At 43.2% G+C, this 279,653-nt stretch overlaps 3 protein-coding genes across 5 annotated transcripts; all 3 read left to right on the top strand.

Annotated features, from left to right (window-relative positions):
- Positions 1-20,615: 20,615 nt before the first annotated feature.
- ARFGEF3 (ARFGEF family member 3) lies at positions 20,616-200,329 on the top strand. Of its 3 annotated transcripts, none has more exons than XR_006217888.1 (34): positions 20,616-20,700; positions 29,444-29,495; positions 64,586-64,667; positions 68,421-68,552; positions 86,712-86,780; positions 103,209-103,251; positions 105,617-105,695; positions 112,488-112,592; positions 113,477-113,810; positions 125,204-125,316; positions 126,102-127,012; positions 141,537-141,703; positions 143,009-143,174; positions 147,226-147,333; positions 147,680-147,895; positions 148,056-148,166; positions 149,662-149,812; positions 151,126-151,446; positions 153,668-153,801; positions 156,041-156,186; positions 157,952-158,131; positions 166,591-166,735; positions 168,317-168,439; positions 173,001-173,104; positions 174,740-174,884; positions 180,011-180,139; positions 182,038-182,214; positions 184,092-184,206; positions 185,074-185,176; positions 185,415-185,546; positions 187,847-187,968; positions 191,718-192,936; positions 196,605-197,166; positions 200,314-200,329. XR_006217888.1 is itself a non-coding variant. In XM_042987213.1 (34 exons), exons 1-34 carry the CDS (start codon positions 20,616-20,618, stop codon positions 196,794-196,796), a joined length of 6,534 nt encoding a protein of 2,177 aa, XP_042843147.1. In that variant the 3' UTR covers positions 196,797-198,748. The 3 variants fall into 3 exon arrangements, 2 of the variants coding, with proteins under 2 accessions (XP_042843147.1, XP_042843146.1); XM_042987213.1 differs by lacking the exon at positions 200,314-200,329 and adding an exon at positions 99,387-99,509 and having other exon boundaries at positions 196,605-198,748; XM_042987212.1 differs by lacking the exon at positions 200,314-200,329 and having other exon boundaries at positions 196,605-198,748.
- A 39,597-nt stretch (positions 200,330-239,926) lies between these two features.
- SMIM28 (small integral membrane protein 28) lies at positions 239,927-245,718 on the top strand. Its single transcript, XM_042985357.1, has 2 exons — positions 239,927-240,042; positions 244,783-245,718. The coding sequence occupies exons 1-2, from the start codon at positions 239,932-239,934 to the stop codon at positions 245,167-245,169; spliced, it is 498 nt and encodes a 165-aa protein (XP_042841291.1). The 5' UTR covers positions 239,927-239,931; the 3' UTR covers positions 245,170-245,718.
- Positions 245,719-259,242: 13,524 nt separating this feature from the next.
- Positions 259,243-266,544, top strand: HEBP2 (heme binding protein 2). The gene is made up of 4 exons (XM_042985358.1): positions 259,243-259,448; positions 259,965-260,100; positions 261,063-261,243; positions 265,994-266,544. The coding sequence occupies exons 1-4, from the start codon at positions 259,347-259,349 to the stop codon at positions 266,190-266,192; spliced, it is 618 nt and encodes a 205-aa protein (XP_042841292.1). The 5' UTR covers positions 259,243-259,346; the 3' UTR covers positions 266,193-266,544.
- Positions 266,545-279,653: the final 13,109 nt, after the last annotated feature.

The following is a 279,653-nucleotide window of genomic DNA, read 5'->3' on the forward strand; positions in this document are numbered from 1 at the left end:
ATCCACTCCTTAGCCCGAGAGAAAATTGCTTTTCTTCCAACCACTAAATTATTGACCCAGTGAGTCTCTCAGAGTTTGCTAACCAAATGCAATCCTTTATCTAAAAGTATACATACCTCCAAAAAGATATGATATGGTTTGTTTGTTCCCATAGTAAATGGACACCTAAAATTTCAATATAAGCTGGAACACCTAATAGAAACATAAAGATAGATGTTTCCAGACGCCTGGAGTAACTTAAGTATATTGGTTCACTCAAACATTCATATATATTTGAATGAATAACCATCATGGGCTAGGCACCATGTTAGGCACTGGGCATTTATTTATTTTTTTTTAATTTTTTTTTTCAACGTTTTTTTTTAATTTATTTTTGGGACAGAGAGAGACAGAGCATGAACGGGGGAGGGACAGAGAGAGAGGGAGACACAGAATCGGAAACAGGCTCCGGGCTCTGAGCCATCAGCCCAGAGCCTGACGCGGGGCTCGAACTCACAGACCGCGAGATCGTGACCTGGCTGAAGTCGGACGCTTAACCGACTGCGCCACCCAGGCGCCCGTAGGCACTGGGCATTTAACAGTGAGAAAAATAGACATGGTTATTTTCTCCTTGACCCAGAGGAGATACCTGAGCTGGAAAGTGATCAGCAAAGCGATAGAGTTAAAAGCTCTGAGAAAAGGAACTCCTGGGTGGCTCAGTCGATTAAGCGTCTGACTCTTGATTTGGGCTCAGATCCTGATCTCACAGTTCATGAGGTTGAACCCTGAGTCGGACTCTGTGCTGTCAGCATGGAGCCTGCTTGAGATTCTCTTTCCTTTTCTCTCTCTTCCCCTCCCCCCATTCTCTCTCTCCTCTCCTCTCTCTCTCTCTCTCTCTCAAAAATAAATAAACTTTTAAAAATTACTAAAAGCTCCAAAAAGAGACGTGATAGCCTCTGCGGGGTGAGAGGGAAAGATAGAAGAGAGAAGGGGCAGGGAAAATGGAGGGAGAAAGATAAAGAGTGAGAGAAACGGAGAGAACCATGAAAAAAAGAAAATTAGGATTGACGTGTGAGATTACTCTAATGAGAGCCTGTAAAGAAGATAGTTAGAAGTTTGGTTAGAACATATCATTAGAAAACTTGAAAGGAAACAAGGGAAATGTGGTTTCACAGAATCCAGTAAAGGAGTGTGCTTCATGAAGAGTGGTCAATGATATCAAATGCTACCAAGAGATACAATATAATGGAAGGCTTATCTAAGGTATCGAAACAAAAGAGTTGTACTGGGAAGGGCAGGGCAGAGATGGCAATAAACCAAATCACATGGCAGGGGAGGCATTGGAGAGGCTTAACATGAGGAGCCTGGAACCCTCACCTTCCCCTCTGGTCAGTTGGCTCTCTTCTACTCATCCTTTAGGTCAACGTTTAGACGGCACTACATTGGGAAGGCTCCCAACCCCATCTTGGGTAAGCGCCCCTCCATGCACCGTTTTCTTCCCTTCATGGCAATAACCATATTTCCTTACTGATTTTAAATAGCAGCCACCAACTCTGATAAATTTAAGAAGAAAGACAATTTTTTGGAAGGATATCTGGGAGTTCACAGAATTTTAACGGGAAGACGGAAGAACTCAGGCTTAGAAAACAGGTCAAATCCAAAGGAGACCAAGTGAAGAAGAGTGCAGTTTCCAGGTCAAGTCTCCAGGTGGGGGTGGGGGTGGTTAACCAGTCACCCTACACCTGACTCCATTACGGCTTTTGCTACCAGATGCATTGCATACCACTGTGGGAATGAGTTCCAAACTGTCCCTCGCTCCTTTACTTTGTTAAGTTGTAGGGGGAAATCAGACCCAAGAAAAGAAGGGATAGAACATTTATGTACAGTTTAAAGAATAATAAAGTGAACAATTTTGTAGCTACTGCTAAATCATGATTTTGAAACCCCCTGAGTACTTTTCTGATAACTTCTCCTATCTTGGAGGTAACTGAGATCCTGAATTTGCTTGTTTGTATAATTTTATTATCTATTTGAGTCCCCAAACTCTATACAGCTTGTTAGTTCTGCCTGTTTTTTTTTTTATTTTATATAAGTGAAATCACACTTACATGTTCGTCAGTGACCATTATGAGATTGTAACTTATAATAAGAAATACATAGATTTTTGGTTCTCATATCATTTCTGGTATAGAGCTCTTTAAACTCTTAGAACTTCCTAAGTGATGAGAGCCCTAAAGGTGTCTTTTGTTACATTAATGCTTCATGCCTAACTTCTGGACCCCATCTAAGGATGAGGGCTGGTTGCCGGAGACCCACTCATGTGCCTGGAGGGTGAAACTTGAAGCCCTCCCACCCCTGGGTAAGCGGAGGAGTCTGGAAATCCTCCCCCACACCTCTGGTCATCTGAGAAGAAGGTGGGATGAGAGGCTACAAGCTAGAATTTGAATCAATTGCCAATGACCACTGATTTTATCAACCATGCCTAGGTAGTGAAGCCTTCGTAAAAACCCAAAAGGACAGGGTTCAGAGAACGTCTGGGCTGGAGAACACGTCGCGATTTGGGGCAAGCGGCATGCCTAGAGAGGACACAGAAGCTCAGCGCCCTTTCCCACCTACCTTGCCCTGTGCACCTCTGCATCTGGATGCTCCAGAGTTATGTCCTTTTACAATGAACTGGTGATCTAGTGAGTAAGATGTTTCTCTGAGTTCTGTGAGCAGCTGTAGCAAACCAGTTGAACCCAAGGAGGGGTTCATGGGAACATCTGATTATATTAGGAGTCAGTCAGGAGTACAGGTAACAACCTGGACTTGTAATGGCACCCTGAGTTGGCGGGAGTCATTGGAACCTCCATTGGAACCTGGAAGCACAGGTTACAGTCTGGGCTTGTGACCGGTGTCTGTGGGGTGGGTCAGGCAGGGCAGTCCTGAAGGACCGAACTCTTGACCTATAGAATCTGATGCTGTCTCCAAGTAGACAGTGTCAGAATTGAGCTGAATTCTCAGACACCCGGCTGGCATCTGTGAATTGCTTGTTGTACATGTGAGAATCTCAGAAGTGTTGTGGGTTTTCAGACTGACTTTTATTTTTTTAAAGCAACGTGCACAGCTAATTAAATTTGAGAAAGTATTTTCCTTTAATTTGATCACAAGACCTCACAAATTCCCTTTACTTTTTTTTAATGTTTATTTTTGAAAGAGAGAGTGTGATGGGGGGGAGGGATTGAGAGAGAGGGAGACAGAGAATCTGAAGTCAGTTCTGTGCTGACAGCAGAAACCCGATGTGGGGCTCAAACTCATCAACTCTGAGATCATGACCTGAGCTAAAGTCAGACACTTAACCAACCGAGCCACCAGGCACCCCTCCCTTTACTTTTTAAAAATTTATTTCTACTTTTTGAAATTTTTTACCCCTTTCTCCTACCTCCGCTTGTCTCTGGCAATCACCAATCTGTTCTCCATATCTATGAGCTAGGGTTTGTTTGTTTGTTTGTTTGAGATTTACGTGTAAGAGAGATCATAAGCTGTTTGTCTTTCTCTGATCTCTTTCATTTAACATAAGACCTTCACGATCCACCCATGTTGTTGCAAGTAGCAAGATTTCATTCTTTTTTATGGCTGAATAATATTCCATTATGGGTATATACAACAATTCTTGTTTTTAATTTTAAATTTTTTATTTTTTTAATATGAAATTTATTGTCAAATTGGTTTCCATATGACACCCAGTGCTCATCCCAACAGGTGCCCTCCTCAGTGCCCATCACCCACTCTCCCCTCCCTCCCACCCCCCGTCAGCCTTCAGTTTATTCTCAGTTTTTAAGAGTTTCTTATGGTTTGGCTCCCTCTCTCTCTAACTTTTTTTTTCCATTCCCCTCCCCCATGGTCTTCTGTTAAGTTTCTCAGGATCCACATAATAGTGAAAACATACGGTATCTGTCTTTCTCTGTATCACTTATTTCACTCAGCACAACACTCTCCAGTTCCATCCACGTTGCTACAAAAGGCCATATTTCATTCTTTCTCATTGCCAGGTAGTATTCCATTGTATATATAAACCACAACTTCTTTATCCATTCATCCGTTGATGGACATTTAGGCTCTTTCCATCATTTGGCTATTGTTGAAAGTGCTGCTATAAACATTGGGGTACAAGTGCCCCTATGCTATGCATTAGCACTCCTGTATCCCTGGGTAAATTCCTAGCAGTGCTATTGCTGGGTCATAGGGTAGATCTATTTTTAATTTTTTGAGGAATCTCCACACTGTTTTCCAGAGCGGCTGCACCAGTTTGCATTCCCACCAACAGTGCAAGAGGGTTCCCATTTCTCCACATCATCTCCGGCATCTATAGTCTCCTGATTTGTTCATTTTGGCCACTCTGACTGGTGTGAGCTGATATCTCAGTGTGGTTTTGATTTGTATTTCCCTGATGAGGAGTGATGTTGAGCATCTTTTCATGTACCTGTTGGCCATCTGGATGTCTTCTTTAGAGAAGTATCTATTCACGTCTTCTGCCCATTTCTTCACTGGATTATTTGTTTTTCAGGTGTGGAGCTTGGTGAGTTCTTTATAGATTTTGGATACTAGCCCTTTGTCCGATATGTCATTTGCAAATATCTTTTCCCATTCTGCCGGTTGCGTTTTAGTTTTGTTGATTGTTTCCTTTGCAGTGCAGAAGTTTTTTATCTTGATGAGATCCCAATAGTTTGTTTTTGCTTTTAATTCCCTTGCCTTTGGAGATGTGTCAAGTAAGAAATTGCTGTGGCTAAGGTCAGAGAAGTTTTTTCCTGCTCTCTCCTCTAGGGTTTTGATGGTTTCCTGTCTCACGTTCAGATCCTTTATCCATTTTGAGTTTATTTTTGTGAATGGTGTAAGAAAGTGGTCTTTCATCCTTCTGCATGTTGCTGTCCAGTTCTCCCAGCACCATTTGTTAAAGAGACTGTATTTTTTCCATTGGATATTCTTTCCTGCTTTGTCAAAGATTAGTTGCCCATACTTTTGTGGGTCCAATTCTGGGGTCTCTATTCTATTCCATTGGTCTATGTGTCTGTTTTTGTGCCAATACCATGCTGTCTTGATGATGACAGCTTTGTAGTCGAGGCTAAAGTCTGGGATTGTGATGCCTCCTGCTTTGCTCTTCTTCTTCAAAATTACTTTGGCTATTCTGGGTCTTTTGTGGTTCCATACAAATTTTAGGATTGCTTGTTCTAGCTTCGAGAAGAATGCTGGTGCAATTTTGATTGGAATTGCATCAAATGTGTACATAGCTTTGGGTAGTATTGACATTTTAACAATATTTATTCTTCCAATCCATGAGCACGGAATGTTTTTCCATTTCTTTATATCTTCTTCAATTTCTTTCATAAGCTTTCTATAGTTTTCAGCATACAGATCTTTTACATATTTGATTAGGTTTATTCCTAGGTATTTTATGATTTTTGGTGCAATTGTGAATGGGATCAGTTTCTTTATTTGTCTTTCTGTTGCTTCATTATAAGTATATAAGAATGCAACTGATTTCTGTACATTAATTTTTTATCCTGCCACTTTGCTGAATTCATGTATCAGTTCTAGCAGACTTTTGGTGGAGTCTATCGGGTTTTCCATGTATAATGTCATGTCATCTGCAAAAGTGAAAGCTTGACTTCATCTTTGCCAATTTTGATGCTTTTGATTTCCTTTTGTCGTCTGATTGCTGATGCTAGCACTTCCAACACTATGTTAAACAACAGCGGTGAGAGTGGGCATCCCTGTCGTGTTCCCAATCTCAGGGGGAAAGCTCTCAGTTTTTCCCCATTGAGGATGATATTAGCTGTGGGCTTTTCATAAATGGCTTTTATGATCTTTAAGTATGTTCCTTCTATCCCGACTTTCTCAAGAGTTTTTATTAAGGAAGAATGCTGAATTTTGTCAAATGCTTTTTCTGCATCGATTGAAAGGATCATATGGTTCTTTTCTTTTCTTTTATTAATGTGATGTATCACGTCAATTGATTTGCAAATGTTGAACCAGCCCTGCAACTCAGGAATGAATCCCACTTGATCATGGTGAATAATTCTTTTTATATGCTGTTGAATTCGATTTTCTAGTACCTTACTGAGAATTTTTGCATACATATTCATCAGGGATATTGGCCTGTAGTTCTCTTTTTTTCTGGGTCTCTGTCTGGTTTGGGATCAAAGTAATGCTGGCTTCATAGAATAAGCCTGAAAGTTTTCCTTCCCTTTCTAGTTTTTGGAAAAGCTTGAGAAGGATAGGTATTATCTCTGCTTTAAGTGTCTGGTAGAATTCCCCAGGGAAGCCATCTGGTCCTGGACTCTTATTTGTTGGGAGATTTTTGATAACTGATTCCATTTCTTCACTGGTTATGGGTCTGTTCAAGTTTTCAATTTCTTCCTGTTTGAGTTTTGGAAGTGTGTGGGTGCTTAGGAATTTGTCCATTTCTTCCAGGTTGTCCAGTTTGTTGGCATATAATTTTTCATAGTATTCCATGATAATTGCTTGTATTTTTGAGGGATTGGTTTTAATAATTCCATTTTCATTCGTGATTTTGTCTATTTGGGTCATCTCCCTTTTCTTTTTGAGAAATCTGGCTAGAGGTTTATCAATTTTGTTTATTTTTTTAAAAAACCAACTCTTAGTTTCATTGATCTGCTCTACAGATTTTTAGATTCCATATTGTTTGTTTCTGCTCTGATCTTTATTATTTCTCTTCTTCTGCTGGGTTTGGGGTGCCTTGCTGTTCTGCTTCTGTTTCCTTTAGGTGTGCTGTAAGATTTTGTATTTGGGATTTTTCTTGTTTCTTGAGATAGGCCTGGATTGCATTGTATTTTCCTCTCAGGTCTGTCTTTGCTGCATCCCAAAGCGTTTGGATTGTTGTATTTTCATTTTCATTTGTTTACATATATTTTTAAATTTCTCCTCTAATTGCCTGGTTGGCCCATCCATTCTTTACTAGGGTGTTCTTTAACCCCCATGCTTTTGAGGGTTTTCCAGACTTTTTCCTGTGGTTGATTTCAAGCTTCATAGCATTGTGCTCTGAAAGTATGCATGGTATGCTTTCAATTCTTGTATACTTATGAAGGGCTGTTTTGTGACCCAGTATGTGATCTATCTTGGAGAATGTTCCACGTGCACTCGAGAAGAAAGTATATTCTGTTGCTTTGGGATGCAGAGTTCTAACTATATCTGTCAAGTCCATCTGATCCAATGTATCATTCAGGGCCCTTGTTTCTTTATTGACCATGTGTCTAGATGACCTATCCATTGCTGTAAGTGGGTTATTAAAGTCCCCTGCAATTACCACATTCTTATCAATAAGGTTGCTTATGTTTGTGATTGTTTTATATATTTGGGGGCTTCCGTATTTGGCCCATAGACATTTAGAATTGTTAGCTCTTCCTGATGGATAGACCCTGTAATTATTATATAATGTCCTTCTTCATCTCTTGTTACAGCCTTTAATTTAGAGTGTAGTTTGTCTGATATAAGTATGGCTACTCCAGCTTTCTTTTGACTTCCAGTGGCGTGATAAATTGTTCTCCATCCCCTCACTCTCAATCTAAAGGTGTCCTCAGGTCTAAAATGAGTCTCTTGTAGACAGCAAATAGATGGATCTTGTTTTTTTATCCATTCTGATACCCTGTGTCTTTTGGTTGGAGCATTTAGTCCATTTACATTCAGTGTTATTATAGAAAGATATGGGTTTAGAGTCATTGTGATGTCTGTAGGTTTCATGCTTGTAGTGATATCTCTGGTACTTTGCAGTCCTTGCAACATTTCACTCAGAGAATCCCCCTTAGGATCTCTTGTAGGCCTGGTTTAGTGGTGACGAATTCCTTCAGTTTTTGTTTGTTTGGGAAGACCTTTATCTCTCCTTCTATTCTGAATGACGGACTTGCTGGATAAAGGATTCTCGGCTGCATATTTTTTCTGTTCGTCACAATAAAGATTTCCTGCCATTCCTTTCTGGCCTGCCAAGTTTCAGTAGATAGGTCTGCCACTACTCTTATGGGTCTACCGTTGTAAGTTGGAGACTGTTTATCTCTAGCTGCTTTCAGAATTCTCTCTTTATCTTTGTATTTTGCCAGTTTCACTATGATATGTCATGCAGAAGATCGATTCAAGTTATGTCTGAAGGGAGTTCTCTGTGCCTCTTGGATTTCAATGCCTTTTTCCTTCCCCAGATCAGGGAAGTTCTCAGCTATGATTTGTTCAAGTGTACCTTCAGCCCCTTTCTCTCTTCTTCTGGAATTCCTATGATACAGACGTTGTTCCGCTTGATTGCATCACTTAGTTCTCTAACTCTCCCCTCATACTCCTGGATTTTTTTTATCTCTCTTTCTCAGTTTCCTCTTTTTCCATAATTTTATCTTCCAATTCACCTATTCTCTCCTCTGCCTCTTCAATCCATGCTATGGCCGCCTCCATTTTATTTTGCACCTCATTTATAGCATTGTTTAGCTCCTCATGACTATTTCTTGGTCCCTTGATCTGTGTAGCAATAGATTCTCTGCTATCCTCTATGCTTTTTTCAAGCCCAGTGATTAATTTTATGACTATTATTCTAAATTCTTGTTCTGTTGTGTTGTTTAAATAATGTTTGATCAATTCGTTAGCTGTCGCTTCTTCCTGGAGTTTCTTTTGAGGAGAGTTCTTCCGTTTCATCATTTTGGGTAGTCCCTGGGGTGGGCCAAACTGCAGGGCACTTCCCCTGTGCTGTCTGGAGTAACTTGTGTTGGTGGGCGGGGCCACAGTCAGACCCGATGTCTGTCCCCAGCCCACCACTGGGGCCACAGTCAAACTGGTGTGTACCTTATCGTCCCCTCTCCCAGGGGCAGGACTCACTGTGGAGTAGTGTGGCCCCTGTCTGGGCTATTTGCACACTGCCAGACTTGTGGTGCTTCTTCAATGGGATCTGGCGTATTAGCCGGGGTGGATCCGCAAGGTGCACAGGGGCAGGAGGGGCAGGCTTAGCTCGCTTTGCCGTAGGTGGTCCCCTGCAGGAAGGGCCCTGCAGCACCGGGAGGGAGGCAGGCCCGTCGGAGGGATGGATCCACAGAAGCACAGCGTTGGGCGTTTGCGCGGTGCAAGCAAGTTCAGTGATGGGAGCTGGTTCCCTTTGGAATTTCGGCTGGGGGATGAGAGAGGGAAATGGTGCTTGCCAGCACCTTTGTTCCCCCGCGCTGAACTCTGTCCTCCGGGGCTCAACAACTCTCCCTCCCAGTGTCCTCTCGCCCTCCCCGCTCTCCGAGAGCAGAGCGGTTGACTTTCAACATTCCAGATGTTAAGTCCCGCTGGCTGCCAGAACTCACGGAGTCTGGCCCCTCCGCTTTTACAATTCTTTGTTCATTCAGCCATCGATGGACACTTGGGTTGTTTCCATATCTTGGCTATTGTAAATAAAGTCGCAATGGCCATGGGGGTGCATATATCTCTTTTTGAGTTAGTGTTTTCATTTTCTTTGGATAAATACCGAAAAGTGGAATTGCTGGATCATGTGGTAGTTTTATTTTTAATTTTTTTGCAAAAACTCCAAACTGTTTTCTGTGGTGGCAGCACCAATTTACATTCCCACAAGGGTTCCCTTTTCTCCACATGCTTAACACTTGTTATTTGTCTTTTTTTTTTTTTTTTTTTTACACGTAGCCTTCACACCCAACATGGGGTTTGAACTCACGTCTATGAGATTAAGACTTGAGCTGAGATCAAGAGTCAGATGCTTCACTGACTGAGCCACCCAGGTGCACCTTGTCTTTTTTATAATTGCCATTCTAACAGGTATGAGATGATTTCTCCTTGTCATTTTGACTTGTGTTTCCCTGATAATTAATGATGTTGAGCATCTTTTTATGTATCTGTTGGCCATCTGTATGTCCTCTTTAGAAAAACGTCTATTCAGATCTTCTGCCCGTTTTTTAATTGGATTGTTTGTTTCTGTTATTGAGTTGTATGAGTTATTTACATGTTTTGGATATTAACCCCGTATCAAATACACCATTTGCAAATATTTTCTTCCATTTCGAAGGTTGCCGTTTCATTTTGTTGGTGGCTTTCTTTGCTGTGCAAAAGCTTTTGAGTTTGATGTGGTCCCATCTGTTTATTTTTTCTTTTGTTGCCCGTGCTTTTATTGTCAGACTCAAAAAATTATTGCCAAGACCTCTGTCAAGGAGCTTACCACCTGTGTCTTTTTTCTGGAAGTTTATGGTTTCTAGTCTTACATTCAAGTCTTTACTCCATTTTGAGTTAATTTTTGTGTATGGTATAAGATAGTGGTCGAATTTCATTCTTTTGCAGGTGGTTGTGAAGTTTCCCCAGCATCATTTATTGCAGGTGCTGTCCTTTCTCCATTGTGTAGTCTGGGCTATCCTACACTAGCTATATAACAAAGCTAAACTAGTTAAAACAGTGTGATATTGGCATAAAAACAGACACATAGATGAATAGAACATAATAGCCCAGAAATAAACCCATGCATATATGGTCAACTAGTTTACACAAAAGAGCCACATGAATTTTAAAGTAAGCCTTTTGGGGGCGCCTGAGTGGCTCAGTCGGTTAAGCGGCCGAGTTCGGCTCAGGTCATGATCTCACGGTCCGTGAGTTCGAGCCCCGCGTCGGGCTCTGTGCTGACAGCTCAGAGCCTGGAGCCTGTTTTGGATTCTATGTCTCCCTCTCTCTGACCCTCCCCCATTCATGCTCTGTCTCTCTCTGTCTCAAAAATAAATAAACGTTAAAAAATGTTTCTTTAAAAAAAATAAAATAAAATAAAAAAATAAAATAAAGTAAGCCTTTTGGGTTCCATGAAAATACCCATTGGGAATTTCACTAGAATTATTTGTCATCCAATATTTTGTCTTTATAGAAGCAAGATATGTCTCCATCCACTTGAATCTCCTTAAAATGCTTCAATAGAGACTTGGAGTATTCTCTACAAGGGCCCTGTGCATAGTTTCTTATATTCATTCCTAGATGCTTTATATTATTTTATTCTACTAAAATTGCTTTTGCTGGGGAATAGTACTGCAGTTGTCTTTTTATATTAATAGCACATCTAGAAATTCTGTTAAACTCATTAATTCTGACAACTTTTCTGTAGATTCTTTAGAATTTTCCATGTAGATAATTATATCATCCATAAATAATGACATCTTTCTTTCTTTCTTAACTCATGTTCCTCTTTTTTTTTTTTCTTGTTTCACTGTATTGCCTGTAATCTTTAGTCCACTGTTGAATAGAGGTGGTGATGGGAGCACTCTTGTCATGGACCTATGTCATTTCCTTCTTTTTGGTGTTTGCTTCAGGATCAGAACCTTGAACAGACACATTGAGGAGGAAAAATAGATGCCATACGTTAGCATCCATAGGATGACACAGGGCTCTTTCTCTAACCTTCAGAGTAATTGCTGCTAAATGGGAAGAATGTTCAGGTGCTGAATAATACAAAGTAACTTGTAAATGTCCGGATGCTTGTCTTTGTCGCAATAAGATTCCATCCAACAATCTAGTCAGCGGGCGTAATGTGCCTATAGGAGAATTTATTCTTTATTTCAGATTGAAAGTCTGAGTGCATATCTCCCTTTGCTGCACACATGACACCAGAATTGGGGATTCTCTCCCTTCTAAATTATTAATGGAAGTTGCTGTAGCCTATTGCAGGGTCTTTAAGAAGCTAAGACTTGGAAAGGATGAGGGTGAAGTATGGAGCATTCTAAAGAACCAGAATTTCCTGTCACTATAAAACCCCAGAGGAGACTTGTCAAAGTCACATCCTCAGTAATTCCCTTCCGCTTCTCCCAAGGATGTATCTAACTCTGTCTCCACCGCATAGCCTATAGCAGCACCCATGTTGTCTTCTGCCTGGGTTACTGATGGATGGGACACAATCTCCTTTGCTTTCACATCTGTGAAGAAGTTCATGTCCTTTCATGGTGTTCTAGAAGATTACTGCTGGCAACAATGAGAAAGACTTAATAAAGAGGATTCTGCCATCAACTGCACACACATGCACACACACACACACACACACACAGTAACAGAATTTAAAATGTTTGCATAGTGAATCATAAACAAAATTTAAAAATAAATGACAAATTTAAAAAATACATTCACATTCTATTTGACAAAATTACTATCCCTCCCTACTATAAAAAAGGCTCTCAGAAATTAATAAAAAGAGGCAATATCCTAATTTTTTAAATGGGCAAAAGACATGAACAGGCAGAGAGAAAACAATAAAAATAAGATGTTCAACTTCATCTTTTAGGTTTAGTTATATCCTAAAACTAAAATTAGATATACAACTTTTTCTTTAACGTTTATTTATTATTTTTTTGAGACAGAGAGAGACAGAGCCTGAATGGGGGAGGGTCAGAGAGAGAGGGAGACACAGAACCTGAAACACGCTCCGGGCTCTGAGCTGTCAGCACAGAGCCCGAAGCGGGGCTTGAACTCACGGACTGAGAGGTCATGACCTGAGACGAGTCGGACGTGTAACCGACTGAGCCACCCAGGCGCCCCTAGATACAACATTTGTACATTTTAAGAATAACTGCATGAAATCTTCTTAAGATAGTTTATTTTATTATTAGAAGAAATAAGGATGATGACATTAAAAAAACAGAAGCATATTTTGTCTTGGACTTATATACATAGTAACAACAATGAGAAAAATGTTTCTTTTAATCAATACATTCTTTTAAATTTGAACTTAATCTAAAAAAAAAAAAACGATTAGTCTTTTAAAAAAGGATTAAGTATTGGGCGCCTAGGTGGCTCAGTCGGTTAAGAGTACGACTTCGGCTCAGGTCATGATCTCACAGTCCATGAGTTCAAGCCCCATATCGGGCTCTGCGCTGATAGCCTAGAGCCTTCTTTGGGTTCTGTGTCTCCCTCTCTCTCTGCTCCTTCCCTGCTTGTGCTCGCTCTCTCAAAAATAAATAAATAAACCTTAAAATTAAAACAAGGATTAAGTATAACTTGTCAAGTACTCAAAACCACTAAAAATGTATTATTTACAGTATTATTCTTATTTTAAGAGATCATTAATTTATTTAACCTTTACCTGATAGTTGAAGGTATTAAAAAAATTAATAACCAGATATTAGCTAATGAAAGTATATATTAATATATTAGTGTTTTTATAATTTGTTTTTATTGAAGTATAATTACATACAATACTGTATTAGTTTCAGGTGTGCAACATAATGATTTGTCATTTGTATATATTGCACAATGATCACCACTAGAAGCCTAGTTATTATCTGTCACCATACAAAATCACAAAATATATTTTTTTTAGTGATTGGAACATTTAAGATATAGTTTATTAACATCTTTCAAATTTGTAATACAATATTATTGACTATAGTCACCATATTGTACATTACATCCCATGACATTTCTTTCATAACTAGAAGTTTGTACTTCTTTTTTTCTTTAATGTTTGTTTATTTTTGAGAGAAAGAGACAGAGCACTAGTGGGGGAGGGGCAGGGAGAGAGGGAGACAGAATCCAAAGCAGGCTCCAGGCTCCAAGCTGTCAGCACAGAGCCCGATGCGGGACTCAAACCCACGAACTGTGAGATCATGACCTGAGCTGAAGTCGGACGCTTAACCGACTGAGCCACCCAGGTGCCCCTGGAAGTTTGTACTTCTTGATCCCTTCACCCATTTTGCGCACCCTTTCCCTCTGCCAATTGTTAATCTGTTCTCTGTATCCATGAGTATTGTTTTGTTTTCTTTGCTCATTTGTTTTGTTTTTTTAGATTCCACATATAAGTGAAATTATATGGTATTTGTCTTTGTCTGACTTTTTTCACTTACATAATATCCTTGAGGTCCATCCATGTTGTCACAAATGGCAAGATTTCATTCCCTTATAGGGCTGAGTAGTTTTCCACTCTATAAATACCACATCTTCTTTTTTTCATTCTTCTGCTCATGGAGACTTGGTTGCTTCCATATCTTGGCTATTGTAAATAATGCTGCAGTGAACATGGGGTGCGTATGTCTTTTCCAATTAGTGTTTTCATTTTCTTCAGCGAAATACACAGAAGTGGAATTGTTGGATCGTATGGTATTTCTATTTTTAATTTTTTGAGGAAATTCCATATATTTTCCATAGTGGCTGCACCAATTTACATTTCCACCAACAGTGCATTAGGGGTTCCTTTTCTCCATATCTTCCCCAACACTTGTTATTTCTTGTCCCTTTGATAACAGCCATTCCAACAGGGTTGAGGTGATATTTCACTGTGATTTCAGTTTGCATTTCCTTGATGACTAATGATATTAAGCATCTTTTTTTTAAGTTTATTTATTTATTTTTGAGAAGAGAGTATGCATGGAGTGTGAATGGGAGAGGGCCAGAGAGAGATGGAGAGAAGGAATCCCAAGTAGGCTCTGTGTCTCAGCACAGAGCCCCATGCGGGGCTCGAACTCAAAGAACCAAAATCTTCGCTTAATCAACTGAGCCACCCAGGCACCCATTAAGCATCTTTTTATGTGTTATTGGCCATCTGTGTGTGTTTAGAAAAATGTCTATTCAGATCTTCTGCCCATTTTTTTAAAGTTTATTGATTTATTTTTGAGAGAGCGCGTGCGCATGTGTGCGCGAGTGGGGGAGGGGCAAAGAGCGAGGGAGAGAGAGAGAATCCCAAGCAAGCTCTGCACTGAGTGCAGAGTTCGATATGGGGCTCAAACTCATGAACTGCGAGATCGTGACCTGAGCTGAAGTTGGACACGTAACCAACTGAGCCACCTAGGCGCGCCATCTTGTGCCCATTTTTAAATTGGATTATTTAGTTTTTATTTGTTTATTATTGAGTTATGTGAGTCCTTCATGTATTTTGGATATTAACCCCTTATTGGATGTATGATTCTCAAATATCAGTATCTTCTCCCATTCAGCTGGTGGCCTTTTTTATTGATGTTTTCTTCCACTGTGCAGAAGCCTTTTAGTCTGATGTAGTCTCATTTGTTTATTTTTGCTTTTGTTGCCATTGTCTTGGGAGTCAGTTCCAAAATAATATTGCCAAGACCAATGTCAAGGAGCTTACTGCCTATGTTTTCTTCTAGGAGTTTTATAGGTTCTGGTCTTACGTTGAAGTTTTTATTTCCATTTTGAGTTTATTTTTGTGTATGGTGTAAGACAGTGAGTGGTCCAATTTCTTTTTCTTTTTCTTTCTTTTTTTTTTTCTTTTTTTTTTTGCTTGTGCTTGTCCAGTTTTCCCAGCACCATCTTTGAAGAAACTGTCCTTTTCCCATTGTACATTCTTGCCTCCTTCATTGTAAATTATTTGACTATACACACAAGGACTTATTTCTGTGTTCTCTATTCTGTTCCATTGATCTATGTGTCTGTTTTCATGCCAACCCCATTGTTTTAATTAGTATAGCTTTGTAACATAGTTTGAAATAAGGGAATGCAACGCCTCCAGTTTTGTTCTTCTTTCTCAAGAAGAAATGATATTATTGCAAATGAAAATCTAAAATCTTACAAAAAGGAAAACACAAACTTGGAAATACCGTAAGTCAAACTTGTTGATAAGGCCCTCAAATAGTTTCAAAGTAGGGGAAAAAAGACAAATTTGTCAACATTATCTCACCATTTTACATTGGTTATGAGAATTTGTTACTATTTAGTTTTGTATTTAGTTGTATATGTGTGGACAAAGAGAAAATTACCCACATAGTTGTTGAAAGAAATTATTCCTGGCATGTATGGTCATGGTGAATACAATCCTTGATGACAAATCATCGGAGAAACTTAAAACGATACTGCTAAGTGATAATACGGTCTCTTCACAAATTTATAGGTCCAGAGAATATACAGAATAGAATTAATATTTAGTAAGGTGCGAGCAGACACAGGTTCTATGATTCTACTTAATGGGAGCACTGATATTTCAAGTTATCATACATTCAGTTTGTGTCAAATGTAGATGCCAATTTTTATGAAGGATTTATTCTGTTTAAATTTAAGCTAAAATATAACTGGTTTGAGGACCTTGATAGAATTGGAGGAATACTGTCTGAAAAATATAAATTAAGCCGGTAAATTGTAATAGAATTGCAAGTGATTCAGAAATAAACGTGACCAGGAAACTTGGCGGAGTAATTTCAAATGTTATTAGAAATCACCACCTACATTGCTACTTGGAAACACTGTTCACAGACTGTTCATACATTTGGCATCCTAAGACTTCTACTGACTCTCCACCGAGTCTCTTGAAAACAAATGTAGTGATAATTGTTTAACTTCATTAAGAGAACCTTTACTTTTTGTTACGTTTTGTTCACATCGGAACCATAACTCACAGGGGTGGTCATCCACCAAATTCTTCTTCCTCTGCCTCTGGAGGATATCTGGGGGGAGGGGGGGGGCTTGAAGGCCCAGATAAACTACATTGTATCCAAGTGGGTCTCTGCAGCCTTCACCAATGGAATAGAGAAGGGATTTGCGTGACTTCTGTCACATCTATCTGACGCCTGGGCTCATATACTCTCTATTTGACTTCCTATCAGCTAGAATGCAACCTGCCTAGGACCTACTGTGGGAGAACAATGCCTTCCAGGATGGTGGAGCAGTGAGATGTAAGTAAGGTACATCGTCCTCAAATGATCTCCTGGAACTGGTATATGCTGACCTGCCCTGGGACTCAGGACGTAGTTTAAATGATAAATAAAAGTCCATCTATGTTCCGTAAACCACTGTCTTGTTGGGTCATTGTTAAATTAGCTTAGCCTTTCCATGAACTAACATATGTATATGCTATATCATACTGGAATTATTGGTTGTTATGAGGGAAATATTAATTAAGCTATATGAACTCAGGAATGGGATTCACATTTTTGTTTAAAAGCTATCTCATTTGGCTAACATTTTTGGAGATGGTATTTTAGCAACAAAATTGGCACATATAATTTAACGTTTTTTAATAACTGGAGTTGGATCTACAGGAAAAAAAGTAACACTATATTTCAAGATGCTGAATATATCCAACAGTTACAAAATACATTTTAAGTAATCACCATGGTTACTATATGTTCTCAACATTTTTGCAGCACAGGAAGAGAGCATCATTAGTAAAGACGCCCTGAGTGGAATAAAATTAAAGATATTAATGATATTACAAGTCTCTGTGTCAAACTTCAAACATTTCCAATAAAGACCTTTGAAATACCAAGAAAAAGCACTTAAAGAAAAGATCTGTTTGTTTTTCAAAATCCTGAATCCATAATTGTGTTAACGTTGGTGCCCAAAGAAGAAAACTACTTACCAATGCTTTGTGATTCAAATACACTGAAGAATTTATATAAATGTATCACCATTTTAGCTGAGGATTAAAGAAGAACCTGCTGAAATTTGTAATTTCACTTGCTAAGTAGAAGTATATTAATAGCATGCATGGCAACTTATTTGTGTGAACTAGAATTTTTAACCAAAATAACTGAGACTAGTGGGAAGGAAGACACATCAAAACATGTAGCACCTGGGTTGTGCATGTAGCATTATCCTCCTGTCTCCAGCCTGGAATGAATTTAAGAGCAGGCAAGCAAGCCCGCCACAATGAATCAAATCCTATTTAATAGTAACTCTATTCTATTTAACAGTAAGTATCCTTTTATAAATAAACACTTTGTTTCAGGGGCACCTGGCTGGCTCAGTCGGTAGAGCAGGAGACTATTGATCTCGAGGTTGTGAGTTCCAGCCCGCACTGGGTGTGGAGGCGACTTAAACATTTTTTTGTTTCAGTTTTTTAATCTACCTATACATGTATCTCTGCATACAGTGGGTGGATACAAAGGGTATTTTCTAGGGACCTGATGTTTGAAAAAAGTGTTTTGATGATTCTGCTCTCACTTTCCTTCATAGCCAACATTTAGAGCGGGTTGTTTACACCTGTGTTTCTCTCGGCTCTGAATCTACTGCAACCAAACTCTGCCCTCGTTACTCTTCTTGGACAGGCTTCCTAACTAAACTCTCACATCCATTTGATCCTTTTCTGTATTTATCTCTGTCCACTCTATAGCCATTGCCTGTATACTACTTTTCTTTTTTCTACCACTTAAAATAAAACACGTTGCAATTATAAAAAAAAAAAAATGTTTAATTTCCTGTGTGCGTATGTTTATTTTTTAAAACTTTTATGTACATCCACACCAAATGTTTAAGTAACAAAACTGAGGTCATTTAGTGCATGGATGTATGTAGCTTTTTATGACCTTCTTAGTTCATTTGGCTATGCAGTAGCAACCACTTTTCATGTCATTCAAAATTCCTCTCCCACATTATTCTTAAAGGCTATATCGTATGCTGCTTTATGGATACATACATCATGGGTTATTTACCCATTTCTCTAATGTTGGACTGTAGGCAGTTTTCAATTTTTTAAAAAAATGATTGAACAGCACATTGAAATCCTTGTCGGAAAATATTTACCCACTTCTATAATCACTTGCTTCCGATGAATTCCTAAAAGTAGGATTGCTGGATTATAGCCATTTCTGTGCTGTATTCCCATCCAAAAATCCCTCTAGGATTACCCTTCCTCTAGCACCCACAGTACGAGAGGATCCAGTTGGCTAGCTCCTTACTAATACTGGGCAAAAGCATTTACAATCTTTCAGCCAATTTGATTGATTTTTTTTAAAAAATCACATTTTCTTTCAATGTTTGTGCTCTTTTGATCAGTAGGTGCTTGAACACTTTTCATAGGTTATACTTATTTGCATGTCTTTTGCACTGACTTCATAATCACTGCCTATTTTTTCAGAGCATACAAGTGCATCTGTTTCTTAATACTCTGTAAAAGCTTTTTTACAAAGCTGTTTAAACTTTATATCTCTGAAATGACTTTTCATTTTCTAGTTTGTAGCGTAAGTAAACTTGCTTTTAATCATAAAGATAATAAATACTTTTTTTAAAAAAATGAAGGGGCCCGCAACTTCCTTCCTGGCATCTTCCTCTCTCCATTCCAGCCACTGCCTCCTGCAACCTTTGCCAAACCCCAGGCATCAACCGTTCTCAATACCTGAAGGCTTTCGAATCCTGTTTCTACCAGGCGGCACTGTCCTGAGTTCCCGCCCATAAATGAAACACCCTGTGGGTATCTCATTATCGTTTTCAACCTGAATACGTTCAAAACTGAGCCAAACCCTTCTCTTCTTTAACTTGGAAGAGGGGGCCACCACCCTCCCATTTTCTCAGAGGAGAAACCTGGAAATCATCCCAGATGCTAACCACCTCAATCTGTCAGTAAACGGTACAGCTTCAACTCCTTAAATATCTCTTGCTATATTTTCCTCTATTCTTTCCACCTACCATTGGCTTATTTCTAGATTACTGTTCTCCCGGCTGCCAGTTACTCCTTTGCCATTTTTTTCCCCCACTACCACTACAGTTACATTTCTAAAGAGAAACGAATATGCTTCAAATCCCTTCTTCGTTCCTAGTCACGGTGTTCACAATAGGGAAACAATGAGATGCCAAATGAGATTCCTGCTTTCCCTCTTGCCTATTCCAGGGCCTCCAGAGCGAAGGACATTAAGTTACCGAGAGAGCGTGCTCTCAGGATCTGAGGCCCTGGCCAATGCTGCTTTCCTTCCACATCCGGCCACCCGGTCTGTTTCCCAAGTTCAGCCTAAGGGTTCTCCATTGCGGAAGCTCTTCCTGTCCACCCTCTCCCACCCCCACCGAAGTTGGATACCTGTTTGGGCCCCTGTGCGTCCCCCCCCCTTTTTTTTTTCCAGAGAATAACAATTTAGCTCAAGAGAGGAAGGGAAATCGGGGTGGCGGGGGGGGGGGATAGAAGAGACATTTTTAAAAGCGGGTTCGAATACAAAAATGTGTTTTGAGGCTAACTCTTGGAGGCTGGGGAAGTAAGTGCGCCTCTCCGGGCCTGGCTTCCTCGTGTGTATAATGGGGATATGAACCCCCACCCTCCAGCCCCTCCACGGGATAGTGTTGGTACAAGGTTGGGCAGAGCAACAGTCTATTCCCAGGTAGCGCCCGAGCCTGTCACCGAGAGTGGCCCAAGAGGGCTGCTCACTAAACAGAGAGCGCCGGACAACGGGATGCTAGGGCGCGCCGCCACACCGCGCGGGGGGCTCCGCAAGGCCGGCGGGGCCGCCCCCACGCCGCCCGCCGCGGCGCAGGGCCGGGGTCGCGGGTCGGGGTCGGGGTGACCGCGGCGAGGCCCCTCCCCGCCGGCTGCCCGCCGCCGATCAGACGCTCCCTCGGGCCGCGCCCGGCCAACGCCCGGCCGGCGAGCCAGCTCCGGACATCCGCCTCCACCTTTCCGCGGGGCCTCAGGGCCTGCCCGGGCGGCGGGTCGGGGGCCGCGGCCTCCGGCCTCCAGCCTCCAGCCTCCAGCCTCCAGCCCGCCGCCGCCGCGCGCGCCGAGCGCACCTGACCCTGGCGGGCGGGGCGGCGGGCGGGGCGGGGCGGCGGGGCTGACGTGGCCCGCGGCATGGAGCGGGCGTGATTCATCAGCCGCCGCGCCGGGCCGGAGGGGGGCGAGCGCAGCGGCCGCCTAGGCGCCCGGGGCCGGGCAGTGGCGGCGGCGGCGTTCCTGGCCGGGCCTCGCGCGCGCTCCTCTCGCTGTCGGTGGCCGGACCCCTACGAAGGTCAAGATGGAAGAGATCCTGAGGAAGCTGCAGAAGGAAGCGTCCGGGAGCAAGTACAAAGCCATCAAAGAGAGCTGCACCTGGGCCCTGGGTAAGCGCGGGGCGCGGGGCACCTGCCCGGCCGGTCGGCGCCCGCGCCCCAGCTCGCCGCCGCCGGAGGGCCGCGCGGGCTGGGGCTGAGCCGGCCCTGATGCGTGGGGGGGAAGGAGGGGGTGCTTCCGCGGAGCTTCGGTGATGGATGCATTTCGCGCGATTTGCGAGAGTTGCCTCAGTGATTAGATGTGGGATATGAGAATTTTGGTTCGGGCGTTAGCATCCATCCGCCTCCCCTCTGGTCTCTATCTTCTAGTAAACCTTAACGGGGAACGGCCGTCTTCCCCGCCAGGAGGCCCCCTTTTCCAGATCCCCAGCAAGGTGGATGATGGTCACCCATCTCCGAGTTAGGACCACCAGCCGGTGCGAATCCAGGGGCCCGATTCCAAGCGCCTGTGGGGAAGAGGGAAGTTGAACCAGCAACCCCCGTCTGGAAACACTGGCGAATGTGACCAGCCAGGAATGGCTTGATTTGATTTTCCAGATAGAGGCCGGCTTGTTGAGTATTGGCTTCCATGGTTATTGTACATGAAGAATTACGCACGGGTGGGATTGTGTTACGTCTGCAATTCTGTTGTGGTCTGCCCTTCAGACAGGTGGGATTTTAAATTTGTGAGCTGTGCAAGCATTGAAATAAGTTCCAGGTAGCACATTTGGGTTTCCCATCAGACCCAGGGGGCAGAACTCCACCTCAGAGAAGACCGAAAGACGTTCCAATTAAGCAGGAATTTGGGCAATCAAAATTTTGTTTCTGGTTGGGAATGCAGAGGGATCAGGAGCATGCCTTGGGTGATAGTGATGGGAAGAAGGAAAGGCCGAGGAGAAACCAAGGCAGCCCCGTGGGGCCCTGGCCTTGCCCAAGCCTGCATGTGATTCCTCGGTTGCCATTCAGTTACAAAATAAAATTACATCTCTTTCTCTCTTGACCAGAAAGCAGTGCTTGTTATGACACCGATGTGGCACAACCTGAAAAGAGATAAGTGCCATTAGTAGGTTTGCCTCTAGATGTAGAATCCGATGATGTTTTAGGCAACTCTGTTAATACTTAGAAGATCCGAATTCACATGTGTTGGGTGTGTGTGTACAAGTAATCATAGCAATATCATTTTTCTTTAACATCTGCCTATCATATTTTCTACCAGGAACTTTATCACGTAGGCAGAACTTGACCATTGTTTACTGTTACAGAAATATGGACCAAATATAAATGAGCAGTGAGGCTCTTAAAGCCACAGGACTATTTTTGCATTGCCATTGTCATTCAGCAGAGTGATTCAGAGCTAGATTCCCAAATGCCTCTAATGAAGGGTCACAGATGGCTGAGTAACATAATAAAGCAGGGCTTGACTGCGCTTTAAACATGCCATTCCTTGTATTCGTTATTATTTTGCTGTAAGTTAAGCAGATTTAGATAACAGGGAAGAGAAGTGTAATGTAGTATTTTTAATGTTTAAATTTTGATACTCAACATCTTGTTAAGTTATACTGCAGTGTTGCTGAGTTTAAGTCCTTGAACCCACCTGGGAACCCACCTGGGTAGACTATCTGAGTCGAGCCTGGAGTCCAGCCTGACTATAAGAGCGGATGTGAGTCCTTTCCCAGTGACTGTTCTATAGTTACCAAGAGGAGACGACAGTACACGAGATAGTTAAGTAACAGGGCCTGGCATTCGTTTTACAAGTTGAAATGAGTAAATCAGGAAAACATCAAAAGAGGAGGTCATGTGTGTGGGGTTAGGGGTTGAGTGGTGGGAATTGGTGTGAGCTGGTGGGCTTTTAAAGTAGATTTGAGCTGGGCTGCCTGGGTGGCTCAGTCAGTTGAGCGTCTGACTTTCACTCAGGTCGTGATCTCGCAGTTTGTGAGTTCAAGCCCCACATCAGGCTCTGTGCTGATAGCTCAGAGCCTGGAACCTGTTTCGGATTCTGTGTCTCCTTCTCTCTCTGCCCCTACCCTGCTCAGGCTCAGGCTCTCTGTCTCTCAAAAATAAATAAAAATGTTAAAAAACTTTTGATGAAAAAAAGTAGATTTGACTTGAAAAATAGGTAAACTGTGGATTCCTTCTTTTCTTCACTTATTTAGCAAACATTTATGAAGGCCTCCCCTGTATTGAGCAGTGGGGATATAAGGACGAGTAAAATGCTTCCTCCCTATAAGGAGTGTGTTAGAAGGGCATGTCAGAGGGAGAAGGCAACATGAACAAAGGCTATATGGTTTCCTGTTCTCTTTCCCACTCCAGTCTATGTTCCCCCGGTCCACCAATTTTTTTTCTTTTTTTTTTTTTTACAGTAAACACTTTCCCCTCCTCAACCTCCATAATTTCTGTCTAGATTAAAGGGTAAATTCCTTAGAACATGCTTCAGAATCCAACCCTGGCTGTTCTTTCTTACTGCTCCCCCTACCAAGGGTTCAATAAACTACAAACACTTCCTTGAACACGCTGTGCCCTGCACACTCCTCTGCCTTTACTCATGCTGAGAATTCCATTCCCAGACTCCTAAGGCCCACCTCACAGAGGAAGCATTTCCTGAGCTCTTCAGTTGAATCAGTTTATCCTCTGTGTTTGGAGCCCTGCCCTCATGACTGTCTTAGAGCACCTGCTACTTTGGATTATAGTTGGCTGTAGCTACTCTTCTAGGGCCAGGATAATTGAGAAATATCGTAGTCAGGAGACCAAAAGCAAATGAAGAACAAAGGAAAACAAAACCCTAATTCAAGTTGATTTAAGCAAAACAATTTATTCACTGTATTAACTCACTATCCCTGGTGAGGCTAGCTGTGGGGGTGAGTTTGGTTCAGGAATTAGACTCTGTTCAAGGACCTTGTTCTGCTCTTTTTGGGGTGACTGACATGCTCTATGTGAGTCTCCATGGCTTTGGGCTTCTGAATGATCACATTTAGACCATATCATGAGAAAGAAACATTAGCAAACTTGGACCATCTGAGGGGAGAGGGATCATCTCCCACTAAAGCCATCATGGGAGAGAAGAGTCATTTCCACACCCAGTCCGTCTCAAGAGAAAGGAGTTATCTCCCACTTGAACCATCATAGGGGAGAGGGGTCACCATGACATTTAGCCTGTCACAGGAGAGAGGAGTCCTCTCCCACTGAAAGCATCTCTATCATAGGAGATAGGCCATTGCCATACCTAAACCATCGCAGGAGAAAGAGGTCATCTCCCACTTGGCCCATCATCCAATTGTCTCAAGAGACTGGGGCTCTTCGAGTCACTCCTCCCAGTTTTCGGTTTCATTTGTTCTCTCTTGATCCTGAGGAGTCACGTGTGCACCCAAACCAGTCCTCTAGCTAAGGAATAGAATGGCCTAACTGGCCTAGGCCTAAGCTACGAGGCTTAATGAAATCTCTGAGTCACAAAGGGATGGTTTCCTAAAAACAAAGATAGCTTGCTGTTTCAGAACACAAGGGAGTGGATGCTGGTCAGCCAAAACAACAAAGGTCGACAGTGTAGACAAGTGCTTCTTGAACATAGGGACTGTTGCTGATGTTTCTCTGTGGCTTCTGCCCCTGTAGGAGGAGAAGCAGATGTTCAATAAACAAAGTCCATTGGTCACTCGTTTGGGTCTTAAGTGATATTCATCTTTTTTTCTATTTATAAACTTATATATACTCATTTTAGAATATTGAAAAATGTTTGTACAGCATAAAGAAAAAAACTAATATCACTTGTAATCTCAACACCCAAAAGAACATTAATCACATTTTGGAGTATTTCCCTTCTGCAAAGGGTTATACTACATATGGTGGACTGTCATTTGTTTTTGTTTTTTAACTTTAGTTTTTTGGTTTTATTTTCTACTTTGTTATGAACACTTATCTGAAAATCAGTTTTCTTTTTTTATTTCTTTTTTTAACGTTTTATTTATTTTTGAGACAGAGAGAGACAGAGCATGAACGGGGGAGGGGCAGAGAGAGAGGGAGACACAGAATCGGAAGCAGGCTCCAGGCTCTGGGCCATCAGCCCAGAGCCCGACGCGGGGCTCGAACTCACGGACCGCGAGATCGCGACCTGAGCTGAAGTCGGCTGCCCAACCGACTGAGCCACCCAGGCGCCCCTCTTTTTTTTATTTCTAACGATTTTTTTTTTAAGTAATCTCTACACCCAGTGTGGGGCTTGAACTTACAACCCCAAGATGAAGAGTCACATGCTCTACTGACTGGGTGAACCAGGTGCCCCCGAAAATCAGTTTTCTTAATGGTTGTGTAACTACAGATAAGGAATATAGGTATGTATCTTTCCTCTATTTCGAGTGAACGAGGTTATGTATTTTTCTTGTCAGGGAGACAAGCGTCTGACTAGGGAACAGACAAGAATAAGGGAAGGGGTCAGATTGTAGACCGAGGAGAGAGTAGCATTCTCCTTCCAGAACTGGCAATCCCAGAGGCATGTGAGCCGGGAACGGCTGGACGGGATAAGATGTCAGAACATCGGAACTGGAGGGGCCTATGTCTTCATTTTAGAAACTTTTAGTGTTTTACATACGTCCGGGGACTTGTGTAGAATGGATTTGGAAAATGGAGGGGAGGGGAAAGAAAACTAGAGAGAGGCTGGGACGCCGGGTGGGGGAAGAGGAGTCCATTCACTGCCGTCCTTCTCTCCACCTTCCCACCTACTTTTGCTTCCAGCCACAGTTTCTGTTACACGCGCAGCCACACACTTCTTAAAAAGTCTCTGTAGTGATCGTGTCCACATCCCCATTTCCTACTTACCCTTCAGCTCACTGCCATCTGCCTTCCTCCTTCATCATTCCACCAACGGAGGGTGAAGGCTAAGGTATACAGACCTCGGTCCAGCAGGGCGCTCTCAGCCCCACAGCGCATACCCATGGACGCCTGACCCTGGCCTCCAGGACCACCCGCTGCCAATTTTTATCACGCCTGGGCGGCTCGGTCTCCTTTGCCAGCTCCAGCACTTACCCCTGGCCGAAATGTTTGAGTGTCTCGGGAGTTAACCCCGAGCCCTCTTCTCTTACCTCCAACCCCACTGGAGTGGAACGCAGCCAGACCCAGGGCTCCTTGTTAGCAGTTGTAGGGCTGGGCACTGCTGAACATCCCGAGTTGAACAGAAACCCCTCTCTCTGATGAGGGGAACTGCACTGACTTGGTTGTTTAGTGTCAAACCCTCCTCTTGGGGAACGGCATCAAATTGTCCCGAGCACTGGCCCCTGCCCTGCTAACTGGAGGCCGTGCTGGTGCGAGTGGTCTTGGGTATGCTCCCTGCACATGCATCTCAGGGCTTCGCTTTCTTGTTATCGTGTCTCATCCTAACGACTGCCCTCAGTTCTTCCCATTCCTCTGTTGGCCTTGTTGGCGACAGCATAACCGACCCTGCTGATCCCATCTTTCTGTTTTGCGGATCCTCTCGCTTACGCCTACTGTTTGTCCCTTTGGCCACAACAGACCCAGATCCCATCATCACGTTTTGGACTGTTCGTACTCCTGAGTCTCAGGGATACATCTCGTGTCCATTTTTCCTTCTGATCTTTTAACAGGCTGGAAGAAAGGTTCCTCCTCCTCCAATGAACACGGTTCACGTTGACAGGGCTCGTCGACCCTAAGCAGTGAAGAAAGGAGTCAACGCAGTTTGAGCTGAAAAACTGGGAGCAAATTGGAGCTTGTGATATTGGGATTTCTAATAAGAAATATATATTTGGTCTTTGTCCTTGCTTCTGGCACGGAGCCCCTAAAATCCTTGAATTTCCTAGGTGAAGAGAACCAGAAAGTGGTTTGTGCCATGCTAGTGAAGTGACCTAAGAATGGGGGCCAGTTGCCAGGAGAACTTGCCCTGTGTTTAGAGAGTTGGAATTTTTAATCCCACCCCAGACGTCCAGGGAAAGGAGAAGGGCTGGAGATTGAGATTGGTCTCCGATGGCCAAGGATGTCATCATTCCTGGGTGATGAAGTCACCATGAAAAGACCAAAAGAACACAGTGTGGAGAGCTCCTGGGTGGGTAAACACACGGAGGTTTGGGGAGAATGGGACCCTCGGAGAGCGTGGAAGCTCCACGCTTCTTCCCCACACCTTGACGTATGCATCTCTGCGTACCACATGTTTTCACTAGGCGGCTCTGTCTCCTTTGCCAGCTCCAGCTGGCCATTCCTGGGTCATGTCCTTTTATAATGAGCCAGGAATGTAGTGAGTGAGATGTTTCTCTGAGTTCTGCGAGCTATCCTAGCAAATTAACTGAACCCAAGGAGGGGGCCATTAGACCCTTCAACCTACAGCCGGTCAGTCAGAAGCCCAGGTGACAACCTGGATTTGGGATTGGTGTCTGAAGGGGGGGGGGGTGCAGTCCTGGAGGACTGAGCCCTTAACCCGTGGTCTGATCTGATACTCTCTCCAGGTAGATAGCGTCAGAATTGAGTCAAATTGTAGGACACTCGGCTGGTGTGAGAGAATTGCTTGTTCATGTGGGGAAGCCTCCCCCCTCCCCCTCCCCCTCCCCCCACATACATCAGAATTGGGTGCGGAATTGTTAGAGCTATTGAAATAGAACAGTTTTTAGGTTGGGGGGGGGTGGCGCCTGGGTGGCTCAGGCGGTTGAGCGCCCCACTCTGTCTCAGCTCGGGTCATGATCTTGCGGTTTCATGGGTTCGAGCCCCACATCAGGCTGTGCACTGACCGTGTGGAGCCTGCTTGGGGTTCTCTCTCTCCCTCTCTCTGCCCCTCCCCTACTCACGCTGTCTTTGTCTCTCTCAAAATAAATAAATAAGCTTTAAAAAAAAAAAAAAGAACAGTTTTTAGAAAAAGAATCGTGTTTCATTTTCTCTACAATTGGAGGCAGAAGTAATGTATATAATCCACAACAATGGTAAAGTATTGACCATCCAGCCTGAATTCATGAGATTTAAGAGTGAGCCTCCTTTCAGTATCCCTAGCTATAGGGCGATTTAAAAAAGTTGAATATATCACGTCATAAGTGTGCGTGAGAATAATGAGATGTCGCATAAAATGCTTTGTCAACTGCAAAGTCTCTCACAAGTATAAATTATTATTTAAGGGTATTGAAACAGTATGTTCAAGGAAATAGCTTTCCTTTCTATATTTATTATTATATTTTTAAGTTTATTTATTTTGAGCGAGCGAGAGAGAGAACAAGTTGGGGAAGGGCAGAGAGAGAGAGGGAGAGAGAGAATCCCAAGCAGGCTCCACACTGTCTGTGCAGAGCCCAGTGCGTGGCTGGAACTCAGGAACCGCAAAATCATCACCTGAGCTAAAGTCAGATGCTTAACTGACTGAGCCACCCAAGTGCCCCATTATGTTTTAATTGAAGTTTAGTCGACATACAATACTGTATTGATTTCAGGTGTACAACTTAATGTTTTGACCATTGTATACAAAATGTTCACATTTAAGTGTGGTTACCATGTCATCATGCAAAATTATTAAAATATTATTGGCAATATTCCCGATGCTGTACTTTTCATCCCTGAGACTTACTTAGTTTGTAACTAGAAGTTTGAATCTCTTAATCCCCTTCGCCTATTTCACCCATCCCCCACACCCCTCCCCTCTGGTGATCACTAGTTCTCTGTACATGTTCATGAGTGTATTTTTGGTTTTGGTCTATTTTGTTTTTTGGATTCCACATAGAAGTGAAATCATGTGGTATTTGTATTTGTCTGATTTATTTCACTTAGCATAACGCCCTCTAGGTCCATCAATGTTGTCACAGATGTCACATTCTTTTTTATGGCTGAGTAGTATTCCATTGTATATATTATACCACATCTTCTTTACCCATTCATTCATTGAGGGACACTTAGGTAGCTTTCATATCTTGGCTATTGTAAATACTGCTGCGATAAATGTAGGATGCATATATCTTTCCGAATTAGTGTTTTTGTTTTCTTTGAGTAAAGGAGCCCATAATAGTGGAATTAGTGAATTGAATGGTAGTTCTATGTTTAATTTTTTGGGAAACCTCCACACTGTTTTTCACAGTGTCTGTACCAATTTACATTTCCGCCAACAGTGCACAAGGGTTCTCTTTTGTCACATCCTTACCAACACTTATTTCTTTCCTTTCGGATTCTAGCCATTCTGACAGGTGTGAGTTAATATCTCACAGTGGTTTTGATTTGCATTTCCCTGATGATGAGTGATGTTGAACATCTTTTCATGTGTCTGTTGGCTATCTGTATGTCTTCTCTGGAAAAATGCCTACTCAGATCCTCTGCCCATTTTTAAATTGGATTATTTGTGTATTTTCTGGTGTTGAGTTGTATGAACTCTTCATATATTTTGGATATTAACTCATGAGATATATGATTTGCAAATATTTTGTCTCATTCAGTAGGTTGCCTTTTGTTTTTGTTGATGGTTTCCTTTGCGAGAGCTTTTTAGTTTGATGTCATCCCAAGAGTTTGTTTTTACTTTTGTGTCCTTTGTCCTTTCTCTGCTTTTTATTACAAGAATACAGCATTTTAGCCAGTTAGCCAATAGGTTAAACTGGCATTCCAGTTCAGGTTAAAAATTTAACTATTCATTTTGTATCTCTATAGGGAAATCTATCCTAATTTTAAACTTCTTTAAGGGCGTCTTTGGAGCTATCAAGGGAGAAGGATTTTGAAGTATGGATAACTTGCATGCAGATAATTGAGAACTGACCAATTTATAATTATAGGATTTTCTAGGGAAAAAAAAAAAACTAACCATGATATTTATTTGCAGATTCCCACTCTATACATATTTATTTTTAACTTTGTAATTTTCCTTCTGCAGAAACCCTGGGTGGTGTGGATACCATTGTCAAGATCCCCCCACACTTGCTGAGGTAAGGAGACCAGAGTTGTATAATATAGTGAAAGTAAAAATCTCCTACTGGGTTTCTCTGAAAGCCCAGATAATCTTACTGGCTTATAGCCTTTTGCTTGTGGACCGATGGCTTTTTTACATCCATGAAATGGGATAGATCATGAGGTTAGCATGATGGGGACCTGTTTGCGGGGATTTCTAGGCATCTGTGGAATGAGTGAAGTCAGTAATCTGAAAGAAACAGCTGAGGAAGTGAGATGAAAGGATAAAATTGGTCAAGGAGAGAAATGACTAAAACCTCAATAAGAATGTAGCCAGTGGACAAAGTCTTTGACCGTAGATCGGGAAATGGCACCCCCACTGGGGAGAAGCAGCCCTACACCCTGTGGGGTGGATCTGACTCCCACCAGCCCCTTGGCTGAACACCATCGCACAAACTCTGGCCACCTACAACAGCCCTGAGATGGTGAGTCTATTTTCCCCACCTTCCGGACAATTCCCCATCATCCTTCACCAATGAGAGAAATGCCCTCTGTGGGAGATTTGGAAAGAACAAATAAGAAAGTTGCCCATAATTATACCACCTAAAGGTAGCCGCTAAAAACAGTTTAATAGATTTTCTTAACAGACTTTTTCCTACATATACATATGTTTATAAGTTAATATGAAATTTTAATTATGTTTGTTTCCTGCTTGTTTCTTCAGCCCATATCATATGAAGAACATTTTCTAATGTCAATATATGTTCTTCAAATTAAAATATTGTATATTCTTCCATTATATGGCTGCTCTAACATTTATTTAATAAGTTTCTTTTAAGTTTACTTACTTATTTTGGGAGAGTGAGAGAGAGTGCACAAGTGGGGGGAGGGGCAGAAAGAGAGGGAAAGCGAGAATCCCAAGCAGGCTCTGTGCTGTCAGCACAGAGCCCGATGTGGGGCTTGATCTCACGAACCGTGAGATCATGACCTGAGCCAAAATCAAAAGTCGGATGCTTAACCAACTGAGCCACCCAGGCACCCTGGTAATTTTCTTAGTAGTAGACCTTTGGATGGTTTCCAGATGTTTTGGGACATTATTAAAAATGTTGAACTTACAGTCTTATGTTGAGTATAGTCCTAAACTGTCAGGACATAATGACTTATTAGGCGTTTTCCATCTCTGCAAGTAGAATGAACAAGAATTACGATTCTGTGTCTTTTAAAAATTTATTGCTTCTCCTATAGCATCATGCTGCAAGCTGATATATTGTAAGGAAATTCATGTGTTTATCAAACCACATGTACTTTTGTGTGCGTAAAGCTAAATGGACAGAATGGCTGCCAGCATCGCTCTTGTCCAGGGGGGCTGGGGGCAGTGTTCCAGCTGGGGTACCCATGCACATAGGAGATCATGAAGACTCTCCTAGAGATACGAAGGCATAGGTAGTTTAAGGGAGATGATTTCCTGGTCCTCATTATCTATAGGTGCCCTTTCCAAAAACTGGTTTTGCCACATCTCCTTTTCTAGCCTACCTATTATAGTCCCTCTTCTTCCCCTTGAGCAAGGAAAGCATCGCCATTACCCATCCCATTCTGAATCTTACCGTGGTATGTTCTGCGGGGGTGCAGAAATGTCTTCCCCCAACAAAGGACTGTGAAAATACTAGTGTTTGTGTTGGTAAAAGGGATGAATGTAATGACCAGACCACACATCTTTTTGCAGGTTAGTTTTTACTTCTTGGCTTTCAGCAACATTGAAGGAAGACCTCTTCTAGTTATAATAGACAAAAAAGATGTTTTGATGCCAAGTCTCCTTCATTCTTATTTATGTAACTAAGTTTTCTTACTGCTTACATCTGTAAGAGTGGAAAAGTCTAGAAATGATGTTAAATCCCACCTTATTCTAGCAATAAGGGATACTCATCCATAGATATATGAAGTAATTGAAGATAAAAATAAACAAGGCCTACCTGTTTCTTTACGAATGCATTTCCGATAAAGTTATACTTTTCGTGTTAACTACATTAACATTCTTATATATAATCATTAATACTGTTTGTATCAGGTGCATTCATAATGGTACCTCAAGCCAGAAGAAAAGTAAACACTTTTAAGCCTCATGAGCACAGGAGACTTTTAAAAAATCACTTTGTATACATTTTATACACAGAAATATAGTAGGGAGATTAATAAAAAAAGCTCTCAAGAATTGAAACATATTGGGGCGCTTACGTAGCTTGGGTGGTTGAGCATCTGGCTCTTGATTTTGCCTCAGGTCATGATCATAGGGTTCATGGGATCCAGCCCTGCATTGGGCTCTGCTCTGACAGTGCAGAGCCTGCTTGGATTCTCTCTCTCTCTCTCTCTCTCTCTCTCTCTCTCTCTCTCTCTCCTCTCCCTCTCCCTCTCCCTCTCCCTCTCCCTCTCCCTCTCCCTCTCCCTCTCCCTCTCCCTCTCCCTCTCCCTCTCCCTCTCCCTCCCCCTGCCCCATTCATGTACGGTGCCTCTCAGAATAAATAACCATTAAAAACATAATTAAAACATATAATATTGAGAGAAAATTAAGTTGGGGAAGCAGAATGGAAATACAAGTTCAAGCAGAAAAGAGAACAATGTAGCATCTTTTACTCTGAAGAGTTCACTCATAGGAGCGCCTCAGTGGCTCAGTGGATTAAGCATCTGACTTCTGCTTAGGTCATGATCTCAAGGTTTATGAGTTTGAGCCCCGCATCAGGCTCCATGCTGACAGCTCAGAGCCTGGAGCCTGCTTCGGATTCTACGTCTCCCTCTTTCTCTGCTCCTCCCCAGCTCGTGTTCTGTCTCTCTCATAAATAAACATTAAAAAAAATTTTTTTTAAGTTTGCTCATATACTTTTTTGATGGATGAAGCTGGTTTTCAAATTGGTGTGGTATTTCGATTTCATTAATACATTTAGATAAGTGATATGTTTTAACTAAAAACTGTAATAATTCCAATATGCCAGAATTATAGCCTTTTCAAGTAATTAGAATTATGACGAAGAAATGTAAATGTCAATTTAAAATATGTGCAAACCAGAACTTTACATTTTTCTTAGTGGCTATTGGAGCCAGAAAGGCTCTAAAAGCTATTTCCAAATCCAGAGAGTGGTTGAACCTGACAGCTGAGCTTTCTGTGGTTCTGGGTCTGAGATAAAGGTTCTGCCTATTAGTGTTAGGCCTAAGTAACAGTGATACCAGAAGAGGCTCCTGGCCTACTGCTTAAGAATGTTCATCAAAAGACAACTGGTCTTTCCCAACTCTTGGTGTGTGTGTTGGGGTGGGGGGCAGATGAGTTAGAGAAAGTGCAGTGTTATTGGGGACATGGTTGGTCTCCATTCAGCCATGTCATTTAACTTTACTTTCACCCATGGCCTCAAGATTTACCCAGAGCCAGCTTGCCAGCTTGTATAACCTGTAGAAGGGGGTCACCAAACTGGTGGCAGGAATGGTGGACCAGGAACTGTGGATGAATTCTATCTATATCTGTATCTGTATCTGTATCTATATTTATCTATAATGTGTTTTCGTACTTTCACCGTTGTTAGCAGATAATTCGGAGTGTTTATCCTAATGATAAATAGCTGGTGATGCCATCCGTGTGTGCAAAGGAATGTGTTTGTATTCCAGGCATGCAGTGAGGTCTATCAACCATTTTTGTACAGAGAAGCAAACCATATAAATGAGACAAAGCAGATGTGAGCCTTGCACTCAAAGGTTTTATAGTCAGAGGGAGGAGAATAAAGAAATACCTAGCTGGAAAACACTGTTTTTGTGGTAGCGATTGTAAATCTATGGTAGATTTTACATATATAAGGAGGTTTCAGTCTGACTGTGATTCACAATAGTTGGGAGGTTTTTAAGGCCTCTTTCAGGGTATAGGAATAAGCCATAATTAGGACAAAAAAGAGCCATTGAATCAATATTTGTCTGATTTCCTATTTCCCTTTATCATAAGGGGAAGTGATATAGTGAGATATGCTGTAATGGGCTTTTCTTCTTTTGTTGTGAAATCAGTCTTCCTTTGATTCTTTGATTCCACTGCCAGGAATTTTTAAACTGAGAGTACATACTCTGTCCAGTTATTTAAGAGGGCATCTTTCTATTGTTTGAGTACCTGCTCAAAAAAAAAAAAAAAATCTAGTGACTGTAAATATTTGTGCATAAGAATTTGGATACGTTGATTATTTGTCTTCAATTATATTTTAAATCTTTTTCTTCAATTATATTTCTATTTAGTATATGGTAAAGAAAGCAGATTCATTAACTATGTCTTGTATTCTCCTGATTTTATATTTCAGATTCAGTTTCCATTTCTGATAATCACTTAGAAGTGTTTATTTGCAGGTATTTCGTTGTTTTGGAAAGGGCAATAGGGAATAATTCAAATCTCAAGGACTTTTGCTGTGCTGTTTTTCTTAAGTTTTCTTTTGCCACTGATGGATTGCTTTTTATGATAAATACATTAACATCGTGATAAATCATTGCTAATATTGCTTCGCTCAATTGCATATATTAGGAATGATAGCTCCGATCAGAAGAAGACTGAAACCTTGAGAGACCTATGGTCGTATTCCTTCTGTTTTACCATTGATTGCTCTGAGGACTTCTTGTACAAACCACAGTAGTCCAAAGTGGACTACTGTCACGTGAATGATTTTAGTCACAGTGCCCTATTCAGTCATGTGTAGGGCATTGTCGGGGGGGAAGCCCCACCATAAAACATTGTAGGTGAAATTGAGGAGTGATCAGAGGCATTGCCTGTTTCCCCCTCAAGTTCCTTCATTGAGCCACTGTCCACTCTCCTGGTTTATAAAGTTAGCAGCTATAGCAACAGGGATAGGCATTCATGCAGAGTGCCGGTGAGATTCAACGTCAGGGATGGAGGAAGCTCCAGGGTGACCTTTCCTGAGTTTGTTAGTAGACAGTTACGTGAGAATCATTCTACCTTCTTGCCCTAAGTCTTGATTTTGAACTTGGGAGTGGAACTTTAAGAAGTCCTTATCTTCCGCCATGAGGAGCCTGTACCCTCACTGTCTTTGCTCTTCGTTTGCTGCTTCTTAAACTTCAGGCCTTCTGTGTCTTCACAGGGTCGAAAACCTATGAATTCGTGGGCCATCACAGTGTCCCTATACTCAGGAAGGAGGTCATCAAGTAGCTCAGGCTCTTCCTTTGATTGGGGTTTCCACTTCTAGGTCCTACTTGTCTGATAAGCAGAAGGCAACTTTCGGTGCTTCCTAATTGGGATAGACTTGGTGAACTATCTCTGACCAAGTCAAGTCACCACTAATAGTCATTGACTTCATTGTTGTTAGCCACTGGTTTTTCAACCAAGTGATAAATTAGCCTGGGAAGCTACTGATCAAGAAATATTAGTAGCTAATAACACAAAACGTTTTCTGGTCGCTGACACTTTTCTACTTTATCTTCTCACCCCCTAAACCTCCTTGCTTTTTCCCTGTGGTTTGGGAATCAAGCGATATAACCAAAATAGCCTGGTCATTTACGGACTCCTCAGGGCTACTGTGGTTTTTGTTATGAATATTCAGGTGTGATGTCTGTGTTTTGTGAAGCTGTCACCAGCCTTGCCTGGCGGGGAGCCCCTGGCTTAAGCCTACCTGGAGTTACCACAACTTCTGGAATGTTGAGCTTCTTGCAAGTTGATTCATCAGCCATCCCCCTCTCCATACCCCGCTGTCCTTGCCGTGGCTTGGTCAAGATGATACCTGCTTCTGTCTGATCCTTTTTTCCTCAGAAATATCGAAGAGTTTATATTGTATCCAACCCTAATTGTGAAAAAGAAAAGGGTTCTTCTGTGGACCTTTCAGTACCATTGTTGTATGCAGTCACTGCCTCTTCCAGATCATTCTTTTTTTTTTTTTTTTTTTAATGTTTATTTATGTTGAGAGAGAGGGAGAGTGTATGCAGGCATACGTGCACACATGAGTGGGGGAGGAGCAGAGAGAGGCAGGGGGAGAGAGAATCCCAAGCAGGCCCCACACACAGTGTGGAGCCTGACCCACGGCTCGATCTCACAAACCATGAGATCGTGACCTGAGCCAAAATCCGTAGTCGGACGCTTAGCTCACTGAGCCACCCAGGCGCCCACCAGATCATTCTTGACCTGCTGGCACATTCCTAAAAAATGTTCTTCCCTGTCTCATGGAGTTTTGCAGTGTTCTTCTGCTTCTGAGTTTTGGTTGGGTGTGGTCAGTCTCACCCAGAGACTGGGCCAGAATGGCTTGCCTGCTGTCTTTTCTAGTGGATTTGGAACTCCAAATTCTGGTGGCTGTGGATCTGGACATCTTCACATAACTCTACATAAATCCGTAAGGAGGATGCTTTTCACTCCATGCCGAGGCCCAGACACGTTAGGCCACTACAAGTTTGATGTCTTGGTTGAGCTGCCTGGGTCTCTGACAAACTACTCTGCCTCCCCTGTCAGATTTCCAAGAGGTTCACTGCCCCATGACCAGGAGCAGGTGAGGTGAGTGAGGCTAAGTCATGGAAGTGCAGGGCCAGATCCTGTCTTTATTTAAAATTTGGCATTTCGTTTGCCATGGAATTTTGGCATTCATTTCGAGTTTTTAAAATGTGGCTTTAAAGCACCTCACACCAGTCAGAATGGTTAAAAAAAAAGAAAACAACACAAGAAACAAGTGTTGGTGAGGATATGGAGAAAAAGAAAAAAAGAATACATACACACACACACACACACACACACACAATGGAATATTACTCAGCCATAAAAAAAAAGAATGAAATCTTGCCATTTGCTACAACATGGATGGATCTAGACGGTATAATGATAAGCAAAATAAGAGAAAGTCAAAAAGGCTTTCATTCATATGTGGAATTTAAGAACTAAAACAAGTGAGAAGAGACCAACAAAAAACCAGACTCATAACTATAGAGGACAAACTGATGGCTCTAAGAGGGGAGGTGAGTGGGGGGGATGGGTGAAAGAGTACACTTATGATGAGCACTAAGTAATTTAGAGAATTGTTGAATCACTATATTGTACTTCTGAAACTAATATAACACTGTGTGCTTGTTATACTGGGATTTTAAAAAGGAAAAAATGTGGCATTAAAATATTATTGATCTTGCTGATTGAGTTTTTTAATGCTCCCTAAAATTTTGTGCCCAAGGCCAGTGCCTCACCCACCTCACCCAAGTTCCAGCCCTGCACTCTTAGAAAGTTCTTGTGGCTGCTGGGGCCATCCACATTCAAATCAAGCTTTATTCTGCCTCGTCTAGATTCCACAGACTGTTTCTTCTGTCCTGCTTTGGGTGGAGCCTTGGCAACATGTACCATCAGGAAAAACTGCTCTTTCCTAGGATGAAGGGTGTGCTTAGTAAGACCCCGCTTCCAGGATACCCTCTGCCACGTGTACTAATGTTTTACTGAAGGCATTTCCCAGCACCTGTTCCTCCTCCTTCCTGGGCCCATCTCAGAAGCTGAAATAAAGCTTGCTTGTTACAAATCTTTCTTCTGCATGCCAAAGCTTAGACTAAAGCAGTAGATCTGAGGTGTTTCATTAGCGATCCCAAAATCCCTTTATATGGGGCACTAAAATATGAGAGGGTCATTTTCTGACCTGCCCTTTTCATCAAGATTGTCCACTGAGTGTCTCATAACACACAGCCTTTCTCGCTTCATCCTCCTACTTCTTCTTGAAGGCTGAGCTGTGTTTGCTAGAAGTGATCTTTCTCTGTGCCCTCGCTATACATAAATCTCTCATGGCGCTTACCCGTTGTATCGGCAGTTGTCTAGGGGTTCTGTTCTGAGACCCTATCCTCAAGGAGTTCATATATGTAAATTATTCATCTTTTCATCCCCTAGTTCGGTGCCCTGTAAATGCTTGTAGGATGAAACTGCTTCTCCACACTGCCGTACATATCCCAGGGGACGTGTACCCTCCTCTCCAGAGTCTGAGGAAACATAGTATTTGAAAGAATCCATACCAGAATGGAATCTCAACTTTGGCAATAGAACTTCTCAGGTCTCATTGGCTGACGGGGGGAGGGGGTTGGTCCCAGAGAGTAGAACCAGAAGCCTAGCACCCAATCCATTGACCTCAGCTAGTAGAGTCTTAAATTCCTCCCTCTCTCATCAACCAAAGCCCCAACTAGCCTGACGTGTATTAGATCAGGGGTTGGGAGTTGGTTAATGTGCTGGGCCAAAGGACATTGACTCTCCAAGGGTTTCAGCTCTCATTGGCCCACGTGGAAGAGGGAAGCTGCCTGCCCTGCCACACTCCCGACGTGAAGTTGACTGTGGAGTATTCCTGTTGTAAAGAACTAAAGAACCTTCACCCCCATCCTGTTCTAATCCAGGATTTGCCCCTTCTCTTAGCCCAGGTTATTTACAACAGGACTGGTACCGATGAGATGAAACAGTCCAGGGAACCCTCAGCCTGTCTTGTTAAAAGGCAGCCAATGGCAATGAACCTCTTGTTGGCATTTCTTAGTGCCCCTTTGACAGCAATCCCAGACATTACCCCGGCCATGGCCCAGCTGCCTTTTGCTTACCTTCTCTGTGATTTTTCACATCCAATCTCAGCCTGATTACTTTTCTCCTGCCAGTTGTTGTTCCCAGAAAGACTCTAACAGCCCTTCTTCCCATTTGCCCTTGTCTGTGTCCCCCACACCTCTCCTGTCCCCACCCTGGCTGAGCTTCTGCCCAGCCTTCTGCTTCATTTTGCCTGCCTGGTCCACATCCTTTTCTCAACTCAGATGTTGGCACGTTCCTCCCTATCTTGATGGGGGGCCCTACTGATCTTTCCTGCAGGATGGGAGCACATTCATCAGCATTTATGCTTTGAGAGAACCATCCATAATAGCTTTCCATGCCTTGTATGGTTTCATTTTAATTGCCTTTCTGCTGCTTTGATCTATTTTAGTGTTTTAGCTCTGTTTTGAACCCTGGAGCCACTTCTACAGGATGTGCAAAATTTATGTTTGTTTTTTAATTGAAGAAGCCACCGTATCCACATCAACTGGGAAAGACTGTGATTTAAAATGGATGAGGACCGCAAATACCTCAATAGTGGTTTTCGGCAGGCAGTTTCAATCTCATCGTTGTTTCTGCCTTTCTTGTATCTTGGAGAAGTGTTGGGCTCCCCTTGCTATCCTATGGTCAAGAGAAGGAAGCAAAGGATGTTCTTGTAGAATTCCCAGGTCCTGTGTTCAGCTTGTGCTAACTGAATGGAGGCTGTGGCCTAAGTGCAGGACAGGTGCTGCTTATCACGCTTCCAGGCTATTCCAGGTGAATTGCAAACATTTGTGCTTCTCACAGGTTTAAGCTCATCTTGAGGGCTCCTCTCTTTTCTGGCTTCTGCCTTTCTTCCCCAGTACAGCTGACTTCCTTTGGCAAAGGCATGCAAATGCAAGTAAATTTTGGCTCTGTTGATATTTTGCTGGTTGTGCAATAGGAAAACAATTTTTTAAAAAAGAAGAGGTTTAAGACAGTTTGGTGAATCTAAGCCTGGCTCATTTTCAAGTTGTAGAGAATAGTTTATGTCAGCAAGTCATGAAAGGAAGGAAGGAGACTCTGTCAACCTTGCTGGAGGTGGATAGGGACCATTTAAGGGAACAAGGACTTGCCCTGGAGCTGACCTGGTGTTCCAGCTTCCTGAGAGCAGGCTTGCCCGAAACAGGTGAGCAGAATGACATTTCCCTGTTGGCCACAAATATTGGCAAAAGGAATGGGGCATGTGGAGAAGCCTTTAGCAGCGGGGATGCTGAAATCCTTGTTAGAAATCAAGGTGCCCCAAAGATCTGATTTCTCTCTTTCCTTCCCCTGCTGCTATGGGAGTCAAAGAGTATTCCTGTCACCTTTAACAACAAATAGCATAAGTAACAATACTATACTATTTCCTAACTTACAAAAACCTTCTTCTGTGTGTTATCTGCCAGCCTGTAGGCCAGTCCTAATGGTTTTGTGTTCTATTCCCTTTGATAAGGAGGACCTACAATTAGCTCTCCATTATAAAGCTTCTCCTTGTTAATAGCCCCTGCCCTAAAAGCACCTGTAAATGATGCAGTCAATTAAAGGAGTGGATAACCCACCCAAAGTAGGATGTAGGGGATCTTGGGCTTGGCTGATATTTTGGAATGTGAACCAGATACTATTAATGCTTGAAAATAGCCATGGCCACTCATCACTCCTTTATGCCAGTTGATGTTTTTATTTTATAGCCCTTGGTTCTAAAGGGAAGTGTTGCAAGGAAACATAAAACTCCATTTTGAGAAAAATATAACCATCTAATCACAAATTTTCTTTCTTAAGCCTCTCTCTCTCTCTCTCTCTCTCTCTCTCTCTCTCTCTCTCTCTTTTTTGAATGGTGTGAAGGTAGGCTTTTTATTCTGTTTGGTTTTTATAATTAAACTGTGCCTTATAGGCGATTTAGGTCCAAATTTCCTGCTTTGTTTCAAAGTATGCCTCTGAGAAATTGTTTCTATTGATGGGTTATAACAGTGGATTCCAAGAGATGGGCAGGGACTGGAGGTTATTGATTTGGTGGTGGAAATGGTTCAGTGAGTTGTTTGTATCTCTCCTTTTCACCCCGCAGGGCTTTTTTTCTACTGGGGAAAGCACGGCGCAAAAAACTAAAATCATATTTAGTTTCTTGGGACACCTTACTTTGTTGAATATTTTATATTTTTTCTCTTTTTGTTTTACTGCACATTTAGGTGTGCAGCTGAACTGTTGATAAATCTGTATGGCTATGTAATGACACAACAATACCCAGGTGTATCTTTTTCAAGTTAAGTCCAATAAATTTGACCCTGGAGCTTTCCCTTTACCTGTTTGATAGGCCAGGACTCTGTCAATGCGATGCCTCTTGGCATGCTTACTAGGCTTTGTATTTTCTCAACTAATTTCGGGACACTTGAGAACACAGGTTAACATTTTGAAAACCTTCACTGTGTGACAGGGCCTCTCCTCGGTGCTATGCATCCTGATCTCTATCCTGACGGCGCTTTTGTGAGGGAGGCAAGGGAATTGCTGAGGTTTTGGAGGGACCGGCCAAACTCCTCAAGCTGGCCTGGGGCAGAATCGGGACTGTGCTGGACTCCAGAGTTTACTGTCTTAAACTCTGGCGGGGTATTCCCTCCACCATTACTGACTTATCACAGAGGTTTATTTTTTCTTATTTGTAACTTACATGAAAAGCTGAGATATAGAATATTAAATTTCATGCAGTAAATGACTTGATGAAGCACCATCGTTGGAAAGAGCTCTTGGGAAATCTGTATTTAGCCGCTGCTCACTCACGAGAGCAAGGTACTAATGTAGGGATACAGATAAGATCACCTTGCACTGAAACAACTTTAAATGCAATCTCCAAGGAGTCAGGGCTTTTAAAAGAGGGCGTGTCATACATTCAGGCTGAGGGAAGAACCAGGAATTATTAGAGCCATTGAGATTAGTGTGTGGACAGGACTTTGCCAGGAAATGACCTAAATTGACTTTTCCTCCTTGTGAGGCAGGAGGAGACCTTAAGATCAAAGACTCTGGTCTGGAATTGATGTGAGTACCCACCGGGGAAGCCTGAGTCATTACGTAATTAGCTAACCCCTTACCTCTCCGAGCTTCTGCTCACTTGACTGAGGAAACTGCTAAGCAGCAGCTAAGGTGATCTCTTTAGGGAGGGTCATGCTGCGCGAGCCTGCAGAATTACCGAGAGGAGATTCGGTGCAGGACTGATTTTTACCGAGTTAGGCCTAAACAGAAGAAACGCATCCAGCATAGATCACGTGCAGGTGGGAGCAGACCTGCACTAACTTTTCATTTAATAAAGTCCAGAGAGAACTATTGTATTTTAAAGTTGGGGGTGTTTTGGCCTCTGAAACTGTAACTTCCCCGTTGCTTGCTTTCTTTTGTAAGCCCCATTTTGTTTTTCTGTATTTGCCAGCTGGGAGAAAAATCTTTCAAAGACAAAAGGGCTTTTGTATGTTTATTTCAGAGTGTTGGCAGAAAAAAAGCCAGGAAACCGTGTCCAGCTGTGGTTGGTGGGGAGGGGCCTGGACACAGAGGCCACCTGGGTTGACCTGGGGAGGGCTGCTGTGTGTGCCCTCTGGGATCTTAACTCCACTTCTGAAATAAAGCTGGCTGCGGAAGACAAGGCCAGTAACCTGACATTTGCTGCAAGTGGGGAGGAGAGCACTCGTGTGTTTCAGACGTCGCAAAACGTATAGTTGTAATTTTAAAGTCAAGAGGATATTTGATTAAGAAAGAGAACCGTTGTTGGTTTAAGGTGTGTGCACCCAAGCACCCAGTACAGGGGACGCCTTTATAAATATTTGCTCGTGAGATTACTTGCAGCGTTCGGTCTTGAATGCCAGCATCTCTAGTCGAGGCGTCTGGAGCTGTGATCAACAGTAGGAGGACAGTGTGAGGGGGTCTCGGCTGTGGTGGAAGAAGCAGTGGCAGGCAGGGACAGGCATCCCTGGGCCACATCCTGTGTACTGGGAATAGGACACTGACTGTCTCCCCTCTAAGAGCGCACCGTTTGAGGAGAAAGGAAACGGAAACAGTAATGGTGATACACTAAGTCCTGGCTCCAAGTCCCAGTTCTCCCACGTATGACCGTCGGGACCCTGAACTAGTCATTTTGCCTGTCAGCTTCCACAAACGAAGATAGACACTGCAAGGCGTCCGGGTGCCTCTGTTTCCCCAGTGTGATTATTGACCGACCAGTAGATGCAGAGAAAAACCGATCTAGAGAGACCCTAGTGGGACCACAGAGAATGACTCTGTCTCCCCAAAGAAGGGCTCAGCATGCTTGCTGGCCGCCTCCCGTCCAGGAGAAGAGCCTCTGATTTACCTCCTCCTTCCTTTCATCTGCTGAGCGTTTGAGCAGGAGAGGAGCCGCTAGCCCACAGGGCTTTGTCTCAGGTCCCCCCGTGTGACAGGCATATATTTTTTTTTCCAGCTTTATTGAGATATAAGCGACATAACCCTGTGTAAGTTTAAGGCGGACAGCATGATGATTTGATATACGTTTCCCTTGTAAAGTGATCGCCACAGTAAGGTTAGTGAACGTCCGTCACCTCCCATAGCTACCATTTTGCATGGGTGTGGGAGGAGAACTTTAAAGTAAGATCCCACGGTGTTTGTCTTTCTCTGACTTATTTCACTCAGCATAATGTCTTCAAGGCTCCTCCATGTTGCTGTAAAGGGCATGATTTCCTTCTTTCTTTTTTATGGCTGAGTAATGTCCCCCATCGTGTGTGTGCACTCACGCCACACTTTCCCTATCCATTGAGCTGTCACGTTAATGGAGCAGTACTCAGACTGTTCGGTCTTAAAGCCCTTTACACTTCTAAAAGTTATCGAGGATCCCAAGGCGCTTTGTAAGGAAATCTTTGTATTATATCTATCAATATTTACCACATTATAAGTTAAAACAGAAACTTAAAAAATATTAATTCACGGGCACGTGGGGGGCTCAGTTGGTTAAGCGTCCAACTTCAGCTCGGGTCACGATCTCACAGTTCGTGAGTTCGAGCCCCGCATCCGGCTCGGTGCTGGAAGCTCGGAGCCTGGAGCCTGCTTCGGATTCTGTGTCTCCCTCTCTCTCTGCCCCTCCCCCACTTGCACACCATCTCTGTCTCAAAAAATAAACATTAAAAATTTTTTAATTTTCATTAAAAGTAACAAGCCTATTGTATGTTAATATGAATGACATTTTTATGAAAAGTAACTAAGAAAAATTTAGTGAGACGACTTTTACATTTTTTTTTTTTTTCAAATCTTTCGTATCTGGCTTCATAAAAGGAAAACAGCTGGAATCTCGGCTCTGCTTCCACATTCCATCTGCTCCAATACGTAGCTTTGGTTGAAGGCGATAAAGAAAATCCTGCCTCATACAGATAAGCAGTTTAAAATGGGAGAGGAATCTGAATTGCCTTTTCAGATAATTGTGGGTATTCTTTTTTGATAAAGTCCCCCCCTATACTCCTGAGAGATTGAGAATGGAAAAACTTTTGACTTCGTGGACCCTCTGAAAGGGTCTCAGGCATCTAGGTTACCCTTTGAGAACCACGTCTTCCCCATTTTAGATGTCAGCATCCTGAATCCTTCATTCATAAGAGTCTCCAGCTCTTCCTTTTACCTGAGAACGGGAACTCCTCCTAGCCCTGCCTTTGCCAGGCTTGTCCTTGGGCTCCAAGCTTTAGGCCTGCGCAGCAATCCTGTTATTACGCTTTGTAGAGAGACAGATGGCCCTCTGTTGTGTCTCATGCACCTGTAGAACTGTCACCTGGGTCACCTGTCATCCCGCAGAGCTATGAAATTGCCCTGTCATAGCCCTGCAAATAATACTCCTTACTGGGGTCTTAGGAAGATTACATAAGATTTTAAATAAGATGGTCCTTTGCAGAACGTACGTCAAATCATGAGTGCAGTATCACTCTGATAAAATAGAAAATAGGCGTATGGTGTTTTGGCAGTTTGCAGCATGATTCAAGTTTTTTTGGTTTATTTTTGTTTCCCCCACCCCCCAGTTAGTGCTGAGTTTCAAAGTGTGATTTTTAGATAGCAGAACAGGTTCCAGGAACAAAGGAGCCGATAAGAATCTGAATTTAAGTAGTGTTATTTCTGATTCCTAAGAATACAGGGAGGACTGATTGGTCTTTGGGAACTAGGAGCAAATCAGCCCGAGCAGGCTCGATCTGCACAACTTCCCTGTGGCTGTTGAAAGTGTTGGTTAAAATAAATTCCAGCATCTGAAATAAGGAAACGGGCATCTAATGCCACTCTGTCTTCCTCTTCCATTTTTGCTTATAGACTCAAGAAGGTTCTTTGAGCTGGCTTCTCTTGGGCCAGTCCAGGATGAGGGTGGCTGTTGATGGGGGCAGGGGAAGCAAACCCCAGTAGCACCACACCACATACCTGCGTAAAGGTAATAGTTTGGTTTTGAACCCGAAGACGTGCAGGGGGTTTCCTAGTTTAGGAGACAATTGTCAGCATTTGTAGAGTCTCTGGGCCTTCCATCCTTTTCCCCTGGAACAGAGACCTTTGGTTGCTTTCCCAACATCCCACCACACCTCCGACCGCCCACAGGACCTGAGTGGGTAACAGGATCTGCTTTTATTGTCTGCCTCAGAGGAGGCTGCCCTATCACAGGCGCGACGTTCCCGTCTGGCCAACGGGTATGCCCTGCGTCAGATGGATCCGCATGGAATGGGAGAGGGATGCTCTCTCAGACTTGTGAGAGTGAAGTTCTTTCTTCCCTGACACTTACCACATTTAAATGATGCTTGGAGTGGCCATAGCTGTGGTGAAGCAGACACTTAAGAGGTGGGCCAGGAGGAAGATGGAAAGAACCTGGGTTCTTGGCTGTGTCATCAGAGCACCGAATCACCTAAAATTGGGGCCAACCCGCCTCCATGTACGAGCCACTTAGGCACCCTCAAACCTGTATTTGAACCCCTGACTGTCCTGTCTCCATGTGTAAGCTACTTAGGGAGTTGATTTCCTGTCACTTGCAGCTGAAAGCATTCTCCCTGATACACCCACGTTAAAAGAAACCACGTGACCCTCAGGGACCGAGAGGGGAGGGGGCTAGGTGAATTTGGCAGCCTAGAAGATCTCTCGCTGGAATCCTTTTCCTATTGTCTGGCCGCATTTTGACCATTCTGTTGACCTGTTTATTTCTTCTGCAGGAGAAGGGTAAGGAAATTCTACATTAAGTATTTGGTAACTCCCGTGAAATGGTCAGGGAAGACCGCTGAGATGTCTGTGGCATTTACAAGGTGTGAGGGCCTAGACGTGGGGCTTTGTCACCCTCTCCCACACAGTATGCACACTGGTGCATATTATAGCCTTCTTCTGCCCCAGATAGCTGATTTCCTTATGTGCTTGCCGGTAGCTAGATTCTAAACTCTGTCACCCTTATACCCAGGCATGTGGTGTAATGTGCCTCCCCACAATATTGAAGGTAACCAATAATGAAGCATCGATCTTTGCCAGGAATTGTGCTAATGACGTTATACGTTATCTTATTTAATCGTACAGTAAGTACAATTGGTACTCATACGACCTAAATTTTAATGAGAAAACTGAGGCTGGAGTGATAAGATCATTTGCCTAAAGTCACATGGCTAATACAGGACAGACAGAGGTTCAAATACAGGTTTGAGCGTGCCTGGGTGGCTCAGGCATTAAGCATCTGGCTTCGGCTCAGGTCATGAGTGCACGGTTTGTGAGCTCGTGCCCCGGGTCAGGTAAAAACCCGAGCCCTGCTTCTCTCTCCCTTTCCCCCTCGTGGGATTCTCTCTCTCTGCCCCTCGCTCCCTTGTGCCCCCCTGCCATCAAAGTAAAATAAAGTAAAATAATAAAATAAAATAGACAAAAAATAAGTATGGGTCTGACCTGAAAGTTGTTCTTTTAACTAATATAATCTATGTCTTCAACGGATATTTGCCAAATACCCGTCACTTAGATATGTTAAAATTGGAATTATTGTTGTCCCTGTCTATTCCTTCATTTCCCCTTTCACCTTCGGGAAATGCATTGGGACAGAAGGAGATATTACCTGAATATTGGCTTTTCTCTAGAAATAGCCGTTAGTAGTATATAAGTTATGAATGCCTTCGGCTGTAAGTAATAGAAAGCCTAACTGTGGCTTAAACAAGATGGGGCCTAGGTTCCTCACGTCTGGGAACCTACTGGCCCTCATTATATGTGGCTTTTTGTACCATCAATGGCTCTTGCGGCTGCAGTCGTCACACCCCCCATCCAAGACGGAAGGCAGCAAGACGAAAGGCCGAAGGGCAGTGCAAACTAAACAGGTCTTGTCCTTTTTCTCAGGAAAGCAAAAGTGCTCCAGGAGCCACAAGGAAGGCTGAAAAAGTAGGGAAAACAGGATTGTCGGCAATGACTTAGACCATTCTTGATCTACCACTTGGGGCTGACCATGCTGTCAGCCAAAAACACAGTTGGAATCGAGTTGCTAAGAAGCCTGCTAAAACTGTGAGCCACGTGCCTCAAAGAAGCAGAGGCCGTTCGCATTTGAGAAGGCGGTGGAGATACCCCATCTTGCTCATAAGATGGCTGAGCCATACGGAGACAGAGAGCTGGTTTCCTTAGACTCTGCTGCTCTTCTCCCTCTGCTTCCCTCAGATTTCCATCAAGTGTTGGCTTTCAGAGCTCTCTCATATCCCTACTTGGTTGATTCTTCCCGTCCCTTTGAAGGAGCTCAGAAAGCTTCTGCCTTTATCTTGTGAATAGAAACTGCACACCAGAGAGACCTAAGGAACACGCTGAGGATTATACCCAACATTTGTTGGCCAAAATGAACCCACAGATTGCCAGATCAGGCCAGAGTTCTTCTACCAGACTCCATTGCCTTCCCTGATACAGAGATCTTTCCTTATAGCCTCACACTTAAACCAGAGCAGGGGGACTTCCTGCCCGGACCCCCCGGGCTTTCAGTCAGGCAGGCCCCAGCGACTCAGCTTCCTAGCACTGATGGCTCTGGCCTTTCGGGGACAATTGGGTGGAGCCCAGCCTGCATAAAGCTATCGGGTCCCTCCGAGTCCCCAGGGAGAAAGGACAGTCAGTCAGTGGGGCTGTGAAGAGTAGCAGTAGGGAAGTGCTCATAAACTTGGGTATGAAGGTTTCCCCAGGTTGATCTGACTCTGTCTTTGAGCAGCAGGGGTCCTCATCATTTTGGTTCTGGTCTTCATGTTCCTGCCTTCCCAGGCTGGAACTAAGAGTGCCTTGGTGCCTCTGACACACAGGGAAGAACACCGTGATGTGAATGGTGTGTTGGGTGACTAGACAAGGTATCTGTGCAGCCAGAAGAGAGTTTCGGTGGTGGAGTTACTCTCGGTTTTCCATAGTTTGGGGACCTCTCCCGTCAATATTAGGATAGAAAATGGGGATTCTTTTTTTACCTTGCAGAAGGAGAAACCCTTAGCTAGAGATCTTTACATAGTGAGATTTTGCCAATATAAATAATAATTATAACAGAATTATAGTATTTAAAATACTTGAATACTTGATAAGATTTTTTAACTTGTTATATTTTTTATTTCTGAAAATTGACACCTAAATTAGTTAGCATATAGTGCAGCAATGATTTCAGGAGTAGATTCCATAGTGCCCCTTACCCATTTAGCCCTCCCCCCCCCTCCAGTAACCCTCAGTTTGTTCTCCATATTTATGAGTCTCTTCTGTTTTGTCCCCCTCCCTGTTTTTATATTATTTTTGTTTCCCTTCCCTTCTGTTCATCTGTTTTGTCTCTTAAAGTCCTCTTATGAGTGAAGTCATATGATTTTTGTCTTTCTCTGACTAATTTCACTCAGCATAATACCCTCCAGTTCTATCCACGTAGTTGCAAATGGCAAGATTTCATTCTTTTTGATTGCCAAGTAATACTCCATCGTGTGTGTGTGTGTGTGTGTGTGTGTGTGTGTGTGTGTGTGTGTATACATATATAGCACATCTTCTTTATCCATTCATCCACCAATGGACATTTGGGCTCTTTCCATACTTTGGCTATTGTTGATGGTGCTGCTATAAACATGGGGGTGCATGTGTCTCTTTGAAACAGCACACCTGTATCCCTTGGATAAATGCCTAGTAGTGCCATTGCTGGGTCGTAGGGTAGTTCTATTTTTAGTTTTTTGAGGAACCTCCATCCTGTTTTCCAGAGTGGCTGCACCAGCTTGCATTCCCAGAATACTTGATAAATTTATTCTCGATTTTCCCTTTCTTCCGTGAGAACATCTTTATCAGCCTGCAGGATTCCCTGGCTTTGTGGGTACCCATACAGGTGCTTGTGCAAACTCACCAAGTCCCTATTTGGATTTAGGCCATTTAGGGCCAAACCTGTAGCAGTTTGGCTGTGTTGCATTTGCTCTGTGTGATCTGTGACGGCTGTGAGTGCCGAGAACCCTAATGCCAGGCCAACTTCTGTTAACACCCATAAGGGGGAGGAGCTCCACCACGGCCCTCCTGGTTGAGTCAAGCTTTCAGTCCCTCTCTGTCCCGTTTTCATACCCTGGGCTGGGATTGTTGTCAGGCAGCTTTTACTGTCTTGTGATCTTTAATCATTTCCCTAGGAAAGCAGTCCGCTACTGGCTTTTTTCTCTTGAGTGCGTTAAAAAAAAAAAACAAAACAAAAAACAAAACACTGCACGTATTTGTTTTTCTCCCAGTACATGTTTCATTTAGGAAGGCCATGCAGTTGTATAATAGATTGGATACTTCCTCGAGTGGAATAAAGCAGCTCTGTGCTGATGTATTGTTACAAATACAGCTGCTTTCAGGGTGACTGGGTTCTAAGGCAGTTTACAGGGTTGAAGGGTAACTAGCACCCAGACACAACCCCACCCTTTAAAACTATATTTATCCTGAGAAACAGTCTTTTCTTCATTTCAGAGAGTGCCAGACATGAGGCTATCGAGTGGCAGATTAATGTGGATCTTACTCAGCCGAGTCTACAGGCTGGGAGAGGGAAGTATAGAATCTATAATGTGTTTAAAGCAGACAGCTAATAAGGAACCAAACCAATCGTTTTGGCTTTCGCCCACAGCCTATTTTTAAAAAGTGCTTACAGAGCAGAATCTATTGGGATACTCAGAAGTTGAAACACCACACACATATTACTGTTGGGAGAAGTTGCTATTTATGGGAATATAAAATTTTACATCATCGTTCTCTGTCTGACGCTTATTGCCAAAATGTATTGCTTAGGGGGAGTGATCACTATACGTGGATGGCTGAATGTGATTTTTGATGCCTATGGGGGAAGAACTGTAGAGCGTTTAGTGGGACAGAGGCTATAACTTCAAAATATAAAAAGGCAGCAGTTTCTTTTCCCAGCTTTATTGACAAGTAATTTACAAATCAGTATATACAAATTAAACTGTTTAATTTACAAATAAAACTGTGTATATTTAAGGTGTACAGCATGATGACTTGATATGCGTAGACATTGTGAAATGATGACCACGATCAAGTTAATTGACACATCCATCAGCTCACATAGTTATAATTTGTGTGTGTGATGAAAACACTTGAGATCTACCGTGTTAGCAAATTTCAAGTATGTGATACAGTGTTACTAACTATAGTCACCACGCTGTACATTACATCCCCGGAATTTATTCATCTTATAACTGAAAGTTAGTACCCTTTAACCAATATCTCCCTATTCTTCCACCCTTTGGCCCCTGGCAATCACCATTCTACTCTCTCTTTGAGTTAACTGTTTTAGATTCCACCAATAAGTAGATCGTGCATTGTATGTCTTTCTGACTCTGGCTTATTTCACTTAGCATAACGTCCTCTAGGTGCATCCATGCTGCTACAAATGGCAGGATTTCCTTCTTTCTTATGGCTGAGTACTAATCCATCATGTGTTTGTGTATTTATCCTAGGTATCTGTATTTAAGTATAGATATCTAGTTATATCTGGGTGGGTGGGTAGGTAGGTAGATAGATAGATATCACATTTGCTGTATCTATTCATCTGTTGGTGGACACTTAGGTTGTGTCCGTGCCTTGGCTATTGTGAATAATGCTGTGGTGCACATGGGAACACAGATATTTCTTTGAGACTGGTTTCATTCCCTTTGGGCGCGTACCCAGGGATTGTTGGATCATATGGTAGTTCCCTGTTTAATTTTTTGAGGAACCTCTGTACTGTTTCCATAAGGGCTATACTAATTTACATTCTCACCAACAGCGCACATCCTTGCCAACACTTATTATCTCTTATCTTTTTGATAATGGCCATCCTAACAGATGTGAGGTGATGTCTCATTGTAGTTTTGATCTGCGTCTCCGTGATGATTAATGATTTTGAACAGCCTTCTAATGCACCTGTTGGAAATTCATGTGTCTTCTTTGGAAAAATGTCTATTCTGTTTCTTTGCTCATTTTAACGGGATTATTTATAATTACTGAGTTGTATGCATTTTGTACATATTTTGGATATAACCTCTATCAGATCGACAGTTTGCAAATATTTTCTCCCATTCTGTAGGTTGCATTTTCATTTTGCTGATTTTGTTTCCTTTGCTGTGAAGAACTTTTTTAGTTTGATGTCATCCCACTTGTTTATTTTTGGTTTTGTTTTCTGTGCCTTTGGTTGTTATCCAATAAATTGTTGCTAAGGCCAATGTCAAGGAGATTTTTTACCATATTCTAGGAGTTTTGCAGTTTCAGGTCTTACATTTACGTCTTCAATCCATTTTGAGTCAATTTTTGTGAGTGGCATAAGAGAGGGGTCTAAAAGGTAGTATTTTGTCCTACAATATGAAATATACTTGTTTTAAATTATCTAGAAAGTAAAAGAATATACAAATAACACACTTGTGGGGGAAAAAAGAATGTTTTTAGGTTCCAAAGCATGTTGTTACTGCAGAAAATTCAAAAGCCTAGAAAACGTCATTCCTGATATCTAGTGTCATGTTGTTTGAACTATGTAGTAAGTTTCATTACATCTGTACTTTATAGATGAGCGGACAGGCATGGGGCGGCTAGCACTTGCCCCAGGTTACCCAATAATAACTGGTAAGTCTGAATTCCAAACCTTGACAGTTGGACGCAAAAGTCAGATCATCTAGGGATAATACATCTTAACGTTGCTTTTTCTTTTGAATGTATATCATGAAAATTAGGTCACAAGGCCTGTAATGTTTTGCAGCTTGCTACGTTTACTTAGTATTATATTGAAAAAAAATTTTTAGATGCCATTAGGAGTTCTTTAAGAACATTTCGAGGCTATTCCATCAAATTGATGTACCATAGGAAAAGTCATTTTAATATTTCCCCCATTGTAGTTATAATTCTAAAAATTGCTAAAAATTGGCATAAAATTCTGGAGAGCTCCTCTTTGAAGGTATGGTCTCAATTTTAAAGTGTATGCCATTGTAATATGAGTAGGGCAGTTTCCTTGCTTAGTAGATTTCACAAAGACCTTGATTACCAGTTAATTGTGAGCCAAGAAAGGTGAATACATTCCGCCCCCCACCCCCTGACAGTTAACAATTTTCCTAACCACCCATGTAACCAGCCACTGTGTCCTGTGTCATGGGGGTGGGGAAGGCACTGACCCTGCCAAGAGGGGCTCTAGAAATGCTACTAGGGTCAAGCAGAAGCGTGAAGGAGGGCAGCATTCGTGAAGATGGATGGATGTGTAAATAGAGAGGACATGAGGTTTAAAAGCCCTGAGCATGCCTTTGATGAACAATTGTTAGCCTTGAATGGTACAGTCTGTCTTGACACGGGAGATCTAAGCTTTAACATATTGTCCTTGGCCTTTCCCTGGATTCAAAGTAGCCTGATGCTTAGCTTTTACATGTTGGGCTAAATTTGACAATTTAAGGCTGAAGAGTTTATTGTTGTAGACAAAAAGTCAATGAAAGAGTAAAAGACACAGGTTCTTCTATTTTCTGCGACCTGTGGGCCTGTACCTTTTATATCTGAGTGCACTATTCAGGTGGAAACAGTTCTCAGTTATACCCATCCTGAGAAAAGCGGGGGTTATCGTATTGGCTTTTGTGTGCTGGATTGTTTGGGGGGAGAACATAGGTCAACTGGAAAATGAAAAAAAAAACTTATTACTTTGGTCAATATTCAAGGATGCCTATGCTTGTTTCCATATTGTAGATGTCTTTATCCTCTCCTTTTAGCTTTTGCTTCCTCATGATAGAGAGGTAGCATGTTGCTGTGGAAAGAGAATCTGGATTCTTCCATTTACCAGCCCTTTTACATAATTTGAGGAGCTTTCATGTCTTGAACTATGAAATGAACTTGATAATGCCCAGTGTCCCAGTTCTCATGAGGATTAAATGAGCTATAACCTAATGGAAAAGTTCCCAGCTTAAATGGATGGGCTTATCACTTCTCGGCTTGTTACATCTCCTCCTCTAGAGCAATGACCCAAGTGCTCCTTTGTCTCCTGTTTTAACAGTAGGGTTAAGCTTCTAATGGACCGAACACTGTATATTGGTTAGGTGGCATCAGACACATTACTTACCATCTCTGAATCTGTTAGCTCATTGATCCTGTGGAAATAATTACCTCTCCCAGTTTTGTAGTAAGTACTCAATTAAATGAGATTCTAAAATGCCTGGTGCAGAGTGGGCACTCAATGACTGGTGAGTACTCGTACTGAATGGGCATATCTTTGAAGGAGATCTTTCCTTCTGCCGTCTTCCCTTCCGCCACCTTTCTATGCAGTCACAACTTCCTCTGGCTTCTTTGCTAGTATCCTTCCCTCTCTCCGCTCGCTGGCTGGAGGGATTTTTCTGCGCTCAGTCTTTCTGCTGTGCATCTTATACTTTGCCTTGGAAGTTTCATCCACTTCTAAGACTTCAGCCACCACTTTAAGATGGATATCCTTTAATTGCTGAGCTCCAAACCAGTACATCCAATTTTCTGCTTATCAGCACTTGGATGCCCAAAGGAACCTGAAACTCAAAATATTGAAAAATATAGTTATTATCCTTGCCATTTCTATCCCCAAAACTGTTCTTCCAGTAAGTCCTCTCTATTCCTCTTCTGTGCTATTTCTAGGTTCTGTTTCTTCCTTTAAAAAACATTTTAAAATGTTTATTACTTATTGAGAGAGAGAGAGAGGAAGAGTCAGAGTGCAGGCAGGGGAGGGTTAGAGAGAGAGGGAGACACAGAATCCGAAGCAGGCTCCAGGCTCTGAGCTGTCAGCACAGAGCCTGACACAGGGCTCAAACTCACAAACTGCAAGATCATGACCTGAGCTGAAGTTGGATCCTTAACTGACTGTGCTGCCCAGGCTCCCCACTCTGTTTCTTCCTTTGCATTCCTGAATATAACTTAACTGTATTGTACTTCCAGTGCTGGGCCTTGTTAACAGAGTGTAGTTCCTTCCTCCAGGCTTTGCTACCTCCAGTAAAGAATGATGACAACAACAAAACTATAATAACAAGACAGTGGTGAAAGTAAGAAAAGGTACCATGACAACAATCATTTGTTGAGTGTACACGACATGCTAAGCACTGTCATACCACCCTACATCCTGGGAGAAGTGGGACTCTTCTCTGGGCTTATGTAGTAGAGGCTCCATTCTTGTCCTCTCCAGAGTGGAGGGAACATTCCCACCCAGAGCCCACCCCAGCGCCTCAGTTCATGTTCTGGACACTTGAGACTTCAGAATTCCCTGCTTGGACTATGCTGAGCCTCCTTGCAGAAACCGCATGCAGACCTCTTTCCCGGTTGTATCTTTCAGAAAGCAGATGGTGCCCCAGATGTGTGCATCTCTAGGCACAAGGGCTGGATAAAGGGCAGCTATTTGCCTAGCTTGTAGTCTGAGATCTGTGCCATGAGACCCAATGGAGGGCAGGATAGAGCCAGGGGTGGGAAGAGAAGGCAGTCTGGCCAGGGACCTTCAGGAGTGCTGTAAATGTTAGGATGAGAAATCAGTAATTTTTCTAATGTAGCTTTTTATCTAATCCTCATAATATTTCTCCAGGGAGGCAATATTAGGTCCATATGCAAAGTGAGAGTTGCAGAGGTTAAACAGTGTATAGATTATAATGGGCAGAGCATGAATTTGACGCAGATTAGTTGGACTCCAGAAGTTTTTTTTCCGTGATACTCTACTTTTTATCCATTCCCTACATTGTAGCCAGAGATTCGTTTTGTAGAAAATGTCTGTGGTCACATTATTCCCTGGACTAAAAATCCTCCATTAGCTCCTCATTTGCAACTGACTGCAGGCCAGTTTCTCTGGCATAGCATGCAAAGACCCTTCAAAAACTGTCTTGGATCTACCTTGCCAAACTCGTTTCTCGTCAGTATTCCCACCATGCCTTCCCCGGTCATAACGAACCCGCTGTGTGCCTTGACACCCACAGCCTCAGCTGGGTATGTCTTTCCTGCTTCCTTCTCTGCTTTGCCAAGTCCTACACTATCCCTTCCATTTCAAAGTGAAATGAACATCACCTTGCCCATGAAGATACTTGAATTTTTCTAGACAGGATCTCTCCTATTCCTGTTATACGTTCATAGTTGATTGTTTCTACCTTAATACAAGTGTGTATTGCTTTATTACCTATGGTTTTCTGCTCTCCCTTGTCTGTTACTTCCCTGAGGCCGTGGCTTCCATGTGGACAGGAACTGGGTGTCTTATCATTATATGCCTCTGTTTTCATACAGAGTCTGGACATACATAGTAGGCTAGATAAGTATTTTTTTTTAAAAGACCTTTTTATTACAAAAAATCTTATGCACGTTTCACAAGTGAATTATTAACAATCAAGGAATACAAATGTTAGTTCTGACGGTTGTGCGGATCTGCTAACGGACTGGTGTTAGGAGGCATTTTGACATGACAACTGGAAATTTCTAATTCGCAGAAAAATGTTACTTTACATTTAGTCCTAGGATTTCATTGTCATGGCATTTAAGTGATGAGCATCTTTATAAACATGTATATACATATACATATATATAATTCGTGAGCTTTAATAGGCCAGTGAGTTCTGAATAGAGCATAAATCACAGTTTTGTCTCAATGTGATTAATTTAGTTGTGCTTTCTTAGGTTACTGTCTTTGGCTACGTAGACTTTTCTGGAAGATATTTATGCCATAAAACTGCTATTTTTGAAGAGGTAGCTATCTATTTGCGTAAAATTATCAGCGCATAAAAAAAGATTATGTTGGTGTATTGTCCAGCTACTTTTTCTTCTTCCCTAAAATTTGAATATTTGAATTAGAAATCCTTTCTGTTTTGGTGGCTTATCACTTTTTGACTCTTCACGGCAGAGATTCTGGGCAGAATTTTACCTCTTAATCGCCAGTTGGAACACTTTCATCATAAGAAATCATTAAGTAACAAAACACACGTGGTCTGTGTTCTAACGCAGGGCAGACCAACTCCCATAGGCAGGTTTCATGCTGTTGGTGTATTTATGCTCTAAGCCCAAAAGGAAAACATGTCATAGGAAGAAGCAAAATGAGATTAAGCATACTGATTATAGATTATATGACTAAGGTAACTATATTTTAGGGTCCCAAGCAAGCCTATTTTCAGTCAAAAAGACTTCAGGGAGAAGAAAGAATTCAGGATGTGTTTGAAAGATGATAAGAGAATGTCTTAGAGGAAAGGAGAAGGGAAACTATTCCAGGAATATGACCCAGTTTTTGATAAAGAGGGAAGAGTGGTGACTTAACAGAGGAGAGGAAGTTGGCACAGAGGAAGCCCACGAAGTATTAGATGAAAGCTGTTACCAGAAATAAGGCCATTCAGAGGCCCAGACCAGAAGCTTTGAAGGAAAATCAGAGGGTGTTTTTGCTAGTGTAGTATAGGGCTATCTCTACTTTTTATTTCTAAAGGTAATATATTCTTGGAATTTTTTTTTTAATGTAGAAACATATAAATACTAAAACCAAGATCACCCATATTCCCAAAAGGCAGAGAGACATTCTGAACATGGTTTGAGGAATTTCTTTCCAGCCTCTCGTTCTCCTCCATCCATTCTGCAATTGTATGTAATTGTTTATTTAAGAGTGGGGTCCACGCTATGGTATATATTCTCTGTCCGTTCTCATTCTTTAATTTTTTGGCATAAGATTCCAAAGCATTTTCTTGTGTCAATGAAAACTTTTCAGAATACTTTTAATTGTTGTCTCTTACTCCATTCTATAGATGTGCCATGATTTATTTAACCTTATTTCTGTTATAAATAAAATGACGGTAAAAAAAATCTTCACATCCAAAGCTTTGCTACATGCGTAATGATTTCTTTAGAAAAGTTTTATGGAATACAAGATCCTCCATGAAAGCGTAGTTATGTTTTTAAGCTCTTGATAGCTCCTGACAAACTTTTGTTTATGGAAGTCTTAAAGAATAAACCTTTCCATGGCGCCACAAGAAGAGGTCATATGAGGAATTGCTAAGTGTGTTAATGGAGGTGAGGAGTGGTTTACAGTGTCTCACAGTGGAAAAATGTAAAAGTCAGTGTGTAAATGATTGCCATGGGAGGTAATACGAGGAAATGCAAGGTTGGATAGACAATGGACAGAAAGAAAGGAGGTTGGGCTTTTTGTTGGTTTTTCATGAAAAGTCCTTCACAGGTTTATTGTGTGTAAAATGCTTAACCCAGTCTTGGAACCGGGTTTGAGAGTGACAAATGATAGCCATTTAAGGTCACGTGCTATGGAGGAGCTTGGGTTCATGGGTCCAGTTACTCCGCCACCACTTTTCCAGGAGTGAATTTTCCTCTCATCCTCTTCTCCCTCATCGATAAATGCGGATACTATTTGTCCCTCCTCATTGGGTTGGCGTAAAACTTAAAGTCGATCATGTGCCTAAGCCCTTAGAGGCTTCGATAAATGGCTCTCTATACTTGCATGGCTGCTCTCCCACGTATCAATTAAGGATCCTCTGGTTGAAAATGACAGAACCCTGGAGCCAAAGAAAACCGATATGTTGTGTCCAACACAGCAGGTTGTGTCCGGTGGAAGGAGAAGGCCACTTGCTTTGGTCTTTTTACTGGACTTACCTTTAGTTAACTAAAGGCTCAGCTAACTAACCTTAATAGCCCTGATGCTAACACTTCTCGGGCATTTTCCTTCTTTTGATGATCAGAAGGTGAACTGACACTTGCCTGTATCTTGGACAGGAATGATGGCTGCTTTTCCCTCTGTTCTGTACTCAGTACCAAGCACAGTGCCCTGAACGTAATAAATGCTCGATAGTTGTAAAAAAAAAAAAAAAAAAAAAAAAAAAAAAAAAAAGAATTCCAGAGCAACCTCCCTTATGATTAATATGGACTTCATGTCTCCTTTCCTCTAGAAATTAAAAAAAAAAAGGAAACTGTAGTGTTTTTGCACCTGATTACATAGAATATATATTTTATTGATAATCCCAGATTGTAGGTGAAAATACCAAGCCATAATGCATCTTTATTTTTTTTTTCAAAGATAAATAAGTTCTAGGATGTCATGCACAGCATGGTGACTATAGTTTTAGCAACACTGTTGTATATTTTGAATGTTGCTAAGAAAGGCCTCGTCAAAGTTCTCATCACAAGAAAAAAATTGTGACTGTGTGGTGAAGGATGTGAACTAAACTTACTGCGACAATCATTTTGCAGTATATGCATATATCATTATGTTGCACACCTAGAACTGAGTAAGTTCTCAGTAAAAGTGGGCAAATATTTTCAAAATGAATAAAACTGTATTTTCTTTTATGAATTGTTTTCTTGACCTGTAGTGTTCTGTATTTTTAAAATATTGTCAGAATGTTAGTAGAAGAGTTTGAAATGGAAAAGGTAAGTGGGTTTACCGTTGTCCTATCACAATAATGTAACAAAATAGTTTTTGTGTTTATGTTGCTTTCTCTTCTTTTGCAACTTGTTTTCTTCGGAATTGCCTTCTTTTATTAAAAAAAAAAAGAAATGTCAGGAAAACAAGCTTGTCGCATAGATGTTAGAAAAATAAGATTTTCAAGGTAAATTCTAGAGTTTGAACAAATTTAATCCACTTCCATACATATACCCAGCTACTATATAAGAGCCATTAGACGTATCAGACAGCAAAGGGAGAATATAGATCATATTTACAAGCTTTCAGATGATTGATCAGCCTACTTCATTGCCTATAGTTGTCCTTCATTACAAAAAGAAGTCGATTAGCATAGTGTGGCTGTCTTGTACATGGAGGCTTTGTTTATAGACCAGAACAGCTGGTATAATTGCTAAAGAATGCATGGCCCGTCAATGTAAGTACCAGTAAGAAATGGAAGAAAATTAGTTCTATATTTAATATTTTGCCGCCATACAAACAAAGTAACTCACCTTGTGAGCTGAACAGAAGGAAACACAGTGATGGTTATCTTTGTAAGGAGCCAATGGCTTTATGGCTTTAAAAAATATTCTGTTCAGATTATACAAGTATATTCTAAAATTATCATATAAAAATTGATACAGGGGTGCCTGGGTGGCTCAGTCAGTTGAGCGTCCGACTTCGGCTCAGGTCATGATCTCACGGTTCATTGGTTCAAGCCCCGTGTCAGGCTCTGTGCTGGCAGCTCAGAGCCTGGAGCCTGCTTCGGATTCTGTGTCTCCCTGTCTCTCTGCTCGTCTCCCACTCACGCTCTGTCTCTCTCTCCTTCAAAAAATAAACACTAAAAAAATTCTCTTAATAAAAACAATTGATACAAATAGAAAGTATAAAACAACAGAAGATTCCCCCATGCTACGTCCGAAAACACCCATCGTCAACATTTAGCCCAGGTCTCCTGAGAGTGCCCTAGTTGATTTTCACTGCTATATACATAACCCTTTCTACTGCTTGAATGTTTTTATGTACATGTAAGCCTTTTACAATAAAACGATAGATAGTGAAAGCATATATTTTGAGAGAAAATATGAGCATAACCATATTCTATTATTTGGGATTTAAAAAAATAGATAGAATCATATTAGACATGAAAACAAATCAAATCAAATTAGACATGAAAACAAATAAAATGGAAACTTTTTTTTTTTAAGTTTATTTATTTTGAGAGAGAGAGAGAGGAGAGAACACGGGAGAGAGGGACAGAGGGAGAGAGAAAGAGAATCCCAAGCAGGCTGGGTGCAGAGCCTGATGCAGCCCTCAAACTCATGAACCTTGAGATCATGACCTGAGTTGAACACGAGAGTCAGATGCTTAACCGACTAAGCCATCCAGGCACCCCAAAAAGGTAAACTCTTTTAAAGGCACTGCAGAGAAAATTTATTAAGGAATGAATTCAACTGCAGTTGATTCAGTGGAATTGATTCTGGCAAAACATAGTCAATGCAAATTCATCAGTGCCCACACAAACTGTTTAAAGCCTCAGTATTCATAAACACAGTCATGTCCCCAAGTGTCACACAAGTGGGGAGGGGGAGCAGTGAGAAACCTCCTTCACTGGTACTCAAATTAGGAAAGTTTGTGGCTACGAGGAGAAGCGGATGGCTGGAGGCTGAACTCAGCAACTGGTTTGAAAGCCACATTTCCCCCTTCATCCAAACTGCGGATACCTTCTCATAACGACATACCGGCTGTCAAACACAATGTGTTGTTTCATCAACAATCCCTCAAAATAAGATAATTTATATTACTTGTCTGATGCCTGTCCCCAGTCTTTTAACCTGGGCGACCTTTGAATGCTATTTACAAAATGATGTGTCTGTCATATTCCGCCGTCAGTGGGGAGCTGTCTGCTGGTAAAATCCTCGCAGACGCCTAGGTTATGGGTTTTGAAGCCACATGGTACAAGCTTAAGTCACAACTGTTTCATTTACCAACTTGTGAGCTTGGGCAGGTAATCTGTCTCTTCGTCTTGTTGACAATGAAATCTCTACTTTGAAAAGTTCTAAGGAAAATATAAATGTGAATATGTGACCACGGGACTTTGCCCATGCAAGCCTCTGATTCTCAGCCAGAGCCATGGTTGTTATGTGAAGCAATGCAGATAGTTGCTGAATTCATGGCTTAGATCCTAGAATCCTAGAATTGGAGCGTGTCAGCAGACTTTAGAAATCTGAAGCATCTTTGTGCTCTTCCCCCTGTGGTTCATCAAAAAGAAACCAGCCCCACCTTCAGGAATTTGGTTTTACTTGAAGCCCCTACTGACGTTAGTATAGAAAGCTGATTTTTGGTAAATCGCAACTTCCCCTTATTCACCTATTTTAATTTCCCTTTGTTCATTGTCATCTTCCAACCCAGTGAGGCTGGTCTGTGACCCATGACAACACAGTAAAGGAAATAGGTTTAGTCTCCTTGACATACCAGGCAATGTCCCGGGATGACGTCTTCCTCATGCATATGCAACACAACTAATTCTTCTTTAAGAAATAATCGCATGTCAGGACATGAAACCTGGGGCCACTGCCTTTATTTAATTAGGCAAGAGGGACCTTGCACATGCCTGTGCATAAAAAATAATCACTTGATGTAACTGAATATTGATTTTTGGTATGCCCTTTTCCTAATGAGGCAGCATCTAGAAAGATCAAAAGATGATTTATTCCAATACAGTATGTGCAAAGGGGACTGTGTGCCACCTCGCATCTCCATTATGAATTTCATCCTGAGACCTAATTAACAGGCCTGTATTTTCTTTTATTAAAATCACACACATACACACACACACACACAAAACCAGGGCATCAGGATCTTGATGGTATCACAGGGCAAACAAGGAAATCATTTGTGCCCCATGAGCTTCGTTTCCCATGTGTTCATTTCCTGTTGAAGTCAGGAACTGAGGCTTGTGATGCTAATTTGGGACTCTGCTGGGTCTGAGGGGAGGAGACACCTTGAATGCTAAAGACAGTCATTCCCCTTACCTCCCGTCTTCTGTGCCCCCCCCCCCAAAGAACCTACTTCTCCGCCCCGGGCTCAGCATAACATCACTTCAAAGCCTATCCTTGTGGAACTCTAAGCCCAGTCAGGGAACATGACTCTCTTTGACACACCAAAATATCCGCCATGTTGGGCAGGGTCCTTTCCCTTGAGGTCAGGGGGCCTTCAACGTGGATCCATGTGAAATTGGGGTTTGGGGGACTCATGAGTCCTCTGAAATGATTTCTGCATTTCTCTAGGAAGAGGGTCCTGTGCCAGATATTTTATGCTTGTGATCCCAAAAAGGTTAGGAAATAAATCTATTCTAACTCTGCTCAGATCTTTTGAGACCAAAGGGTGTTGGAAAGAACTTGGCTTGAGAGTCAGATGGATTTACATTTGGATTGTCTCTAATAGATTTTAGCTGTGTAGCCTTGGGCAGGCTGTAGAACCTCTCTGAATGTCCATTTTCTTAAATGTAAACTGGGGTAAAAACACCTATTTTAAGGTGGAAGTGACAGGTACACTAAACAGAAATAAGTGCTAATTTTATTTTTTCCTCATTTCATTCCTTGAATGAAATGAAAGCAGGTACCTGTTCTGTTGTGTTTCTGGCCAGATTTTTCCGAGCACCCGTGTTGGTGCCTTGCATACATAAGGCACTCAAATGTTGGTTGAATGGATGCTTGGATGGATGCAGTGCCTTGGCTCAGTACCTAGATGAAATCTATCTGCTTTCTCAAAACACTTATTTTCCAAGAGACATCTTGGTAGTCTAAGATCTCTCTCTAGAAGAGAGCTTGGTTTTGCCAAAACCCTCCCAGGACAATTAGCTCCACGTCCTGTGCAAAATCTTTCTGCATACTGTGAAAAGATTAGATCTTATTATCCTGTGCTGCAAATCACGATCTGTGCTGGGCCTTTGTCTATATCAGGACGGGGCAAACTATAGCCTATGGGCCAAATCTGGCCTATTGCCTGTTTCTACAAATAAAGTTTTATTGGGACATATCCCTGTTTATTGATTTGTGTATTATCTACGACTGCTTTTGTGCTGTGGTACAGCTGAGTACTTAGGACAGAGACACTATGGACAGGAAAGCCTAAAATATTTATTATCTACAGAAGAAATTTGCCAGCCCCTGATATGTATTATTTGTACTCCTTACTGCAGCCCTGCTGGGTTGGTCTTCAGTTGCCCTTCTTATGTAATGGGAAGCTAATATCCAACAAAGTTAAGTATCTTGATTGGGATTCTACAGCTTATAGTTAGGGTTTGAATCTGGCTCTGTGTGATTCCATAGCCCACGTTCTTTCCACCAAATTCTGATACCTTTCAAGTCAACCAAAGCCTAGCGGAACCACCTATATCTTTCAGTCCTGTCTGGTGACCAAGAAGACTAGCACAGGGAGCAAGCCAATCAGTGATGTCCTCTAGAATCGGGGTACAACCTGGTGGCCCTCACATTTGTCCGTAACCTGGCTGAGGTCTGAAGATAAATCGTGTGAATGTATAACTAGATGAGAAGGTAGAATGTGGATTTCACGGACTATTTCTGAAGGTGGCAAAGCAATAGGAGTCTGCAGTGTTTTGTTTCTTGTTGTTGTTGTTGTTTTAGTATAACTTATTGTCAAGTTGGCTAACATACAGTGTATACAATGTGCTCATGGTCTGGGGGGTAGATTCCCATGATTCATCAATTACCCAAAACAGAGTCTGCAACTGTTTGTATGCAAACATAATGCTGCTTCCCAAGGTCAGAAGGTTCGGCATTTCCAGGTGTGCCCTATTTGCTGAATGTGGTCTCCACTCTTGTTTGCTGCCCTTAGTGAGTACTGTGTGATACTTACGGATTTTCAGCACACGGCCACTCGACAGAGACTTGCCCTTCCCCAAGCTGCGAGGCTGTAAGAGTTACGGGCCTTCATGCTCGTTCATTGGTCCTGCGCCTTCACTGGCAGATCTCACTCTGAATGTGAAAGTTCTTTCACGGTGAATGAATCCTGATGGAAATTTGATTGTTTCAAGGGTTTATAGGTGAAATTCTGTGGTTATTCTGGCTCATACTCCATCTGCCTCTCATTCCTACTTCTCAACTTTCACCCTTCCGGTTAATTTTTCCAGCTTATAAACTGGTTATGATTAAACAAAAGAAAAAAACGAATTTGGAAAAATCAACTACTCCTGCTTTAACGGAGGGTACAGACGCGTGTGTCTTGTAATGGTAGTGAAGCTGGTAATAACAGTACGGTGACAAAATTCCAGCCACCCCGCTGGAAGTAACACAGTTGGGTAACTTACCCATCTGTCACAGGATGTGTCTAATGAAAAATGGTTGTAGAGTTCATCGACTGTCACGTAAAAGAGGCTATTGCAGCATTGGGTTGGTGAGGGGAGAGGGGAGAAGGATTGGGAAGGTGGATGTTCTTTGTGGCGGAGTCTGTCTTTGTTCTGCTGATGGAAGGTTCCATAGAAAAGCAGTAGAGCTGCCGGACAGATAGGAAGGAATCAAAGCTATAATTAACTTCGTGTTTCATTGGGTTCTACAACAGTGGCCCTTATTTCTCCAAAGATGAACTCTTATAGTCTTACCCTATAGCTTTTATACTCCCTAAAGTCAATCAATCTTTCGGTTTATGCTGAATAGATAAAAATGATATTGCTGCAGTTAAAGTGGGGGTGGAGGAACCTGGTAAAATTAAGGAACATTTCATTGGTTATGCCAGTAGAGCTCCATGGGGAAATAACAGGTTGATTAAAATTCTTGGGCAGTTGTTTAATTATTTAGAGTGAATGTTCTAACAGAAAGATTTTTTTTTTTTTGGTAGCCCTTTTGGTTTATTCCTAACGTATTTTAGTCCCCATTTATTTGTTTTTAAGCTTTAAAATATCCAGGGCACTTGGGTGGCTCAGTCGGTTAAGTGTCTGACTCTGGATTTTGGCTCAGGTCATGAGTTCAAACCCCACATCAGGCTCTGTGCTGACCTGCTTGAGATTCTCTGTCTCTGTCTCTCTCTCTCTCTCTCTCTGCCTCTCCCCTGCTTGCTCTCTAACTCTGTCTCAAAATAAATAAATAAATATTTTAAAAATACCCCAAGTACCTCTCCACATAGGTCTTTTTCATCTCTCCCATGGCACTAGGTACTTCTCATTGGTCACAGCTGTTGCTATTTTGTTGATCATTCTGTCTTGGAAACATGTTTATTAGGAACCCATCACAGAATTCCGATCTGCCTGATGGAGGCTAAAAAGCAAATTTACAAATTGTAAATGATTGTGCAACATTTTGAGTGGGAGAGAAACTGACAAAATAGACTTTCAGTTTATATTGATGAGGCACAGTAGTGGTGGTGATGCATTCTCTTTGTAGGTAAGAGAGAGGCATGAGCAAGGCATAGAAATCTATTCTAATGGTGCTTTCTAGACTTGTTCACCCCAGATGTACCGGGTATAAGCAAGTATATTTAGGAAAGAGCAAGGCATGTTCATGGACTGGTAAGAATCCCACCATGTAATAATTTGTGCGTCAAAACAATTGTTTGAGAGTCCTTGTGTTGGCTCTTCCTGTAGCCAAGGCAAGTGCTGATATGCTATCATTTCTGTTCATATTTCTTTAGCTGTGGCTTTTTTAGGTCCCTGTGCATTTTTATCGCTGGTTATAGTTTTTATGTATGTGTGTCACAGCATCTGGGAGTGGGTGTACATAAGGCTTCAATCATTTGACTGCCAGCTTTGCTGAGCTCATGTGTTTTGTTGTCCTTATTTATGTGTTTGCCAGGGAGAAATGCTTGCTACCTCTCCAGTTGGCTTTGGAATCCAAGAATGTGAAACTGGCCCAACATGCCTTGGCAGGAATACAGGTAAGGCTCTCACTGGGTGCAGTCAGGTGACAGAAATTGACAGGCTACTTTGGCGTTGAAAGAACAAATACTTAACATGTTGAATACTAGCCGTCAAAGACCCAGACCACAATTTGATTGAACTAGGTAATAACCACAGAGGACAGAGGATTTTCTTACATTTACCAGCGTTTCTCTGTGGATCGCATTATCTTGTTGAGCCTTTGTCATCTGATACTGATTCCTGGGGACCCAGCTAGGCTCGCATAGAAATGAAATGTTTTGGAGGATGGGCAGCTTTAGGAGAGCCCAGGATCTCTTGATCCCCCGAGAAACATCTCAAGTTCTATACCAAGTAAAATCTTATATAAATTCAACATCTGTGGTTCTGTGTAAGGAGAATTAATAGTAAACTGGAAAGATTTTATCTTGTTTTCCATTTTACAGTTAGGTTAGTGAATGAACTCATGTGTTTTGTTTCCAGAGCAAACTTGGAGGGCCGAAAAGAAATTTGGTCTAATCAGAAAAGCCAGGGGTGCCTGGGTGGCTCAGTCCATTGAGAATCTGACTCTTGATTCAGCTCAGGTCATGATGCCTGGGTCATGGGATCAAACCCCACACTGGGCTCCATGCTAGATGTGGAGCCTGCTTAGGATTCTCTCTCTCTTTTCCTGTGCCCCTCTCCCCTGCTCACATGCTCTCTCTCTCTCTCTCTAAAATGAAAAAAAAAAAAAAGAAGAAAAGAAGACAATAAAAGTCAGATTGCTTGAACACTTTCCTTCTCTGAGCATTTGCTCCTGTATATTTTACACCATATGTAATAGGTCTAATTCGAACAGTGCAAAGGTCATGGCTATATAAATGCATTGACTTTGAAGCAGTTTGGTTTCTAAGTGACAAAGCACTGTGTAGTTCAAGCCTATGGGGTTTATGCAGTGTGGCCATGGATGGGTAGCATTTGTCAGATGTCTTTTCACATTAGTATGTATTATTTCATCCTTTAAGTCCAGAGAAGTCCCTAATGCCTCTTAAGAGTTAATACCTCTGATGGGGCGCCTGGGTGGTTCAGTTGGTTAAGTGTCCGACTCTTGATTTAGGTTCAGATCATGATCTCACGGTTCGTGAGTTGAAGCCCAGCGTCTGGCACTGGGCTGAGAGCACAGAGCCTGCTTGGCATTCTCTCTCCCCGTCTCTCTGTCTCTTCCTCTGTCAAATAAATAAGTAAACATTAAAAAAAAAAAGAGTTAATACATATGAATGAGAAAACTAAGACTCTTCTTTTTCCAGTGGATTGGAATTAGATAATGTACATGTTAATATTAGATTTTTTTTTGAGAGAGAAAGAGAGCATGCATGTACGTGGAGAGGGGCAGAGGGAGGGAGGGAGGGAGGGAGGGAGGGAGGGAGGGAGAGAGAGAGAGAGAGAGAGAGAGAGAGAGAGAGAGAGAGAGAATCCCAAGCAGGCTCCATGCTCAGTGAGGATCCCACCTCAGGGCTCAATCCCATGACCTCGGGATCATGACCTGAGCTGAAATCAAGAGTTGCCCACTCAATCGACCAAGCCACCCAGGCGCCCCAGTATTAAACATTGTTAAACACCGTCAATGTTATTAAATACTCCTTGTTTTCTCCTTGGGCCAGCCATGAATATGAATGGGAGTTTGTGTTAACCTGTGTGTTTCCTTTTCTCTAATATTGTATGGATTTCCCATGTAGTTATTTCTTAACCCCCAGACACTCTAAGCTTACAGAACCATGTTCTTAAGGTCTTGCTTTATCTGTTAATTCTAATGAGTGGGCACTGGGTATTCTTACCACCGTCTGTCACCTACTGTCAAGTGTAGGCACTTTTGTAGGCCTTTGCAGTCTTTATCACTTGAAGTAAAAACAGGTTTGAATGTAAACTTTAACTCTGGGGTACCTGGCATGCACTGTGTGGTCGTGAAAAAACCTCTTTGGAAAGGATATGGCCAGAAGGTCAGGCAGTCCTAAGAAGGTTCGAAATACTTGTGTTCTGGATCTGCAGTGACATTCTGCTACAAGAGGGAGTCCTTACCCAAGGTGAATCGGAATTCCAAAAGTTCTTTGCTGCGGCTCTATCCTGAACGGGACAAGGACAAATTTAAAAGGGATAAATACAGAATCTTTCACCAGGGTCTCAAAAATGGACTGCCTCAGGACAGAATGGGAAGAATAGCTTAATTGGAGCCCTGGTGAATGAGAATTAAGGATTTCAGGGCAAGTCAGCATAGAATGTACCGTGACTTGCAGCTAAGCTCATTTGATCCGAGACTATAATTAAAATTATACATTGCCGTTTTTCAGTTTTTGGTTTTAGGCAATAAACCCATTTAGTCATCTCACATAACGAGAATTCTGCTGGTGGTCAGTTCTAGGTCTGATTCAACAGCTCAGTGGTGCCACCGAAGACCCCATTTCTTTTTGCCTTTCCCTTCTGCCACCTTAAACATTTTTAGGAGTTTTTTTCCTTTTTTTAAGAGCAATGTCAGATTTACAGTGACATTGATAAGAAGTGCAGAGCTTTCCCATATACTCCCTACCCTACCCATTCATAACCTCCTCCATGAACAGCATCACTCACCAGAATGGTACGTTTTTTTTTAAGTTTATTTATTTATTTTGAGAGAGAGAGAAAAAGCACAAGTTGGGGGGGGGGGGGCGGCGGGCAGAGAGAGAGAGAGAATCCCGAGGAGGCTCCACATTCAGTGCGGAGCCCAACATGGGGCTCCCTCCCATGACCATGTAATCATGACTTGAGCCGATATCAAGAGTCAGATGCTTAACAGACTGAGCCACCCAGGTGCCCCAAATGGTACACTTTGGCCAACGATCCACTTAACAGTGACACACAATCACCCAAAGTTCACAGTTGACCTTAGGGGGCACTCTTGGTTGCATTATTCTTTAATGTCGGACCACCCTTAATGTGTGACATTCACTCTGGAGGCCGCATTTCAAGCAGGAGAGTATTTATGAAACCATATCACACCACGAACATTTAAAGATGCCTCAGGAGGTCTTGTATAGAGAAGAAAAGACTGAAGTGGACTTCATAGCTGACTTCAGATATTTTAGCTTAGTCCTCGTGGCTCCAGAGAAAGATGAAGGATTTAGAAGTTGTAGGGAGGCGGGTTGTGGTACAACCGAAGATAGAATTTTATAGAAAATAAGAGTTGTCCCCAAATACAAAAGAGCTGTGAGGTGTAACGTTTCCTGAGAGACCTCGTGAAAGCGAATGTCCTCTCGTTCGGTTTTTGTGGGATTCGTTTTCTGCTGAAAATGCATGAAGATGTGTGAATTCGCGAGCGCTTCTTTGGTAAAGTAAGAAGGTAAACTTTTTTCTGAAAAGTGAACTTGTCGACCACAAGACCTTCTCCTTTCCTGTGACAAAGCCACATTCAGAAAGGGTGTGCGTGAATGTGACCTTTGTAAGGCGCCGATCCCCCCCCCACCCCCCACCCCCCACCCCCGGGCACATTCATCCTCCGCCCCCACCAACCACGTGACCTGAATGGTTGCCGTGTTATTTAGAATGACTTACCTAATAGCAGCAAAAGGTCTTTGCCCAAACTGTTGACCAAGGGTTCGATGCGTTTCTCTTTTTCACTGGCACATGGCATGAGTTCTGCCCTACCGGCCTCCACCTACGTGGCTCCCAAGTACAATTACCCTCAGTACATACTAAGATACAACAGAATGAGGCAGCAGTGGGGGGAAACCTATCTGTGATCACTGCCTTGTGCCTCTTTACAGAAGCTTCTGTCAGAAGAGAGGTTTGTATCCATGGAAACAGATTCTGATGAGAAGCAGCTGCTCAATCAGATCCTGAATGCCGTGAAAGTGACGCCTTCCCTCCATGAAGACCTGCAGGTGGAAGTGATGAAGGTTGGTTTGACGTCATTAGAACAGGAACGAGCTAACCCCTCCGTCCCCCCCGCCCCCCCGCCCTCATTGTTACCTTGAAAATGCCTCTGCGCTGTGATCATGCTGGCACCCCCTTCATCTGGAATGCATGGTTCTCCTTGCTTATGGTCCCCCAGAATTACCTGGATTGCTGAACAGAAATGACAACTGAGTAAAAAGGTAACTTTTCAGTGACACATATGATTTTGGGCCTGATCCTGCGTGTCTAATGTTGTTAGGTGATGTGTTTATCACTTTTTGCGAGAATGTACGTGAGTTGGTCCAGCTTAGGGTAGACCTGATCATTCCGGATATTCGGCCGCCTGTTTATGTTAAAACACAGCGAGGACCTAATGATGTTTTCCCACATACTAAGGCTTTGGAATAGACACTTTAGGGACAGGAACACCATCCTTAGGAACCATATCACGATCACATCTTTCTTTTCCATCCTCAAATTACATGAACCGTATTTTCACTTACCATTTTGGGGGATGGTATCTCTCCTTCCCCTCGCCCTTTTCCCTCCCTTGAGAATCACCATGATTTGGAACCCTTAATGCTGACTCTGGAACGTGTCATTTCCTGTGAATGAACGGTGAGTTGGGCAGAAGAGGATGGAAGTCTGTGTCCAGAACAGCACCTTGGTCAGAAAATCACAGCTGAAACCCCTGGGCTGGCTTTTAATAATGCCATCTGTTCATTTCCTCCCTAGAGGAATAAGCATAGAGAAATATTTAAGAACAGTTGGGTGTTGTATAATGGTCGATTTCTTCCCGAAAATGCACTGAAGGATTTTTGTCTTAGATAAGAGATTTCACTCTTCTGGGTGTGAGTTTCTCCATTCAGAAAAGAAAAGATGATTTCAGTGATGACATTTTGTTAATGCCTTGGGCCTCACCATAGCCCGTAGTCCATGGGTGATTTAGTGGAGTGACAAAGAGCTGAGACTCTGAAGCTAGCCTGTCTGGGTTTGAATACTTACACTTATTCACTTTCTATTGGGACGTCCTCAGGCAGATTCCTTCATCACTCTGTGCCTTCGTCTCCTCATATATAAAATGGAGGATATAATAGCATCTACCCAGTAGGATTGTTGCAAGAATTAAATAAGTGATATTTGTAAAGGACTTAGCACAGTATCTGGCATAAAGCAGGTGCTTTAGAAGTGTTACATATTCCCACTACTTCCTGCCTGCTGCGGCTGAGTCATAATCTCAGTGGGTGCATCTAGGAATATTCTTTTTTTTTTTTTAAAGTTTATTTATTTTGAGAGAGAACATGTGTGTGCAAGCAGGGGAGGGGCAGAGAAAGGGAGAGAGAGGATCCCAAGCAGGCTGTGCACTATCAGAGCACAGCCCAACACAGGGCTCGAACTCACGAACCGCGAGATCGTGACCTGAGCCGAAATCAAGAGTCGGACGCTCACCCCGCTGAGCCACCCAGGAGCTCTAATCTAGAAATATCCTTAAACACCGAAACGTTGAAAATCTCTGAGCTAACTGATCCTTAAGATCTTAATCGTCTTTAACTCTCTTTGATTCTGTAAAATGTACAGTTTTGCCTTGTCCTCTGACACACGTTCGGCAGCTCTGGAGTCATAGGAACTGAAAAGTAACCACTTCTAGGCTTATTTTACTTTTCCACTTCTTCCGTGCTGCCACTGAGAGGCCAGGCGAGCTGCCGTGTTAATTAATCACTTTTGTGGCGTCCAAGTCCAGTCTGTTGAGTCGTCCTATTCTTAGTCTCCATATACTGGAGGGTGAACTGTGGTATCATGCTGAGAGACATATCTCACAGATTTCCCATTATTCTGGATATTCTCCCAGGAATATACCTTTTTATGGAATCCACAAATTTGTCTTAAAAATTAAAAGTACGTATTCTTCTTAAAGCCTTGGAGAAGCAGAATGTCTAATGGTTGTGTCAACAGTAACACCTGTTTTGAAAACTTACGCTCGCTCCCTACCTGCAGCCCAGCAGTGCCTTCTGCTAGCCTTGCTGGGGACAGGAGTTGACACATGTTAACTCTCCTGGAAATGCTGGAAAATCTATCTTAATTGACTTTCTAATGACACCATAATAGGCCGTTGGTACTCGTTGTTAATGTCTGGGAAGAAATAAGGCATTGTCAGAAGAAATAAGGCCATAATCAGACCTGCCGTTCTTTATAATTAGATTTCCAAAATGCTTAAAAATATAAGGGCCTTTGCTCGATGCTGTTATTTTTAACCATTTAAACATTGGAATTTGGGGGAAAAAAATTTCAGCTCACAACAAACCTAGCTTTAAGCTAATTTTCTTCTCTTTTCTTTTCTATGTTTATTTTTGAGAGAGACAGAGTATGAACAGGGAGGGGCAGAGAGAGAGGGAGACACAGAATCCGAAGCAGGCTTCAGGCTCTGAGCTGTCAGCACAGAACGTGACGCGGGGCACGAACCCATGAATCGTGAGATCATGACCTGAGCCGAAGTCAGACGCTTAACCCACTGAGCCACCCCAGCTGCCCCTAAGCTAATTTTCTTATAGTATACTTTTATTTTAGATAAACATTTTGAGCCAAGCAGCTAAAACATAAATGATGAGGTAACCATGCTTTAGAGTGATATTATCATTATTCATACCAAATGGAACTTTAGAGATAGCGGTCTGACTGCTTTGGCCCACAAGGGAGGGCTCCATGGTCATTTACTTCTGACATTTAGACTATTTGTGTATGAAGACCTATCCAAATTATAGCATTTCTCGCTTAGAAATAATAATAATGTTCATACCCTGTCTCTACACTGGAAGAATTTCTGTGGTCACTTTAGTACTCTTCAAAGCATGTACCCTTTTATCTTGTGATTCTATAATACTTATGATGGCCCTGTAAAAACTGTCAAATAAACCCTTGTTTTGCCAATACCATTACCATATTAAAATGTTCTTGCCCCTTGTTCTCCCTAAAATTACATGGAACAAAGAGAATTGGATGAGTCCTCAAAGAAAGGCTGGATTCCCAATACATGTGAAAGGTGTATTTATCCTTGATGCTTCTACATAGCTCGTTCTCGTGATAAATTATCTAAACCGGGCCTTTCCTGTAAAACTCTTCTAGTCATTTGAGATAAATATTTTGTAGGTACTAGAAAATGTCTTAACATGAAATACGGTAGGCATTTTCAAATGTTGGTATGCTCTTCAGGAGCGATAAAGCCACACCATGCAGTTTTTATTCATGTCTGTCTAAACACAGCATAGCACATTTTTATGACAAACCCCAGGTGCTCTATTTTAAAAAGCTACGCCATGCATTTTGCTCACATATTGCTATCTGCTAGTGTTTGTAAACATGAGAAATTGAACTGTGTCACACTCTTCAGAGTAGGTATGTAGCAGTTGTATTAAATTCCTGAAGAGAAAATAATATGGTTTGCTCCTTTAGAGGTTTCCCTAAGATTAAACTAACTAATAATGGAACTCAAGATTCCGACGGCAGTGTCCCCATTTAGAAAGAAGGCCCTAGACTTGCAATTGGAGGGTTAAGAAAAAAATCCGTGGTGCTTGCTTCTGACAAATTAAATTAGGTTAGATCACTTAGTCTAAGACCTGTTCTACAGGATTTTACTATCTAACAGCAGGGGGAGAAAAGGCAATTTTGATTTATCGAAATGGCCCTGGGATCTAAATAAAAATTTTATAGCTTGAGCAAATTGAGTATCAGGACCGTGGAATCAGAAAGGTTTTTCTGTAGATAGATTACCTTAGAAATGGATTAGTGGACGGCAGGGAGCTATTTAATATTTAGGTTCAACACTTGTCCTCTTTGGTAATATTTTCCCATGGTATCTGCCCTTTCTATAAATGCCATGCAGACTTGATAGGAGTCAGGTACAAACTAATGACATCTCCAACTAGAGCAATTAGGACTTTTTTCCCCCACCCTTCTTGCTGGTAGATAACCTTTAGTGAGGTTATTAACTCATAGAGCCAGCTGAGTCTTTAAAACTGAAGGGAATTGTGCGGCTGGCCTTTTCTCACGTAAGTATGTTGCAGAAGGGAGCATTCTGTCTGGGGAGGGCAGCCGGCTTTGTGGAGAAGGAAGGATGTGATACTGAATACTGAGAAAGCATTGATGAATGTTCTGTTATTGGCCGTTCTACTTTGCATGCACCTTGGGGTAATAGAAATGAATACTGGTGGGATACTTTACAGTTTTTAAAGGAGAAATGACAGGGGTTAATTAATTAACATTTATTCTGCATCAGACACTCTGGTAAGTACTCTGCATTCATACTCAGATCATACATCAAGGAAAGTGGCAGGGTCAGGATTTGAACTGTAATTCAGCTGGAGGCCGCGCGTGTGCTCTTAAACAGTGCGTTTTCGGGGCGCCTGGGTGGCTTAGTCGGTTGAGCGTCCGACTTCAGCTCAGGTCACGGTCTCGCGGTCCGTGAGTTCGAGCCCCGCATCGGGCTCTGGGCTGATGGCTCAGAGCCTGGAGCCTGCTTCCAGTTCTGTGTCTCCCTCTCTCTGCCCCTGCCCTGTTCATGCTCTGTCTCTCTCTGTCTCAAAAATAAATAAAAAACGTTAAAAAAAATTTAAAAAAACAAAAAAAAACTGCGTTTTTTTGCTTGCCGTCTAAGCCTATTCTAAAAGGGTTGTAGGCGGTAGCCATTACCATTCTCATTACAAAGATGATTGAACAGAAAAATTAAGTCACAGGCTGATAAGGAGCAAAACTAACAGTGGTTCAGAGTCCTGTGTGTTTTCTGTATCTTTCATGACAGCGCGTTCTGTCACTAGTTTCAAGACTTAGATTCAAATACCAAGGGAGAATCGATGTCTCTTTCCCACTAGATTAGTTCTGTGTGTGTGTGTGTGTGTGTGTGTGTGTGTGTGTGTGTGTGTGTGTTAGAGAGAGAGAGACAGAGAGAGAGAGACAGAATGAGAGAGACAGAATGGGAAAGAGAGAAAGATAGAGATCAGGTTGGGGGAAGGGAAGGAGAATGCCATTTGCTGTTGAAGCATTTTTATATTTTTTAACAAAAGCCAACCAAACATCTACAGAAAATACAAAGATGAGCAACTGATGAAAAAGAGCTGATGAATATAGGGCTGAGAATCTGGGAGACCAAAGCTTCAGGATGTCCATTTAGAATTCTGGTCTTATAGTGAGGAGGAGAGAGTGCTTTTATGTACCAGCATTGCATTCAGTGCCTTGGCCGGGGAGGAAGAAATGGGCCAAATGGAAGGACTGTTTCTAAACCCCTCTCAGTTGTGTTTTAAAGTTTGTTTGTTTGTTTGTTTATTGAGAGAGACACAGAGAGAGGGAGGTGGGGGGGGGAGGGGCAGAGAGAGAGAGAATCCTGAGCAGGCTCCGCACCAATAGTGCGGAGTGCGATGCGGGGCTGGAACCCACAAAATGTGAGATCGTGACTTGAGCCAAAACCAAGAGTCAGACACTTAACTGACTAAACCACCCAGGCACCCCTATTCTTCAAATATTTGATTACTTCCTGTGTGCCAGGCACTGTGCAAGCCACAGAAGATCCTGTGGTGAAGAAAATGAAACCAAAACCAAACAAAAAGAGAGTCTGTTTGGAGACTAATGATGGAGGTATAAATTAATGAAATACATAAATACGCATAAATTGTGATGAATACAAGGAAAGAAAAATCTAGGGACCTAAAAGTATATTTATAAGGGGCCTGATGGAGGGCAGATGAAGAGGAAGACAGAGAAGGCAATTCTTAAGAAGTGACATTTAAAATAAATAAGATCTAAAGCATAAGAATCAGATGGGCAAGGGGATAGGGTTAGATAAAGGAAAGAAAAGATTGCTTTATTAATTAGAATTCATTGCAGTTGATACAGGGAAGAAGTTTATTTTCCTTTTTCATAAACTTACGTCAGTATTGGTTGAACCACATGATCTGAGATCCTTGTTTCCAGGATTTTGTTTCTCCATCTTGTGGTCCATGATGGTGCCCCATCCCCAGCCAACAGTTCACCTAGCAACCACCTGGGAGACACTTCTGAGTACCTCCCATTGGCCAGAATTCGGCTGTATGGCAACGTTTCATCGCAAGGAAGGATGGGAAGTGTAGTCTTTATTCGGGCAGCTGTCTGCCAGAGTTCTATTCTTGAAAAACAGAGGGGATAGTGTTGAAAGATGACTGGCAGTCTTCCACAGTCACTTATCACATGAGAATTATAGGCTGGCGTATTCCCCCCCACCTCCTCCCGCTAGAGGCAGCTGGCTCATCGTCCCCTCCACTACCTTTCTTACCTCACTTTCCCCGGAGGGCAGGGGTGGCCTTGCGTCCAGAGAGAGAGGAGTTTAAGACCCAGTGAATGGCCTGCAATGGACTCTTTAGGGAAGGCGCACATTGTAATCTCTCCAGATGGGTAGTCCTTAACTATCGGCCCAGGCATGACTAGACAATTTAGTTAGGAGGTGAAAACTAATCACATATTGTTAGTATTGTTTGTGTCCCTTTAGCACGAACCAGAGCATTTGGCACAGGGCTTACTAATTGCTTGTTAACATGGTTATTGACTCATGGAGAGGAGAAGGTTCAGTGGACCGCCAGGGTAAATGACAAGCAAAAGACACTAAACTTGCGATTACAGATAATAATCTGCGTGCGTTCAAAAATGAGAAAAACCAACCCAGGTTCACACTTTCGAATTGAAATTACCTCCTGTATCACCAGATCCCTCTTTTCATAGGTGAATTGAAGCTATAATGGTCCAGTTACTCAGCAGCACTTACACGGTGGTTGGTAGCAGAGTAACTTTTTCAACTATTTCTGTTTCTGGAAAGGCTTTGTAGCAAGGCCCTGGTCTCCAGATATGTGATATTGACTAGGTGGAGAAGATAACATTTCAGGCCCGTGTTTAAGTTCACTGCAAGGCTAATGTGAATAATGTGGCTTCTGAAAAATAATGAAACCTAATGAGAGAAGAGAAATCTTTTGCAGTAGATAGGAACTCACTGAGGAAACTTTCAATGGCCGGGAAAAGGAGGAAATCGTGTAGGGTAACTGTCCTATGAAACAATCTTCAGATTCTGTTGTTTTTAAGCTTCTTGATAGTTTTTCTTTTCAAATATCTGGTAGCAGAGTGGTAAGGGCATAGCTTCTGGAGCTAGAATGCCTGGAGACCTTGGGAAAGTCACTTACCTGTGGCTCAATTTTCTGATCTGTAAAATGGGAATAATGGTGATGCATGCGTCCTAGAGTTGTTGTGTCTTAAATGAGTTAATATAAAAGAAGTTCTTACAATGCATGGCATAAGGTTGGTGTTAGATTTCATTTTTGTTACAGTTACTAGAAAAGGGTATGTGCAGCATGATAATAAAATGAATACCTCTAAACTCATTCAAATTTGAACCAGAACATTAGAAACACCTTTGCTTTAAGAGTGTCTCCTTCCTATCTCTTGTCTTCCTCTATAGCCTCCCTCTATGCAGCTTATAATGGTAATTTTCTTCTGTAGTAATGGAAAGGAAGAGTGTGTGTTTCATCATATATATTTCTGATTCCTACAAAAGGACTTCAACATATTTACTGTCGTTGAATTGTAGCTTTAAAAAGCTTTGTAAATTGTTATTTGTCAGTTGTCCACCTAGATATATTTAGGGTTCTAATCATTAGCTATGATTCCACAGTCTACAGAAAACACCCCACCATTTATGCCAGTAAATTTCTGTTCCACCCTACTAGGCAGAATTCATATGATTTGGATATTCTAGAAGAGCTTTACAATTATTAAATGTTTGACATAGAGAGAATCAAGTTGGCTTTGGCCCTTTAAAAAAAATTTTCTTAATGTTTTATTTATTGTTTTTGAGAGAGAGAGAGAGAGAGAGAGAGAGACAGAGCTTGGGCAGGGGAGGAGCAGAGAGAGAAGGAGACACAGAATCCAAACTGAACTGTCAGCACAGAGCCCAACATGGGGCTCAAATCCATGAACCATGAGATCATGACCTGAGCCGGTATCAGATGCTTAACTGACTGAGCCACCCAGGCACCCTGGCTTTAGCCCTTTAAAAACTATCTCAAGGGGCTTGCTTGGTCATGTCTATAGGTATTGATTATAAAATTATCAAAAGCTTCATATGCATATGAGCAAACACTGTCTGAAATGAGGTGTCCATTCCGGGGAGAGTCTGAGAGGGAAAGAGAGAAGGAAGAAGTAAAGGTGTTGTCTGTTAAGAATTTACTTCTTAAAAATTCAGCTGTGAGAGTAGGTCAAAATAAGTGTCTTACAAATTAAACCGGAAAGGACAATTCATTGAACTTTTTAATTTGTTTTATTTTAGACTTATTTTCATTGGCTTGTTCGGCGACTATATTTTCATTACCAGCAATACATAAAACTTTGTAGGATTAAAAGCAAAATGTTCAAAGACGAGAGTTCCTAACCTACCAGGAAAGAGGTAACGATGTACACATTTACCATAATCCAAGGTAGTTGTGTATGTTGTAAGCAGAAGTACAGTTGGAAAACTTCAGAAGGAGAGACCACGTTGAGCTGGGTAGATCAGCATTTCAAGGAGGGGATGGTACTTGAGTTGGACGTTGAAAGGTGTATGGAACTCAGATAATTCTATAAGGAGGGAGGGCATTCTCGGTAGAGAAGAAAAGCCCTGCAGAAGGGAAAGTGGAATTAGTGGGATTAGTGAAGCCTAGTGAGCAATGAGCCTAGTTGAGAGAGGTTCTCTAGGGCCTGGTCAGACCAAGCAGACAAGGGACAATTCCAGAGCTGGGTATTAGATGTTAAAGTGGGGCGGGGTTTTGCAGGATGGTCTGGAATCAGCAAAACCAAGTCAGAGGCACTGGTGAAACGATTTATTGGAAGAGCCTAAGCAAGAGGTCCTGAGAACTTGAATCAGATTGGTGGCGACAGGAAGGGTCCAATGCAACTAAGTGCAGAAAGGCTCACCCCAGCTGCACCGAGCTGATCTGCAGAGAGAGAATCAGGAGCGGTGGTCACTGGCAGTGTTGTAGGTGGTAAGTAGGTGGGGAAGGAAAGATCCAAGATGATTACAGGTCTAGGAGCCAGCGTTTCTGACTGAATGATGGGTTTTAAGGGGCCAGTTTAGGAGAGGGACAGTGACTTCACATTGTCAGATATTAAAGAATTGTAAATTTTTTTTTAATGTTTATTTTTGAGAGAGAGAGACAGAGAATGAGCAGGGGAGAGGCAGAGAGAGAGGGAGACACAGAATCCCAAGCAGGCTCCAGGCTCTGAGCTGTCAGCACAGAGCCCGACGCAGGGCTCGAACTCACAATCCACAAGATCATGACCTGAGCCGAAGCCGGACGCTTAACCGATTGAGCCACCCAGGCGCCCCAAGAATTGTAAATGTCTTAAAAGGACAATTTAAAGAAATACAAGTAATATCCCACTATAGTCTTTCCACAATAGAAAATAGTTCGTTGTAAATCCCATAAACATGACTGAGTTTTGTGTTTCTTTCTAATCATATCTATTTATATGTTCACAGTTATATTCATTGTGTATATAGGATTTTATTTCTTTTTGCATTAGATTATAAACATTCCCACATGGCTGTATTTATTCTTTCAAGTATAATTTTAATGGTTGCATAATTAGAATTTTAGAGGCAGGGGAAGTGTTAGCTGTTTATCATATTAGAGCGTTAATGAGGTTAACATGGTTTTCATGGAATTGCGTATATTTGTTGGTGATGTTTAGAAGTCGAAATTAGGGACTGAAACTTGGAAGCGATATTGGCTCTAGTGATAGATTTGTGAGGCTCTCCTAACTCTAGAGGGAAGAGTTAGGAGAATTTGCCAAGGGAGAGAGTTTGGAGGGAAGAATAAGAACGGTTTATTTATTTGTTCAAGTGAATTAGCCAAGTTCGTTATAATTTACATGTACATATTTTTCTACAGATATCACTGGTACAGTACTTCCTAGAATTAGGTGCCAAGGGTGTATTGATGAATATCAGTGAATATCAGACTTACTACTGGTGGCAACAAGTCAAGGCCAGAAAAGAACCTGAGACATGACCGTATGCCAGTGAGTCATTAAAAGTGTTTTCCAAACTGAGTACTCAAGAACTCTAGCAACATATTCTATGGACTTAAAAGAATAATCTCTCAGAATAGCCATTTGCCAGAATGTGGGCAAGTTGAGCCAGAAAGTGATTTCTCAAATTACTTGTCACCTCAGCCTAAGATAAGTCCATTTAAGTCCTAAGGGGGAAAGTTTCATGCCTCGGGGCTATATCTCAACTACCTCTTGTTGCCTTCAGTCCAGGATCTCTGAAGCATGGTGAAGGATCAATGGGTCATCCCAGATCACCTTTGAAAGTCCTGGATTCTGGCTCCAAGGCCTTTGGAAGCAGAGCAATGTTGTAGGGGTTCTTAGCTCTGTTCACAAGGCACATGGGGTGTAAGTGATCCCAAACAGTGGTTCTCAACTGGGGGCCATTTTGTCCCCCAGAGGACCTTTGGCAATGTCTGAAGACATTTCTTGTTGTCACAACGGGGAATGCCACTGTCCTCTGGAGGGTGAAGGCCAGGAATGTTGCTAAACATTTTGCAATACACAGGACAGTCCCCCACAGCAAGAATTATTTGACCCGAATGTCCACAATATTGAGGTTGAGAAACTTTAATCAAAATAAGAAGAAAAAAAAAATGCTTCTTGTGGGTAGCCCCATTTTAAATTTAGATGATAAGAAAATGTCCCCTGACATTCCGTATGCACCTTGTGACCGCCCCCAGCCCCACTCTGAAGATACACATTCCGCCGTTCTGCTGTCTTCAGGAGGCTGAGTCTGCTTTGTTGTTTGTGTGCAGACCCTGAGGGAAAGAATCTGTTTCTATCTCATGGTCAAGGTACCTTCAGCCGTTCCCACTGCATAAGTCTGAACGTGCAGAAGTGGGACAGGCCCTGCACCCGAGGGAAAGGCGTTTGGTGGCTCAGAATCTCTGTGCCCAACACGGAATTTTCTGTCCTTGTTCTTGCCATACTTGACAGAGTAAAAAAAGAACTGGGATGTTTCTGAAAAGAAGAAATTATGCAATTATTTTTAATTTTCCGAAATTTCATGCCAAGATACATGAAAGGCCAGAAGGAAATGTGCATTAAGTAACAAAGCTAGATTTTCAGCCAGAACCAGAGCTGGGGTTGGAAATGCACTTGGCATTAAGAATTTGAAGAGAGTCCTGCTCCTCTCCATGCACCGGGAAAGGCAAGGCCTTCTGTGGGCTGTGCTCAAGTTTTTAGTTACTTTTTTGAGCTCTAGTAGATTTTGTTGGCTTTGATTTATAAATAACATCTGATACTTGGAAAAATGAAACTACAGTCACCTCAAGATGCCCCTCAATGTAAATAAGACAATTTTAATAGTTTTAGAAAGAGGAAAAGAAGAATTCCTTGTTCGTTCAATATGCCCCCATGCCCTCGATGTGCCTGGACTCCCCCAAATCAGCTCACTTCTTGATGGAACCCGTGTCTCCTTCCCTTGGTTTAATTTATTAATTGTGTTCCAAAATGTTAAATTTAAAGATCCACAAAAAGATGAAAACAGCATTACAACTCGTGTGCTATGTGTTAGACCCAGAGAGGCTTTCCCAGAACTCAGTGTATTTTCCCAGTCCCTGTGCCCATCACAACTTACTGCAATTCCTTACTTTATGACGGTCTTCAACACCAGGTGTTGTTAGCCCTGCGAGATCAGGGGTCATGGTATCTTTTTGGTTCAGAACCGTATGCCCAACACCTGCACTACATCAGATCCCTAGTAACACACCGATAAATATTTGTTGAATACACGAACGGGAGCCCAAGTAACACAGCACGCGGTTCGATGCAAAGCAGACACGTAGTTGCTACCCACTAAGTTCAAGAATCACTTCTTCACTTCTGTCTTCGCAGAAACGGTCCTGTGGAGGACTCGTGTGAAACCTTGGCAGAAGTGAGATCTTTGAGTCCTAAATTTTAGGCCACTTACCATTTACGACGTTGAGTACAAAAGGCGGGTTCTCAGCAAAGCATGGCAGATCTCAGAAAGGGCAACTCCTTCCACAGGTCTCTCGGGAGATGCCCTCTGGTTGGTGGAGATGATTTTCTCCCCGCCCAGAGTGAGGTCCTGCCAGGTGGCTGGCCACCCCGAAAGGAGGCTTACTGAATTCTGATTGCTCTAACCAAGTCATGGGAAACTCCCGTGTGACTACTTTGTGTGGTTGCAAAATCTGCCTCTAGCCAGTCGCACCACCTGATTCCAACACTCGAATTCCCAGGATAGTTTTCTTCTGTACAACTGGGCTGTCTTAGCGTGTTACCTGCACGTTTTACAATAATGACTAGGCACGTAGGTGCCCAGGCTCACGGAAACTCTGTGAGGCTGATCACTCATGAGGACAGTGTATCTGAGGGACTGAGCATGGGTCAGGGCGGACCAGCTCCCAGGGCCCAGCGAGGTACCATAAACGTGGTGGGCATCAAAAAATCCGATCTTACTACTAAGGAGCTTATCGATCTCATGAGGCATCGAGAGGGCACACAGATTTAAGTAGTATGTCTCAGCTGCTCCGTATAAATGCTGTTTGCATTTCCTGCCCATCCTGGGATCATCACGTCTGTAATAGTGGTATCTGGTATTGTGCATTTTGAACAAAGTATTATCATTTTTCTGGTATTTTAATATGTTCTCTGTAATAGGCTACTATATTAATACCTAAATATAAAGCTTTGTAAAAAAAAAAAAAAAATACAAGAACAGGGGAGGCAGGAGAGATACCGGTCAGATTGACTAGGTGGTAGGTGGGGAGAGCAGGGGTAGGACGATCCTCAGGTTTCACATGTGGGTGACTGTTGCCTTTTACTGCGGGAATTTCTCGCCTCCCTTTGCCAAATGCACCCCAGTCGCTCCATTGTTACTGGAATGACTAGGCTCTGTCTTCAACCTTATCTCCACCTCGTTAAGCATCTCCTTTTATCACTCCGGTTTATAGCTTGGCTCAGCACCTCTGCTTTTATTTGTGATTCGTTGGACTGGCCAGCCCTGAAACAATACGCGCAAAACGCTGAACCTTGGGCACGTAAATTGACACGCAACAAGGTCCCAGCCTACGGCTCCAGCACCATCTCTGGCCTCTACCGTCGCATGTCCGTGCCTTTACTCGTGGCATTTCCTTGGCTCGATACATCTTTCCCTCCCTGTTCTGTCCTGCATCGGTGCTCTGCCCGTGTGTACTCTCCTCCTCAAAGTCTCTCTTCTCCGAGTTACGATGTCTGCTCGCCTCCAAAACGGAAGCAGCGTTTACCGCAGCCAGCCCTGAAGGATAGTATGCAGGCGTGAGTTTCTCCGGTAGATGAGCTTCCTTGATGTCGAAGACTGTGCTTGCTTTTTATATTTGTGACTCCACAGCAGTTAGACTCTTAGTGAATAATGACTTGAACTGACTTGAAGGGAGCCCATAAAGGAGGGAGAAAGGGAAGCCACATGAGAATGACAAGGACTTTGGGTAGTAGGAATCTGGGGCAGTGATAAATAGCAGAATGCAGGGGCGCCTGGGTGGCTCAGTCAGTTAAGTGCCCGACTCTTGATTTTGGCTCAGGTCATGATCTCAAGGTTTGTGAGTTTGAGCCCTGCCTAAGGCCCCGCACTGACAGCTTGGAGCCTGCTTGGGACTCTCTCTCTCTCTCTCTCTCTCTCTCTCTCTCTCTCTCTCTCTCTCTCTTTTTCTTCTCTGCTCCTCTCCTGCTTGCACACGCACGGGTGCGCACTCTCTCAAAATAAGTAAATAAACTAAAAAAAACCAAAAAACAAAAAACTACTCTAAACAATTAGTAGAATGCCGACTCCAAAAGATTTATGTTTTTGAACATGATTGGTTTTTTTAACTTAAAATGCACCCAATCGTTTGTTAGAATGGCCACGATGAGTTACATCAAATGGAGACTTGTTTCACCTCTGTGAGAAGACAGCCCTGGACATATATGCATCATGTACACTATTGTTTTACGCCATCATTTAATGTATTCTTCCTTAAATATCCTTGCGAGGTGGGGGGGGGGGTGGATTTTACAGATAAGGGGATAGAGAATGTAGTCACCCAGCAGTTAGGCACTGAATCAAATGCCACAGTCGTGTTACTAAAACACTGTGTTTTAGCTCTGATTATCACAGCACCTGCCGTGTCATGATATGGTCCAGGGCCAGGTCTGCTGATGGAGAGACCCCAATCGTGGCCATGAGAAGCCCTTGGGAGAGGGTTAATCCAGGGTATTCATGATCAGAAGAACATACCTCTGACCTTATGCTCATCATCATTATTTGTCCACATCTGTCCCCTCTGTTCCCAAGGTGATCACGTTTCCCCGCTTCTTGTCACTTAGGCCCAGTTCTTACGATAAATCAGCTTCACTTTCTCCTTTCTGGCCCAATCTTTTTTTTTATCCAGAGTTTATATACACATTTTAAATTTTTTTTTTTTAACGTTTATTTATTTTTGAGACAGAGAAAGACAGAGCATGAACAGGGGAGGGGCAGAGAGAGAGGGAGACAGAGAATCCGAAACAGGCTCCAGGCTCTGAGCTGTCAGCACAGAGCCTGACGCGGGGCTCGAACTCACAGACCGTGAGATCATGACCTGAGCCGAAGTCGGACACTTAACCGACCGAGCCACCCAGGCGCCCCTGTATACACATTTTAAATCGAGGGGTTGCTTTTTTGCACATAGTAGCTATTCGATTATTGTTTTTTAATGATTGGAATTTTTATTAGCCTTTGCAATGATTTTTCCCATTTCATGGAACACTTTGTGCCTGTTTTCCTATCCTCGTAGCTCATTTATGGAGGCTGTGCAAGCAAGCTGGATTGCAACATGCTGCCAATCACTCAAGTTCCTGCTGTTCAGTGATGATGTGGTCAATATACTTTAATGACCCCGTGAGGGATGTATTTTTAATGGAATTGCCCTCAGTGTTTAGTTGCTCTTGTTTTCCCGGAGGGCCAGTGTGCTCAGAATGTGAATCTGAGCTTTCTGCCCTCTCATCGTGCTTTACATTTCTTTGCCGCCCCCTAAATTTCCTACACCCAATCTGTGTTTTGATCCAGGGAATTCACGTGGCTAGGCATTGGGCACACCAACCATTTCTCCACTGATGGTTTGGGTACGTCATTTCTGTCTACCGCATCATCCTCGCTGGACACCGTGCCCTCTGTCCATATTGTGCGAGTCACAGGGGCCACGAGCGCTGCCCTCCCCGTAATTAAAACCTGCTGTGCTCCCAACACAACAAACCGTGCGTGAGCTTGAGGAGCTGGCTTCGTTAACGCGCTTCACGTCCGTTTTGTTATTTTCGGTTGCTTTTAGTTTTTGCAGTCAGCTCAGCGGGTCTTTGGATATTAATGGCCAGAGCCTTTTTTCAAAGACCTTTTGAACTCTGTCAGCATTTGCTGGGTACGGGGATCCTGAACTTCCCTCAGACTATTGCACATCTACTCTTGTGTACCTTGTATGAAAGCACAGAGTACCGCAAGGCAGAAAGTCGATCACCGGTCTCACAAGTAACATTAATAATTAGCCAGTTTAGACAAGCATTTGCCATTATTATTTCCATATTGTAAAGTATTGCCAGTCACCGGTCTTTATTGTAAATACTTACAAATCCAAGAGCCCAGATGGACAAGTCCTCTCCCATCTCCACAGACCACCACCGCCACCAGCCAGTGTCTCATAACCTCCCACCCACCTGCCATGAATCACGGCAGGGGGGTGGGGGGGAGGTGGGGGAACGGAAGGAACCAAAGAAAGGAAACTGTGAGATAGCAAAAACTCAAAGTAAGAAAGCACCCTATGAGAAAGCCTTGAGGGCCTTTCAGAGGCCCAACGAATGTTATAATCTAATGGAAAGATTATAAATAAGTAAACAAGCCAGTTGTTCATGAGACTGGTATATGCTCTAAAGTCCTGAAACAAGATGTGACCAGCATTTTAGAGAGGGTGGTCCGAGGAGACTACATGTCTCTCTGAGGGATTTACATTTAAGTGGAAACCTGAAAGAAACCAGTCAAATAAGCCATATGAGGAGCCAGCGTGGGAGGGTTTCGGGCAAGGGTACCACCAAGTACAGAGGCATTAGAAGACGTGGCCTCTCCCCCCCAGCCCCTCCCCCACCCCGGGCCAATTTACGTCGTGGTGACACTGCTGTCCTCAGCTTTCACTACTTGTCTACCATTCCCCAACCCCCAAAGATAGTCATTGGACAGAAGGAGGCCTTTTCCCAGTAGGTCTGAGGGCAGCTGCTCCCACAGTCTCTCTCTGTCAGCCTGCCTGGCATGGGACGATTTTTATCTGGAGTTGACTCTTGAGTGGCAGGCACCTTAAGGATCAAAAGACTAAGGAACCGATCCACAATGAACCTATCTAATCTGGTAACGAAAATGGGCAAAAATCCCCTCTTCCTTCTTTAATCGCATACATATTTGCTTTCTTTGAAGGAGCAGCTGTTCCTAGGGTGGATGGGCCAGTAACGAAGACTGAGGGGTTAGGAGGGATTCCTTATCCCATCTGGCAATTGCACTTTTTGGGGTGCTGATTAGGGGCATATCCTGCACTAGGTAAATTTGCTAGGCTTCAGCCTTCTTTCATGAAGTGTGCAGAACCCGATGAGAAACATCCTCAGGCAATCCCCACTGACAGGGCCAAGCTGCAGGCAGGGCACGGAACACGGGTGTTGGGTTCAAGATTAAGGAGCGGATACCAGCCAGCACTGTTGTCCCTCAGGCTATCAGCGAGAAAAGTCACAGCGTCAGAAGCCAAAGGACAGGGAGAGTCTGGCCTCTTATCTACTCTTATCTATAAAGTTAGAAATGATTTTTCAAATGGCACAGGCTTTTATCAATCTGTTATCTGACAGCTCTTCAAGCAGAAAGTGAAATTTTTAATGGTCCTTGAAGATCTTGCAAACGTCAGCGATTCACTGTCTATATATCTTGTAGAATAAGGGGAACCTGAGACTAATAAATAGGTAAACTCTGGGCAACATCTGGGGGGAAGTTACAGGGAAGAGGAAAGTGCCTGGTAAAGAATTTCTAATCCCTTGTGGATTTGGGAAGGGGACAGGAACAGAAAAGTTACAATGAGGCCTGGGTCTAGGAGGAGGACCAGACAGATTACATGGTGGTTCAGGGCATGGAGTCAGACTACTTGGGTTCAAATCTCAACTGTACAGTTTGTTACTTGTATGGTCTTGGGAGGCTTATTTAATCTTTCTGAGCATCAGTTTCCTTATCAGGGCAACAAGGACAGTAGTCATCACACTTATTAAAAGTATCAACCTAGGGGCGCTTGGGTGGCTCAGTGGTTAAGCGTCCGACTCTTGATTTCGTCTCAGGTCATGGTCTCATGGTTCATGAGTTCAAGCCCCACATCGGGCTCCGTGCTAACAGTGCGGAGCCTGCTTGCCTGCCTAGGATTCTCTGTCTCCCTCTCTCTTTTCCGCATCCCCGCTCATGGGCACGTGCACACACACACATACATTCTCTTTCTCTCTCTCTCTCTCTCTCAAAACAAATAAACTTAAAAAAAAAAAAAGGCAGTTGGTGCCTGGGTGGCTTAGTCAGTTGAGCATCCGACTCTTGATTTCAGCTCGGGTCATGATCTCTTGGTCATGAGATCTAGCCCCTCTCATCGGGCTGAGCATGGAGTCTGCTTGCGACTCTCTCTCTCTCTCTGCCCCTCCCCTGCTTGTTCTCTCTCTCTCTCTCACTCACTCAAAATAAATAAATATCTTTTTCAAAATTATCAACCTAGATAATTTGCACACTGTGCCTAGCACTGAGCCTGCTCTTATTGGACGGACTTCCTAGAGTTGCTGAGGAATGTGGTTGCTGGCCAGTCTTGCAGTGGCCCTTCCCTGGGAGGACAGGGTCTCTGCGTTTGCTTTTTACGGTATTTAGTCTCTCTCTTATCCGGCGACGTGTGGCCACTAATTAGGGAGCAGTGAGGCGGCCCGGGAAGAAACATTAGATAAAGCAAAGAACAAAGGAATCGTAAAACAGCGGGGCTGCACAAATGATATGTGAAACCGTATTTCTGTTTATTTCTGAAATTAACCCCTTCTCTCTCCCTTCCTCCTCCACCTCCCGGTCGCTCAAGGTTTTACTCTGCATAACCTACACCCCGACCTTTGACCTGAATGGGAGCGCAGTGCTGAAGATCGCAGAGGTGAGTGCCCCACTTCTCCCAGCCCCCACCGGCTGCTCTGCTCGGTTGGTGCATGCGCACAGCTGCCTTACCTCCCAGCCTGCTTAAGCACCGGGCTGGAGCTGCAGCCCGGCAGTGGGGGGAGCCCTTTTCTGATCATTACCATGGGGGAATTCCCACTAAGGAATCAATCTATAGGAAGCGGGCTGTGGGTGCCATCATGCTCGATCGTCATGCTCTGCATGCTTTGGTTTGCTTAACTGGAGGCTTTAAAATGGAAATAACAGTACTGGTTCTCCCACCACTGCCACACCCGGGTATCACACCTAGCACTGCCTTCCCAGTCTGTTTTTCGTAAGGGTAATTGAGAAGCAATTGATTTTAAAAAATGGTTTTTAAGAAACCAGGTACAAAAGTGAGAGACATGTTTACCGATGAAATTCCATCCCCATCCCCCAAGCCCCGATGAACACATTCTGTGACTATCATTGGAAAGCCTTCTCTTTTCCATCTGTGTTGCAGACTGAGTCCTTTGTACCTTCCAGCACTTCCAAGAGTATGTCCAACACAAATCTTGGCTTCTTGAATGCCTGGCACATGCCTTTGGCTTTTGGAAACGTCAGCATCCCAAAGCTATACTTTAATACACTTAGACTACTTTTCCTACCATTTCTTGAAACGAGTATCTTCAGGATTCATGTGTTTTGACAAGAGTACACATGCAGACCTCAAAGAGGCAATGATATTCTGAATTCTGAAATTATGAAGAAAAAGCTTAACGATCAGTGGGTGTTTTTTTTTTTTACAGTAATGATTACCATTTCTTGAGGATACCAAGTTGATATTGAGCACTTTGGACATGGCTTCTTTTTTCTTTTTCTCATTATTGAGGTAATAGACAAACAAAAATTCTACATATGTTAAGTCTACAACTCACTGTTTTGATAGACATACACATTGTGAAAGAACCTACCACAATGCAACTGCATAAAATATCCATCAACTCACATAGTTACCATTATCACGAGTATTATTTATATTGGCCTATACATGTGCTTTTTATGGTACTGTGTGGTATCAAAGAGTGAAAGGAGAAAATTATTTTTGAGCACACTGAACATTTTTATGTATCTATCAAAAGAAAAAGAAGCAATTAGCTGACCTTGCACTACAATATAAATTCCCAAATGTGTATATTTATATAGATAGAACACTTCTCTTTAACATATTTATATGTTTTACTCTATGTAAGTAAAGAAATAGAATATCAGTCGTTTTTTTCAGTTGATTTTTAAGGGACACCTGTGAGTGTTCTTATTATTTTCAAGTTCATTTTTTCGTTGCGCATGTGGTGAGAACAGTTAAGATGAAATCTACCTTAACAAATTTCTAAGTGTCTGATGTGGTAATGTTAACTACAGGCTGTATGTTGCTCAGCAGATGTCTAGAACTTACTCATCGTCTTGTGTAACTGAAACTTTATACCCAATGAACTACCCATTCTCCCCTCCCCACAGCCCCTGGCAATTACCAACCTACCCTTTGTTTGTATGAATCTATTTTAAGTACCCCATGTAGGTTCCCTTTTAAAATGACAAATGCTGGGGTGCCTGGGTGGCCCAGTTGGTTAAGCGTCTGAGTCTTGATTTCGGCTCAGGTCATGATCTCAGTTCAAGTTTGAGCCCCACGTCAGGCTCTATGCAGACAGTGCAGAATCAATCTCTCTCTCTCTCTCTCTCTCTCTCTCTCTCTCTCTCTCTCTCTCTCTTTTTCTCCCTCCTTCCCTCTCACAGTTCATGAGTTCAAGCCCCACACTGGGCTCTGGGCAGACAGTGCTTGGGAGTCTGTCTCTCTCTTTCCCTCTCTCTCCGTCTCTCTCCCTCTGTCTCTGTCTCTCTGCCTTTCCCCAACTCAGGCACTTGTGTGTGTGTGTGTGTGTGTGTGTGTGTGTGTGTGTCTTTCTCTCTCTCAAAATAAATAAATATACTTAAAAAAATAAAATGACAGTTTCTGATTAGAGCAAGAAATAGTACCGGCATGTAAGAGCCCTGTGTTAGTTAGCCCTTTGCCATGTGAAGGGCAAGAAGGGAGAAGCAGCTTGTCCTGCTGATGGAGCTTGGGGAGGGGGCACAGGTTGTTGCGGGACCCTTAAGAGGGGAGAGCCTCAAGAGGCTATCGGGTCCCCAAGCTGCTCGCAAGAAGGAGAGTAGGCTGCCTTTATCATTCCTCGCGGGAACCAGTTTGTGAATGGGAATCTGAAAGATTCAAGATGTCATTCCGGAACAGTGGACACACACGGCCATGAACCAGCCAGGTTAAGGGTGTTTATGCTGAGGGCATGTAGAAACCAGTGTAAAGATTCAGCAGGCCTTTCCAAATGGAATAACAGGTCAAAACACAGTGATCTCTACCAAAACCTATACGGGAAAAACAAAACTCTATGCTTTAAAAAAAAAAAAATCTCAGCCCAAAAGCAATATAAAGATAAAGGCATTCCAGCTCAGTGGCAAGAAGCCGAGCTCTGGAGTAGCAGTGTTTGGATGTCAATCCCGGCTCTCCCACCTCCCACCCACCTGCCGCGTTGCCTTGGCTACCTCCCTGGACCCGGTGTTTGTTCCCTGTGAAAGCAGTGCACATGGCAGTACCTGCCTCGTGGTGTGGGTGTGCCCTTTAGGCAAGGAAGATAGAATCCACGTAAGAAGCTGTTCGCGCAGGTCCAGCCACACAGGACATGCCGTGGCCCTTAGGGAGCTGCAGGTTGATGATGATGGCCAAGTGCCACTGAATCATGCTGGCCCGGCCAGGACCCTGAAAGGATGGAGCATCGATCGGGCCAGCCTCCTGTGACAACAGTAACTAGTTTGCTTCCTCTTCCATGTCCTCTGCGATCCCGTTGCTGGGGGAGAGTCCCCCACCTGGCACAACAGCAGCGTGAGGGTAGCAAAGTAGGCTTCAGCCCGTCACAGAAAAGTGTGTCGCTTCCCACGCTGGCTCGGACTTTATAGCTCACGATCAAGGCTTGAGCCTACATTCCTTTGAAGGAAGGGCTTGGTGGAGATCTTAAAAATAAACTTTCCATTCTGAATTTGACGGCGGGTGCCTTCCCTCACGGTGTTCAGGCCCCCAGATGACATTTTAGGTCCCGCCTCTCCCGCAGACCCACAAGCGGATTCTTCCACCGCCCCGTTCCCAGCAGGACATGGTTGACCCTGCCAGTGCCTCACTAGATCTGCCACTCTGCGCTGGGGACTGGACATGTTGGAACGTCCTCTGGCATAGCAGGGGTATGGAGGCTGCTTTGTAACAGCCACGAGAGTCGCCATTTCGAAGCGCTTTTGATAAATGGCAGCCTGCAGAATTGCTAGTATAGACCTGACATAGACATCAGCTTCCAGAGAGTGGGAATCCACTCTTCTGTGTGGCCAGTCCTTGGGAAGGACAAGCCAGTCCACTGAGAGAGGCAGGGTGACCCCCGAGCATGAATGAGCATCGCCGATCTAGGGCCCGAGCTGCACTCTGCCCGGCTGCGCCAATCGAAAAGCGAACAATAGACACACTCTGGAGAGTGCAGCCCATGCGGAGAATAGCGGACGTGTATCCACGAGGCCTGGCTCCAACTCAACGTAGTTCCACCAGCCTAAGTTCTAATTCTGGGCTCATCTGTGGCCATTCTTTCTCACAACCGGTCAGTCTGCGGACGCATGAAAACCTATCATGGCACCTGCTAGGGCAAGAGACAAGTTTGTAAACTCAAAGGCCACGTCATCTAGCTGTCCCAAATATTTATTCCGTGCTTACTCTGTGCCAGACTCTGTTTTAAGAGCTTTCTCTATAGCAAATCCTATAATCCACACGACAGTACCGTGAAGCAGGGAATATTGTTGTCCATTTTTGACAGATAAGGACACGGGCACATAGAGGTTCGCCAACTTCCCAAAAGTCAGACCGCTAGGAAGGGGTGGAACCGGGATGCGAGACCAGTCAGAATGACTGCGCTTCGTCCCCTCGCACTGTGTAGCACGCACGACCGCCATCTTGGCTGTGGAAGGGCCACCTCACGGAGGCCCTGCTGCTGTCCTCTGTGAAGGGAGGGACCCTCAACGAGGCTACCCCCGCTTCATCCCAAACTAGGCTCAGGCATGAATACCGTGCAGACACAGTGTTGGAGTTAAACTAATCTTGCCTTTTGTCTTCAAAATGTGTCTTTTGATGAAAAGAGTAGTATCACCATTTGACTGCTAACAGTGATCAAAGATCAGAACGAGGGACAGGCTTACAAAAGGTTGCCATTAGAAGGTCAGCCATTTTCAGTAGTTGCTTAAGTAAATTTTGGCTTTTCCTCTTTACACTCCCCAAACTAACTGTCACGTATGGGACACTTACAGTCACAAAGCTTTGGAGGACTTGCTTTTATGTTGGTGATTCTCATCAAAAGGCTGCCCGTTAGAATCACCTGGGAAGTGTTAGCAAAAATAAGATGCCTAGGGGCGCCTAGGTGGCTCAGAAGGTTAAGTGTCCGACTCAGGTCATGATCTCACAGTTTGTGGGTTTGAGCCCCGTGTTGGGCTCTGTGAGGACAGCTCGGAGCCTGGAGCCTGCTTCGGATTCAGTGTCTCTCTCTCTGCCCCTGCCCTGCTGAGGCTCTGTCTCTCAAAAATAAATAAAATGATGAAACCTTAAAAAAAAAAAAAATGATGGCTAGGGCTGTCCCAGAAATTGAGTATTTTGGTCTTGGGCAGACCTGAGCATACACATTCTGTAACAGCTCCCCAGTGATTGTGCTGTAGAAGTCAAGTAGAGAGCAACGGCCATGATGGCCCCTCTTGTCTCCTACCGAGCTTTTCTTTTTTTTTTTTTCTTTTTTTTCCTTAAATTTATTTCCGAGACAGAGACAGAGCATGAGTCGGGGAGGGGCAGAGAGAGAGGGAGACACAGAATCAGAAGCAGGCTCCAGGCTCTGAGCTGTCAGCACAGAGCCCGATGCGAGGCTCGAACTCGCAAACCGTGCGATCATGACGAAGTCAGACGCTTAACCGACTGAGCCACTCAGGTGCCCCTCCCACCAAGCTTTTCTGTCAAGCCGTGATGACATGAGCTGTTGTCCTCTAAAACCTCAGAGCGAGGTGTGCTGACCAGAGGCATCAGCAGCACCTGGGAACGTGTTAGAAATGCCAAACCTCAGGCCCCACCCCAGACCCGTGAATAAGAATCTGTTTTCTAATTAGAGCCCTCTTGGGGTCCATGTGCATATTCACGTTTGAGAAGCAGTGCCCCATGTAAATGTCAGTATACTCTCATTTTAAACGGTTTAAAACCCAGGGAGAGCTGCCTTACCTCTGCGTGGCCATTCAAACCCCCCTGCCCCGGCCCCCATGTATGGAATCCCACCAGCAGCAGCATGCCCTCAATAAGTACCAACTTTGGTTCTCCTGTCCCTTTATCTTCCATTCTCTCCCCCCAGATCACCTCCACTTTTCCCTTCCCATTTGTCAGTGCTTGATAAATATCAAATATATTTCTTAGGCTTTAACAGTTTAATCTGCTACAGAGCTGTCCCCTTGTGTTTTCACCTTAAGACCCACTGTCAGCCTTTGAAAGGAGGGGCATGCCCCCACCCCCACCCATACTTATGTAATCTGGCACAGGATGAGCACACCTATTTATATGAAGAACATAGCAACAATTTATAAATATAAGCATATGGATCAGTAGTGACAAATATTAGATTATTAGGCAAATAATACAAAGGCTAATTTAAGAAAGAATAATAGTACAGTCATCTGAAATCATTGTTTAATTTAGCTGCACAAGAGAGGGATAAACGTTTTTCTCACCAGACTTTATATTTCCTCAAATTTGCTGTAACAACAGCTCACGGCCTTTCAGTTTTCACTATAGAAATCACTTAAGAAATGCTTTTTCAAAAGAAAAAAAAAGAAAAAAAAGAACTGTGCTAGGAAGTGAGGCATAAACCCCGACAGAACCGGCAGACTGGGAAGGGTCACCAGATAGGGAAGGGAGCGGTTGCTTGACCTTTCTGTACCATATGAGTTTTTTCTAACTATGTGCCTACCTTTGCTTGAAAAAAAAAAAAAAAAACTGCCTCAAAAAAAAAAAAAAAAAAGAAATGCTTTTTCATCATCAAAAAGAATTAACTATGTAAGAAAGTTATATTGCCACAAAAAATAGTATTCAGTAGACTTATTCAAATGGTGATTCTGCAGGCTCTCAAAGTGCTTTGTACTTGTTCATTGAGCCTTTAATAATCTGCATCTCTGTTTTGAAAGCAGGACGGGGACACCTGGGTGGCTCAGTTAGTTAAGCATCTGACTTCGGCTCAGGTCATGATCTCACAGTTCGTGAGTTTGAGCCCCACTGGGTGAGCTCTGTCTCTCTCTGTCTCTCTCTCTCTGTGCATCTTGTGGGATTCTCTCTCTTTCTGCCCCCTAGCTCACTTGCACCCTCCCTCCTTCAAAAAAAGAAACAAAACAAGCAAGTAAGCAGGACATTTTAGCCTAAAACTACCACTTAGCTGCTGGAAGCTTTCTTAGTCGTCTCTGGATTTTTCATAAAAATAAGTCTTTAATTGAATGAAAAAATTTTTCTCCTGTTGTCACTTTTGATACAGCTAGGAAAGCAATTTATGAAAACACCTTCAAACCAACCATTTACAACTCCTGTGGAAATGTTAAGAATCCGGACATTCTCTTCTTTCTTACTCTGACGTACATTGACTTTTACTCAAGAATAGTGTTTACCCTGAAACCTGTTGATCAGGAAATGGAGGTGTGTACTTCAGTATGAAAAATGAGGCCATTTCCCCAAGGCACTGTTGAAACTATCAAAGGATTATTAAGCACTTAAAATGTAAATAAGAGGGCAGCCTTCCTTTGTATGTCTAACTTTAACTTGCTTAATTAAACTATAATAATGAAAGCTTTTCAGAACATGGTTTTCCATGATACAGGAGGAAGAAGAAATATCGTCAAATCTAAAAATGGGTAATTATGAAAAATGCAACATGTATTTTCTGGTCAATTTCTTAATACAGTCAGAAATAAAACTCCCTATGGATACATGGTCCTTCTCTTCATTGGTTGAAAGCTAGACCAAGATTTCTTTTAGTATGAGGCCCAAATTAGCAGATAGGTCGAGTTTTCCAAGGGTAGTTACCTTAATATTGGAAAAAGCTGTGGGAGTAAAAATTGCCAAGGTCTTTGGGTAAAGGAAGAAGAGGAACCATAGCCAGGAGCTCTGGGGAGCGAATTTGAAAATGGTTAGTGTTCTTCCATTAGAAAGATTCGGAGAATATTCTCAGGCATGCTAACGGCTCCTCTGTGGGATTTTTCAAAGTGAGAAAGCCTTGTTTATAAGTGTGTATTTGCTGGTTTGATTACTGACTCACGGGAAACTTCCAGTTTTTGATCCTGTCAAGTTCAAGCAAAGTCTGTCTCAAAGACCATTGTTTCTTTTCTTTAAGATTCTTAGTTCCAGGGAACTTCCTCTTTCACTCCATCTATCCATCTATCCCTCAACTGCAAAACACTGGTTAATCAGAACATCTAACAACCCTAGCTACTAGCTGTTGAGTCCCTAGGGCGTGTCAATAAAATGGTTTCTTTGTACATTCCCCTCTAATCTTTGCCACAACCAAGATAGATAAAGAATCCCAAGAAAAGTGAGGGTCATTTGCTTGCCCAAGTTTCTACAGCGAGACATTCCAATTCAGACTTTTTATATTTCAAATATGGGCTGTTTAACCACCATGTTATATTGCTTCATCACTACTGTCAGTCTTAGAAAATGTTAGTAGAATCTTGCCATTGTCATGTCGGCGGCCAACTGAAATTTTTAGGAGTCTTACCCACCTTGGGTCTTTACGAAGGCGCTTTGTTAGAAAATGGCGGTATGGTGTTTTCATATGTGAAGCAAAAGTATTGATGAATTTTACTTTTTGTGTGTGTGACCACAGATTCAAGTGACTGTTAGGCAAATGCCATTTCTTGGGTATCTTTATGTATGGATACTCCATTTATCTTTTCTGAGCATTATGTTAGCATTTGAGGATGTTTATATGTTTATGTTTATATCTTTATAGTTTAGTTTATTGCCACTTCTTACCCGGGGAGTTTAAAAACATTGAGACTGAAGACCTGCTACCAAAGATTCCGATTTAATGCTACTAGTTGTCATTAAAATATCTTTTTTTTTTTTAGAACGGGCTGACTTATAACTCCTGAAATGTTCAGTGATACTTTTTTCTTTTTAAGCCTAATGTGGTAGCATTATTTGCAAGACCTACAACAAATAAAATATTCTACAATTAAGGACCAGATTAGTCTGCAGGTATAATCCAGGAGAAAAGTACACAGGCGATCTGGCCAGTTTATCTTGGAAGCATCTTATTTGTCACGTTCTCTCTAAAACTGGGAGAAGTAACCCCACCTCCTGGCAAGAAAACCAGTCAAGGGAGCCCAGACCATTGTCTCAGGGTGGCTGAGGCCACTGAAGGAAGGAAATCCTGTTCTAAGGAACGTCTCCACTTTTCCTTCTGGAAACCCTTTTCTTCCTTGTGGGCCCGTCTCTTTACTGACTCTGATTTGACTCCTTTGAGGTGTCTGTTCTTTGGTTATTTGTTGCCAGATGGGATTTGAGCAAACTAGTCTTCTTGCAACACATTTCCACACTTGCCTGTAACCTCGGATTTACATAGCTTGAAAAAACTTGGAGTTAGAAGCCACACAGAACACTGCAGATGTCCTCTGTACTTCATTTTGGATGCGTTCACAGGCCAGAGGCTAGAGTTCAGTAGACCTTCTATAGATCAAGGTGCACGAATTAAAGGTCTGGGATGTCTTAAGCTGTTTTTATATGCCAGCTTAAGCCAAGAAGAATAGGGAGGCGGAAGAGGGAAGTCACAATCAGAGTTGTCTGCGTATGCTTTTCCAAAAGGAAATTTCCATACCCAACATGACGATCGGACTTACTGGCACACGCATTTCTTAGGAATCATAAAATAATCTTAGTTCACTTTGTGAGTGTGCGTGTGCATGTGTGAGTATGTGTGTGTGTGTGTGTTTGCATCAGCAGGAACCATATGATGAAGTGACTTCTGTCACATACCCACCTGTTACAGCTGTTGACCTGGAAACGGGTTGGCCACTGAGTTGTCATGATGATTCAATGTAGAGTTTAGACTTTGAATGTGATCGATAAGCTTTCATAGTCTATACAAAAAGACATTTCTTCTGCTTTCTTGTAGCTTAATCTTTTGATCTCGGTGTTTCTTATCACTGTAAATTATTTTCCGTCTCCACAAAAATTTTCCAGTTGAAAACACACTAGCTCTTCTGTTTATGGAACTTGTTACTCAGTAGCAAGCCCTGTTTTGACAAAGCTGTGCCACGAACCCCATTCGGATAGGACCCAAAGATCATATCACATGTATTTTGCAAAGCTAAACAAATGTCTCTTGTGGCAGCTTCTTTAAAATTTGTTATCACTTTGGCCGGTGTTGAATGTCTACTCCGTTCTACTGTGCTGCTTCATATTTCATAATAGTGATACTACCCCGGGTTTAACCTAGTACTGTTATTTATCAGTCCGCTTACTTGATGGCATAAAACTTCTATTGCTTACGTATGGCTTGCAGACTGGCGTCCTCTTGTTCTTTTTCCCTTCTGCTTGTGGGGGTCTGTTTTGCTTCATTAACTCTTTGTGGTCTTGCTCTCAGTTGTGTTTAGCATGCCGTAAAGCTGGATGTCCACAAATGCATGAAATGGTCAAAATGTGCGTTACGGAACTCCTCACTGCCCTGTGTCTTCGTGCATTCCCTGGCGAGCAGGGGCCTGTGGCTTTTCACAAGGTATTTGACTTGGCCCTTTGAGCCTCTGGCAGAGATACAGGACCGGGCCTTTTTGAATGTCAGTTCTGCACTACGAAAGCAAAGGGCAGGGGGGAGGTAGAAATGATATTGGAGATACTGCAAGAAGAAATTGATGAGTCCTTTCCCAGAAACTCAGCCTGCCTTTGGACTTGGTATTCTCTTAACTTCTCTGATTCAATGTGCTCATTTTAGCACTACCTCAAGGTAGAGCAGAAAAACATGCACAAAGTGAAAAATCATTGGCCTTGAATATAGTGGTCAGGTTTATAATGGAAACCCTAGTTTGAAGAACCTTACTGGTTTACCAGTTTATTATTATCACGAAGCAAGTGAGAGAAGCTTCTCTGAAGATGTCAAGGTAGCTGATAGAGCGTTTCCTTCGGTGGACTTAAAGGTAGTGATATTATCAGGTACATGGTCTTGTTATATTTAAAAGGATACTCTTTTATCAAAGTATTTATACCTCCAACTTTAGCAGAACGAGCTTCTTGGATTAATACGACTCAAAGCAGAGGAAACATGCAATGAGTCATTCCCAGTATTGTACCCCTGATAGTAGCAACTATAAAACACTAGAAATGGTGGAGACGCTAAAACTCAAACGCATTTGGTTTCTAGGAGGTTCTTGTCCATATCCTGTACTGTTTATGTTACATAAACCCCATTCCTCACTTGTGCTTTCCTTCACGCGTCTAAAGTGACTGATACAATTTTTTGCGGGGAGGTCGCATGGGGGGTAAGGCTCTCGGTATTAAAAAGAATCGTGCTTCTATTGAGCAGGAGGTCAGCTCTCAAAATAGCTACTCTTTTATCTGTACTGTTTCCACAACTTCAAAATTCCCCTTAAACGTATGTCAGAGCTCAGAGATCTTAAAGATCTACAGCTATAAAGATTTCTGGGGAGAATGTAGGATTTAAAGAAAACTTAAATTCTGAGGCACGACTCGTACTGCTGTGCCTACGTACACCACAGAGAATTTGGTTCGTCGAAGTGAAACACCACCCGCTTGGATGTTTTTGCAAGGTTTGTGTGTCTTTTCATCACATGCAACGTAAAAGCCCCCTGAGATTAAGACCCATTTTTTTTCTAAGTATGTATAACTTGTGCCTTCAAGTACATTATGATCCATGATCATTTGAGAAAATGAATGTAACATTGACATGCCCTTCAGTGGTAATTTGAAAAATAAATATTTTGGAATCTGCTTTTGTGTTTTAGCTAAAAATGAATTAATCTGACCCAAATTCCAAATAAATATATGAGTTTTATTTTTTTTTATAAATTTATGAATTTTAAATGCTCACCGGACTATCAAGCATTTCATGAGAGATAAATTAAATTGTTAGAAAGTATTTACTTTTACATCATTAATTTTACCCAGAAGGTTATGACAGTGACACCCGGCAGAAAGCTCCAGCTTAAGCAGTAGAGGCAACAAAAGTTAACACTTAGTCTCTCTCCCATCTCGCTTATCATCCATCGAATTAAATTTGCCATTTAGGTGAGAACACTTTATTTTCATTGTAGATAATCTTGGAGCTATTCGTAGAAAAATAATTTAGGTACGTTAAATCCCTCCTTTGTCTTTTTGTGGGTCTAAACTTAGTAGACTGAAAAGGATGACATACCTTAAATAGAGAAAAAAGTGGATAAATTAAAAGCATGTATTTATTGTGACACCCATTCCTATAGCTTCCGGAAGAATTACAGGGAGTAAAACCTGAAAAGTCATGACATTAAACATCATCATCATCACATGAGGGATATTGTTTTTTCAAATTGGGATTCCTCCAAGCTGCAGCCACCAGGGAATCTTCTCAGGTCCAACTAGACATTCAGACTCGCACAACCCAATCTGCTTCGCAGATACAGGACAGGGAGTAGAAGCAGGACACTGGCCGGCATTTCTGTCTCACAGGAGTCCTTGGAACAGTCCAGAGGCTAGTCTGTGCTCTCAAATGTCAGCCTTGGAGCAAGAAGGTGAGAGCCACCTTGATGGGTGCAGTCACGTTGGCTTAGGAACCCCCATGTTGCGACCGTGTCGGAACCAGAATTTCTGTAAAAACCCCATGAACAGAGCTGGGAAATGTCCCTCAGAGGCTGTGAGCAATGACAGGGTTCACCCAGGGGACACAAACCTGTGACTTTTCACAGGTTTGTGAAGTTCATCCACAGCTTTCCCAATTCAGATGCAGCTTAGTAATTAAGAGACACCTTCACCCCAAGCCATGCTGCCCAATCACGTAGCCGACGGTCCACCTTTACCAAGTTTGCAGAAGGACACAGCTAGAGAGTGAATCCAAGATCAAGCTTGTTTACAGTGCAGGAGAAAGGGATTCACTAACCCGTTTCCCACCTTTCATAACTCAGCAGCTCATACATTCCGTTCCTGTTTTGCCATGGAAGGAGCTTTTCCTGATTAATTTCCAGCCACCTGAGTTTGCCCTAGATAGCATTATCTGGCATATCTAAAACTCACTAATTTGCATCTTCCTATGATGCTCAGAATAATAAGCTTCTAAGAGTGGTAATATTTAGGAAAATGTTAGTTTTCCTATAGGCTTAAAAACAGATTTTCCGGGATTGTAAATATTTATAGCACTCGTGGATAATTAGTCCTAAATCAGGCTGACTTTCTATTTGAGGAGGATTTAATAGCTTCTCCGGTTAATTCCAAAGCATGTTGGTAATGAACTGTTATCTACAGAGCGTGTGTGTTGCTATCTTATTTCTTTACCAGGTGTGCATTGAAACATACATATGTAGCTGTCACCAGCGTAGTATAAACACGGCTGTGCGGGCAACTCTCAGTCAAATGCTGGGTGACTTGGCTTTACAGTTACGACAAAGGCAGGAAAATACGGTGAGCAATGTTGCCGGTGTCTCTGTGTAACTGCATGCTGTGTGTTCCACATCCTAGACGCTCCCTCCCTCACCCCCTGCCGGGGCTGCTTCCTACTGAAACAGTAGGAAGGGCTTGCTTGGTTTAGAAGAGCATCGATTCATATAAATTAAGCTCTTTAAGTATATTTTTGCCTGTTTAAAGCTTTGAGAGTCGTTTCTCTTTATGGTTTCTACTCTTTTTTCAGTCGTTCTTTTATAATTCACTTGTCTTTTTAAATCATTTTTTTAAAACTCAGATTGAAAGCTTTTATATAAAAACACTGGACTGATACATTAAGAAGTATCAGACGTGAATTCAAAATTAGGAAAAGTTAATAGCAGTCAATTACATGCTTTAAGGTTTGGTGTCTGTGTTTCTCTCTGTTAACTAAAAGATTGTGCGGGGGGAGGGGGGTCTTCCTTCACCTGCTGGTACCATGGGGGGGATTGGGGTGGGGGGGGGGGGGAGAAGCTGGATTTGACTTCTCTCTGTCATCAAAGCCGGTTAGAGCTTATTGATCCAAACTTGAACAGATTGTCTAAAATGAGCATTCCCGGGAAAAATATAAACGTAACTGGCTTCTTGTATATCCTGTCTTTTGGGAATGTTAATGAAGAGATGATTCCTGTTCAAAATAGGTGTGTGGTTGGTTTTTTAAATCTGCCTCTGAAGAATTCAGGTTAAACTTCTTTTGAAATCTGCAAGAAGTATTCTGAATTGAACACTTTATTATTTTTTAGAATAAGGAATCTCAGTGGCAGCCTGAAACATCTCATGAATTAACTTTATAGAAATTAAGGTCTCATGTTTCACTTAAAATCATTTCTAATTTTTACCTTCAGTTATTTTCTAATTTATAGAGTTGAGTGGAACCTTCCAGCTTACCTAGTCAAATTCTTTTAGCCCTCATTTTACAGATGAGGAAGATGAAGCCCAGAGAGGTGAAATTGAAATCTAAAATGAATGAGCTTATCAGTGAAAGAACCATCACTGAACCCCTAGGCTCCTAACTGTGACTGCAACAGCCAGTGTTGAAAATACCACACTAATCTGAAAAAGCAAATACTGATTTTTTTTTCAATGTTTGCTATGTCTGAAGCCTAAGTTTCTATTTTAAAAAATTGTTTTATCTTGACATGACGTTAGCTTACCTTTTGTTAAAAACTACTTCATTTATACTAGGATTTTGAGTATGATAATGTGGGAATAGTAGTTTAGAAGAAATTCAAATTGTAAATGGAAAACATGCTAAGGGAAAAAACATTTAAGAAAAAATTGTTAAAAACACATCTTACTAGAGATAAACCTAAGATGTTGAGAATCTTATATTAATCATACATAGTTCATCCTTGCTAAATGGCAACATGACGAAATACTATAATAGAAATGCTATCTGAATGTCTTAAGAGGAACCGTTAAATGAAACTTTGTAATTTCAAAGTGATTTCAATTATGTTAGTTCACTTAATCTTATTTTTAAATTTTTAAGTAGGAAGGTATTTGGTTTCAAGTAAAATGACTTAGCCTGTTAGCTCATGTTGTTCTTCTATAAGAACGGTAACAGGTAAAGCTGTAGAGGTCTGGATAAAACTTAGATGGTGAGGTGTCTGGCCGGCTCAGTTGGTGGAGTGTGGGACTCTTGATCACAGGGTTATGAGTGTGAGCCCCATGTTGGGTGTAGAGATTGCCTAAAAATAAAATCTTTAAGAAAATAAAAACTGACAGGGTTATCTGCCTCTGTCCCTGGTATTGTATGTCTAACCAGCCCTCTGGTCCTGCTCATCACTGACCATCTGGACTTACCCAGCCTGAAGCAAGATCCCAAATTAGGTGGAAAATTGGTGTTTCCTGTTATTTCCTTTCTATTACTCATGCAGTCCCCGGAGATGTGTCCATGTCCCAGAAAAACAATTCTCAGGATCCTAATATTTGTAGCATTTGTGATGTCAACTAGAGAGAGACATAAGTTTTGTCAGCTAGGAATGGCGATTAAAGGGAAGAGGTCTATAGGCACAGTGAGGTTCATTCGAAGGAGAGTTTATGTTCTCCCATGGAAACCTCACATTACCTGGGGAAGATATGTAGCATGACCCATCACAGGAAGACATCATGGGCCATATCAGAAGTAGGAAGACTTAAATACAATGAAAAGAAAATAAATCTAGACTGCCAAAAGCATTAGCATGAAATGTACAGTTAACTCATGAACAACATGGGTTTGAACTGCCTGGGTCTACTAATATACAGATTTTTTCCAAATACAGTACTGCATTTTCTCTTCATTATGATTTTCTTAATAACACTTTTTTTCTATCTTACTTTAATATAAGAATACAGAATACAATACATATAAGATAGAAAATATGTGTTAATTGACTTATTTTTGTTATTGGTAAGGCTTCTGGCCAATAATAGGCTGTTAGTGGTCATGTTTGGGGGAAGTCAAAAGTTACACACACATTTTCAGCCATAAGGGGTGATTGGTACTCCCAACCGCCATATTGTTCAAGGGTCCAAATGTATCTTCAACCTAATGTCTATCCCCACTCCCAGGAAAGATTATGCAGTTTGATTTTGTATCGTCAGGATCCCGGAGTTATTATCAAGCCTTGTTATTGAATTATTTAGATGATGAAAGCCATTGTGAAATTTCAAGTTACTAATTTCAAAAAGCAAAAATGCCTCACGTAAATTCTTAAGGGGTAGGTGGTAGTGTTTCTCTTGTCCTTTAAAAACGATTCAGATGTATTTCCTCCAGAAAATGCTGTTGTACACTTGTATTTAGCCATTTACTGAGCTGTAGACATTGACATGGCATTTCACAATGAATGCTATGGAAGCAGCTGAGCTTTCAAATTGAGGAACAAAGAATAGGAAAGATGCGTGCCTGTAACAAGTTTAAAAAACAAAACAGTGCCCTGGGATGATTTACAAGTCTGGTAGTTGATTAGCCTGAAAATGCTCTCTTCTTTTCCAGTGCTCAGATGTGGGGAGACCTAAGAGGCTTCTACTCTCCTTTTAGTAGTCAGTAAATTCTCTTTGCAATAGGAAGTGAGCCTAATTAATAGTAAACGTCTTTCCCTTCCTGTTCTCCCCTCCCCCAAGGTTCTGTCTCTACCCCGATAGTTCTACACCTGCCTAGCCACAGCCCAGAGCGGTTGGTCTGGTCAGACAGTTGGAAGTTAATATGATCCCCCATCAAATAGGAAGTAAGTGCTTCTGACCAGCAGTCATCTTTGAACCTGTATTTTAAAGTTCAGAAACCTGATCCTTCTTATTATTAAGAGCCTGTATTCATTAGGTGCCAATCAAAGTGTAATCTGTGACCTTGGGACAAACTGTCTGTACAAAGGTAACCTGTTTACATAGGTATGGCTCTAAGTCCCAGCTCAGCACCCTGGAATCATAAATAAAGTGCATAACGGGCTTAAATTTCTGTGAAGACTGTGGACTCTCGAATGAACTATTTTTGGAACTGATGAGCTCGGTTCCAGACATCAGAGTCTTTTCACAAATACCATGAGTAATCCTATCAAGACCTGGAGGGTGCACTTAGGTAAGTTAGTTGAGCCCCAGAGCGCTCAGAATGACATTTGTTTCCTAAAATTTTCCGTTGCCTAAGAGTCAGAAATTGTCACGCCTGAATCTCCTAATTGTTCTGTGTGTCTCCCTCACTAGATTATTGAAAACCCGGACGTCCCACAGGAACTCAGGAATCAAGGTATTGGATTCGATTTTTGCTAGTTCAATTTAAGAAGCGGGTGCCAACTGTGTGCTTGGCACTGGGGGTGTAAAGATGAGTGGGAGCTCCCAGGTTGGTTCACCGTTCTCGGAGGTTCGGCTTACCTTTGCCTTACTGGCAATTCATTAGCTGTTACTTAATCTCCCTTCTGTCCCTGCACCCCATGCCAGCTACACCTCTTTCTGTACCAACTATCCAAAGGATATTAATTCTTCATACATCTTCCTGTTGGAGCCTAGGTTTTTTTTGTTGTTGCTGTTCTCCTTGAAGTCGGGTTTATTCATTGGTAAAATGAGAATTGGATGGAAGGTTATGGAAACCTGATTGGCACAGGGTTATTGCACCGGAAGTAAGTTTATGAAGTGCCATTTTTTTAAATATATATAGAAAGGAACCACACAGGGAGTCTTACAGGACAGACAGCTCAGTTTAAATAACAGACGAAATCAAGGTAGGGAATTTCCTTCTGACCCAGAGGAAAAGGAAAAACAAAGGTCTACATAAAATTGCCAAGCAGTTGGTTTTTTGTTTTTGTTTTTAGTTTGGTGGTATTGTTTTCTGAAAGAGGTATGGAATATCCAAATTATCTCATTAAAAAAAATTGAGCTATATTTTGTTTCAGATTTTATTCAGTAATTTAAAAACTACTAGAAAATCTGCTTTTCTTTGATATTTTCGCTTGTTCATAATAAGAAAAGGGGAGGAGAGGATGAAAAGGGGAACAAAAGGGACAGAGAGAAACAGCCAAGCAGCCACAATTAAGAGAAACAGTGAAGGAAGGAAATGAGAAAGATGTCAAGCCATCTCTGAAGGTATTGCTTGAGCATCATGTTGTTTATTTATTTTCATGTTTGTTTGTTTTTTTCTTTTTTGAGAGAGAGAGAGAGAGAGAGAGAGAGAGTGGGGGAGGGGCAGAGAGAGAGAAGAGGACAGAGGAATCCGAAGCAGGCTCTGTGCTGACATCAGAGAGCCCAATGCAGGGCACAGACGAGCTGAGCTCAAGTGGACGCTCAACCCACTGAGCCACCCAGGCGCCCCGAGCGTGTTGTTTTAATCGCCCCTTGCTCCCTTCTCAGGCCACAGACCCACCGGAATGTGCGTCAGCATCTTGCCACCTGTGGAAGCTCCCAGTGACAGGCCCCACCCAACTTTTCCCCTCTTTGGGCAATTGCAGCTCCCATAAAATCTTCACTTTGGTTTCATAAGCCAAAAAAAGAGGTTCAAGTCCTCTTGGTCAAAGACAGATCTTTAAAAATACACATCAGTGAAAAATAAACGGACTCACTGACATTCACCTAAACCTGAGTTTTGGGGCTACTTACGGTTTTATTTGTTTGTAACTGTGTCTTACCACTGTACCTTGTCATTTCTCAGGTTTTCTTCCTGCATCGAAGGTCATGAATTCTGACGATTAGCCATTTCTCTTCCATGTCCTCCTCCAACTTTATGGTCTTTTCCTCTCTTATGGTCTTGCCATTTTCCTCCATTTTCCTTGACCTCGTGGTCATTGTTTCCTCTATACGTTCATCAAATACCTAGCTGCATTTGGATAGCTCTTTAAAGGTGTCTGTTATAGGCAAAGCAAATGCTTCCATTTGTTACTGCACTTGGCCCAACAATTCTGTGAGGTTGGGATTGTTTGTCCCCATTCTGCCAAAGGGAAAACGGGAGCTTACCTGAGCTCACGCGGTCAGCAAGTTGTGGACCAGTACTTGAGCAGACTCTAAATGTCAGCCTTTTTTCCAGTACATTCGGTGCTTCTGTGGGAGTTGGTTGCTGGTTTCTGGACATGAATATGTTTGGAGGGAAAATCATTTCTTCTGACGTTGGTTGCTCCATTAACAACCCTGTGCCCTGAGGATGCTAGACAAATAGGAAAAGTAGTGAAGGTGATGACTAAGTTATTGTGCCCTCTTTCCCCGGTTCCTTAGTTTCTTCCGTGCAGCCACGTTTCTCTCTTTGATACCACTCAAGTGTGGTCAAATGACCCAGAAATTCCAAAGGTCAGAATAAGCGATACATGGGTAGTCTGCTGGCCTAAATATTGAGAAAATCGTGGTCAGTTGTGTTGTTTCTTAATCAAAGTATCTTTTGTTAAGTGCGAATGAGTCTTATGTATGATAAGAAACATCTATCATTTTCTTAACTGTATTTTCAGTATTCTACTTCAGAAATGAATACTTGTATTTTCTATGATGATTCTGGTGACCTAAGGCAGGCTCAGCAGCTGAACACCACCTTTTTGTTCCCAAACACATCAAAAGCCGAGGATGGGAAGGACTGTTGGGGAAGCTTCTAGTGCCCTCTGCCAATGTCTAATGCTTATAACCTCTTCTGTTTGAAGGGTCAACAGTTGAGTCCCTTTGTGATGACCTTGTCTCTGTGCTCACCGTTCTGTGTGAGAAGCTACAAGCAGCCATCAAGTAAGTGCCTTCAACACTGGTGTTCTTATTCATCGGTGGTCCGTTTCTGAGGTAACTTTGGTCTACAGAATCATTTCAGATTGCAGATTATAGGGAAGATGGTTCCCCTCATTGGTTGTCACCTGTCATTCCTGAGAAATCTATTCAGTGACTTTGGGCAAGCCCACATTACCAAAGACCATGACTGAAGGATATCATTTTCTCGTGAGAAATGGGCAAACAATAGCTTGCAAAGAAGAGTTGATCTCTCGAGCAAGGAGCTGAGTGAGAAGAATGTTGGCTGACAGGTAGTTGATGTGACAAAGCTAGTTGACGTAACCCGGTTGTGTGACTCTAAATAGTCTTCTCATCACCCTGCGCTATGCTTTTCTCCTCTGTTAAAGGGCAAGGGTGCCCTGTATGGTCTTTCTGTATTTCTTCTAACATTTCCTGAGCCTGTGAGCTCACCTGCATATCTCTGAAAAGAACACATTGCTCTCATCTTTTTTTGCATGCCAGTTTAATCATTGATATTAGGTCATATAGACGGTATCCACGGCTCCAACTCTCCAGGCAGTAGGTTAATAAGTTAACTTATACATTTCTAGTAAAGCCAAATTGTAAAAGGATTAGACTTTCCAAGATGAGATGAAAAGTCTCTACCAGCTACATACATAGTTAATTGCAAACTCCCACAACACAGTAAGATTCTGAAATGCCCTTTGAGTTATGAAAGACACTTTCACTTACTAGTAACTAGAATACTGGAGAATTCAAAGAACTTTTACTTAAAAATTTTTGTATATAGTAAAAAGTTGGGAGATATAGTCTACTTAAAATATTAATGAGGTCTCTCACTTTGCTGGAAAAACTGCAGAAACTTGTTGATTTGTTCATTTTTGTTTCTTTTCTAATAAACTCGGGATTTTTAAAAGCTAAACTTAGAATGACTCGTTGAGGTTTTTGCCTAGTGGTCTCTACATCAGTGTGTCCATCGTTCCTCTAGGTCACCTGGGCCTGCACGTATTTTAATGTTAATTAATTTATTTTTTTTAAATTTTTTTAAATCTTTATTTTTGAGAGAGAGCAAGAGAGCATGAGCAGGGGAGGGGCAGAGACAGAAGGAGACACAGAATCCGAAGCAGGCTCCAGGCTCTGAGCTGTCAGCACAGAGCCCGACACGGGGCTCAAACTCACAAACTGTGAGATCGTGACCTGAACCGAAGTCAGACGCCTAACTGACTGAGCCACCCAGGCACCCCAATGTTAATTTATTTTTGACAGAGGATCTGAAGCGGGCTCTTTGCTGACGGCAGACAGCCTAATGCAATGCGGGGCTCAAGCTCACGAACCACAAGTTCATGACCTGAGCCGAAGTCAGATGCTTAGCTGACTGAGCCACCCAGGCGCCCCTGTACCTGCACATTTTGACCAAATTAAGCTCTCTTCATGTTAGGCACTTAAACAATGAAGAGATCTATTTAATCCATAGGTAATACAAGCCAAAAAGCAAAGCACTTCTTCCAGAGCCCCACCCTCAAGCCTCTCTCACCCTGGACTCTAGACAGCACATTATTTTTCCTCAGAAGGGATGGGTCTAACAGCAGATGGCATGTGTAGATGGCTTCTCCTGTACTCTGCTCAGGTCCCCATCTTTCCTAACCATGGAGAGTTGGAGCAGGAGGCCTGAGACTCGGATTGTTACCCTAACCTGAAGGCTCTAACACCAACTACCGTAACCCCATCTGTGAAGTCCCCATGTGACCCGATCACCTTGGGAGAGTTTCACGCTATGTCTATCCTTTATGATTTTAATCACCCTCCTTCACTCTTAACAGGGTCCTGGCTGGGATAGGTTATATATTCACTCTACCTGTTTGTGACCAGGGTTTAGATTTCTTCTAGTGCTCATTCCTCCCCACCCCTGCCTAGCTCCTCTCCCCCATAGCAGAGCCAGCTGTTATATCAGAGCTGGGATATGTTTCTCATTGTCTTGTTTTCTCCTAAAATACAATCACGTATGGTGTTTAACCACTATTGGCTGAACTACGTTATCTTTGGTGGTTTAGCTGGATAAAACCCTGTTCTCCTCTTTACTAGCTCCTGGGCAGAGCTCTCAACTACCATAAGCTTGTGTATCCTATAAAATAGTTAATATATTATTTACTATTAATTAATATATCATTTATTATTTTCTTTTATGTAATATAATATTAGTAATATAAACTATATTAGGGTTTTTGTAATGATCAAATGAGAATATTTGCTTAAAAGAGAGTTGATGCCCAGTAGCCAAAAATTACCTGAGGTTAGCAGAATTAGGTTTATTACCTGTAATAATAAGGGAGTCTGTATACTTTGGGGAGCCAATGGTATCCAGTCAAAGGATTTTAGGAGAGATTGCTATAGGATCGGAATCAGAGTTAGGTGATTTGGAGTAGGGTAAAGGAAATGAGGGTCTGTTCAAGGATTGAGTGCTGCCAGAAAGTAGGGGCAATCCTGGTATGGGGCATCTTAGTTTTTATCAAGCTGTTGGCGGAGGGGGGCAGATTGGAGCCAGCCAATGCCCTCACTGTAGAAGAAGCAAGAGTCACTCCTAGGGGAGGATGATATTTGGTCTTTTCTGTGTTTGTACAGACTTCTTTTTAAATCTTCATTCAAGCCTGTTTGTAGATTGGCTCTCATCTTATTCTGTCACCATCGTGGAGAATCTTCATCTGATATTAACATCCTATGAAGTTGTTTATGTTCACCAGGGGAACACCGCAGCTCATTGACAGCAACCAGGCGGTTTCCCGCTGTCAAAGATGCTGCTTCTCCTATCCCACCCACTTAGGTCTTAGCAGGAAATAAAACAAAGGCCATCAAAACTTTGAAAAATTTAAAGACTGTGTTCATTACTTTGCAGGCAAGGAAAAACCAATAAGCTCAGCATTTTTTCCCTGAGTGGTTTGCTAAGGGAAGACTAAGGTTTTAAGTGCTAGAAAAGCTCGAGGTAGTTATGTCATTAATAATTAAAAAGTAACCACCAAGAAAAATCAGAACAAATCTGTAGATCTATAAATGATAGCTTTAAAACATACCATTGTTCACTGGTCAGCAAAGAGTCTTCAGCTGAGTCCAGTAAGGGCTTGAAGTTCATGGTTCTTTAAAACCTGGATGTCTAGGGGCGCCTGGGTGGCTCCGTAAATTTAAGCATCCAACTTTAGCTCAGGTCATGATCTCATGGTTCATGGGTTCAGGCCCCGCACTGGGCTCTGTGCTGACAGCTCAGTGCCTGGAGCCTACTTCAGATTCTGTGTCTCCCTCTCTCTCTGTCCCTCTCCCACTCATACTCTGTCTCTCTCTCAAAAATAAATAAAACATTAAAAATTTTTTTAAAAAACCTGGATGTCTCTAACATCAGCCCTAGGGACCTCCATCTGTAGAGTGACCATATGACCTAGTTTATCTGGGGGAGTCCTAGGTTATATCTGCTGTATTATTATAGAGATTCAATATTGGTATTTTCTAGGAAGTATTGGGACAAATGGAATTTTTTATGGATAAATATTTGCAATATTTATAACATTCCATGACTTAAAGTGGACTTTCATTGGGAAAAGTAATTCATGTGACACATACATGTTTTTTCTAGGATTTCTCATTAGTCATTGGCTTAAAGATGGCTTTAGGCATGTCATTATGAAGCCTAATGGTTTTTATAGGATTCTCATAGTCTTGCTTGGTTTTTCAATGCATTTCCCCAGTCATCATTCTGCCTCTGGAGCCTGTTCACCGTGTTTGAGTATAGTCTTTCGCCTCATGATTCCATTACCCCAAGATGAGGGTTCTGTTGCCAAGGACGCCGGGGTGCCGCATGCTCAGTGCCGTGTAAACGGAAGACCTGTAAGGCCACCTGGTCAGATAGGACCATGCTCTTGGCTGCTTTCAGTCTGGTGGTTCTGTTTATTCTTCTTGTCAAGTTTTCACGCCTTTTACAATTTCTTCTGATTTTTCTCCCTCAACTCCTCTTATTTCTACTAGCTAAACTTCTTATTCTCCCACCTTCTAAATACCCTCTTCCTCCGAAATCACACTATGGCCACCACTTCCCCTCAACGACCATTTCCAAAATCAACGCCCGAATACCTCGCAGGGCTTTCGCTCTGTCAGGGTATGTATTCATGATATGTTCAGTCTCGGGGGAGGATTCACAAAACGCGTCCAGGTACACAGAACAACTCACATGTCTTGGAGATGCGTTATTCATAGAATTCTGTATTAGGCACGTCGAGTTACATGGTGCTTTTTAAATCCAAGAGTTTTTGGAAGGATAATTGGGCTCATAAAGATATGTATTCATTCTTTGCCTGTTGGTCTCCGACCAACCTCTCCCTACCCCCCTCTCTTCCCAGTACCGAGTGTCAGAGAGGGCTCTACACCAAAGCATTCTCAGAACCATTGAGGCAAGGCCAAGTGTTCGTATCATGCATTTAATTCCATTCTACTTCTCACACAATTACTTAATTCCCTCTCTCCTTTTTCTAACTAAATTTGAACCACCTCAAAGGGAGGTAAGGTCAAAATGACTGATAATTAAAAAAAAAAAAAAAAAAAAAAATTAAGAACTCCGGAGATCAGAACATGCCGTCAGATTACCCTTGCAGGCGCCTTGCCGGGAAGGGTGGTTGCTCAGCCTTCACGGCCCACTGGCCCACTCACAGGAGTTGCTCCCCATGGATCTTGAGCCTGGGAAGAAATTCAGAGATGAGCAGCAAATGAAACCCAGCCAACACTCAACCTGCCAGCCATGAAATGCTCAAACAGAAGACCAGGCCAAGGGACCCACCACCCTCCTAAGTGGGCAGATTGTTCCTTGTGTGTTTTGAAAGAGTTGGCTGGTTTCTGGGCTTCTCTCTGCCTTGTGCTTTTCACATATTTGTGTGTCTACGGTCAGACAAATAAGAAACGCACACACTGTGCACACGCATATGTGTATCTAGCAAGGGGCGCGTGTGGAATTTGCTTACATTTCAGACAGCTCCTTTAATGACGTGACTCACGTGAGGCACGGGCACCCGTTTTTCCAGACTGTCGCAGCCCACAGAAAAGCTGCCTCGTTCGGTCTCCAAGGAGACTCCCAGGCCAGTTACCTTGGCAACGCATCCTGTCTGTCATGGGGTCTGATTACTTGAGCTTGCGATATTGCTGTGGCACACTCTGTAGATGCTCACAGGAGCCTTGACTGTCCAGACAAGTCCTCCAAGACCCTTTCTGATCTGACCCCTGCCACCACTCGAGTCCTGCCTCTTGCTGATGGTATCTTCATTCTTCGCTCCAACCACAGACTACCACCACCCTCTCCCCTGTGCTCTACACACACCGTCTCCCCCACGCTGCCAGGCAAGACTCCTCCTTGAACTTCAGGTCTCCGTGAAGATACCACTTCCTTTAGAAATTCTTTCTGGATCTTTCTAAGGATTCGATGCCACTCCTGTGCTCTTGTTAGAACCTTGTGTTTAAATCATTCACCTGTAGCACTTCCTCCACAGTGCTTTACCCACTTGTGTACTTGTCTCTCTAGTCTCTTGTCTCTCTAGTCTAGTCTAGACTCTAGAGAGTCTCTAGTCTCTTCTAACGAAGAATGCGCTCTTCCTGCCAGGAACGAGGTCTTGCTCAGAAGGGTCGGGAAGCGTGTGGGTGTAGGAGTATGGAAACCGAAAGTCCTGACCTGGCCCCAAAATGGCTAAGTATGTCTTGCCTTTCTTATTCTTCCTCCAACCACCACCTTCCTCTTGGCAAATGGTAATAAGTTTCGTGGAAACTCAGCCTTTACCCATCTCTTCTTCCCCACTTAGGGGGTGTGGTAGAGTACATCCAAACATGAGCGGAGTTCCCTTCTTCAGGATAATGGCATTAGTATTCGGATTACTCACTATCTGAATCATTGCACAGTTCTCTTTGGACAAGGAGATGATCAGAGTTTGCTGTAAAGGGCCGCATACTGCCTCTGCCTCTGCTCACTGTTCATTTCTGTTACTGTTTTATAACCTTTAAAAACATGAAAATCATGTCTGGTTCATGAGGCCGCCATGGGCAGGATTTTGCCTTTGGCGTATAGCTCGCCAGCCAGCTTGATATCAATTTTGCAGAGACCGATCGCCAAGGTATCTAACACAGCGCTTGAACCAGGGACCCACGGGCCCCTCTCTTGCAATCCTTGCTCTTGGATCTGTGCAACCTTTCTCCCTTTGACAGTTGTGTGTGTATGTGACCTTCTGGAGTTTGCGACTGGTGCTAACTTCTCTTCCTTCCTGTCTCAGGGTTCTAGTCTGCCTGTCCCTGGTCTTGCCTTTCCCTGCCACCACCAGCCCACCCCCCCCCCCGCCGCCACCGTCCTGGGAGTTATATGAACTGAGGGCACGAAGCTTCCTTTTGGCATTTATTTACTTTATGTTATGAGAAAAGAGACACAACCAAAAGATTTTTCAAAGCAAGTTCCTCCTTTTTTTTCTGACCATTCCCTTCCAGGATTCCAGGATTCTTGAATGAATTCTCTTCAAAGTATCATATGTCTGTAGTAAATATGTGCTTGAACATTAAATTCTTCCTGATTCCGGTTCTGATGTATGTTCTGACGTACCAGGGGTTTGGACTCCCAACGTATAACTTTGGAGGGGGATACAATTCAACCCATAATGCCGACCGCCCCCCCCCCCAAATTAAGACTTCTCTAACGCCTGCTATTTTTCCAAGCGTTTCCCATGCATCACCTTTTCAATTTTGCCCTTACCTGGCATGCGTCTGCACGCTGATTTTGTTCTTCCGTAGCGACCAGCAGCAGCTACAGCTCCTGTACTCCGAGTGCATCCTGTCCGTGCTCAGCAGCTCCTCCCCCTCCATGCACCTGCACAGAGGTTTCACAGACCTGATCTGGTGAGCACCCGTCCTCGCACCCCCCAACCCCAACTCGAACGTTCTCCCCTTCTAGCCGTGCGTGTGGGTCCCCTCCCATGGCATCCGTGACCTACTGGTCATCTCGCCCGTGGGCACGTGCTTTAGAAAGCAGGGAAATTGTTTTGCTTGCATGCACTAGACCAGGATAGAGAGAAGCTTATGATTTTTTTTTTTTTTAACAAAATAGGTCTCCAGGGCCCTCTTGCATTTTGTTGACACCACGGGATCATGAGACTCAGGAAGGAGGGGATTGTTTTCTAGGTTACCGGTCTATCCTAAAAGTATGCGAAGGCACCAGAAGGTTGCACAGGGGGGCAAGAGCGACTGAGTGTTATTCTTAGCCCTTCCGTGGTACATTCTCCATCTCAACGTGCAGACGAGTCACTTAATTATAGCCAGAGGTACACACAAGTGACAGGGCCCGCAGGCAGCCAGCTAGTTACTGTGGGTTCCGGGGCTTTTCCACAGGGAGGAAATCGAATGATGTGACAGTACCATGTGTCAGAATTTCAAATTAACTTCTGAAATTAGAAGTAGAAATAATTTTGTTATTTATAGTAAAATGAGTCACTCTGACGAAGCCATTTAGCATTTTGAGTCTGTTTCTTTACGTAAGACAGTTTCTTAATACTTCTCCTGGGATTTTCTTTAGTCAATTCTGCCTGGAGTTCCGAGAAAAAGTATTCTCTTCGTATACCTAGAAGTGACGGAGAGACGCCGAAAACTGAGGCAGGACATTAGCCAAAAAGAGGGGCAGTAAAGAACCCAACTCGTACTAGCCATTTTTGTGGCATCAGGGTAAAATTCACAGTTTATCATTTCGGCTTATCGCAGAACGGATGTTTCCTCCTGTGTCTTCCCAGGAAGAACCTTTGCCCTGCTCTCATCGTGATCCTGGGGAATCCAATTCATGACAAAACCATCACCTCCGCTCACAGCAGCAGTGCTGGTGCGGGCATCGAGTCGGACTCTGCATCTCCGGGAGTTTCCGACCACGGCCGGGGGTCGGGCTGCTCCTCCACGGCGCCAGCCCTGAGCGGGCCGGTGGCTCGGACCATTTACTACATCGCGGCCGAGCTGGTCCGGCTGGTGGGGTCGGTGGACTCCATGAAGCCCGTGCTCCAGTCCCTGTATCACCGGGTGCTGCTCTATCCGCCACCCCAGCACCGGGTGGAAGCCATCAAAATCATGAAAGAGGTAAGGAGGCCCCGAAGAACGCCACCGCGCTGGCCAGATGGCGGGAGGCGTTATCTGCACGTTGTGTCTTATACGCAGAAAGCACTCGGAAAATGTTTGCCAGGCACCTGCTCAAACTTACTTGTTACTACGTGGTATCCAGTAACGGGCAGCGTCTTTAGGACGGGGGCGTGTATCCATGTGTTGGGAGCCCGGGGAAGGAGGGGTCGATGGGTGCTGACCGATGCAAAGCCATTGATAACTCAAGCTGCAGGCATCTGACTGGGCCCCAGGCTGATTTCATCCCGTTCCCTTAGGTGCTGTTTGTGCAGCTATATGTGTTTATTCCCTTTTGCCAAAATTGGATTTCCAAGTGATTTTCTACTCATGTTGTATATTATCCAAAAACAAAACAAAACAAAACAAAACCATTACTAATCTCTGACTATTAAAAGGAATCCCTTTGCCTCATTCCTTCTTAGGCCTCATATCCCAAACATCATGACCCCTGTGAGAAGGTAAAGATTGTCCAGCTTGTAATAGCCATCCCCATGTGCTCCTTCATGGTTTTGAGGAGGAATGAGGGTTATTGTGAAGGTTACTTCAAATAAGAATTTCTCTGCTGTCTCTCAACCAAAAAGAAAAGAGATCACATTTTTGTATTTGTGAACGTGTTCGTTGCCTTTGCTTTTGGTACCTACACCAAAACAACAACAAACCCAGAGTAGCAAATTTCCCTTGTTGATGATTCATTTATTTAAAGTAATATTTGCTACTCATCAGTTTCTCAAAAGCTTAATTTAAAAAGCCTCTTGGTGTTGCTTTAACAAGATTTGATTGTAATGAACAATGGAAAGTTCTTAATATTTCTAGAAATGAAGGAGTGATTCAGATCTAATTGTGGTTACGAAAATCTATGAGCACACAATAATAACCTTTTAATCCTTACCTTCTTTAGGCCCAGCACTTCATATATATTATCTCTAATACTCTTGATAACTTTTGGATGTTGTATATCAACTTTACTAGTGAAAAATGTTATTTCTTTTCCCTATCACAGCTTCAGGCAATACAAACAAAGGGTCAGCTTTAATAACTGATCAGTCCCAGGTTGACGAACACAATACAGCTTTGGAGGCGAGTGAGACTAGACTAGTTTCTCACCACCAGCTTCCTTGGGGACCCAGCCCTACCCTTGTTAAGTTTATAAACAGGGGAGCAGAATGGGCTTTCTCTGAATAGGCAGATCTTCAAGGGGAAGAGAGAGGAAGAGGCTGGCTACTCATGTTCAGCTCCCGCTACATTCACCAGTGAGATCAGACTCCCCCTCCTCAATTAGGAGGAAGTGAGAGAGAGAGGAGAGAGGTCCAGAATTTTATTCCACTGAATGTTCCTCCCCGTAGAGACACGATGCCAGAAAAAATGAATTTTCCCTCCCGCAAAGAAACTGAGGCTTCAGAGTCAAATGATTTGCGCAAGGTCCCAAGGAAAGAGAAAGGGTATACACCCCGGTCTGTCTGACCTGAATGAAACCCAAGGTCTTTTCCTACAGTGCACTTACTACCGTACTTGACTTTGATACTGCAATGCAAATGATTCTAGGAGCCCCCCTTCCCCTTCTGGCTCAGCTACCCCCTTCTTAAGCCTCAGTTGAAGAGTCAGAGTTTGGATCCTCTCTCTGCCACTCCCCAGCTAGGTTATAGTAGCTAAAGCGTTTAACTCTGAGCCTACAGTTTTGTATCCGTGCCTAGTAGTAATATTCCAAAGGTTCAAAATGCCATACGGTTTGCATCGGTACTCTGCAAGCATAAAGGGCCAGACAGACATTTGGCATGCTTATTGCTTTCCTAAGGAAAAGCAAACACATGTGGAGGCTGGAACTCACTCTTCCTCATGACCTCCTGCCTAGAGTGGGGCTCTAATTGTAGCTCTGCTCTCCGCCGGCTGCCTGTTTCCTTCCTTTTGTCCTTCTGGACTTAGACTTCCCAATCACCACTGTTAACAGTTTCTTTTCGGGCTCTCATGGCTCCTGTTGCCTCTTCCATCAAGTCTGAATTCCTCTGCCCCGTTGCTAGACCCTTCTGTCGTCGTCCTCATTTCCCATCATCACCCTCGTTCCACCTGACCGACCTTGCTCCGTTCAGCTCCCAGGCTCCTGCTTCCATTCAGACTCCCCTCCCGTCTCCCCACGGGCCATTCCACTTAGCATCAAGCAGTTGATTGAAATGTGCCAGGCACAGCTGGCACTGCATGTTAGTTGATTTACAAACTTTCTTACGAAGGTAACATTACTCCCAGTTTCTCGGTGGGGAGGCTGGGCCTCCATGAGTCGAAGTTACTTGCCCAAAGTCCTTGTGAGTAGCAGGGCCGCCCCATGAACCGGGATGTCCTAAGAACAGCTCTCTCTGCCGTCAAAACCCTCCTCCTTCACACTGCTGCCTCCCCAAACCACTACTTTTGCTCTTCTCTAAATTCCCTCATTTAGCAATTAATTGTACGTCCCATCCCACTGAACGTTTCCACATGGTGCAAACTTCTTCTCAAATACGTTTTTGTATCCGTTGCTCTCCTGTGTTCCCTCTCCCCACCCCCAACCCGGTATCCAACACTGCAGTGCTTGAATCCGAATAAGTGCTCGATAAATTTTGACTGAATGACAGATGGCCCTGAAGACAGACTATCTTCAAAGACAGCGTTTTGTAAGCAGCAGCAACCTTTCTTTCCCACTCAGGGTTGACCGGCACTGGGGTTGTGGCTGCTTATGGTGGATCCACTTGATGAGTGAATGCTAAGTAAATACATTGCATACGGGGTCTGGAGGTGTCTACATGTATTTTACATGATCATTTCTTTACGACTGCAGAGGAAGTATGTTTTCCCCTTCTCATAGATTTTCTAGCTTCCCAAGATTATCTTACAGGGCGAGCCTGGAATTAGACACCAGCGCCTAAATAGCATGTCCAGACGGTGCTGCCCCATGGAGCACAGCAGACTGACGTGGGCCAGGTTATTGTGACAAGTGGGACCTCCGCTCGCTATGACAACCAATAATTGGGGGAGGTTGGTAACCTGGAAACCAAAATGTGCAGTCTGTGCACCCAAAGAAAACCACTGGGCACCCAGAATGTTTGCTTAGCCTATCGGAGTTTGAATGCTTGGTGTGTTATTTCCCTGTTCTCTTTGTAATTTGTCACTCTGCCATATGCGCTGTGCGCCCATTAATCAAAGACAGGACATTTTGTTTTTCGAAGCACATTCTCTTTCCTGTTTCTGCTTTCCCCCAGAATGAACAATGATCAATAGTACACCTTGCTTCCTTTTCTCTCTCCCATGGTCGGGCTTCAGAAGGAGTTCCCTAATCTTTAATCAGACCTTTGACATCCCAGCCACTTGACATCACATCCCTCATTCCCACCGCAAGAAGCTGGGATTAAACGTGTCTTGCCTTTCTTCAAGCAGTTGTTGAGGGTTCTTCAGAAGCGTAATCACTCAGTGCCCTTTCCCTCCAGATTTGGAAACAACTGAGAAATAAACACAAGATTAATGTGGGAATTAAATATTGTCATCTAATTTGTTACTGGTAAGGTTAGATTCAAGAATGTAATAAGATCCAAAAAGAAAGTGAGATTCCCCACAGCCATGCCCCTGAAATGGCTTACCTTTGTATCAAGGGATGGGAACAGCTAGAGGCACTTGGACCCCACCAGCTTCACTTGGATGCAGGCCTGGCAGGTAACGTGAGAGAGAGTGGGGGCAAGGGGGGAGAAGAGGGAGGAGACTAGGCAGGTAGGAGAGGGAGAAGAGTGGGAGAGGAAGGAAAAAAAAGGGAGAGGAAAGGAAAGGGAGGGAAAGGGGGGAGGGAAACTTGACTCTTTCAATGTCAAAAAAATAAGGGACGCTTGGGTGGCTCAGTTTAGTATTGGAGTTGGGCTCAGGTCATGATCTCATAGCTCAGCTCCTGGGTTTGAGCCCCATGTTGGGCTCTGTGCTGACAGTTCAGAGCCTGGAATCTGCTTCAGATTGTGTGTCTCCCTCTCTTTCTCTGTCCCTCCCCCACTGGTGCTCTGACTCTCTCTCTCTCTCTCAAAAATAAACATTAAAAAAAATTTTCAAAAAACTAAAATGTCAGTACTCCCCAAAACAATCTACATATTCAGTGCAATCCCTATCAAAATAATACCAGCATTCTTCACAGAACTAGAACAAACAATCCTAAACTTTATATGGAACCAGAAAAGACCCCGAATAACCAAAGCAATCTTGAAAAAGAAAACCAAAACAGGAGGCATCACAATTCCAGACTTCAAGCTGTATTACAAAGCTGTCATCATCAAGACAGTATGGTACTGGCACAAAAACAGACTCAGATCAATGGAACAGAATAGAGAACTCAGAAATGGACCCACAAACATATGGCCAACTAATCTTTGACAAAGTGGGAAAGAATATCCACTGGGATAAGGACAGTCTTCTCAGCAAATGGTGTTGGGAAAACTGGACAGCGACATGCAGAAGAATGAACCTGGACCGCTCTCTTATACCACACACAAAAATAAACTCAAAATGGATGAAAGACCTAAATGTAAGACAGGAAGCCATCAAAATCCTAGAGGAGAAAACAGGCAACAACCTCTTTGATCTTGACCACAGAAACTTCTTACTTGACATGTCTCCAGAGGCAAGGGAAACAAAAGCAAAAATGAACTATTGGGACTTACATCAAGACAAAAAGCTTCTGCACAGCAAAGGAAACAACAAAACTAAAAGGCAATGGGAGAAGATATTTGCAAATGATGTATCAGATAAAGGGTAAGCATCCAAAATCTATAAAGAACTTACTGAACTCAACACCGAAAAAACAAATAATCCAGGGAAGAAATGGGCAAAAGACATAAACAGTTTTCCAAAGAAGACATCCAGATGGCTAACAGACACCTGAAAAAATGCTCAACATCCCTCATCATTAGGGAAATACAAATCAAAACCACAAGGAGATGCCACCTCACACCTGTCAGAATGGCTAAAATTAACAACTCAGGCAACGACAGATGTTGGTGAGGATGCAGAGAAAGGGGAACCCTTTTGCGCTGTTGGTGGGAGAGCAGACTGGTGCAGCCGCTCTGGAAAACAGTATGGAGGTTCCTCAAAAAATTAAAGATAGAACTACCCTGTGACCCAGCAATTGCACTACTAGGTATTTATCCAAAGGATACCAAAATGCTGATTTGAAGGGACACGTGCATCCCAATGTTTATAGCAGCACTATCAACAATAGCCAAAGTATGGAAAGAGCCCAAATGTCCATCGACTGATGAATGGATAAAGATGTGGTACATATATTTAATGGAATATTACTCGATCAAAAAGAATGAGATCTTGCCATTTGCAACAATGTGGGTGGAACTAGAGTGTATTATGCTAAGTGAAATAAGTCAGAGAAAGACAAATATCATATGATTTCACTCATATGTGGAATTTAAGATACCAAACAGATGAACATAAGGAAAGGGAAGCAAAAATAATACAAAACGGAGAGGGAACAAACCATAAGAAAGAACAAACTGAGGGTTTCTGGCAGGGTTGGGGGAAAGGCTAAATGGGCGAGGGACATTAAGGAGGACCCTGGTTGGGATGAGCACTGGGTATTTTTTGTAAGTGATGAATCATTAAATTCTGTTCCTGAAAAAAAGGTAAATATATTTTGATTAAAAAAAATAAAATGTGTAGAGAAAAGTGGAAGCTTCATTTCTTTGCCTCCAAGAGAGTAGAAGTTCCCAATTTCTGGGGTCGAAAAGAAATGTAGAAGGGGAGAGGGAAAGAGAAGTGCCCCTTAAGATACAATTTTTTCTACTTAATATACCTTTTCCCATGAGTGTAAATCACTTTGAAAATAATGGACATAGTGATTGAAAGTCTTTTCCAATGCACTTAACCCAATCTTTTCCTGAATTAGCCTCAAAATAAAATTTTGTTTAAAGACATCTAACACATGGAAATAATAACTAATTAAACTGAACAGTAATGAAAATTCTATATGTGAAAACTTGTAGGATGTAGCCAAAGCACTATATACAAGGGCATTGATAGCTTAAAATGCTTATATTGAAAGTTAGGAAGCCTACAATTAATATTCTAATTCTCCAAGTTAGAGAGTTGGGAAAAGAAGAGCAGATTTAATTCAAAGAAAGTAGAAAAGAGGAAAAATAAAGAAGATAAAAGCAGAAAGTAATGTGATAAAAAGCAAATATAGTGGATCACTAAAGTGAAAAATATCAGGGCTCTAAAAAAACTGAGGAAATTGAAAAACTCTTGATAAAAGCAATCACAAAATCCCAGAATAGGTAAAAACAACTAAATAGAAATAAGAATGAAAACACACTTGGAACTATAAATGTTAGGAACGTTAAAGAAATCAAGGTCTAATAAGGCCACTGATGCCAGTAAATTTGAAAATTTAGATAAAATAGATAAATCCCTGGGAAATAACATAGCCTTTAACAAGCTGAGAAATTGAGGACCTAAATAGTTCTAGAAACTTTTAAAAAATTGAATCAGTAGTTAAAAATCGTTCCATAAAAAAAATAAATAAATAAAAATAAATTTCAAAAAATTAAAAAAAAAAATCACTGGCCCCATACAACTTTAAAAACAAGTTATACCAACAGTTAAGGAATGGATAGTTCCAATAATATGTGAACTTTTCCAAGGAATAGAATGAGGGAATACTCCTCAACCCATGTGATTTTTTAATTTTTTAAAAGTTGTTTTACCTTTTGATCCCCTTCATCCATTTTTTCCATCCCCCCACCCCTCACCTCTGACAACCACCAATCAATTTTCTGTAACTATGAGCGTGATCTTTTGTTTATTTTTTTGTTTGTTTTTCAGGATTCTACCTATACGAGATATTATACAATATTTGTCTTTCTTTGTCTGACTTGTTTCACTTAGCTTAATACCCTCTAGTTTCATCAATGTTACCACAAATGGCAAGATTTCATTCTTTTTTATGGCTGAATAGTATTTCTCTGTGTGGGGGGGCGGGTATGCAACATCTTCTTTGGATTATCCACTTATCCTTTGAGAGATACTTAGGTTGTTTCCATATTTTGACTATTATAAATAATGCTGCAATAACCATGGGGGTACATGTATCTTTTTTGAATTTGTGTTTTCATTTTCTTCAGATAAATATCCAGAAGTGTAATCGATGGATTGTATGGCAGTCTATTTTAATTTTTTGAGGAACTTCCATACTGTTTACCATAGGGGCTGTACCAATTTACATTCCCACCAGCTATGCACAAGGATTCTTTTTTCTCCACATCCTTGCCAACACTTGTTTTTTCTAGTCTTTTTTTTAAGTTTATTTATTGAGTGAGAGAACACATGCATGAGTGGGAGAGAGGCAGAGAGAGAGAGAGGGGGAGAGAGAGAATCCCAAGCAGGCTCCATGCTATCAGCACAGATCCCGATGAGGGGTTTGATCCTGTGAACCATGAGATCATGACCTAAACTAAAACCAAGACTCAGATACTTAACTGATTGAACCACCTAGGCACCCCTAGTCTTTTTGATAATAGCCATTCTAACAGGTCTGAGGTAGTATCTCATTGAGGTTTTGATTTGTATTTCCCAGGTGGTGATTGATGTTGAATATCTTTTCATGTGTCCATTGGCCATCTGTATGTCTTCTTTGGAGAAATGTCTACTCAAGTCCTTTACCCAGTTTTAAAATTGGATTGTTTGGGTTTTTTTTATCTTTTTATTGAGTGATAGGAGTTCTTTCTGTATTTTGGATATTAACCCCTTATCAGATACGTGACTTGCAAATACTTTCAGTATGTGGCCTTTTCATTTTGTTGATGGTTTCCTTTGCTGTGCAGAAGATTTTCAGTGTGATGTGGTCCCACATGATTATTTTTGCTTTTGTTGTTTTTACTTGGTATCAGATTTTATTTATTTTTTTTTATTTTTTTTTAATGTTTATTCATTTTTGAGACAGAGAGAGACAGAGCATGAACGGGGGAGGGTCAGAGAGAGGGAGACACAGAATCTGAAACAGGCTCCAGGCTCTGAGCTGTCAGCACAGAGCCCGACGCGGGGCTCGAACTCACGGACCACAAGCTCATGACCTGAGCTGAAGTCGGCCGCTTAACCGACTGAGCCACCCAGGCGCCCCTGGTATCAGATTTTAAAAATCATCTGCAAGACTCATGTCAAGGAGCTTACTGCCTATGTTTTCTTCTAAGAGTTTTATGGTCTCAAGGCCTACATCCAAGCCTTCAATCCATCTTGAGTTAATTTTTGTGTATGGTGGAAGACAGTTGTCTATTTTCATTCTTTTGCTTGTGGCTGTCCAGCATTCCAAGCACCATTTGTTGAAGGGATTGTCCTTTTCCTATTGTATATTCTTGCCTCCTTTGTTATATATTAATTGACATATACGTATAGACTTATTTCTAGGCTTTCTATTCTGTTCTTTTTGATCTATGCGTCCGTTTTTATGCCAGTGCCATAATGTTTTAATTACCGTAGCTTTGTAATAAAGTTTGAATCAGGGAGTGTGATGGCTCCTGTTTTTCTCTTTCTCAAGATTGCTTTGGCTATTCCAGGTCTTCTATGGTTCCATACAAATTTCAGGATTGTTTGTTCTGTTTCCATGAAAAATGCCATTGGAAATTTGGTAGAGATTGCATTGAATCTGTAGATTGCTTTGGGTAGTAAGGGCATTTTAACAATATTAATTCTTTGAATCCATGAGCACAGAACATCCTTCCATTTATTTGTGTCATCTTCAATTTATTTTATTAATGTCTTATAGTTTTCAGTATACTGGTCTTTCACCTCCTTGGTTAAATTTATTCTTAGGCATTTCCTTATTTTTTAATGCCTCATAAATAGGAGTATTTTCTTGATTTCTCTTTCTGATAGTTCATTAGTGTATGGAAATGCAACAGATTTTTTTTATATGCTGATTTTGTATCCTGCAAATTCTCTGAATTCATTTGTTAGTTCTAACAGTTTTTTAAAAGAGTCTGTAGGGTTTTCTATATATAATATCATGCCATCTGCAAATAGTGACAGTTTTATTTCTTCCTTTCCAGTTTGGATGCCTTTTACTTCTTTTTCTTGCCTGATTGCTGTAGCTGGGACTGACGATACTATGTTGAATAAAAGTGGCAAGATTGGCATCCTTGTCTTGTTCCTGATCTTAGAGGGAAAACTTTTGGCTTTTTACTGTTGAATAGGATGCTATTTGTAATATATGGCCTTTATTATGTTGAGATACATTCTGTCTCCACCCACCTTTTTGAGAGTTTTTATCATAAGTGGATGTGGAATTTTGTCAAATGCTTTTTCTGCATCAATTGAAATTATCTTCTCATTTTGTCCTTCATTTTGTTAACGTTGTGAATCACTTGACTAATTTGTGGCTCAGTCACTTGAACCGTCTTTGCATCCCTAGAATAAATCCCACTTGATTATGGTATATGATCCTCTTAATACGTTGTTGAATTTAGTTTGATCACATTTTATTGAGAATTTTTGCATCTATGTTCATCAGAGATGTTGACCTCTCATTTTCTCTTCTTGTGGTGTCCTTGTCAAGTTTTAGTATCAGGGTAATGGTAGCCTCATAAAATGAGTTTGAAAGAGTCCCCTCCTGGGGCGCCTGGGTGGCTTAGTCAGTTAAGCATCCAACTTCAGTTCAGGTCACAGTCTCATAGCTAGTGAGTTCGAGCCCTGCATTGGGCTATGTGCTGACAGCTAGGAGCCTGGAGCCTGCTTTGGATTCTGTGTCTTCCTCCCTCCCGGCTCCTCTCCTGCTCATGCTCTCTCAAAAATACATAAACACTAAAAAAAAAAAAAAATTAGAAAAGAATCCCCTCCTTTTCTGCTTTTTGGAAGAGTTTGAGAAGGATTGATATTAATCCCTTGAATGTTTGGTAGGATTCACTGGTTAAGTCATCTGGTCTTGGACTTTTGTTAGTTGGAGGTTTTTGATTACTGATTCAATCTCCTTACCAGTAATTGATCTATTCAGATATTCTATTCCTTCATGATTCAGTCTTGGTAGGTCATATATTTCTAGAAATGTATTCTTTTCTTCTAGGTTGTCCAATTTGTTGACATATCATTTTTTTTTAATTTTTTTTTAATGTTTATTTATTTTTGAGACAGAGAGAGACAGAGCATGAACAAGGGAGGGGCAGAGAGAGAGGGAGACACAGAATCAGTAACAGGCTCCAGGCTCTGAGCGGTCAGCACAGAGCCTGACGCGGGGCTCGAACCCACGGACCGTGAGATCATGACCCGAGCCGAAGTCAGACGCTTAACCGACCGAGCCACCCAGGCGCCCCTGACATATCATTTTTATAAGAGTCTCTTGGAGTCTTTTGTATTTCTGTGGTATCAGTTGTACACCTCTTTCATTTCTGATTTTATTTAAATCTTCCAGTTTTTTTTCCTGGTGAGTCTAATAAAAGTGTGTCAATTTTATCTTTCCAAAGAATCGACTTTTAGTTTAATTGATCTTTTCTGTTGTTTTTTAGTCTCTATTTCATTTATGTCTGCTGTAATCTTTCTTATTTACTTACTTCTACTAACTTTAGGCTTCACCTGTTCTTTTTCTAGTTCCTTAAAGTGTAATGTTACATTATTTGTTTGAGACTCTTCTTATTTTTTTGAGGTAGGCATTTACTGCTTTAAATTTTTCTCTTGAAACTGCTTTTTCTGCATCCCATAAATGTGGGGGTGTTATATTTCCATTTTTGTTTGTCTCAAGGTCTTTTTTAATTTCTCTTTTCGTTTCTTCTTTGACCCGTTAGTTGTTTGGTAGCATGTTGTTTAAAATTCACATATTTGTGAATTTCCCAGTTTTCCTCATGTAATTAATTTCTAGTTTCGTGCCAATGTGGTCAGAAAAGACTCCTGATATGATTTCAGTTCTCTTAAATTTAAGACTCGTTTTGTGCCCTCCCATAAGATCTATTCTGGAGAATGTTCCGGGTATGCTTGATCAATCCAGTTTGCAGCTAGCCGGCTCCGATAGCAAAGTGAGACAAAGAGAGTAGAGGGAAGTTAAATTAGAGGCCATTCTCACTAAAGAACGTAGATACAAGTGCTTTATTGTTCTGTGCTATAAAAGTTTTTGAAACGACCCCTTCGAGAATTTGCTTTGTCTAAGCCAGTCCTGAACTGAGGACCTGGGAACCCTATGTGTGTTCTGTGACAAGATGGATACTTAGATCAGTTCTATTAAGATTTGTAGTTCTAAACAGTTGTGGGGTTTTTTTCGAGTGTGTCAATCAATAGAGAGCATACATGTCTCTTTGAACTCACAATTTTAAGACCTTGTGCTTTTTTACGGTGTTCACTTTACTGTTATTTTTTTCCCCCTTTTCTTAAAGCTACTTGGGAGCCCACAGCGCCTCTGTGATTTGGCAGGACCCGGCTCCACTGAACCAGAATCCAGAAAAAGATCAATTTCAAAACGAAAGTCTCATCTGGATCTTCTCAAACTGTATGATACATTCCCCTTTTCCACCTACTATTGCTTGGCGAGCGATGCTTCTCTGAATACACTTGACCTTGCTTTTAAGTCCCTGAAATTTTTATGAATCTGCCTTATGTGGAATGTTATTGTTCAATAATGTCCCCGCAAGCTATATGAGAAGTCTTATCTCAATGTATTACAATCCTGTAGCTTTCCATATTGTCATACTTAAAGTAAACGCAATGTACAGAATGAAATGTACAAAAATTATCCATTGGGGTTACGTTGGGGAAAAACATTTTGAATTCCAGCACTATAGCTGTAAGATTCCTTTACTTGCCGCTTCCCTAGAAAACTGAACATCATCTAATTTGCAGTTGTTGTATTCACCTGCACCTGTTCCGGAATATATTGGTCTTATAGAGGATGTCCTCATTATCATAGAGCCATTATAACTGTTTGCTTTCGGGGGAAAAAAAAAAAAAAACGAACATAATCCAAAAGTGAGATTATGCAGTGCCTGTCCTTGTGGAGATCACAAACTCCCATCCGGAATTTTTGTGCGTCTCCAGATAAACCAGCCAACCAAGAGTCAGTGTGATTCAAGGTGGGCCACTTCACCTGGAGGTTTTCCTCTGCCAGCCGGAGCATGTTTGTTTCATTTTACTTTTTGCCCAGACCATTTCACTTCATGTAGAGCAGAGGATCTGTTTTGCATACTGCCCTGCTCACCAGACTCACCCGCCTTGTTCCTTCTGGAGCATTCTCCCACGTTGCCTATGCTGATGTTGTTTTCTCCCTCGAACCCTTAGCATCATGGATGGCATGACCGAAGCGTGCATCAAGGGCGGCATCGAGGCGTGCTATGCGGCCGTGTCCTGCGTCTGCACCTTGCTCGGGGCCTTGGACGAGCTGAGCCAGGGCAAGGGCTTGAGCGAAGGCCAGGTGCACCTGCTCCTGCTGCGCCTGGAGGAGCTCAAGGACGGGGCCGAGTGGAGCCGGGACTCCATGGAGATCAACGAGGCCGACTTCCGCTGGCAGCGGCGCGTCCTGTCCTCCGAGCACACGCCGTGGGAGGCGGGGAACGAGAGGAGCCCGGACATCAGCATCAGTGTGACCACGGACACGGGCCAGACCACCCTGGAGGGCGAGCTGGGCCAGACCACGCCCGAGGACCGCTCCGACAACCACAAGCACAGCCTCAGGTCGCCGGCGCAGCCGGAGAGCAGGGAGACGCTGAGCAAGGCGCCGGAGCCCGAGGCGGTCGACCAACCAGACGTGGTCCAGAGGAGCCACACGGTGGCTTACCCCGACATAACGAACTTCCTGTCGGTGGACTGCAGGATGAGGTCCTATGGCTCCCGGTACAGCGAGAGCAATTTCAGCGTAGACGACCAAGACCTCTCGCGGACCGAGTTCGACTCCTGCGACCAGTACTCGATGGCGGCAGAGAAGGACTCGGGCAGGTCCGACGTGTCGGACATCGGGTCGGACAACGGCTCCCTGGCCGACGAAGAGCAGACCCCTCGGGACTGCCTGGGCCACAGGTCCCTGCGGACTGCCGCTCTGTCCCTGAAACTGTTGAAGAACCAGGAGGCGGACCAGCACAGCGCCAGGCTGTTCCTGCAGGCCCTGGAGAGCCTCCTGCCCCGCCTGCTGGCTCTGCCCAGCGTGGAGGAGGTGGACTCGGCCCTCCAGAACTTCGCCTCCACCTTCTGCTCAGGTTCGTGCAACAGGCTCCTGCCACAGTGGGTAAGCGTATTCAGAGCGTTCGGCCTGGCTGGGAAATTGCCATCCTGCCTTAGGTTCAGGTGCCCAGAGCGTCTTAACGGCTCTTGGGGTTTCTTGTATTGGAAGAGAGCAAAGGAACGTAAGACGCACGGGTGATGGTTTGTTTGAATCTAGGCAGTGGATGGCTGGAATATTCGGAGGTTGATAGATGTACGTGGTGCAGAGCAACGAATAAGAGGACTGCATTCTAGAAAGCTCCTGCTGACTGAGACAAAATGACAATCTCTGACTCTCAGAACATCGAGTTCTTAGCATGCTTCTACACCTTAGTGTCTAAAAATCATGAAGTGGGGCACCTGGGTGGCTCAGTGGGGTAAGCATCCGACTTCAGCTCAGGTCACCGTCTCATGGTTTGTGAGTTCAAGCCCCGCGTCAGGCTCTGTTCTGACAGCTCGGAACCTGGAACCTGGAACCTGCTTCAGACTCTGTGTCTCCCTCTCTCTCTCTCTCTGCCCCTCCCCTGCTTATGCTCTTTCCCTGCTCTCTGTCTCTCTCTGTCTCTCTCTCAAAAATAAACAAACATTTAAAAATCACAAAGCAATGCACTTTTGGTATATCAATTTGTAAATTTATTATTTATTTATTTTGAAAGAGCAAGAGTGCAAGCGGGAGAGGGACAGAGAGAGAGAGAGAGAGAGAGAGAATCCCAAGCAGATTCCTTGCTGTCAGCACAGAGCCCCTCAGGGGGCTCAGTCTTCACAAACAGTGACATCATGACCTGAGCTGAAATCAATAGTCAGACACTTAACTGACTGAGCCACGCAGGCGCCCCTGTAAACTAATTTAAAAGAGGCCTTGGATCAGATGCAGGCTGTCCTCCCAATATAGTCTGAATTCCCCTGAACTTCCAGCATCTGATCATGGCGTGGTCTTTCTGGAGACCAGCCCCCATCGGGGAGTCCACCCAGAGTTGCCTCAGGCTTTACCCAGGGACTAGAAGACGTCCCTAGTATTCTTGTCACTTAGCCATTTACAAGTGTTTTAGGAATCAGGATGGGGTGAAAGACAAATATCAGAACAAGAGATGCATCGAGTGTTCATGTCACTTAGGAAATTGTAAGGATTTTAGGAGCTTTGTGCCAGGAAACAGGCACAGACCAGTATATATATTTTCTATCCTCTCACAGTACTACAGAAAGAAAGTAATGGGTGCAAAACATTTATGGGAGGAATAACTGAGTGCCTGACTCCTGGGTGGTCAGCTGTGTCTTCCCCTGACATTCAAGGGTCTCTTGACCACAGACGACTGAGGTGGCTGGACCCTGCTGGGCTTGTGCTCACATAGAAAGGACTAACCCTGAGAACAAACCCAGAACTGCTACAAAACAAGATCACCATTTGTGCTTCCATCACTGAGCCTTGAGCATGTGTTTGTCATTGCCCTTACCACATTTATCAGAGTTATTTGTGAATGCATCCACCTTTCCCTCTCTGAACTTTCAGCTCCTTGAGCCCTCCAACCATGTCTAACTCATTTTGATCTTCCAACAAAGAACATATCACACACACACACACACACACACACACACACACACACACACACACACATATATTCTAGCCCAGTTACTGGAACTTGGTAGAAGCTGACTGCTGTGTCGTTAAGAAGTAGCTTAATAAGTATCTCTAAGAAACTGACTAGACTGTCCTTTGTCAAAAGGACACAAAAAAGACACTTTAATCCAGGTGTATCTGAGGAAGGACACTTTTTAATATAAGAATGATCCAAAGTTGGAAACACCCACAGGAATATAGAACTTGTAATCCTAGACCACTACTTCTGGATTTCTCAACCTATCTAGAGGGTGGAAAGAGACACATATGATTTCTGAGGTTTCCTAACTGCACTGTGATTCTTTTAAGACGTGAAAATACCTATTTTTGAGGCTATCCAACATTTTTCTCAAGATATTTGATTTGTGTGAAGGAGCACACACACATATGCAAATTCATCTTCCATTGAAAGACTAAGACAATGTATAAATACTCTCTTAAAAACTATATTTTTCCCTAAGATCTTTTATGCCACCATTACTAAATTTGACATGTTTTGTTGAACATTGCTAGTATGTGTTTTGTGTGTCTGTCTCTTCCTCTGTCTCTCTCTCACTCTCTGTCTCACTCTCTCTCTCTCTCACACACACACACACACACACACACACACACACACACACGTTTCATCAGTCAACATTTATAGAGAAGCTTCACTGTGCTCTGAACCAGGGGCCATAAGACAGGCATGCCTTATTTTTTTTAATTTTTTTAATGTTTTCATTTATTTTTGAGACAGAGAGAGACAGAGCATGAGCAGGGGAGGGGCAGAGAGAGAGGGAGACACAGAATCCGAAGCAGGCTCCAGGCTCTGAGCTGTCAGCACAGAGCCCGATGTGGGACTCGAACTCACAAACCGCGAGATCATGACCTGAGCCGAAGTCGGACGCCCAACTGACTGAGCCACCCAGGCGCCCCTTTTTATTTTTGTTTTTTTTTAATGCTTATTCTTAATAAATATTCATTGACTGTAGACTCATGAGCTTGCACTCTGGTCCCTTAACATGTGAAATACTTTATGGTATGAAAGAGTCATGGGTAAAGCCTGAGTTGGAAGGAATGTTCACTCCCCTTTGGATGGGGTTTGGCAGGGCCTCTGAGCCTGGACTTCTTCTCAGCTGAATATATTCATGGGGAGAGGGAGCCCAGCAGCCTGCTCTGACCAGCTTGGCGTCTGTGGCACCAAGGCAGACCGGCCAGCAAACATCAGTGGTCCCAAAGAACAGCTGTGGATCAGATCACGGCATTGCCACTGGTTGCACAAACGATGGCCTTGAATCGTCAAGAAATAGTAAAAGCATATTTAGGGCCTTCTATTTACAATGAAAATAATCGTTACAAAATAACTCAGCTGCAGAAATTTCAGCGTTTAAATAACGTAAGATCTAACATTCAGATAACTTCCTGTTTACAAACAGCATCCCCAAGTAGTGCCAGATAAGTGAGTTGTCATAGCAGCAAAGATGGCCTCCCAAGGGCGCTGCTTCATTTCCTTTGAGAATTAGGAAATCTAATCCTAGCAAAGTCTTTTGTCAAATTTGACGCTAAAGCAAATTTTATCATTTGTGTTTTTGTGTCTTTCAGATCAATGCTTATTTACATTTGTACATTTGTACATTGGACATTTACAGTACATGCTAAACAGAGCTTGAGTGAATGTTTTATTTGGCCAGAATGTGGCCCCTTGGAAGTTACAAACTTCCTCAAATTCTAGAGGTCAGGAAAATGTCCCATCAGACCCAATGTGTTGTCACCTTAAGTTTTACACATAGGAATCCATACATCAAAAAGAGACTTCAAAATCCTTTCATTGTTTCCGAATATAATTTTTAGTAATGGCCTGTAACTGATTTAGTCGTTTGTCTTTTTAGTCCTAGTGACTTCCACCATGCTTTTACCAATCAGGAGTTGGTCTGTCTTTCCAAATCACAGCCCCATCACTTTGTGGTCCCCCTACCAATAAGCTCGTTCTCCTCAGTGACCACTGTGGTTTAATGGGTCACAGTGACCATCGCTGTGGGTCAGCCGAAGCTGCCGGATGCTGGCTTGGGTCCACTTCACTTCTGCACCGAATCAGTGCTCGTGCGAGCATCACCTCCAATATGGAAGATTAGTAAAAAAGAAACATCTGTACCCTGCAGTGACCCGGGAGAGGACAGATGGCCTTTGTCCACCCAAGGCAAAGTTTAGAGAGTAACAACCGGAGAAGGGGAGAAGAGACAGTCTCCCTGAGTGATAACCCAGATATTTTGCTCATTATTTACTTTTGCGTCAAAAGCTTTAAACCTTATTGTGCCAACAACTCCCACTGGGCATTTGTCCCTGACCTGTTATCAGGGTCTGCCCTGCTGGCTGAGATCAGACTCGCTCGGCATTTCTCAGAGACTCCTGTCCTCAGACAACTAACATACAGTTAAAATGAGCCCCCTTAATCGCACGTGATTCAAGGGAGCCTTTCCTTTGAAAGCTATTAGTTTCCTACGGTGGGGGCGCTCGAAAACCTTCAGACAAAATGGGTTTTATAAAGATGATTAGTGGACGCGAGCCGGGACAGCTGCAGAAACGCCTTCCTCTTCCTGCATAGAACAGAGTGCATCTGTGCGAGGTGGCTCCTCGGGGACGAGACAGCAGGAGCCAGCCTCACACAGCAATGAATAGAGGCACACGGGCGTGTGGCTTCGGGATTGCCGTTCCTTCGATTAGCGGTGTCCAGTTACGATCTTGAGATTCACCGTGACCACATGTGAGGCTCATTGCAAGCGATTTGATATTTATAAAGCACCCGATTTCATAAAAGATAGTACAGCGATCATGAATCTCCATTATACAAGAAATATCTGTTTCTTTACGTTACAACAGGTCTGACTCTAGACCCACCCCCCCCCCACCCCCCCCCCCCCCCCAGCCAGCCTGGCTGGCCGGGCATTTGATGCTCTCCCTCAGCTGTCCATTCCAGGGTAAAACCAGAAGCTGGGGCTTAGGTGGGATCTTCACAGGGAGGCCGCTCACCTCTCACATGGCCAGGGATCCCCCGTTATCTGCTTCACAGACTCCTTGGCACCCGGGAGGTGGCGTGGGGCCTGGGCTGCTCTGGCAAGGCCGGGCACCGTTGTCTGTTATCCTCTGGGGCCCTGCCCAGGCCCTCTGGCACTGCCAGGCAGCAGAAAGCCACAGACAGACCTCCATCTGCTGCCCGTTTAAGGGTCTCCTTCCTCTGCCCCACTGCTTCCTCCCTCCTCTCATTGCCTTCTGGGAACGGCCCACAGTCTCCGGAAGGAGCCCTGTGGATCCAAAGCCAGGAAGGCAAGTACGCTCTTTCCGGCTTCAGTTTTGGGCCCTGGGATTTAAACAGCCCAGGAGATGGTGATACGAACGGAACTCAGTGTCTTTGTGGAACACGAGAGGTAAAATACAGGCAGAAGTCCTCCAGCAAACAAATGAATGTGTTATCCTGCCTCCATGTCGCTTAGGATTAGGTTTGTTTGCAGTGAGTGGAAACCTCAAGTGTTTAAGAAAAAGAGTCCATTTGTTTCCCCTAAATTACGTCCGAGGTAGGCTGTCCTGTGCGCTCCGTGATGGCTTCTCCTGTCTCTCTGCCCTACCCGTTGTGAACGTGTGACTTTCGCCTAACGTTTCCTCATTTACCACGATGACTGGTGGAGTTGGTTGATTGGTTTGCTTTAATAAGGGGAGGAACAGGGCACCTGGGTGGCTCAGTCAGTTAAGCGTCTGACTTCGGCTCAGGTCACGATCTCGCGGTTCACGGGTTCAAGTCCCACGTCGGGCCCTGTGCTGACAGCTCGGAGCCTGGAGCCTGCTTCGGATCGTGTCTCCGGCTGTCTCTGCCCCTCCCCCGCTTGCACCGTCTCTCCCTTTCTCTCTCTTTGTCTCCCTCCCAAAAAATGAATAAACATTAAAAAAAAATTTAGTAAGGGGAGGAAGAAAAGTATTCTGGAAGCAGGGTTAGGGAGTAAGTAGTCTAACAAAATCTTCCTCCAATACCCTGGCATTTGTGAAATGTGAAATCGAGAGAATGTAATAATATGAAGACAAAAAGGCGTAATTATATACCACCCAGAAATCGCCTCTGAAATATCTTGGATCTTGGTGTCTTTTCTTGAAGTTATTCTTTAGCATTTCTATGTATCCTTGAGAATAATAATAGCTAGTATGAACATAGCACTTCCCTTATGCCCTGCATTGATGAAGGGTTTTACATATATTGCTTCATTTAATACTCATAATAATCCCATAGGATAGGCAGTATTATTCTCCTCATTTTATAGGCGAGAAAACTGAGGCACAGAGCGGTCAAGTCATAAGTCACACAAGGCGCACAGCTACAAAGTGGTGATGCCAGGGTACAAATCTGCAAAGTGTGGGTCCAGAGATCCGTTCTTAGTATCGCACTCTATCTACTAGGGTGGGCGGGCGGGGTAATGGAGGAGAGCTGAGTGGATGGGCAAATCGGAGACACTGTTCGAGAACACAGAACCCTCGGAAGTTGATTTGCTGGGATTAAAAGCACAATCACAGGGGCGCCTGGGTGACTCAGTCAGCTTAGCGTCCAACTTCGGCTCAGGTCATGATCTCGCGGTTCGCGAGTTTGAGCCCCACGTCGGGCTCTGTGCTGACAGCTCAGAGCCTGAAGCCTGCTTTGGATTCTGTGTCTCCTCCTCTCTCTGCCCCTCCCATGATCATGCTCTGTCTCTCTCTGTCTCTCAATAATAAATAAACATTAAAAAAAATTTTTTTAAAGAAAAAAGCACAGTCACAGACTGTAGCCCAGCAAATGTGTGACAAGTTTTCCAAGTCCTGACAGACAGACACCCATGGAACCCTGTCACCGCATTGGCTCCTGAGAGAATCTCAGGAACTTATACTAAGGGAACAGAAACTCAAGCAGAGATTTATGTATCAAAATATATATGATAGCAGTATTTCACAGCAAAAATACCAGAAACAACCTAAATGCCCCTAAATAAGGGAAAAGCTAACTGAGTTACGATACCTCCATTTGTGAAATTATGTAGCTATTTAAAATGATGCTTTCCAGTAACATATAAGGACGTGGTTAATGGTCATAATGTAATTTTTAAAAGGATCCAAAATTAACATCAAATGTTAGTACTTATCTCAGAATGGTGTAATTACAGACTATCTTTATTTTCATTTGCTTGTTGGGACCTTTTTCCAAACCTCTTAAAAATTTTTTTTCTCGTAACTTCTATCATCAGAAAATAAAGCAGTAACGTTATATAAAAATTAGAACCGGAGACTTCAATAAAGAAATATGTTACCACATAAAATAGCGTAATCTTTTTATCTTAATTGAGATATAGCCTGTTACATTAGCTACAGGTGTACAACCTAGTGATTGGACACATCTATACATTATACTGTGCTCATGGCAAGTGTACCTACCCGCTGTCACCATACAACATATCGTAGTACCACTGATGACATTCTGTGGCTATGCTGTGCTGGGGCTTTTATTCCCATGACTTATTCCGTACCTGGAAGCTGTGTCTCCCACTCCCCTTGGCCCGTTTTGCATATGCCTACACCTTCCCTCTGGCCACCATCAGTTTGTTCTCTGGGTTTACAAGTGTGTTTCTGCTTTTTGTGTGTTTTGTGTTTTGGATTCCACATATCAGTGAAATCATAAGGTGTTTGTCTTTCTCTGACTTACTTCACTTAGCATACCCTCTAGATGCATCCATGTTGTCACAAAAGGCAGGATCTCATTCTCCTTAGGGCTGAATAATAATCCAGTGTGTGTGTGTGTGTGTGTGTGTGTGTGCGCGTGTGTGCGCGTGTATACACCGCATCTTCTTTATCCATTGATCTATGGATGGACACTTCCATACTTGGCTATTATAAATAATGCTACAATAAGCAACCATGGAGGTGCGTGTTTTTCACCCCTTTCATTTCCTTTAGGTAAATACTCAGTGGTAGAATTATTAAATCATATGGTAGTTCTCTTTTTAATTTTTTGAGGGACCTCCATACTGTTTTCCACAGTAGCTGCACCAATTTACTTTGCTACCAACAGTGCATGAGGGTTCCTTTTTCTCTACATCCTCAGGAACACTTGTTATTTCTTGTCTTTTTGATTCTAGCAATTCTGACAGGTGTAAGATGATATTTTGTTATGGTTTTGGTTTGCATTTCTCTGATGATTAGTGATAGGGATCATCTTTTTGTGTCTGGTGGCCATCCGTGTGCCTTCTTTGGAAAAATGTCTGTTTAGGCCCTCTGTCCATTTTTCATCAGATTATTTGGATTTTGGTGTTGAGTTGTGTAAGTTCTTTATATATTTGGATTTCATCCCCTTGTCGGATATATTACTTGCAAATATCTTCTTCTATTTAGCAGGTTGCCTTTTTTGTTTTATTGATGGTTTCCCTTGCTGGGCAAAAGTTTTTTATTTTGGTGTAGTCCCAATAGTTTATTTTTGCTTTTGTTTCCCTTGCGTGAGGAGACATATGTAGAAAATGTTGCTAAGGCCAATGTCCAAGAGATTACTGCTTCTTTTTCTTCTAGGCGTTTTACGGTTTTGTGTCTCAAATTTAGGTCCTCAATCCATTTGGAGTTAATTTTTGTGTATAGTATAAGAAAGCAATCCCGTTTTATTTTGCAAGTAGCTGTTTAGTTTTCCCAGCACCATTTACTGAAGAGACTGTCTTTTCCCCATTGTATACTCTTGCCTCATTTGTTGCAGATTAATTGACTATATAAGCATGGGTTTATTTCTGGGCTCTCCATTCTGTTCTACTGACCTATGTGTGTATTTCTGTGCCGGTACCATAGTGTTTCGATTACTACAGCTTTGTAGTGTATCTTGAAATCTGAGACTGTGATACCTTTCTGAAGATTGCTTTGGATATTTGGGGATCTTTTCAGGTTCCATGCAAATTTTAGGATTATTCTAGTTTTGTGAAAAGTGCTGTTAGTATTTTGATAGAGAATTGCTTTGGGTAGTATGGACATTTTAACAATATTAATGCTTCTAGCCCATGAGCACAGGATATCTTTCCGTTTATTTTTGTCGTCTTCAGTTTCTTTATCAATGTTTTATAGGTTTCATAGTATAGGTCTTTCACCTCCTTGATTAGTTTATTTCTGGGTATTTCGTTCTTTGGGGGGACAGTTATAAATGGAATTGTTCTCTTAATTTCTCTTTCTGCTACTTTGTTATTAGTGTATAGAAATGCAACCAAAAATCACATAACATCATTATAAAGGTTTAGAAAATTGATAATGCCCAGTATTGCTGAGTGGGTACAACATTATTCTTATGCACCATTGGCAGGAAGAACATTTGGTATAAAACTATTTGGAAGATACCTGGGCTATATCTATCAAACCTAATGTATGTCTTTATTCTGCTTTAGGGTACTTAGTCCACAGATACACTTGCATAAGTGCTAAAAGCTATTACATCATTTCAGCTATTTTCGTAATTGAAACTACATAAATGTCTACCAATAGAGCATTACTTAAATAAATCATAGTCCAAGCATGCAGTGCTATATGCCCAGTTATTTGAAAAGAATGAGGCAGATCTAGAAGTGCTCATATCAAGAGATGTCTAACGTAGATTACTAAGAAAATACCAAGTTTCATTACAATGTATGTAGTACGATCTGGGATGGGTATCACTGGGACTTGGGAGAAGCAGGAACTATTATTCTTATTTTTTTAATTTTTCTGTTCTGTTAAATGTTTTGCATAAGTATCTAATTTGTATTTGAAAAGGCACATTAAATTGTCTAAGACATGGAGGAGATATTTCAAGGTCATTTATGCTAATCTTGTATCCAGTTTTTTGCTGGTAACCAATCAAGCAGGGGACCCACCCTCCCGTTCCTGACAGTAAAGAACATCTTAATTATAGAGGGAGAGAATGTTACAGAACACTGGAAAAAGCAAGTGGCCAGAATGTGTCAAAGGTCATAGTTCCTATAGTTTGTCACTCCAAATCTAGAACACTTCAATGAACCCAGTCAGGATGAATGTAAAATAAAGTATCTATTAAAGAGGGACGTGATAGAGTGGAGTCTCTTCACGACATTGGAAGCGAGTACGGCATGGCATGGTGCAAAGTGCCTGGAGTTTGTAACCAAAAGCCTTTTGCCAATTTCTAGCTATATAACTTCAGGTAAATTCCTTTAATATCTCTGAGGCACTTTCCTTACTGGTAAAATAAAGGAAGGCAATTGATCCATACTTTATATGTCAAATGAAACAATGTATGAGAAGAGACTTGTTCTAAAAATTAGAAATCACTTAATAAAGTAATGGCCATTGTGTTATTTTCCTTCTTAACATCACCAGTGAACTGTATTTGGTACGGTAAGAAAATGACTGATAGATAATACATCCTTTTGTTTTATGCTCAAATTTGCCAGCTCCGTGTAATGTAGGAAATTTAGCCAACCTCGAGAGAGAGGGCAGTACCAACGGATTGTTTCTAACAGGTCTGACAGATTATTTCAGAACTCCGCATACCCGTTAGCAGTGCCCTCCGGGACATTGTCACCCCTCCGCCAATGATTTGCGTCTCTGGGTCAGCAGACGCATCAGCTGCCTTCTTCCTTTTCAGCATCTGAACATGTACTGGGTTTTCCAAGACATATTCCGAGGTAAATAGTAGTTGGTTTTAAGTTTTTTAAAGAAATTATTACTCGTGCCTAAGATCAGAGCCACTTGCAAATTCTGTTTTCCTGAAAAACTCGAATATTCATTTCTATCCAGAATAAACACCCAGCAACACTGAATTCTGCTTTCAATTTACCAGAGACTAGAACCAAGATCACCAGGAGCTTAAGAGTATGGAGTTTTCCTCTGGACCATCAGGGGTAGGAACACAGTGTTCGTATCCTGAGCAAGGATGTCATTTTTAAATCCTGCTCTCAACCCTTCTTTTATAAATTCACCTCTGCCTCTGATCACAAAGTGCCCTCAGTAAAAAATCTCTTACGGCAGCTGTAAAATTCTTTTTTTTTTTTTTTTCAGAAGGCAGCTGTAAAATTCTTGAAGGAAGAGGTGATGCCTAACATTTGCATAAAGTAGTTTTATTGGAAGAACATATATACCTACTCCGAACAAAAAAGTGTTTATACAGTTCTCAAATAAGCAAAGGTCTTGAAGGTTTTTCAACTTTAAAAGCTTCTTCTGGTCCATATGCTCTTGCTAGCATATTCATTAAGAAATTCACAAGGATAGAAGTAACCATTCCAGTTACAAATTTATGTTTCCAATGTACTTGTTAGTTTTGAAAACTTACATTTCATAGAAGAGACACTTTTTTAAAAAATAATTTATTATCAAGTTGGCTAACATACAGTGTATACAATGTGCTCTTGGTTTTGGGGGGCATATTCCCATGATTCATCACTTACATCCAATACCCGGTACTCATCCCAACAAGTGCCCTCCTCAATGCCCATCACCCATCTTCCCCTCTCCTCCGCCTCCCTCCCCACTCAGCCTTCAGTTTGTTCTCTGTATTTAAGAGTCTCTTATGGTTTGCCTCCTTCCCTCTCTGTTTGTAACTGTTTCTTCCCCCTTCCCTTCCCCCATGTCTTCTGTTAAATTTGCCAGGTTCCACATATAAGTGCAAATATTTGATACCTGTCTTTCTCTGACTTATTTCATTAGCATCATACCCTCCAGTTCTATCCACGTTGCTGCAAATGGCAAGATTTCATTCTTTCTCATTGCCAAGTAGTAGTCCATTGTATTTATAAACCACATCTTCTTTATCCATTCATCATTGATGGACAATTTAGGCTCTTTCTATAATTTGGCTATTGTTGAAAGTGCTGCTATAAGCATTGGGGTGCATGTGCCCCTATGCATCAGCATTGCTGTAGCCCTTGGGTAAATTCCTAGTAGTGCTGTTGCTGTGTCGTAGGGTGGTTCTACTTTTCATTTTTTAAATTAAATACTGTTTTCCAGAGCAGCTGCACCAGTTTGCTTTCCACCAACAGTGCAAGAGGGTTCCCATTTCTCCACATCCTCGCCAGCATCTGTTGTTTCCTGAATTGTTAATTTTAGCCACTCTGGTGTGAGGTGGTATCTCATTGTGATTTTGATTTATATTTCTCTGATGATGAGTGATGTTGAGCAACTTTTCATGTGTCTGTTGGCCATCTGGATGTCTTCTTTGGAAAAGTGTCTATTCCTGTCTTCTGCCCATTTCTTCACTGGATTATTTGTTTTCTGGGTGTTGAGTTTGGTAAGTTCTTCATAGATTTTGGATACTAACCCTTTATCCGATATGTCATTTGCAAATATCTTTTTCCCATTCCGTCGGTTGCCTTTTAGTTTTGTTGATTGTTTCCTTTGCAGTGCAGAGGTTTTTTATCTTGATGAGATCCCAATAGTTCATTTTTGCTTTTAATTCCCTTGCCTTTGGAGACGTGTCAAGAAATTGCTATGGCTGAGGTCAAAGAGGTTGTTGCCTGCTTCCTCCTCTAGGGTTTTGATAGTTACCTGTCTCACATTCAAGTGTTTCATCCATTTTGAGTTTATTTTTGTGTATGGTATAGGAAGGTGGTCCAGTTTCATTCTTCTGCATGTTGCTGTCCAGTTCTCCCAGCACCATTTGCTAAAGAGACTGTCTTTATTCCATTGGATACTCTTTCCTGCTTTGTCAAAGATTAGTTGGCCATACATTTGTGGGTCCAATTCTGGTGTCTCTATTCTATTCCATTGGTCTATGTGTCTGTTTTTGTGCGAATACCATACTGTCTTGATGATTACAGCTTTGTAGTAGAGGCTAAAGTCTGAGATCGTGATGCCTCCTGCTTTGGTTTTCTTTTTCAACCTAACTTTGGCTCTTCGGGGTCTTTTGTGGTTCCATACAAATTTTAGGATTGTTTGTTCTAGCTTTGAGAAAAATGAGGCACTTTTTTTTTAAGTTTATTTATTTATTTTGATAGCATGAGCTGGGGAGGGGCAGGGAGAAAGGGAGAGAGAGGGAAAGAGAGAATTCCAAGCAGGCTCCTCACTGTCAGCACAGGTGGGGCTCAAACTTGTGAACCATGAGATCATGACCTGAGCCAAAGCTGGACACTTAACCAACTGAGCCACCTAGGTGCCCCTGAGTGAGCCCACCTTTAAAGCAGGGGATATAGTTGTTTGTTTGTTTGTTTGTTTGTTTGTTTTCTTTCAGTTAATTTGTATCAAGCACAAGGAGCCCTTCAAAATGAAAACCTTATTAAACATAAAGCGATGTTTAGAAAAAATAATGAGGGAAAACCCAATAGCTCTTTATTTACATATATTTTTGAAACTCTGTTTCCTCATTTAAAAGATTGATTGAAATAAAATTTATTTAGATAAAATTCATGTAGCATACAATTCACCCATTTAGAGGGCACAGTTCAACGGTTTTGGTATATTACATTATTATTTAATTGTGATAAAAAATATACATATAACTTACAATTTGCCATTTTCACCATTTTTATGTGTGCGGTTCAATGGCACTCACTGTATCCACAATGTTGTAAAACCATCACCACTGTTTTCAGAACTTTTTTTTTTTTTAATCATCCCAAAGAGAAAGTCTTCTTCCCCAGCCCGTGGTCACGTCTAATCTACTTTCTGTCTCCATAAATTTGTCTGTCCTTGCCTGTACCTCATTTACATGGATCTTACATTTGTCATTTTGTGCCTGGCTCATTTTACTTAGCATGTTTGCAAGGTTCATCCATGGTGTAGCATGCATTAGAACTCCGTGGTCCGTATCTACCATATTCCGTTTATCCATTCATCTGTCGATGGACTCTTCAGTTGGCTCTGTCTTTGGGCAATTGTGAATCATGCTGCAGTGAAATTGGCGTACAAGTGTCTGCTCAAATCCCTGCTTGTAATTCTTTTGAGCATGCTGCGTACCAGAGAGTGTAATTACTGGGTCATGTGGTAATTCTGGTTTTGCTTTTTGAGGAACATTGTTGCTTTTAGAAAAGTATGTATCAGTTACCGCATTAAGCGTTTTACATGCCTTATCACATCTAGTTCTCGTAACAAACGTGTCCGTTCATTTTTATTCATTGAGCAAATAGTTTTCAAGGGTCTTCTTTATACCAGGCATTTCTCCAGGCACTGGGGATTCCGTAGGGGACGGAACAAACAAAGCCCCACCCTCTCATAGATCTTACGTAAAAGTAGATAATAGTAGTGACAGCAGACAGTAAATACATGTTAGTATAATGCTGGGTAGAATAAATGACATGGAGGCAATGAAAACAATGCAGAGTGGGGAGGAGGAATATTGCAGGGGTGGTAGTATTGGGGAGGCTCTCTTAGATGGAATTGAAAGGGAAGGTCTCTGTAAAGCTGATGCTTGAGCAGGAACCTGAAAGAAGGGAGCACATCCTCCAGAGATCCTGAGAAATCATTCTGGGGAGTGTGACAAGAGCAAATGCAAAGGCCCTGAGGCAGGCCCACTCTTGGTGTTGGTCTAGGAGCAGTGCTGGTCCGGGTGGCTGTGGGGAGTGAGGAGAAAGGAGGGGGAGTCCAGGTTTTATTTGTATTGTGATGGGAAGTCGTTAGAGACTCTGAGCAAGAGACAGATGCAGTCGATTTTTCTGCCCATTCGTCGGTGAAGAAGCTGAGACTTAGGGGGTCTGAGTGGTTTTACCGAAGTATTTGGTGGGTAACTCCTCAAGATTTGCCCAGTAGATTCCCTCCAGAGTGCATGCCCCTCCCCACCAGGCTAAGGCGTGTGTCCGGCCCTCACGATACCCCTGGCTGGCTCTAGTTTCTTTCCGGGAGTGTCCTACAAGGTGCCTGTTCCTGTTGCTAGGGTTGGCCCACGGCTGTCCACAGGCCGGTCTTGCCAGGTGCCTTGCTCGCAACCCGAAAGGTTTCTTGACTCTCTCCCACAGGCATGATGCACTCTCCCGGATTCGATGGGAGCGGCAGCCTCAGCTTGCAGATGCTGATGAACGCCGACAGCCTGTACACGGCCGCGCACTGCGCCCTGCTGCTCAACCTGAAGCTCTCCCACGGCGACTACTACCGGAAGCGGCCCACCCTGGCACCGGGCATGATAGTGAGTGCGTGGTCTCCGCTTGGACCTGGCCAGAAGTGGCTGCAAAGCCGAGCATCGCTGTCCTGGGAGGGATCCCTGGGAGGGATAGCAGGGATGTCCCTTGCTACTCTGGACTGGGCAGTCCCTGCGGGGCTGTGTGGAGGGTGGAAGGGGGTGCAGTGCAGTTTGCATCGTGCTGCGGGGCACACAGCTACCCACCTTGCTCCAGAGAGGGAAGGGCCCCCAGTCCCTAGAAGCGGCCGCCTGCCGGTGGCCTAGTAATGTCAGCCGGTGGCATTGCTGCACACACTCAAGTGTAAGCCACCTTCCAAAACAGGTGATCAGAATGTTCAGTAGCATCAGACGACGTACAGGGTATGGCCCCCTTTCCCGAAAAGCAAGGCTTGCTGTGTTGCGAAACCTCTTCGTTGTCCTCCGGAAGGTACCCGGACCTACTTGTGACCCAGAGCTAAGCTTACTAGCACCTGCTGGGAGCTGTGGAATGAGTACAATGGTGATTACGCTGTGCTTGGCTCCCTCGCCGGAGCGAGCCACCCCCTGGTATAGCCCTGATCCCGGTTCACGAGCCTCAGTCCACAGAGCTGCTGGAAGGGAATCCACAATCATTCGTTCGCTTGATAAATTGTAAACTCCCGAGGGGAACTGGCAGCTTCGTGGGTGTAAGTCAAGTATCTGTCGAGGCACACGTGCTGTTTCAGGGGACACACTCCATCTCTGCGGCGGTTGGGGCAGTGAGAGGGAGCTACTGCGTTCCTTTTTCTGTGCTGTTTCTAATCCCCCCACACATCAAAGAGTAAAGATAGGAAGTGCAGCGTTCTTTATCCTTATGTGGGTTTCTTAGAAAGATGTCATAAGTAGGGCGCCTGGGTGGCTCAGTCAATTAAGCGTCCGACTTCCGCTCAGGTCGTGACCTCCGGGTTCATGAGTTCGAGCCCCGCGTCAGGCCCTGTGCTGACAGCTCAGAGCCCGGGAGCCTGCTTCGGATTCTGTGTCTCCTTCTCTCTCTGCCCCTCCCCTGCTCACGCTCTGTCCCTCTCTCTCTCTCTCTTTCAAAAATAACTAACCGTTAAAAAAATTTTTTTTAAGATCTCATAAGTAAAAGGAACTTCATGAAGTTTGGGACTTCTCCATTTTGGTTCCCCTTTCCCTTGCCACCCCCCCCCCCCACTCCCAATCGACAGGTTTTGTTGTTCCTCGAAGCCTCGACTCAGGTAGGGCCCCAGTGAGAGAAAGAGGCAGAGGAGGGGCCTGTTCGTTTGCGGGGGGGTCCTATCTGGTCACCTTCTCGTGTGGTCCTCTCTGCAGAAGGAGTTCATGAAGCAGGTGCAGACCAGCGGGGTGCTGATGGTTTTCTCCCAGGCCTGGATCGAGGAACTCTACCATCAGGTGCTCGACAGGAACATGCTCGGAGAAGCTGGCTACTGGGGCAGCCCAGAGGATAACAGCCTTCCCCTCATCACCATGCTGACCGGTCAGTGGCTCCTCACGCAGCCGTGTGGCGCTCGGCGGGGAGAGAGTGCCCGAGAGCCCCTTTCAGAGAAGCAGCCTTGAAACAGCCCCGGCAAACCCCCCCACCCCCCGGCAGCTGGTGACGGTGCCAGGGAGGTGTCGCGAAGCCACCTCACAGGAATGTTCCGTCCATTTTTCACGCGGGACCCTGGAGGACTCACTGTGCCCCCTCGGATGAGGACTACTTAGCACCCACGTCTGTCAGGGGAGAGCTACAGGCCTCTGCTAGGGATATGAAGTGCTTTCTGGGCACGAAGCCCAGAATTGTTCCTGGAAGCTCTCACGTGCTAGTAGGTGACCCTAATCCTTCAGTGCTCCTGAGCTGCCAGACACGTTAAAACGCTTGACTTTCAACTTGGCTCCCTTCCCATTTCCTATCCGTATCGGAGGTCCTCTCTTCCCTTCCCAGCTGCACAAGAGTTAAAAATAATGCCAAACAGTTGCCCGGCCTCTTTGTCTTCAGTGCCCTGAGTTTTAAAAACCCTGTCCATTAGAAATTTCACGTGGGGCACCTGGGTGGCTCAGTTGGGCATCCGACTTTGGATCGCGGCTCAAGTCATGATCTCACCGCCGTGAGATCGAGCTCCACGATGGGCTCCGCACTGAGCATAGGACTGGTTTGGGATTCTCTCTCTCGTTTTCTCCCTGTCTCTCCCCTACTCGCACTCTCTCTGTCTCTCTCTCTCTCCAAAAGAAAAAGATTTTTTACATGAGAGCATAGAGAGCAGTATGGGATGTGGTCATGAAGGAATTTGGGTGGGGGTGGGGGGGGGGTGGGCAAACACAGTCATTCCTGGCTTTTCATGGCTTCACCATGATGTCAGGTAAAGACCAGGGAGGACTCAAGACTTGTCATCAGTAGCCTTCATATATTAGATCTCCAGGCTCATCTTATGTTTGAGCTGAGTTCCCAGACTGGTTTCTGATCTGAATCATCTCCTGGCTCTGGCTAACACGATGTGTGGGCCATGGCCCTATGCCTTCCCTGCCGTTTCTGTTGTCCAAAATGAACGTTATATTACCTTCGGTTAGTACTGGGGGGCTCTTACAAAGGAGGCAGAGTAGACTGCTGACAAGCAGAACCCAACAATAAGGAATGTAGGGTGAGGTGCTATTTAGGAACCAGGCAGGGAGTCAAGACACATAGTCTGTCCACAGCCAGCAGAGTCTCGGCCAATGGCAGGTGTTTGGAGTCCTAGTTCTCGAACTAGGGTGCAACTGAGAGAAGCGAGGCTTAGGTCCCAAACTTTGGGGATCCGGATCACTGGACAGGTGACCAATTTGCATTTGGTTAACCATGGTCACACTTACATCCATTCGAAATCTAGGAATGCATACACGTGTGGGACATTTACTCAGTTGCCTGTAAGCAGTGCTTCGTTTCCACCTGTCTTTGCCAAGTCCGTCCAATAGGGATTGAAAGTACTGCCCAGCACTTAAAGCGCCTCAGAACCTGGATAAGGATCCTAAATGTGCCAGCTCTAATTTTCAAATACCGTAGTTTCTGCCAAAATTAATCTCTGTGACTCTTACCTGGACCTTAACAAAAGGAGTCACTCAGCAGTCATAAAAATGAACAAACAACAGGTCATTCACAGTAGCCACATTCATCAGTCATTGCTGTGGCTCAGCCACCCCTTTGTCACGGAACTGTAAGCTCAGTGGGCCACATCCACGGGAGAGTTCTCTAACTCTAGCTAGAAAATGAGAGAAAAACATAGGCTTTTTCACACAGAATTCTACAAAATAAAGTTCTGTGATTCTTTGTAGCAAATTCCCAGTATGAGATGGCAAGTGAATTTGAGCAGTAGTTAACCTGGAGCTTGGAAACTTCCATCGGATCTTTTCATCCTGTGCAGCTAAAAGCAATAGCCACGATCTTACCATCAACGTTGTACTAACTGTGGCCGTTCCTGATGTCATAGAAAAGTGTTGTCTAGAACCGAGGAATTTTAGCACTCAGATAAACTTTGTATTACTTGAATCCATTAGCCCTCTACCTAGCATATAGGAAACATAACTTTCGTAACTGGAAATTTTGGGGGAATGTCATAAGATCATTTGACTCTGGGTCAAATTCATTTCAGTGAAACTGGCCTGTTCCAACTTGAGCAGTCATTGAGATTTCTCCCTGCCTCGGTTCCCCAATTTTGTTGAGAAATAATTGACATATAACATTATATTAGCCCAACGTGCACAAAATGATGATTTGATATATGTGTACATTGCAAAATGATCACCTCACTAAGTTTAGTTAATGTCAGTCACCTTACATGGTCACATTTTTTTTTTTCTTGTGGTGAGAAATTTTAAAACCTATCTTAGCAACTTTTTTCAAAGAGATATGTTGCTCAGGAACACCAACCCTCCTCTTCCCTCTGCTTGTCTGGCTGGCGGGGAAGGAAAAGAACTTGCATGTTGGTGAAGGAAGAAGCTGGTTGGGGGTGACCAATAAAGCCTAAGTTGGTCTAAGGCACTCTGCAGGCTGTAAAATGCAGTTTAGTCAAGCGCCATTTTTTTCTTTGTATGATTTTAATTATTGGAATGCACCATTTTTAATATGCAAGTAGAAGTACATAAAATGTGAGGGGGGAAAAAAGAGATGTGTTACCAGAAATGTCTAGGCTTCATGGACTTACTGTAAGAATCAAAGCTATAATGAAATAGTATTCAAACACCATGCAGAGGACTCTCATCCTGTTGGTGAAAGTCAAGTTCTAAAGTCAAGGAATAAACTTAGGCTACCCTCTTTTCCCAATCCCTCTCTGTGTTGTATTCAACTATATTAGTTGCCTTCAGGATATATGCTTCAATTCCATGGTCACTTCTCCAGTGGTTCCTTCCTTTCCACTTAGACATTCAAAGCCAGGAGATGCAGTGTAGCCCAGGGCTATAAGGCTACTTTTTTTTTTTTTTTTTAATTTTTTTTTTCAACGTTTTTTATTTTATTTTTGGGACAGAGAGAGACAGAGCATGAACGGGGGAGGGGCAGAGAGAGAGGGAGACACAGAATCGGAAACAGGCTCCAGGCTCCGAGCCATCAGCCCAGAGCCTGACGCGGGGCTCGAACTCACAGACCGCGAGATCGTGACCTGGCTGAAGTCGGCCGCTTAACCGACTGCGCCACCCAGGCGCCCCAAGGCTACTTAATTCAGAGTTAAATCTTCTCAATCCCAGGCTCTTCTTGCCAGTGTATTAAGAAGTGGTTCGTTGAGCTAATTCCAGAGATGAGAGTTGGTTTTAACAAGAATTTAAATGGAGAATGAACGTCCTGTATCACGCTGCACGAAGTGTGTGGTGTCATTGGGAAGAGGCCCAGATGGGAGTCAGAAGACTTGCATCCTAAGCCTGATCCCTTCTTTTACCGGCCTCGTGGCCTTGTGCAGTTCACCTGCCTTGAACATTTATTTCCTTCTCTGTGAAATGGGAAAAATAATACCTACCCGGCCTACCCGCTTGGAGTTATCTGGAAGATCTGATGAAAACAACGTTATGTGAAAACACTTTGTGAATTGTAAGATATGATTATCAAGTTATTGTTGTACATTGGAATCAGATGATGTGATTATCTGACCAAGGAGATATTATTCTTATTCTCTTCTTCATTCCTATGAGGAAATTCTGAAAGAGAAATCCACGTTGGGGCAAACTGCACATATAAAATGTAGGAACGATGCCACCGTTTTGGATAAAAGGAATAGTCAAACGTCAAAATATTCGAAGTCAATAGATTTTCTGACAACAGAGAGGGCAGAGTTTATGTTTTTAGTAAAAAATATGAAGAATGTTCTGGCAATGAAAGAGAACTAGACTAAAAGAATAAAACAAAAATTTTAATATTCTGATAAAAAATTCTTACATACATGGTACATAATAGATCCAATGGATGTTTGTTGTGGAAAAAAAAATGAATATTGTGTTGGCCATTTGGGTTTTTTTGGTTTTTGGTTTTTGGTTTTGGTTTTTCCTGGAGTGTTCCAATCTGGGAAAACCTTCCTCCTTTTCCTTGACAGACATTGATGGCTTAGAGAGCAGTGCGATTGGGGGCCAGCTGATGGCTTCAGCTTCTACGGAGTCTCCTTTCACCCAGGGCAGGAGAATTGATGACTCCACAGTGGCAGGTAATGACTTGGGTCTTGAGTTTATGAATATACATACATCCCATATGTTACCAGCAATTAAACCATTAAGTGGCAGCTTTCTGTGCTGACATAAATGAATTAACATCTCGTCTTGGCAGAAAAGTGCCTGAAGGAGGTTACTTAGCAACATCTAGCTGATGACGCAACATTCATTATTTATAAACACAAAGTATAACACAATCCGATATCCATTAAATTTGATTTCCTGTAGTAGAATTGCATACACCTCAGTATTGCTAACTCGATTGTCAGAAGCTTCCAATCCATTCACCGCCGGTGGTTTATTTTGTCTCCGGAAAATGATCCTTGCTCCTTCACGTCCTAGGTGTGGCGTTTGCTCGCTATATTCTGGTGGGCTGCTGGAAGAACTTGATCGATACTTTGTCAACCCCCCTGACTGGCCGAATGGCAGGAAGCTCCAAAGGGTTGGCCTTCATTCTGGGAGCTGAAGGCGTCAAAGAGCAGAACCAAAAGGAACGTGATGCCATCTGCATGAGCCTCGACGGGCTGCGGAAGGCAGCGCGGCTGAGCTGTGCTCTAGGTACAGGAGGGAGTAACGTTCCCGGACCCGTGGCCCGCGGGGTGTCCCCGAGGAGCGCCGTGGGAATGGCCCTCGTGGAAAACGAATCTTTTAGAAGGGCTGCTGGGTAAAAGGCTAGACGGTGGACTCCGTGAGGGGTAATTGTTTCTTTTCTCCAAAGGAGTTGCAGCTAACTGCGCCTCGGCCCTTGCCCAGATGGCAGCTGCCTCCTGTGTCCAGGAAGAAAAAGAGGAGAAGGAAGTCCAGGAGCCCAGTGATGCCATAGCACAAGGTAACAGCTAAAGAGCCAGAATCCGCCTGGCGCCTTATGTGCGGTCTGCACACCCCTGCACATGTGACAGACACCTGTCCCTGTTCCTTGTGTGATGCACAGCATGTATTTACTGCTGATCACAAGATCCCAGCCTGGATCACAGGCCTGGCTCTTTTACATGGCTGACCCTGCAGAGTGCCTATCGTAGATCCCTGTGAAGGCAAGACACGTACCATTCCGGCCCCGGCGACTTGGCTGCTCACAGGAGTCCGGTAGGACACCAGAGGCCCCCTGGCTGAGCTATTCACACTTCTGTCATCACCCAGCCGCTTGTGTTGGTGCTGCACAGAGTACACATTTGAAGATCGCTCAGGTTGTAGTGGGGCAAGGCAGAATGGCCAGTTTTCTGAGTAGGGAAATGAAATGGAGGCAATCCTGGAGAGGAGCTTCAGAGAACCTTTGTTCTTATAAGAGAAAAACCTGAGCTTTGTGAGCTCCAGAAAGAGTTGACTTTTACCTGGTTAAAATCCATTAGCCAATGAAGCAGTTGATCATCTAGGGTATATACTTAATGTGCACAACCGTAAGTTACATAAAAATCCTTACAAACTCAAGGTTCTTAAAAAATTATAAAACCAGAATTGATGTTCAAATGCTACACAAATGAAAACTAAAGTCGGTATCACATCCATGAAAGACGATGCTTTGCTAAAACTCAGTTTGCCTGTTACAACAGGAATATGGTTCGGCTTCCTCTGATGTAAGCATGCTGTGTTCCTGCGTTCCGGACCATCACCCAGTTATCCCATCAGACCCATCTTCCAATGACTTGGAACCTTGATTCATGGCTATTGTCCATGATATTGTCATTTGGCCTTGCCTTGGCATTTGCTATAACTGACATATCAAGTTACCTTGTGCATCCTTTCTCATTAGTCCTCTGCAATTAAAAAAGTATTATTTGAAGATCACAAATATAAATGTAAAAGGGAGTGAAACGATTCAGTAATCTTCAGTTATAACGTAGCCATGGGCCCAGAGCATACATACACCTGGTTTAGATGATCGTCGTCATGAACATGTGACATTAAATAAACCTCAGAGAACTTACACATTGCCAGGAATTCTGTCTTATCGGTTTGAGTACACGGGTGGGAGAAGGGCTTGGGCACAAGGGGCTTCCGCTGGGGTCAGCACATGAAGCCCATCCTCACTGCTGTGACTGACCTAGAGCCCACAGATGGGTCTGGAAGGACCCAGCCGAGGACCCACCCTACTCCTGAACTGCAGAGAGCTGAGCTCGCCAGGGTCTGTGGGGCCTCTGGGCTGGGTGGCTTGCATGATGAACCACGGGGACCTGCTGTCGAGGAGCTTGCTGCCAGTGACATCGAGTGACATCTACTGTTTGCCTCTTGCCCTTGCACAACGACCCATTCTTTCCTTTCCATCCTTTCTCTCTCCCTTTCTGTCTCCTCCTTGGACCATTATGGTAATGACTGTCTCTCTGGCACAGTGAAACTCAAAGTGGAGCAGAAGCTGGAGCAGATCGGGAAGCTGCAGGGGGTCTGGCTGCACACAGCCCACGTCTTGTGCATGGATGCCATCCTCAGCGTAGGCCTGGAGATGGGGAGCCACAACCCGGACTGCTGGCCACACGTGTTCAGGTGCATGACAGGATCCCCAAACCCCGGTCAGTGACCGAGTTCACAGCACCTGTAAGATGCAAACGGCACTAGCTCCGCAGTCCTCGTGAGACAAAGACAAAAAGCCCGTCTCCCAGGCATTTGGGCAGACCTGGGACAATGAGGCACTGCCCGGGGGGGGCAAGGCAGGGGACAGGTGCCAGGCGCCAGGCTGTTTCTTCTCCTTCTCCTCAGCACCTGCCCAGAGCCTCGCACCAAGCTCCGTTCTGGCAGAGCAGCAAAGGGGAGTCAGGGGCAGGGCTCAGGCACCTGGATCTCGCCAGCCAGAGCACCAGCCAGATCTGGGTTCAGTTTGATGCCCCCAAAGCAGATGCAGCCAACAGCAAATGTCTGTTGAGTCGGAAAGAGAGAATCCGTCAGATCATCCAAGGATCGAAAAACCCAAAACCCATCTTGGGAGGAACTAGGGTATGAAAAAGCCAGGGTGAATCAGCCTGGAGCAAAATGGGTTTTAATGTGGAGGCTGGAGACCCCCTGTTCTTCCTGCCTCTCACAAGCACATCAGGGCAGGAAAATGACTTACATCGTACCAGAGCGTTTTACACGCAGTCAAAAAATTGCCCGGTTACAGAACACGAGAGTGAACTATCCGGGATGGTCCTTACCGGTAACTGGACTTACTCTGTGATACTGGGCCTCTTATGAACCGTCCTAGTTCCGGGGTCTGTTGGGCAGGAACGATTTGGAAGTTGGCACTTATACTCTACGTTGTGACACTTCTCTGTGTTTACTGTGATTAGGGCACCACCCCGGCATTAGTGATATGGGGCTGTCGGGGCGAGGCAGGACACGGCTGGACAGAGCCCTTGCGAGAGGGCCCATTATGGCTAGAGGTCCTGCCAGCCACATGGACGCTGGTTCTGGGATCCTACAGAAGCGCTTCCTGGGTCCTAATCAGAGCGCTAGAGGGAGGGGGAGAGGGCTCCTTGGGAAACCTCCCTCCAACAGCTGAAGTCCAAATAAGCCAGTAAGCTGGACAGGGCACAACAGGATGAAGAGGGCTTTTGTTACCCACCTTCCTCCCAGCATGGGGTGAGAGTCTGAGGAATCCTTACCCCATTTCCAACCCATCTGGTCCAACTCAAAAAAAAAAAGAATGTGGATAGTAGGGGGGGGGGGTGGGGGAGAGGGAGAGGTGGCCCTCACCAGAGGAAGGAGGGAGATCGGGGAGGACTGTGAAGCTGGCCGGACTTCCTTTCTCTCACTGTGGGATTTACGGAGCTGTCCTGCTGAGCGGCAAGGCCTAACAGCTGCTTGTCTGTGACTCTGTCCAGGGTCTGCGAGTACGTGGGCACGTTAGAACACACCCATTTCAGCGCCGGCACCCCTCAGCCCCCTCTGACCATCAGCCAACCCCAGAGGGCGCCAGGGGACTCTGGACTCCTTGGCGACCCAGAGCGTGAGGACTCGGCTGCGGAGCAGAACCTGGAGCCCGAGAGCTCCCTGAGCGCGGCCCCTGTCATCCAGCCCCTCTCCATCCAAGAGCTGGTCAGGGAAGGCAGCCGAGGCCGGGCCTCCGACTTCCGCGGGGGCGGCCTCATGACAGGGAGCAGTGCCGCCAAGGCCGTGCTCACACTGTCCACCCAGGCCGACAGGTATGAGTGCACGCCATGGTCCCCACACCCCAGACGGCTGCTCGCCGGAGGGCAGCGCCACGTCCGTCTCTCTGGGCTCAAAATCACTCCCAGGGCAATTTGATTCGCTGGCCAGTCATTTAAGCCTCTTTTGATTTTTTGTTTTGTCCAAACATACTTCTGTCTCCCAGCATGCCCTGCACTTAGAATGAACCGCTTGCCGTCTGACGACTAAGACCGGAGGCTCGGGAGGCAGGCTCCCTGGGCCTAGAAGTCTGCACATACCCTGTGACCTTGGGCAGGTTCACCTCCCCTGGCCCTGATTGCCTCATCGTAAAGTAGGGTCACGAAGTCACTCTCTCACAGGGTAGCCATGAGGTTGAACTAACTATGAAGCACTTAGGAGAGAGCTTGCTAAATAGGAGAAATCCATTATTTGGATGAAAATTACAGTCCCACATCCAAGAGTGTGATATATTATTTGACCACGTTACGGTCGAGAGGAAAAACTCAACAATAACCCCAAGCAGTGACGCTTTCTGATGTTGAAAGTGCTGTTGGTCACCAGTCACATGTAGTCCTGCCTCACTTCAGGCTCCACGCTGGGTCATTGTGCCCCCAGCACAGGTGCAGTGAAGTTTGTACAGGGGGCCAGACAGCCAGGGAGTAGGAGAGCGGAATAGCAATCACTGATGCTCAGGAGAGTTCTTTCCTGGCCTTGACGCTAACTGCAAGGTCACATCTGTATAGTTTTTGGTTGTATGTGTGTAATGTGTGTGTGTGTATTATATATATATACATATATATGTATGTATATATATATGTGTGTGTGTGTATATAATATTTATTTATTTATTTATTTATTTATTTATTTATTTTGGTATGTAATTTATATATATATATATATATGTACATATGTATTAGTGAGATAGAGTAGGGGACAGGGGCAGGTGGGAGAGGAGAGAGAGAATCCCAAGTAGGATTGGCTTGAGCCAAAACTAAGAGTCAGGCGCTCAATCAACTGGGCCACCAGGTGCCCCTACGTCTGTATAAATAGTTATGCTGAGACTCTGTTTCTCCATCTACTAACTCAGTACAGCAATCCCTTTTTCCTGTTTATCCAACAAGATGGCTGTAAAAGTGTTTCGGCATCTGGAAAGCAGTATACGAGTGCCAGGTGGTGCATAATATCCACCACTGATTTTTTTTTACTAGGAACGAGAGAGAAGAAATGGTTAATAGGACGCAGAAACTCAATAATATTAAAATAGGCATTACAAAATAACAAGGAAAAGTGTCTTTGTTTCAATAGTTTGCGAATGTTTAATCCACTAATTCCTGTCTTAAAACCCGTCCTATAACCTCTTCAAAAGAGGCTCCTTGTTCCATTTCTGTTGGCGACACTCTCCCTTGCCCAGCACGTGACACCCCACGGGCTGTTTGTCCTTCTGGTATGAGCACAGACTGGGAGGGCCGGCAGCAGGTGACCCAAGAGCAGTGGAAGGCTGGCCATATAAACGCACATTTAATGCCAACCTTCTGAACTCCAGTGAGCCTCCGATCCTTCTCTAAGCCCTGCTGCCTGTGCTCCCCTCTTCCTTCCCAGCTCCTTCTGCCAGAAATGTCTGCGCCCAGCTGAGTAGAAAACAAAAGGAACCTGCAAGGCCCATTAGGTTAGGGATGTTTGTTCTTTTGGCTGATGCTTGAGTTCCCACCAAGTCCAAGGCTCTGGGTGTGTGTCAGAGGCAACATTAAAGCTAGCCCCACCCTGAGGGGGCTTACAGGCTTGGGTTTACTTGGGTTTTGTGTCCTTCTCAAGGCCAAGCCCAGCATTAGACTCATCAGTTGTAGCCCAGCAAATGCCTTGATTCACCCAGTGGGCTTTTCTATAATACAGCTTAGGACCCTGAAGCTACTTCTAAGGATTCTATTCCCCATTACTCAGTTTCAGGGAGCGACGCTTTGTCAGTTTTCAACGTCTTGCCAAACATGTTTACTGTCTAGCATGGCTGTGCTAAGCCATGGGGATACACAGATATTTTTTTTAATCATCTGTGCCCCTTAGATTAAAACCTCATAGTTAGAGCAGACTCGTGCCCAGCAGTAATACGTATATAACATAGATTTATTTTCAGTGTTGACACATTTTCATTAATCCCATTTGACAAAACCGTCCTAATGATTCTACCGCAAAGACTTGGCTAGATCGTCTCCAGATAACAAGTCTGTTTATTTCATCCAGGCTCTTTGAAGATGCTACGGATAAGTTGAACCTCACAGCTTTGGGAGGGTTCCTTTATCAGCTGAAGAAAGCATCGCAGTCCCAGCTCTTCCATTCTGTCACGGACACAGTCGATTACTCTCTGGCAATGCCAGGTAATTCTTTCCCGGGAGAGACTGTGCTGTGAGAGTAGCGGGAAACGGCCCAGATCCCTGATAGCAACAGCCCCTCTGAAGACTTGAATCCACATTCCCTTTGCACACGGTACCCTGGCTGAGTTCTGGTGCCGATCTGTCTTCCAGCTGTGAAGTGTGGCAGGGGCGGGGGTGGGGTGACAGTATTATTCTCCATGAATGGAAATGTCGCTGCTGCCGGCACCGTAGGTGTCACTATACCTACAGCAGGTGCTGAGTTGCTCTACTAAGTTTTGTGCTTGTGATGTAGAAAATGGCGTGGATACTCAGGGTGCAGATAGCTTCACGTGAGGGTGGGACCCCATCTCCATATCACAAACCGTGTCTCTTCGTTCAGCTCAGCGGTGCCTAATTCCACAAGGGACTGGTGGGAGAGAAAAGCGGAAGGGTCAGAAGCCTCCTGCCATCAAGGCATGTCTCGTTAGCGATCAGTCAATATCACTGTCTTCGCTGATGAGGCCAAGGGAAAAGGAAAGGTCCTCCTGAAGGGAGCAGAGTTGGACTGAGCTGCCCGTGGGTCCCAAATGGGTGGCAGGTTGCTCACAAATGCAACTGTCCGTCAACAGCCACAGTTGTCGTGCGGAAACAGAGAGCCTCTGTCCTGATGGGTTCAGGCCGGGCACGTGCTGTGGTGGCAAGGTTGGATTGCGCAACATCTGAAGTCCTTTCCATCTTGAGGAATCTGAAGTTCTAAGTGTATATGTTTGGCCTTTTGATCCTTACTGCAGATTCTGATTTGAGAAGTACAACTCTTTCCCCGCTCGTTTTTAACAGACTTTAAAACCCTAGCTATATAAAGCTAACCTCCAGACCCATCAGACGTCCAGAGCATCCCTGAGCCCAGGGGCAGCCTTCAGAGTGTTTTGCATTGGAGAAATCAGCAAGCTCTCAGCTTACAAAAAGCAACGAGCAGGGTCAGAAGGAGGCAGCACACCTAGGAGGAGAAGGCAGCATTTGCTTCGGAATGAATCACACGGGAGTTAAAATGCTGCCTTCACCATTTACCAGCTGCGTTGTCTTGGGCGAGTCAGTCTACCTTCCTGACATTTCATTGTTCTTAATGGCAATAATTACGTTTGTTTAAAGCTTGCTTTAAAAAAAAAAAAATAACGTGGGGCGCCTGGGTGGCTCAGTCGGTTAAGTGTCCGACTTCAGCTCAGGTCACGATCTCGCGGTCCGTGAGTTCGAGCCCCGCGTCGGGCTCTGGGCTGATGGCTCAGAGCCTGGAGCCTGTTTCAGATTCTGTGTCTCCCTCTCTCTGCCCCTCCCCCGTTCATGCTCTGTCTCTCTCTGTCTCAAAAATAAATAAACGTTAAAAAAAATTTAAAAAAATAAAATAACGTGACTGACGACACCTAACGAACCAGCACAGCATTCGATGGCGAGTAAACATTCGGTGAATGTCAGCGATTATTCTTACTGTCATTTTGAAGTATATTTGATATGGCAAGATTAATTAGAAAGGAGGAGCGTGATAATGATCAGCATTTTGTAGGCGGCATGAGAGAAGCCAGACATGAGTGAGAAGAAAGTGACAAGAAGGGAGAAGACCAAGGTGACGGGGCAAAGAAATTGCAAAAGGTCAGAGTAGGCAAGGACTGCACGGAACCAGACAGAGCAGGTTAAACAAGCATGTTATTGAGTGGGCAGGGGCCTGACCTGCTTGGCAAGGGCTTCAGAGGTGCCACTAAGGGCTGGCAAAGTAGAGCATGAGTGACGACAGCAACGAGCTGGGGGGGGGGCGGGGGTCGGTACGTATGTGCCAAGCCCCGCGATGAGCACCATCCTTAAAGTAACTTGAAGAGGTGAGTGCTGTTATCCCCACTTGCACAACCAGAAACGTGGCTTGGAGAGGGAAGTCTCTGGTCCAGCGGAACCCGGCTTCTAAGTGGCTCAGCCAGGACTTGAGTCCAGGCAGCCGGACTCCCCCGCCCTCCTCCTTAACCACCGCATCATTCCTCCTCATCCACAGCCTTGCTCACACTTGTCACAGCAGGCATTGGGCATCTGCTGGTGACTCGGAGGGGTGGGGTCTGGCCTTGTTGAGTGAGCCACCCTGTCTTGAATCCAGGGTCCTCTCTCCTCTTGCTTGGCCCCCCGCTGACTAATCCTACCGCTCTGGGTATTTTTAGCCTCTCTCTGCGCTCGAATGGGTCCAGCTAGTTGTGTGTCTGGGTGTTCTGGTCTTGCCTTCTTACAGGAGAAGTTAAATCCACCCAAGACCGGAAAAGTGCCCTGCACCTGTTCCGCCTTGGGGATGCCATGCTGAGGATCGTGCGGAGCAAATCGCGCCCGCTGCTCCACGTGATGCGCTGCTGGAGCCTGGTGGCCCCGCACCTGGTGGAGGTGAGCACCTGTGAGCACCTGGAAAGCGGAGCCAGTGCAGGGGGTTCCAGCCAGTGTGCGGACAAAGAGCACTGTGGCCCAAGAGCAGCGCCTGGGCACAAGCATCACGGTTCTCTATCCGTCACGGCACCTAGAGAGTCACCGCAGAGGGCGGTCCCACCACGGTGTCACCCTGACCCTCTTTCTTTACACTTACGCGACTTGGCTAGGTACCTCCCACAGCCGGTTTTTCATTCTTCATGCTCCGGTTTTAACCAAGGCTGGAGCTTCGCTTTTTTTTTTTTTTTTTTTTTTCAGTGTATTTATTTAGAGAGAAAGAGAGCATGTATGGGCACAGGGAGAGGAGAGGCAGAAAGCGAGGGAGAGAGAATCCCCCGTCGTGGGGCTCAGTCTCACGAATCGTGAGATGATGTCCTGAGCCGAAATCAAGAGTCAGATGCTCGACCGACTGGGCCACGCAGGCGCCCCAAGGCTTCAGTTTTATGCGTGATTACACCAATGCCTTTTGCTCCTGCCGGCCTCCCTTTTCTGATAGCTGATTATATGTAATCTGGGAAGCACCCTGCAACTAACCATACTTCCTAGTGTTCTCAACAAAATTAATACCGGGGCCCCTTTCACTCTCCCACAAAGCAGTTCATAGGATAAATTCTGTCATACAAACTAAGCATTTCAACACATGACGACTGGCTACTTCTCAGTTGATGGGAAAACTGTTGCCTTGTTTTTCATTAAAAACTATTCTTACTCCTTCTTTAGTGCTCATCTGGTAGAGCTATGTCATAAAATAAAGGTGGTTTTTTTTTTTTTGGAACTTAATTCACTAAACTGAGAACATTCTAGCAAGGAAATAACAACTTGGTCATGGAAGAACCGTGTATCAGTTATCTGTTACACTATAATAAACCACCCCGAAAGAAAACCTAGCCATTTAAAACAATAACCATTTACTTAGCTTATGATTCTGTCCGTCAGAAATCTGAGCTGGGCTCAGGGGGGCCCTTCTGGTCTGAACCAGGCTTGGCTGATCTCAGCTCGCCTCGCTTGTACGTCTGTGGTCGGCTGGCTCCCGGTGGCCTTGGCTAGGTGGGCTGGACAAGTGGGCCTCTCTCCATGGTCTCTCTCCCTTCAGCGGACCAGCCCTGGCTCATTGACATGGCATTCTTAGGATTCCCGAGGAAAGCAAGAGGGCAGACCCCGAATCAGAACCACTTTTCAGTTCTCTACTCATGCGGTGTTTGGTATTGTCCCATTTTCCAGAGCAGGTCGGACATCCAAGCCCAGGGTCCGTGTGAGAGAGGACTGCTAAAGATCCAAAGGTGTGACCCAATCAGAGCACTATCGGTGCAAGTGGCCCGCCTCTCTGAGGGACGATGTCTCATCTGATCTTCATACCTGGGGCATGGCTAAAAATGAGAGCATGGGCAACTCCCCGAACTAGGTTCTGGTGTCTCGATGGTCCATGTGTTCTCTACGCCCAAGAAAACTGAAACGTTATAAGGGGGGAAAAAAAAGAAATTACTAGAAGCTCTTATTTTTCCCAAAATATTAAAGTAAAACTGGAGTTGTGCCTGGTCTTCGGTTAAATGATTAAACATTCAATTTTAGTGTCCTGTTTATCTATACTTGTTCCTTGGATTTTTTTTTTCTCTTTTACTTTAACAGAATTGCTGCTTCTACCTCCCTACAGTGGAGGGGGTTAGGAACCTCAGAAACCATTTTCCCGAAGTCCTGACGGTGTTCTTCTCTCTCACGAATTTCGCAGGCTGCCTGCCATAAGGAAAGACACGTGTCTCAGAAGGCTGTTTCCTTCATCCACGACATACTGACGGAGGTCCTCACCGACTGGAATGAGCCGCCCCATTTTCACTTCAACGAAGCCCTCTTCCGGCCTTTTGAGCGCATCATGCAACTGGAGTTGTGCGACGAGGACGTCCAGGACCAGGTCAGGGTGCCGTTCAAGTCGGCGTCACCAGCCCCACCGCGGGCTCTTCTTGACTACGCTGGCTGCCACTGCTCTGCGGCCTTTGCAGATTTCATTTTTCTACTAACCCGCCGTGGAATCTGTGACGGAGAGGGGAAGCGCTTTAGCTAACTAGATACACGGCTAGTGATGGGTGGCACCGGGGTTCGAAACGGGGCAATCTGGCTGTAGCGGTCTACACTTTCACATACCTCTCCCCTACTCTTGATCACTACAGTACCCTCTGGACACTTCATGCCTAGCGTGACGGTGGGCTAGGAACACAGACCCACGCTCTGAAACCTACCAACAATGTTAAGTAAAGGTTTATAAATCCCTTTGAAGCACGTTGACGCTTTCTGGCAAGAAAGTAAAGAATACTAAGATGTCCAGAACTAAGTAACAACGGGAAGGCTGGCTTTGCCACGAGGGGATTTGCCATCAGCTGGAGCTGAGTTCTGCTTATCACATTCTTGAGGCCACGGGAATGGGAGACAGATCTCGATGCAAACCTTACAAAACTGGGGTTCACTCAGGCCAAAGGTAAATGAGTAATAAATCCAAGTATCACCGTCCCTGAGGATACTGGCAGCCTCTCCCTAACATTGGCTCTTGATAAAGATTAAAAAAAAAAAAAAAAAAAAAAAACTCTGTAGGATTTAAAATTACAAGCTAGGCTTTCTATACGGTCAGCATATGAAATTAGACCACGCTGGTGGACTGAGAAGCCTTATACAGGCACGTGACAGAAGCAACAGAAATTCCTCCAGAGGAACTCTTCTCAAATCGGGTCACAAAAGAATCCCACAAATAAAGTTCCAGCATATGTGACTTCACAACATTTACAAAATATTACAAAACACACAGGGAAACAAGGCAGCAGTCAGAGGGAACTGCCGAAGGAACAGGTGGTACCATCAGGACTAAAGAGCATTGAAATACTGGCATCTTGGCCTGCAAAATATTAAATAAGAATGCCTAATAAGCTTAAGGAAATGAAAGCAAGGAAAATGCAAGTTAATACCTAAACTCTAAATTGTGTGTGGGGGGGGGGGGTTCAATAATAGTGAATTAAATAGTTCAGATCAACTTCCCACAGGGATCAACCAGAAAAAGTTGGATAAAAAAATTTTTTGTTCAATCACTGGAAGGCATTGGAATACAACTATGTATTCGATAGCTATGAGGCCAGTATCTAGGAGAAAAAGAATACCCAGAGTCTGTACCTGGTGCCTGAGACTACTTTCCGTGAACTGGAATCCCCTAATCTCAGAAGAGGAAGCTAAAAGATTGACAAACTAAGCAAGATTAGAGTGTTTAATGAAACGCTGATCTCTCGGGGCAGAACCGTGAAGAGAAAAGGGGGACGTATTAGGAGGAGGAGTGAAACTTAAACAGACTAGTCATAACGGGGAATAATCCCAATTCCTAACACGAGATGAATGACTGAGAGTTCTAGTGTCAGCCATAGTGCAGAATACCTCTCTGCTAGAAGATGACGTCGTCCCAAGGATTCAGATTACTTCTTGATTTGCATGTGCAGTGTCTACATTCAATCAAAAACTAATCAGGCTCATTTGGAAATAATATGTTGAGGCACCTGGGTGGCTCATTTGGGTAAGTGTCCAACTTTGGCTCTCAGGTCATGATCTCGCGACCCGTGAGTTCGAGCCCTGCATCAGGCTCTGTGCTTACACCTCAGAGCCTGGAGCGTGCTTCAGATTCTGTGTTTCCCTCTCTCTCTGCCTGCCTCTCTCTCTTTCTCTCTCTCTCTCAAAAATAAAAATGAAATGTTTTTAAAAAGGAAATAACATGTCATTGAAAACAAAACAAAAAAAAAAACAATAAAAATACACACACATGCGTGCATGCTCAGCCGGGGATCCAGACATCAGAGTTACCAGAGACAGACTTTAAAATAACTACGCTTAGCAATCCCTATCAAAATAACACCAGCATTCTTCACAGAGCTAGAACAAACAGTCCTAAAATTTGTATGGAACCAGAAAAGACCCCGAATAGCCAAAGCAATCTTGAAAAAGAAAACCGAAGCTGGAGGCCTCAGAATCCTGGACTTCAAGCTCTATTACAAAGCTGTAATCATCAAGACAATATGGTACTGGCATAAAAACAGACACTCGTATCAATGGAACAGAATAGAGAACCCAGAAATGGATCCAGAAACGTATGGCCAACCAATCTTTGACAAAACAGGAAAGAATATCCAATGGAATAAAGACCGTCTCTTCAGCAAATGGTGCTGGGAAAACTGGACAGCAACATGCAGAAAAATGAGCCTGGACCACTTTCTTACAACATACACAAAAATAAACTCAAAATGGATGAAAGACCTAAATGTAAGACATCAAAATCCTCGAGGAGAAAGCAGGCAAAAACCTCTTTGACTTCAGCCACAGCAGCTTCTTACTCAACATGTCTCTGGAGGCAAGGGAAACAAAAGCAGAAATGAACTATTGGGACCTCATCAAAATAAAAATTTCTGCACAGCAAAGGAAACAATCAGCAAAACTGAAAGGCAACCAACGGAATGGGAGAAGGTATTTGCAAACAACATATCAGATAAAGCGTTAGTATCCAAAATCTGTAAAGAATTTATCAAACTCAACAACCAAAAAACAATCCAGTGAAGAAATGGGCAAAAGACATGAATAGACACTTCTCCAAAGAAGACATCCAGATGGCAAACAGACACATGAAAAAATGCTCAACATCCCTCATCATCAGTGAAATACAAATCAAAACCACAGTGAGATGCCACCTCACACCTGTCAGAATGGCAAACATTAACAACTCAGGTAACAACAGATGTTGGCCAGAATGCAGAGAGAGAGGATCTCTTTTGTCCTGTTGGTGGAAATGCAAACTGGTGCAGCCACTCTGGAAAACAGTATGGAGGTTCCTCAAGAAATTAAAAACAGAAATATCCTAGGACCCAGCAATTGAACTACAAGATATTTATCCAAGGGATACAGGTGTGCTCTTTCAAAGGGGCACATGCACCCCAATGTTTATAGCAGCGCTATCAACAATAGCTAAAATGCGGAAAGAGCCCAGATGTTCACTGAGAGATGAATGGGTAAAGAAGATGTGGTATGTATGTATGTATATACATACATGTGGTATGTATGTGTGTGTGTGTATACATACATACATACATACACACACAATGGAGTATTACTCGACAATCAAAAGGAATGAAATCTTGCCATTTGGAACTACATGGATGGAACTAAAAGGGTATTATGCTAAGTGAAGTTAATCAGAGAAAGACAAATATATAACTTCACTCATATGAGGACCTTAAGATACAAAACAGAAGAACATAAGGGAAGGGAAGCAAAAATAATATAAAAACAGGGAGGGGGACAAAACATAAGGGACTCTTAAATATAGAGAACAGAGGGTTGCTGGAGGGGTTGTGGGGGGTGGGGATGGGCTAAATGGGTAAGGGGCATTAAGGAATCTATTCCTGAAATCATTGTTGCACTATACGCTAACTTGGATGTAAATTAAAAAATAAGTAAATTATTTTAAAAATAAAAAAAAAATAACTATGCTTAAATATGTTGAGGAAGATTTAGGACAGGAGGGATTTAGGCAACGGTGGCATGAAAAAGTTAACGGATCTTCCTCACAAAAATCAAGTATTAAACAGGACAAAATTGTCAAAAGCAACACTTTCAGGTTTCTAGAGACTGACCAAGGACAGACAACAAATTGAGTAGCATTTGTGTGTAGAAATAGTTTCTGATACAACTTTGGTTGGGAACAGTGGAAGTGCCTGACTTCCTGGCAAAGACCATACCCATCACCCTTGCTCTCAAGATATTGGCAAGAAAATAGGAGTTTGACCAGTGTGGAGCTAACCTGGAAAATCATCAGTGTTTCTCCTATAAATGATGGACTTGGTTTGACGAAGATGAAAAAAGACCATTGGTTTGGCAACTAAACGTGGTGAATTCATTAGGAAGCGAACAGGGGAACCTTGCAACTTTGCTAGCCTAAGGTTGCAGCGAGCAGTGAACCGGTAAGAAACGTAACGTGAGTCTTGGGGGCACCTGGTGGCTCAGTCAGTTAAGCATCCGGCTTCAGCTTAGGTCATGACCTAGCAGTTCATGAGTTTGAGCCCCACATCGGGCTCCGTGCTGACAGCTCAGAGCCTGAAGCCTGCTTCTGATTCTATGTCTCCCTCTCTTCTCTGCACCGCCCCCACCACTCATGCTCTATCTCTCTCTTTCAGAAATAAATAAACATTAAAAAAAAATTAAAGAAAGGAAATGTAACATGAGTCTCTGAAAACCAGAGACTTAATAGAAAGACGAGATAAGTTCCTTGCACATCTCTGGCTGACTGAAACATGGTGTAAGATAGACCATACAAATACCACCATCAGTAGGTAAAAACCAGGGAAACTTGAAAACTGGTTAACCTTGGAATATTTTCCTCAATCTACACACATGGATTGGTTGAAGAGAATGGGAGCTTTAAAGACTCAAGCTATCTGAGCACAACTTCTTCCCGCTTCATCAGCTGACCACTAACCTATGCAGACATGGGGATGAATACGAGATAGTAAAGCTAAGACATGACAAATTTAAAAAAAAAAAAAACTGAGCCAGACTTTGGCTTCTCATACATAGGAAGAGATGTTGCACAGTGTAAGTCCAGCCCTTTATTAAAAAAAAATCAGAAAAATTAATCAGAATTCAGCATTCCTACACTCTATTATATAAAATGTCAAATTTACAGAAAAAAAAAGAAAAAAACATGCAAAGAGACAAAAAAAGAGTGACACATTGAGAGGGGAGGCAAACAAACAAACAAACAAACGGAAAGTGACTTAGAATGAGCCCAGATATTGGTGGTGAGGGACAGTCTTTAGAATAGCTATTATAAATATGTTCAAAGAATGAAAGGAAAATATGATGACAATGATTCAAAACTAGTCTAAAGAAATGAAAACTATTTGGAACGGCAGAAGAATTTGTGAACTTTGAAGGTAGATTGGTAGAAATTATCCATTCTAAAGATTGGAGAGGATTGTTTGACCAGAAACAAAACCTTGAAGACCTGTGGGAAAATATCAAGCTTACAAGGCATGGGAGTTCAGAGATAGATGAGAAAGACAAAGGGTGAGAAAACATATTTCAAAAAATAATGGAACCCCAATTAGCATCAATACATAGAGATCCACAGTAGATACATTAGAGTCAAACTGCTCAAAGACAAAACCTTGAGAGCAGCAAGAGAAAAATAGTTCATTACTACAATAAGATTAATTGCTGCTTTTCCAGAGAGAATGAAAGCCAGAAGATAATGCAATGATCTATTGAAAGTGCTGGAAGGAAAAAAAAAAAAAAAAAAAGTCAGTGAATAATTTAGAGTAATTACCCTTCAAAGATAACGATGAAGTAAAAGCATTCTCAGATAAACAAAAATTGAAAGAATTTCTTGCTAACAGACCTATAAGAAATACTAAATGTGCCTCAGTCGGTTAAGCATCCGACTTCAGCTCAGGTTGTGAGCTCATGGTTCGTGAGTTTGAGCCCCGCATCAGGCTTACCGCTGTCAGCACAAAGCCCCCTTTGGATCCTCTGTCCCCCTCCCTCTCTGCCCCTCCCTTGCTTGTGCGCTCTTTTTCTCAAAAATAAAGGGTTTAAAAAAGGAAATACTAAATGAATTCCTTCAGACTAAAAGGAGGTAACAAGATAGTAAATCAGTTTTACAAGAAGAAATGGTTCTTATGTGAGTAAATATAAAAAGATTTATGTATTTTTTCTTTTTGTTTTAAAAATATGTTTAGAGCGCTAACTCTGACACTGTATTTTTGGATTTATTAAATATAAAAATATAAATAACCATAACAGAACAAAGGGGGAGAAAACGAAACTATTTAGAAGCAAATTTGCTATATTTTGCCAGAATTACGTCAGTATTAACTTGAAGAATATCGTGATGAATTAAGGATGTATATTATCCCTAGGGCAACAGTCAAGAGAATAACACAAATAATAAATTAAAAGTAGATAAAGGATTCCATACAATTTGACGATAAATTTCATATTAAAAACATGTTTAACACAAAAGAAGGCAGTAAAGGAGGAACAGAGGAACAAAAATCACATTATATGTGGAAAACAAATAATAAAATGACAGACCTAAATAAGACATCGTTAATAATAGCATTCAATATGTGTTGGCAAAAAGATGCTCAATGTCATTAGTCATTAAGGAAATGCAAATCAAAACCACAATGGGATATCACTTCAAACCCACTAGAATGACTCCGAGATAAAAGATACTAAGTTTTGATGAGAAGTCAAAACTCCCATGTGCCACTGACAGAAAGGTTAAATGCACCACCATGGAAAACAGTCTGGCAGTTCCTCCAAAGGTACATACCCAAGAAAAATGAAAATATATATCCGTATAAATCTAGACACAAGCATTCATAGTAATGTTATTCATAATAGCCAGAGAGTTGGAAACAACGTAAATTCCATCTGCTAATAAATGGATAAATGTGGTATTTCCATATAATAAAATATTATTTGGCAATAAAAAAAAAATGAGTTCTGATTTGTGCTACAACATGGATGAACCTTAGAAACCTGACACTAAGTGAAAAAGGCCAGTCACAGAAGGCCACATTTTGTATGATTGCATTTATGTAAAATGTCCATCGATAATAAGCACATCAGTAGAGATACAAAGTAGGCCAAGGATTGCCTGGAGTGGAGGGTAGGGTTGGGTGGGAAGGATGACTGTCCCCAGGTGCTGGCTTTGGTGGACACAGGCAGGTAATGAAAATGCTCTAAAACTAGACTACTGATTAGATTGCTGCACAACTCCTTGAATATGCTAAAAAAAAAAAAAAAAAGTCATACAGTATAAATGGGTCGATCTTATGGTATGTGATTTATGTCTCAAAGATGTTAGAAAACACGAATTGACTAAAAGTATCAAAAGGCAGAGATTCTAAGACTGGACAAAGCAAGAAGATATTATAATATGCAGGTGACAAGAGACAGATTTTAGATTCAAAGGCACAAACAGATTGCAAGTAAAATACTGGAAACGATATGCCATGCAGATAGTAACCATGAAAGAGTTGGGGTGGCTGTATTGATGTCAGGCAAAATGCACACTAATATGGTGAATATTACTAGAAATAATCTTTGGGACCTTGCCTTAGGCAAAGATTTCTCAGAAGCGACACCAACATGAAGGCACCTGGTGGTTCAGTCGGTTGAGCGTCTGACTTAGGCTTACGTCATGATCTCACGGTTTGTGAGTTCAAGCCCCACATCAGGCTTTGTACTGACAGCGCAGAGCCTGCTTGGGATTCTCTCTCCCTGCCTCTCCCCTGCTTATGCTGTCTCTCTCTCTCTCTCTCTCTCTCTCTCTCAAAAATAAAAATTTTTGAAAAAAGAAATGACACCAACATGATCCATAAGAAGAGAAATTGATGAATTAGGTTTCATCAAAATTAAAAACGTGTTTTTCAAAAGACACTATTAAAAAATAAAAAGACAATTGGGGCGCCTGGGTGGCGCAGTCGGTTAAGCGTCCGACTTCAGCCAGGTCACGATCTCGCGGTCTGTGAGTTCGAGCCCCGCGTCAGGCTCTGGGCTGATGGCTCGGAGCCTGGAGCCTGTTTCTGATTCTGTGTCTCCCTCGCTCTCTGCCCCTCCCCCGTTCATGCTCTGTCTCTCTCTGTCCCAAAAATAAATAAAAAACGTTGAAAAAAAAATAAAAAAATAAAAAGACAAGGCCAAACTATTTCCAAATATGTATAAATCCTATATCTCAGGAAAGACCTGAATCTAATAGTCTTTTTTTTTTTTTTGGATGTGTGTTTATTTTTGAGAGAGGGAGAGAGACAGAGCATGAGCCGGGGGGCAGGGGGAGGGCAGAGACGGGGGGGGGGCGGACACAGAACCAAAGCAGGCTCCAGGCTCTGAGCTGTCAACACAGAGCCTGACACGGGGCTTGAACTCACAAACTACAAGCTCATGACCTGAGCCGAAGCCGGGTGCTCAACTGACTGAACCACCCAGGCGCCCCAGGAAAGACCTGAATCTAGAATACATAAAGAACTCTAATAACTCATTAAAAAAAAGTCAATAATGAGAAGACAAAAACCCAATTTAAAAAAAAAAAAAACCAGCAGAACATTTATGGATGGCTAACAGGCGTGTGAACAGTTGCTCAACAATGGAAGTCTTTAGCAGAATGCAAATTAATGCAATGTGGCTGCTCATGTAGATTTTTGAGTGAGTTTGGCTGAATTCTGGTGTTTCTTTTTCACTGGCACTGATCCAGATATAGGGACCAGAGAAGCGTATCCCCCTTTCCAGAAATCTTCCTGCTGCTTGTAAGGAAGAAGTTTTAAGTGCTACTTCCTTTGCCTCCACCAGGTCGTCACATCCATCGGCGAGCTGGTTGAAGTGTGTTCCACCCAGATCCAGTCAGGATGGAGGTCCTTGTTCAGTGCCCTGGAAACGGTGCACAGTGGGAACAAGTCTGAAGTGAAGGAGTATCTGGTCGGTGATTACTCCATGGGTAAGAACGTGTGTTCGTCTCATATCCCGAAACTTTACTGAACGCTTTGATGAGTTCTGAAGTTTGGGGTGGAGTCTTGAGGAGTTTCTAAATAAAACATACCACGTAATCTGCAAACAGGCAATGGTACTTCTTCCTTTCTGATTTGGATGCATTTTATTTTATCTTTTCCTGCCTAGTTGCTCTGGGTAGCATTTCCAGTCCTCTGTTAAGTGAGGGTAGTGAGAGGGAAGTATATGTGGATGATTCTTGTTATAAAGCATTAGTTCCTGATGTCAGTTTTCATGCTACCTAAAGAAACAGAGCAATAGGGAAGACCGCCATGCAGCCATGTTTTTCCGGCAGGGAACAATCTGGTAGAGCAGGGACACACGTCCTGAGTTCTGCCAGCAGGCCAAGAACCCTGAGCATGATGAATCAGGCCCTGCTCTTATGGACAGATTAGACAGAAGACTGACACTCCCGTTTGTTGTTTCAGGTACACCTATCCGTGTTGAGTTCATTCCTAAAGCCAAAAAGGAAAACATTATTCACTTGCTAGTAAGAAGCAGGAAAGCATCATCATGTAGTAGAATCCCAGTTAAAGAAATTGGCTTTGGCTGGAAATGGATGGGGACCCATAGAGCATGCCCAGCAACCATGGGTATTCTGTCAGTGCGTGGTCCCCAAGACTACTGATACGTTCAGAAACCAACCAGAGGGGTTCATGGGACTCAGCCTATAGTTATACTAAGTCTTGTTGCATGGCTCAGATTTATTACGTGGCTCACAGCCGAGATTTATCATGGCAACGTACTAAGGACAGGCCAGAGGATCAGAGCAAAAAAATCAGAGAATCTTGGGACATCCCTGTGCAGGTTTCGTGTGCTCTCTGCCTCCCATGAGGGTCCCACAGAGCATACTCTTCCCCAGTAGTGAAAATGCAGTAACATGAGGCTGTTTCTTCCCAGCAAAGCCCATTAGACACCCAGCTAAGAGCTGGCCACATGGGTACCCTCTACCTAGCACCCACCAAAATCCCAGATTCCCCAAAGGAAAGCAAGTATTCGGAATAAACCATGTTGTTTGCACAGTCTAGGCACCGTGAACCACCCTTATCAGTTAACTGTTGCCCGGGAATATTCTGAGAACCCAGTTCCCAGATACCAATCAAGGAAAAATCTTGCAAAGCAGGCCTTCTAAGAATAGCAGTCTCAAGCCTGTGAACTCTTTTCTGCACATTATGAGTAAATCAGAATACGCCATCAGGGCTTTTCTAAAACCTTCCCTTCCCTATAATTGTGTGTGCAGGAGAATCCCAGAGGCCCGCATGTTTCACTGCCCTGTAGACTCACACATTGCCTCAGCCCTGCATTCAGCTGTTTGCCCTCATCTCTGGTCTACCGAGGTCTTGGTATTTGTAGCCTTCCTGCAGCTCCCCCTGCAGGCAAAGCTGAGAAAGACAGTACTGTGCGCTCCATCAAAAGGCCAGGGATTTCCTCCAATAGGTCTTTTCCAAGACCCCATGGAAGATGCTGAGAGTATGGACAGCCTGAAGGGTAGACTTCATTTTCTTACAATTCTACAACCTCCTCCCCTCAGGAAAAGGCCAAGCTCCAGTGTTTGATGTATTTGAAGCTTTTCTCAATACCGACAACATCCAGGTCTTCGCCAATGCAGCCACGAGTTACATCATGTGCCTTATGAAGTTTGTCAAAGGACTGGGTAAGTGGGGTCTTCTTTCCATGCCTCATGACAGCTGGGGGCCCCGTCCTGGATGACTTTGTGTGGAAGGGCCCGGAGACAGGCCCAAGAACAAGCTTGGCAACAAGCAAGCAAGCAAGCCTGGGCGAGATGCAGATGGCAGTGTGCTGTCTACTCAGGAGCAGAAAGCTTACTGTGAAAGCAGCTTGGATTCTGTCCAGGGTTGCTGTCATTCATCGTGTTCACGGGACACTCTTGTAGCACGTTTTCAATCAATGTGTTATTTTGTGCCAGCTTCTTTTTGAGTCTCAGAATATTCGGTACTGTATTCAGTAACTGCCCCGATGCGGGAACTACGATCCTCGATGTCCCATAAATGGCGGCCTCCGCCTGAGTTCCCAGCTCCTCCTAAAAAAAAAAAAAAAAAAAAAATCAAGCATGCCTTCCCCTAGGCCTTGTTAATCATAAAATTTCTCTAGAATGTCAAAGTCCCCCTTCTCTGAGGCCTTGTGGGTGTCAGAGTCTACTAAGTTGATTTTCTGCTTAATTTAGCAATACTTTAACAAAGTAGAGTCCTGCTATACCACACGACCTGCTGTAGCAGGTTTCTATAAAGCGCAAGCTACCTGGGATGAGAGGGGAGGGCAGTTAGTTTCTGCCAGAAGTTTCTAAAACCAGAAATTTTAGAAGGAACTTAAATCTTAAAGTTTTGAGAACTTCGCCCTGGAGTGCTCTGAGACATGGAGGCTAAGAACAATTTAAATAAGGGCAATATAAAGTTCATAATATATATATTTTTTTAATTTTTGCTAAACAATTCACAATTCCTTTGCAAAAGAAAACTGGACACAGAGAAACGAGGTGACTTCACTCACACTCCCTTTTTTTTAGGGACCAGGAACAAAATGCAAGTTTCAGGATAGCGCCTGAAGGCAACAAGTCTGATCTGTAGACCATTGTTGTTGTAGTCTATTATTTATCATATATGCTTTATTCTCTTATTACGTACACCCTGGGAAACAGAGGACTGAGCGGAAGGGTAACCATCGCAGCTGCTCGCTTCTTGATGTTACAAATTGGGCTTCAGAGGAAGATTTCATCTGAAGTACAGCATACGACTTTTTAATTCTGCTGTATGTTAAATAGAAGCCAAATAATCTTAATCATAAGAACTTAAAGTATGCATCTTTGTATTAGGTAGCAGAAAATTCAGTTTTTGTTTGAGAAAAACTCACTCCTGCGTATCTCCTTTGTTCCCATATGACTACCACACTCCCAATACTGGATGGGGGAAGGGGGCGGCCCTCACAGCACGTGATACTCTGCGACACCAGCTGGGTGTCCTACAATCCAATTCAATTCTGACACTACCCAGAGTTAGCGCAGACTCCACAGGTTAGGGGCTCAGTCCCCCCAAGGCTGCCCCCCACTTCACATGCCAAGCACAAGTAGGTCCCCAGGTTACCCACAACTCTGACTCGGCTACAAATACAAGCTTCCCATAGCCCCTGCCCCTTGGATTTGGTTATTTGTTAGAACAACTCACCGAACTCAGGGGAACTCGTGTACCAGTTTATCATATGATGGATATAATAAAAGATACAGGTGAACAGCCAAAGGAGATACGTATGGCAAGGTCCACAAGGGTCCCAAACACAGGAGCTTCTGTTCTCACGGAGTTGAGGTGTGCTCCCCTCCCAGCATGTAGATGTGCTCACGAACCCAGAAGATCTCGGAACCCCATGCTTTGGGGATTTTTACGGAGGCTTCATCACGTAGGCATGATAGATCTTTAACTCTGTTTAGGAGTTAGGAAGGGGATGTTCTAGTCATGGCTTGATCTTTCTGGTGACCAGTCCACACCCAGGAGCCCACCGGCTGTTGCCTCAATCAGAACAATAGATATTCCTACCATCCAGGAAATTCCAAGGCTGTAGGAGCTCTGTGTCAGGAATTGGAGTCAAAGACCAAATATCAGAACAAAAGATGCTTCTAGTACTCTTGTCGCTTGGGAAGTGACAAAGGTTTTAGGAGCGATGTGCCAGGAACTGGGAGCAGAGACCAGTATATGTGTTTGCTATTATATCACAGTCTTATATTTCATTGAAGAGTCATAATGACTGTTATTCTGTTATTCAGTTAATAAATAGAAAGTGAATAAATAGAAAGATGAATAAAATATGGGAGAGGTTCCTGCCTGTGAGACACTCACAGGCTCTTCTAGGAAACACATATAAATCAATTGTTACAATTCAGTAAGATGAATATTTTCATGAAGGCTAGTAAAAAAAAAAAGACATGTAAGCTGAAATGAATAAGCCGCTGAGACAGATGTTTGGTAGCGGGGGCTAGGTGCAAGCTTCAAAGGGGAAGTGACATTTGAACTTGGTGGGGTAAGCCGTGGGTTTACTTTCCTAAAGACAAAGCACACTGAAGGTACCCACATAAGAGGGATGGTGGGTGATCAGTTGGAAAGAAAGGAAGGGGGCAGTTGCGAAGGGTGCCGCGTGCCAAGTCAAGGAATCCAGAATGTGCGGGGAGGGTTATTAAGTAAAGAGTACTCCAGTCACATGCACGCTTAGACACTAAACTCTGGCAGGCACATCTCCCCATACGTGGGTGCGAGAAGCTGCGGGCAGGCGGACTGTGGAGAGAATGCTCTAGCACATGGCAGAGGTGGGGTCTGTAGGGCTTGTCACCGAATGGGGGCTCGGGGAGGGGGAACCGAGGATGGCTCCCGTTCCCCACGTTTCATACAAAGGCTGGTGCTGCCCAGAGTTAGGACATTCAAAAGGAGAGCAGGTTAGGTGTGGAGGAGAGGAGAAGGTATTGACGTTGGACCTTTGGACCTGTTGAACTTCTGTGAAACTCCACTCGAGGGGAGATGCCTAACAGCGTGTCACAAATGTGAGATTTTCTCTTAAGGAGGGAGTTAAGGGCAGCAAATGGAGATGCAGAATTATCGGGATGCACAAGGAGGATGGTTTTTTCTGTGAATTATAAGGTGGAGTTATTTGTACGGAGCATGGAGCCTCAGGGGTACTCAGGGGCCTCCAGTACAGCCCTGCTGGCTGTGGACGGCCCCGGACTCCAGGGGGCGCCACTTGCATAGACTTTGATGTGTACCGCAGCGGCCTTGGTTAAAACCAACAAAAAAACTTTGGGACGGCTCACTGTGATCAACAGGCTAAGAAACGAACGTATTTTTAATTCCCGCTTGGCTTATTCAACATGAATTTGATCTATGCTGTGTTTTCACGTTTGAAGTGTGCTGATCCAAACCGAGGGTTGGCAAACAATTGGCAAAAAAAAAAAATTATTTTATAAAGTTTATCGGAACACAGCCATGATCATTTGTCTCTAGCTATTTTTGTGCTTGGACAGTAGATTTGAGAAGGTGTTACAAAAACAAGGGAACCTGCAAAGCCTGAAGTATTTCCTGTCTAACCTGTACAGAAAAAGGTGATCCTTGATCTAAAATACAAGTGTTTATCTCTTGTTTTTAAAGGAGAAACATGCCTCTTTGTCTGAATTTTAACTAATGCCTAGTAATTAGGTCTGTTTACCCCCGGGCGAGGGTGCTAGTTGCTACCCTTGTAGACAATGGGAAACAATTACAGTATCAGTGGAACAAAGTTACTAAAACTATGTGAATAGATTCATTGCATGAGAAGAATGATAATCCTCGACTAGTATTTACCTGTAGAAAATCTAGATGCCCTCTACAGATCTGCGAAATCTCTAGATATATACCACCAAAAAAATAAAAAGAAAGAAAAATCATTTCAACTCAATTCAGTCGTCTCAGTCCCCAAGCCCCAGATGTTTAGATCATCCCAGAGCCTTTATTTATCATCACTATTTAGTGCTGAGCACTGGTAGCCGATGGGTTCTTTTCCAAACAGAGAGAGGCCTGGCGCTTCATTCCAGCCCAACATGTGGCTTGTCGCCAGGATTCTCCTTAATCATCAAGCTTCAGAGTCATACTGACAGCAGCAGGGGCACAGTGAAGTGAGTTACAGGCTGTCCAGGTACAAAACAACAGCGTCCAGCCACCGTGGGTACTGTGGTAGAACCCAGAAAAAGTGTCCATTGCTTACTGCAAAGGAGACTCACAAAATGGAATGTTCCCAACAAAATAAGATGCACGCTGTGATCCCAACTGTGTTTAAGATGCACACGTGCAGGGGCGTCTGGCTGGCTCAGTCGGTTAAGCGTCCGACTTTGGCTCAGGTCACGATCTCGCGGTCCGTGAGTTCGAGCCCCGCTTCAGGCTCTGGGCTGATGGCTCAGAGCCTGGAGCCTGCTTCCAATTCTGTGTCTCCCTCTCTCTCTGCCCCTCCCCCATTCATGCTCTGTCTCTCTCTGTCTCAAAAATAAATAAACGTTAAAAAAAAAATTAAAAAAAAAAAAAGATGCACACGTGCAGAGGGGAGAAAGGACTGTCTCCGGGGTTGCAGAGCTTGGGGTAACTTTTTCTTCTTATTTCAGTAGACATTTATTGAGCCAAGGCCGTGTGGCTCAACAGGTCTCCTGTTGAAGGAGGAAGGCGAGAGTAATTTTGTCGATCTCTGTCCGCCAGGGGAAGTGGACTGTAAAGAAATAGGAGACTGTGTCCCGGGACCGGGAGCCACGTCCCCGGACCTGTGCCTGCCTGCCCTGGATTACCTCCGGCGCTGCTCTCAGGTACCGGGGGCGGTGCTTGCACGCAGCTCTAGTATAAATTTTTGTCCCCACCCCTTCCAGGAAGGAAAGGAAGAAAGTAATGGAAATATACTAGAACGCACAACTGAACTGCAATCTCTCAAACTTCTCATTTACACTCAGACGCAGGAACCATCCTAATCTCTATGTTTGAGTCAGGCTGTAAGGAAGGGAGTCATGAGGTCTCGGGAAGTCCTCATGATAGGACCAGAACGTGGACGGTGGGGATGCGGCCAGTGGAGACAGAAACAAAAGAGGGATGCAGTCGGCCAAGATCTAGTGAAGAAATCCCATGCAACAGCGCTCATCCAAGTCAACAGCGACCTTCATTGTGCAAAATCCAGTCACTGCCAATATCTGCGTCCAACGCCGCCGGACCAGAGGATGGTCCCTCCTGAAGCCCTTTCTTGCCCCGCCCCCCCCCCCGCCCCCCCAGGCTTCAGTGAAACCCTGTCTCAGTAGTTGTAGTCCTGTCTTTGCGGGTTCTGTCCCCGGGCCTCTTCTGGACTGTGGAACCTCTCCCATGGTGATAGCAGGTATAGCATGAAGCCCCAGGACTTTAGAAAGGATACCCAGCCCCCGCCTCTTCCCCCAGCTGCCTCCACCAGGCCCCACTCACAACAGAACCACAGCCACCTTTTCACCCTCAGATCGTTCCTTCTCGCTCTGGGCTCCAACCACACGGACTTTTTGCTCCTCAGATACACGGTGCCTTACCGCTCAGGGCTATTGCCCTCTCCTCTGCCTAGAATTTCCCCTCCCTGGATCTCTGTGGGATGCTGCTTCTCTTGATCTCATCAGGAACATCACCTCCTCAGAGAGACCAGAGCTATGAACCAACTCCCTGCCAACATTCCCACATACCCCGGTCATTCTAGTATCACCTAATTGTTTCTATAGCCTTTATGTCCGAAATTATTATTGTAAGACCCCCCCCCCCACCCCAGGACAGGAATTTTTTCTGTCTCCCTCACATCTGTTTTCCTGGCTTCTGGAACAGGACAGGCCCAGCAGGCACAATTCTAATTCCTGAGGCTCCAGGGGAGTTTGGCCCAGGAATGCGGATTCCTGGGCGACAGGCTCCACAGCAGTGAGAGGGGAATGTGGAACCCAGGGCAGTCTGTCAGTTCTGCTTCCTCTCCCTTCATCTCTCCCACCTGGCCCACACAATCCTTCGTTCCCCCACTTACTGTTGGCCTCAGTGCCTTGGTGTCGACTGAAGGGAAGGGGAAATCAAAGTCTAGTATCCCATTTACCTATAGACTCTCTCCTCAGCGATCCCCATAGAATACTCCCCCCATAGGCAAAAACTCTTGACCTGTTTTGTGGTTCCCTGGGAAGGTTTACAAAAGCCTATAAGATTCATAGGCAATTGAGATGCTGAGCAAGTATCCCTAGAGTCTTTTTCTCCACCTTTTGGTTTGTACTGAATGCCGTCTCACCCCCTCCATGGGAGAGATGCCTCCAAATCCCAACCAACCTTAGAACCTTCATACGTTGAGAGCTTTTCTGGTTTTCCCTAACATGAATATGGCTGGTGTATAATTTTATTCTTCATTAACACCCAGAGTGCAGCTTTTTCCAATATATAATTGCATTTGATATTTCATTCTTTAGTTACTGGCCAAAATCTACAAAATGCCGTTGAAGCCAATATTCCTTAGCGGGCGACTCGCTAGCTTGCCTCGAAGACTTCAGGAGCAGTCGGCGAGCAGTGAGGATGGCATTGAGTCAGTCCTGTCTGATTTTGATGACGACACTGGTAAGTTAGTTGTCTGGACCGAAATACTTTCATATTCCCAGAAGCTTAAGTCATGAGTTCAGTAACTTACAGATCATAAGAATGATCATCCATTTCTGTTGCTATTGTTTTTAATTCTAATAGAACATGGCTACCTAAAGTTTCCATGGACTCTTTAAAAACATCATTTGAGGGGCGCCTGGGTGGCTCAGTTGGTTAAGCGTCCGACTTCGGCTCAGGTCACGATCTCGCGGTCCGTGAGTTCGAGCCCCGCGTCGGGCTCTGGGCTGATGGCTCGGAGCCTGCTTCCGATTCTGTGTCTCCCTCTCTCTCTGCCCCTCCCCCGTTCATGCTCTGTCTCTCTCTGTCTCAAAAATAAATAAACATTAAAAAAAAAAAAACATCATTTGATGTCTTGTCTCCAAACCCATCCTTTTTAGTTTCCATCGAAACTCAGTGTGAACAGAGTGCAGCTTCCGCTAAATATAGTTTCTAACTCTGAATTCTCTATAATTTAGTAAATTGGGATGTGGTTGCATTGGTACTTAAATTGGCTGGTAATTGTCTTTAATACCTTCTAGGAAACACAATCATTATATAATTACTTCCTGCAGGACTCTTTGGTTAGAGACTGGGGAAATTAAGCCACTACTGAAGAGAGAATCTATTTGTGGCTGGTGGAACTGAAGGCTCATTAAAAGAATAATTTCAAAGAATGTGTTTCAAATTAGTTCCCATGTAATTTCCCGAGGATTGGAGTTCGGTCTAGTAACTTGGGGACATTTTCAGATGGGTTAACTCATGCTCACACTTGTCTTCTGAGTCCGTCGACCCTGCCCTGTTCTAGATCTAGAAATAGAAATTATGTCCTTAAAGGAGTCTATTATGCATCACAGGTTGTTTCAAACCCTTGCAGAAGGACTTTCGGGGGGAGGTTTTTTACATTTGCTTTTTTATTTGTTTTTCATTTTTGTTTTCTTTTTCTATTATAAATCCACTTATGAGAGCAGTGAGAGGATTGACAGTCTTCCATAGGGATTATAGACACTAAAACCTCACTAGTTTAGAATAGGTGTAAGGAAGAACCATAGGAAAGAATAATGGAGAGGACAGTGAAAATAGTGGAAATAGGCTGGGTGTTGCCTAATAGAGGTTTCATACTTAGCCTCTTAAACCTCCAGTCCAGACCATTATAAACAGAAACTAACATTGTTTATCTATAATATAGTCTTTAAAACAGTTGTACATGGTTTGTGTAGGGTCGCTGTCAGGAATCCCCTTTCCATTTGTGCAAACCATTAATCCATTGTTTTTCCTAGGCAGCCCATCTTTGTATGGATAAGTTACCGCCAACCACCTCTCTAAAGTTTTCCACGTTATCAATTCATTAGGCCTTTAAACTACATATAGCTATGTAGCTATAGCTAAATATAGCTAGACCAGAGAAAAGAAAGGCAAAGGCTTTAAGTTAGTCTTAAAAATTAATGCATTCTTAGATGCTATTCCTTTGGTTTCCAAGAGCCAATAATTTCTTTTCTTTTTTTTTTTTTTTTTTTTTTTTTTGCCTATGGAGATTTCAGACATGGCTAAAACTAGACAGAATGGTATAATGAACCTTCATCTACCCATCATCCAGCTTCATCTACTGTATATTTACACACACACGCACACACACACACACACACACCCCCTCCCTCTGTTCCCTCCGCTTCCTCTGTCTTAGATCAAATCATTATAGCATTTCATCTGAAAATGTTTCAGTATGTGTTCTTCACAGATAACAAACATAACCATTAATTCCATGACCACACCTAAAAATAATAATTCTTGAACATCAAATATCCATTCAGTGTTACCATTTCCTATTTTCTTATGTCAGTTACTTTTCAGGATTCACATAAGATCCACACTACATGTTTGGCTGATAGGTCTATTAAATCCCTTTCAATCTCTAGATTTTCCTCTTCAGCTCTTTTTCACTCCTTTGCAATTCATTTGTTAAAGAGGTATGGTCCAGTGTCCCATGGAGTTTTCCATGTGGACTTTATTGGTTATACCCCTTCTAGTGGTGCATAACATGTGATTCTGTCCTCTAAACTTCCTGCAAGTTAGCTTGTTCACACCTGCTTACATTTTGAGGTTCATAAGCATTTGTCACCTGATTTTATTTATTGGCCGTGGGTTTGGTTTTGCTTCCTATTAATAGGCATATTCAAAACTTTGGAAGTAATTTTTTCAATGGGAATTTTTAAAAGTTTATTTATTATGAGAGAGCGTGTAAGCATGAGCAGGGGAGGGGCAGAGAGAGAGAGAGGGAGAGAGAGAATCACAAGCCCGACAAAGGGCTCAATCCCACAAACTGTGAGATCATGACCTGAGCCAAAATCAAGAGTCAGATTCTCAACTGACCGAGTCACCCAGATGCGCCAATTTAATGGGCATATTTAAATTTTTTTTTTTTAACATTTATTTTATTTTTGAGACAGAGAGAGACAGAGCATGAACGGGGGAGGGTCAGAGAGAGGGAGACACAGAATCCGAAACAGGCTCCAGGCTCCGGGCTGTCAGCACAGAGCCCGACGCGGGGCTCGAACTCACGGACCGTGAGATCATGACCTGAGCCGAAGTCGGCTGCTTAACCGACTGAGCCACCCAGGCGCCCCTTAATGGGCATATTTAAAAGCTACCATCTTCTGATACAGTCACATTTCACAGGAAAATTAGAAGTATTAAAAATAAAATGGAGAGTGGGCTTTTTTTGTATTCTATTTTAGGTCCTTTTGGATTAAGCTAGAGAAACTGAGTCCTTTCTCTGTATCAGTTATCTGATCTGCAGGTTGACGTATTTCCAAAGGCAGTGGTGAACTGGAGTGTTGGCTCAGGTAGTGCTTATGTAAATGGCAAAACTAAAATTATTTACATCTAATAAAAAGAATCTCATGCTTTTTCCCTTGCCTAGTAGTGCGCAACACTAAAAATATCTTATTTTAAAAATGAAACTTCAGGGGCTCCTGGGTGGCACAGTCCCTTAAGCCTCTGACTTTGGATTTCAACTCAGGTCATGATCTCCGGGTTTGTGAGACTGAGCCCTGCGTCGGGCTCTAAGCTGACAGCAAAGAGCCTGCTTGGGACGCTCTGTCTCCCTCTTTCTCTGCCCCTCCCCCACTCTCTTGTGCATGCACATGTTCTTTCTCCAAATAAATAAACATTTTTTAAAAATAAAAAAATAAAAATGAAATCTGAAGAGGAGCAAGAAGAGTTGTGTACTGAGAAGTGTGCTGCCTGGGCTTACGATTCTGTTGATGCCGTGAGCACCGTTCCCTGCCTGTGAGCGATACAGGCAGTGATTTGCGTGGACGCAGGACGAGAGAGTGCGAGCAGCACCAAGTGCAATGTGGACCCGTAAATTCAAAATGATGTATAGATTGCAAAAAAAAAGAAAAAAAAAAGGAGACACTGGGGCTGAATGAGAGAAAAGCAAAGAAAATAGACTAGCACACATACGCAACAAAAGAAAAACACGGATGGCTCAGACTTCACCAAAATTGAAGACTTTTGTGCATCAAAGGACATGATCCAGAAAGTGAAAGGACAGTCGAAAGAATAGAACATATTTGTAAGTCCTATTTCTGATAAGGTTTTAATATCGAGACTCTATAAAGAATTCCTACAACCCAACAAGACAACACAAGTTAAAAATGGGCAAAGGACACGAATTTCTCAAACTATGTAACAAATGGCCGATCAGCGCATGAAAAGATGCTCAACGTCATTCGTCATTAGGGAAATCTAAATCAAAACCACAGTGAAGTACAAGTTCACACCCACTAGAACGGCTACAGTTAAAAGATAAAATAAGCATTGGCAGGGACATAGAAAAATTGGAACCTTCACGGGAGTGTAAAATGCTGTGGCCTTTATGGAAAACAGTTTGGTACTTCTTCAAAAAGCCAAACAGAATGACCAGGTGATCCAGGAATTTCTCTCCTGGGTCTAGACCCTAAGGAATTGAGAGACTGAAACAGATGCTTACACTCCCGTGCTCACTGAAGCCTTATTCACCATAGCCAAAGGTGGAAACCACACCTTGTCTCTCGACAGATAGACAAACAAAACATGACACAACACACAGGACAACGTGGACGGACCCTGAACACATTATGCTAAGTGAGATAAGCCAGACACAGAAACAAATACTGTGTGATTCCGCTTATGTGAAATATCCAGAATAGGCACATTCATACAGACAGAAAGTAGAGTAGGCTTTTCAGTCTACCGTTTCTCAATTGCTTAGGGTGTAGACCCAGGAGAGAAATTTCTGGGTCATCTGATCCTTCTGTTTAGCCGTTTGAAGAAGTACCAAACCGTTTTTCCATAAAGGCCACACCAGAGGCTAGAGTGAGGGGAGAATGGAAAGTTACCGTGTGATGGGTGTAGGTTTCCTGAGATGATGAAAAAGTTTTGGAAATAGGCAGTGGAGACGGTTGCACAAAACCGTGCATTTAATTAATACCGCTGAATTGTATGCATAATTATGTATAGGGTTAAGGCGGCAAATTTTTGTTATATATTTGTAATTAAATAATTTTTTTAAAAAAAGATATACTTAGGGGTACCTGGGTGGCTCAGTCGGTTATGTGTCTGACTTCAGCTCAGGTCCATGATTTCAAGCCCCATGTCAAGATCTGTTCTGACAGCTCAGAGCCTGGAGCTTGCTTCAGACCTTGTGTCTCCCCCTCTCTCTCTCTGCCCCTCTCCCACTCATGCTCTGTCTCTCTGTCTCTCTCAAAAAGAAATAAGCATTAAAAACAAATTTTTTTAAAGATGTACTTGGGTGATACAAAAGGATATTTTAGTGTTTTGGTACTCTCAGCTCCCAAGAAACCTGACAGTTGTTTCAATATAGTAGAATTTACCATATCACCTTCTTCCTGTAGGGGAATAAGAAGAAATTTGGCGGGTTTCTGCCCTTTGACTTTGTTAGAACGTGTAAATCATAATCTGTCCTTGCTTGTGGACACTGCGGGCTACCCCACCGGGCAATGCCTCACATCCGTACGGCACATTGCTAAACTAACAGTGTTTAGTTTGGTCTTATGATGATTCTGTATTATGGATTTCACAGAGATCTGCTTTCTGGTTTCCAGGGCTGATAGAAGTCTGGATCATCCTGCTGGAGCAGCTAACAGCAGCTGTGTCCAACTGTCCACGTCAGCATCAGCCACCAACCCTGGATTTACTCTTTGAGCTGTTGAGAGATGTTACCAAAACGCCTGGTAAGAATTTCTACGTCTGTCTTTTGGGGGGAGTTCTTATGCATGTAACTTTTTTTAGGAGGGTATTTCTGTGGGTCTGCTTGTTTCACAGCTATATCCCTGGACTCGGTGCAGAGCTCCATGCAAAATAGATGCTCAGTAAATACTTGTTGAATGGCTATGATGCAGTGATGTTTAAGATATGTCCTGTTATTATTTCCATGTCTTCCCAGAAGTGCCTTTATAAATAATGTGTGCTATCCAGTTAGTTGGATATGTTGGATTCCCACAATAATCAGGCCAAGGGTATTGGCTTTGCTCTTTTCCAGGATTACAGTCTTCCTCTTTGACTGGATCTTACATGCTCTTGGCCCAGAGCTGTCAGTGGGACTCATTGGGTCTCCAGTGACATAAACAAACCATGATATATACAAATACATATACATATATACACACATATACATACGTATAGATGCAATATTAAGACTGCAAGATCTTTTTATTTTTATTTTAGAGATAGCACATGAGCAGGGGAAAGAAAGGGGCAGAGAAAGAAAGAAAGAATCTTAAGCAGACTCCATGCTCAGTGCAGAGGCCAAGGCAGGGCTCAATCCCACGACCCTGGGATCGTGACCTGAGCCAAAATCAAGAGTTGGCGTTCAAGTAACTGAGCCACCCAGGTGCCCCAAGACAGCAAGATCTTAAATGTATAAAGGTCATAGGTGATTAGATTTAGAAAAAGACATTTAGTGGTCACCTGGTACCTTAGTAATACAGGAAAAGAATGGCCCTGAGGGCATTTATTTCTTCTTTTGAATTAATCAAATTTAGCATGTACGCTTAGACATGCAAATTTTCCCAAGATCCAAGAAACTAGAAATTTTGGTTTTCACAAACAGAATCAGAACCACAAATGAACCCACTAGTTAATTCCTTAGTAGTAAGAGGAGTTTCATATTTATCATAAACTGATGAAGACTTGATAATCATATATACATTTTGTCTCGCTATTAATTTTGACAATGATGCTTGGTGAAATATATTGAATAGCAAAAAAATTATGAACACCCTACATGTGTTAAGTGAATTCTAGTAAGAGCATATAAATATTCTGCAGACATTAAAATGAGTGTGAATATTTAAAATCTATATACTACGGAGTACAATCTCAAATTTATGAAATGTTATGCATTTATAAATATACATGTACATTCAAAAAGACTAGAAGCCAAACATCAAAATGTGATTATCTCTGTGGGTGAGGTTTTTTTCTTCTTTGTATTCCCATGTGTTTTCTGTTTATTAGGAAAAGGGGAAAAAATAGGATGCCTTACTTTTGTAATCAGACTTTAAAAATCCATCACTTTCACAAGGATTTTCATTATAGCATTGTCTATAAAGCAAAAAATTAGGAACACCTTAAATGTCCATCAGTAAGGGACCGGATAAATAACTGCTGTGTATACACATACCATGGAATGTGGCAGTCAAAATGAGGAATACCTAAATTTGCTAACAACGAATGGTCTCTAACACATGTTAATGTGCTTCTCAGTGTTTCATGTAGACATATGTACTTACACTTTAGAGGGTATTTTCTTATAAACCTACAGATACATACACACATATCTGGGGACTGGAGTCAATCAGGTGATCCTTTATAGCTTTATTGGTGTTTGAATTTTTTTATGAATTTATTCATGTGTCACTTCCATAAGTAAAATCATCAGAAACAAAGAAAAATGCCACCGAAGACCATATATTCCCCAATCAGGAGGAAGTTCTTTTTCCTTGCAGCTTCTCAGAGGGTAGGGGATGCCCGGGAAAGAGACGGGCAATGCCAAGCGATGGCAGGAGCTTCCCTTGCGCTACAGGAGAGCTCTGCGTTCCCAGTTCTCATGCTGACTTTTCTCTTCCAGGACCCGGGTTTGGGATCTATGCGGTGGTTCACCTTCTCCTCCCTGTGATGTCCCTTTGGCTCCGTCGTAGCCATAAAGACCATTCGTACTGGGATGTGGCTTCTGCTAATTTCAAGCATGCCATTGGCCTGTCCTGTGAGCTGGTGGTGGAACACATTCAAAGCTTTATACACTCAGGTATCTATGGTGCCACAGCAGTCCATGCTGAGGATTTCTTTTCGTGGCAAGCGTCACCATTTAAATGTACTTATAAATACCAGGGTATGATTTTTTCTAATTTTTTTAATGTTTATTCATTTACTGAGAGAGAGAGAGAGAGAGAGAGAGAGAGACAGTGCAAGCAAGGGCGGGGCAAAGGGAGAGGGGGACACAGAATCCGAAGCAGGCTTCAGGCTCTGAGATGTCAGCACGGAGCCCGATGTGGGGCTCGAACTCACGAACCGCGAGATCATGACCTGAGTCGCAGTTGCTTAACCAACTGAACCACCCAGGTGCCCCCCCCCCCCCCAGTGTATGATTTTTGTCCAGAAATGACGAAAATAGAATTATGTGGTCAGGGCCAACCTTCTCGTAGTAGATGATGAAAATGAAAATTGATACTTGCAGTACATATGTGACTAAAAATAAAATTCCATCTAGTATGTGTATGCATGAGGAGAGGGGAGGCAAGTTCAAGTATATAATGAATACATTAAAAAAGTGACGGGTGTATATCTTCCTGCTTCATCTGGGGAGGCTAAATGGAGGAGATAAGATTGTAGAACCGGCCTAAATTATAGGCAAGAAGTTGTTTAAGAGGGTAGGGGGTAAAGTGTCTTCATATCTCTGGCACTTTGAAAAAGATCTCAAAGTATGTGGTAGATAATATATTGAAGCAGGAACTAGAGGCAAGGGAAATAGGTCAGCTGTGGTACCAGTGGAGCATCATTTGTGAAATCTACATTCTTGCTCATGGTTCTTCATAGGAAGAGTTGGGAGTTTGAGAACAGAAGAAAAATCGCCGTTAACTCTAGAAGTTTTCATTCTGTATGCCGGGGCGCCTAAGTGGCTCAGTCGGTTAAGCGTCCAACTCTTGATCTCAGCTCAGGTCACGATCTCAAGGTCCATGAGATCGAGCCCCGCATCCAGCTCTGCACTGACAGTATGGAACCTGCTCAGGATTCTCTCTCTCCTGCTCTCCCAGCCCCTCCCCACCTCAAAATAAGCATTAAAAAATAATAATTCTACAGTCCTTTCTCTTTTCGTTATAAAGGGAGAGGTGAGGTAAGAGACTCCCTTGTTAGAGACATTAGAAAATCTGCTGAGACAGTCACCCCAAGGGAGAGTCTAAAAGCAAAGATAAGAAGTGGGTAGCTGCACTAAGTTGAAGGACAATTTGCCCCACAAAAAAGAACGTCAATCGCAAAAGAAAACCAGTGGATTTTTCCACGTGTAAGCGATAACTGTCCCTAGGGGTAGATGTTCTCATCTAGATCATTGTTTTTGCACGGCCCAGAACCTTTGATGATCCTACTGAAAATGGAATCTGTGGCATCACAAGGACTCTGAGGGAAAAGAATACAGATGTATTCCCTTGAATTGGACAAATAGAATGACTTGGGGAAGTCTCACTTTTGGTCTGGGGATAGTGTGCCAGACTGAGAAGTTCAAGAAGTGGTAAGACAAGAGAGGTCTTGTTTGCTGAGAGCATTGAATTCAATTTAGTCTATCAGCAATAAGGAATGTATACGTTTCATTTTTCTCTTTTTTGTTTTTTTAAGAATTTAAATTTTTTGCTAGCTACTCTTCAGGCTGTAGATGGTATATTCCGCCTAATAGTAATAAATTAGTAAAGTAGGTGAATTATACGCTTAACTTTGAATGCACACCGACACATGAAAGCAAACCACATATATTTCATCTTGAAATGGATAATACAAGCTAAAATTGAGTTTAAAAAATCCAAGAAAATTACTTTTCTCACAGATGTTTATAGGACTTCCTCCTTTCGCTGCAGATGCCATTTCAACCCCCTCCTTTACTGAGTGAAATCGTGGTCTTACTTTTCCCCATAGACATCAGGTATGAGAGCATGATCAACACGATGCTGAAGGACCTGTTTGAGTTACTGGTGGCGTGTGTGGCCAAGCCCACAGAGACCATCTCCAGGGTGGGCTGCTCCTGTATTAGGTGAGAAAAAGATTCCCTGGCGCTCCACAAAATTAAGAGTTTTTATTATAAAATCCAAGGAAATTAGATTGCTTTCTGTAGGTAAAAATGACTATATAGGTGTGTGTGTGTGTGTGTGTGTATATATTATTAGCATATATAGGTGTGTGTATGTATATACACATACATACATACACACACACCTATATATGCTAATAATTCCTCATTTCGTGTTTAATCAGCAAACATTTATCGTCTTAGGCATTGTACGAGGTATTCTGCTGGGTAAGAAGTCAAGATCCCTACCCTCAAGAGGCTTATAGCCTTTTCTAAAGGACATAACAAAGAGAGACCCATGAAAAATGATAACAGTAAAGACTTATCCTCCATGCCAAGAAGGGACAGAAGGGCCGGGGAGCAGGGTGGTCAGCAAGGGCTTTTCGTATTAATGACACTTGGTCAGATCCCCGAGGTCGGTAAGCTTTTGATCGGTGGGGACTCACAAGCAGAGCATCACAAACATGAGCACGGAGATCAGAGTTACCAGTGACGGGGGCGGGGGCAGAGGAGGGTGGGTTTGGTTGTCCTTTGTAGAGGAGTGGCGGAAAATGGAGCTAGAATGGAAAACCTAGCACAGAATATATACAGTCTTGCACGCAAGCCTAAACATTGCCCTATTTACACTGGGGACCCGTTGACATTTCTAAAGTCAAATGCTTTAGGAACAGTGTTAGGACGATGGAACGTCACAGGCGGAAGCCGGGAGTGATGAGAGGCAGTGAGACCTGCTACGGAAGCTATGGAATAAATCTGTGCACGCGTCTGTAAGTCCTTACACCGTGTGACGGCAAACATACAGATTCAGGATCTCCTTGTCTCCCTGGGCAGGTATGTCCTCGTCACGGCGGGCCCCGTGTTCACCGAGGAGATGTGGAGGCTCGCGTGCTGTGCCCTGCAGGACGCGTTCTCCGCCACGCTCAAGCCGGTGAAGGTAAAGTGCGGGCAGGAGGAGCCCGAGCAGGGTCCAGCCTTCCTTTGCCCCCTCCCCCTGTCAGGTCGGGCATCCGGATTCTGCCCTCCTCCCCTTAGCAGGCTGTCTCACCCGCAATCCTGCAGAGGGGGAGAGAGAAGTTGTCGGATCAGTGCTTCCGTCCCGGACGCAGGGACAGTGTCAGCTCGGGGACGGGGCCTGGACGCACCCAGGGAACGCCTGCTGTGTTTCTCCCTAGGATCTGCTGGGCTGCTTCCACAATGGCACGGAGAGCTTCAGTGGGGAAGGCTGCCAGGTGAGGGTGGCGGCCCCCTCCTCCTCCCCCAGTGCGGAGGCCGAGTACTGGCGCATTCGAGCCATGGCTCAGCAGGTAAGGACGGGGGCTTGTGATCCCAGGGGCTGCTAGATGCTGGGACTAGGGCTTGTGATCCTAGAAGCCTCTTCCTGATGGTCTCACATCACCACACTGCTTTCCACTCCCTTAGGGACGTGCACGTCGTTCCTCTGCGCCTGGTCCGTACCGCCCTTTAAGAGGAATGACTAACCCGGTCAACGGCATTATGATCGTCTGTACCGTCTCTTGCTTGTTGCGTCCTCCAGTGCCCAGATCAGATAGAGTCCTTTTTCTGACGGGCCACTTCCACTTCATACACCACTTGCCTTGCTTGGACTGCTTACATTGTCCGTATTTGCTTAAATATTGATGTTACTGCCAGACTACGAGTGCCTAAGGATGGCACACTTACAAGTTGCGTGATTTGCAGACTCACAGTTCAGTTGACTGTCACTGAGAAGTGAAATTAAAATACACTTACTCATGCGGGGATCCCCATGTACCAATGACTTTTTCTTCTGGCAGACGTCCGAGAACTCACGAAAGTTGGTTGTGAGCTCCCGAGGAGCAGAGAGCACGTTCTGTGTATTCGCCTTGGTGGCCCTAGAGCAGGGCATATAGAAGGCACTTAGTAAATGTCTGCTGACTCGGGGAGTTACTGAATCACAGAAGGCCTTCCAGCATTAGCACCGGCTGCAGATATGCCCCCAAACACTTGAGCAACACGTCAGTCTACCTCCAAGAAACCCTGCATGGGCTTCCAGCAGTAATTAAGCACTGTTCCTAAATTTACATCTATTCATAATAGTGAGTGGTTATGGGGAATACAGTCTCATGTAATGGCAACAGACATATATGAATTATGCCTTCATATACAGAAGGTATTTTGCATATACGTGTGTGGTATGTTTGAAATATTAAGCAGTTATGGGGCAACCTGGGTGGCTCAGTAGGTTGAGGGTCTGACTCTTGATCTCGTCTCAGGTCATGATCCCAGTGTCACGGAATCAAGCCCCATGTCGGGCTCCACGCTGAGTATGGAGCCTGCTTAAGATTCTCTCTCTTTATCCCTCTGCCCCGCACATACTCTCTGTCTCAAATAAAAAATAAAATTAAGCAATTTTTATAAATGTACATGCAATGTCAGATTCAATCATTGAATAAATACGTTTAATTACTTAGAAAAATAAAGTGAATTAGGGGTTTTATTCAGAGGCTCTCATTCTCTATAAGATCTGTTCAAATTCTTAATAAAATCTCCCCTTAGTACATTAATAATCCAGGATACCGGGATTATCAGTTGAGAAGTTTCCAGGCTAGGCCTGGTTTCTAAAGGGCTTTCCCCAGCACTCCTCACAGAGTGGGACCACCTTCCACCTCCCGCTTCTCCCATCATCATCTGCCATCAACACTCGTGTTATCTCAGTACATGACGGTTGTACTGTTCTGAAGGGAGAAAGCACATCCCTCTGAAGCATCCATGGCCGGTCCGCAGAGGCTGGAACAGAAGAAAGGTCATAAGGCTGCAGCAAAGAACCACTAACATCCACGTGGCTGTTGTGGACGGCTGCGGCATTAAGGCACTGTAACAGAGAAGCCAAGAGGGTGGTCCTCTGATGGGATAACTTGTCTAACGGGACACCATTACACCGCTAGACACAGATGTTTCCCACGTGCCTCCTGTGTCCACCCTTCAGAGAACCCAAAGAATCTGATAAGAAACTTTTCCCTTCTAAATTGTGTCAACAAAGGAAAAGTTTCTTAAGACTATTTCTATTTCCAAAGGCAGGTAGCGAAGGTCTGTGAAGTCATGTGAAATGAGATCACGGAGGTCTGGACTGGGAAGCGGTTGCTATCTTCTTGGTCACTTCTCCCACCGTCTGGTAGAATTGCAGGTCCACGTTAGTAGTCCCGACAGGAGGTCCTGATTAATCTCTTATTCCTGTGTTGGATAGAATATAACCGACATCAAAATCAGATTTTTTTTTTTTTTCCACCAACACCGCCCCTCTTTACGCGCTCGTAATTAACCTTGAATAGCAGCACTTGCTGTTTGGAGTGTAATGAACTGTCACATGATAAAGGTAGTGAGTAGTGTTAGCGTCAGCCGCTAACTTCTGAATATTTGCTGTTCCAACATTATGTGTATGTAATATACACATATTAATTCTCTCAGCAAACACACCAGGTAGGAAACCTCAGTATCAACCTTATTTTATAGGTGAGAAAATGAGTAGAAAGAATAAGCCACTTACCCAGGGCCACCCAGCTAATCCCTGGTGGAGTCAGGTCGAGGATGATGGGGCTCTGAACTGTACCTTTGCATGTCTTCGCAGGTGTTTATGTTGGACACCCAGTGCTCACCAAAGACTCCAAACAACTTCGACCACGCTCAGTCCTGTCAGCTCATTATTGAGCTGCCTCCCGATGAGAAGCCAAATGGACATACCAAGAAAAGGTAAGCAGCTAACCAGCCTAAACATGTGGGGAACTTAGGACGAGCAGAGCTCATTTATTTCCCGTTCTGGCTCATTGTAGTCCAAGCTTTGGCTAAGACTGGAAACATTCATAGAGTCCTCTAGCCAAGGTTTTCGCAGAAAATTGTTCACCTCTCCACCAAAGTTTCCACATTTCACATGTACTAATTTGCTAGGGCTGCGATAACAAAGTACCGCCGACTTGGGTGCCTTAACAGAATAACAGAACTGTATTTGCTCACAGTTCTGGGGCCTAGAAGCCCAAGATCAAGGTGTGGGCAGGGTCGGTTTCTTCTGAGCCCTCTCTTCTTGGCTTCTGGATGGATGCCTTCTCCCTGTGTCTTCACATGGTCTTTCTTCTGTGTATGTCTGTGTCCTAATCTCTTCTTATAAGGACAACAGTCATAGTGGATTAGGGTCTACCTGATTAATTTTCAAGACCTTATCTCCAAATACAGTCACACTGTGGTACTATGGGTTCAGATTTCAACATATGAGTGGTGTTGGTGGGGGGACACAACTCAGTGTGTTTTTAGGACTATATTACACCCTTTTTTTTTTAAAGAAAATTGTAACGTGAGGCATGATTTATATTATTTCAGGGAGAAATACGTCAACTTCTTAAGAGCAAGACAGCTGTCAGGAGACAGAAAGATCTCTGCCCTGCCCCAAGAAGCTTGCCTTTTTTAAATACTATCATTTTGCCTGAAAACTATTGTTCCTAGACTTGAAGGAGAATAGCCATGACTGAAATTTCCATTTTTAAACTTCCAACACAGGAATGGTAATGATGATAAGTGTTTGAGCGCTATATGTGGAATACAGTGGCTAGGTATTTCCACTCCCGTTTTATCCACGAGGAAACATTCAGAGAGGCTGGGCCACCTACCCAGGGACACAGCAAAAGGGTGGAACCACTTTGCATTCTTGGATTTGACTGTTAGCACAGACCTTAACTTAGCACAGGACGGAGAGCAAGAGGAGTTAGACCTAAAGAAAGTTCATTTATATGCCGTCCATTGCATCCTCAGAGGTCCATAGTGAAATCACCCATGGAAATAAATTAAAAAAAAAAAAGCCCTAAATCAAATTCAGATTATAAACTGAATAAAGAGAAATCTGGGTGCAGTTTTTAAATCGCTTTGGCACTGATAGTCCCTGAGCTTTACACAACCCACCTAATGTGAGAGCTTTAAGAAGTAGTACTTCATGAATCTGTTTATCGCTGATACTGACATTAGCGTGTCTTAAGTCAGCCACTTGTTATGCAATTAACTCAAGGAGGAGGACTTTCCTTTGCACTTGGCATCTGAACACTTCACGGTCCCCTCCTTTAAAGGGTATGCTATATGCTGAGCAAAAGGTTGAAACGCTTGGGTACGACAAATTGAAAAATCATCTATGGATTTTTGTTTGCTCTGGGTCTTTTTTAAAAGATGATTAAGAGTTGCATATCTATAAACAGTTATGTCACTTTTTTGATATCTTTCTGAAATTTTGATCTCCTCAGTATTGCTGCTGCCACTTTGTTTTCTTATTGCTACGTCAGTCAGCTTGAACCTAAAAGGGATTTTCTGTTCTTTTTACACGCACACTTAGCCATTTTATATCCTAAAGCATCAAAAGGGGGATCTGGGTTGGTAAAGATCCTCCAGAATTCAAACGTGGCCTTGCGTCAACCCTCTTTTTAAGTGTTTGCTGGTAAAGGGTTTTCCAGTTCTCAGGGAAGGTGATAGATCATGTCCTCTGGGCTATGGTGTTTATACCTTCAGAAGGTTGATCAAACTCACCCCTCTGGTTGTGGTTCCTGCTTCAGGAGTCCAGGCTGCCAGGGCCCTGGGGTTAGAGCGTCAGAGCCATTTCTCAGGGAGAACATTTTGTCCAGGCAGGGATGTGTTCAGGCACCTGCACCTAGAACCGATAAGTTTTGGTTACTCGGTTCGTCTTGGATGCTTACTGAGTGCTCCTCTCACCAGACATTTTCCCAGGCCCTGGGGACACAGCTGAATAAAATACTGCCCTGGACCTTGGGGACTTTAGAGTGTGGTGAAGACGACAGACAAGGGTATAGACTTGAGTAATTGGTGACAGGACTTCCCTTATAGTTCGTGTCCTGTAGTTGTAGACACAAAGTATTAGACCAATTTGGTGGCTTTTCGAGCCCTCTTCTTCAGAAAAATGCATATTCAGGGTTCCTATACCTTCAATAAATTATCAGGCGGAGGACAAAAAATTAAAAATTAATTAGCTAACTTATCAAAAGGGGGAATGGAGAGTTACTGTGCAGTAAGTATTGAGTTTGAGATGAAAAAGTTCTAGAAATAGCGGTGATGGTTACCCAACATTGTGCACGTACTTAATGCCACCAAATTGTACTTTTTAAGATGGCCAAAATAGCAACTTTGTGTCATGTGCGCTTAACCACCAAAACAATTACTTAAGTGCCTCGTTAGAAAGGGTGACGGTTCTTCGCTGCTCGTTCTTTCCATCTTTGCTGAGCATATGGTGTTCCCTCAGTGTACCACTGCACAAAGGGCAGGGTCAGCCTTTCAATGTACAGAAGCATTTGTGTTCCTTTCTGTTACAAAAAAAAAAAAAAAAGTAATTTTTACATGCAAGGTCATAACTAGACATACTAACGTAATGGTTGGATTTTTGAAATAAACATTATTAATAAGAGTTGCCATCTTGCTATAATTATCCCATCACGGGAATCAGTTTGCAACATAATGGCATAAGCTATTTGCGTGGAGTTCTTAAGAGCAATGAAAAGAATGTGAAACCACAAGCCACGTGGGGGAATTAAAATTTTCAGCTGAAGGTAGTACCTGGAATTGAAATTGTTTTCTTAGTATAAGAATGCAACCAAACAGAAGAGGCCACATCGCCAAAGGGCATTTCTAAGGCTTCCTTATATGTGGGCTGTGCCCTGATAAGGACGAGGAGGAAGTTGTCCTCGTGACTGATGGGTGGTGCCCGCTTCTCAACCAGGAGGCCTGGCTAGATGTCTAGGGAGGATTCGCCCCATCCCACATAGCTGACACGAGGGGTATCTCCGTGGACCCAAAAGAGCATTCGGGGCCCGCAAAGGAGTCCCCTGGCCATGCTGGCGGGAGAGGACACAAAAGAGAATTGCGTGTGTTGAGTGAATGCTGCTTTCTCTCCTCAATTTGGCTTACAAAGCTTGAGTTAAAGTACCTCTTTCTTCATGCTGCACATGTTTGGTTCTTCTCCATCTCACGTGTTGGCAGCACTGGAGTTTTTACACATAGGCACCTAGAGCATTAACAGTTAATCCTGGTAAGCACGTGCGGTCCCTAGAAAGCCAGACTTCAGTGAGATTGCTGCCATCTTGGAGTTTGAGAAAAAAAGCCAAAGGGCAGAGGAGAAAGCCGATTAAAATGCAGAGAATTGACCAGAAATTGTTACTTTCTGGTTTGACACTTCACGACTCGTAGCTATGAAGGAAATAAAATGCCTGTATTTAATAGTTTTTATAATACATTAATATCACAGCTCCTAGATTTTTAAAAAAGTATCAGCAATCCCATTAATGATGGTGAAAATGGTTACCACGTAATGCCCCTTCTTAAAGGAAGGCATTAAACTACAAGTAAGTTTATCATTTCACCCGCGTCGTTCCAAAACGTGCAACATCCGAATCGCTTTAACGAACCTCACGTCCGGCCGAACGCAGACTACTGATCAATCCCTTTCTTTTCGTTTGAAGCGTTTCTTTCAGGGAAATTGTGGTGAGCCTGCTCTCGCATCAAGTGTTGCTCCAGAACCTGTACGACATCTTGTTAGAAGAGTTCGTCAAGGGCCCCTCCCCCGGGGAGGAGAAGACGGTCCAGGTGCCCGAGGCCAAGCTGGCCGGCTTCCTCAGGTACATCTCCATGCAGAACTTGGCGGTCATCTTCGACCTGCTGCTGGACTCGTACAGGACGGCGAGAGAGTTCGACACCAGCCCTGGGCTGAAGTGCCTGCTGAAGAAGGTGTCTGGGATCGGAGGCGCCGCCAACCTCTACCGCCAGTCCGCGATGAGTTTTAACATTTACTTCCACGCGCTCGTCTGCGCGGTCCTCACCAACCAAGAAACCATCACGGCCGAGCAAGTGAAGAAAGTCCTTTTCGAGGACGACGAGAGGAGCACGGACTCCTCCCAGCAGTGCTCTTCAGAAGACGAAGACATTTTTGAGGAGACGGCCCAGGTGAGCCCCCCGAGAGGCAAGGAGAAGAGGCAGTGGAGGGCCCGGATGCCGTCGCTAAGTGTGCAGCCCATCAGCAACGCGGACTGGGTGTGGCTGGTCAAGAGGCTGCACCAGCTGTGCATGGAGCTGTCCACCAACTACATCCAGATGCACCTGGACCTGGAGAACAGCGTGGAGGAGGCTCCCATCTTCAAGAGCGACCCGTTCTTCATCCTTCCGTCCTTCCAGTCGGAGTCCTCCACCCCATCCACCGGGGGGTTCTCGGGGAAAGACACGCCTTCGGAGGACGACCGGAGCCAGACGCGGGATCACGCCGGCGAGCCGGGGAGCCTGCGGGCCGGCAGCGGGGACGTGCTGCCGCCCCCCAGCCCCAAGGTGGAGAAGAAGGATCCCAGCCGGAAGAAAGAATGGTGGGAGAACGCGGGGAACAGAATCTACACCATGGCGGCCGACAAAACCATTTCCAAGCTGATGACTGAATACAAAAAGAGGAGACAGCAGCATAACCTGCCCACGTTCCCCAAAGAGGGCAAAGCGGAGAAGAAGGGCGAGCCGCTGGGTCCGCGGGGCCAGGACTCCCCGCTGCTTCAGCGTCCCCAGCACTTGGTAGACCAAGGGCAGATGCGGCATTCCTTCAGCGCGGGCCCTGAGCTCCTGCGACAGGAGAAGAGGCCCCGCTCTGGCTCCACCGGGAGCTCCCTGAGTGTGTCCGGGAGGGACGCCGAGGCACAGATCCAGGTGGGTTCCTGCCAGCCCCAGGCTGCGGGGAGGCGCGCCTGGCAGCGCAAGAGGGAGGCTGGGTCCCCCGTGACAGCGCAGACACGTCCCCCTTACGGAACACTCATACGCATTCTGAGAGTTGACCGTTTCCCTCCAAAGTCAGAGGACGGCCTGAGCCTGAGACGCAGCATCTGTCTGCGTCACTCCATCTGTGTGAAACTGAAATTTGATTCTTAGATAATTTCAGGGATGGCTTTATGGGTTCCAAGAGATATTATTGAGAATCTGGAGCTCACTCGGATAAATGAGACGAAGCTAAAGCTTCTAAAGTGAACATACCTTCTCTGGCATGGGGTCCTGAGTGTGTCTGAAGATGCCCTGAGGAAATATGTACAGGACACAGGCAAAGGACGCGTTATTATGTGGTCCTACCAATGAACTGTTTTCGTCCCAAGTTTTGCTAGCCCCTTCCGAGCACCCAAAACTTCTCATTCCTTAGAGGGCTCTGAGCGTTCCCGTTCCTTTATATAGTTAATGTTTGTAATTCCGTGGGGGCATCAACAACTCAGCCTGAGAAGAAAATGGTGGCGGGAGCGTTTGTTCAGTTTAGGAACTGATGAGATGGGAAAAGAGAAATGGAATCTAGAGTGAGCAGGAGCCCTTTCAAAATACTCTGGGCGCTTAGAGCGCGGACCCCTGTTGCAGGCATAAGTTAGATCTTCGATCCTAGGATTCTATGAACTTACACATAACCATATTCTTAGGACGAACATAAATTTGGACTTAGCATGAATCTTGCAAGATGCCTCTTTTTCCTCTAAAGTATTTTGAACATAGTACTAAACTTTAGAACCCACAAAAATCATCTTTGACTGGACTTTTGCTAATCTAGTCTAACAGAGATGTATGGTAGTCCTATTCCAGTTTGCTAGGCATTATACATGTCTTCATAAGGGGCGCCCCGGTGACTCAGTTGGTTAAGCATCCGACTTTGGCTCAGGTCATGATCTCACGGTTCATGGGCTCAAGCCCCACATCGGGCTCTGCGCTGCCAGCTCAGAGCCTGGAGCCCGCTTCAGATTCTGTCTCCCTCTCTGCCCCTCTCCTCCCTTCTCTCTCTCTCTCTCTCCTCCTCCTCACAAAAATAAATAAAATAAAGTTTCTTCATTATGAGAAGGCAGGAGAGTTTTTAAAAATATGAGGAATAAATAAGATTTTGGTACAGGCATACCTTGGAGATATTGCAGGTTTGGCTCCAGACCACTGCAATAAAGCAAATATCAAAGCACGTCAGATGAATTTTTTTATCTCCCAGAGCATATAAAAGTTATGTTCACACTATACTGTAGTCTATGAAGTGTACAATAGCATTATATCTAAAAATATATATACATATACCTTAATTTTAAAAATACTTCATTGCTAAAACTCATCTGAGTTTTTAACACGTCATAATCTTTTTGCTGGTGGAGGGTCTTGCCTCCATGTTGGTGGCTGCTGACTCACCAGGGTGGTGGCTGCTGAAGGCTGGGGTGGCTGTGGCACTTTCTTAAAATAAGGCGACAATAAAGGTCGCTGCATTGACTCTTTGACATATTATTTCTCTGTAGCGTGCAATGCTGTTTGATAGCATTGGACCCACACTAGAACCGCTTTCAAAATGGGAATCCATCCACTCAAACCCTGCCACTGCTCCGTCCACTGAGTGTATGTAATCTTCTAAATCCTCTGTTGTCATTTCAATAGTCTTCACCAGGAGTAGATTCCATCTCAAGCAACCACTTCCTTTGCTCATCCATAAGAAGCAACCCTTCGTCCATTGAAGTTCGATCATGAGATGGCGGGATTCCAGGCCCATTTTCCGGCTCTGCTTCTAATTCTTCCGCTGTTTCCCCCACACCGCAGTTACTTCCTCCACGGAGTCCTGAACCCCTCAGAGTCCTGCACGAGTGTTGGAATCAAGTTCTTGCACGCTCCCGTTCATGTCGATGTTCTGACCTCTTCCCATGAGTCATGAATGTTGTTAACAGTATCTAGAACAGTGAATACTTTCCAGGTCTTCAGTCTACTTTGCCCAGATCCAGCAGAGGAATCACTGTAACACCTCGAGCCTTATGAAATGTATTTCTTAAATAATGACTTGAAAGTAGAAATGGACTGCAGAATGGCTGTCGTGTTAGCAGGCACGAGAACAGCGTGAATCTCATCGGACATCTGCGTCAGAGCTCGTGGGTGACCAGGTGCATTGTCAACAGGCAGTACTATTTTGAAAGGAATCCTTTTCTCTGAGTAGCAGTTCTCAATAGTAGGTTTAAAATATTCAGTGAGCCATGGGTAAACATGTGCTGTCATCCAGGTTTTCCTGTTTCATTTATGGAGCACGGAGTAGATACGGCATAATTCTTAAGGGTTCTAGGATTTTGAGAATAGTAAATGAGCAGTGGCTTTAACTTAAAGTCACCAGCTGCATTAGCCCCTAACTAGAGAGTCAGCCGGCCCTTTGAACCCAGGTACTGACTTCCCTCTGGCTATGAAAGTCCTAGATGGCATCTTTTTCCAACAGAAGGCTGTTTCATCTGCATTGAAAATCTGTTTAGTGTAACCGCCTTCATCACTTATCTCAGCAGATCTTCTGGAAAACTTGCTGCAGCTTCCAATCAATACTTTCGATTAGGGAAACAGCTTCTTTCCTTAAACCCCATGAACCCACCTCTGCGAGCTTCAAACTTTTCTTCTCCAGCTTCCTCACCTCTCTCAGCCTTCACAGAATGGAAGAGAGTTAGGGTCTCGCTCTGGATTAGGCTTTGGCTGAAGGGAATGTTGGGGCTGGTTTGATCTTCTATCCAGACCACTCGAACTTTCTGCTTGTCAGCACTAAGGTTGTTTTTCTTTCTTATCATGTGTGTGTTCACTGGAGTCACACTTTTAATTTCCTTCAGGAACTTTCCCTTTGCGTTCACAGCTTGGCTAACTTAGGCTGGAACCTAGGCTTTTGTGCCAGTCTCGGCTTCCAACACGCCTCCCTCGCTAAGCATGATCATTTCTGGCTTTTGATTGAAAGTGAGAGACCTGTGACTCTTCCTTTCACTTGAACGCTTAAAGGTCAATGTAGGCTTATTCATTGGCCTAACTTCAATATTGTTGGGTCTCAGGGAATAGGGAGGCCCAAGGAGAGGGACGGGCGAAGGGCTGATCAGTGGGGCAGTCAGAGCACACACGTTTATCAATTAAGTTCACCATCTTATATAGGCACAATTCATGGCACCCAAAACAGTTATAATAGTAATATCCCAGATCACCCAAACAAATATAATTCAAAAGTTTGAAATATTGTGAGAATTACCAGAATGTGACACAGAGACACAAAGTAAGCAAATGAAAACACAAACAAAAAACCCACTATCTGGGAAGCACAGTAAAAGCAAACTGCAATAAAACGAGTTATGCCTCTAGCCTACAAAAGCTGAAAATCAGGTATTCCTAATGTCAGAGGAGTTTCTGCTATTCCTTGTATGGATGAACTCAAAATGACAATTTCTAGTCGCTACATTCAATTAGTAAAGACAGACTTATTGCAGCCCAAAGACAGGAAACTCATTCGCACACTGGCAGGGCTTAGCCACACCTGAGAGTTCAGCTGAACCCAGAGGAGAAAGCTGCTAATTCCCCTAAATCCTTTCTCTTAGGCATGGACCAACATGATGCTAACAGTTCTCAACCAGATTCAGATCCTTCCAGACCAGACCTTCACGGCTCTCCAGCCTGCAGTGTTCCCGTGCATCAGCCAGCTGACCTGTCACGTGACCGACATCCGCGTGCGCCAGGCCGTGAGAGAATGGCTGGGCAGAGTGGGCCGGGTCTACGACATCATCGTGTAGACCACTCAGTTTGAGGAAGTTCAGTAGCAAGGGTTAGAGAGTGCCTGCCAGTCTGACTGATCGCGTTATCCCCACCACCAGCCCCACCAAAACAAGTGTCTCAGAGAACAATCTGTTGCTCCCTAACACTGGGGCCAACCTGGACACTAACCTTGTATCTGGATGACACAAATGATACTCTGATTTTGCACATTATTGCAGAAAAGTCTCCATTCCTTGATACGTTTCTAAATCTTGATGTTTATTTCCCAGTGCTTCTGCTTGCGATGTTATTCCCAAAAGGATCCCTTTCCAGGACTACCCCTTTGAAAACACTACATTGACCTATTTGATTTTTTTTTTAATGGAAATGTTAAGGAAATATCTGCTGGTAAGTCAAGCTGATGTGTAAGCACTCAGGCATCTAGTAAAGACATTCACTGGAGGAAGATTTTCTATTATGATTATGGGCTGATTAGCAGCTGGAAAAACATTCTTGGGGGTCACAATCAAGAAAGGGATGGCTTCCTCTGTAAAATATCCCAGAACATTTCAAAGTCGTCCCAAACTGTCAAGATTTTCCAGTTGGTATTCACCAACTTCTTCTAAGGTACGTTTGTGCCTTTATTTCCCTATTTCTAAAGGAAGAAAATGCTGTCCTGGCAGGGTTTTAAGTCTACAGGCTGGCAGCCTTTGACACACAGATTGGCTGACACAGATGTTGCCAAGAGACAGACTGACCAGCCACCCTGGCTTCCCATTAGTCTTTGCTTTTGCTCCCAAGGCAAAACAGGAAAGGGAAAGAAAAAATGGTGCCTTAGTTTTTTGTTGCACAGACATTTCTATGCTCCACAGTTATCTGAACATAGGGCAGAACCTTGGGTTTTTAAGGAAACAAAACGTTAAAACGCAACTCATTTTGTATCCGCACCTTCGGAGGAAAGGACTCAGTTCTCCATCCAGTGAGCAGACTTCTCAGGGAACGGGGCAGGAAGTGTGGGGTAGGGAGACAGCTGGAAGGGGTGAGAAAAGAGATTGTGACGAAGTCATTTTAAATCTTAAAATATTATACAAGCATCACATAAAATGAGGGTGTCAGGCATACAAGCTCTGGTCTCAGAAGAAAATAGAACTAAAGGAGAAGGGGACACAGAATGAAATTTAGGAAATTAAGTTTTTCAATTTCAAACACTTCTCCTCTCTGGCAAGTAAATTTACTTATGTCTGGTATCTTTCCAGGCTGTTGTTTTACATGAATATTTCTTTTAGATATCACTAGGAAATCAATTTGGAAACTTTATCATATTTACAGTACACTTAATAGTTCTTCAGTTATAATGATTGAAACTCATCAAGCCCACTAGTGTACATTCTAGAAAGTAGAGTTCGTTGCTAAGATACATTATCATTTTCCCAGCCCCTAAAAACGTGTTCACAATGGAATGTCATTGAAAAATAAAACAGCAACTCTTCAGTACAGAAGTAAGGATTTCAAACCAACAACTTTGCTCAGTGCTAGTATTTGTAAACCTCATCTTAACCTTGTAGATATTTACATATTTCTCAAGGAAGACAGAGTTCCCTGACTTATTTAGGCAATCTCAAAGAACCCCATCATTTCGTATGCCATCCAGAGATCACAGCAAAATCCAGAAGGCATTTTTCCAGTTCCACAAAACCCTCTCTTTGCCTTCAGGTTTTACTCATTAGACAACACTTCAAGTGTAAACACAGATCAACTATTTGATCTTAAGCAGTGAATTGTTGGAACAGCAATGTATTTAGGAGTATTCTATACTTTTAAACTTTTTATGTTTTGGAAGTAGAATGGAAAGTCAGATACTTTTCCTTTGTTTTCACAATTACCACAAAAAGAAACAGAACCACCGTGATATACTGCTTCTCTGAGGTTTACTTCCCCTTTGTGAACCCATGAGGACTACAAAATTAACTTGGTGGGGGTGAGGGCCGTGGGGTGGGGTAGGGAGGAAGCTTCAGAGAAGCAGAGTGTCAAATCCATGATTATAACATGTTTACATGTAGCAACTTTTTATATAGCATAAAAATTCAAAGCCAGTCTCAATTTAGAATGTCACGTCCCAGAATATGTTAGTTGTTTGGAAATCAGAATTCATTCTCCCATAGACTCTCTCTCATGAGCTCCAAGGCTAGTTTATGAAAATAAATTTCCCCCGTACTGTGTGCAAACACTGCTCTGAGACTATGACTCCTTATAGGTTCGAAGAATGAAAAAGTGAGAAAACGTGCATAGCTCTTTACCCACAATTTTGTAAGAGGGTTTTAGCCCTTTCCCATCATCTATTCTATAGCCTACCCCGAGGCCCATATTGGTCTCAGCTCACCTTGATACTTCCCAGAGGTATTTGCTGTTGTCAAGAGGACATCGCCGGAGACAAATAATCTCTAACAAATAGGACTTCAGGTCACAATGACGTCCGTCTTCTCCAGGAGTGGAGAGGAAAGGGAAATAATTAGGGACCCTCGGTAGACGAGTGGTCCCTTCCCTGTTTGGCCCCTCACACACTTCCAGTGTCTGGGTTTCTGCCTCTCTCCCTCTCTTCCTTCACTCCATCTCTCCCAAGGTCTCTGAAAGACCAAGGTCAAGACAGCCTTTGTGGCGAAAACAGTCATGACCATATATTTACTGATCTAAGCAGAATAAGATTTTGCACGTCACTTTCAGTTGCCTGTATTTACTGCCAAAAGTGTGTTACCCTACGACTGAGACGTACTCTCTTTTTCTAATATTTTGGTAAAGTGTGCATCATGAAAATACCTAGAAAATTTCAAAGCGTTTAGGAATTCCTGACAGCCAAGTAGACCACACGCATCATCAGATTTCTCCTTGCCATGAGGACATAGGTTTGATGGAGGGCCAGCGTCTCGCCTAGCTCTTGCCTCTCCTGATTAGCTTTTAAAAATGCTTAGGCTGCCTCTTTACACCATGTTGCCATCTCTCCCCTTATGATTATTTTCTAGCCTCCTCCATCAATATACAACTAGGGCACTTTCTACCGTCTTTACGCTATGTAATGACCAAGGCAGATGCTAACATATATAATGGCTCAGACTAAATTATTTTCAAACAAACATGACAGAATATTAACATAATTCAAAAGCACCTTTAAATGGAAACTTCTTGGTACAGTGTCACCAGGCTTTTAGTTCTTGTTGTTTCAAGGTTTATACAGAGCCCGTTGAGACCATCAAGTAGCCTTCACTGTAAGAACGTAATGCAATTATGTGACAGAGATCCCTGACTTTCCCCAAATACATCACAGGGCTGCTTCTGCAAGAAGGTTTTCTTTCTCAGAAAAGAAAATCCATTTGTGTCCGCCCTATCAGACTAAGCAGAGTGAAGACCTTAGTTTGGAGCCGGTAACAATTGCAAGAGGTTACGACAGGGAGGAGGTGACATTTGTTGAATGCCACTGTGACCGTAGACCTGAACCTACATCACCCTTTAGCTCTCACGATAACCTTGTCAAACAGGTTTTGTTTTCCTCATTTTTTTCAGATGAGGACACAGACCCAGAGAGGTTAAGATATTTGCCCAAGATCACCAGTAAATGGCAACGTTGGTTGCAAAAGAGGTGTTCCTGAATTCAGAGGCCATGCTCTGTCTACAATACAATGCTCTCAGGACACAGAGTGAATACATGAGTGTTGCCAGGAATCAAACAGTGAAAATGAGTTGAAAGTATTTAATTGATGTCCCATATCTGCAATCCTAGGAGGATTTTTTCAAATAGGGTTTTAAAAACGTGTTCGTTCATAGAAAGATCATACATAATATAATGTTTTTGGGGTGTTTGAAAATAAAATAAGGTCTGAACTTTAGTCTTAAAGCAGACCCTCAGTGGTAATTTAGAAAACTTGCCAAATTAGCCGGAAGTGATGGAATATTACTATTCGGGGCCAGCCGTTCTGCAGGTGTGCATGGCAGTCTGTGTCCAGAAGGACACGCACAACTGGTAAACTTTTCTCAATTGCCGTTTAATCACTCAGAATCAAGTGCCCTGTAGCCAACAGTGCCTCTCTACTTGCTTCCCTGGGAAGTAGATGGTAGTAAAAGTCATCATCAAAGTTTGAGAATATGCAGAATCAGTTCTAACCAGTTTTCCACTGCACTCTCTGAAAAGGAAGCGACAGGTAGGACAAGATTGTTTAAAGATCCAGGTACTGAGGGCATCGGGTCAATATCCACCACGTGCCATATGCCTCAATATTTCTACATACTCTGCAGACAAGGAAACAGACGTAAGGAAAATCCAACATATGACATTAAGCGGGTGACAGAACTTGGATATGCATGGGTACCACTTAGGTGATCCTGGTGACATTTAGTGTGGCCTTAGAAAAAGCAAGATACTCTTTTTAAGCACTTTTTATTGGAAATATGAGCTTGTTATGGGGTAAGATTTAATGAAATCAGTAAAGAACTCATAATTATGCTTCATCAAAAAAAAAAAAACTATGTTCATTCATAGTGGAACAATCTAGAAAATTGTCTCTCTCCTTTTATGAGATCCTCTTCCTCTGCTTATAATGTTTATATTTGATGTGGAAGTAACTAAAATTTTAATACAGAGTTTTGGACTAGAACACCATTTAGATTTCCAAAATACAATCATTGCTTCAGGGAAAACAGACCAAAAAAAAAAAAAAAATTATCCCGGGGGATAGTTTATGAGAAACTCAGTTGAGAACAAGATTCAATTTCCTTATAAACAATGGCACCTCTTACTAATTGAGGAAAATGCAATACAATACCACTAGCACCATATAAAACCTTTCCCCTGTATCTTTGTGTAATAATGCGTGGGGGTTCCAGGGAGGAGAGACTGGCTGACCATCTTAGTAACAAAATTACAGTCAGCTACTGGTGCATCCCATCCTGGTATGGTCCTTCCAGCTTGTCAACCACCAAGAATTGCTGCGTATTATTAGTTCCTATCCTAAAGTTTTCAGTGGTCGTCGTCTAGTAGCTTTTGACTTTGCTCTTAGGTGGTTCTCAAACTTTGGCACACATCAGGATCACCTGGAGGGCTTGTTAAAACCCAGGTCGTTGGGCCCATGCCCACGGTTTCAGATTCAGTAGGTCTGGAAATTTCCATTTCTAATAAGTACCCAGGTGAGGTCAGTGCTGCTGGTCTGGGGACCACATTTTGAGAACTGGCTTGAAAAAATTTCCAACCACTGCCTATGAGATCAGCCTGACTTATCAAGCTCTATAGAAACATCGAACTGAATCTTGGGCAGACACCTTGGGATTGGATTCTCTACAGCATTCCTACTCAATCTTCCCAGTTTCTAGGTTTATTATGCCAACAATTAGGTTTTTTTTTTTTACAAGCTAGAAGACAATGAATGTATAAGTTCAATGAAACAGTGAATTCTGTGTAAGCTTCTCGTCTTTGTATTTAGAAACACTGGTTATGGATGATCATTTGTATCATGTTGACCCTTTGACTTGTACTGAGGTGATTTTAAATTTAAATATGTAGTGTTTGAGTTTCTTCTGTCATTACAGCTTTAATGAGACATTTCCATCTCAACTCCATCACAACTTTGGCTCCTGGCTTCCAGAAGTTTTGAGTCGTTGCTTGCTTGCCAGTAGGTTTCTCTCTCTCATTAGTCACCCAAATATCAACACTTCAAAATGGTATTACACTGTTAGATGTACCTTCTTCTTAACTGTCTGGTGTAAATTAATATTTTAATTCTTATGTACCTGTGAAGAGTCTACCAAGTGGCTTCATGGAAATTTGCAAACTGAACAACTCCCTTTTGAGCAGTACATGTGCCTGTTTGAAGGACTTTTTGGTAAGTGTGTTTGTGTTCATACCTGCACAGTGGAGACCGTATTCATTATCTCATCTTCCAGTGATGGGAGAAATGTTCACGGGCATCAGCAGGCTTTGGGACTACAGTGAAATTATGTTAACTTAAATATAGGTGGGGCCTATGTTTCTTAACACTTCGTCTGATTAGTTCACTTTGGAAATTCTTTTTTCCACCAAAAAAAGAATAATCAGGGAATAATTCAAGAGAAAAAAATTAAGTACCTTAAAATTATCATCCATGTATAAATTATATTAATTATATCATTCTTATTGATTTCATATTCTCTAAAGCCTTCTTCTTAAATACGCTGACATCATTTAAATTACTTTAGATTGTTGTATGAAGAGAAATGACTATATTTACGAGAGTTAGTGAGATCAGAAAGCATATCAAAGGGTTGATGGTATTAAGGAGTCAAGTTCTTGCCTCTGTGGATGGAAATGATTGTTTCAGTTCACGTTTGTTTTCCATAATCTGTTTTGGAAACTCTGTGTGCATTTAGTTCTTTTAATAGTCATTGGTTTTCAAATTAAATTTAAAATATTAATCTCTAGGAATAATTTAGTTCCAACTTATTTTACCAACTGGTGCCAAAAAAGGGAGCGGGGGTGGGGGAGGAAGCTAAAAGCCAACCTTTTGAACTACCACACAAAATGTTTTCTCTTCAAGCTAGGGAATCTCAAGCCCTGACATTACCAGCCACAACAGTCATCCAGGGCTACCTCATGGTCATGTGCAAGCTACTTTGCATTCCTCCCATGGAAGTTCTTCCATCTGTATTTTGTTGGAAGTGGTTCTCTATAATAAAAATCGGTTCCCTGCTGAATAGGCAAAAATGGACAAGGATTAGTGCTTTTGATATTGTGGGTTTCACTTCAGTTGAAGCCATGTGATAGGATATCCAGGTATGGCATGATAGGGGCAGGAGCAGGTGCCCAGAGGGAAAGGCTGCTTTCAGTTATTTTTGCTTGTTAATTTGTTTTCAACGGGTGGGTGGGGGTGGCCAAGAAGAAGACATTTATTGCCCTAATCATGCCAAAAGACTATTATTCGAGATTATTTTCCTGCTTTTCTAAGAGAAATAAAATAAATTACATTATAAACAGTTTCCCTGTTATCATTTCCCACTCTAAATAAAGCCAGTGGGTGGTAAGGGTTCTTTTATCCCTTCTTATATTATGCCAAAGAATCGACTTGTTTTCATTAAAAATTATAAACAAATGAAGCTTGGTATAGCCATAATGATTTGAGTCAGTGTACCATTTTATCTATAAAATGCAGAATTCATCCTCGCAATCCCATTCACCAGGAGCCTTGAAGCATTTTGTTTACTCCAAAGGACTTGTCTAGAAGTACAGTTTTTATTTTGCCTTCTTATTTAGTCAGTTTGGTCATATTTATTAAAAGATACACACACACACACACACACACACACACACAACTGAGACTACCCTCCTTTATATGTTGATAAACTGTTTGATTTGATAGAATCTGTCTGTTCATTGTTTATCAGGTCCCTGTAAGCAAGCTTGCAAGTGTATTTTGTGTACATTTTATCGGAGGTGAAAATGAAAATTCTAAAGAGAAAATATTTTAAAAGATATTGTATTTATGTTGCTTGTGTTGTAGAATAAAAATTCAAATGCATTAAAAAAAATCTATGTGGAACAATTTTCTTATCTAAAAAACCTATCAAAATAATTTGTGTAAATATCTTATGTTTACAGAATACTACCACAAGAACCAGGTTTCTTTTTCCATGGCATTTCATAACTGAAGAGGCCCCTTCCAGTTCCATAACACAGACAAGGTCACTGTTGACAATCTGGTACATACCTAGAAAGTATATCTGAAGAGATACATATATATTACATATATTTTTTCTTCTCTAAAATAAATTCATATTATCTGTAGATATTGATGGAATTTGTCCATTACAAAAATCACTACCTTTTGTTCATAACAAATCCCTCAATAGGTATATTATTATTAGAAGGTAATATTGAAAAGAAAATACAACCCCTTTAATGTCATGGTCTTATTAGATTGCAGCTTTAAAACTGTTTCAGGGGCGCCTGGGTGGCTCAGTCGGTTGAGCACCCGACTTCAGCTCAGGTCATGATCTAGCAGTTGACGAGTTCGAGCCTCAGCTCAGGTCATGATCTCGCAGTTGACCAGTTCGAGCCCCGTGTCGGGCTCTGTGCTGACAGCTCAGAGCCTGGAGGCTGCTTCAGATTCTGTGTCTCCCGCTCTCTCTGCCCCTTCCCCACTCAGGCTCTCTGTCTGTCTCTCAAAAATGAATAAACGTTAAAAAATTTTTTTCTAAACTGTTTCAAAAGCCTACAACAGTATAACCTTAGGAATCATCATGCCCAAATCATGGAAAACTGGCCAATAGAGGGGCAAAAGAAGTACAAGTTGCCAAAGAGACGAAATCTGTGCACGTGACCTTAAACCATGATTCTACATTCTATCATACACTCTGGTAATCTGACAGTTGCACTACTAAGTCACCAGGCACTTCCCTCTTATGGATGAAATAAAACTAAAATAGATACTAACATATTTTACACAAGGACATCACAAACATAAGTGACCAACTGTGTTCACGGATGGAGAAGAACAGCCGAGGTGGCCTTGGGCTTTAGCCAGCAAAGCAGAATTCACATCTCGAGCTTTGCCTCTTCCTGGGAGTGGGAAAAACAGACAACACTTGAGTACCGAGCTCAAGGTTCCCACTCCAGAAAATGAATATAAATTCTAACCTCGGGGTTGCTTCAAGAGCACACGAAAGCCCCAGTGCTGCAGTGCTCTGTACACGCTAATGATTAATAAATGCAGTACTGCTATGTGCTGGGGCGGGGAACCATCTCATCAACGGCCCCACTATTTTGCAAGAGAATTTATACTTGAGACCTCGTGCGTACCTATCCTTGACATTCATAGCCATACATGCACTATAATACAGAAAGCTAAGCATTTTGTGCCAATCTTGTATGAGGTGGTTGGCCACTCAGATGCATCTCTCTTTTTTTAAATTTTTTTTTAAATGTTTATTTTTGAGACAGAGAGAGACAGAGCATGCACGGGGGAGGGTCAGAGAGAGAGAGGGAGACACAGAATCCGAAACAGGCTCCAGGCTCTGAGCTGTCAGCACAGAGCCCGACGCGGGGCTCGAACCCACAAACCACGAGATCATGACCTGAGCCGAAGTCGACCGCTTAACCGACTGAGCCACCCAGGCGCCCCGGATGCATCTCTCTTTAACCGAACGTTGGGAAATAAATTCTACGTCAATGGCCAGTTCTTCTATTGTTAATGTCTAGTAACGAATATGATACGTGCATAAATTTATAGATGTTTCTGTAAAAGTAGAGACTTGATATGCTTCAACTCTTTGGCTCATGCTCAAAACTTGCATAATTTAGCTTTGATAACTCTTTCATCTCACTCATTAGAAAGTTCACTTTCCCATCTGGCCTAAAGGTAGGTTCAATAAACAAGTGAAAATAAAATTGAAGCATAATGCAATATTGTGGCTTTCACATCCTGACCGACATTCCTATTATCTCAAGCCTTTGAAAGAATATTCTAAGCATGCTTTTTATCACCTCCTTGTTTGCTTTTATTTATAGATCCCTAGTTATGGCATTGAGTCATCAGTGCCCTAAGCCTGCCCTGCTGACTTAACCTGGTTGCCCAAGATGTTTTGTTGTCCACGAAACAAACTGTCTGGCTTAATGATCTCATGCACACTGGGAGAGAGTAACAGCATAATTAAATCCCAGAGAAGTTTATAAGCAATTTCTAAATCATCTCTTAAAAAAAAAAAGCGGGGGGCTATTTCAACAAAAGGGATCAAATTCATAACAGTTTAGATCTGGGAACTCAAATAATTGAACTTCAGTTGACACTGATATGGTTTCCTAGTCATCTTTATAGCAGGATACTAATTATTTGCTATATTGAACTACTGTAACAGACAAGTAAATGTAAATGACAAGAGGAAGTAACAGCATTCTCTGCCAGTGTCTCTTGCAGAGAATAACCTTCAGGAAGATAAATTAGAAGGTAAATGCTTTGATGCAGAAGACTCCATTAGAACTCAACCTGAAAAAAAATGAGTATTCAAGCTAATTTACCAATTATAAAGGAGAAGATGCTGTTGGCTATATTATAGTTAAAAATTCAATATTGCATCAAATCAGTTACGGATAACCCAATGGGTTTTCCAATACAACGGTGGGTTATAAAAGTCACGCTATTCTAAAAGCCTAGAAAAGATTTGCTTTTCAAGTGGGAGGAATATATATTATTACAGACCTGTCAGATAAAAACCATTTGGAAATGGAGTACTTGGAAAAAGCATCGTTCTAAGCCCTACCAACTGAAAACACTGGCAGTGTTCACCTTAGTACAAATTTAGGGAGTTAAATTTTACATTATTAAATTGGTAAATTTAACTAGCTCTGGGGCACCTGGGTGGCTCAGTCGGTTAAGCGATCGACTCTTGATTTCAGCTCAGGTCATGATCTCCCTGTTTGTGGGTTCAAGCCCCGCATCGGGCTCCACACTGATGGTGCAGAGCCTGCTTGGGATTCTGTCTCCCTCTCTCTCTGCCCCTCCCCTGCTCGTTCTCTCTCTCTCTCTCTCAAAATAAATAAATAAACATTGAAAAAAATTTAGTTCTTATTCCTATGGCTGGGGTGGGGAGGGAAGCCTGTAAAAACTTTGGGGATTAGAGCATGGCATAGAGATAAGAACATATCCTCCCAGCAGGTCTCAGCCCCCTGCTATGTGTGGCTGGGGGCTGGGGGCAGGGGAGCTGCTCTGTCCCATCTCCACACACCCCTCTGAGCATACCTGTGAACACCTCCTTCCCTCTCACGCCACTCCAAGGAATCCAGTTGTTCTGGCAAGTAAGGAATCCTGTGTGCATCCTATGATTATGTTAACTTCTTGCCATTCGGTTCCTTCAATTCCAAGAAGTTAATATAATCATAGGATGCACACAGGATTCCTTACTTACCAGAACAACTGGGATTGTGTCTTTCAGGAACTGCTGATTGCCCAACATTTGGGAATGTGCACAGAGCTGGATTTATAGGAACAGATCTCTGATCCAAAGATCATAGATGAATGCTACCAGGCTACGTTTCTTCAGTACAAGTTTTCCTCAAAAGCATTAAGTAGAATCCTGTGACTAAAACCGTATTTGAGATATTAATCTATGTTCTTTTCTCCCAGTATCTTCCCTATTCCTTTCTTTCTGTTCAAGTACAAACTTGGCCACGGATTCATTGTTTCAAGGGAGGTATATAATGGGGCAGAATGACAATGAACTGCCTGTGACATTCTCTGGCTCTTGTATTCCCAAAGCGTAAGCCATACACATACACGTACGTACACATGTGTCTACACACATGGTTGTGGGTTTTTTTTTTAAATGAGGGAAGAGTGCCATAGAAAGAGAGAGTGTAGACAAACTCTCTAGGGTAGAAATATAAGGGGAAAGAATTCCTTTGTCTTTGAGTTGAAGTGAATTCCCAGGGCTATCAGAAAGAGAGAGAAGAGGTCCCACAGCAGAAAGGCTGCAGGTCAGGGAGGAGTCTTGCAATGACAAGACTGTAAGAACCCAGACAAGACACGCCTGCATGGTGTTCCTTGGCTGCAGGTTGACCAGCTAACCTGGGGAAAAGTCCCAATCCTTGCACGGGGTAGCAGAAAGATCTCCGCACCTCATGGTGTGGAAGCAGCACAGCAAGCAGTCACGTGACAGAATGGAGGCTCAGAATACTTCTTCATGGGGTCAGAGAAAAATAAAGAAAATCACAATTTGATACATGAAGTTGCAGGCTGAGATTTATACCTGCTTTTGTAGTGAATAATCTAAAAATCAAGGTATGTGTAGTTTTGTAAGGCAATGGAATAGCGGGAGGGGGATGGAAACAGTTGCCCCTACAAATGCAAAGCTATTTCCAAGGAAGGGCCAACTGAGCTGACAATTGACGAGACCCCCCCCCCCCAAGTTCAATACCAGTGGCCCTCGATGTCAAAAAGTTGTCTGCCCCCTTTGGAAGCAAGTCCGCCTCATAAGATCATTTTCCATCAGGCTCCCAAACTCTCTCCCCTTGGATGTTTGAGCTGTTTTGACAAAGTGCAATTTCATTCCTCCCAATGGGCAGGGCTTCAGTTGCTACAGCTAAACCCAATGTCCTCTACCTGACTCTATAGCCTTTCCCCTGCTGGTTTCTGGGTGAACTTAAGTACCTCACCCCCTCTTCTGCCAGCAGTCCCACTTCATGTTTTACCTAACCAGCAAAAGACACCACCTGTTCCGTGTGGATTATAGACAAGTGCAGGCTTAGAACTAGCTTCATTATGTAATCGTGATAAGAAGTGTAACAGGACAACCGTTGACAGAGTGACTTCAATCTCTATCAAAAACACATCTCCCCCACCTACAGCCAGTCCTCCTACCCAGTGCCCTTATGTCCCTGAAGTAGCTCAGCTACCCTAGATAGTCACAAGCTTTAATGTCTATAAGACCCATTTGATTGAGTGGTGAACTTGCAGGTGTCCAGGCCTTGCCTCAGAAACTGCGACCCGGAGAGAAAGAAGGAGCTGGGCTCAGGAATCTGCATCGCGACAAGCTTCCCAAAGTACCGTGATGCAACCGGGGGATTACTCTTTGAAAACTATTCTAAGAAGCTCAGTCTTCTTCTAAGACCCTTATTCGAAGAATCTGGTTCTAAGAATCTGATGTATAATCAGCCTGACCTAAATTAAAAGCTGCAAGTCTGGTCTCTAAATACAAGAGTTGTGGGGCGCCTGGGTGGCTCAGTCGGTTGAACGTCCGACTTCGGCCCAGGTCATGATCTCGCGGTCCGTGGGTTCGAGCCCCGCGTCGGGCTCTGTGCTGACAGCTCGGAGTCTGGAGCCTGTTTCATATTCTGTGTCTCCCTCTCTCTCTGACCCTCCCCTGTTCATGCTCTGTCTCTCTCTGTCTCAAAAATCAATAAACATTAAAAAAAATGAAAAAAAAATAATAAATACATACATACATACATACATACATACAAGAGTTGAGGCGGAAGCCCAGAAATACTGCAGTTGTTCAAGACTCCATCTTCCAGGGAGCTTCACTTCACTTTAGGTTATTTTGAGAGAGAAAGAGCATGCACGCAAGTAGGGGAGGGGCAGCGAGCGAGGGGGAGAGAATCCCAAGCAGTCTCCGTGCGGCGTCCATCACAGGGCTCCGTCCCACAAACCTTGAGACCATGACCTGAGCCGAAATCAAGAATCAGATACTTAACCAACTGAGCCACCCAAGCGCCCCAATAGCTTCACTTTAGGTCAGAGGTTTGTAACTTGAGACTCACAAAGAATTAAGGGGTCTGTGAACAAGGAAGGGAAAAATTACGTCCTTATTTTCACTGACTTCTGGATGAAATTTAACGCGTCCTTCCATTTTGAACACAGGCATGAAACCACCGTGATAACAGCAGGCCTCCAGAGGTCACGGATCCTTCCCGATTGCAGACCGCTCAAAATTCCCATACTTGGAAAGCACTAAAGCTGCTATTCGATCTCGTCATTGAATGTGTTAATGGAGAAGAATACATGTGTATTACGGTTTCAAAGTTGCATATTTCGATACCTACGCTGGTTTTGTTTTCTTTGTAATAAAGTGCATCTTACCACATGCATTTAAAGGTGTTTAAAATATCTTAAATTATCTTGAAAAAGGATTCACAGACTTCCCCCAAAGTGCAAGAGTCTGTGCCATAATAATCAGTTAAAGAAATTCTGTCCAGGCTTATCATAAGGGAAGATGGCTGTAAATCTGGGGTAAACTCATCAAAGGTTTGGGACAAAAGCATTTTCTCTCTCGTGTCACCTTATATTCTAGTCCTAGAATCAGCACTGTTTTGTCAGCAAATGACATCTGAGTCTCATTCCTTCCTCAGCCACGTGACAGGCTGGTAAAGTGATTGCCAATGTCCCCTAAAACAAAAAATTCCATTTTTCTGACCAAAAATTCTAACAGCAAGACAGTTCCTATAAATTCTCACAAAGGCTCCTGCTTTGGAGGCATTCAAATGAGGACAGTGCACAGATTTTCTTTTCCTACTAAGAAATGACTCCCTGCTCTAGAGTAAAGCTTACTAAAAATACAGTTCTGTATGTATTCATGAATTTTATACACTTTTTTAAAATTCCAATTGTTTTGAATTTTTAAAGCACTGCAGGAAAAAACAGAGTGGCCTAAAACTCTCTACTCGCATTGTGCAAAATGGAAAAATGCAATGTTCTTATGTCAGGATTGGCCCTTTAAATTAAAAAATACAAAACAAAAAACTAGTTTCATGTAATTTTAAAACCTGTTTTGAATTGGTAATGTTTCAAAACTAAAAACAGAGCCAACAATGTTTAAAGATGAAATGGGTAAAATAGCACATCAAAAGAATTAACTTTAAGCTGTTATTTAGGGGCATCTGGGTGGCTCAGTCGGTTAAGCATCCAGCTTCAGCTCAGGTCATGATCTCACAGCTAGTGAGTTCGAGCCCCGTGTCAGACTCCATGCTGACAGCTTGGAGCCTGCTTAGGCTTCTCTCTCTCTCCCTCTCTCTCTACCCCTCCCCAGCTCATGTGTTGGCATTAGCTCTCTCTCAAAAACAAATATTTTTCTTTCAGTCATAAAAAATTCTTATTTAGATTCAGCTTCCTATTAATGAATATACCAACACTCCAGATGTCTGGAATGAATCTGACTACTAAATACTAAACTCATATTTATTCTAAAATATTCAAGAATATTGGCAATGATTTGACTAAGGAAATCTGATGGACAAATGGTCAAAGTCATTTATTAATACGATCTCACATTATCAGCCAGCAGTCTATGAAATAAATTGAGGCGAATTTTATCTATAACACCTACAATGGAGCAATTAGACTATTTAATAATTTCTTCATTGTTTTCATTTTTAAAATGAATTTAGAGATGACTAAAGTAACCATTTTATTAAAGAAAGGCAAGACTGAGAGGGTGGGCTTTTCAAAGAAACAGGAGTGTCTGAGAATCCACATTTAATCTGTCATAGAAAAAGTATTTTCCCTCGGAATGGAGCATCAGATTGTAGAAAACCCGAATAGACTCCAAGTCCTACCCTTGCTCTCTCAAGACTCAGAACCGTGCTAGACAATTTACATACAATGGTCCCCAGAAACCCTCCATAGGGTAAGAGTCTCATTTTACAGACGGGAAAAGCAAAGGCTCCAAGAAGTGAAATGGGAAATTCCTGAAGGTCACATGACTAGCAACTAGCAGAACCCAGATTCAAACTGAAATCAGTCTGACCACAGAGCTGTGTTTTCTCCATTAGAACATGATGCCTTGAGGTGAATACATAAATGAAATTAACAGCCTGGATGAAACTTTGCCCAGTGCAACATCTCCAACCTCAGTCAGTTAAAATCACCCTCAAACTTAAATTTCAACATTTTTTCTTAATCAGTACTCTCAAAATAATTGTGTTACATTAGGCCTCACAGTGAGAGTCAGGCTGGTATCATGACCATGGAAAATGCAGACTAAATTCATCTGCTGTAGGAATAAGTAGCATGAAACTCAACTGATGGCTATATCCAACTCAACAATCTAGCATTCTGCCAAAGGATATCTTGAGAGAGCTAATACTCATGACAAACTTAAAGGGCATTTGAAATACACACCATTTTTAGAATTTCTAATTTTATGCCTGCATTAGGTTATGCTGTTGAGAAGCCACGCATTCAAACCAAATCAGCTCAGCTTCCCGTAGAAATGCTTCCACGAATTAAGATTTAATGTTACGTCCTTGGCGTTTAAAGAAGGTCGATGTAAAAATTGCCAAATTTGTCTTTCGTAAATCTATATTAATCGTAGGTGCCTATTACAGCACTCATGTGTTTTCTTATATAAGAAACCATGAGGCCAGTTCTTCCAGAATTCAAAGCCAAGGTCCTTGATAATAATTATTTGATCTTTATACCAGATACTAACTTACCTATTTTTGCCATAGCTTCCAGGAAACTCAGCGCTTCAGTCAGGCTGAAGAAGAGCGTTGAGGACTGAGAGGTGCGCAAGCCACAAGCACCGTGCCACTTCCTGCGTCTCTTGACTCTCCTTATTCACTCATCACAACAATTAGACTAGGAAAATTCAGTTCATGTCATCTAATGGGGGAAAGTGCATGGAGATCACTTTCCTAAGGCGGCTCAGCTAGAAAACAGTCAGCATTGAAGTCCAGGTCTGAGTCAAAGTTCAAGTCTTCCACCAGGTGGAAAGAAATTTCACCCCCTAGGAGCACCCACTCCCTTGCGTTTTAGTTTTCTATTGTTTTTATTCATGAACAACCTAAAACTTTTTTGTGAGTTATATATAAGTCACGTGTAAATAAAATATCCCCTCAGGAAAAACGTTGACCTAACTAACACTGTGATATAACCAGGATAAACAGGTTACAGGTTCTCTTAGCCACACCAGACGCACAGAGTTTCAGGTCCATACTAGCCAGATACTGATCAGTGGCAAAACTCAGTGGTATAACCCACAGAATCTGAATAGGGTAGCCCTCAATCCCACTTGGGTCCCTTAACATCCGTGGGGACAGGGAGGAACTATGGTTTACCAAGTCTCTCTTTAGATCACGTTCTCGTCTAAAGAGTTGAGAGTGAGAATGGGAACAGAAAGATGACAGAGTAGTAGGACCGTGAGCTCACCTCATCCCATGAATACACTGAGAGGTCAGCTACATATATGCACCTAACTCTAAAAACGCCATGAAGACCAGCAAAATAGACCTTCCACGGTTGATCAACTGTAGAGAGAAGGCTACATTGGAAAGGGTAGGAGGGGCGGAGACATGGTCTGGTCTGGAACCAAACCCACAGTGAGACTAACCACAAACAAAAGGAGCTCCACCAGCATCAAGAAGTGAGATCAGACCCCATACCAGGCACCCCGGCACCGGAGATCCTCACCGGGAAGAGGAGTCCCCATGACACCTGACTTTGAAAATCAGTGGGCTTACTCTGGGAGAGCCAGAGGGCAATAGGAAACTGAGTACCCACCCTTAAGAGCCCACATACTAAGTAATGTGGCCAGGGACTCAGCACAGAAGCAGCAGTTTTGAAAAGTGCCTGGGGGGTGTACCTGAAGGAGATTTCCCCAGGAACAGAAATGCTGGCAGGGGCCCTTTCTCTTCCCCTCTCCCAGTCTGGATAGCCGGAGGCTTGTGGGAGCCAATGTTAACACCCCCCACCTATCTTACTAGCACCTCATGCCCCATCTCCACAGTCCCCTGCCCACTTCATGCAACCTGCTGGCCTTGGCAGGCACCCCTTCAAAGCAGCCCCTGCTTGGGGCACCTGGGGGGCTCAGTAGGTTAAGCGTTGACTCTTAATTTTGGCTGTCATGATCTCACAGTAATGAGATCGAGCCCTGCATCAGGCTCCATACCAAGCGTGGAGCCTGCTTGGGATTCTCTCTCTCCCTCTCTCTCTCTCAAAATAAACATACATTTCAAAAATAACAACAACAAAGCAGCTCCTGCTCTGCCATACCCTATAAGCAGCCTGGCCAAAACCTGCACCACTCCAAAGTGACTTCTACCCTGGGGAGAGGGGCAGATAACCCCACACACCGGTGACGCCCACAGCTCCAACAGCCCAGGCCCTTAGCTAGCTGCCCAGGGAGCAAGCCCTGCCATTCTGTGCACCCACAACTCTGGCAGAGAAGCTAGTTGCAAACACCAAGGATGACTGCTGGTCCCACTCACCAAGGAGCCCCCTGGTGGCCTCAGACAGGCCTCTCCACAGCAGGGGAACCAAACCCTACCCGGTGTGCTCACAGCAGGCAAAGTGGGTCACTGCACCCAGCTGGGCAGAAAGCAGTTGGGATTCAGCCACAGAAGCAGCCCATGCAGAGGACACCCCCAAAGCACATGGTCCGGGGACCAGGGTGGATTGCACTACAGGACACTGCAGGATCTCTTGTATCCAAGGCCACCACTTTCAAGACCGGGAGATATGGCTGACCTACCTAACACACAGAAACGAACACAGAGAGGTAGACAAAATGAGAAGACAGAAGACTATGTCCCAAATGAAAGAACAAGACAAAAATCACAAAGAGCTAAATGAAATAAACAATATGCTTGATAAGGCATTCAGAGTTTATATATATATATATATATTTATATTTATATATATATATATATAATATTTATATATATATATAAATATAAATATATATATATATTTATATATATAATATTTATATATATATAAATATAAATATTATATATATATAATAAAAATATTATATATATAATTTTAAAAAAGAATTCAAAGTAATAGTCATAAAGATACTCCCTGGACTTAACAAAAGAGCAGATAAACTCAATGAGTACTCCAACAAAGAACTCAAAACATGAGTGGCCCTGGGTGGCTCAGTTGGTTAAGCATCTGACTTTGGCTCAGGTCATGATCTCACAGCTCATGAGTTCAAGCCCCATGATGGGCTCTGTGCTGACAGCTCAGAGCCTGGAGCCTGCTTCAGATTCTGTGTCTAACTCTGTTTCTGCCCCTCTCCTGCTCATGCTCATGCTCGTGCTCTCTCTCTCTCTTTCTCAAATAAATAAACATTAAAAAAAATTTTGTAAAGAAACTGAAAATATGAAAAAGAACAAGTCAGAGATGAAAAATTCAGTAACTGAAATTCTAAAATACACTAAAGGGAATCAACAGCAAATTAGAGGATATAGAAGAATGAATCAGTGATCTGGAAGATAGGGTAATGGAAAGCAACCAAACTGAAGAGAAAAAAAAAAGAATAAAAATGAGAATTAAAAAAAAATGAAATCATAAAATTCCTATAAGAAAACATAGGCAGTAATCTCTTGGGCATCATCCTTAGCAATGTACTTATGGATAGGTCTCCTCAGGCAAGGGAAATAAAAGCAAAATAAACTATTGGGACTACACTGAAGTAAAAAGTTTTTGAACAGCAAAAGAAACTATCAACAAAACTAAAACCTAGTGAATGGGAGAAGACATTTGCAACTGGCATATCCAAGAAGAGGGTTAATATCCAAAATATGTAAATGTATACAACTCAACACCAAAAAACAATCCAATTAAAAAACAGGCAGAAGACCTGAATCTTTCCAAAGAAGACATACAGATGGCAAACAGATACACAAAAAAAGATGTTCAACATCACTAATGATCAGAAAAATGCAAATCAAAACCACAATGAGATCTCACCTCACTCCAGTCAGAAGGGTGTCCAAAAGGCAAAAAATAACAAGTATTGACAAGGATGTGGGGAAAAGGGACATTTTGTGCACTGTTGCTGGGAACATAAACCAATTTACATTGGTGCAGCCACTGTGGAACATAGTATGGAGGCTCCTCAAAAAATTTAAAATAGAAATATCATATGATCCAGTAATTTCACCACTGGGTATTTATCCAGGGAATACAAAAACACTAATTTGAAAAGATACAAGCACCCCTAGACTTGTTGCAAAATTATTTACAGTATCCAAGATATGGAAACAACCCAAATGTCCATAAATGAATGGATGAATAAAGAAGATTTGGTATTGGGGTGCCTGGGTGGCTCAGTCGGTTGGGCATCTGACTTCGGCTCAGACCATGGTCTCACAGCTTGTGGGCTCAAGCCCCACATCAGTCTCTGTGCTGACAGCTCAGCACCTGGAGCCTGCCTTGGATTTTGTGTCTCCCTCTTCCTCTGCCCCTGCCCTGTTTGTGTTCTCTCTCTCTCTCAAAAATAAATAAATAAACTTCAAAAAAGAAGAAGAAGAAGAAGAAGAAGAAGAAGAAGAAGAAGAAGAAGATGATTTAGTATACATATACAATGGAATATTATACAGCCATAAAAAAGAATGAGGCCTTTTGATCTGTGACAACATGAATGGACCTAGAGGGTATAATGCTAAGTGAAATTAGACAGAGAAAGACAAATACCATATCATTTAAGTTATATGTAGAATCTAAAAAACAAAACAAAGGCAAAAAAATAGACTCTTAAATACAGAGAACATACTAGTGGTTGCCAGAGAGGGGGTGGGGGAGGGGATGGGGGAAGTAGACAAAGGGTATTAAGAGGTACAAACTTCCAGTTGTAAAGTAAGTCAGAGAGATGTGAAGTACAATATAGGAAACATAGTGCATAATATTGTAATAATGTTGTATAACAGATGGTGGCTACACTTACTGTAGTGAACACTGAGTAATGTAGATATAGATTGTGAAATCAATACATTATACACCTGAAACTAACATAGCATTGTATGTTAATTATACTTCAATTAAAAAAAAAAAAACAAGGACTTGAGACCAAGAAGAGGATTTTGACCAAAGAGCTCTCAGAGTTAAATTTCTAAGTTTATAATTCTCCTTTAATAACAGAAATAGCATTTCTTATCATCATAGTAGCTAACATTGAGAACTTATTAAGTGCACAGCATTTTACATGGATTATTTCATACAGACCTCAGGACAGTTTTGATCTAGTTGTTATCCAGATTTTACAAAAGAGAACCTGAAGCTTCAAGAAATTATCTAACTCATTGAAAGCCATTTCTGTTTAAATAGAAGTGGAATTCAAAGCAATCTGGCCCCAGAACTTATGCCTTTTAGTGCTGGTCTATTGGCCTGTTCAAAAACTCATCAGAGCAAAATAACCTAAAAAGTTACAAAGCTTATCAAATAACTGTACCCAAGTAGCACTTATATGTATGTTTAATATTAATCTAGAATAGGTAAAATTCAATGAGATATAGTAATTGAACATTTAATTCTCAGAATAGCACTAGAGAGTCCAAATATCTTTCAAAACAGCAACAAATTAAAGTTTTCTATTTGTCTATTTTATGCTCAGACCTCAAATCTAATTTTATTTTTGTTAATCTTTTTATTTTTGAGAGAGAGAGTGTGTGTGAGCAGGGGAGGAACAGAGAGAGAAGGAGACACAGAATCCCAAGCAGGCTCCAGACTCCTAGCTGTCAGCACAGAGCCCAACATGGGGCTCAAACCCATGGACTGCGAGATCATGACCTGAGCCAAAATCAGTCGCTCAACCAACTGAGCCACCCAGGCACCACTCAAATCGAATTTGAAAAAAATGAGTTATTACTATACACTAAATGTTTGTTTTCCCCCAAAAACTCATATGCTGAAATCTAATCCCCAATGTGATGGTATTAGGAGGTGGGGGGAGGGTCTTTCAGAGGTGATTAGGTTATGAGGGTAGAGCCCACATGAATAGGATTAGTGCCCTATGACAGAGACCCCCAACAGCTCCCTTCTTGTGAGAACACAAGATGTCCATCTATGAACCAGGACGTGCCTTCTCACCAGACACTGAATCTGCCAGTTCCTGATCGTGGACTTCCTAGCCTCCAGAGCTGTGAGAAATAAATTTCTGTGGTTCATAAGCCACAGAGTCGATGGCATTTTGTCCCAGCAGCCCAAACAGACTGAGACGGTTATCTCCCAGGATTACACGTGCATTGCTTTCGATCCAGCTACCGTGGTGATCTAGAACTTCTCTATTATCAATAAACTCCCCTTCCTCGCCAGTTTTTTCGGGGCAACTCCCTCTACTTCCTTACCTTAAATAAAAATGAGTTTTTCCCTGATAATTCCACATTCCTTGAAACTTTGTAGGAGTCTGGCTGGAAGAAGCATAGGAAACTTCCCGGCTCCCACCCTGTTTACAGACCACCACTGTGACCCTTGTATGCATTTTGTTCTCCACTTTGTTTTTACCCACTTCGTTCTTGAGGACACAGCCATCTTTTTTTCTCCCCTCATTTAATATTTATTCCATTTTCTGTCCTGGGATGATTGGACACGTGAACAGCAACTGAATTGTGATCTAATCCTCATGCTCCAGTCCGTGGCAATGGAAGAATCCAGAGAACATCCCCCCAAGGTCGGGTTCAGTTCGGGTCATACTGTCTGATAGCCAGTCAGGCACTGTCTACCAGTCTCTCCACATGAAAGCAATTATTTGGATAAATTCCGTTGCCTGTGCCCCCCAATATGGACCCCCAATCTCATGCAGGAATAAAGAACTGAAGTTTCCAACTGTATGCAGAAAATACCCTCAAATGTGAGGGGCGAATGATGCTGTCACCAACTACTACTGTTTTGCTAAACAGAAACATCTCAGACGGAAATTCCTACACCACTGCCAATTCCCAGCAGTTCAGGACTCCACTAGAATGCAGGTGATCTCCTGGCACAAAGAGAGCGTCTACCCTAGAAAGCAGAAACTACTTAAAAATCCCCTAACCTGCAGTGTTCCAACTTTAAGATGTTTTCATCCAACCTTCATATTCGTTTGAAAAACTACACGCATACAATCGGATACAATCACATACAAACACATCAGAAATAATAGATCTTAAATTTTTAAGTTGATAGAATTAGTAGACATGTTAATTTTCTCCTATGTTTAATTTTCTATTCCTTGTGTACTGATTACTCTGAATCGGGGGCGGGGAGGGGGTGGAGGAAATGTCTTTGAAAGGGAAAGACTTACTGTGCACAAATAAAAAGTCCACAAAAAGAAAAGGATAAAGTATCTTCAAGGCCTCCCTTATATTCATTTCCACTGCAACTGAACTTTCCTTTGACCCACACGTCCCAACAGTCTCTCCAGTACTCTCCCTAACTCCAGACTTTCCCCTCTCCATTAGTTTTCCATCTGCGCTGAAACCAGAGGAATTTGTTTGTGTATCTTTATCCCTCCTTTAAAATTTAAAGTCATGTATTTACCCGTTAGGTGTAGGCAGAACACAGCTCTAGTATGACTATCATTAGAATACAGATAACATGTATACTGGTGGCACTGAGGTCTCCACATAATTGATTTTTCCCCTTTCCTGGCCTTTTGTTGCCAGGCTCTGGAAATTCACACGGCTCCTCCTTGGTCCCAATCTTCATTCTTTGATACTTAGAGAGACTAACATTCTCCATTCAATCACTAAGGTTCTGCTGAGCACACACCATGTGCTGAGCACCAGGATACAGCCTAGATACACAGCAGTGCACAAGAAAAGACCCCCTCCTGCCTTCATGAAGCTCCCACTCACAGCTTCTGCTTTTCCAAAAATTCCTGCAAGCTGCCAACCTATCCACATGACTCCAGGTACACCTCAATATACTGTGCCTTCTTATAGCATTCTAAACAAAATTTCGTTGTATAGATATCTAGGTTACATACAGTGAAATCTACCAGTTTTAAGTGTGAACTTTGGTAAGTGTGACAAATATAAAGCTGTGCAGCCAACGTATCAGTCAAGGTAGATGACACTTTCACTACCCGAACCATATCCTTAAGCCAGTCACCCCCCATCCAACCTGCCCTTTGGCAACCACTGCTTTGTTTTCTGTCTTTGTGGTATTTTTCCCCTAGAATTTCATATAAATATATGATGTATGATGCATACAGTATAATTTCATATCAACATATGATGTATGATGCATACAGTATATATTCTTTTGTATATGGCTTTTTATTTATTTTTTTTAAATGTTTGTTAGTTTTAAGAGAGGGAGAGAGAGCATGAGCTGGGGAGGGCCAGAGAGAACAGGGGACAGAGGATCCGAAGCGGGATCTGCACTGACAGCAGTGAGGCCAGCGTGGGGCTCAAACTCCCCAACTGTGAGATCATGACCTGAGCTGAAGGTGCACGCTTTAAACAACTGAGCCATCCAGTCACCCCAATGTTTTTTTATACCTTTGTCTATTTTTGAGAGAGAGAGAGAGCACATGACAGCAGAGTAAGGGCAGAGAGAGAGGGAGACAGAGGATCCAAGGTGAACTCTGCACTGACAGCAGAAAGCCCAATGTGGGGCTCGAACTCACAAACCGTGAGATCATGACCTGAGCCAAAGTTGGATGCTTAACCAACTGAGCCACCCAGGGGCCCCTTATTTTTCTTTTTTTTAAAGTCAGTTAATATGGTGAAAAACCAGCTTAATTTCCACTATATTAGTCTCCTGGGGCTGCCACAACAGGATACCATAGACTGAGTGGCTTAAACCACAGAAGCCCTAAAATAGAATGAAATCTTGCCATTTACAACAACATGGATGGATCTAGAGAGATACGTCAGTCAGAGAAAGACAAATACCCCATGATTTCACTCATGTGGAATTTAAGAAACAAAACAAATGAGCAAAAGGGAAAAGAGAGAGAGAGAGAAACCAAGAAAAGGCTCTTAACTATAGGAAACACACTGATGGTTACCAGAGGGTAGGCAGTGGGGCGGGGAGGGGGGGGTGTGATATGGGGATGGCGATTAAGGAGTGTACTTGTCATTACTTCTTGGCCTTTTGGCTAAGATCAAGTGTAGAAGTGCACTTGTCATAACGAGCACTGAGTAATGTATGGAACTGGTGACTCACTATGTTGTATAGCTGAAACTAATATGACAGTTAACTAGAATTACAACTTAAAAAATAATGAATAACATAATACTACTAACAAAAGATACTTAATAGAAATGCTTGCTCAGTAAATGACAAAAATATCGCCAAGGAGTAAAGGATCTATACCACTTGCTGGGTGGTTAATTCAGGATTTGAAGCCCTGAACTTCGACTCCACAACCTAAGAGTCCTCCAAATACTAGTAGTCTGTAATTCGATGACTAAGGGATAAAGGGCTCCAATTTTAATTTAATACTAACTGCTTATTATAACAATCAGAATAAATATCTATTTGCAGGGAGAACTACCAGCAGGTGTCTTTAAAATATGAGTAAAGTAGGGGATCCAGGCGGCTCAGTCAGTTAAGCACCCGATCCTTGATTTTGGCTCAGGTCGTGATCTCACAGTTCGTAAGTTCAAGCCCCACATCCGACTCTGTGCTGATAGTGCAGAGCCTACTTGGGATTCTCTCTCTCTCTCCCTCTCTCTCTCTCTCTCTGCCTTCCCGCCCTCACTCTCTTCTCTCTCAAAATAAATAAATAAACTTAAAAAAAATTTTTTAAAGGTAAAGAAATTATTTAAAAAATGCATAAAGTATGATATATAAAAGCAAGAAATTGAAATATGATTCAGCAAAATTTTGAGTTGTAAATATTGCTTAAGGAACTAGCCTCAAAATGAGAACGCAGATTAAACTTGGCATTTCCAACCCAGTGTCCCCAAATTAAATCACCAGTATCACAACTGTATGTCAAAAAATGGACTGTTAAATAATGCACATTTCAATTCAAAGGCTTTCATCTGGATAAATTGAGCCACGAACTATTATTAATACTCTGCTCCTCCCTATTTCAACAGCAATACCCTAGGGTATACAAATCTCTTTCTCAATCTCCTGGCCTAACTCTCGGAAAACTACACAGCGCGTACCCTTAACCAAGAACAATATCTATACTTTTTATTGTTGGGAACATCAATCTCACTGCTCCCCCTAACCAAAAACAATCTAAGATTTTACTTACATATTTTAACAAACATCTGCCCCAAATATAAATGTGTCCCAAGATAGTCCGCTCTTAGAGACATGTCACATAAAAGAATTTTTCACCAGAGAACAAGTGGATGTTTTACTAACAGACTTTCCAGGATTAGAAAGCATGTTGGTAGAAAGGATGATGGCAATTGTTAGAAAGTATGATGTAAAGGATTTTTCCCTCACTCTAACACAGACTCATTGTGAAACACCGGACTGGTCACCCAGCTTCAGTTTCCTCCCTCTAAAATAAAGGGGTTGGCCCGGAACTGAAGCAATGTTCACTGGAAAACTTGATCCGAAAACGAGTCCCCTCCCCCACAAAGCTCCCTGATCAAATAAGATTAAGAAATGCTCTGTCCTACAACAATGCACAGCGGGACACTTGCGAGTCTGACAGGCAAGGTGAGGTTCAGCCGAAACTTGAGCAGAGGTCACCATGGAACCTGGACTGGAAAGCTGAGCCTGCTGCTTCCACGAAGGCAAATACGCCGAATCTGCGGCTCCCCCCGTTGAATCCTGAATTCTCAAGCGCGGCTCAAGTGATCCCACAAGTGATCCCACCGCGTTGGGCCCATTGGTACTGAATGCAAACCATCCCTGGCGAAAGCACCTTCAATTTAGTATCTGCGGCTTCTCACAGATCAAGATCAACAAAATAACGAACTCCCAGTTGCAAAAGTTACCAAACACACAGGGTGAAATCCGCTCTCACTTTCCTGAGAGAGATTAAGCAAAAGTCAACAGACTTTGACTCTAAAGGATCCAGATATTTAAGGGACCAAATAAAGAAATGAAGTTATAAGAAGTAGATTCCAAAAATAAAGCAATCTAGGAATAAAAGACTATAAAAAAAATTGCCAACCACTTTTCAGGGGGAAAAAAACCTAAAGCATCTAGAAATGAAAAAGATCACCGTTCAAATCTGAAACTTAAGGATAGATGTGTTTCGCAGCTAATTAGACTCAGAGGAAAAGGGAATTTACTAACCAGTTGATAAATGCAGAGTGAAAGATACGGAACCTGGGAAGAGAAGACATGGAGAACAGAATGAAAAGGTCTAAAATATATTTATCAGCAGCTTCAAAAGGAATGAAAGAAAGGCATTAGGATATTAATTCCAAATTTTCCAAAAGCAAACGAAAGACATGAGCCCATACATGTTTAAAACACAACTTACAATAAGATGCAATTAAGATTCTCCAACTTTAATTGCATAATGACATTAAAGACCAAAAGCAAAGTGAAAACTTTAAAGGCAGCCAGACAGAACAGGACCACTTATAAGGACATAGGGATTATAATTAGATTCTCAACAACGGCTATTGAACATAGCAGTGTAATATCTTCAAAATACTAATAAAAACATCTGTCAATCTGGAAATATTTGCTCAGAAAATCAATCATTCAGTGACAGTGAAATAAGGATATATATCTACATACATATATATGTATTTTGTTTGTTTGTTTTTAAGAGTGATTTTATTCCTTCATGGAAGGAAGCTGGATAATGATGGCCAAAGGAAAGTCTTAGATGCAAAAGCATAGTAAGTCAAGAAATGTGTAAATATATAAGTATATCTAAACAAAAATTATCTGACAACAGCACCTTATATTTGGACTTAAAAAAGAACAGAACTGGGACACCTGAGTAGCTCAGTCAGTTAAGCATCTAACTTCTGCTCAGGTCATTATCTCACAGTTTGTGGGTTTGAGCCCCATGTCAGAATCCCCTGCTTGGGATTCTCTCTCTCCCTCTCTTTCTGCCCTTCCCCCACCAGTGCACACATGCTCACACGCGCTCTCTCTCTCTCTCTCAAATAAACATTTCTATTTTTTTTAAATTTTTTTTTATATTTATTTATTTTTGAGAGACAGAGCGTGAGTAAGGGAGAGGCAGAGACAGAGAGAGACAGAATCAGAAGCAGGCTCCAGGCTCTGAGCTGTCAGCACAGAGCCCCATGCGGGGCTCGAACTCACGAACGGTGAGATCATGACCTAAGCCGAAGTCGGACGCTTAACTGACTGAGCCACCCAGGCGCCCCTCAAATAAACATTTTTTAAAAACCCAGAACTTAAATAAGCTATCAAACCACAAAAACACAAAGAAAAACCTTACACACACATTGCTAAGTGGAAGAAACCAAGCTGAATAGACTATATACTTTATGATTCCGACTATATGGCATTCTGGAAAAGGCAAAACTATGGAGACAGTAAAGAGATCAGTGGTTGCCAGGGATTAGGGAGTGGAGGAAGGGATGAATAGGTAGAGCACAGGGAATTTTTAGGGCAGTGAAACTATGATTCTGTATGATAACTGTAAAGGTGGATACACATCATTATACATTTGTCGAAACCCATAGAATGTGTAATACAGTGAAAACTAAACTATGGACTTTGGTTAAGAATAATGTATTAATTTTAGTTCATTGCTTGTTACAAATGTGCCACACTAATTCATGACGTTAAAAACAGCCAAATTATGGAAAAAGCCCAAATGTCCATCAACTGATGAACGGATAAAGATGTGCTATATATGTATGTGTGTGTGTGTTTATGTGTGTGTGTGTGTGTGTGTGTGTGTATATATATATATATATATACATATATATATATGGAATATTAGTCAGTGATCAAAAAGAATGAAATCTTGCCATTTGTAACAACATGGATGGAACTAGAGTGCATTATGCTAAGCAAAATAAGTCAGAGAAAGACAAATATATGATTTCACTCAAATGTGGAGTTTAAGAAACAAAACAGATGAATACAGGAGAAGAGAAGGAAAAATGAAATAAGATAAAAACAGAGAGGGAGGCAAACCATAAGAGACTCTTAAATGCAGAGAACAAACTGAGGGTTGCTGGAGGGAGGCAGGTGGGGGGATGGGCTAAATGAATATGGGCATTGAGAAGGGCACTTGCGGAGAAGGAGGGAAGATGGCGGCATAGGAGGACGCTGGGCTCACAGCGCGTCCTGCTGATCGCTTAGATTCCACCTACACCTGCCTAAATAACCCAGAAAACCGCCAGAGGATTAGCAGAATAGAGTCTCTGGAGCCAAGCGCAGACGAGAGGCCCACGGAAGAGGGGCCCCTCCTGAAGTGGATCACCTAAGGAGAAGCGAGCTGAGCCTGCCCCTCCTGTCCCCGTGCACCTTGCCTACCCACCCCAGCTAATACGCCAGATCCCCAGCAACACAAGCCTGGCAGTGTGCAAGTAGCCCAGATGGGCCACGCCACCCCACAGTGAATCCCGCCCCTAGGAGAGGGGAAGAGAAGGCACACACCAGTCTGACTGTGGCCCCAGCAGTGGGCTGGGGGCAGACATCAGGTCTGACTGCGGCCCCGCCCACCAACTCCAGTTATACACCACAGCACAGAGGAAGTGCCCTTCGGGTCCTCACCACTCCAGGGACTATCCAAAATGACCAAACGGAAGAATTCCCCTCAGAAGAATCTCCAGGAAATAACAACAGCTAATGAACTGATCAAAAAGGATTTAAATAATATAACAGAAAGTGAATTTAGAATAATAGTCATAAAATTAATCACTGGGCTTGAAAACAGTATAGAGGACAGCAGAGAATCTCTTGCTACAGAGATCAAGGGACTAAGGAACAGTCACGAGGAGCTGAAAAGCGCTTTAAACGAAATGCAAAACAAAATGGAAACGACGACAGCTCGGATTGAAGAGGCAGAGGAGAGAATAGGTGAACTAGAAGATAAAGTTATGGAAAAAGAGGAAGCTGAGAGAAAGAGAGATAAAAAAATCCAGGAGTATGAGGGGAAAATTAGAGAACTAAGTGATACACTAAAAAGAAATAATATACGCATAATTGGTATCCCAGAGGAGGAAGAGAGAGGGAAAGGTGCTGAAGGGGTACTTGAAGAAATTATAGCTGAGAACTTCCCTGACCTGGGGAAGGAAAAAGGCATTGAAATGCAAGAGGCACAGAGAACTCCCTTCAGACGTAACTTGAATCGATCTTCTGCACGACATATCATAGTGAAACTGGCAAAATACAAGGATAAAGAGAAAATTCTGAAAGCAGCAAGGGATAAACGTGCCCTCACATATAAAGGGAGACCTATAAGACTCGTGACTGATCTCTCTTTTGAAACTTGGCAGGCCAGAAAGGCTTGGCACGATATCTTCAGTGTGCTAAACAGAAAAAATATGCAGCCGAGAATCCTTTATCCAGCAAGTCTGTCATTTAGAATAGAAGGAGAGGTAAAGGTCTTCCCAAACAAACAAAAACTGAAGGAATTTGTCACCACTAAACCAGCCCTACAAGAGATCCTAAGGGGGATCCTGTGAGACAAAGTACCAGAGACATCACTACAAGCATAAAACATACAGACATCACAATGACTCTAAACCCGTATCTTTCTATAATAACACTGAATGTAAATGGATTAAATGCGCCAACCAAAAGACATAGGGTATCAGAATGGATAAAAAAACAAGACCCATCTATTTTCTGTCTACAAGAGACTCATTTTAGACCTGAGGACACCTTTAGATTGAGAGTGAGGGGATGGAGAACTATTTATCATGCTACTGGAAGCCAAAAGAAAGCTGGAGTAGCCATACTTATATCTGACAAACTAGACTTTAAATTAAAGGCTGTAACAAGAGATGAAGAAGGGCATTATATAATAATTACAGGGTCTATCCATCAGGAAGAGCTAACAATCAGAAACGTCTATGCGCCGAATACCAGAGCCCCCAAATATATAAAACAATTACTCATAAACATAAGCAACCTTATTGATAAGAATGTGGTAATTGCAGGGGACTTTAACACCCCACTTACAGAAATGGATAGATCATCTAGACACACGGTCAATAAAGAAACAAGGGCCCTGAATGATACATTGGATCAGATGGACTTGACAGATCTATTTAGAACTCTGCATCCCAAAGCAACAGAATATACTTTCTTCTCGAGTGCACATGGAACATTCTCCAAGATAGATCATATACTGGGTCACAAAACAGCCCTTCATAAGTTTACAAGAATTGAAATTATACCATGCATACTTTCAGACCACAATGCTATGAAGCTTGAAATCAACCACAGGAAAAAGTCTGGAAAACCTCCAAAAGCATGGAGGTTAAAGAACACCCTACTAACGAATGAGTGGGTCAACCAGGCAATTAGAGAAGAAATTAAAAAATATATGGAAACAAACGAAAATGAAAATACAACAATCCAAACGCTTTGGGACACAGCGAAGGCAGTCCTGAGAGGAAAATACATTGCAATCCAGGCCTATCTCAAGAAACAAGAAAAATCCCAAATACAAAATCTTACAGCACACCTAAAGGAAATAGAAGCAGAACAGCAAAGGCAGCCTAAACCCAGCAGAAGAAGAGAAATAATAAAGATCAGAGCAGAAATAAACAATATAGAATCTAAAAAAACTGTAGAGCAGATCAACGAAACCAAGAGTTGGTTTTTTGAAAAAATAAACAAAATTGACAAACCTCTAGCCAGGCTTCTCAAAAAGAAAAGGGAGATGACCCAAATCGATAAAATCATGAATGAAAATGGAATGATTACAACCAATCCCTCAGAGATACAAACAATTATCAGGGAATACTATGAAAAATTATATGCCAACAAATTGGACAACCTGGAAGAAATGGACAAATTCCTAAACACCCACACTCTTCCAAAACTCAATTATGAGGAAATAGAAAGCTTGAACAGACCCATAACCAGCGAAGAAATCGAATCGGTTATCAAAAATCTCCCAACAAATGAGAGTCCAGGACCAGATGGCTTCCCAGGGGAGTTCTACCAGACGTTTAAAGCAGAGATAATACCTATCCTTCTCAAGCTATTCCAAGAAATAGAAAGGGAAGGAAAACTTCCAGACTCATTCTATGAAGCCAGTATTACTTTGATTCCTAAACCAGACAGAGACCCAGTAAAAAAAGAGAACTACAGGCCAATATCCCTGATGAATATGGATGCAAAAATTCTCAATAAGATACTAGCAAATCGAATTCAATGGCATGTAAAAAGAATTATTCACCATGATCAAGTGGGATTCATTCCTGGGATGCAGGGCTGGTTCAACATTTGCAAATCAATCAACGTGATACATCACATTAACAAAAAAAAAAAGAGAAGAACCATATGATCCTGTCAATCGATGCAGAAAAGGCCTTTGACAAAATCCAGCACCCTTTCTTAATAAAAACCCTTGAGAAAGTCGGGATAGAAGGAACATACTTAAAGATCATAAAAGCCATTTATGAAAAGCCCACAGCTAATATCATCCTCAATGGGGAAAAACTGAGAGCCTTTTCCCTGAGATCAGTAACACGACAGGAATGTCCACTCTCATCGCTGTTGTTTAACATAGTGCTGGAAGTTCTAGCATCAGCAATCAGACAACAAAAGGAAATCAAAGGCATCAAAATTGGCAAAGATGAAGTCAAGCTTTCACTTTTTGCAGATGACATGATATTATACATGGAAAATCCGATAGACTCCACCAAAAGTCTGCTAGAACTGATACATGAATTCAGCAAAGTTGCAGGATACAAAATCAATGTACAGAAATCAGTTGCATTCTTATACACTAACAATGAAGCAACAGAAAGACAAATAAAGAAACTGATCCCATTCACAATTGCACCAAGAAGCATAAAATACCTAGGAATAAATCTAACCAAAGATGTACAAGATCTGTATGCTGAAAACTATAGAAAGCTTATGAAGGTAATTGAAGAAGATTTAAAGAAATGGAAAGACATTCCCTGCTCATGGATTGGAAGAATAAATATTGTCAAAATGTCAATACTACCCAAAGCTATCTACACATTCAATGCAATCCCAATCAAAATTGCACGAGCATTCTTCTCGAAACTAGAACAAGCCATCCTAAAATTCATATGGAACCACAAAAGGCCCCGAATAGCCAAAGTAATTTTGAAGAAGAGACCAAAGCAGGAGGCATCACAATCCCAGACTTTAGCCTCTACTACAAAGCTGTCATCATCAAGACAGCATGGTATTGGCACAAAAACAGACACATAGACCAATGGAATAGAATAGAAACCCCAGAACTAGACCCACAAACGTATGGCCAACTCATCTTTGACAAAGCAGGAAAGAACATCCAATGGAAAAAAGACAGTTTCTTTAACAAATGGTGCTGGGAGAACTGAACAGCAACATGCAGAAGGTTGCAACTAGACCACTTTCTCACACCATTCACAAAAATAAACTCAAAATGGATAAAGGACCTGAATGTGAGACAGGAAACCATCAAAACCTTAGAGGAGAAAGCAGGAAAAGACCTCTCTGACCTCAGCCGTAGCAATCTCTTACTCGACACATCCCCAAAGGCAAGGGAATTAAAAGCAAAAGTGAATTACTGGGACCTTATGAAGATAAAAAGCTTCTGCACAGCAAAGGAAACAACCAACAAAACTAAAAGGCAACCAACGGGATGGGAAAAGATATTTGCAAATGACATATCGGACAAAGGGCTAGTATCCAAAATCTATAAAGAGCTCACCAAACTCCACACCCGAAAAACAAATAACCCAGTGAAGAAATGGGCAGAAAACATGAACAGACACTTCTCTAAAGAAGACATCCGGATGGCCAACAGGCACATGAAAAGATGTTCAACGTCGCTCCTTATCAGGGAAATACAAATCAAAACCACACTCAGATATCACCTCACGCCAGTCAGAGTGGCCAAAATGAACAAATCAGGAGACTATAGATGCTGGCGAGGATGTGGAGAAACGGGAACCCTCTTGCACTGTTGGTGGGAATGCAAATTGGTGCAGTCGCTCTGGAAAGCAGTGTGGAGGTTCTTCAGAAAATTAAAAATAGACCTACCCTATGACCCAGCAATAGCACTGCTAGGAATTTACCCATGGGATACAGGAGTACTGATGCATAGGGGCACTTGTACCCCAATGTTTATAGCAGCACTCTCAACAATAGCCAAATGACGGAAAGAGCCTAAATGTCCATCAACTGATGAATGGATAAAGAAATTGTGGTTTATATACACAATGGAATACTACGTGGCAATGAGAAAGAATGAAATATGGCCTTTTGTAGCAACGTGGATGGAACTGGAGAGTGTGATGCTAAGTGAAATAAGCCATACAGAGAAAGACAGATACCATATGGTTTCACTCTTATGTGGATCCTGAAAAACTTAACAGAAACCCATGGGGGAGGGGAAGGAAAAAAAAAAAGAGGTTAGAGTGGGAGAGAGCCAAAGCATAAGAGACTGTTAAAAACTGAGAACAAACTGAGGGTTGATGGGGGGTGGGAGGGAGGGGAGGGTGGGTGATGGGTATTGAGGAGGGCACCTTTTGGGATGAGCACTGGGTGTAGTATGGAAACCAATTTGACAATAAATTTCATATATTAAAAAAATAAATAAATAAATCTGTTTTGTCTGATAAAAAAAAAAAAAAAAGAAGGGCACTTGCTGGGATGGGCCCTGGGTATAGTATGTAAGTGATGAATCACTAAATTCTACTCCTGAAACCAACACTACACTATATGTTAACTTGAATTTAAATTTAAAAAAAAAAAGAAAAAAGGAGATGAAAGGGGTATAAATGATATGAAAAAATGTAAGGTTTGAAACTTAAAACACTGGGTAGCCAAGAATTTCAGAATTGCCAATGAACTCCATCTCATCCATCATCCTCAGAGTACCAGCCATGGGCTATAGACTATGGGGAAGCAGCGATTCCTGAGAACTAGGTTAAGTACAGTAACCAGAAGATAACTAAGGACACTCCCACAGGACAGATAATCGCCATGACGATGGTGCACACAATAGAGGATTGAGCCACAGATCAAGGAAACTTATGGAAAGTTTCACGGGCAAGCTGACATTTGGGCTGGACATTTACTAAAACTCTGCTCATTCTCAACCAAAAGGATAAAAAGAAAATTCCAAAACCAAAGATGAAAGACAACTGTCAGGCCATTGCTTAAGCATTTGAAAAATAGCATGAATGAAGAATTATTTAAAGTATATGTGTTATGGGCTGAAGTGTGTCCCCTTCCCCCCAAATTCATTTGTTGAAGCCTAATTCCCAGTACCTCGGAACGTGACTGTATTTAAAGGTAGGGATCTAATCCATCTTCAAAGACATAAAGTAGCTCACACGAGAGCACAGAAAGACAGCCATCCACAAGCCAAGGACAGAGACCTCAAAAGAAACCAACCCCACCGACACTTTGATCTCAAACTTCTTGCCTCCAGACTTGTGAGAAAGTCTACAGTTTAAGCCACCTAGTCTGTGGTACCCTGTATGGCAAGACCAGCAAACTAATACAATATAGTACACTTAAAATGATGCAAAAAATCCTGTGTGTCCTATAATATTCAAACTGTATTGTCTAATTAAAAAAAAAAAAAAACAGACATGGGGTGCCTGGGTGGCTCAGTCGGTTAAGTGTCCGACTTCGGCTCAGGTCACGATCTTGTGGTTCATGAGTTCGAGCCCCGCGTCAGGCTCTGTGCTGACAGTTTGGAGCCTGGAGCCTTCTTCGGATTCTGTGTCTCCCTCTCTCTCTGACCCTCCCCCCATTCATGCTCTGTCTCTGTCTCAAAAATAAATAAACATTAACAAAAAATTTAAAAAAAAAACAGACATGGATAGAATGATCCCATTTTTTTTTCAAAAGAAAAAACCGTGCAACTAAATGCATAAGTATAAAAAGATGACAGAAAAAAATTTTAAAAATAAAAATAGGGGAAACTGGGGGTGTGTTAAAGAGGTATATGGGAACTCTGTGCTTTTTGCTCAATTTTTTTTATGAACCTAAAACTACTGGGAAAAAAAGTCTATTAATTTAAAAGAAAAAAATTAAAATATCAGGTCATTCAAGTTGGGGGGTAGGGCTGGGGTGATCTAAGATCTTTGAAAAAAATGATTAAGATCTGGGCACCTGGGTGGCTCAATTGGGTGGGTGTCCAACTTCGGTTCAGGTCGTGATCTCATGGTTCAAGGGTTAAAGTCCCACATCCGGCTTTGCACTGACCGTGTAGAACCTGCTTCGGATTCTCCGTCTCCCTCTCTCTCTGCCCCTACCCTGCTCATGCTGTCTCCCTCTCCTTTCTCTCTCTCTCAAAAATAAATAAACACTGGGGCACCTGGGTGGCTCAGTCAGTTAAACGTCCAATTTTGTCTCAGGTCATGATCTCATGGTTTCTGAGTTTAAGCCCTGCGTCAGGCTCTGTGCTGACAGCTCAGAGCCTGGAGCCTGCTTCAAATTCTGGGTCTCCCTCTGTCTTTGCCCCTCCCCAACTCGGGCTGTCTCTATCTCTCCTTCAAAAATAAATAAACCTTAAAAAAGTGAAAATAAACATTTAAAAAAAGATTAAGATCTCAATAAAATATTCAGAACCCTTCAACCAACAATTAGAGCAGTCATGGTTTTCAACCACACATGGAATGCTTAGAGAAAAACTAACCACATATTTTTATTAAGCTACAAGTTTAAAGAACTGCTATCATATCAGTATGTTCTCTAAAAACAACGAAACTTATTTATAAATTTAAAAAAGTGTAGGGGCACCTGGGTGGCTCAGGCGGTTGAGCATCCGACTTTGGCTCAGGTCATGATCTCACAGTCTGTGAGTTCCGGCCCCACGTGGGGCTCTGTGCTGACAACTCAGAGCCTGAAACCTGCTTCAAATTCTAGGTCTCCCTCTCTCTCTGCCCTCCCCCACTCATGCTCTGTCTGTCTGTCTCTCTCTCTGTCAAAGATAAATAAACATTAAAAAAAATTTTTTTTAATGTGTAAACAGGAAATCCTCTGACAGGTAGAAATTAAATGCATGTCTAAGTCTTGGGTCAGGGCGCATGGGTGGCTCAGTCGATTAAGCATCTGACTTCGGCTCAGGTCATGATCTCACAGTTAGTGAGTTCGAGCCCCACATGGGGCTCTGTGCTGACAGCTCAGAGTCTGGAGCCTGTTTCGGATTCTGTGTCTCCCTCTCTCTCTCTGCCCTTCCCCCACTAGTGCTCTATCTCTCTCTGTCTCAAAAATAAACAAACACTAAAAAGATTTTTTTTAAATAAATAAATAAATCAGTCCGGGTCAAATAAAAAGAATTGAAATTTAAAAATACTCAGAACTAAGTAATAAAAGTTAGATACATCAAAATTTGGAGAAAGCAGCTAAAGCAATTGTCAGAGGGTAACTTATAGCCCTACCTACTTATAAAGAAAATAAAACTAAAAATGTCCGGAGTTAAGCATTCATCTCAAGAAATTTAGAATCATCAGAACAGCAAAACACATTCAAAGAAAACAGAAAAGAAACAGAGTGGAAATTCATGAAATAGAAAAGACAGAATCAAGAAGCCCAATATGATCTTTAGAAAAAATTAATAGAATTGACAAATCCACAGTCTTGTTCAAAGATGAAAAAAATTAGGAAGCACAAATGAAATTGGGGGTAAAAAAGGACATAACCAGAGATACAGGGGGGATTTAAAGAGAATGAAAATCAATGATGCCAATAAACTTGAAAACATAAAAGTCCTTTGAAATAAGGACTGTACACAGGTACAGCCCAGTGTATCGACCCACTGATTCAAGTGCCAGCACTGTGGAGTTTGAATAGGGACCTCCACGGAGCAGGAAATGAGTCCAGTACCCAGATGTAGCTCCAGTCGCTCCCGGGTTCATAGTCTAAGTACATGCAATCCAGTAATCTTCTGGTGAAGTCATCTTCCTGACAGTGGTCAATAGAGAAATCCAGATGGCATGTAAAAGGAGATTCCAGTAGTTCCTACTTCCCAAAGCAAATATCTGAGTTCCCACTGAATGTTAGGACTGGACTGGGCTTTCAGAGACCGTGACTTCAAAAACAATTGTTCATCTTCAATTAGTGAGGTCGAGAAAGACTTTGGGGCCATCTCAACACAGAATATAACCTATGAACTAGTGAAAGCATGTACACAGCACAGAAGCAGGCGGAAGATGTGGTCACTGACTGTGTCTGGGCTGATGGCGATAGAGGCAGGTCAGGAAAAATGTCAAAACACACACACACACACACACACACACACACACACACACGCCCACAAACAATGCTAGAGAAAGGAGTTTGAAGGCAACTGATTTTTCCTATGAGGACTCATTTTTATAGCCATGCAACATTTGTCATCTCTAGGATTCCCATCAAGCTTAAGGCAACTACACCTAAGAAAAGAGGAACAGCCCCCATTATCCTAAATTTCCTTTGCTCACAGTGAGGTGTGGTTACATCCAGACCTTATTTCTGGGAATTGCATAATCTTGGAAAACCTTGGAAAATTGTTTAATTTTTATTATTTAATTTTTAATTTTAATTTTAAAAAATTTCTGAATCCTTCATCTCCCAATCTGCAAATTTAGAAATAATTCTTATAATTCAGAGTTGTAAAAAAAAATAGATAATATAATAATATATGACAGTTTAGGCATTAAATAATGGGGTTCCTCCACCCAACTCCCTGTCATATATATGAACAAAGAAAATATGTACAAATTACATGAGGATTTTTAATCTAAATGCATCCACCTACCTAGTTCCAATTTTAAATTCAACAGTATCAATTTAATTTCAAAACATTTGCGATCATTGTGTTTTTAAACATAGTTTTAACATTTACATTTGAGAGAGAGAGAGACAGAGACAGAGGTTCAGGGGGGAGGGGCAGAGAGAAAGGGAGAAACAATCTGAAGCAGGCACAAACTGCAAGACCATGACCTGAGCCAAAGTCAGACACTCAACCAACTGAGCCACCCAGGACCCCCTTGTGATCATTTTTCTACTTTAATTATATCTAGATTTTCCTTGATTCTAGGTATAGAGATCTAAAGGCCAAATATTTGAAAAGACCCAAGTTCATGACTAGAGAACACAGTATGCTCATACAGTTCATATCCTGCTTTCTGATTTGGGGGAAGAATTGATATTTTTAAAAATATTCTTCCATTGTAGGTAGGAATTTAAAAATAGTTGACTGAAGGAGAAAGGAAATTTCTGGAGTGATGGAAATGTTTTATGTATTTTATATGTTTTACGTGGTGATTACAGGGGTAAATAAACTGTCAAAATTCATCAAACTGAACTCATAAGATCTTTGAGCTTAGACTCACTAAAATCTGCCCATAAGAACGCTAAGATTCTGTTTTATGTCAATTGTAGCTTTATAAAATTTCTTTTAATCTTTTGTTCAAAATGGAAATCTTCCTTTTCCACAAGTGTTCATATTTTTCCAAAGTAAACTTCGTATCAATAATTTTTCCTTTTTTATCGTCATACTTGTTTCTTTAAAAAATCATTTCTGGCTCATCTTCTTCTTTCAGTCCATATTGCTACTGGATTTAGTCACATTGTTTGGGTCTCTTCCCTTCCAGACGATCAGGGACAAAGTTGACAAAACCCAAGGCCAGAACTGACCCTTGGGTGAACCCCTGGTCTCCGTGGAACTCTGGTTCTGGCAGAATGACTCATCACCGTGCTCCCTGTTGTCTACTGATTAGTTTTCAGTCCTCCTAATCAAATAGAAGCTTATTTGATTCCATAATCGCCATCTGGAGAAAGTATGCTGACCAGTTTGCTAAAATTCAAATGTATTTGCTAGTTTAGAATTAATGGTGGGAAAAAAATACTACTGTTCTATACGCATCTTTAGTTCGTTTCAATCTTCCCCTACCATGAGTTTTCAGGGGCTTTTCCTCCATTACTGACCCCTCCATTATTTCACATATGTGAAACAGCTAAAGCAAATTCCCTTGGGCCCAACTGATCTACAAACCAGCAGATCCAGAAAACCAAGGAGTCTTGGTAATTCTTGAAAACATAATATCTATATTCATAGAAAAATTTTAAATGTTGATCAGCAAAAAGAACCATAGTCCCATAAAAAAAAAAACAACTCATATTTCTGCCACTTAGAAAAAATACCGTTGTTAACGTTGACTTTTTTTGATATGCAGAGACATTAAAATGTATAATAAAGATGCAGTTTCCTGAAAAGTTTCTCTTAATATGTGGTAAGCATTTTACAGTTTTCTGGTACTTACTTTCAGGTGATAATCTGTCTTTATATGCGGATATCTTATTAGCCAATTATCATTTTGTAGGATTTTTAATAATTTCCTATTGTTTGTTATCATGGACGTTCAAAGTGTGTTAAAATGGCTTTCGATAATATAATACCTTTGAATATTCATCAAATTATTTTTTTTTATTTTTAAATTTTTTTCAGATTATTTCCTAAGGATGAATTCCTAGAAGTGGAATTGCTGAGGGTTGACATATATTGATGGCTTCTTTTCTCTGTTATCTATTAACTTGTTCTGTTTTGGTATGTAACTCTACTTTGGTATGGAACACTACCTCTCTATGCAGCTACTGCATCATTCTTTTGTTCCCCTTTCAGGCAAAAATAACCCAAAGTTTTCGATATTCACTATCTCCAATTCTGCTCCGCCTTTTCTCTCTTATAACCATTCCATTCAAGCTTTGCCCCAGCCACCCCACCAAAACTGCTCTTGTCCAAATAACCAATGGCACCCTTTCCCCACAACCCATTTTGTTAAATCCCGTATTAAATCTCATCCATCATCTTACTTGGTTCCACAGTAGCTTTTGAGACAGAGGATCATTCCCTCTTTCTAGAAACATTTCTTCCCTTGGATTCCAGGATACCAGACATTCTTGGCTTCTCTTACACCTGACTGGCCACTCCCTTTGTCTCCCCATCCTACTGATCTTAATTCTTTTGGTGAGCTCATCAAGTCTTGTAGTTTTAAATACCAACTCCCTGACAATGGGTTCCAACTATTGTCTGTGGTCTAGTCCTCAATCCTGAATTCAAATTCAAATACCCAAATTCCCACACATTGCAAACTTAGCATGTCCAAACTCAATTCTGAATCTTTATTCTTCTCGTGTAAAACCAAAACCAAATAACCTGCCCCATCCAGCGGTCATCCTTCCTGTTGCTCGAGCCTAAAACAGAATGCTCCTTGGTTTCTTTTCCCCCATTTTGCATCACTTTCAGTTCTTTCAGAAATCTTGTTGGGTCTATTCCTAAAAATCTATCTAGAACGTCATCACCTCCACTGCTACTACTCTGGTCCAGTGTTTCTTCCCTGGATTATTACAAGAGCCCCTAGCTGGCCTCCCTGCTTTTGTCCTAATTCCTACACCTATTTCAAACACAGATGAGCCTGAGTTATCCTTTTAAAATGGAAGTTATCCTTTTAAAATGGAAGCCACAGACTCCTCTGCTCAAAATGCTACATGACCGCTCCATTTTTCTTAGAGTAAAAGCCAAAATTCTTACAATGCTCTATAAATTCTACACTCTATGCTGTCCTAACACCTCCCACATATTCTCTCTTTCTCTCTCTCTCTCTCTCTCTCTCTCTCCTTGTCTCCTGCTTTTTTCCTAGCTCCAGCCACCCTGAACTTCTAGTCATTCTGAGAACTTACCAGGCATGTATCTGCCTCAGGACCTTTGCACTGGCTATTCCCTTGGTCTGTAATGCTTTTCTGATAACTTCATGGCTGAATCCCTTGCATCCTTCAGCTTTCTGTGCAAATATCACTTACCCTGAGGTCCCAGTTGACTTCCCCTTTTAAAAGCCCCCCTCCTTCCACATTTACTTTGCTCCTCTTCTTTTCCTCGATAGCATTTATCACCTTCTGATATATACATTTTACTTGCGTGATTTGTTTCTCTTGGTCCCCAAAAATGTATCCATAAAAGCAGGAATCTCTATCTGATTCATTCAATGACGGAGGAAGGTCAACATTTCAGATGCATACGTAATGTTTTTGATCCAGATTTCCACTTTGCTTCTCCAGAAATGAAAGTATTTACGTAATAAGGTAGAGAAGGAGTTGAGGACATAGTCCTGCAAAGCCACAGACACGCAAAATAGCAAATAATAAATAAACAGGTCAGGTGTTTTGGATTTAACAGCGTGGGGATGCAGGATTGGCTGCAAACAGGAATTCATCAGCTGAACAAGGCAATTATGTAACTAAGAGCACAAAATCAACTTACTCCATGATAAGAAATAAAAGGATGAAGTGACAAAGGAGTTCTACACTAAGATACTGATCTGGGCCCTGGGAAACTTCGTGAAAACTTTACCACAAATAAGTTTGGCAAAGAGCCAGACTTCATCAAGGAGGGCAGCGGTCTTTGGAAGAGTAAGGAAAACTAGGGCTCCTCCTAAGAAAATTGGATCTATCTAAAACTGTATTGAGTTTACCACCTCACCCCAGAAACCTATTCATAGGCCACCATGAGCCAATGTTGGAGAACCCTAATTAACAAAAAACAATAGGGGCACCTGGTGGCTCCGCTGGTTAAGTATCCGACTTCAGCTAAGGTCATGATCTAGTGGTTCGTGGGTTGGAGCCCGGCACTCGGCCCTCCTCTGTCGGAGCGGAGTTGCTTTGGAGCCTGCCTGCCTCTCTCTCTCTCTCTCTCTCTCTCTCTCTCTCTCTCCTCTCTCTCTCTCTCTCTCTCTCTCTGCCCCTCCCACGCATGGGCTCTTTCTCTCTCTCTCAAAAACAGATAAACATTAACAAAAAATTTTTAAGAAAAAAATAGTAATCATAGTTAAGAAATACTATTTCAGGGACGCCTGGGTGGCTCAGTCAGTTAAGTGTCCAACTCTTGGTTTTGGCTCAAGTTATGATCTCAGGGTTCATGGGTTCAAGCCCCTAGTTGGGCTCTGCACTAACAGCATGGAGTCTGCTTGGGATTCTCTCTCTCTTTCTCTGCTCCTCCCCTGCTCGTGTGTGTGTGTGTGTGTGTGTGTGTGTGCGCGCGCGCACGTGCACACACACTCTCAAAATAAATAAATAAACTTTTTAAAAAAGAAATACTATTTCAGCATCATGACAGTTGCTTGGATGGAAATGATGCTTAGGTCAGGATGTGGGTAGTTGCAATACTGAATTGCAGTATTTTGAATAAATATTTGAAACTGACGTTTACTCTGCTAAAAGAAAGAGAATCCAACCACCACGTCTTAAACGTTCAATTCTCCATAAACACGTAGAATTAAACATCCCAAGGTTACCTCCGTGAATGCTCAAATTGAAAGTTTTTTTATTTTAAGCTTGGTATAATTTTATAAAGTTCCCAAGATAATCAAAAGAAATACTATTTAAGTATTGGTAATTTTTTTTTTTAACTGAAACCAGAAAATATTTCTTCCAAACAATCTGAGCTATTGTGTGTCTGGCTTCTGTACAACTTTGTCATTAACATCCTTCATCTAAATAATTCACTAAAATGTTATAAAGCAGTCCTGCTTCTCTACCGAATACCCCTTCTCTCTGTGTCATAGAACACAGAAATAATTAAAGGAAATTCCGCTTGGGTAGTTTTACTGTAACAATGCTAATGCAGAGACATCCTCTGTCCAAAATCTATTTCATGTCTGACATCTGATGCCAATCCTTACCGTGAGAAAGGCCACGAAAACAAATGCGGAGGCACTGAATTTAAATACAGGCAGTCCTGGGAGGTCTCTCTGATTGGTTTCTCCTCCTGGTTGCCACTCGTCAAAGAACGAATTTACCAACAGCCATCAGCCGAGCACATCCAAGCTGGATGGAGGCCGCACGCAGGCGGTGTTGTTGAAATCTGGGCAGCGAGGTAGAAGGGTGGCCAGTGCGTCAGTCGGATGCAAACATGCGGGGACTGATGGCCAGCAGCTGGAGGAAGTATGGACACGCTGGCAGGGGGACACATGAGTGGTTAACTAGAGAATCAAGCCTACCTCTCCCGGAAACCCAGCTGCAGGTCTGTACCCATGACTTAAGCCTTTTCTTCCCCCCAAAGTATCTTGGTCAGTTTTAAAGCCAACAATGCCTGTATCCGTAGGATCTTAAAACTTAGTGGCCGCATTTTACTCCCTGGGGATGACAGAAAGCTGACTTCACGGACTGGCACAGTCTGGGGAAGTAACGTGAAAGTTGCCGTCTTTTGACAATGATGAATTCAAGTGAAACTTGCCACAGAGATGTTCCAAGAACACGTGATAGGTCAGACTTCTCCCAGAAATAACCTGAGGGCAGGAGAGGGGACGACAGAGTTGTGGGCCTTGGTTTTAGGACTTTGTTCTTTACACAGGAAGCGATGTCTGCTTACAGGAAAACAAGAGGCCCCCCTGCAGCTCTCTGGCGGTGTGAGGAGGGGACAGTGTTGCTCTGAGAGTTAGAAGAAGCCACGGATCTTACCTCAGGGAGGGCAGCTGGGGGTGGGGGGGTGGTCAGGCAGGCTTTTGTCTCTAAGAAACACCAGCGGCTTGGCTTTGCCTGGGAAGTCACCAAAGAAGCCTCAACCTGAGGCAGCACCAGGGAAAAATATTTGTAGAAACCTAAGGACTCAATTAATGTTATCAGCAGGAGGGAAGCGAGGGATACTGCGGTCCCCAGAACAAAAGAGGGAAACCAACCTATTTTCTTCTTGTCTGGAACATCAGCTGAGGACACTGGTGTCTAAGTCCTCCCAAACTACCTCTTCCAGAAAGAAATTTTAGATGCATTTTATATATACTCACGTATATATTTATATTTACATTTTATGTTTATAATTGCATTTATACTTATGATTGTATATCCTTCAACAGTTACACTTTTGACTGAATATTTTGAGACGTTCCCTGAATAACAAAGTTCTTGCATCAATAGACACGTCAGAGAAATATTAAAAGAAACAACTTTGAGGGAAGTTAACAAACTAGAACATTTGACTGAAAAAGCAGACATCTGTGGGGCGCCTGGGAGGCTCAGTCAGTAAAGCGTCTGACTTTGGCTCAGGTCATGAGCTCAAGGGTCCCTGACTTTGAGCCCTGTGTTGAGCTCCGTGCTGACAGCTGGGAGCCTGGAACCTGCTTGGGATTCTGTGTCTCCCTCTCTCTCTGCCCCTCCCCCTCTCACACTCTCTCTCTCCCTCTCTGTCAAAAATGAATAAACATTTAAAAAAATTGCTTTAAAGTAGGCACCCTTTTTGCATTAAAAAAAAAAATCCAAAATAATTTGAACCAATACACCAAGAATTAGTGAAAGAGAAAATTAAGGATATCATAAATTTGTTCCGTATCTCTGTGCTTCTCTTCACTAGAAAAGGAGTTCTTTATGTCAAGAAATTGTCCTAATTTGCCATCTTAGATAAATCTTTTAGTGCCACTTTATATTTGGATACATTTGACTCAACCAGAGGAAGTACTGATTACAGGAAGGGACTATGTCCTTTCCCCTTCCAAAATTCTGCAACTAATTGCAAACTAATTGTAAAAAAATGCAACGAGTATTGATAATTACCATAAATGGCATAGTTGTAAACAATAGTGTCTATCACACAAAACCTTTTAAATAGAACATTAAGTATCTTTATATTCTATGCATATTGAACTCAGAGAGTGTAACAGAGTATTTAAAATTTGATGGCCCCAACTGTTTAGAAACTATTATCATTCATATAATTGATGGAGAATGAAGAAAATTGAGTTATGCAAAACAGTCCAAGTTTATCAAGGTTGAAGAGTAATTGTTTTAAGCACCAAAAGTGATAACAGTTTTAACATTTTTATTGATTCGTCTAGAGAAAAAAATCTCAACATAGTTAAATTGCTGTTGACTCCAACTTGTTTTTTACTCGTGGTAGTAAATTTATATTTATGAGTTCATCTATTCTTATAGCTTTTGTAATCAAAGTCGTATTATATCACAACAGATTTTAAGTTAGTAGTTTTGATAAATTAGATTATGCGTAAGAAAACAGAAAGAACCCATAATTTAGAAATATATCACATACATAAAATATATTACTAAAATATTTTTTTCTGAAAAAATACAGTCCTTATAATATAAACATAGTAATGCTAGGTTTTTTAATGTTCACTATATTTTCTAACCTTAGCAATACATTTCTAGACTTCTGTTTATCTTTTGTATTTTATTTTCTAGTAAATTTGACCATGTGAGTCCCTGAGATATAAATAAATATTTATTATTCACCAAGTGCTTTATACACATTGATTCATTAAATTCTCGTGCCAACCGTCCAAAAAAGATGTTACTATTTCCACTTCACAGAGAAGGAAACCCAGACCCATAGGGGACAAATAAATGGTCCAAGGTCACTCAGGTATTAGAAAGTCCTACTAGAGTTCAAAGCCAGGGCTATCACACTCCAAAACAAAAACAAAACTTTTAATTTGTATGCACTTTAAGCTAAAATACCTGAACTTACATCTTACCAAGAACAAACTATCTGGCAATATAAATATTAAATAAACTATCTAATTTTGTACCAAAATAACACACATAATTGCAAATTCTTCAGGATATAAAAAAGATTATACAACACTAGATGAGGTCATGGTCACTCTTAAGAGGTCATGGTCAGCAAAACAGTTGTTCTCACCCCCAAAATCAAGGAAAGACCCTCAACTCTCATAGTTTTATTATCATCAAAAGACATGGGGTATCAGAATGGATAAAAACACAAGATTCATCTATATGCGACCTACAAGAGACTCATTTTAGACATAAAGACACCTGCAGATCGAAAGTGAGGGGCTGGAGGGGACCTGGGTGGCTCAGTCAGTTAAGCATTGACTTCAGCTCAGGTCATGATCTCGTGGTTCCTGAGTTTGAGCCCCACGTCAGGCTCTGTGCTAAAAGCTCAGAGCCTGGAGCTTGCTTCGGATTCTGTGTCTCCTTCTCTCTCTGCCCCTTCCCCACTCATATTCTCTCTCTCTCTCAAACATCAACAAACTAGAAAGAAAGAAAGAAAGAAAGAAAGAAAGAAAGAAAGAAAGAGGATAGAGAACCATCCATCATGCTAACGGACGTTATAATTTGTTTTAAATAAGAAGATAAAGAGTTTAGTATTTTGCTTGTTTGTTTGAAACACAATATAAGGCTTTAATTTTTTTTCTTCTGTAATAGTGGATACAAACATTACATTTGGTGCTGTATGAGTTGTATAACAGAGAGGTTGTTTTCTTTCTTTTTTTTTTTTTTTAATACCTCACTACTTCTTAGCAGCTTTATTGAAAGCAGTGTGTATGCAATTTGGAACAGTATTTTTTATATTGCTTTTGTACCTTGCTGTTGAAGCATCATTTCATGGCTCTTATATTATTTACTCCCTCAAGAACCATCATTACCTTGTGAGCTAATAGTGTAAAATCAATACCTTCTAGGTTGCTTAAGAATTTATCTGCAATTTTTTTTTTAACCAGTGAACTTTCAAGAATATTTAATTTCATGTTTCCACTGAAGTTTGGCTGGGAGACGGGAAGCCCTGCAGAGGATTACTATCATAATAGCAAAGCACCAAATAGGCTTACACTTCAAAGATTTTACTCTAAGAAAATAACCAGACAATTAGTGTTTATACCAGACAGGGCTCACAAATAACTGGTATCTCAACGTACAGACACTGCAGAAATCCTCTCATGTCTAGCTTAATAACATCCTAGGGTAGGTAGGGTATTTAGGGGGTGGGGAGGTTGTTTGTTTTCTATAGGATTATAAGATTCATTAGACTTAATTGCTCAATTCAGGCTTTTTTCCCCTTTGAACAGATATAAACCAGCATGTTGCATGAATTTCAGCATGTGGCAGGAATTTGGCTGCAAATTAGTTGCTACACAGTCACTTAGAGAAATTTTAGGCTACGATATAATTTTTTCTTTAAAGAATTCAAAGTTTCCATATCGATGCTACAGATATCGCAAAAACAAATGGAAGGAATTTTAAAATCTCATGCATCATAAGCATTAGCTATTAACTCAGATTTCAAATACTCTTTTTTAATGTTTTTTTATTTACTTTTGAGAGAGAGAGAGAGAGTGAGAGAGAGAGAGAGTGAGAGAGAGTGAGAGAGAGAGAAAGAGTGAGAGAGAGAGAAAGAGTGAGAGAGAGAGAGAGAGAGTGAGAGAGAGAGAGAGAGCGTGAGCAGAGGAAGGGGCAGAGAAAGAGGGAGACACAGAATTCCATGCAGGCTCCAGGCACAGAGCCCCACGTGGGGTTCGAACACTGGAACCACCAGATCATGACCTGAGCTGAAGTCAGATGCGTAAAGGCCTGAGACAGCCAGCCAGCCACCCCCTCAAATATTCTTTATTGTGACATGCACACATAACGATGTCAGAATTCATGCCAGCATTAAAGGATTTAAGTTCCATATGGTCCTTTGTGCGGCAATACAACATCATTGGCCTAGTTCTAAATTAAGTAAGTGCATAAATAGTTAAGAGCAGCCATTCGAAGAATGAAGGGTGGACCTACCGACGAAAACCTACTCTCCTACTGTAATATGAAATACCGTAGGATACCATCAACGTGTATTTTTGACATCTGCATTCCTACTTCATCATATAAATTCGCTTTATTTCCTGCGGGCTCCAGCTCATTGGCATAAAGAAATGACGACAGTGATTCTGAGAGTGGGAATGATGCTGAGAATCAAAAGGAAAGAGACTCTGCTTTCCTCTCCTCCTAACCCAGCTCTGTTCCCTCACTGCAGGGCACCCAGAAGGTAAGTTCCGCGAAAGACGACGTGGAGCCCTTCCTGTGCATCCTTCTTCCAGCGACCATCCTGCTCTTCCTGGCCTTTCTGCTGCTGTTCCTGTACCGCCACTGCCAGGCCGCTAGGCCCCCGGGGCAGGTGTTCAGCATCGACCTCCCAGAGCACCCCCCCTCGGCGGGAGAGGTCACGGACTTCCGGCCCGGCCTCCCCTGGAGCAGCGAGCCTGGCTTCCCTTACTCCCCGCTGCCCCGGGAGGCGGCCCTCGTCCCAGCGTGCTCACCACCCTCCTACGAAGAGGCCACCAGGACCCGCCCTGGGGCAGGGACTCTGGATGCAGGCCTGCGGCGTCAGGAGGGGTCACCTGGCCCGGGGGAGCAGCTATAAACTGCACTCGGGAACTATTTCAAGCTAACAGAGAGCGCCCCCCACCCTGCCACTCACCGGGGAAGGGAGCGGTAGGGGGGTTCCAGACCTTCCCTGCACTTCCCTGGCAGGCTCCAGCGTGAATCAGGCGCTTCAGGCTGGGGGTGAAGCCTGACAAATGTCAATCTGGTTAGCCATCGTCACGCTCCGTGGGGAAAATTTCTCCTAAACATGTAACAGCCCTGAGAAAAATAGGAAAGTGCTACAGGGGTTGAGAAAAAACTAGGATTATTAGTCAGCCTAGGAAGTAGGTCTGAAGGAAAAGGAAAACATTGATCAGCCACAGGAGCCTGCTTTTGCCACCAAATAAAATGTGTCTGCCTACACACGTTTTTCAGGGTTTTATGGTCTCACTAGTGAGTTCCAGAAGGAAAACCTCTCTAGAGCTGCAGTGGCCAGTTGTGTTGTAAACAATGGTAAAGTAGGTTTCAGTATTAAGAATGAAAGTGCAGACATTTGCAAACACTTTAGTTAAAGAAGACAATAATAATAAAGCTCTCTGGAATTCTCTCCTGCCCGGTGTAGCTCTTGCTTACTTGTGTTCTTCTGATCTGTCTCCTAGCGCAGGAAAAGGAGGAGGCTGTTGTGTGGGAACGTCTCACACTAGAACGTCGTGGTTGTCAGCGCTGTGGCAGGACAGGACAGGACAGAGTTGCTGCTTTCACACATCATCTTAGGGACACTATGGCTGAATATGGCCTTCCCCAAATAGAGTAAGAGAGTAGATATTGGTTTAACGTTGGAAAGTAAAGGTCCACATTTTGGGTCCCATGGTAAGAAGACATAGATTAGCTCTAACAGGGACCTCGTGAATCATAGGTCCAAACTCTTGCCTTACAGATATCAAAACTAGAATGCGGGGAGGTTAGGAAACGTGTCTGGGGTTAACGACCTCATAAAAGAGCTTGGGTGAGAAGCCTCTGTGCCCTGGGCTAGCACACTAGATTTTCTAGGACAATTGCTAATGTGGAATTTCGGGTCGTGCTCTTGGCTGGGCACGAAGGCTCCCAACAGGAGAAGCCCAGCTGAGTTTGGAATGGATATAAATCTCCCTCCAGGATTTTCAAATGGGGAGGTAGAGGTGGGTCATGTACCACTTGGGATGCTTATCAGAATACCCGTGGAGGTGGTGGAGGTCACAGGAGGGCGACATCGATGATTCTAGAACTCTTAATTTGACACGATAATTTTCTTGGTACCACTATTTTTTGTTGCTTTCACAATACAAAAGCCAAGCAACACTCCAGTGGTTAAAAATGAACAAAATGATTTTTTTTTTTTTACTTTTTTTTTTTACGTGAACATTTTGGTGCTATATATGCAATGCGGTGTGGTTTTAGGAGGATAACAAAGGAAACCCGAACAGGATACATTTCTTTCTAAATATAATCTGATGGAAATTATAATAGCATCTCTGAGGACTGATGTAAAATATAAGCGATTTGAGTGAAGATCAATAAAATTTCTCTCAGGAAAATTATACTGCACGATGCCCTGATGGTCTTTAAGGGAAGTAAATAAAACAAATGGAAAAGAGAAGCCCAGGAGACAGCCTTCTTCAGATTTTTTTTTTTTTTTCTTTTACGGTGATCTCAGTTCCTCTACCAGGGACTGATTTGGTCTTTAGGACATAAGGGGAGATCTATGCAGGGGAGGGCTGTTCTAGAAAAGGTTGCCTCCTCTTAAAAAAAAAAAATAATAATAATACAGGGAAGGAAACACTCGGCCTCTTTGCTGGGTGTTGATGTGTCTGCATGTGATGGCTGGAGCTATGATAGCCATCATGTAACCATGAGACAAGATACCAGCCATGACTGGTACTGAGGATAGAAGAATAGAAAGAAGTGTTGATGACATTGTAGAGGAGCTGAATTAGCCTTTCAACGGTCTATATTTTAATGACAGAATGTCTTTCCTACTCTTTTAAGTCATTTAGACCAGGTTGGTACTGGTAGACAAAAACATCTCAACTGCTCCAATTTCTAAGGCTATTAAGGAAATGTATGGCCATGTTTCGAAAGGTCCTGATAAGACCTATTTAAAAGAAGTAGTCAATGATAGGATTCCCTTAAAATGTGATCAGTGATCTGAGAAAGAAAGATTTTCTCTTATGGAACCAAACTGAAGCAATAAACTATTAACCAGAGGTTGCATAACTACAGCCCATAAGCCAGATCCTGCTTGCAACCTGTTACCGTATGTCTTGGAGACAAGAATGGTTTTTACATTTTTATTCTTTTTTTAATTTTTTAATGTTTATTTATTTTTGAGGGAGGGAGAGAGAGAGAGAGAGACAGAGACAGAGAGCACGAGCAGGGAAGGGGCAGAGAAAGAGGGAGACACAGAATCCGAAGCAGGCTCCAGGCTCCGAGCTGCCAGCACAGAGCCCGATGCAGGTTTCCAACTCACGAGCTGCGAGATCGTGACCTGAGCCCAAGTCGAACGCCTAACTGACTGAGACACCCATGCACCCCAACATTTTTAAATAGTTGAAAAAAAAAACAGCAAAAGAAGAAGGATTTTGTGACACATGACATTATATGAGTTCAAATTTTGGTGTCTAGAAATACAATTATTGGAACACAAGCTATTGCCACTTGCCTGTGGCTGCTACGTCAGACTAAAGTGATTGCAACAGAGACTATAATGCCCTTCAAAGCCTAAAATATTTACTATCTGGTCCTTTAAAGAAACAGCATGCTGACCCCTGCTAGAGACCAATGGATTTCAACCCTGGTTGCATGGTAGGATTACTTGAACTTTTAGCAATGCCAATACCAGGACCTACCTAGACCAACTAAACTGAAACAGAGCCGGTGATGCTGATATAAAAGCAAGGCTGAGGGGTGCCTGGGTGGCTCAGTCGGTTAAGCGGCCGACTTCAGCTCAGGTCACGATCTCGCGGTCCGTGAGTTCGAGCCCCGCGTCAGGCTCTGTGCTGCCAGCTCAGAGCTTGGAGCCTGTTTCAGATTCTGTGTCTCCCTCTCTCTCTGACCCTCCCCCATTCATGCCCTGTCTCTCTCTGTCTGAAAAATAAATAAATATTTAAAAAAAAAAAAAAAAAGCAAGGCTGAAAGCGATGAAGTAATGTGAGTAGGCCACAAAATACAGGTGAGCTTCAATGTGGATGGATGTAAGGTTACAGGCTGAGAGAAAACTAGGTCTGTAAATCTAGCTCTGAGCCATCACTTAGTACCCAACCTTTTCTGTACCCTCTGGAGGCCATCAGCCTAATATGCAGCTATAGCCAATTCAATTCACGAAGCAGGCTTTGCAAGCAGACTGTGAAAGACAACAGGGTAAGCAGTCCGTCCTTGCTTAAATGTTGACCCGCCTGGAAAGCACGGGTGGGGCTGGTTGCTGGTGCTCCAAGACAGACAGAGTGGAGCTGAAGAGAATCCACAAAGGAAAAAACCGATTGTTGACAACCAAGAACTATTTGGGGGAAGAAGTGTAGCCAGAAAAAGGTAAACAGTGACTGGAATGTGGCCATTTTCACCAGATTCTGCACTAGCCCAGAAAATATTGGCAAGGCATCATTTTATAAAAAGGAAAGGAGTCTAGGGTCTGGCACGTCAAGAGCCCAGAAGCCAACACTCCATCCCAACCACAAGGAAAAGCTGAACGGAAGAATCCACACTTCTTGGACCCATCAGAGAACTAAGGTCACAGGACAAACCACTGCCCCCAAAGTGAGAGAAACAGGCAGAAACAAAATCATCACTTACAGGAGCGGAAATCCGTGAGCAAAAACCTCCTCAGGAACCGGTGTGGGTGTAGGGAGACCTGAACTGTGATGGACAGATGGCTGGAGGCTCAGGGTGATTAAATCTAAGAATCACAAACTCCAGAGGGGGCCCCCACACTTCGTGAGTTTGCCTCTAGGAGCCTTGCCCGGTTCTCGCAGTGAAGGTCTGAGGACAATCCCCTCCTGCTTCTGGGAGGGGGAGAAGGGAAGGGAACCATTTTGAAATAGCCGGAGCGCTCTGTTCTTCACAAATGCTCCCCTCAGACCAAGGCTGAGGCCCTTTTAACCCCGGCTTAATTGGCTGGGCTTTATGAGAGCCTAGTTAACCTGGGGAAAGGGAAATTCCCAGCCCCACCTGTTGGAGCCTTACACCAGGGAAGGAAAATACCCAACTGCAGCCCTTCTGGCCATCTTGTTCTACTCAAGGGAGTGAAGGAAAAGGGAGAGGCACTTGTGAAGTTCACAGCCCAGCGAAGCAGGCTCACTAAAAAAGGCTGAGACCTAGGGGCACCTGGATGGCTCAGTCAGTTAAGCAGCTCAGGCCATGATCTCGGGGTTCATGGTTTGAGCCCCACGTTGGGCTCTGTGATGACAGGTCAGAACCTGGAGCCTGATTCAGATTCTCTGTCTTCCTTTCTCTCTGTCCCTCCCCTGCTCGTACTCTGTCCCTCTCAAAGGTGAATAAACATTAAAAAAAGATTCTTTAAAGGCTGAGATCTAATCATAGGACTAGAGACTCTTCCTTCTCCCTCCTCCTCCTCCTCCTTGCCCTAACCACCACATTATTAAAGACCTATTTACTGCAGCTCCTTTTACCCAGCACATCAAGTCCACCTTTTGACAAAAAATTACAAGGCAGAGGCACCTGGGTGGCTCAGTTGAGTGTCTGACTTCGGCTCAGGTCATGATCTCATAGTTCATGAGGTTGAGTCCCTCATCGGGCTCTGTGCTGACAGCTCAGGGCCTGGAGCCTGCTTCAGATCTATGTCTCCCTCTCTCTCTGCCCCTCCCCGGCTCATGCCCTCTCTCTCTCTCTTTTTTTTCTCTCTCTCTCTCTCTCAAAAATAAACATTAAAAAAAAAAATTACAAGACATACTAAAAAAAGAAAAAAAAAATGCAGTTTGAAGAGACAGAGCAACTCAGATCAGGACCAGACTCAGATATACCAGAATTATCAGAACAGAAAGGTAAAATAACACTGAAAAATATGCAAAAGGCTCTAAAGGATAATATAGACAACATGCAGGAACAGAAAGGTAATGTCAATGGAGAGACAGGAATTGTAAGAAAGAACTCAAAAGAAATGTTAGAGTTCAGGAACGCTGCAACAGAAATGAAGAATGCTTTTCATGGGCTTACTAGTAGACTAGGCACAGTTGAGGAAATAACCTCAGAGCTTAAGGATATGTTACTAGAAACTTCTAAAACAGAAAGGCCAAGAGAGAAAAAAATACAGGACAGAATATCCAAGAACCAAGAGACAACTATAAAAGGTGTTATACACATAACAGGAATACCAGAAAGAGAAGAAAAAGAGGAAGGCACGGAAGAAATAGTTGAAGAAATCATGACCGCAAATTTCCACAAATTACTGTCAAATCACAGATCCAGGAAGCTCCGAGAACACCAAGTGGGAATAATTCCAAAAATGGAAAACAAAAACAAAAACAAAAAACACTACACCTAGGTATACCATATGCAAACTGCACAAAATCAAAGATTAAAAAAATTATCTTGAAAGAAGCCAGAGCGGGGCGCCTGGGTGGCTCAGTCGGTTAAGCGTCCGACTTCGGCTCAGGTCATCATCTCGCGGTCCGTGAGTTCGGGCCCCGCGTCGGGCTCTGTGCTGCCAGCTCAGAGACTGGAGCCTGTTTCGGATTCTGTGTCTCCCTCTCTCTGACCCTCCCCCGTTCATGCTCTGTCTCTCTCTGTCTCAAAAATAAATAAACGTTAAAAAAAAAAATTTTTTTTTAAAGAGAAAAAAAAAAAAAAGAAAGAAAGAAGCCAGAGCAAGAAAACACCTTACCTGGAGAGGAGCAAAGAGAAGAATTATGCCCAACTTCTCCTCAGAAATGATGCAAGCTGGTGGAGTGAAGTGAAATATTTCAAGGGTTGAGAGGTGGGGAAAGAAAGAAAACACCAACCTGAATTCTGTACCCTATGAAATTATTTTTCTTCAAAAGTGAAGGATAAATAAAGACTCTCTCGGACAAACAAAAACAGGAAATATGTTGCCAGTAGACCTACCTTGCAAGAAATATCAAAAGAAGTTGTTCAAAGAGAAGGAAAATGATATAGGTTAGAACTCAGATAAAAAAAGGAAGAGGTTGGGAGAAGGAATAAGTGAAAGTAAAATAAACATTTTTTTCTTATTCTTTTTTTTTAATTTTTTTAACATTTATTTATTATTGAGAGACAGAGACAGAGCATGAGTGGGAGAGGGGCAGAGAGAGAGGGAGACACAGAATCCGAAACAGGCTCCGGGCTCTGAGCGGTCAGCACAGAACCCGGCGCGGGGCTCGAACCCACAAACCGTGAGATCATGACCTGAGTCGAAGTCGGACGCCCAACCAACTGAGCCACCCAGGCACCCTCTTATTCTTTTTTTTTTTTTAAGTTCACCTATTTATTGAGAGAGAGAGAGAGAGAGAGAGAGAGAGAGAGAGAGAGAGTAGAAGTGGGGAAGGGGCAGAGAGAGAGGGAGAGAGAAAATCCCAAGCAGGCTTCACTGACAACACAGGGGCCCAACTCACAGGGTTCAATCCCATGAGCCATGACCTGAGCTGAAATCAAGAGTCTAGAGCTTAACCGAGTGAGTCACCTAGGTGCCCCTTTCGTATTCTTAATTGATCTAACAGGTAACAATTGGTTCAAAATAATAATAATAATGTATTTGATGATTATAGCATACATATAAATGATATTCAATGACAGCAAGAAACAGGAGGGAAATTAAGAATGTTTTGTTATTATAAGGTACCTGTGCCTCTGGTGAAGCAGTATAGTGTTATTTGAAAGTTGACTTAGAGGGGTGCCTGGGTGGCTTACCTGGATGACTGTCTCACTTGATTTTGGATCAGGTCATGATCCCACAGTTCATGAATTCGAGCCCCAAATCGGGCTCCGTGCTGACAATGGGGAGCCTGCTTGGGATTCTTTCTCTCTTTCTCTCTCTCTCTCTCTCTGCACCCCTTCCCCTCTCTGCACTCCTTCCCCACTCATGTACATGTGCTTTCTCTCCAACTAAGCATTAAAAAAAAGAAGGTTGTCTTAGATTGGTCATAAGTGTATATTGCAAACTCTAGGGCAACCAGTAAAGGAAGTTAAAAAAAAAAAAGCATAATTGACATACTAAGAAATGAGACAAATGGAATCCTCTAAATTGCCCAGATAGCACCACAAATGGCAAGGAAATAAGACAAAAACAGAAGCAAAGAACAGGGCAGGGAATAGAAAACAGTAATGAATATGGTAGATGCTAATCCAACCATATCAATAACACTTTAACCTTTGGTGGTCTAAATACACCAATTAAAGACAGATATTATCAGGGAGATTAGAAACAAGACTCAACTACATCGTGTCGACAAGAAACCACTATAAATATAAAGACACATATAACTAAAAACAAAAGGTTGGAGAAAGATATACTATGCTGCCACTAATCAAAAGAAAGCAGGGGTAGCTATATTAATTGCAGATTTCAGAGCAAGAAAAGTTATCAGGGGTAAGAGTAGCATCACATAACATTAACGGGGTCAGTTCTACAAGGAGACATAGTAATGTTTAATGCTCATACACCTAACAAGAGTGTCAAAACACTTGAGGTAAAAACTGAGAGAGGGGCGCCCGGGTGGCTCAGTCAGTTGGGTGTCTGACTCCGGCTCAGGTCATGATCCCCATGAGTTCCAGCCCCGAGTCGGGCTCTGGGCTGACGGCTTGGGGCTTGGAGCCTGGAACCTGCTTCCGATTCTGTGCCTCCCTCTCTCTCTGCCCCTCCCCTGTTCATGCTCTCTCTCTCTCTCTCTCTCTCTCTCCCTCTCTCAAAATAAATAAATAAATTAATTTTTAAAAAAAGAAATAAAAGAAGGGACATCACTATAGAATCTATAGATTCTATATTCTTTTATTTCTTTTTTAAAGAAAAAATGATATAAAAGGAATATTATAAACAACTCCACATCCATAAATTTGATAACCTAGAAGCAATGAACCAATTCCTTAAAAGATATAATCTGTCAAAACTCATACAAAAAGAAATAGACAACTTGCATAAGCCTACATCCATTAAAGAAATTGAATCAATAATAACCTTCCAAAACAGAAAGCATCAGGAGACTGGGAAGGTCATCTAAATCAGTATTCTTCAAGGCATGATCCATGAAATGGTGCTGGCTCATAAACTATGTGTTACCAGTCTGAGATAAGATAGCGAAATTGACAGGAAGTGTCTAGAAATGCCATAGGAACTCAACATTTTTACAAAATCCATGCACTTCATCAGTAGACTCATCTCACTGAGCGTGGTATAGACCAATTAAATTATTGTTGAACTCATGGGTTAAGAACCACGTGGTGAGCAGCACATAGTCTTGTGCAGTAGAATCACACAGTGGCTTATGATGAATTAGAATTTTATTTTTTAAGGCGAGAAGATGCTTCATCACAGACAGCTTGAGAAGCACTGATCTAGGAGACGAGATGTCCCAGGCATTGCTGCTAAACTTTTCCTCCATCATGGAGCCAAGTCAATCTGCCACTGACCTCTCCCATGCCTGGAACTCATTCTGAACATGCAGGTCCAAACAAACTCAGGAGGCACTACCGGGGGAGACCGTTATGCAGGACCCAAGAACAGGCTGAGAACCGACTGATTCATAGGTGTATGTTCGAGACTGGGGCTGAGCAGCTCCTCTTCTCAGAACGGGGAGCACTGAAACACTGAGCACCTCTCCTCTAAAAAAGTCAGTAGGGAATCAAGTCCACCTCCTCCCAATTCTTTCATTTTTCCTAGTCAGGAAATAATGTAATAATGTATGGCAACCGCAAAAGCCCCGTAGATAAGAGTTTAAGGGAACATCTTAACTGCCCTTAGTTTTTAAAAAATGGCCCTTAATCAAATGATCTATTAAAAATATTTCCTCTTAACTACATCAAGGATTTACTTTCTTTTCAAGAGCTTTTTGAGAATGTGAGTTATGCAGCTACCTAGCTGTGGCATAGTTGGCTATCTCTTTTCACTTCAAAGCATGATCCTCTTAAAAAATCAGTACGGATATGCCCCTTCCTTTTTTTAATAGCCACTCATCACAGTCTCAGAAATTATATCAGGCCTCCTATTGATCAGAATTGATGTTTTAATTTTTAAAGACATTCTCAGCTTTAGACCTGAGCCTTCTTACCCTTGACCCCACGTTCGAAAAAAAAATGTCTCTTCATTTTCTGTGGCCCATTAGAAAGGTGATTCACAGGTGCTCCTAAAAACATTCAAGCACTATCTAGGTGTCTGATATACATTCTGGCTGGCATTCATCCAACATTTATCAAACAATTATGTGTCAGGGACTGAGCAAAGTGCTTAGTGTAAAAGGGGTTTCATGGGTTGTTTTGTGTCTAAATAATGGAGGAGTATGATAATTCTCACCAAAACTAAAGGAGAAGCCCGACTAATGGAAAGGTTACATTTCCTGTTAGACTAGCAAGTTGCTACACATTTTACAGTTACCATATTTCGGATAATGATTACTACAAAAAGACCAAAGATTTAATTACATTATGGGTGTAAGAGTAGCCCCAGCGCAAACAGTGACCGGACCATCAAATATGTGAAGACTAGGACCAAATTTTACTCATCACTAAAACCCACCAACCTCTACTACAGCACTATCCATAGAAGGTACTCTTTCAGTTATTACCCGGGAAAACATATCACCCCAAACTTAGTGACATAAAAAAAACAACCATTTAATTGTGCTCACAGGTTCTCTGGGTACTGCAGGGACGGTTTGTGTCTGCTCCACGATCTCCAGGGCCTCGGCTTGGAAGAAATCAGGGATGTCTGGAGATGATGCAGTGGTAATGGTGGGGAGGCAGCATGGGCTGAAAACGCGGTCACCCACATGTATAGGGGTTGAGGGTGATGCCAGCTGTCAGCCCAGACAGCTTGGAACCTACACATGGACCTTCATGGAGCTGCCTGGGCTTCCCTTCAGCCTGGTTGTTGAATTACAAGAGAAACTGGCCCAGAGAAAGAATCAGGTGGAAGTCCTTCATGATCTAGCCTCAGAAGTCACATAGTGTTACTTCTACTGTACTCACAAACCTGTCTTGTCTCAAGAAAAGGAAGCACAAGACCTCCATCTCTTGGTGGCGGCGGGGGGGGGGGGGGGGGGGTTGGTGGGAGTGGGGAGGCATCAAAGTCACATGGTAAGAACGGCATGTTGGATAGGAGATGATATTGCAACTTCTTTTGGGAGTGAAATCTGCCCCAAGTATGGAATAATCAGTGCATGACCCAATGATATCAATAATGAACATTAGTGCTTCTCTCAACTATTTGAGTTCTTTGAGAACACAGCGGGATTGTCCTTTCGCACCTCCTTGAGGTTCATCAAGGCCCTATGGTTTGCTTCCGTCAGTGAAATATGAATGGAAGTGACTCGCGTAACTTACTGCAAGAAGCCTTTAGTTGATCTTCACGATTCACAGATTCTGTATTTGCAGTCACCCACTTGCTGGCATGTATTTGTAATCCCAAATCAATACTCACAGCACTTTCTTGGTCACTGGTGGGCATCTGCACGTGGAGAGGAGAGGGGTGAGAAGTTGGGAGCGCTGGATGCACATGCTCCCAGCTGAGGCCCAATAGGGCGGAGCTCAGCCTTCTGGTTTCAGCTCTCACGCAGTAAACAAGTGTCCTTTCTGCAGTCTAGGTAGTGCTATGTTTTTCACAGTTTTGTGCTTCTTGTGGATTTTGTTGCTTAAAATGGCCCCAAACATAGCGCTGAAGTGCCGTCTCCTGTGCCTCCGTGCAGGAAAGCTGGGATGTGCCTTTTGGAGAGAGTATGCGTGTTATACAAGCTTCATTCAAGCATGAGTTCCAGTGTTGTTGGTTGTGAGTTCAGTGTTAATGAATCAACAATATCTGTTAAATAAGATACCTTTATACAAGGGCACCTAGAAGACAAGGGACCACAGGCTCACAGGAACCTAACTATTTCCTCTAGAAGCAAGAGTTTAGTATTCAGTAATTCAATGTTCGTGATGACGTTATAGAACAAAGCTGCTGCCAGTAATGAGAATTGGCTGTGATTATGCTGCAGGGCTCCGCGGGGCTCTCTCCCCGTGTGCTGGGGTGAAGGGAGACACCTGCTGGTAGAACCGAGCCACGGGGCGCCACCTGTGCCCCAAAGCTTAACTAGAACATCTCCTTCACAGTGTCATACCAACATTGATTAAATATGAGCTAATAGGAGCGCCCTGCTGACTCAGTCGATGGAGCATGTGACGCTTGATCTTGGGGTTGTGAGTTCGAGCCCCACACTGGGTGTCGCGATTGCTTAGAAATGAGATCTTTATGTATGAGCTAATAGAACAATTTTACCATAATTAATCAAGAAGAAAACTAGCTGGCTTATTCTGACATATGGGTATAAAACTTGAGCCTTCTGAATGTCATTAAATCCGTTCTAATTGAAATCCTATTATTTGGAAATAAATCCTTTTCTTTCCCTCCTTCTGTTCTTTAACACAACTAATTATCACCTTATAACTATAAATAACTCAGCAGAGTCACCTGCTGTTACCTTCATTAATTGTACCTTCCACACCCTATTAAATGAACGTCTCCAAATTAAATGAACGTCTGTTTTTTTATAAATAAAAGGCTCCCCCCCTTAGAAAAGGCATTGAGAACTGTAAAAGGTACTCTGCAGAGGAGAAGAACAACAGATTTCTTAAACAACAATGTATACTATTTCCTTTTTCTCTCAAAATTTTCTGCAGAGCGAAATTGTATTCCCGACTTTGCAAAGTCACCTACGCAGTGGATCACACGTTATATAGGTTAAAAGCAACGGGCTGTTTTTTAAGAAACAGTCAAAACTCATTACTTAGCCTTCACTAAATAATTCAAACTTAGGTCGGCATAATAACATATTTGATGTAAACACTAGCAAGTGTCGTGTGTCCAAAGGCCACTGCACACTTGTTAGGGCAGGGAGGGAGAAAAGAAAAAAGAGAACATCAATTGCTTTGCAAGCAGAACCGTACAATGGGATATTATCTGACAATAAAAAAAGAACGAAATACTAGCACATGCTACAACATGGATGACTCTTGAAAACATTACACTAAGAGAAAGAAGTCAGCCACAAAACACACATTCTACTCCGCTTATGTGAAATGCCCACAATAGGCAGAGCCACCGAGATGGAAAGTAACTTAGTGATTGCCAGGGGCTGGCTTACTCTTGCGTTTTTAGCTCATTAAAGAAATATGCTTTGGAAGAGAAAAATAATGAGATCATGAAAGACTTAATGTGTAAAGACAGGGACTCTGCTCAGGGCGTTTAGCAGAGTCTAGAGGAGGGTGGTTTGCAACGATTCAAATGCCCCTCCACCGATGAAAAATATTTTCCAGTGGAATATTTGTCAGCCCCAAAAAGGAATGCAGTACTGAAGCATGCTACAACACGAATGGATGAAACTTGAAATATTTTGCCCAGTGAGACAAGCCCCTCATAAAGGACCACGTGCTGTCTGCTATGGTCTGTAGGTTTGCATCTCCCCGAAACTCACATCTTGAAAACCAAATGCTCAGTGTGATGGTATTAGGAGGTGGGGCCTTTGGGAGGTGAGTAGGTCAGGAGGGCAGACCCCTTCATGAACGGGGTTAGTGTCCTTGTAAAAGAAGCCAGAGAAAGCTGCCTTGCTCCTTCCACCTTGTGAGGACACCAGCAGCAGTCTGCCACCAGAAGGGCCTCAGGTAACTCTCTGGCGTCCTGATCTGTGACTTCCAGCCTCCAGAACAGTGAGAAAGAAGTCTCTGTTGTTTATGAGCCACCAGTCTGTGGTGTTTTGTTACGGTGGCCTCACAGATTAAGACGCAGCACTATTTCGTTTATTTGAAAGGCCAGAAAAGGCAAACCTACAGAGACAGAGGGCAGATTAGTAGTTGCCTAGGGCTGGGGATGTGGCACTGGGGAGTGACAGCTAAAGAAGTTGGGGTTTGGGGGATGGGGAGAGGTGACAACAATGCTCTAAGGTTGATTGTAGTGATGGTTGCATAACTGTAAATATACTAAAAACCACTGAATGGTACGCATTAAACGGGTGGATTTTATGGTATGTGATTTCCATCTCAATAAATCTCTTAGAAAAAAATAATGAATCTAACAAAACGTTTGTTTTAAAGGCACTAGAGACCTGTGGCTGTACCTCCCCCATTTCTCTGTCCCCCTTTGACCTCCCTCTCCCCAGCCTGAAAGTTCTAGTTGGACCGACTTAGAGGTTTGGGGGTCATTTCAAGGAAAGGTCAGTAAACAAGGACACTTGAAGATCGTCTCAAGGCACGACTGGGGCGCCATCTGCCTCCTCCTGCGAGGGACCCTGATGGCTGTCTGGCACCTTGGACACCGTCTAGGTGTGAGTAGGAGGGCCTCACGCCCTTGGCCGGGCCCCTTTCCAACTCGCGCATGGAGCCCTGGGCCCACGAGGTGCCAGCAGGCACAGGCGAGGTTGGAGCCGGCAGGCGCCAGCCCACCGTCGCCCTGGGAGGGCAGGCTCCCTCCCGCCTTCGCGGAGCGCACCTAGGGTGCTGGCCGGTGCTCCCGCCGCTCCCCGGGAGCAGCCAGGTCTGCAGAACCGGCTCCCAGCGCGGGTGGAGCCGCGGAGACCTTCCCGAACCGGTTACACCAGAAAGCCCGAAAGCCAGTTGCTTTGTCCTCCACCGCCCCGCTCCCACAGTGGACACCTTGGCGTGCCTGTTAATTTAAAAAGCAAGGGCGAGGGAGGGAGTCCGAAAGGAAGCCGGGCCTAAGCGGACCCTGCAATCCGGACCCCGGTTCTCACCCCTGCGGAGGGAATCCGACCAGGGGGCGCGGCCCCGGCGGGAGCAGCTCGGGTGGGAATCCGGGCTCCCGCGGACGCAGCGCCCCCTCCCGGCCCAGGCCGGGGCGGCTCCCGCGGACGCGGGTCCCCGGCACCGAGGGGAGGAGGGACGCGCGTCGACGCGGTGACCGGGGCGCGGGGCAGCGCGGGGGCGGGGACTCGGGGGCCGGGGCAGGCGGACGCGGCTCGCACACGCAGCGGGGCGGCCCGGAGCGGCCCCGGCGCGGCCCCTTCCTGGTCCCGCTCGCCAGCCTGTCTCCCCGGAGCGTCGGCGCCGCCCATGGCCGAGGTGCTGGAGCCGGACCCCGCGACAGCCGAGCGCGCGGGGGTCCAGGCCGTGGAGACGCCGGGCTGGACGGCCCCGGAGGACGCGGGCCCCCAGGTAGGCGCCTCCCACGGGCGCGGAGGGTGCGGGCCAGAGCGCGCCGGATGATTTGCGGTGGGGCCCGCGGGTACAAAGTACAATTTTTGAAGTCGTCTGGGCCCCCAGATGGGGAAATGCTGCCCAGATGGGGAAATTCGGTCGGTTAGCCGTCATCTGTGGCTACATCTTCACTTCTCTTGAGGTTAAAAAAGAAAAACGAATTATCCGCAGTGGGACCCTCCCGGCCCAGGGGACGTAACAGATGCTCGGTCTCAACGAGAATAGAGCCGACCGACTCCCCCACCCCTGCGTGTGGGGCCGAGGCCTCCAGCGGCTCAAATCCAAGGATGGGTGCCTCAGGGGAGGGGCCCTGCCCGGTTCTAAGGAACCAGAACCAGACGCCCATCCCAGCGGGGCGCAGGTCCCGAGATCAAGGGCAATCCTGGTGGACCCGAGACCAAGTCACCTGTTCTGTTGCCTCTCACGTCCTGCCTTTTTAGAATTGCTTCCCAAGTTTCCTCTGTTCTATTTTAGCCCGGAAGTTACGAGATCCGACATTATGGACCAGCCAAATGGGTCAGCACTTCCGTTGAGTCTATGGACTGGGATTCAGCCATCCAAACTGGTTTTACGAAGCTGAACAGCTACATTCAAGGCAAAAATGAGAAAGGTGAAGACAATTTACCTTATAAATTATATATATAGTGGCTGAGTGCCCAGGCTTATTCTTGCGTTTTAGCTTACTAAAGAAATATACTTTGGAATAGAAAAATAATGAGATCATGAAAGACTTAAAGTGTGAAGACAGGGACTCTGCTCGGGGCCCTTAGCAGAGTCCAGAGGAGGGTAGTACTGGGTAGTGCTTTTCAGCCTCTGTTCTTGTCTGTTTCTGCCGGATGAACTGGGCCTCTGTGTAGCTAGTGTTAAGTCCTTTTCATGGCGAATGCTTCCAGATAATTTGGTGACTGCTATGGTAAGAGTCATCAGGAGGTAGGAAGGTACAAAGAACACAAGATCCAGGGTCTCCAGACATCTGGTTCGGGCTCTGGTGCTACTTATGTTTTACCAGTTCACTTAGTCTACGGGATCTCAGTTTCTGAATTGTAAAACGTGACAAATAGACTGGACTCTATGGTCTCTAATTTTCCTTTCTATCCCTAAAACTAGAATGTATTAACCAGAAATATTAATAGTACAGAAAGTGCTTAATGTGGCCAGTGGATAATTGAATCATTTTCCCTTTTTTATTATTATTTTGAGAGAGAGTGCATGAGTGAGCATGAGTGGGGCAGGGGCAGAGAGAGACAGAGAGAGAGAGAGAGAGAGAGAATCCCAGACTGCACATAGTGCAGAGCCTGACATGGGCTCAAACTCACAAACTGTGAGGTCATGACCTGAGCGGAACTCAGGAGTTTGACACTTAACCGACTGAGCCACGCAGGCGGCCCTGGCCCTTATTTTTTAAAGATGCAAATTATCTTAAAGGTAAATTTTATGTCGGTAGCGTAAGGTAAGTCAGGAAACTCAGATCAAAGAAATTAATAGATTCAGTCTTTAGAAGTAGCCACGCAGATACTAAATCTGCTTTCATGGTCCTTTCATGGTATTTAAACTCATTATTTTATGGCCCAGAGATGAAAATGAAGATGACCGCTCCAGTGACAAGCTACGTGGAGCCCGGTTCAGGCCCATTTAGCGAGTCTACCATTACCGTTTCCCTGTACATCCCCTCTGAACAGCAACCTGATCCGCCCAGGCCTTCAGAGTCAGATGTCTTCATTGAAGACAGAGCAGAAATGACCGTGTTCGTCCGGTAAGTGGTAGATAACTTAGAGCCCTGCGGACTGCCAGTTTTCCTTGCCTGCACTCAGTTTAGCTCCTGTGCAGTTTCAGTAGGCTTTTCGCCCTTGCACAGAAAAGAGGTCCGATGCATTTTGTGGTGTTTTCCTGCTGGGTTAGTTTTACGTGTTACTAAGGGTCTCTTGCAAGGTTATAATCACTTCGTGTCATGAAGCGTCTGTGTCACAGACCTTCCGCAAATAAGACGCGATGCACGTCATTCTCAAAGCACAAGACTGCCCTTACCTCCCATCGAGGTAAACCGGTACGAAAATCCTAACACGTGGTGCACGGTACCCTTCCTCCCAACTTCGAGGTTCTGAGAGCCCCAGACTCTTCCCTGCGTTCTCCGGCCCAAGGGATGGTACCCGCTTCCTGCAGTTACTGCCTCGGTTAGTTGAGTGGTTCCTATGTACCGTTTCAGACTTGCGGTACCTGTTTGATACATTCCTTCAATTCTCTCTGTTGAAATTTAAAAGCACACACGGAATGTGATAACAGTCTCATATGGGAGTCCCTTTATTCTGTTCTGTCCCTCTTGTCACCACCAACCTGCTAAAAGCATCCACCTCCAAACCATCAGTTTGTTCTCTATTGGTAAGAGTTTGTTTTTTTGGTTTGCTTCTTGTTGGGTTTTTGTGTGTGTGTGTGTGTGCCTTTGCTCATATGTTTTGTTTCTTAAATTCTACATGTAAGTGAAATCATATGGTATTTGTTTTTCTCTGGCTTATTTCATTTAGCATTATATTCTCTAGCTCCATCCATGTTGTTGCAAATGGCAAGATTTCATTCTTTTTTTATGCCTGAGTAATATTCCAGTGTGTGTGTGTGTGTGTGTGTGTGTGTGTGTGTGTGTGTATACGCCACATATTATGTATATGCCACGTCTTCTTTATCCATTCACCAATTGATGGACACTGGACGCTGGGCTGTTTCCATGCTTTGGCTGTTGTAGATAATGCTGCTATAAACATCAGGGTGCATGTATCCCTTCAAACTAGTATTTTTGTATTCTTTGGGTAAATACCTAGTAGTGCAGTTGTTGGATCGTAGGGTAGTTCTTTTTTAACTTTTTGAGGGACCTCCATACTGTTTTCCAGAGTGGCTGAACCAGTTTGCATTCCCACCAGCAGTGCAAGAGGGTCCCCCTTTCTCCACATCCTTGCCAACACCCGTTGTTTCTTGTGTTGTTGATTTTAGCCATTCTGACAGGTGTGAAGTGATATCTCATTGTAGTTTTGATTTGCATTTCCCTGCTAAGTGATGTTGAGCATCTTTTCATGTGTCTATTGGCCATCTGTATATCTTTTTTGGAGAAATGTCTATTCGTGTTTTCTTTTTTTTTTTTTTAATGTTTATTTACTTATTTTGAGAGAGAGCAAGAGAGAGACCATGTGATTTGGGGAGGGGCAGAGAGAGGAGGAGAGAGAATCCAAACAGGCTCCATGCTGTCAGTGAAGAGCCCAATGTGGGGCTCTGTGCATGTTTTCTGCCCATTTTTTAATTGGATTATTTGGTTTTGGGGGTGTTGGGTTTTATAAGTGCTTTATATAATTTGGATACTAAGCCTTTATCAGATATCTTACATGAAAATATCTTCTCCCATTCCATAGGTTGCCTCTTAGTTTTGTTGATTGTTTCCTTCGCTGTGCAGAAGTTTTTTATTTTGACATAATCCCTATAGCTTGTTTTTGCTTTTATTTCCCTTGCCTTAGGAGATATACCTAGAAAGAAGTTGCTGTAGGTGATGTCAAAGAAGTGACTGCGTGTGTTCTCTTCTAGGATTTTATGGCCTCAGGTCTCACATTTAGGTCTTTAACCCATTCTGAATTTATTTTTGTGCATGGTGAAACAGAGTGGTCCAGTTTCATTCTTTTGCATGTTGCTGTCCAGTTTTCCAACACCATTTGTTGAAGACACAGTCCAATATTCCATTAGATATTTGTTCCTTCTTTGTCAAAGATTAATTAACCATATAAATGTGAGTTCCTTTCTGGGTTTTTTATTCTCTTCTACTGATCTATGTGTCTGTTTTTGTGCCAGTACCATACTGTTTTGATCACTATGGCTTTGTAATATAACATGAAGTCTGGAATTGTGATGCTTCCAGCTTTGCTTTTTCTTTTTCAAGGTTGCTATGGCTATTCAGGGTCTTTTGTGGTTCCATACAAATTTTAGGATTGTTTGATCCGGCTCTGCGACAGATGTCGTTGGTACTTTGATAGAGATTGCATCGCATGTGTAGATTGCTTTGGGTAGTATTGACATTTTAACAATATTTCTTCTTCCGGTCCATAAGCATGGAATGTCTTTCAATTTCTTTGTGTCTTCTCAGTTTCTTTCATCGGTATTTTTTAGTTTTCAGAGTACAGGTCTTTCATATCTTTGGTTAGGTTTATTCCTAGGTATCGTATTGTTTCGGGCACAGTTGTAAATGGGATTGATTCCTTAATTTCTCTTTCTTCTGCTTCGTTATTGGTGTGTAGAAATGCAACTGATTTCTGTACGTCGATTGTATATCCTGCGACTTTGCTGAATTCCTATATCCGTTCTAGCAGTGTTTTGGTGGAGTCTTTCGGGTTTTCTATCTATAGTATCATGTCATCTGCAAAGAGTGTAAGTTTTACCTCTTCCCTGCCAGTTTGCATATATTTTAATTTATTTTTGTTGTCTGATTGCCGTGGCCAGGATCTGCCACATCTCTTTACCTGTGACCTCAGGCAGGTTTACTCACATGTTCTTTGCCTAAAGCTCTTCTTTTGTAAGATGTGTATAGTCACAGTGCCTACCTGTCTCATAGGGTTGCCATGACGATTACATCAGTTGATGTCTGTTAAATACTTAAAACAGACACACGGTCTTCCTACTAGCTCTAGCTTCCTCTTTCTCCTCTTCCTGGAGCATCCACTTTTCCCCTTCAGGACTTGTATCAAATAGTACCTCATCTGTGATGCCTTCCTCAGTTTCTCCCATCAGCCAGCCACTCTGTTCTCCTATTATTCTCAGTTATAATGATCTGTGTACAGACTGTAACTTTCTCAAGAACACAGCAACATGGTACATGTTCATATCCTGCAGCTCCTGGCAAGGGCAGGTGCGTGGGAAGGCAATCAGATGTTTGTGTACTGAGTAAAGCTGTGGATGGATCACTGTAGAACAATGTGTCTTCGGAAAACAAAAGATGATTTCTAACTAGGGGGCTCAAAACTTGATTTCAAGGAAGAAATGGGATCTGAAAGTCCGTTCCCTTTCGGCAGAGCATACTAAAAGTTGGCTCTTGGTTAAGGAAATATTAAATGTAGGAAGCAAAATATTTCTCAACACGTGGTTCAGAGTTATAATTATCAGTCAACATTCTGAAAATTAGAACCGTGTTATCAATTTATCTTCAGTGTTTTATTTCATGTACATACATCGATTCCTACACCATTCAGTGAGGATTTGAAAGATACTAGGTGTCTGATGAACATTGTTGAATGAAATAGACATGGTTTGTACCCTTGAGAGCTTACATCTTAGCTGAAGAATAGTAGGACTAATCATTCCATTGGCACATTGATAATAAAGCTTATGCTACAGAAGGCATAATGGGAATATGTTTTATTTTCTGGGTTTCCCATTCTTAACCTTCAAAATCAAATTCATCATGTTTACATGTTGGCAACTCAGCTAGGTCTATGTACCATCATAATTTAACCTCAGGACATTTTTGTTTGTATACTTTAAAATCTATACTTAAACTTTTATTCTCTTTCCCCACTTTTTATTTAAATCTTCTGCCTGTCTTTTCTTCCCCATCCCCATAGCAACCGCCTAACTGGCTCCTTCCCTCCAGTCTATTTTCCATCTGTCTTTCCCAGATCCTATCAAGTTACTTTTCTGCTCACCATCCTTCAAATAATCTCCGAAGGCCTTGGGATGACATACAAGTCTCTTCTTTCTGGCTCTGACTCACCTTTCAGAGCTCATTTTGTGGCTCACTATGAACATGCTTTGTGTTTTTGAACTTCTGTTCATTTTCTTATCCTTCGCCATTTTCCCTTTTTCTATCCAGCAAGCCCATCCATTCCAGACCCAACTCAGAGGCTATCCCTTACTCCTGGGTCAGTCGTATCCTCAGTGTTCCCAAGCATATTGATCCTGTCTCTGTTAAATCTCTTCTTGGGCTAGATATAAAGAGCTGCCTAAATGTTCCTCTATAAATTCTTACATTCGAAACTGTATCATTCTCATCTGTAATGTAGAGCCTACCCTTTTCCCCAGGAGAGGAAGAAAGGGGAAATATTCCACAGCAAACTGAAAGTCTGAAAGGGAATCTTCTAAGGGGTTTTCATTGTCACCGCTGACCAGCAGCATCAGCATTGTTGGGAGCTTGTTAGGAACGCGGTTGCCCGGGCCCCACCCCAGACTTCCTGAACCAGCATTTTAGCAAGTTTCCCAGGTCACCTGTACGCTCCTTAGTCTGAAAAGCAAGAGTTAGAGCACGAAATGGTGAAAGTCCCAAATCTGCCTGCCAGCAGATGGGACACGTGCCTCCTCCGGGGTCTCCTCAGTGCGGCCACTTCGAGAGTGGACACCAGAGGAGAATGCTGGGGGGCGGCGGGGGAGGGGGCGGGGGGAGCTTGGGAGCAGCACTTGAGAGTACCGGCTTCTGCTTGCCTCTTCAGACTGACCTTTATGTCCGCATGCGACTCATTCGTGGTTATTTGCTTTCTCCTTCGCAGGTCTTTCGATGGATTCTCCAGTGCTCAAAAGAATCAAGAACAACTTTTGACATTAGCAAGCATGTTGAGGGAAGAAGGAAAAGTTTTCAGTGAAAAGGTTTACTATACCGCAGGCTACAACAGTCCTTTCAAGTTGCTTGATAGAAATAATGAAGTGTGGTTGATTCAGAAAAATGAACCCTGCAAAGAAACTGAATGAGGGGAAAAAAGGAAGTACCATTGCTTAGCGTAGATATCCAATGTACTGACATGTAAAATACAGGTCTAGTATCCCCGCCCGAGAGAACTATGGTGATTTGAGCTGATTTCCAAGGTGCCTTTTAATGCTTGAAGCTTTATCTAGATACACAGGTAACAGGGGAGAGTCTTCTAGAAACATGAGAAGCAGTCACAGCTCTGGAGCGTGGGTATTTCTGTGAGGGTCCAGGAAGTGTCTTATGGCTTGACCCTTCTTCGCCGTATCACAATCATGTTGGCCTTTTTTGACTTGAATTTATGTCATTTGGATGTTATCCCCTCTAGCTATTATCAATAAAAATGCTAACGAGGTATCCTGTGTGGAACAGTTCGGCTCTCAAGCCTAGAGAGGTGACCTTCAGCTGAGAACAAAAATCAAATTCTTTTGCACCTTTTAGGTTGTGATTTTTGATACGAGACAAGCTAGGTTTCTGGCTTTGAAATTATTATGGATATAAAATTTCAAAATCTCAGGCAATTATTTTTCCAAAGGTATTTGTTTGCACTGATGATTTATTGGTTTTTTGCGAAAAAGAAATTAAATTTCTTTTTCAGCTCACTTAACAAAACCAACTGGAGGACTCCTTCTAGCCCTCCTACTAGAATATCCACGGTACCAGCCTCTACTGGTAGGAGGTAAATATTTCTAATATTTCCTCTAGAGTTCTATATAAAATAGACATCTCTTATGCAATAAATTCCATTTGAAAGAAGAGAAGCATACTTCTGATGACCAGCATTTAGTTGTGATCTGAAACATGTTCAATAAAAAAAGTTGAGTGGTGCCTCGGTGGCTCAGTTGGTTGAACATCCAACTCTTGATTTTGGCTCAGGTCATGATCACAGGGCTTGCACTCACTCTGTGTCTCTAAGATTGAAAACGGGGCCCCTGGGTGGCTCAGTCTGTTAAGCATCCAACTTCAGCTCAGGTCATGATCTCACGGTTTGTGAGTTCTGAGCCCCACATCAGGCTCTGTGCTGACAGCTCGGAGCCTGGAGCCTGCTTGGGATTCTGTGTCTCCCCCTCTCTCTGCCCTTCCCCTGCTCACACTCTGTCTCTCTCAAAAATAAACATTATAAAAATTTATTTATTAAAATTAAAATTTAAAAATGGATTTTGTACTATTCAAGCGCAGCATATCCCATTTTTCCCTTCTCTTCCATAAATTATAAACTAAAATATTTTTCAGCCCTAAATCCAGAGAATATTTCTCATAGCAATGAATCCGTTCTTGTAATTACGTGGCTGGCACCGACTACAAAATATCTCTTATGTCAACATTTCTATGGAGATATTTTTCTTCTCTTATTTATAGGAAATTTATGTGTGGACTTTTTTTTAAAGTTTATTTATTTTGAGAAAGAAACCGAGCGAGTGGGGGAGAGGCAGAGAGAATCCCAGGCAGTCTCCACACTGTCAGCACAGAGCCTGATGCGGGGCTTGAACTCATGAACCATGAAATCATGACCTGAGTCGGACGCTTAACCGACCGAGCCACCCGGGTGCCCCTAGGCTTTTTCCTAAGGCTAAACGATCCACCTGTGCTTTTGGTCTAATTCTTGTTCCATCAGTTATGCTTCTGCTCTCCTCTTCAGGCTTTCCTGCCCCACATGCTCCAACCACTCTGCCAACAGGGTCAGATTCTGCCTGATCCTCCCCGCCCCCCTGCCCTGAAATTAAATCCTAGTTCCCCCTAGACCCTTATGTGGGGCAATCATTCCCATCTCTCCTTTGCCTGGATTGTCCCATTTCCCTGGGAAGAGTTATCCAGCTTCCTTGGGAGTTCAAGGTTTTAAGGAGGGATCCCAGGGATCGTGAGAGGGATTAAGGTGGGCGCACCCCCCCCCCCCAGCCACCAATTCTTCCCATAGAGCCGTCTACATTTGTCGATGTTTATGTCACTTTTTTATAAGATTGTCTTTCTAGAAGTCTGAAAACGGTTCCCTTAACACTCAGTGCATGTCATGTGTTCCTTCTTTTCTAGTTATCACTTAACCTGTCTCCCTAAACATTTCACCGTGTGGAACACCTGCTGTGTTCCAGGCCCCGCACCAGGCGCAGGGCTGCTGCGCGGTGGTGGGGAGAAACCGCCCTCATTGGCAACTTTGTAAATTAACAAACCCTGTAACGCCTTTTGCTCTTCCATTCAGTCCCCCCCGCCCCCCCCCCCCCCCCCCCCCCCCCCGTCCTGAGAAGTACAGCAGGGAGTGTCCTCTTGGAGTCTGTATTCTAGAGACGGAGAGTGTGCAAATGAAATGAGGCCCTGGGATAGAGTCTGGCTCGGCAGGGGGCAGTGGACCTCACACAGGGGGTCAGGCCAGACCTCTCCGAGGAAGAGACGTTTGAGACGGGGATGGCGAGAAGGAGCCGGTCAGATGAAAGCCTGGCGGGCTGGGGACCTCTTGGGCAGAGATGGCCATGTCAAAGGAAGAGGCCACCTTCGGTATTCAGAACAAAAGGCTGCACGTAGTGCTTGCTGAGCAAGAGAGAGCTGAGCTTGCACAGTCTCTCTGGACAAAGAAAACTGCTGACCTTGAATGGGGTTTCAGGAAGCAGTGGGGTCAAGGGTTAGCAGACTTCCTGAATCCCTTAGGAATGGAGCGTTAGTTGTGGAGGCGTGGCTTCCAGAGTGAGGCTGCTGCTGGTTGGCCTGATCTGGGAGATTACTGATGTGAAGTTGTCATTGATCATTTCTGGGACTTCCGTGGAGCTATGGCCAAAGACTGGTCATTTCTTTTCTGAGACTGGGGGTTGTGGCAGGCAAGCCCATGGACATGTGCCCCTCAGATCCACCTTCGAGGAAGGACCAGCTGCCTGGCTCTGAGGAGTGTGGTCAGATGCCATCTCCAGCTGACCCTTTCTTCAGGGTCTGCTACAGATTCAAGGGTCTGCTGCTATGCCTGAGCAAGGCAGTGGGAGCTGACAGCGTGCTGTTTTCTGGCATCTTCCATCCAAAGACCGAGCAAGGTGGTGGCCCAAGAACTAGCTATTTCTGCCCAACCCAGGACCCTTCAACAACAACAACAACAACAACAACAACAACAACAAAAATTGTGAGAGAGCCAGAACCTCTTTGGTGACTTGCTAAGAAGCCCTCACCTCACACAGAAATTAAGCAGAAGAAGCTGGAGGTCAAGTACAGGAAGTGATGGTAAAAGTAGTAACCACCAAAAACGTTCAACAAGCCAGGTTCTGCCAAGGTCAGGACCAAACTCGGATAATGAGAAGGGGACACCGGGTGGATACCCCCAACAGTTTTGACCCCCCCCCCCCTGCAAGTTTCTGAACACTCTGGGCCTGCAGAAGAGGCTCTCCCTTTCCCCATTAAGAACTTGAACCACCCCTCCCCCCTTCTCCCACCCTAACAGGAGGAAATGCAAGACGCATAGAGATCTCGCCCTGTAAGGCAACAGGTGCCCTAGAAGCTGACCTACCCCATCTCCCAGGTCGATACCCAAGGTTAAGTCATAGCACCACCTGGCTGGGGTCATGCCAGGCCGGATGAAGGAAGCAATGGATAATGTGCCGAAGGTACTGTAGGGGCAGGGGCCAGGAGCGTGCCCGTGGGACCAGGTTCCGCAGGTGCTTGGTAAGAAGACTGGATAGAGGGAATGTCTACGACTTGGGGATGTCACTCAGGACACGGGATTTAACACCATGAGACAAACTGCAGGCAATGGTGCAGACTCAGTGCCTTAGGGTAGGTGACTCCCAGAGGCCTGGAAAAAGCGATAGAAATGTTGAAACGCCTGAACTGCCAAGAGAGATATAATAGAGGAAGGAATGCCAAGCTCCCAGAAGGGGCCTTGCTGGAAAGGATAATTAGCCGAGGCAATAAGACCCATCAGGACATTTTTGCCTTATCTGCTAGGGCTGCCGTAACCAACCACATAGCCAGGGTGGCTCAAGCAGCAGAAGTACCTACAGTGCTGAAGGCTGGGAATCCTAAGATCAAGGTGTTGGCCAAGTCAGTGCCTGGCGAGGGCTGGCTTCTGGCTTTGCAGACAGCCGTCGTCTTTATCCCTACGCAGCAGCTGGGGGGAGGTATCGGAGGAGGTCACCGAGAAGACACCACCACCCTTTGACCCAAGAGCTGGACCCAGGTAGTTGGAGGCTCCCACCTCTGCCCTGTCCTTGGAATGTGTGTTCCACTTGCCCTTCCCGCTCCTAGATGCCCCTGCAAGGACACAGCCTTGGGATAGAAATGGTGATGGGACGGGATGCCTGGGTGGCTCAGTTAAGCATCCGACTTCGGCTCAGGTCATGATCTCGCGGTTCATGAGCTTGAGCCCCACATCAGGCTATGTGCTGACAGTTCAGAGCCTGGAGCCTGCTTTGGATTCTGTGTCTCTCTCTCTCTCTCTCTCTCTCTCTCTCTCTCTCTGTGCCTCCCATGCTCACACTGTCTCCCTCTCTCTCTCTCTCAAAAATAAATAAACATTAAAAAATTAAAAACAGAAGTGGTGATGGGACCATCTGGACTGGATACATGACTCACTCAGTTAAGGCCTCTTAAGTGCAGCCATCCCCCCTTGTCTGCAGGGGAGACATGCTAAGACCCCCAGCAGATGCCTGAAATCACGATAGTACTGAACTCTCTATATACTGTTTCTTCCTATACACACATCCCTATGATACAGCTTACATTTTTAAAAATTAGGCACAGTAAAGGATTAACAATAACCAATAATAAAATGAAAACAATATAATAATATACTCTAATGAAAGGTTTATGAATATGGTCTCTCTCTCAAAATCTTACTGGACCGTACTCACCCTTCTTGCGATGATATGAGATGATACGGTGACAAGATGAAGTGAGGTGAGTGACAGGGGCATTGTGAGGTGGCGTTAGGCTGCTACTGACCCTCTGACCATACTTCACACGGAGGATCATCTGCCGCCGGGATTGAGGTTGGCTGCGGGCACCCGGAGCTGTAGGGATCGAAGGTGCACCTAAGGGGGGTCTACTGTAAACATCAGAGGTTGGGGGGGGGTTGCAGAACACCACTCATCCTACAGCCAGTCACCTAAGGCAAACCTCATGGGTTCCCTTGCTTATCAAAACTGCCACCTACCGGTATGGAGCGGTCTACCTCTTTTCTTTGGTCCCTCCCTGCCCTCCGTGTTTCGGGGGCCAATTTCAGAGGACACCTGGGATGTTCCTGAGGAAATTGTGAACCAACAAGAGGCAGCTCTGGTCTCTTTCTCTTCTTATAAGAACACTGATCCCATCTTGAGGACTCCACCTCATGACCTCATCAAAATCTATTTCCCAAGGGCCCCATCCCCAAACACCATCGCATAGGTGGCTAGGACGTCCTCGTATGAATTGGGGGGGGGGAGGGGGGGAGGGGGAGATGGGTGGCAATAATTCATTCCATCCATAGAAATTATGTTCCTTGGGAAGGCCCAGAGGACCGGCCATTTAAGAAGGCCACTGGGAAGGCACAGATGAGAGGTGTGTGAGCAAAACCACGTTGCTCGGCGGCAGCTCTCCTCTGCAGTCCAGACCGGCAGGACCGGCTGGGGTGGAGTCTGGCTTGCTGACGGCAGTGGGGGTGATGAGGAGACTGTGACGAGCTAAGGTGGCAGTGCTAACTGCAGACACCAGGGTGCATTATCACATTAACCACTAAGGTGGTAAGGGCAGTCAAGGCGGGCACCTAGGTGGCTCAGTTGGTTAAGCGTCTGACTTCGGCTCAGGTCATAATCTCACGGTCTGTGAGTTCAAGCCCCATGTTGGGCTCTCTGCTGACAGTTCAGAGCCTGAAGCCTGCTTCAGATTCTGTGTCTCCCTCCCTCTCTCTCTCTGCCCCTCCCCTGCTTGTGCTCTGCCTCTCTTTCTTTCTCTTAAAAATAAGTAAAAATTTTAAGAAAAGAAAAGAAAGGGCAGCCAAGGGAACCTAACCTGTAGTCTTATGGAGATGGTTAATAGAACATGGCATCTGGAGGGACGAAATAGATGGGGTAGCCAACAAGGGTAATGCTTTATACGTGATCAAAAAGAGAGCAAGAAAAGATAAGCAGGGGATCTCCCCTTCCCCACAACTATAATCCCTTGCCCAGTTTCCAGAGTTGAGCCTCTTTTCAGACCCAAGACTCACTGACTGAAAAGATGGTTGGATTCCCAGGGAAAAGATCCCTGCAATATTTCAGCAAGTGTGCAAAGTAACGAGTCCCCCGATATTTTTCTAAATATCCATCGGGGATGTACATTGGAGAAAGAGAAATACCCAGATACACTGGGGTCCAAATTGACACTGGACACCCAGAAACCCAAAGTGTCATCATAGTTGCCCTCCGCCATTAAGTGGGACCATACAGAGGTTAGGAAATAAATGGAGTTCTACTCAAAGCTTGGCTTCCAGTTGGTCCCTGTGTTTGTAGACCAACCAGTCACTGGCTATTTCCTCAATTCCTGAATGTATAATTAAGATTGAAATACTTGGAAGGTAGGACAATCCCACATTGATTCCTTGACCTGTGAGGAAAGAGTGTAAACTTAGAACCCCACCCCCCCCCCTCTCAAATCAGGGCACTAAATCAAAAACAATATTCCACGTCCACTTCTGGCTGTGACGGTAAAACCAGACATTGAAAGTGCATAGCAAATGACTGTGTTCTCTGAGAGAAGGGGGGCGGGAATGGTGAGTTCAAAGAACGTTGAAGCTTATGTTTTCAAGGCTGCTTCTAGGCAGCGAAGCAGGAGGGGGAAGTCAAATGGAGACCAGCAGTCGCACTGAGTTGGAGAGACAGAGATCAGTATTAAGGGATGCCAAAGTGTAAAAGTTAAAATAAGTAAAAATTTAAAAAAATTGTTTCTGCTGAATTGTTGAGCAGCATGGAGGATGAAGAAACATACACACACACACACACACACACACACACACACAAACCTCTATACATCTACAGTGAGTCCTCTTGAGTCCTTGGCCAAGCACTGGTCTGTGAAAGTATAAAAAGAAACTACCCAAGCCAAGAACTGAAAAATTAGAAAGCAGTAAAAGTCATGATTCACGGATTTTATTTAGGTTTGGGAACAGTTTTTGTTTTGTTGGTTGTTGTTTTAGGGAACAGTTTTTGTTTCTGCTAGCAGGAGTGGAAATAACTCATCACGCATGGGGTGGTGTATGTATCAGGTGGTGTCCTCACGAGGGTATTGCCTTAGTAGTAAGGTTAAATTGTCTCTTGAAGACTGTTCTGGACCTTCCCTAATGAAACTTAAAAGCAAGCCTTGGAAGGCTCAAACGAATTCCAAGAAATGTGGCTGTGCACCAGAATAAAGCCCAGTACTATTTAAAGGAATACAACAAAATCCACCAACAAACAGCCTAACTCCCAGCATTCAATTAAAAATTACTAGAAAAAAACCGCAAAGGAACAGGAAATTATGACCCATAACTAGGAATCAGTTAGGAACACACCCAGAAGTGGCAGTTGGGAAGGAATTAGCAGCATGGCCCACGTGATCTGGCAGACCTATGCCATTAGAGGTGTCAGTGGTGAAAAAAAAAGTCCAATGTAGAATTCATGACAATCCCCAGTGGGAGAATCACAATGCAGGTACCTGGGTTCCTGAAGGGAGGCTTGCTAACTGTAAGAGAGAGTTACATCCTTTTTGAAACACAGCTTCTGGTGTGCTACTGGGCCCTGGTAGAGATGCAACCATGAGACACCAAGGGATGATGTATCCAGAACTGCCCATCTTAGCTAGGTCCCGTCAGAACCACCAGGTCACAAAGTTGGTAGGACCAGTCGCCGTTCATCATGAGGCAGAAATGATACATCCAAGAGCCATCATGAGCAGGACCAGAGTTACATACACAAGCTGCATGAGCAGGTCGCCCCAACTCCCACGTCCTCATGGTTGTACCCACCACCCCCTCCCCTACTTCCCTGTGGTTGTCTGGGTCAACTGAAGGAAGAAGGAAAAGCTTGAACTTGGCATGTTGATGAGTTGGCTTACTTTAAGGATGCAAGGTGAACATGGACGACAGCTGCATTACACCCTCACTCAGGGGTGATGTTGAAAGACCACCTCAGGGAAAAAGTTTTATGCAATCTTTCTGCAAAAAGGAAGGGGGGTTTGAATTTTTGGTAATGGAACTAGTCATTTACTTTGTGAGGGAGGAAAGGTGAAATATATATGGGGTCATGGCAATGGCAAATGGCCTGGCCAAATGGTTAGCAGTTTGGAAAGGGGAAAGAAAAAAAAAAGGATGATTGAGACAAGGGAGTCTGGGGATAGAGGCACGTGGAAGGACATGTGGGAGCAGGCACAGAGCTTGAAAACACCGGCTCATGTCAATGCCCACCAGAAAGCACACACCACAGAGGGGTGCTAAGCCACCAAGAAGACAAAATGACAACCTGTTGCTGTTAGCTTTTGTTGGTGCCCACCCCAGTGCTGGCACACTGTGCACACAAATACGGTGGCAACGGAGGCAGAGATAGAGGCTATGCGTGAACCCCCAACACCACGGACTCCCGCTTACCAAGGGCTGGCCTCGACACTGCTAACTCTGAATGCCCAGCCTGCCAGCAATAGATAGCAGGGCTGGGAACTTCGTGAGGCTCTGAGAAGATCAACCGGTCACTTGAGGCCAAATTCACTACCTAAGGCCCATTCTTTCCTGAAACAGCCAGCAGATCCTTCACACGAGCTTAGACACTTATTCTAGACATGCAGCTTCCTTTCCTGTTTATAGGGTCTCAACAGCACCCCCCCTCTAGAGACTTAACAAAATCTCTGATCCACTGGCATGGATGTACTGAACGTGTGATCTACACATCAGAACACCCAATCAGGGAGAGTTACCTATGGCCATGGGGTCCACTAGGCCTCTCACGTATGGCACCACCTAGAAGCTGCTGGTTTGGTTGCAGCCAACACCCTACCAAGTTACATACTTCCTAAATCAGAGATCCTACATAGTGCTGTGTCCACAACAGGAAGGATACGTGGCTCTGAGAACCAAGGGGTGGAAGCAAGAGTGACCGTACTTACCGTCACTCCCAATGAGCTACCAAGGGACACAGGATTTCCCACCCCACCGCTCAGGTCTCTGCAGAGCCAGAGGTCCTTGTTCTCAAAGGCATACACCCTCCCTAGACAACACAACAAGGGTCCTGTTGAACTTCACCTATTGCTGCCACCTGGGGACTTTGGACTCCTTGTGTCTGGGTCCAGCAGACAAGAGCCACCATCTTGTTAGGGATGCCTGACCCTGGAGTGCAAGAGGAGGTAAGTCTGCTGTTACATGATGGAAACTCAGGGCACCCACGTGGTGTATCCCTTGTACTCCTTGCCGAGTTAGAACTGTGAATGGACAAGTGCAGCAGCGCTGGTCCCAGAAGGGTTTGATTCTCACGATCTCAGAACCCTCAGGAATGAGAGCATGGGCCACACCACTAGGAAAGCCACTGAGATGAGCAGAGGTGGCAGTTGAGGATAAAGGGCATGGAGTGAGTGGAGGAGGGAGGAGAAGTACCGGCTGTGGCCCCAGACCGGTGGCAGGAAGGGCTGTAGTTGGTCCCACCAAGCTCCTCTAAAAGACACTTTCTCCTCAGGAAGAGAGAAGTCCACCAGAGCCTTGGCGGAATGGCCCTCCGCATTTGTGGGGGAAGCAGACCCACAAGGTGCAAGGGGCCAAACTGTGGCAGGCATGGAGACGTGCCACTTAGATCTCAAGACTGGCCATCCAGCAGCAAGAAGTGTAGTTGGCTGATAGCCTCTAATTGGTGGCTTCATCGGGGGCCACCTTAGCTTTCAAGCTGAAGTCATACTATCCCAAGGGTTGGGGACCAGTGATTCTACTAAGCGGTGGGAATTGAAGGCATGCTTTTCTCAGAGTGGCCTCTTGCCAAAGACCAGACAAGGCAGTGGTAAAGGACCTCGCTGTTTCTGTCCAACACAGGAGACCTCCGGTGAGTGAACTTTCCCCAGAGTTCCCCATAGGTTGGGCAGCCGTATAAGGTCATTACTGCAATCTGATAGCTCTCCTGGCCTTATCCTCCTTCTTCGCTTTTCCTTTTAACGGTGTTACACTCCAATAAAACCTTGCATTCCTAATGGTCTCAGGGTCTACTTCCTGAGGAACTTAAGCCAACATAGAAATACAGGCACTTTTCTTTTCAGTAGTTAAAATAAAGGTTTTGAGGTTGAAATGGCTCCTGTCAAGGTACAGAAAGGAGAATTAGGCCAAACTATTTGAATAAGGAGGACAGTGGCAGATCTTAAAGGCTTTGCGGGCCACAGCAAGGAGTTCGAATCCCATTGGCTGTAAGATTCAGTCTTTGTGGAGGGTTTCAAGCAGTGGAGAGCTATCTCTTGTTTTTAAGAGCTTATTTTTATGGTAAATTAAGAGCGGTTGAAGATGCACAGTAAAGACCAGAAGACCAGTTGGGAGGTGTTTGCAGTAGTCTGGTTAGGAGACAACAGCTTGGACCTGAGAGGCAGCCGTGGAACTGGTGAGAAGTGATTGGATTTGTGAACTATTTTGGCAGTAGGGTTCACATGACTTGCTTATGGTTGAGATGCGGCTTGAAAAGGAAACAGGCCACAGGAATAGGCCTTGATTTGGGGCCTGAGCCATCGTGTAATGCCATTAATTGATAAAGTAAAGATGGTGGTGGGGGGTATGGTTTGGAGACAGGAGGTTTAAAATACCTTTAATGCAGGTGTTGCGTAAGCAGCAAATATACCAATCTGGAGTTCACAGAGGAAGTAAGGACAGGAGATGTTCAGGAATCACCAGTGTGTTGTGTGTGTGTGTGTGTGTGTGTGTGTGTGTGTGTGTGTGTGTATCTATCTATATGTGTGTGTGTATATATACATATGTACATATATATGTGAATACGTATATATGTATATACATATATGTGTGTGTGTGTATACACACACACACACACACACACACACACAAACACACACATATATATTTAAGGCTATGGGATTAGATGTACTCAACAAGAAAGAGTATATAGCATTAGAAGACTAAGAATGAAGCCAGGTCATATCATTCTCCTTCTTATAAAACCTTCATTCTTTCCCAATATTATAGAACAAAACCCCCAAATTCTTTGGGAGGACATCCCAGGCCTTCTACATTCTTGCCTGAGATGACCTTTCTACTCTCACGTCCTACTATGTTCTTCTGGAGACATTTTAACTACATGGCTTCCTCTAAACACTGGCCTCTGTGCCTTTGCTCATGCTATCCCCTCCATTTGGAGGGTCCTTCTTCTCCCAACTTCCCCCGCTTGGTGAAATCCTCCTTGTCCACAAAGTCTTAGTTCAGGTTCACAACCAATCCTTCCCCCATCCATCTAGACAAAAGTAACGCCACGTGAGGCACCTGGCTGGCTCAGTCAGTACACATGCGACGCTCAACCTCATGGTTGTGAGTGTGAGCCCCACCTTGGGTGTAGAGACTACTTAAAAATAAAACCTTAAAAAAAAAAAAAAGCAATGACATCTTCCTCTGAGACCCCTATCACTCAACTGCAGGTGAGTGAAAACCGCAGTGCACCTGGAAGGTAGACCATCCAAGGCTGATGCAGTGACTCTAGATGCAATCAATGGACCAGGTTCCTTTCTCCTTCACCTTCCACCCATGTGGCTTTCAACCCATTGGTGCTGAAATGTCGGAAAAGTACTGTTCTTCTAGCCTCCCATTCTTTCAGGGAGAAACAAAGCAACAAGAGATGGGACTGGCTCCCGTATCAGCAACCTTCCTGGAGATTTCCAGACCACTGCTCATGTCTCACTGGTCAAAATTGTACCCTCTTGACTACAGGGGAGGCTGTGAGGTGTAGCGTTTCAGTTGGGTGCATTGCCATCTCGAATCAATGTCAGGTGTTCCAATGATAAAGGAGGACACACAGGGTGTGGGATCCCAACAGGGTTCGCTGTGGAGCTCAGAGTGCTCTTCCTTTTCAACCATTCTGACACGTTTTACAGGATAGTTCACAGTGTGTGTGTGTGTGTGTGTGTGTGTGTGTGTCTCACTAGATTTGAAGCCCCTTAATGAGATCTCATCCACATTTTTAATGTTTATTTTGAAAGAGAGAGAAAGAGAGAATGTGAGCAGGGAAGGGACAGAGAGAGAGAGAGAGAGAGAGAGAGAGAGAGAGAGAGAGAGAATCCCAAGCAGGCTCCATGCATTCAGTGCAGAGCCCTATGCAGAGCTTGATCTCACAGACTGTGAGATCATGACCTGAGTTGAAATCAAGAGTTGGACGCTTAACCGTTTTAAATCTTAGGACTCCCTTATACCTTGCCTAGCATATTAGAAGTATTTAATAAAGGGCTTTTTTAAAATGCCAAACACATGACTCCAGATTGCTCTAGTCCTTGTTCTATGAATAAAAGCTGACCTGTGTGGAAGGCAGAAGAGCTCATCGGAAGAGACTGTGTTACAGTAACTAAAGGGCTAATGACAGAAAAAGAGACCTCAGGAATCAAACGGACCTCAAAAGTCAGGTCCATGTTTTACCTGAAAGACCCTCCTTCTCACCCTGCCCAATAATATCCTAATATCACCCAAGTGTATAATCCTGTTGTACTCATTTCTTGATGGAATCTCAGCAACACAATTATTCATATTCACTTCATGTGCTGAAAACACATTAAGGCAGAACCGATAAAGCCAGCCACATGCTTCTCCTGTCCTTCCAGGAGGGTGGTGTCTTGTCTCCTTGTTATTGTGACTCTCCTAACGAATATACTCCCACCCTCAGGTGAGAAGAAATGGTTGTAACCCACATCCTTCAGAAATAGGAGGGCAGAAATCAGACCGAAGTTGAGGTGGCTTCCACCGGACAGACCGCACGACCGTTTGTTTCTCCCCCAACTCTCAGGAAAAATAAGGCAGAAGTAATTTGTCCCTAGGACTTCTATGATTATCAGTGACTTACGGTCTCAGGATACAAGGAAGAGTCAACAAGTCTACCCTCACGGGTTTTTTCAAGGTGACGGGGTCTGTAAACAGACCCCATTCCTCACAGAGGAATAAGGTAGCAAAGCTGCCATATTGGTCCAGGGTGGAGTCTAGATTCTGGTTTCCCTAGATTTCATCCACGCCTGTGAAAAGTTCTCGCATCTCTCCACATGCCACACCACCTGAACTATCAGTCGATACATTATTCATATTTATCCAAAAGTCCAGAGGACACTGTTCAGGGCTGTTTTTCCATATGTCCTTTGAGATGGCACCATCCACAGTATCTGTGATGTTCTATCTCCTCTCTGTTGGGTCCCCACCTCCCACAGGCACCTTCTGGTCTTCACTGCTGTTCTGTTTGTATCCAGCAAAGCACTCACCAGTTCTGTGGAAGAAGGCCGACCTTATTATTCAAAAATGCACACACAAACGAAAAGAAGTAAGGTTCAACTATTTCCTTTACAATTGTTTTATT

Source organism: Panthera tigris, chromosome B2 (genome assembly GCF_018350195.1).
Source record: "Panthera tigris isolate Pti1 chromosome B2, P.tigris_Pti1_mat1.1, whole genome shotgun sequence".
NCBI lineage: Eukaryota > Metazoa > Chordata > Mammalia > Carnivora > Felidae > Panthera > Panthera tigris.

Excerpts from the sequence above, each read along its gene's own strand:
- ARFGEF3 (XM_042987213.1), top strand. The coding sequence starts at position 20,616 with ATGGAAGAGATCCTGAGGAAGCTGCAGAAGGAAGCGTCCGGGAGCAAG. Across the intron at positions 148,167-149,661 it reads CAGTGATGCCATAGCACAAG|TGAAACTCAAAGTGGAGCAG; the intron begins GTAACAGCTAAA and ends TCTCTGGCACAG. Across the intron at positions 153,802-156,040 it reads TTACTCTCTGGCAATGCCAG|GAGAAGTTAAATCCACCCAA; the intron begins GTAATTCTTTCC and ends GCCTTCTTACAG.
- SMIM28 (XM_042985357.1), top strand. The coding sequence starts at position 239,932 with ATGCGGGGACTGATGGCCAGCAGCTGGAGGAAGTATGGACACGCTGGC. Across the intron at positions 240,043-244,782 it reads TCCCGGAAACCCAGCTGCAG|GGCACCCAGAAGGTAAGTTC; the intron begins GTCTGTACCCAT and ends CCCTCACTGCAG.
- HEBP2 (XM_042985358.1), top strand. The coding sequence starts at position 259,347 with ATGGCCGAGGTGCTGGAGCCGGACCCCGCGACAGCCGAGCGCGCGGGG. Across the intron at positions 260,101-261,062 it reads TCAAGGCAAAAATGAGAAAG|AGATGAAAATGAAGATGACC; the intron begins GTGAAGACAATT and ends TTTATGGCCCAG. Across the intron at positions 261,244-265,993 it reads GAAATGACCGTGTTCGTCCG|GTCTTTCGATGGATTCTCCA; the intron begins GTAAGTGGTAGA and ends TCTCCTTCGCAG.